The sequence below is a fragment of the Rattus norvegicus genome, chromosome 18 (assembly GCF_036323735.1).
Source record: "Rattus norvegicus strain BN/NHsdMcwi chromosome 18, GRCr8, whole genome shotgun sequence".
Lineage (NCBI taxonomy): Eukaryota > Metazoa > Chordata > Mammalia > Rodentia > Muridae > Rattus > Rattus norvegicus.
In genome coordinates this window covers 41,924,636-42,212,901 of record NC_086036.1, presented here as the reverse complement: position 1 = coordinate 42,212,901, position 288,266 = coordinate 41,924,636, and the positions used below count along the sequence as shown (strand labels likewise).

Genomic DNA, 288,266 nt, shown 5'->3' with positions numbered 1-288,266 from the left:
ATATATACAAAGAACTCAACAATTAGACTCCAGAGAATCAAATAATCCTATTTAAAAATGAGCTACAGAGCTAAACAAAGAATTCTCCACTGAGGAATATCAAATGGCCGAGAAGCACCTAAAGAAATGTTCAACATCCTTAGTCATTAGGGAAATGTGAATCAAAATATCTCTGAGACTCCACCTCACAACAATCAGAATGGCTAAAGTAAAAAACACAGGTGATAACAAATGCTGATGATGATATGGAGAAAGAGGAACACTCCTCCATTGTTGGTGGGATTGCAGACTGGTACAACCACTCTGGAAATCAGTCTGGAGGTTCCTCAGAAAATTGGACATTGCACTACCTGAGGACCCAGCTATACTACTCCTGGGCATATACCCAAAAGATGCTCCAACATATAACAAGGACACATGTCCCACTATGTTCATAGCAGCCTTATTTATAATAGCCAGAAGTTGGAAAGAACCCAGATATCCTTCAATAGAGGAATGGATACAGAAAATGTGGTACATTTACACAGCGGAATACTACTGAGATATTAAGAACAATGTCTTCATGAAATTCATAGGCAAATGGATAGAACTAGAAAATATCATCCTGAGTGAGGTAGCCCCAAAAAAACCACACAAGGTATGCACTCACTGATAAGCACGGAATACCCAAGATACAATTCACAAACCATGTGAAGCTCAAGAAGAAGGATGCTTTAGCTCTTTTTAGAAGTGGGGACAAAAAAAATAACGGGAGAAAATATGGAGACAAATTATGGAGCAGAGACTGAAAGGCCATCCAGAGACTGCCCCACATGGGGATGCATCTCATAAACAGCCACCAAACCCAAACAATATTGCTGATGCCAAGAAGTGCATGCTGACAGAAGCCTGATATAACTGTTTGTTGAGAGGCTCTGCCAGAGCCTAACAAATACAGAGGTGGATGCTCGCAGCCAACCATTGAACTGAAAACAGGATGGAGGAGTTAGAGAAAGGACTGAAGTAGCTGACTTACCCCCACCCCAGAGCTCCCAGGGAGCTCCCTAAGAGAACACAGGGATGAACCTATGGCTCCATTTGCATATGTTGGGCATCAATGGGAGGAGAGGCCGTTGGTCCTGTCAAGGCTGGATGCTCCAGTGTAGGGAAATGTCAGGGTGGGAGGTAGGAGGGAGCGGGTATGAGGGTGAGGGAACACCCTCATAAAAGTGGGGGGTTGGGTTGGGATAGAGGGTTTCTTGATGGGAAACCAGGAAATGGGATAACACTTAATATGTAAATTTAAAAATGCAATTTAAAAAAGGGAGAATGGATGTTTTAAGAAGTTACCATCTGTCATACTTTGTATATATAAAGTCATACAAATCTTATTGTATATTGTAAAGATACAGTAGCCAACCAGGACACATACTGTGCATGCTCTTAGCTTAGGCCCCTGTCCTCAGCAAGCCTTTGCTGAACACCTTGCCTACAGCGTAGTCCTGACTCTCAGAGCACCCTCTGCCAATAAGTTTCTATTGCCTATCACAAAGTTTTGCTCACCCTTGTGCCATAAGTATTTCAAGAGTGATAATCTTATATTTCCCACTTCTGCAAGCCTACAGTCTACACTGAGTCTAGCAAATTCTAGGTGCTCAGGAATCACTTGCTAAATGGAGAGCTCATTAACAGACAGTGGGAGTTGAGCTTCCATGCACCACAGAGACAAAATTACTGCTAGTGGTCGCTGTAGACGTAATGTCAGTTGAGGGATAAATTGCACACTCACAGTTCTGGCATTGACCTAGGTGTTTCTGGGCAGTAGGGTATTTAATCCTCACAGGAATCCTATCAGGCAGGTAGCCTGTGTTATTTCTGTTTGGCACAGGCATCAACTCTAGTATAGAACCTTAAAATTTTTTCTCATACACACCAAGGTAGTAATTACTGGATCTGGAGTGTACGCTTGGGTGACCCTGTAACCAAGGCTCTCAGTCATCATGTCTCATTAGATGGGATGGGGACCCTTTTTTAACATGATCAAGAGTGACTAGCAGAATCCAAGAGACAGCCTACACTGTAGGAACCAGTGATTAATGACATGAGGGACAGGAGTCAGACTAATCCCTCAGCAACGCTCTTCCAACAATACATGGTGGCAACATGCAGCCAATCCTGCAACTAGTCCATATATGCACAACCAAGTCAGTTCTGCTGACACATGCATCCTGTTCTTCAAAGGACTTTAGCATCTGAGATAAAGTTAGTAGTTGAAATTTCAAGTGTTTCAAACAAAACAACAAAACCTTCCAATGCCCTTCCATTTGACCCTCACTACATCTCCACCAGTACACATTCAGGTCTAAAGTCATTCACAAAAACAACATGACTAAAGAACATGCACAGGGAGTGAAATAGGAATCAGAGTTGACTGCAAAACAGGTATGTGGGGGCATTCTAATGAGAGAGGCATGGCAGGCACACAAGCACATCATCTGTGGGGACTAAATATGTGCTTACAGTTCTAAGTGGAGAATTAGAGAGGAGTGGGGACTGAGAGGGAGACTTTGTTAATGCTCTGATGTGTAAGTAATGATAAGAATCTCCTACAACCACCTTAAGACATTATTTTGAAAGCAACCCAGGCATATTGGTGGGGAGGAAGGGTAGACTCCTAATTTGGAAGGGGAAAAGACAACAAGATTTGATTTCTCGGCTGCTTCAGCAATAATAGCATAATCTTATCCGTTTGCAGCAAATACACAATCTGAAACATTCAACTTCCCATAAAGGTATATCGCCTTCACTGTAGCAAACTGCAGATTAAGCTTTTTTTTTTTAATGCTGTTCAAATTGCCTGTGAAGCAACCTTTTATGAGATATGATGGCTCAAACAATTTTGCAAAGAGCAGAAGACAAAGAATACATTTTTATACCAGACTGGTTCCCTAGGAAACAGAAGAATGTAATGCAATGTCTCCTAGAGGTGGTTCAAGGACCAGGGCTTCTCTTAATTTTTTTCAGCAGTGTTTAACATTTGCCTTTTCCCCTCTCAGCAGTAGGAAGCTAGAGGAACTGAGGAAACTGAACCAGGAGCCCATGTGTCCTTTCATTAACTGCCTGTTCTACACAAAAAGAATAGATGTGAACTTCCATTGCTCTCTGAAGCAATCAGAAGTAGAAAATTAAGAAAAAATGTATTTTTTTGCATTACCATTAAAAAAAATCCCCAAACCTCAACTAAAAAATTAAGGGGGAAAAAAGTCAACCCACTCTTTTAAAAAATCACATCTAAATTAATTTGCCTCCAGGTCTCTAAATACCATTTATTTTAATTTTATTTTGCTTTGGCTTTTCATCCAGCCCTGTGACGTGCCAGCATATGTAGGCTGACAGGAAGGTGCTTGAATTAGCAGGCTTAGACATCTTTCAACTTCATGTGCAAGGGGTAGCGGAGCAGAGAAGCACAGGATGCAGGGAAGACTGTGTCTCCTAAGAACCTCTTAAGGAGCAAGATGTTACGGTTGACAGCTCTGGTGGTCCTAACTTCCTCCATCCTAAGTGCTGTGGAAAGGATCTTGTATGAAGCCTGGGGGAACATCTGGGCTGTGTGGGAAGGACTTAAATTTGATTTTAAAATAAATAAGGATTCAATGCTTCAAGTTTCATTTATTCAAAAATCTGGGATGAAAAAACCAAAATGATGTTTACATACCTGTATTCCAGGGAAGACCTGGGCATAAGTGCAGTATGAGGAGGAAAAGTCAAGTTGGTGAAAACTGAAGTGGTAATTTTTGTATGAGCCCTTTTCTACCTAGAGGCAGGGCTAACGTCAACCTCATTCAGCTGGGATATCCTGAGAGATTGCCTGATTCTCTCTATATGCAGGTCTCAAGTGGCCACCTAAACAAAGGCAAGTTAGGTGTCCGAAGCACAGTCTATCATGAACCAAACACTCAGCAGAGACTGGCCAGGGAATGTACTTCAGCCTTGGCATTGTGGACTGGAGCCCTGACTCTGTAGCTGCAGTGCCCTGGAAGACTGGCTGCCTTCTAGCTAGGACAAACGCAGTTTACCTGCAGCCTGCATGGAAGTGTATTGCCTGCTCCCAGGTGACATCCAAGGGCACAAGAGTGAGTTGGATGCTGGAGTTCATTTAACTTGAGTAGCTAGGAAAATCACTTACGTTTTCTGTGTCTATTTCTTTATCTCAAAGAGTCATTCCTCCATCTTGCCTTGCCAGGTGATCAAAGGCTACCTCCTTGAATATCCACAAGATCCAGGGATTCTAGCCCATTCAGGGAGTACTTCAGCTGTACTGAAGATTCTGGCTATGCATACAAAGTCACTGAGCTTGCTCTAACATCTAGACTCGGTGTATAAGAATGGCAGTGCTGTAAGCAGTCTCTAGGACTTGAATATGTTTAAACAAACATGACATTCTACTTGGCTAATGGGACTCAATAGGTGTTCCATGTATTTTTATGCTTTAATGATAAAATTAAAATATATTTTCCCAGAATATCAGAATACCAACTGTCAAGCAAGGGGGAAAATAATCTCAGCACGCTAATTGTATTCATAGATGAGGGGACGTGGGACGCCTGAGTGCAGCGGGTAGGAAATGGAGTTTTAATACTCCAGAGTGTTCCTCTTGGCTAAGCCTCACTCACTGTTTTGATGTTAGGATCACAAGGATTGGAGCAGAAGTCTAGCGGTCAAAGCAAACAAGTGTGTTTTCCTGAAAATGTCTGCTGTAAAAAAAACTGAAATTGATTCATTTAGTCAGCAAACACTGTGTAGATCATACTTCCTGTGCTGTTCAAGGGGATGGAGAAAAGGAACAAGTCAAAAGATAAGTGTGCAGCAGTAGGCTGTGTGCTCATGTGTGACTCACAGTGGAGCAGGAGGAAGGCCCCTCCACAGTCTGGGAGACTACAAGAAGCTTAAGCATCTTTAGGACTGGGAAGATTCCTTAGTCAGTAAAGTGATGGCCAAACAAGCGTAGGTACCTGAATTTGGATCCTGGCACTGATGTAGAAAGTCAAGCATGGACACACATACATGTAATCTCAGCACTGGGGAGGCAGAGCTGGGAAGATCTCATGACTTGCTGAGTAACAAGTTCAGCAAATTGGGGGACTCTGGGTTCAATGAGAATCCCAAGTTCCTTCCCAGAATTCATAGTGGGAGGAGAGAATTAACTCCTCAAAGTTATCTTGTCACCTCCACACTGCCACAATAGCACAATGACATAGACATGCCTGCAGTCACACGTCCCTGCAACATACACGACTCCCTGCTCTAATATTAAATGAAATAATTAAAAACTAAGGTGGAGAGTGATTGATGAAGACACTTCTGGCTTCCACAAACTGATACCAACACACGTGTCCACATATACAAACATGAACATGTACCATATATGTATGTATGTATATGCATGTATATACATATACATAGATACACACACACACACACACACACACACACACACACACACACGGTAACTTGGAGTGTTTGGAAGTGTTCCCAGCTTGTACCTTAAAAGAATTAGCTATGGAGATAGTATTTGGTTGGTGGGTATCACAGTAAATTTTTCTGTTGGTTTAATGAAATTCTCTGATAAATGCATCTTAAGAGAGAAAAAAATTATTTTGTCTCACTATTCAAAGTAACAGTAGTCAAGCATGGTGAGGAAGTTAGGGTAACAGAAGCTAAAGTAATTGATCACTCCGCAGCTGTAGTCAGGAAGAGACTAGCAGATGCTCTCCTCAGGAGGTGTGGCCTTGTTGGAGAAGATATGTCACTGGGGGTAGGCTTTGAAGTTTCAAAAGCTCCCACTATTCCCAGCGAGAGCTCTTCTCATCCACCACTCTCTTCACCTGATTCTTGTATATCAGAGGTAAGCTCTCAGCTACTGCTCCAGCACCATGCCTGCCTGCATACTGACATGTTCCTCCCCATGAAGGTCATGGACTCTAGCTCTCTGGGAACCATGAGCCCCAAATTAAATGCTTTCTTCTATAAGTTGCCTTGGTCAGGGTGTTTTATCCCAGCAAGAGACAAGTAATCAAGACAGGAAATAGCACAGTATACCTATAGAGTGAGTCTTCCCACCTCAACTGCTCTAAATAATCCTTCACAGGTATGCCTGAGGGTGGAACCTCCCTTCTATACCAATGAGCAATCAGTAAACTATGCCATGGACCAATCTAACAGAGGCAACTCCTCAATGGGGATGCCTTCTCCCAAATACATCAACCTGGCAACCAAGATTAGCCTTCATGGGTGGCTTAAAAGCATCCCCTAGAAAGAGAAGATGTGTAAAAGTGAAAGCCTAGGTTCTGTCAATGTGTCTCCTGCAAGAATAGATCTAAGTGTTTTTTCAGCTATAAGGCCTCTGAAGTCAGCTCACATTTTTCTCTGAGCAACCTTCTCATACAGGAACATGCACACACACACACACACACACACACACACACACACACACACACTCACATGCATGCCAATCACTGCTGATTGGTCTATGATGTACATTCTTGGACTTTCACATTCTTGGTCTTTCACATAAATATAAGCTCTATCTCTCTACCAACCATATATTGTGAAACATATTGTTTGTATTGTTCAAATACCCAAGGCAATGGTAATATTATGTGTCATAATATTGTAATACCATGAATATACACACAGCTTCATATATTCAGTCAGCCAGGTTCTAATATATAAACATTAACTCACAGACTTTCAAATGCCCTTACACTTACTTCATGGGCTTCTAAAATTTAGGTTACTATGGCAAAGCACATGTTATTTCAATAGTAATACTTACTTCTTAAATATGTTTTTGTAGTATATAGCAATATCAATAACAAGTGGACTTACTCTTCTCTTGTCCGGATGGCCCATGCTGGGCCACTATTTCTTTACATCTGGTCAGTCTTGTGGGTAAAAAGGTTTATTGTTTGACAGTGTTAATCAAGGAAAGCAACTTTACACTCAGAGAAACAAAAGGAGAATTTTCCCTCTCTTTTTTTGTCACCAACTTTCTCTATTTTTTTTCAATATCCAACATGGATTAATTTAATTAAAATGGGGAAGATGGCCTTCAAGTTCTAGCTACATAGCTAACAGACAGAACTAAGGTGGAGTCATGGTTCAGATCTGACATGTCCCTGCAAAAACCACGTGAGTTCCCAGCTTGTGGCAATTGCATCACACTTTTTCTCACAATGGGTTTTTTCCTCATTTTTTAAATCTCAATTTTATACAAGTTTATCGTCCCATTTTCTACATACACATATGTTGTTCTAACCCTGTGTATTATGTGAGTCTATTTCCCTCTGGCTTGTAACACCAATGTGGTGACTTTGACCTCCTCTGTCACCTTAGCTGAGCTACAAGTCCCTTTTCCAAAATCCTCTTCTCTGTGTGGTTCCAGGAAGAAACAGTTCAAGAAGAATCTGGAAGTTGGTCACGACACAGCTGTGCTTTGAAGGTTGCTGTAGGGTGCAAGGTGCTGTGCCAGCTCCTATGGGCTTCTGGCTGGGACAGCACCCAGGCCTGCTGCTCCTTGTCTGAGTACTGAGCCTGCTGCACACTGGCATCTGTGTCTCACAGCATTGCCAACAGCTCCCCCACAGCCTCAAGGGTGGAGCGTGAGAGAACAGATTTGGTCCCACTTTTCTCTGTTTCTCCCAATGTTCTTTTCTTCCAGCATCACGTCCAGGTTAGTGACTGCGGTCCAGATTCATCTCCACTGGCTCAGACTGTAACATCGTTTCCCTCAGATCTCAGTGCTGAGCAAGGTCTACCTCACATACTCTGTTCTTTATATCATGGTTTCTTAACCTCATTGTTATTGACATTGGAAGCAGCTGACTCTTTGTTGAGCCAACGACCCTGTGCATCACAAAAACCTTAGCAACATCCTGTCACCTCTGTTCATTATGTTCAGTAGCACCTGCATCCAAGTTGTAACTACAAAAATATTGTCCAGGGCTCACGTTCAAATGACGCCCAGGGATAAAACCATCCCTGTTGAACACGACTGTTCTGTCTTACTGAGAGTGGTTTTCCTCCTGTGCATGAGCCCTAAAGGGATCGTCATGTATATTGTACAATTTTTAAAGACTTTCTTAGATCTTTTTTTCCTTCTTATTCTAGCTAGTGATCAATAGGTACATTTATGTCAATACTGTGCTTCTAAAAGCTGTAGTGGTTTACAAGCAAATAAATACAAGCTGCCATGCACTTTCTTTTGATCATCTTGAATTTGCTGTATATTTACTTGCCTTCATGGCAGCATCTCCCTTAAGCCAGTCTATAAAAAATAAGTTTTTAAACTCAAGATAAGGATCCACTTGAAACCATATATAAAATTGTGTGGCCAGAGATGGTACATTAATGGTCGCTCTGCTTCTTAATATTTTTCCAGTTGTCCTGCTCTTTTTTTTTTTTTTTTTTTTTAGCATCCTATCTAAGAGTCTTGAAGCGTCTGGCAGGCATTGGGGCATTATGAATCAATCCACAGCATAGGTGAAATTGTTGCATACACAGAACTACACCCCAACATTTTCAGGAGACCCTGAAAAGGGCGCAAGCAAAGCTTCTCTTCCTGGATCTCATCTGCACTGATATAAAGAGAAACAAACTCTTCAACTCCTAAATGTGACGCAGAATTTAGGGTGGGAGCAGAGGAGGAGGGCAGGAAGAAGGCACAGCCATGATAGGGAGAAGCTGCCTGCTGTAGCGGGCAGGGAGGCATCATTAGGGTGCCATATCACATGCTCACCTCATTTATTATTTACACCCCACCTGCTTCCAAAAGGATGTCACACAGCTTTCACTGGAAAGGGCGGATATGAAAGACCCAGCCAGCTCTAAACTGCTGTCAGAAGGCAAAAGGCAAGGGGACGAAAGTGATGTAAGGAAGGGGGATTTCTACAGAATAATCACTCCAGCTTACCTGTAAATTTCCATTACACACACCTATACACAGAGAGAGGGAGACAGAGAGACAGAGGCAGAAACAGACGAAGCGTTCACTCATACACAGCTTCCTTTAGCTAGCTGGTCATTAGGAGCAGTATGATCAGCCTCCCAAGGAACTCGTTTGGTCAGCAGAGAGCTGGGCAACACCAGAAGGTTTATTTTGCTGTTGTTTTTTTTTTGTTTGATCATTTGTTTTTAAAATACCAGCCTCTTCTGGTGTCCAAGGGAAAATTACTCTTCCAGACCTAGTCATTTTATCCACTAGCTATCTGTTTGCCACACTCAATGCTGAGAGTTTACCAGTGAGAATAAGAACCCAGCACTACCTTTCATGGAACTCATAGTCAACTGACAATGGAAACATGAGCAAATAATTAAAATTCATTCTGATGATGTTCCAGAGGAAGGTGGAAGGAGGTGTCACTGCATGGCTTGGGCCCAGGAACCCTGACAGGGTGACAAGCGAATGAAGACACACACTGAAGAAACCATAGACACACAAAAGTCAGGGTCAAGTGGTCTAGGCCTGATGATGGAGAAGCCACAGTATGCAGAAGCTCCGTGTGTTTATTATGTACAGTTGAAGAGGGAGGAGGGGTGATTATATCCTCTGAACAGGAGAGGCAGGGCAAATGGCTGAACAAGGAGGCAGGTTACCTAATCTTGGTAGGACTGGTCTCTATAAGGGCGTATCTTCAGGCTGTAAATCTGAGGGGAGTAAGGCAATAGGGGACGCTTCCTGCACATGCTGTCAATATGCATGTTCCAACCTAAGGCTTTAACGTCCCTCACAACCTCACCTAGGGAAGGCTTTACCATCATCTCATGGGAGACATGGAGTACTGGTGCTCATGACCGTGTCCATGTCAACCAAACACATTTATTCAGGACTTTTACTCCTTCCCTACAGAAGACAGAGTACAAAAGTTCAGTGTGGAAGATACCTATGCACAGGAGATGAAATGGAGCCATAAGATCCCATTTGTGCAAAGAAAGCACGGATCTGTATGGCCAGTTTAGGGGGAAGGTGGAAAAGATGGTTATAGGGGGTGTAGAGTACATGTTCCCAGAGGCCTGAGACACAGGTACAGTTAATAAAGAAGGCCTTATTATGCAAAGTTGGCTACCTGGCCTTTGATACAGGAACCATCGAAGTTGTTGGGTTTTTTAATTATTTTTTATTTTTTTTAATGCAGGGAGGGATGAATTCAGGTCCTAGATGTGGATATTTAGTTTAAATTCAAGAGCTCAGTTATACAATGCTGAATCCCCATCACGACATAAAACAGACTTGGTGTCCTATGCCTGTAATTCCACACTCTGGAGATGGAGGCAGAAGGATCAGTCAAGGCCATCCTAGACTACATATATAGTTCATAGTTTGAGGCCTAGTCTCAAAACAAATGACTTAGCAAAGCAAGGAAAGATACTCAAATCCACAGCCAGAAGGCCTATGTAAACACTCAAATTCATAAAAAAAAAAAAAAAGTTTCCTCACCCAGCGCAAAATAGGGCTTCACCAAGGTTTCCATGTGAGCTAGGTGCTGTTTCTCATAGCTGAACCGTGTGTCCTTCCTCAGCCTTAAACAGATAACGAGAGACTGCACAGCAGCCCTCCTTAAACACAGCCAAGAAGAGAAATAAAGTCAGCAGCAGGGGGGCTGCTTCCAAGAATAAATCTAGGAGTTTGAGAAAGGGGGAAAAAAGGAAGAAGAAAAGCCACATCTGCGAGTCATCTAAAAATACATTCTGTGGTGGAGGACGCGCAGGTACTCTCTGTCTCTGTGTAGTTAGAGAAACAAATGTGGCCTGCTCCTGTTAACGCCAGTGATGAATGCAGGAACACGAAGCTCAGGGCAACACAGTTGAATGAGGGGCAAGAGCTTACAATAGGATGGGGAGCAATGACAGGGAGTTTAGGTAAAGCCCAAGAGTTTAGACAGAGGTGTGAAGAAGAAATATACCTATTCTAAATGCCTGAGGCAGGGTAAGACTGAGGGATGGGTCAAAGCTGCAGTTCTGTTCTCCAACTCTACAGAAAAAGATAGGTGGGCCAACCTTACTTATTCTCAGACATTCACTTTCCTCTTCTAGCACCAGCCTCTGCAGGCTCTCCATGAGATCTGGCACCCCTCACTGGTCCATGGAATCTGACATCCCTCACAAGTCTGCTTACATAGAAGCTTGCTCACTGCTTGTGTCCAAAGCTGAGCAAATCCAGTAGAAAAGGAAATACTTTTTTAAAAGCTTGAACACAGTATACAGACATGATTTATAATACCAGGCCGAAGAAGGCTTGGGATGCAATCCAGACCTCCTAAAAATTGTTTTAAGATGACTGTGTCCCCCCCTTTGGGGCTCCCAGAGACTAAACCACCAACAGAAGAGCTTATATGGGCTGGACCTACCCTGCCCCCAACACACACATGTAGAAGATGCACAGCTCGGTCTTCATACGGTTCCCCCAACCACTGAAGCAGGTCTTACCCTGGCTCTGTTGCCGACTTGTTGATTCTGTTCCCCTAACTGGGCTGCCTCGTCTGGCCTCAATAGAAGAGGATGTGCCTAGTCCTGTAGTGACTTGAGGTACCAAGATGGGTTGGTACCCAGGGGTGGGGCTCCCTAGTTTCAGAGGAGAAGGGGAGTGGGGATAGGTAGAGGGGCTGAGTAATGGGGAGATTAGGAAGAGAGGGGAGCTGCAATTGGGATATAAAATGAATGAATGAATGAATGAATGAATGAATGAATGAATGAGGAAAAGTAGAGAGTATATACATATATATGATATAAATGTTGATTAAAAATAAATGACCTGGGGTTGGGGATTTAGCTCAGTCGTAGAGCGCTTGCCTAGGAAGCGCAAGGCCCTGGGTTCGGTCCCCAGCTCTGAAAAAAAGAACCTAAATAAATAAATAAATAAATGACCTGAAAAGTAATAACTGATGCAATTTAAAAATAAGATGATACAGAACGCAGGCACTGAGCATCAGCTGTGACCTGCTGCTTGATGTTGATGGTCTTCTCACAGGGCTGTGTAGCCATGTTTGTGGCAATGATTTGTTCTTCCTCTATGAACCACTCTGTCACAGTCTCTCATGGTTCTCATGACTCCTTACAGATGTCTCTCAGGCCAGGGTTACCTATGGTTCCCTATTCCTCAGATTTCCCAAAAATCCCGTCTACAGATGTGTCCTCAGAAATTTATCCTCAGTTAGCAAAATCCAGATCCAGTAGGCAAAGTGCATTCCTGCCTTCTAGCCCTTTGGAAGCTGAGGTAGGGAGATCCCAAGTTCAGAGTCAGCTGTGTAATGAGTTGTTGTCTCAGAAAGAAAAAGATTGGTGAGAGAGAGTGAGAAAGAAATAAGGAAAGGGAAGTGGGTGAGGGAGTGAGAGGGACATGACACGTAGCGATGCTTCTACATGAGCAAGCCACTCCCTTTATGCTCAAAATTTATAGTCTAGGGGTCTCTGAACCTTTCTTTTTATTACATGTGGGGATATCTCTCATCATCTAATGGGGGGGGGCATGGAAAGCAACAATATGGCTACATTGCCTCAGACCTTGGTCTTGGGAAACTGCTGTAGATTTCTCCTAGCATCCCGTGGGAGGGAATGGGTGTTGCTGCCAATGGATCAGGAAACAGGTGCTTCCTCTTTGAGAGGACCACTTCCCTGTCTTCCTCAGAAGGAGCCACTATGAACTCAGCAGGATACTCCACTGAAGGGACAAGAAGGCAGATACAGCTGACAAGCCACCACACAGGCCGGATAGAAGGGATTTATTTAGTGAACATCGCTTCTTGTCCTGGATAAGAGTTGAGACAAAAGAACAAAGCCTGGGTAGAGGCCTTCAGGGGATGTTCCATATATACAAGGCTTTGTTCTTGCCCAGAGCAGATGCTACTCCATGCTGTGACTATAGGAATTTTTAAAAAAAATACAGAAAGCTCTCTTAAATTATTAGTCATCAGATGGGACCATGTCACTGAATTGGGGACCTGCAAGAATTTTAGCAGCAGTACGAAGTTATTTGGATATAGTGACAAGAGAAAAAAAAAAAAAAAGAGAATCCAAAACCCAAAAGAGTGAGTCTGGAATATTTCCAGCAATGCTTGCCCATGTTGCATGGGGTGATCTCACGGTAGTGTTGGCTCTGAAAACATGACTTGGGCACTTTGCACTGCATATGCTGACAGCCACCAGGTGCTACCAAACCACTGTGGTAATCATTAGCTCACATTTCAGACCGTGTGTCATACCTTGTCAGGGTTTCCTGTGCATGCTAAGTTTTCTGCTCTGATGGAAACACAAGTGTTTAGTCATGCAGAGCAAAGGCTTTTTCCCCCAACTGTCATCCCATGACATCCAGGTATTGAATTCATCTACCCCTTATTATATTGTGTTAGTATGACTGGTTTGTAAAAATGCTACTTGTACAACTTTAATCCCAGCACTCGGGAGGCAGAGGCAGGCTGATCTCTGAGTTCAAGGCCAGCCAGGTCTACAGAGCTAGTTCCAGGACGACCAGAGCTACACAAAGAAACCCTGTCTCAAACAAACAAGCAAAACAAACAAACAAACAAAAATGCTGCTAGGTGTGCTAATCTGAGTTTCATTTAAAAACTCATTCTTCAATGAGTTTTATTTTAGGATTAGGTTATAGAATTTGAACAATTTTTGAAATAGCCCTAAACATCCTTCTCCCATTTTATAATTCCATATTTATGTAAAGCAGGTTCACAGCTGGACAATGATGAAACTAAACTACCCACTAACTCTAAACACATCGAAGAACCCTGTATTCTGCAATATCAACTATTCAGCCAAGATTTAGTTCTTTATGTACTAATAAGCAAGCATGCCCACCTCATCTGTATAAAACTTGTTTTTCTCTTTAATAAATGATGAGATTGTATGTGTACCAAAGCATTGTCTTAAAGTAAATTTTTCTAATCTCTTATGTGTAAATGTTTGGTTAGTAGATCTGTTTTACCCAACTAAATACCAAAACTAAGGTAAACAATATCTTGGGGGTGAAAAGGAGTGGCCAGTTGGAGAAACCTCACTGTAAGAGGACACAGCCTTGTACCTGACACCAGGCTTGGAGAGTACAAGATTGTAGTTCTCACACAACTCCACAGCCCTTTCCGAAGTACAAGATAGTGACTGTTGAACTTGTCCCAGGCTTCTCAAGGACTCCCAACTCCCCAAACACTTTTTCCCAGTTCAATCTGTCTGGATATATAGAGCTTCCTAGGAAGGCCAAGCCCACAGACCCACTGGGAGGAAGTCTGAGGTGGTACAAATTGACAGCAGTTTCCCAAATTGGAGGGGATCTGAGGCAATATAGGTATATTGTTGCTTTCCATGGGCCCCCATGAGATGATGAGAGATATCCCCACATGTAATAAAAAGAAAGGTCCAGGGACCCCCTAGACTAGAAATTTCCTTAAATGTGAAAGTTGAAATCATACTTTTAATTTTGTTCAGAGAACTCACATCTTTGCACTTCCTCGTTTTATTTTTCTTTCCTTTGTTTTGAGGTGAGAGCCAAGTTTGTGGAGCCCCTTGCTTATGCAGTTTGGAAGTCCTGCTTCATGACAAACATCTAAAATAGCAGTATGGAATTGTGTATAGATATTAATTGTACATAGAAAGACTGGAAGCATGGGGTATTGAAATGGTGTTTACTGGGCTCCTGATGCTTTCACATGATACAGTAACTCTTGGTTTTGCCCTTCTGAATAGGAGAGGAACAATCAGGAGCTGGTGGTATCCCTTGGCCTCTGCTTTCCTTTGCTGGCTGTGAGAGCAGTGGGTCCTGTCTCATGGTTGGCAGGGATCCACTTCAGTGTCTCCACCGTTGACACCGGCTCAGGCAACCTTACGATTTCTTAAGAACAAACTAACACATCCAGTACCAACCCATTTTCTTTTGAGGTGAAGACAATTTGAGTTGGCTTTTGTTTTTTCTGTTGACAATGGTTTGAGTCTCCTCAAAAGAACAATAATCCTGACTCTAGTCCCTCAAAAGAAACAGTGCTGCCTCTAAGCAGCTTCCCTCTGATATAAAACCCTTTATTGTCCAAGTAAAGATGGAGACGCTTCAGTACCTGACATCATGGGTGGTTTCCAGGACTTAGCAAAAGAACAAAGTTCTATCCCTGCTTAATGCAGTGACTGCCTGGTGCTCTGTGCTTCCCTGGCTGTTATCTTCTCTGCAAGATTTATCATGGATCAGGGAAGCTATCAGGTAGCTATGGGCAACTTCTACAATAATGCTTTATTAATTCAGAAGCATACACTAAAGCATTCATTTCTCTTGTATGTATCTACAGATCATCTGGACATGAGCTAATCTAGGCTGGCCTTCCTCGGATTAGAGTTCTAGCTCCAGGCTGAGTCCTGATCTAATCCACGTGTCTTTCAACCTCTATGTACTAATAGCTTCCTGAGGCATGGAGACATGTCATCCCCATGACAAGAAGTGGAGACGCAAGAGAAAAGGCTCCACCATAAAAACACAATTTGAGACCCCACTCATGACTCCACAAACACGTCAAAGGCTGGAGTAGGTCCTGTAGCTAGACAAGCTCAAATAGAATGAAATTGCAAAACTCAAAAAATATACCCAGCCACTAGTGGGAGCGAGCTGAACATTACATGGTAGACTATACACAGAGAGGAGGGAAGGACTGAAAATAATTTACTCTCCATCACAGGGGGTGGGAAAAGGCAAGGAATGAGTGGCAAAGGAAATAGTGTTTTGGAGTACTTGTTTCATATCATGCACTTCGTCCATCATGTTCTTCGGACTTAGCTTCATAAGGGCCTTAGATTGTGGCAGAAAGCTGATGTCCATATGGGGAGGCTGGCATGCCACCAATGCTGGATTTATCCCTGGCTCTAACAGACTCCCAAATGATGGCATCTGATATGCAGCCTGAGATGGCAGCTGCTGGCGCTGTTTTGCTCATCTCTAGCTGCTCATGGCTACTGAGGAAGAAAGGAAGTGAATACACTGAAATCTTACTTTAATTCAGGCTTCTTCCAAGGACCATTAGTAAGGACATCATGCTTGAAGTAATAGTTTCAATCAAGTGGTCTGATGCCTTCATTATTAGGTTGTAGTTTAGCTATTTGCCCATCTCCCAAGTTGTTTAGGCATTTAAACTAGTAGTAGGCTGTGTGATTCATACTATGCCACCTGAAGACTACGCTATAATAAAACCAGGAGCTACTTCCAAGAGCAATATAAAGTACATATGTCTGAGGTGCTTTCTCGCATTTATCTTGGCGTGTGTTCACACAAAAGGTAAATATAGTAGATGATGATACTGGAGACTGGTTGTAAATCCCTTAACCTCAAATTTTAGATCAGGAAGAAAGTTCTAAGGAAGAAAAAGCAGAGGAAGTATGTGGATCTGATAGGAGTTCGGTTGGTGCTGAACAAATATTTGTCAGAAGAATGAATTCATCAACCACGGTTTTCCACCTGTGTTGAGCAGGTAACTAGCTGTTCAGCACTATATGCACTTGAACTCTGAAAGAGGTTATTAGGATTCTTCAAGCCATAGAAAAGGATCTTCCACGCATAGAAAAGCATTGCGTCTGAGGTTGACTCCACCCTGCCTTTCCCCTTCTCCTGAAATTCATCATACCAAACCCAATGTCATGAAGGAGCTCCTGCTCTGCATGCTCCTTCCCAGCATGATCCCCTCTTGGGCACAGAACAACTCTGTGAGGTAAGGAAGGACCTGATAGAGTCTCACAGACTAGGGTGTCAGTCCTTGGAAGATTAGCCTCAGCATTGAGTATCTAAAGGAGAGAAGCTATAGGTTCACATTATTATTAGTTCATTCACATGGTATACCCTCCTTAGTTGATGCCCTAATTGTCTAGTAATGTCATGGTGAGATTCAAAATACCAGGAGACAGGATGTCAAAATGCTTTCGTGGGCTGTGTGCATACAATCCCAGTCTGTATTGAATTACAAGCATACATGCTGTTAGCCTCATTTACTATCTTCAATTACAAGAGAGGGAGGCATCCTTCCATCAAACAGGTATTAGCAATACTCTCTGCTCTGGGCCATCAGTGTCCTGCCGCTATGATGGCACTGGAGAAATGTTCCCTAGCCAGTTCCTGTGTCTATGTGTTTACACCCAAATTCCACATCCCTGGGTAACGTCAAGATAGAAGTATTACCAATCTCTCAGTGTCACACTCACACAGAATGTGAAAGCTCCGTGCTGCTCAGCCCCAGAGTATGAACAAGGCTTCAGAAACAACTCCAGGAGTAAAGAGTAACTGGTAGCTGGTGGCAAAGTGGACAAGTCCCTCATCCACAGAAATGACCTCTGGCAAGTCACTAGATTTCTTGCTGTTTCAGTTCACTCCATTTAGTTTGTCAGTTGTAGCATATGGCCCAGTATTTTCTGAGACCCTGCCAACTAGGAAGTTTGGGTCCATTTGAATCTGGGCTTCATGTCAGAATCACCTGTAACCATGGTACAGATGATAGGTGATCAAAAACATTTTCCTCCATGGCCCTAGAGACGCTCACTTTTGGGACTCTGATAACTATGCTGTGATGAAACCCAAGTAGCCCTTGGAGGAGACTCCAATGAGACAGTCAATACCAAACAGACAGCCAGACAAGTGAGTCATAGTAGAAGTTCATTCTCCAGCTCCCAATCTAATTCCTTCAGTTTACACTGTACAGCAGGGATGCTCTTTCCCTGAGGCACACTTCCAGTACTGCAAACCCATGGGGTAATTAAAGATGTGGGTATCCAAGACACTGTGTTTGAGGGTAAGCTGTTATGTTGCAATCACAGGATTCTGTCAATCTGATGGGAGAGGCCATGAACAGTGAAAACTCTCAGTAAACCAGAGAGTCACATCAGCTTCACTCTGATTTATTCCTAGGTACACAAGCAGCAAAGTCCCTCATGCCAAGTCAGCAGCTGGCCTATGTTCAAAGGAGAGGAGATGGCTGTTCTAGACACAAACCAGAAGAGACAGGTGAAGAGAGGAAGCACAGAGAAGGAGCCAAGAGAAGGCTGCACTTTATCAAGACTCGGAGCTAAAGGTGACCCCATGAGGTTGTCTGAGACCCTTCCTCCAGACAGATGCGTGGAGAATATTGATTTTATTTTTAAAGTTCTATAAGGAAACAAACGTCAGTGTTTAGCAATAAGTGTGAGTTATTCTGCATTCTCTGTCAGGAAATCATAAACCAAGTCCCTCTGGTTTCCTATTTGGCCTATATTTTTGGATTATGTTGGCAGATAAATTAGGGGACAAATTAGAATGTCTAAAGGGAAAGCAATTTAGTGGAGTTGGCTAGGAACAGAATTCTAGGCAAAGAGGGAGCCACGGGAACAGGCAGGCGCCAGAGGTGGGGGAAGAGTAAATGGACCAAGCTACCTGAATATGCTGCTCATCCTCAGCCGTGGACATGTGGCTCAGTGTGTTTTCATTGCTGCAAGGAACTATTTGACGTCTTTTAAGAAGTACTTTTTCTACTTTTCAAAGCATATTTTATAAACAGTAGAAGTATGATTGTCTTGATTCCAATTTAGTGGTGGAAATCCATAAATGACTTGGCCCATCAAGGTGGAGACACCAGCAAAGTGGTATTTCTGAGCCAGGTTCTGCAAGAGTCAGGGAACTGCATTTTACTGTTTCACTGCATGGGAGCCACTGGGGAGCTGTAGAGAGGTAGGCAGGGATGGATCGATGGTGGAAACCAAAGAGGATGAGCAGCTTGTGCTATTGCTACCATATTAGCAGCATATGACATCAGAACTCCAGTCAACTCATTAAAATACAGAAGAGGAGAATCCTGGGGACATTGGGTTAGCCATGTCCTGAATGCAACCCTATTCTTCCGATTGCAGCCTACACACCAATAATGCACTGGACACTGGAGTTGTCACATGCAACCCAAGTGCTTAACTGCCCAATGTGAATGAAGAAAATCCCCTATGATGACTAAGACCAGAGAAGTATGTGAAAAATGGCCCCACTGTGTGCACAAATGTTCCAAAGAGCCCCCCACCACAGTGGGAGCTCTCTTGTTTTCCAAGCATCTAGCAGTCATATCTTTGAGACAGAAATGGTCACTAAATGGACATGGTCTGACCAAACAAACATATTCTCTTATCTCTCACTGCCAAAGCTTTGAGCACTCATCCCTCATCCCTCCAATCTAGTGTGTCCTTGTGAAAGATCCAAGGAAGTTGGGGCCAATAAGAAATTTGGGTTTTGTGACATGAATAACTATTGGTTTCTTAAAGCCCATCCAGGAGCCAGTGGCAAAACTGACTCTCAAGGGAGCCTAATTTGTTCCTCAAGAACAGGCTAACAAGAAGGCACTGGCAGAGGCTGTCATTGACAGTAATCTGTGTGCCACAGCTACAGCTGGAGCTAGCAGGGACTACCTTAACTTTACATGGTGAGCTGTGATCAGTCATGTGTCCTGATTTGAGGTTTTGAAAATAAAGTTGCTATTCATAACCAAGCCTGTTGTCTCACTGAGCACAGCACTCATCACAGAAGGTAAAAGCTGCCTATTTACAAGGGAACATCTGACTGTCCTTATACAGTGCCAGGGTGGAACCATGAGAAAATCATAGAACAGGCAGTGTTAGAGTCCTTGAGCCCAGAGGGTCCTGAGCAGCAGGACCAGCTCTTGATCCCCAAGAACAACAGTCAACAAAAGTTTGCTGCTCCTGGTGGTTTCAGAGAGCTGCCTAAATATATCGCTTGTCTATTGTCATGTCCTGACTTAAGAGCATTGTAACGAAATGCCTGCTTCCCTGGACCACGTTTCCTCAGTGTGTCCAGTTCCACAGCTTTGATTTCCTCTCCCAGCCACCACCTACCACCCATCATCCACTGCACAGACCATTGGGTAAACACAGAAACATCACAGGTTCCTAAAAATGTAGTAACAAGACAGGTGGGCTTCTAACCCTTTCCTAACTATGCTAAAAGAACAATTTGTCACAAGATTAAGTGTCATAGCAGTGATACATCTTGTGTGGTTCTAATACACATTGTATATATAGGCTTTACCAGTTTGGAGCTTTATTAACTGTTTTTTTTTCTTTGCCTCAATTCAATGTTTCATATTTCTTTAAAGGGTTAGCAGAATTAGGTACCACCATGAGAGAGGGAAAGGATGGGTTCTGTGGCAGAAAGACAGCATTCTTTCCATGCTCAAAGTGTTCTATCTATGGGTCTGAGACACTGGAGCTTCAGAATCCACCTAGTCCACAGTCCTCAAACCCTGGTGGGCACATCTTAGATATCCTTGTAGGGTAGTACATCCCACATCCTCTGTCTTTATCAACACCACCTCACAACCAGGCAAAAAAAATCTCTCCATCATAGAAGTCAGTGTCATAAAGCTGCAAGGTTAGAGTCTCGGAATGAGTTAGAATAGCAAAGTCAACACCCCAACGACAATCAGGAGACAACAGTGTGGAGTCAGAAACTCTAAATTCAAATCTTCACTGCCTTGCCTCTTGTTCCTTGGCTACGGGGCATTAGGCAGATTCGTCCTTCCCAACTTCAACGTAGCTTCCCAGTGTTAGCAGTACTCACCCCACCAACCTCCCAGAGGTCTGTAACAATCCAGATGACTTTATTTGAAAAAGTGTGCTCACAGCAGACACACACTTCCTGTTCCTTCTCTTCTCTCCTTTCCTGCTTCAAATGTTTAAGGGCTTAGAGGAGAATGGTTATTGGTGGCTAAGCAGGGGTGCTGGGAAAATATCTTGGGCTATGTTCCTTTCACCAGTCCCTCCTGACCATACAGGAAGGAGCACTTTGCTACCATCCCAGGGAAGCCAGCGTCTTGCATACCCTCCGGATGCAGAGATGGCCATAGGTAAGGCTAGATCAGGGAAAATTGGGCTTCCATAGGTGACCAAGAATTAGCTTCCTAGTCCACTCTGCCCTGCTTTTCCAAGAGACTTCTCCCTTGCCAAGGCATAGATTTTCAACTTCCTGTCCATGCGTGGACTTTACAGGTCACAGGCTTGTCTCACAGCAGAATGTAAGTGACAGGGTGAGCTACCAGATCACATGCTCGGAGGTCATTCTGAACCTGTGCAAGTTAAATGGCAGACTACAATCACGACAGAGCAGTAGACTTGAATGAAAACAGGCAACAATTTTTTTTATCACTTATTACAGAATAAACTTATTATGGTACCCAGAAAGAAGCAGGATGATGAGATGTTTCCAGAAGCCTCATTTCCCTGGAAGCATCACTATAGGTGAAACTCACCTGGGAGCCACAAGTCTCCCTTGCCAAAAATTGGATTTATCTGTCTTATTTTTTTCAATTTTTGATTGTTTGTTTGATTCCTAATGTGTGTGTTTTGACTGCACGTATGTAGTTATATCATGTGTGTACATGGTTCCCATGCAGGTAAGAAGAGAGCATTGGATCCTGTGGAACGGAAGAACTGGGTTATAGATAATTGTCAGCCACCACATGAATGCTAAGAACAGAACCTGGCTCTTCTGAGCTCTTCTGCAAGACTAACAAATGCTCTTAACCACTGATCCATCTCTCAGGTCCTCTGTTGTTTTTCTTATTGTACAGTTGTCTTCTAGTAAAACAAGACACTTACCTGGTAGCTTCTATGGATTCTGGATATGCCCCAGGTTATCCATGTAAAAGTAGACTGTCTCTGGAGGGGCATAGCCACCATAGCCCAGGTGGTCAGGGGAAACACAAACTGTAACCAAGACAACTGATCTGTCCATGGACCCAAAACTCAGCAGAAAGGTGGAATGGTGACTTGCTGTAAAGATAAAGAATTTCTGCAATCATAGGACAAAGACAGTTCCAGACATAGGAACAGAGATGGCAGCCATTCCTTCCTTCTCTACTCCCTCACATCACTGTGTGCTTTGGGCATTTGTCCCAATTACAAGGCCTCAAAAGTACAGTCTGTTCTGCTCACCTGTGCACTTTGAAAGGGGGTGGGGAGTTTTAATTATAATACACTGTGTTATTATGAATTAAAGTAATATCCAATTAGTGAAATGTACATTTAAATGGCTTGTTTATGATGCATAATTGATTGAGGTTTGTGTACACAACTTTGCTGAGTCATAGTAAACGTTCCCAGGCCTCAGAAGACAACTGAACTTCCTTGGCACTTGGCAACCTTGCCATCTGCCACTTCTGAAGTCCCTGTCACCAAGACCGTGTCGGTCCTTACAACTCAGAGGCTGTATTTTCAAAGCAAAAAGGGATGCCTCTCCATGTTCTGGGAGGCTGGGAAAGTCCTTGTATTTTGGTTGCCAACTTGAAAGGGAAAAGCCAGAGTAAACAGCAGGTGTGGAAGCTGGAGCCTGCCCTCCAAGAGTTAATAGAGCAGAAAGGAGCTGCTGGCTGAGGAACCACAGTACCAAGGGTGAAGGGCAAGTTCCTTGCCACAGACTGGGCCTGCAGCCATGGCTTCAGGCAGGGCTGAACACCTGGGAGCTGTGCTCACCTGGTTCCTAGCATGAGCTCACTGACTGCCTACGCCACTCATGTGTTTGCAGCAAGGCAGATGAACAGGCAAGAAAAAATAAAAAGACCTGGTCAAGTTCATTTGGGGGGCGGGGGGATGCTGTACTCATCTGTAAAGCCTCTGTAAGGAAGGATTAAAAATATAAATGTATTCTCTGGCAGCTCTGGAGGCTGGAAGTGTAATATCAAAGTATCACTGGGGTCAGATCCAAGACTTCTTGTCTTGACTTGACTTGTAAGCTGCCATCTTCTCCCTATACCCTCACATGGCTTTCCCTGTATATGTATTTTTGTCTTTTTATAAGGATACAAGTCACATTGGATTGAATGCAGGATACTGGCCTTGAACCCTTTAATTTGGGTACATCTTTAAAGGCATAATTACAGAATTTGAGATTATGACTGAAACATAGGAATTTTACATGTGGTTTATCCATTCATGGGTTATGCCGAGAGACCTCTCCATATAGTGCATGATCTCTGCTCATCCCATGACTATCACCTGGGCATCTGGCTGTGTGTCATTGCAGATTATGAAGAGCAATTCGATACAGAAGAAGGTGGAGAGAAAGTCCAGTGGCCATGGTCACAGAGAGATAGTTGGCTTTGCACTCCCACGATCATGTTGACTACCAATCCTATAAAAGGGTCCCTTAAATTTAATTTACCAAATATCTCATAAATTTATTTAATCTCTGTCTTTCTGTTTCTGTTTCTCTGTCTCTTATAAAAGCTGTATTGGGCAATTGCAGGCTGTCCTCTCATAGCCACTAAAGAAGGAAGGTCCCAGGCTGTTCTTTGATGAAATGTACGTGATCAGAATCCCCTGACATCCAACACTGCTCATTGGTCTAGAGTCACTTGGGCAGGAACAGCAAAGCATTTGGCTGACCTAGCAGGAAAAGTCCTTCCTAAGTACAAATGACTTTAGCTAGGGCAACCTGATAGTCTCTCCTCTCCTCTAATATCCTTAGCTCCTTCCCTCCTTTCCTTCTCTGAAATATAATTTTTAACAAGCTGAGACTACATAAAGGGCAGAGAGAGGGGACTAGAAAAAAATTTCTGAACCTAAAATTCATAAGATTAAAGATTCATTCTGACCCTATTGCTCACGGCTTTTCATTCATTCATTCATTCATTCATTCAATTGTTGTTGCTATTTGTTGTGACTGTTGTTGTTGTTGCTGCTGTTTCTGTTGGCGGTAGCACTAAAGAGCCACCTCAGAGCATTGCATAGGACTCTTTTGCAGAGTAGCAAAGTGCTCTACCACCAAGCGGCACCTCCAGCTTCTGACTCAAGGTGAGCTCAGAACACCTCCCAGATCCAGCTACCCTAGGTGCACCCACACTGGGGCTTGAGTTCTGAGATTCTAAAGGACAAGACTATTTTCAGTCAATTTAGGGCTCAATAGCCTACACCTAAGAGCCCATCTCAGGACTGGAGAGATAATTCAGTGGTTAAGAGCACTGGCTATTCTTCCAGAGGTTCTGAGTTCAATTCCCAGCAACCACATCGTAGCTCACATGCATCAATAATGAGGTCTGCCGCCCTCTTATGGGTCGCAGGCATATATGTAAGCAGAACACTATATATTTAATAAATACATCAAAACAAGAGCCCATACCAGAGTATCTCCTGACCCACCAAGCACATAACTAACACCACTGTAGATAATTTAGATCCTAAGCTCACTTTTCTTTACTAGTAAGTTGGTTGCTTGTATTTTTCTAGAACGCTAACATTGTATTATCTTGAAACAAAAGGATGTATTTACCCGGGGCCTGAGAAAGTGACCTTCACAATTTAGATTAGGAAATAAATGGAAGAATGGGAAACAGTAGCAAGTATTTGGCATCTGAGGAACTTACGAAGCTTGTACCTTGGAGGAAGTACAACCGTGAAAGCTCACAACAGTGCCTAGTCCTTTGCCAGGCAAAGTCATGTGTGTTACCATGTCTAATGATTAGGACAGCTGCTGCAGACTGGGCATTGTTCTCTAGGCCTGGGTTTGAACATGACTGATCTTACCAGAGGTATGTGGGAAGTCATTGTTGTCATTGCTGCTGTTACACCACGATAGTGGTATAAGATGAAAATCACGATCTTGAGCATGCGTCTCAGACTAACAGTCCTCTGCCGAGCTGTTTAGAAATGCAAGTCTGCCCTTAGTTGGCCCTACTGCCCGCAGGATGTTCGTTTTATTCCTCCAGACTTGAAAAATGCTCCCAACGCATATCTAGCCCAGCCTTCTGATACCAAGGATGTGCCGAACTGCTTACCTGTGTGGGTCGGAGTTTAATTACACTCATCAAGCGAGGGATTTGAGGAGCTTTAATTTAAAGCTGGTGTCGAAGGCTTTTAAATTATTTTAAATTTTCCAAGGCACCCAGGCGCAACACACATCTTTTATAAATTACAGAGTAAATGCTGTACAGGTTGGGTGCACAGAGGGGCCAAGGATCGGAATGAATCCCAAAAGGTAAAACAGATTCCAGGCACCGAGGAAGAGCTCAGAGCCTGCCTATCATCATTGTTAATGGGGCTGGGGTGCTCAGAGACACACAGCACAATGCAAATTTGGCTCTTGGAATTCAGTTCCTCATTGCTCCCTGCCCACTCAGTAGCACTGAGTCCTGGTGAAATGTGTGTCAAGTTCTTCAAAAACAATTATGGCTGCTGGAGGAAAAATGATCAGTAAAATACTCCAAATTTAACACCTTCTTAGAGCTGGAAATGAATTCTAGAAATGTTTTTATTCTGCTTAATATGAATTCACAGACATCTCAGCTGCTGTGCGAAAAATGGGAGAAAGATTTTGACAGATGATAATGAGTTTAGGAAGAATTATCCAAGGTGTAAGGCCAGTTACACTCTGAGCTCTTGCCGTCTTGGGCAACCCACTTAGCATCTTGGGGTTGAGTCCATTTGGAATTGACTCAGATGTTTGTGCCAGTAATTTATGTTAGAAATTAAATAATAATACAAGTTTCCAGTAAGAGTGGCTGGACATCTTATCAGATGTGATTGAAGTTTTTCCCTGTGGGACCACTCCTGCAGAAAGGGGCATGATTTCAATGCTAGGACCACTGTGGACTGACTGCTGCTTCCTGAATGAAGAGATGACCTCAGAAAAGATCCTCAGCTAGAACTGAAGATACCCCACCAAGAAGATTCCGCTGACCATGAGAGACAGAACCAAAAGATTCTGAGAGGCCTGGGAGAAGATGTCAGAAGGGAATCTATTCAAGTATGCTTTTCTGCTGCTGTGATAAACAGATGACCAAAAGCAACTTGTGGAGGAAAAGATTTATTTCATCTTACAGATTGCAGTCCATCATTGAGGGAAGCCAAGGCAGGAACTTGAAACAGAAACCACAGAGAAATGCTGTGTACTTACTCCCAGTCTCAAGTTCAGCGACCTTATACAGCCCAGACCCAGCTGCCTAGGGATGGTACCTCCCACAGTGGGCTTGTCCCTCCTCCATCAGTGAGCAATCAAGAAAATGCTGGAGGAAAAATGATCAGTGAATGTGATGCCCTAGCGATGACACACCCATAGTCTAGTGAGATAGAGGCAATTCTTTGAGAGGTTCCCTTGCCAGGGTAATAGCTAAGATCAGCCATCACCAGTTCCATTATATCTTAGCTCTAGCTGAGGCCCTAGTGGCTGAGAGGAGTCAGCTAGAATTAGGAGCCCCCTAAAAACCCCAAGTTAATATAAAATATAAAAGATGATGATGTCCCTCTTTCCGATTGAACAAAGAAGAGCTTTGAAGACATTGATTTTGTTGCTTAGAATAAGTAGGGTTAGGTCACATCTGAAAAAGTCCATCTGCTACATCAGCCTGCATGGTAGATAGAAAGAGCATCATGAGGGATGATGACATAGAGAGTATGGGAAGGAGGTGGATTAGATAATTAGCAGTTAGAACCACCTTGTTGTGGCTAGTTTGGGTGTCGACATACCAAGGAAGAAGGATCCTCTGTGAAAGAACTGCCTCCATCATGTTGACCTGAGGACACGGCTCTGGGGGAATTTTCTTGATTGCTAACTGATGGAGGAAGGTCTAGCCCACTATGGGCAGCACCACTCCTAGACTGGTGCACCTGGGTAGTATGATAAAAGCAAAGAGAGCAAACCACAAAGAGCAAGCCAGTAAGAAGTGTTCCTCTACGGCTTCCACTTTGGTTCCTCCCTTCAGTGCCTGGCCTGACTTCCCTCAGTGATCTTCGAGTTTTAAGATAAAATAAACCCTTTCCTCCCCTAGTTGTTTTGGTCATGGGTCTTATCATAGCAAAAGAAAGCAAACTTGGATATGCCCATATAGATAATTGGTGGGGAGAGAAGCTCCAACAGAGCCTATGGAGTGCACAAGGTCAGGCAATGGAAAAGAAAATGCCCCTTTCAGTTCAGTTACTCCAGGAAGAAAACATGCTACGCAGAAACCAACTAAATGGTTCCTGGCATCCTGTCCAACATGGCGGTAATGCAGGCTATGCCAAGCAGATATGTTGGTTTCTGTTCACTTCTTCAATTACCATATCCTAGATCTGCAGAATTTAGCAACAGCCCCATGACCAGCATAAATAGGTAGAAAGGGACAAGTATGAGAAAGGGAGGACACAGCAACCATTTTTTCTTCTATATAGTCCACGCCCAAATTAGGAGGAGAGAGAACAATAAATTTTTAATTGAACTCCAGATTGTTAATTATCACAATAGACAAACTATTTTAACTACTTAAAAGATACATTTTATAACTTGTCATCTACATGAGATTTTCCTGGGCTTTGTCTAGTAGGTGGGAGAAATGGTTCACAATGTGAAAAAACAATTATAATCCTGTACTCCACTATCTCAGGTCTTGCCCTATGCCAGTTTCAAACACTTCCTGGATATAATGTTCTAGTGATGGTGATGGTGATGGTGATGGTGATGGTGATGGTGATGGTGATGGTGATGGTGATGGTGATGGTGATGGTGATGGTGATGGTGATGATGCACTCTGGTGTAGGTGGGATATGGTCCATTCCCCAATCCAGCCATGTCACTGAGTTGCCTGTCCCTGGTTATAGAGCTGAGAAGGTTCTGGGGGCGGGTAGGGGAAGAGGGGCTTCTGCTTCTCTCCCATCTCTGGAACTTTAGCTGGTGTCTAGGAACAACACTTTCAGACCTGCTTGATTGCTTCTAGACTGCTCATTTAAGTCAGGCATTGCACTTTGATGAAAAGAGCTCATTTCCCTTCGTTTATCAGTTAAGAAGCCCAGAGATGTTAAGATGTTTGCTAAGAAAAGTGTTCTTTAATTGCAAATAAGAAAAACAAAGGCAGAGCAGATGAGATCTCTCAGATGGTAAAGGTACCTGCAGTCAAGCCTGTTGACCTGACGTCCCTAGGACCCACATGGTGAGAGGAAAGAACCTACTCCCAGAAATTATCCTCTCACCTACACAACCATTAAATACATAAATAAATGTAATTTTAAAAAGCTAAAGGCAGAAACAAAAGAAAGGCAGAGTAAAGGAGGGAGAAGAAAAATCAGAGAAGGGGGAAAACTTATTAAATACTCTATTTGAAAATACCAGGCAGAGCTGGAGAGATGGCTCAGTGGTTAAGCGCACTGACTGCTCTTTCAGAGATCCTGAGTTCAGATCCCAGTAACCACATGGTGGCTCACAACCATCTGTAATAAGATCTGTTGCCCTCTTCTGGTGTGTCTGAAGACAGCTACAGCGTACTTATATATAATAAGTCTTTTTTAAAAATACCAGGCATCTTCTAGGGTATAGCTTGCCTCCTTATGTTGGGCTTTACCATTTATTATCCTTTGTAGTGCTGGATTTGTAGAAAGATATTGTGTAAATTTGGTTTTGTCATGGAATATCTTGGTTTCTCCATCAATGTTAATTGAGAGTTTTGCTGGATATAGTAACCTGGGCTGGCATTTGTGTTCTCTTAGGGTCTGTATGACATCAGTCCAGGATCTTCTGGCCTTCATAGTTTCTGGCGAGAAGTCTGGTGTGATTCTGATAGGTCTCCCTTTATATGTTACTTGACCTTTTTCCCTTACTGCTTTTAATATTCTTTCTTTATTTTGTGCGTTTGGTGTTTTGACTATTATGTGACGGGAGGTGTTTCTTTTCTGGTCCAATCTATTTGGAGTTCTGTAGGCTTCTTGTATGTCTATGGGTATCTCTTTTTTTAGGTTAGGGAAGTTTTCTTCTATGATTTTGTTGAAGATATTTACTGGTCCTTTGAGCTGGGAGTCTTCACTCTCTTCTATACCTATTATCCTTAGGTTTGATCTTCTCATTGAGTCCTGGATTTCCTGTATGTTTTGGACCAGTAGCTTTTTCTGCTTTACATTATCTTTGACAGTTGAGTCAAGGATTTCTATGGAATCTTCTGCTCCTAATTGTCTTGGCAACAAAACAAAGAGAATGAAAGCACACAAACATAACCTCACATCCAAATATGAATATAACGGGAAGCAATAATCACTATTCCTTAATATCTCTCAATATCAATGGCCTCAACTCCCCAATAAAAAGACATAGATTAACAAACTGGATACGCAACGAGGACCCTGCATTCTGCTGCCTACAGGAAACACACCTCAGACACAAAGACAGACACTACCTCAGAGTGAAAGGCTGGAAAACAACTTTTCAAGCAAATGGTCAGAAGAAGCAAGCTGGAGTAGCCATTCTAATATCAAATAAAATCAATTTCCAACTAAAAGTCATCAAAAAAGATAAGGAAGGACACTTCATATTCATCAAAGGAAAAATCCACCAAGATGAACTCTCAATCCTAAATATCTATGCCCCAAATACAAGGGCACCTACATACGTAAAAGAAACCTTACTAAAGCTCAAAACACACATTGCACCTCACAATAATAGTGGGAGATTTCAACACCCCACTCTCATCAATGGACAGATCATGGAAACAGAAATTAAACAGTGATGTCGACAGACTAAGAGAAGTCATGAGCCAAATGGACTTAACGGATATTTATAGAACATTCTATCCTAAAGCAAAAGGCTTTCTCAGCTCCTCATGGTACTTTCTCCAAAATTGACCATATAATTGGTCAAAAAACGGGCCTCAACAGGTACAGAAAGATAGAAATAATCCCATGCGTGCTATCGGACCACCACGGCCTAAAACTGGTCTTCAATAACAATAAGGGAAGAATGCCCACATATACGTGGAAATTGAACAATGCTCTACTCAATGATAACCTGGTCAAGGAAGAAATAAAGAAAGAAATTAAAAACTTTTTAGAATTTAATGAAAATGAAGATACAACATACCCAAACTTATGGGACACAATGAAAGCTGTGCTAAGAGGAAAACTCATAGCGCTGAGTGCCTGCAGAAAGAAACAGGAAAGAGCATATGTCAGCAGCTTGACAGCACACCTAAAAGCTCTAGAACAAAAAGAAACATATACACCCAGGAGGAGTAGAAGGCAGGAAATAATCAAACTCAGAGCTGAAATCAACCAAGTAGAAACAAAAAGGACCATAGAAAGAATCAACAGAACCAAAAGTTGGTTCTTTGAGAAAATCAACAAGATAGATAAACCCTTAGCCAGACTAACGAGAGGACACAGAGAGTGCGTCCAAATTAACAAAATCAGAAATGAAAAGGGAGACATAACTACAGATTCAGAGGAAATTCAAAAAATCATCAGATCTTACTATAAAAACCTATATTCAACAAAACTTGAAAATCTTCAGGAAATGGACAATTTCCTAGACAGATACCAGGTATCGAAGTTAAATCAGGAACAGATAAACCAGTTAAACAACCCCATAACTCCTAAGGAAATAGAAGCAGTCATTAAAGGTCTCCCAACCAAAAAGAGCCCAGGTCCAGACGGGTTTAGTGCAGAATTCTATCAAACCTTCATAGAAGACCTCATACCAATATTATCCAAACTATTCCACAAAATTGAAACAGATGGAGCACTACCGAATTCCTTCTACGAAGCCACAATTACTCTTATACCTAAACCACACAAAGACACAACAAAGAAAGAGAACTTCAGACCAATTTCCCTTATGAATATCGACGCAAAAATACTCAATAAAATTCTGGCAAACCGAATTCAAGAGCACATCAAAACAATCATCCACCATGATCAAGTAGGCTTCATCCCAGGCATGCAGGGATGGTTTAATATACGGAAAACCATCAACGTGATCCATTATATAAACAAACTGAAAGAACAGAACCACATGATCATTTCATTAGATGCTGAGAAAGCATTTGACAAAATTCAACACCCCTTCATGATAAAAGTCCTGGAAAGAATAGGAATTCAAGGCCCATACCTAAACATAGTAAAAGCCATATACAGCAAACCAGTTGCTAACATTAAACTAAATGGAGAGAAACTTGAAGCAATCCCACTAAAATCAGGGACTAGACAAGGCTGCCCACTCTCTCCCTACTTATTCAATATAGTTCTTGAAGTTCTAGCCAGAGCAATCAGACAACAAAAGGAGATCAAGGGGATACAGATCGGAAAAGAAGAGGTCAAAATATCACTATTTGCAGATGACATGATAGTATATTTAAGTGATCCCAAAAGTTCCACCAGTGAACTACTAAAGCTGATAAACAACTTCAGCAAAGTGGCTGGGTATAAAATTAACTCAAATAAATCAGTTGCCTTCCTCTATATAAAAGAGAAACAAGCCGAGAGAGAAATTAGGGAAACGACACCCTTCATAATAGACCCAAATAATATAAAGTACCTCGGTGTGACTTTAACCAAGCAAGTAAAAGATCTGTACAATAAGAACTTCAAGACACTGAGGAAAGAAATTGAAGAAGACCTCAGAAGATGGAAAGATCTCCCATGCTCATGGATTGGCAGGATTAATATAGTAAAAATGGCCATTTTACCAAAAGCAATCTACAGATTCAATGCAATCCCCATCAAAATACCAATCCATTTCTTCAAAGAGTTAGACAGAACAATTTGCAAATTCATCTGGAATAACAAAAAACCCAGGATAGCTAAAGCTATCCTCAACAATAAAAGGACTTCAGGGGGAATCACTATCCCTGAACTCAGAGCAATACAGAGTATTACAGAGCAATAGTGATAAAAACTGCATGGTATTGGTACAGAGACAGACAGATAGACCAATGGAATAGAATTGAAGACCCAGAAATGAACCCACACACCTATGGTCACTTGATTTTTGACAAAGGAGCCAAAACCATCCAATGGAAAAAAGATAGCATTTTCAGCAAATGGTGCTGGTTCAACTGGAGGGCAACATGTAGAAGAATACAGATCGATCCATGCTTATCACCCTGTACAAAGCTTAAGTCCAAGTGGATCAAGGACCTCCACATCAAACCAGACACACTCAAACTAATAGAAGAAAAACTAGGGAAGCATCTGGAACACATGGGCACTGGAAAAAATTTCCTGAACAAAACACCAAGGGCTTATGCTCTAAGATCAAGAATCGACAAATGGGATCTCATAAAACTGCAAAGCTTCTGTAAGGCAAAGGACACTGTGGTTAGGACAAAACGGCAACCAACAGATTGGGAAAAGATCTTTACCAATCCTACAACTGATAGAGGGCTTATACCCAAAATATACAAAGAACTCAAGAAGTTAGACCGCAGGGAAACAAATAACCCTATTAAAAAATGGGGTTCAGAGCTAAACAAAGAATTCACAGCTGAGGAATGCCGAATGGCTGAGAAACACCTAAAGAAATGTTCAACATCTTTAGTCATAAGGGAAATGCAAATCAAAACAACCCTGAGATTTCACCTCACACCAGTGAGAATGGCTAAGATCAAAAACTCAGGTGACAGCAGATGCTGGCGAGGATGTGGAGAAAGAGGAACACTCCTCCATTGTTGGTGGGATTGCAGACTGGTAAAACCATTCTGGAAATCAGTCTGGAGGTTCCTCAGAAAATTGGACATTGAACTGCCTGAGGATCCAGCTATACCTCTCTTGGGCATATACCCAAAAGATGCCTCAACATATAAAAGAGACACGTGCTCCACTATGTTCATCGCAGCCTTATTTATAATAGCCAGAAGCTGGAAAGAACCCAGATGCCCTTCAACAGAGGAATGGATACAGAAAATGTGGTACATCTACACAATGGAATATTACTCAGCTATCAAAAACAACGGCTTTGTGAAATTCGTAGGCAAATGGTTGGAACTGGAAAATATCATCCTGAGTGAGCTAACCCAATCACAGAAAGACATACATGGTATGCACTCATTGATAAGTGGCTATTAGCCCAAATGCTTGAATTACCCTAGATCCCTAGAACAAACGAAACTCAAGACGGATGATCAAAATGTGAATGCTTCACTCCTTCTTTAAATGAGGAAAAAGAATACCCTTGGCAGGGAAGGGAGAGGCAAAGATTGAAACAGAGACTGAAGGAACACCCATTCAGAGCCTGCCCCACAGGTGGCCCATACATATACAGCCACCCAATTGGACAAGATGGATGAAGCAAAGAAGTGCAGACTGACAGGAGCCGGATGTAGATCGCTCCTGAGAGACACAGCCAGAATACAGCAAATACAGAGGCGAATGCCAGCAGCAAACCACTGAACTGAGAATAGGTCCCCCGTTGAAGGAATCAGAGAAAGAACTGGAAGAGCTTGAAGGGGCTCGAGACCCCAAAAGTACAACAATGTCAAGCAACCAGAGCTTCCAGGGACTAAGCCACTACCCAAAGACTATACATGGACTGACCCTGGACTCTGACCCCATAGGTAGCAATGAATATCCTAGTAAGAGCACCAGTGGAAGGGGAAGCTCTGGGTCCTGCTAAGACTGAACCCCCAGTGAACTAGACTATAGGGGGAGGGCGGCAATGGGGGGAGGGTTGGGAGGGGAACACCCATAAGGAAGGGGAGGGGGGAGGGGGATGTTTGCCCGGAAACCGGGAAAGGGAATAACACTTGAAATATATATAAGAAATACTCAAATTAATAAAAAAAAAAAAGGGAATTAAAAAAAATACCAGGCATTAGTCTTTGTCTATACAAGAGCATCTCCATGTCCAATTCATGTTGTCCTCAATATATCTTTCTCTGGCCTTAGCAATGCATTTTCTTTCTGTATGTTAACATGAATGACCTCGAGGAGGTCTGACTTTATGAGCTATCAGTTGGCTAGCTTCGCCATGCATTGGATTTCATTGTTCTGGTTGAAACACAATGCCCAGTGTACACTTAATGCGTGTAACTTTCAGTCTCCGTAGGGCTAAAGAGAACAGATCAACTCTAGGGAAAAGCTGCTGTTACTTGACAAAAGGGACCCAGGCAACGGACAGGTACAAACAGCAAATGTCTACCCTGGGCATCCAGCCAGTAAAATAGAAATGCTAATACAATTTACACCTTTTGATTCCTAAACCCAAGGTCTGTGTAGACACAATATAATTCCTTTGATGTATCCCTCTTTCAAACATCATATTAATTAGTATTAATATGGTGAAATTAGGGTTCAAGCATGAATTTATGCTGCTCTCCTGGGTAAATTATTGGCTTAAAATAAACCCATGTAAACAATATCATTTTCTGTTCTTGACAGCAAATGAAACCATCAGCCTTGTTTTATTAGTATTGGTCAAGAAAATCATTTGTGCCCTAATTTGTTCTGACACTAGAGAAGGCTCTAATTTGATAAATGCCTGATTCAGGATTACAAAGTGTCTCTCCTTTCACACCAGTGAAGTAACATTTACAGTAAACCGCCAATAGAGACAAATGTTTTCTTCAGTGCTCTCTGGAGTTCTGTCAACCTATCAAAATTAATTCCAAGAGTACAAAGAGCCTAATATGACTTGTGGAAGTGACATAGTTGTTAATTTGTCTGACAAGAGATCAAAAGCATAAACAGAATGATTAATGTGATGTTTGGGGGTTTTCCTTCTTTTGTTTTCTTGTACAAGAAAAAGAAACCTTTTATGCTCCCAAAAAAGAATAGCTAGACTTTTAAAACTCTAGATCCCTGCTGCTCATAACTTTGAACTGTCTATAGAATGAGAGTTGACATTTAGAAGTGGCCCACCTGAAGTCCCATCCCAAGATACTTGGAAAGCAAAAACTGTGTCAGTCAGAGGCATGGGTACTCTGCTATAGAACAGGGCTCCCAGGCTTCTTGACATGGGCTTTGTTGAGTTTACCTCGGACTAGAGTCCAGAGCGTGTTCGGCATTGCCTAAATTGAGGTAAGACAAGTGGGCATCTGGAGGGCCTGGGGGAGAGAGTCTGAATTAGACACAGGTGAAGGCTCTTTGTGTCGTTGAGAGCACAGGGATTCACAGATGTAATTTTAAAGAGATTTTCAGTTAAATCTTTGTATCACACAAACTTCCTGAAAAAGATGGGTTCCTATAACTACCAGTGAGAAGGTTTGCATAGTGTGCGGTTTCCACAGAGTTGCTAGTCTAATAACAGAACTAGACTGCATCCAATTTTATCTTTTAGCAGCTCTTTTAGACTTCTGGCCTATGGCCAAGCATTGAATGAAGGCCTCTTTGAGAGTTAATAAACTTCTACACATCCATGTAGTCATGATCTTTCCATCTATCTAGCAACTTGGACCCGTTGCCCTCATGTCTCATAGAAGAGGATGAAGTCACTCCAAGAGGGATGACCATTACAGAGGAACATAGTTAAGGGGCCAATCTCAACTATGTGATCCTGCTTTCAGGAAACACTACCACCCCAGGTGTGAGTTTCAAAGGGTGTCACAGCCAACAGGGGACAACAGCTGGAAGGATGGGGGTGCCCTGCACAGAAGGAAGGCTTTGTGCTAGCTCAGTGTGGAAACTCTGAGTGAGGGCAGTGAAGGCTTTCAAATGAATGTCCTATCATTTATCTTCTTATCAAAAGGTTTAATCACTTTCCGCTCTCCTGACACTAAGGGATAATGAGCTGATTCTGACCCTACCGATACAATGCACAATAGAAGTAGTTGAGAGACTATTTGGCCTTGGAAATGAATGTTATTATTGTATACTGTTGGTCTTTGTATGCACGCCCAGTTGAAATTTATGTGATAGAATATTATATGTCATCTCAGAGCTTCAAGAAGCCAAACACATTTTGAAATGTGATGGACCTGGGGTTTTTTGGAGAAGAAAGTGAGTCCTTCATGACTTTCCACTTCATCTCTAGAATATAAAATTTCCTCAGAAACAGGGCTTTCATGAACATTTGAGTTACCTTTTTCTGGAAACGGTTTAAAAAAAACAAAACAAAATAAAATAAAATAAAACAAAACAACAGCAACAACAACAACAAAAACTACTCTGCATTCCTTGAGGGCAAAGGGGCAAAGTCTGTATCATATACCTTGATGCCTGGATTAGCACACCACTTGAAACAAAGCACCTTCAGAGGCTGGCAGCCATATTAAGTAACAAAAGCAGCCTGAAACCTGAGCCATTCTGAGAGGTATGCATTGCTCCTTCTTGTTTCCCTGGACTGGCTCTGAAAGGTTGTCTCCAAAAGTGATTCTGGCTTATTCAGCCTTCTGTTTCCGTCCTCTTCCCCAGGTCGAAGACAGGGATCTGGGTCTCTCCAAAGCGTACATTGTTAGTGTATCACATTATTCACAAAACAAGAATTAAAAATATGAACCCTGAGAGGATGAAAATTCTGTTAAGAGTTGCATAGTTTCAAAACTGACAGAGGTCCTTGGAGACAGTTCCCATGCTCCCACATGCCAGCCTACACAAATGCCTGCCGTCCTTTTTTGGAGTCTGTGGTTGATAAATCTATTGTTTACACATTGTATCTTGGTGACTGTTTTGCTAAGATGCTGACACTGGTAAATATCATTTATTATGCCTTAAATGTCTATTAGGGCACTATCTTCTAAAAGATCCCAAAACGAGCAAGATCACACACACAGAGGCCAATGAAACTCAATTCTAAATTGCATTTCTCTGCAAGGGAAGTTGATGTGGTACAATGCCAAAACAAAGCCCAGCTATACTCTCTCATGTCTTGTTAATGTAAGGAGAGGTTCTGCAAAAATATTAAAGCTAATGTTAAGAAAATAAAAAGCTACTTTACAGAAAAAGACAGCACAGTAATCACAGATTTATGTTCTCACAGAACACATCTGACTTTATAGTTATTGATATGGGAAAAATTGTCTTGACTTATGCAAAGTCTTCAGAAAAACCATCCTGGTATAAAATATGATACCATGTCTATGAGGAGATTCCATTTCTCTACTTAGCTATAGAACCCATCCAATCATGGGTCTGGGGGCGGGGAGTTCTGTTTCCCTTTGTCCCCAGAAATCCCACATATTACCTTGCATGCTGAATATGTTCAACTACATGGTAATTTCAATCTCACTATCAAAGGCAATAATCAATAATACCTTTGTGTGTGTGTGTGTGTGTGTGTGTGTGTGTGTGTGTGTGTGTGAGAGAGAGAGAGAGAGAGAGAGAGAGAGAGAGAGAGAGAGAGAGAGAGATCTATTTAGTTTCAGCTGTGCTGGAACTCACTCTGCAGACCTCTGTAGACTAGGCTAGGCTAGCTTGTCAAACTCACAAAGATCCTCCTGTTTCTGCTTCCAGAGTAGAGGATTAAAAGCATGTACAATCATACCCAGCTTAATAATAATCCCCCCCCTTATTTTTTGCAAGGTTTGGTATTGACCAATTGTCCTTGCCTGTTCTAAGCACAAGGTGTTTTACTTGATGATATCTTAGTTCCTCATCTACACAAGAGTATTCTGTTTAGCTTGACAGTTCATGTTTGGAAGAAATTGCTCTTGAAGCACATTCATAATGAGGAAGGGAAGTGTCAAGGAGCAGCCCAGTCCATTCTTATTCCTGGATCAGTTCTTGCCCTGTATATGGAGTCCTTCATGATGTAGGACACATCCTTCCATCTACTTTCTCTCTGCAAGACCTATGGTGGGGCCTTCTTTGAAGTAAAATATGTGACTGCGTCTCAGGAGAGAGGGCAAGGTTGGCCCAGAGTTTCTGTGGGACAGAAACAGGTAGTATAGTATATAAACCTTGAGTGAGGAGGAACCTGTAGAAGATAGGCTAAAAATGAATTATCACAGTTGAATGAAAGGTACCAGATTCAACTGCATACTCTCTACAAACAGCCCCCAGATTCTCACCTGTATTGGCTAAAACAAGGAAAATGGAACTGAACTATATAAAATAGTCACTTAGCTGTAAAATGATTGACTATCGGCAGTATCATAGGGTTTAATCTAAAATTATAGCAGAAGGTGTGAGGCCATCTGAAGTCACCATGGTGAGAGTAAGTGATTCCAAGAGACAGTACAGCTCTGTCCTGAGCCATGGACTAGAGTGGCCTTCAGAATTAGATCCCTCCAGGTAGTAAATGCATGGGATACAGGAGACCATTCCTGTTAGTGCTACCATGTCAGGCAGCATCCTGGCACTATAGTTAGGGTTTCAGATGCATCCCAAGGGCAAGGACAGGGCTCCACATATCAGGACCCAATAACTAATCTCTGAATAAAAGTGGAAGCCTCATCAGATCAGTGAAGGACCAATAAAAACACAACTCTCCATATTGCAGAGTGAGATAACACAGCAGCCCTGGGGGAAGTGGGCACCTGGGAAATCTCTAGGAGGAAGGAATAGGATACAGTGTTTACTAAAATTATTTGGTTTAAAATGTTTTGTTTTCATGGTACATCATATAAAATTGTTGCTTCCCATAATCCTCCTTGGCTGATGAGAGATAAGTTGGGCTGAAACAGTATATACATCTGTGAGCAAGAAATTCGCAGCGTAAACTGATCTTCTATTCTTTAAAAGAAATATTGAAGTACTTTAGGGAAAAATGAGCTGTTTCAAAAGACCTGGGACTTATTTCAGAAACACCAAATACATATAAATAATTGATGTAATATTAATAATAGATTAATTATTCATTGAAATAGGTTCCCTAAAGATATGGCTGAGAAGAGTCTAGATCAGCCCAGTCAGCAACGGATATTTGAGAGTAAAATTGCTTCAAATACATTCATTCAAGCTTTTCAATAATTCAACCTGGTTCTACCATTTTATTTAAAGATTTCAATCTATCCATTTAATTCATTAATTCACTTGAAAATATATTAAAGTTATCATGCTTAGTATCATGGGTCTACAAAGGTGAATCAGATAGGAAAATTTGCCTTTAAGGATATTTCTAGGAGCAGAGGCACTAAACTAGGAAGATTAGACAATGAATATTCTTCAAAGGAGACAATGTTAAGTAGTCTATGAAAGACAGTGTCAGGGGCTCCTAAGGGAAGGTGCTGCTTCTAGTGAGGGCTGAGGAATGACTTCGGAAGAAGAAACAGAGCTAAACTTGCTGAAGGCATCACCTGCCCAGAGAAGAAAGGGCAGAAGGGGACAGTGTCCTATGAAGGGCTCCATAGGTTGTGTTTGACCACTTGAGTAAGAATATTTGCAAAGCCTTGGGGCCAAACTGAGTTTTGGTTTGTGAACAGAATCGAGAATGGGGATTTTTCAGAGATCTTCATACAAGTTCTTAGTGCTCTGTGTAAGCAAAAGAGGAGCCGAGCAGTAGTGGTGCACACCTTTAACCCCAGCAGAGGGAAGACAGAGGCAAGTAGATCTCTGTGTTCAAGGCCAGCCTGATCTATAGAGTGAGTTCTAGGACAGCCAGGGCTACACAAAGGAACCCTATCTTGAAAAACCCCAAACCAAACCAAAACCAAAACCAAACCAAACAAACAGACAAAAGGAAGCATGTGTTTTGAAAATGGTACATCACCAACTCAGCTTTGTCTACCCTGATATTAAAATATTCCACCAACCCACGCCTGAGAGTCGCCAAAGAAATCCTGGCTATACGTGCACAGTGCTTTGTCGGGTGAAGGAGAGTAAAAAGTGACCACTGAGTTCATTCTGGTTTTCCTTTTTTAAAAAGTGCAGAAAGAACATTACTGAGGCTTAAAGCTGTGTTATTTCAGTATAAGGACATTGAGGCATGTCTTATCAATATCACTTTACCTTTATGACTACAGTGACAGACTCTAAAGAGGAGCTATGTGGAAGTAATACATGAACAAGTAAAAAAGGAAAACAACATGGTATAAGGCTATGGATAAATGCTGTTGTCGATGTTCTTTTGGGACAGGCTTTTTCTATGTAGCCCTGGCTGTCCTAGAACTCACTCTGTAGACCAGGCTAGCCTCAAAATTGGAGATGCTCCTGCCTCTGTCAAATGTTGGGATTAAAGGTATGGACCACCATGGCCAGTTGTGCTTTGGATAAATTATAGCATATGTTACCATTATGATTAAATACATATGATATTGAATCATTTAAATTTTCACATCAACACTATGCATTCATTCTAAGACTTTTATTTGTTGACAAACTTGGGCTCAGAATAATCAATAAGGCTTAAAAGAGGAAAAATTGCAAACCAAAGTAGGACCTCAATTATAGTGTACACCCTTTTGACCTTTTCCTTTGAAATCATGTGTGCTGGGAGAGGGAGGCACAGGCTAGGCTGGCTCATTTCATGAGGTCTTTTTGAAATTCAAAGACAAAGGTACGTGTGTGTGTGTGTGTGTGTGTGTGTGTGTGTGTGTGTGTGTGTTGGTTAAGGGTTGGGCGTGGCAAGAGCTCTTCTAGAATCAGATACAGAACACCTTGCTGGGCATTTTTTTCAGTTAACAGGAAGCGCTCAGAGGGTGTGGTGATGGAAGATGAAGAGCTCTGGGCTCTTCGTTTTGCCTGACAATCCTAAGTCTGATCCTAATTATCACGAGAACTGTTCCCCTTCTGTGGGTATCTCTAGTATACAACTTCATAAGTGAAGGCTAGGCCTGCAGAACTACCTTATGGCATCACACGGAGGCCAAGTAAGAACTGATGCTGAAAGCCCTGAGGTGAGGCCACCACCAGCAAATCTTCCAAGAGCTTTGGTTGGCATCCATTCACTTTGTTCTGCCACTAAGAAATGTTCTAAAGACAGAGTGAGGAAGCCTTCCTTTCTTTGTTAGCAACACCTCAAAGTCTGCATGATCAGTCAGTTCAAAGACACCAACTTAGAGGATACAAGGGCCCCTATTATCATAGGCCAAATAACATGAGAGTTACAGGATTTATTTCTTGTTCACAAACCCTGGTTTGTCCCCTGTAGCAGGAACCATATGTTGTGGTTTGTCCTGAAGTTATCTGTATTTTGATGCTAATTCCACTGCCCCAAGGACAGCTGCCTAGTTACATACTCAGGAATCTGGTGACTTCACCAGAACCTTGCCATTGAATTTGTAAAGTACAGGTGAGGGACAGGTACAGGATAGAAGGAGGCCTGTCATTGGAGGAAAAGGAAGGATGGGTGGGAGAGAAGTTTGAAGGAAGAGGAGAGAGAGGAGGAGACAGGAGGGAGAGAGGGTGAGAAGCAGGTGATGTTAATATTCTGCTCTATGTATTTACAGGTTGTTATTAATGTTCCTAGGGATGTGTGGTACTGGGCTTTGTATGTTTAAGTGGGCAATTATATCTTATCAATTGGATCTAAGATTATTGTGTTGTATGTTCTTTTATGTGACAGTTTGAGTGTAGGAAAGTGTGGGGTGACTGGTCTGGGCCACCACGGAGTTGGGATGTATTTCCACCAAGATATCTAGCAGATACCTTGGGACACTGCCGTGCGGACCTAGCGGGGTAAAAGACTTACTTTATTTATTTTTATATTTTTACAACAACACCATATGCCAAGCCCAAGGAACCTAGGCCAAGAATCTTAGGCATCAGAGAAGTGGGACTTACAAAAGAAAAAAAAAACAATAATAAATATTTGATTTGAATTTGTAGTATAAATAAATGAACGTAAATGACAACTCTCCAGGAAGAAGTATCTGCATTTGCTAGGCTTTGGAGCTAGCAAGTAGCTGGGGTTTAGGGTCACTGAAAGCATCAACCAGACATTCTTTTAGGTTTCCAGACAGAAAATAGGCCTTCTTGGCCAGGTATCAGTGGGTGTGTGTGCTTCCTGAAACCCTGTGCATCACTGTGTGCATTGATCATACCCTTAGCATCATTTCCCTACCAGGGATTCTAGGAAATCCCTACATGGAATCCACAGTTACCTTGAGAGGACCATGACCTAAAACTGCTTGTGAACTTGTGCCCAAAGGAAGATAGTTCTGTTTCCCTGAGATGCAGTGCCCTTGGCTCCCACACTGCCACGATCTGCTGTCACCTGCCTCAAACATTGGCCTGAGGGCTCTGTGGCACAACTCTGGAATTGATATTTAGCATTTCAGAAAATTGGCAGCAGTTTCTCCGTGACTCTTTAGAGACCACTTCACCCCACCCTTCTTGGCACTTTTTCATACTTTCTAAGGTTGAAATGAATACTCCTTTTCATTTAGTTTAGATAGCAATGAGATTTCAGCAAGACCTCCTCAGACACAGAACACAAGGAAATTCAGAGGCCCCTTAACATTCAGAGTCCTTCTGAACTGAAGGAGCTTCTTTGCCCCAGGAAAAGAATGTAACAGTTCCACAAGGAGCTGAGTGAGCTACATAATCCTGTTTTAACAGAAAGCATATCCCCTAGAGGTAAACAGGGGCTAGCTATCAGAGAGACCTCAGAGCTGCAGTGTCTTCCCAGCCCTGGGCTGGGTTATGACAGCAGAATCCTAAGAAGTTAGCTGGCAACAGCACACACACACACACACACACACACACACACACACACACACACACACGTGCATGCACACTCGAAAAGGCAGGGAGAGAAGCCAGATTCAGAAACTGGGAAATAGAGGTTCAAAGAAGCCCTCAGAGAGCCTCTCCTCTTGCCTCTCCTCTTGCCTCTCCTGAATAGATGCCCTGAGGGTTTTTGGATGCCAGTAGGGCTCGGTGGAGAGGCAGTGAGGTTTGAAGGCTTCGCTCTACTGAAAGCCCAGATGCCCTGCCAAGCATCCTGCCTGTGCAGCTGTTTCCCTTGGGAGAGAAGAGGAAACCATGACCAATCAGAAAGCCTTAGGTCCACACATTTCTGTGGTGCTCACATGTATAGAAGAGCTCCAGGCACAGGGTCCTCTCTTCTCAGAATGCAGACACCTGTGCTGCTGATCGCACTTCCTGAGCAAGGAAAGGATGCAAAAAAACCTACCTTTCCCTGCCTCATTTCATCTCGCTTTTAAAAACAATTTTTTGAGAATTTTATACAATGAGTATTATATTTACATCATTAGTAACTCTCCATCTTCCCTCCAAGTCCTCCTGTGTTCCTCTTTCTCTCAAGTCTATGACCTCTTCTTTAACTATTATTGTTACATACATACACACACACACACACACACACACACACACCTACACACTCACACACACACACACAGAGGCACACACAAATACATGCACATGTGCTTTGTCTGCTAAGTGTTGCTCATATGTAGATGTGTTTAGGGCTGATCACTTGACATTGAAGATCTAACAGGGGTATCATCCCTAGAGGAGACTGCTGCTTCTTCCCTCAGCAGCTGTTCCCCCAGGGATTGGGACTTTCCAGTTTTCCCCGACATACATGGACAAAGCACACCAAGCCAACATGGTTCCACGTGGAGAGGTTTAATGAGACAAGAAGAGGAGAGGAGAGGAAAGGTTGACCATGAGCACATGGAGGGAAGGTAGGGGATGGGGAGAGAAGGGACAGGGACAGAGGGGAAGAGAGCAGAAAAGTAAAGAACAAAGAGAGGAGTAAGAGGGGGAGGAAGGGGCGAGCAGCCCCCTCTTATAGTATCAGGTCCAGCTGGCTGTTGCCAGGCAACTGTAGGGCAGCGCATATCTGACTGTTCCCAGGTAGCTGAGGGGGTGGAGCTTAGACAGAACACCAACAACATTAGCATGTCAAGTAGTGTTCTCACCCTGCTGATCTTGTTTAGGTCTCCATATTGTTGAGTTTCCTTGGGTATAGTTTCCCTGTCATATATAGAAGATATTGTCTTACATCAGACTTCCTGGTCCTCTGGTTTTTACTATCTTTCTCCAGCCTCTTCCACAATGTTCCTGAGCCTTAGGTACAATGGTGTATAACAGATGTATTAACCAGCCTTGGCTACCCCACACTTAGCTGTTTGCTGCATTCTGACCAGTTGTGGATTTCTGTAGTGGTCTTTATCTACCGCAAAAGAAACTTTCTTTAACAGCCCTGTGTTCTCAGCTCTGTTTTTTGAGGGGTACCACTGGGAACCTTGGCACTAACTTCTATCATCCCTTCCATTGGCAAGTCCTAACAGGTATCAGAAGCCTGGAGCAAGCCAGTGAGACAAAAGTTAGAACAGCCCGACCTCCTCCACCCCCAGAGACAGTATAGCCAATACCACAAGGCTGCTCTTTCAAGAAAGCAGGAAATCTGTGTTTATAGGTGAAATGTTCTGTTTATAAAAAAGTAGTTATGTAGGACAAGCTTGGCCTGGGGCTACTGTCTGCTCCCCTTCCTCTGAGAAGGAAGCTCCCCTGTGGAGGGCTGTACTACACAACCCCAGCCCCTGCCTTCAAGCACACTGCTAATGCACTGGAGTCATACAGAGCACAGCCGGTGCTGTCATGCAGAACAGCTGGTGCTAGGGAGTCCCGAGGCTGAATAAGTTATTTCCTTAAATCCACAAAGCCACAGACACCCTGATCTAAGCAGTAACTTGAATCTTTCCTTTTCTGGTTCGGACCAAATTATCATTTCCTTACCAGCTGTTGTAGAAATGGCCGGTCTTTGCCTCATATGGCCATAATGGAATAGCAGTAGTAGTCCTTAAGCACTAAATGCTCCTCTGAAAACAGTTGATCATAGCAGTTCAGTTATGGCATGGCTAAACGAGGTACCTGTGTTGCTATGAATCCTTGGGACTCCTATGACATAGCACTCTTGCCATATATCTGTGAAGTTCTAGAACTCACTATTCCCTCTAGTCCATTGTCTTGGGAAGCTAAGGAATGAAAATCTTGAGACTGCTCAAAGCCTTACATGATGGCACAAGCCTGTTAGGAAGCACATAGGAAAGCTGAAGCCAGGTGAGTTCAAAGCCAGCCTGAGCTAAATAGTGAGGCCCTATCCCTAAAAAGAAGAAAAGGAAAAGGAGGAGAAGGAAGAGAGAGGATTGCTTAGACAACTTGCTCTTAGGATTCAGGTACAGAGAAGAGGCCTCATCTCTCCCTTTCTACATGGGGCCTCTCTTGGTCCCACAAATTCTGTGCTTTTTTTAAATCCATGTCAATATTAAACTTCTTTCCCATCCCCTCTTCTCTTCCTCCATGTATCCCTTTTCAGGAAATTAGAGGAAAATATAACAGCTATTAAAGTTCTTCCCTGATAATACATAAATATCAGAAAGGTTGTTTTGCTCCCAAGATGACTTTTTGTGAACAGACTGAGCCCAAATCCCCCTTCACCAATACACTCTGGACATCTGATCAAATCCCTGGGCTCTTGTCTCCACATAGTCTTCAGGTCCATGGTATCTGCAACTGGTGAAGCTGTTGTCTGTATCCACCCACATCCATCCAGGTCATCAACAAAGTAGTCGCCCATTTCTACATGATCCTTGCAAGGCATATGTGATTTGGACTGAGCTAGGTCTGATCCCAGGACCCAGGAAGTAGAGGCAGGAGGATCAGAATTTCAAGGCCACCCTTAGTTATATAGTGAGTTTGAGAACAGTCTATGATATGCAAGGGCCTGAAATAACTGAATAAATAAATGTATAAAGGAATGTCTTTTTCAAAAAGAATATTTTTAAAATATCAATAAAAATATCATAGAGGATGACAGTGATGTTAATAATGTTAATAAAATATTAACTATGAGAAGATCCATAATTAATAATTGCCATTGATATCATTGCATATTTCAGCTTTGCTTTTGAGCACAGAAATAACATCCATGACTTTACTTTCTCAACTATTTGATTAGCGAGCAATGAACAACCGTTCACTTCTGCCACAGTCTCTATGTGGAGGTAATTCGATCAAGAGAGCAGGCTTTTAAATTCAGCATCTATTAAATGGATTAATAGAAATACCAGGTCTTAGTAGAGTATAGTAGCTCATTCTTCTAATCACTTGAGAGCAGAGGACTTGAGGACTTGAGAGCAGAGAAGAGTTATCATTAGCTAGAGGTCGACCTGGTCTCCATAGTGAGTGCCAAGGCTATGTGAGAAGATACTGTATCAAAAAAATACAGAACATTAACAACACTGTATTGAGTATTTTAAAACCCATAAGAAAGCAGGCTTTAAGTATTCCCAGAACAAAATGGTGGTCAGCATGTGAATTAATGTATGTTAGCTTGACTTTGCTATCCACGATGATATGATTAACCCATATTTCAAAGTATCCTTTTGTATGCAATAAATATGTACAAGATTTGTTATTTTAGAAATGAAATTCAAAAAATATCACAACAAAAAAGGAAAAAAACTCAACAAAAAAGGTTTGTGTGTCCATGTATGTGTATATATAGAGACAAAGTATAGATACAGATATTTAAACTATGATGGAGACAGCAAATTCTCTTGAGCTTCAAGGAAAGGCAAAAGGAAAGTGATTAGGGGCAGGAAAAATTGGGGAAACTTCTTGGAGAAGGTGATACTTGATCTAGAACTCGGGGAATGAGGACAACCTATTGAATCTTTAGCAGTAGGCACAATTCTGCCCCTAAACTGAGATGGAAAGCAAAGGGAACCAGTCAAACAACAGAAAAAAAGTAGGTAATTCGATCAAGAGAGTAGGCTTTTAAATTCAGCATCTATTAAAATGATTTTTTATTATTTTAAAATTATATGTAAATTTGCATGTTTATGTATATATGTGCACATGAATGCAGGCACATGTGGAATTCATAAGAGGGTACCACAAAGCTAAAGTTATGGGTAGTTGGGTGAATGCTGGGAACCAAACATGGATCTTCTGCAAGAGCAGTACATGGTCTAAACCACTAGCCCATCTCTCTAGCTCATAAATTCAGCACCTTTTGGAATTGAGTTTAAGCGAAATTGTTCTGCTGCTGGTGGTACTTGGACTGGCGGCAAAGCACAAAGGAGCTGGAAGGATAACCAATAAAAGACAATGGACTAAGCCACAGATATAAACTGAATGTTTATGTTCTTACTGGTCTTATACAAACACACACATAAGGAAAGTTATAATAATTTTAGCAATCTGAACCAGCTAAGATACTGTTATCTTGATACAATTTAATAGGAAAGTCTCTTTCATGGTTTTTACTTGAAAACTGGCTCTGCAGTTAGTGACCTACTTTGGTAGGCTGTGAAACCTTTGGGATAGGGAACCTCCTTGGGTAGTGGGATGAGAGCCTTAAAAGTTAAATATACTTCTAGTTGCCATCTGCTTCCGATCTAGTATAATGTAACAAGCTACATTGCCACTTTTCACTGCTGTTGACAGTTCTAGTTCAAACTCACTAGGCTTTCTTGTTTTTGAACTTGTGGCATCACGGCATAGCATGTTAGGGGGTGAACTAAAGAGAATGCTGTTCTCTTCATTTAACCAGAAAGACACAGATAGGAAGAGACCAGAGTTTCAATATCCCCATCAAAGGCACACATAATGACGTAACTTTCTTCCTCCAAGTCCGATCTCCTGAATACTTCTACCTTTCAGTAATAGCATGGATGAGGGTAAAGCCATCTGAACACACAGATCACTGCAGAAAATCCAAAAGCCAAACCACAACTCACCCAACACAGTGGCTATCTAAGCCAACCACGTGGTTATTGGGGCAGGACCAAGCAATTACCAATTGCTCCTGGAACTCTTACACTTATCCATTTGTACTTCTAAAAATGCAGAGAAGGAAAACCTGCCTTACCAAAGAGATTCTAGAATCTTCCCCATGAAGACAGTTGGATGCAACTCAAAAATTTCTTTGACACATTTGTTGACTGCTGTCTATTGATTTCTTTTTTTTTAAAGATTTATTTATTTATTATATATATAAGTACACTGTAGCTGTCTTCAGATACACCAGAAGAGGGCATCGGATCTCTTTACAGATGGTTGTGAGCCACCATGTGGTTGCTGGGAATTGAACTCATGACCTCTGAAAGAGCAGTCGGGTGCTCTTAACTGCTGAGCCATCTCTCCAGCCCGTCTATTGATTTCTAAGCAGCAATTTCCCCCACTATGTCCTAGAAATAACACTATCAGCAATGAGAATATCGTATGCTTATACCAGTCAATCAACTCACTTTTTAAAACAATGTCATTGTGTAGTTCTGTTGGTTAACGTTATATCCACTGTACTGATAGGGAGCCCAAAGTTTAGGGGCATAATCTGAACTTGACAGAACACTGGCTCTTCTCCAGAAAACTCCTTGGACTATTCCTAAAACAAAACTCATTTCAAAGGCAACTATTAATTCCAAATATGTATTATGTTTGATATTTAAGCAAAGGGAAGAGGGCAACCATGCATGTGCTATTTCTTATCTTGCCTCATTACACAAGCAAATTAAAGTTCCTCATACACAGAATAGTGAGCCCCATTTTTTGTTTTGGTTTTGTTAATCCCACAATGGAGTTTCTGGTCTACTAATCAACCTCATGCCTAGCTTTTCCTTCCCTGGAGTGTTCAGTCAGGAAGGTGAACACTCTCTCAGAGGAAGCTGTCTTGGGGCTCTAGGCCATAAAGGCTGAGTGAGCCCAGCGTCTCTTCCTGCCCTTTAACCTCTTAAGGCTGGGCTATGTTGTTCCATCCTGGCTCCTCTTAAGGCCTCAGCTTAAGGAGGAATAGAAGCAATTTCCTCCCTTATTTAATTCACTCAAAAAGGTACATACAGACTTCCTCTCAGCTCCTTCACAGCCTCTTCCTCCTGCTTTGAAACACCCTAATGGTTTTTAAATAGAGGCTTTACTCTTCAAAACTAACCTTTACAGAAACAGCTCTCCTCGTGTCTCCTTTTGTGCTGAAGAACAAGGCCAGAAGGCAAAAGACTACCTAGGAGCAGAGGTCCCCTGTGTAGTGTGGTCAGAGCTACATCCCTCTCAGCACTGCTGACTCTGAGCCAGGGACTGGCCATACCTGGCTGATAGAAGGGCTTTGATGGGCTTGGGTTTTGCATGTTCCTTTGCGTTGGTCAGCAGTTCCTTAGATGTATGTTGTTTGTTTAGAAAAAGTCTACTTATATACTTAGACATTTGTTATTCTGGGGATGGATCCTGAGGCCTTGCACATGCTAGGCAGGTGCTCTACCACTGAAACACATCCCTGGCCTGATTGCATTGTTCTAGTTCAAAATGTAAAATGGCAGGGATGGGCAGATGGTTGAGCAGTATGAGGCTCACTTGCTGTTCTTGCAGAGGACTGGAGTTCACCTATGTTGGACATCTCACAATGCCTGTAGCTTAGCTCCATGAGATCCAACACCTTCTTCTGGCCACCGTGGCATCAACATTTACATGCACATATGAGCACACACAGACATTCATATCATATGCATAATAAAAATTAATGAAATATTTAAAAATGTATTTAAAGGAAAAATGACATTAAAATGACTAAAGACATCTCACATCTATACCCTCACCTCCCCATTCCGTCCCTCCCATACATATAACGGGCTTTATTAATTTCTTAGGTATCTTTTCACTTGGTTATGGAATAAGCTTTCTACTTTTCTTCCAGAGCAAACATTCTCATTGGGTTTGCTAACACTCCCAAGACAGGTGAATACTAACTTTTGAAAGTGAAAGATTCTTAGTCTTTTGTATATAAATCACAAATATATATTATGCATACAGGACATAAACAGATGTTCATGGCATTAAAATTTCATGGCAAGATAGGGATTAGGGGGAAAAATGTCTTAGGAGTCTTAGGAGAGTGGTCAGGCGAGAAGGGGAGCAGCATTGGTACAGAAGGCAGCAGGCAGCACAACCTCCTCAGCACTTTATGATTCAACCTAGGGACCTTTCCATATCAACTCATAGCTTTACATCATCATTTTTATAGTGCCTTAGAATTCCATGGTGCAGGTGAACCATTATTTATTTAACCATCTCCCTTACGGTGAATACTAGGGGTTATTCTGATCTTTGGCTGTGGCAGTGACATGGGGATAAGCCTTTTACATACACTGAACGCATGCACAGGCAATGGGATTCCATGTCGAGGGGTAAATTATTTCCAAATATGTTCACACAGGACCACATTCCCTTTACTTGCACTCAAACCCCACCCATAGATCATGTAATAGGAAACAAATCTCCTTCAAATGGGTATCTCTGGTACTTCTGGAGGTTTGTGTGTACTGCTTGTTGAGCCAAAGATATGGTGGACACTCATTTCTCGGGCCTTTCTGGGATATGCTAGGATAAACCAGAGGGTTTATGTGGTGTTAAAGAAGAGTAGCAAGGCTTAGCAGAGAAAGGACTGTCTATGACTGTTTCAGGGAGGGGACTTGGCATTTTGGCATCATATGAAACTTGACATGCTTTCCCCACAATCTGGAGCCTCCAACTTGTAGGCTGGAAGCTCCTAGTAAAGCTGGTTTCCAAGTAGCCATGACTTTCTAACGCACGGGAACAAAGGGCCCTGTGTAAGAAGCCGTGCTACATGACCCAGGCTGCCACATAATCAGCGTCTCTCCCAATCATCTCATGCTGCAGCTACACAAGAAAGAAAGCCACCTTTCCCTGAACACCAGAGGACAGCACTCCCTCTCCCTTCCCATGGCACGGGCAAGCAGGACCACAGCAGGTACACTGCTCTCCAGCTCCCACCCATGATCTGGTCTGCAGTTAACTGCTAGCTCCTGACGCCATTCTGCTTAACTCCGCAACCAACTCGATGAAGATTTTATTTGATCCTTAAATTATTTAAGCCAACGTAATCATATTTGCTTTCAACAGAAATCTGCTGTATTCATGAGTTTGAAAGCAGCCTAATAAAGCCTCTTGGCGACTCGCTGCCACTTGGGGCTCTGCTTGTTTCCCCCGGCGGGGGGCCTCCACCACAGTAGGAGGGGTTGTCGTCCTGCCTCTCCCTGGAGCTTGTTAACCAAGGTCAAATAAATCACAAAGCATAGAGATTTTATGCAGTATTACAGTCACATCTGAGCTATTGCTGGGCAGGCTTTTGACTTAGTAATTTATTCAAGACTTCCTCCCCTCCATTTCCCGAGCAGCTCCCCGAGTGAACAATCTTCCCAGCTTCATTCTGTAAGCAACCCCGGACTCCCGCCTAACCCAGCTCACAGAGCACTTTTTGGTTGAATGAAGGAATTTAAATAAACAAACAAACATCTGCCATGAACATGACTCCAGAGACAAAGTGAGCCTTGCTCCTTCTCCCTTCTGGAAGTGCAACAGACCTGCATGTCCTGGAAAAAGGTGATAGAAGTGTCAAACTACAGTAGACAGCGCAGTTCCACTTGCTCTGCCAATTGCGTTAAAAATGGCAAGCTTCTAGACAGAAATAAAGGGAGGATTGTGAGGGCTTTGGTATGTTAACTGACACAACATTTTTAGTACCCATGTGGACCTGGCTGGCTGCACCTTCTCTGCCCCCACAGCCCTCTGTTATTTCATTCATGGTCAACAGTGGGAACGTAAGTCAAGATTCAAGTGTTTCCTTCCTCTCATTGGCATCCCTCACCCACCACCCACCCTTGGTTGTTTTTCTTCAACCTCCAACAAATAGATCTCGTTCACGCTCACTTCTACTCTCTCTTTATTTCTATTTCAATCTTCCTTTTGCTTTCTAGCTCTTGTCCTCTTGCCCATTCTTCCCTGCCTCTGTTTCCGGTCAACACAGTTCCTCCTGTTGGTCCCTGAATTTCAGTGGGCCCCAAGTATTAGAAGAAATGACCAGGTCCTTTAAAAAAAGATCTATATGGTGTCCAGGTGTGGTGGGATATACCTGTAACACTGAACTCAAGAGGCTGAGGCAGGATTGCCAGTTAGAGGCCATCCTACAACACAGGAGAACTATGGGATTGTGTCTTCTAGGAATAAATGCCAGAAGTGACACCCATAAAGCCTCACTAACATGGCTGCCTCGACATGAACTGAATAAGAATGACAATAGATGTGCTAAAATGAATGGGAGAAAGCTTAGAAGGCCGCAACCATAAAAGAAAAAGAGCTACAGGCAACTGAGGGATGTCAGGATGGGGAGAAATAGTCTTTCCCAGGGAAGAGTATGCCAGTTGATAATCCAATACCAAACAGTCATCAATGGAAGCACATACATACAAGTAGTATACGGGCTGCCTAAATATGCCATAAATAGCTAGATAAATACATAGGAATAAATAGATAGAGATATATAGACAGAGAGATGATATAGACATAGATAAAGAAATAAAGATACACTATACAGAGCAAGAGAGAGACAGAGAAAGAGACAGAGAGAGAGAGACAGAGAGAGATTCATGAATTTGATAGAGAATGCTATATGGGAGGGTTTGGAGGGAGAAAAGGGAAGAGGGAAATGATGTAATTCTAAATTCAAAAAAATTTTTTAAAAACACACACACAAAAATTAAGGATTGGAGTATGGCTCGGTGAGAGAGTCATCACTTAGCACACACAGGGCCCTGGGTTTAATCCCCAGGAGCATACACACACACAAAGAAGTTAGTGGGGATTGTATGAAGATTTCCTCCCAAATGTTAAGGGTTAAATATGTCTTTGATGAGAACTATATTCCTTCCTTTAGTCTTTTCTAAGTCTGGGGAATTCTGCATCTGGAACTTCAACCTCTATATCCTCACCCGTGGTCTGGCTGTCAAGGCCCCATCTAGTAAGCTGAACAATACTGCCAGATGTGCATGGAGTCCTAAAAGAGAGGCCTATGCCTAGCAGTGGGGTTTTTATGACTTATTGTTAATGTTGCTGAATAAAGGATTTTCTTGGGGTTACAGAGCAAGGCTGGCTTTATACTACCTCTAGGCAATGTCACATGAACAGTCTCAGTATTGTCCTTGGTCAGTGACAGCATAGGGTGACACTGAGAAGGAAAGGGCCTGGTAGTGCTGGTTACCCTAGACCAGTTCTTCCTTCTTTTTCACCACTCATAATTCCAAAGACTAACTGTCTAAAGTACTATGAGGGCAGCATCCTGAGATTAGTGTGCTCTGGCTGGAATACTAACATATTATTCTAGCATGTCATGTTGCCTCAGGGTATTAAACCCAAGGTAGAGTGCTCTCCTGAGTCCCTCCACTGCAATATAAGTGGTTTATGGAAAGTCAAGATTTCATACAGTGCAGGCAGGCAGTCCCTGAGCCTTGGGGGCATGACTCATAGTGAGTCCTAGGCTTTTGTTGTTTCTTGTATCTTGTCTCTAATAAATAAACTTCATGTAATGTGTGTGTCTGTGCATGTGCGCATGCGTGTGTGTGTGTGTGTGTGTGTGTGTGTGTGTGTGTGTGTGTGTGTGTGTGCTGTCTCAGTGGACTCGGTTGGAAGGCAGTGCACAATGAACCTGCTTCACAGAAAGGCTCTTCACTTTATATTTATATTTAGGAAAACACATTGAAAGTGTGCAGGAACTCTAAATCAGCCTTATGAAATATCCTGCAAACCAAAACTAATGTGAGGTAATTAGGTCAATTTGCAAAGAAAAGAAGTCTTAATTATCCCACAAACATATACAATATGCAAGGTTCTTTAAGCTAGAGTGGAAATAAATACATGATGGGAAGGCACAGCTGTAGTTATGATAATTAATAAACAATCTGATTGACCACTGCCAGTCAATTCTGAATACAGAATGGGGTTGGCCGACTTGCTTTGCATGACTGTCTTCTGTGGTAGCTTCTGTTGTTCTCATCTGACAGTTGGAAGGACTTGTACATAAAGAGGCTAAGTAGCTTACCTAAAGGCAATCACTTAGGCCAGAGTTTGTACCCACAAAACCTGACTTCAGCACTGACATACTTAACCACTGCACTAGGGAGCTAAACAATCATTGTGTGCTGCAGAAATGACGGATGGGGTCCTTAAAATAATCTACAATAAGTAACTATGGGAATAGAAAAGAGGTGGAGATTAGCCAGGAGGCAGAGGGATTGGAATCTCAGCCACGGCTCATGAAAGAGGTGGTATTTGTGCTCATCCTTAGAAATTGGTGGCTTTAAAATGCTGGAACTGTCAGATGAGCTTTGCAGGTGGCAACCAGAGTCCCAGCAGCAACAAGCAGCAGGGGGCTTGTAGAGAAAGAGTAAATTGTCCAGCAAGACAGTTAAGGGAGAATCTTTCACAGGCGAAGAGGAGATAGTATGTTTTATATTCTGAGCATTCTAAGGTATGATTCCCTCACACGGGAGTGTATAATTGGCAGAATGTCAGAGCATATGCTGGGGTGCTAGCAAAAGTGACAGGGCTGGGAACACTTAGTGATGGGTGTTAAAGGAGGGAGTCACTCCTCTGGCATGGCTCTCGAAACTCTCCTAGGAAAGCATAACTTTTAATAAGCTGATGCTCGAAGCTGGCTCAGTTCCTCTTTTGTTTGCTTTTGTTTCTTGAGCTGAGGTCTTGCTATGCAGCCCTGACTATATTTCTACTGGCTATGTAATCTAGGCAGTTCTTAAACTCATGGAAATTCTCATGCTTCAGCCTCCAGAGTGCTGGAGTTACAGTTCAATTTTTAAGGTGAGGTGTCATTAAGTTCCAAACAGAAATGACATGGCTTAGAAAGCTCCTTAGACAAGTCATTATGTCCTCTTTCTCTAGTCCCTGCGAATATGTGCCCTGCTGGAGAAAGATAGAAGCTTGCTCCCTTAAGTTTAATGGCTTGTCATATTGCTGAAAAGACAATTTGTAAAGCAATATGGCCTCTGGTGGACTCTTTAGGACAGCCCAAGCCCCAGAGCCAGAATAATTTACACAAAGAACTACCATTTTACAAGTCCAGACAATTTTTAATAGAAGTGGAATGGGAAAACTGGTCTACCTGGGCCTTGCCTGCAACTCCCGCCTTGCTTCTAGGAAGATGCACATACTGCTGAAGGTCTCAGTGGTCATAAAATTGAAAAGTACAGTGAGGAAGAAGGACAACATGTGAGGTGACTGTCAGTGGGGAGCACAGGAAGCCTAGAATAAACATGTCAAGAGGAGATGAAATCCTGAGTGATGTGTATTATTGGCATGGGCACAGCCATGTTAAGGACCCAATGCCTCAGACATATGTCAGAATGGCAAAACCTTCCGAATACAGATCAGGCTCAGAACTGTCAGTGTGTACAAGTACAAACGTTAAATGACCGACTAGTGTGTGCAAAACAACAACAACAAAATAATCAGTAGCTGTGGCTTCCTCCTTTCTGACGCTTACAGCCTGAAATTGCTGATGCACAGACTGTCCAGACGAGCAAATCCCCCCCACTGTGCTGTTCACAATAAACTCACTGAGGTTTTGAATTGAGCACCGATAGCCCACCTGATCCTGGCTTTTCTGAACTTTCTGTACTGTGTCTGTCCTTTTTCTCAGTCCCTAGCTTCCTCAGGCAGTTTTCCATGACCATGCCACACAGGACAGGGCAGTGGTTCACACAAAGTTTGGATTCTTCATTAAGAGTAAATGTCTAATGGGAGGAGGGGTGGGAGCAGATGGTAATAAGATAACATCAAGTGCTTCCACTTCCTCTGGCTTCCTTTTCGTTGTCCTCATGGGAGTTCAAAGGGTTTTGTTTTGTTTTTGTGTTTTAACAAAGGAAGCTAGACAAAGCAAAACATAGAAATCCCTGGCACAGTGTATGTAAGCTGTGTGTAAGCAGGAGGGGAGGATGCTGTCCTTGCAGAAGGGCAGCTGGCAGTCTTCTCTGCTCTGCTTGGATCGGTGGCTAAGCAAAGGAATCAAACCAGCAAAGAGCAACAAGACTTCAGTTCTTGCGCACGAGACTGTATCAGGCAAATTAATTGGACTTCTGCTCTCAGCCAAAACCTATCTCAACTCAGAGCATGACGACATGAAAAAAGGCAGCACGCGCCAAGTTGCACATTCCATAATAAATTCTCCATCCATGCCGGGAAAAATAGATTTTTTTTTACATGCTCATTTTTCAGACATCTTGGGCATACTGAGGTGAGAGCATTAAGAAACAGCAGAACTCAGAATAGCTTAGTATTGCGTAGGAGGGTGATAAAATTATGGCACTTTGAATTGTGACAGACACTGAAGTTGTGTTTTATCACCCTGTGAAAGCATGCCTTGGGAGGTTCACTGTCTCTAACATTCTTTCTCCATACCCCCAATGTTTTCCTCACATCAATATGTACATTGTCACATATTTTACTTAAAATCTGGATGTTTTCCCTCATGTTAGCTTGCCACAGAGTCACACGAGCCTTGTTGCTCAGGGATGACTGACTCCTTGTCCCTGATCACTGTGCTAACCTCTCTGGTTACAGGACCAATACTAGAGACACCTCTCACTTTATACTTATCCATGGGCCTTCTCCTTCAAAGACCAGGGCCCTGTTAACTTTTTGGGGTAAACATCTTCCCCAATCTGAGACACAGAGTTCCCTGTTATCTTCTGTCTATCCACAGTTCTCAGAAACCAGGCAATATTACCCGCTGAGCTGAGAAGAAAGTACCTCACATCCCCCCACCCCTCCCAGCAACAGCAACTTGAAGCAGCTTTTGTATCGTCAACATGTGAAACAACAGTTTTATATCAAACAGGTTGTTCCTCCAGTTGCAGCCATGCGCACAAACCCTATCAATTGTGGCCATTGCAGAGAAAAGGAGACTCCCTCGAGGGACCTCACTAAAGGTTCTCTGAGGTGAAGATTGCAGTTGCCGTATGGAGAGAGATGGTGAGGATGATGGGAGGAAGACAACCATAGGAGAGCAGATGTCAGAGCTCAAGAGGCCTCTGTTACCAGCCAGAATCTGATTGGCTGAGGGACAGTGCAGATGATGGTGAGGCATCCGGGCTCGTATCTTTGATGAGACTGCCTGAACGCTCCCCAAACAGAGTTATTGTACCTCATCACAGACTGGCCGTTAGTTATGTTTCCCATTATGAATGAAGACTGCAAAGCATGAATGATGCGTTTCCTTTGCTCAGCTCCGCTGTGCTAGAGCCGACATTTCTACCAGCCTGAATCTGCACCTGTGCCTGCAGCTCTATCAATTTCAGATCTATCAATTTCCACTCCTAATTGCTTAAAACTGCCTAGTCAGGCCTGGATCATGGACTCCTTCTCAGGAAGACATCATTGTACAACCTACACAGCTAATCAGATGCTAAACTCATGAATGCTTCTTGTTATTTGACTTCCGACTAGTAAAGGAAACCCCTTAGACTTTACACCCGCTAAATTATAAAGAGGCACCTGCTAGCTAAGAGCATGGCTTTCCCACCCAGAAGCGCAAACCGTAAAGAGAGCACACAGTATTGATCTCACACTGTGTGCTTGATACCACTTTTCTTCTTAATTCTTTGATCTTTATTTTTTTAAGCAGGGGTTCCTCCTCCTGGGTTACAGTTTTCTTTTATGAAAAGTATTTCAGTCACATGGATCAAATGCTCTCGTAAATGTTGGAAATGAACATGTGCACGCAGGCAGAAATTGTCACCTGAGTCCCTTCGCAGGCCAACAGAGAGATCAGAGCATCATCCTGTCTGGGATAGGGAGCCCACCCCATCCCATCGATGAGAATTGGTCCATGGAGGAAAGGCCGAGACACTGAAGCAGAATGAGAAAGGAGTTCAAGGTAGTAAATGTGTCAATTTACTTGGACTCCCTGCAATTTAGAAGCTGATTTCAAAGAAAAATTGCTTCAGGCTTCAGGCTCCTTCTGTTGCTACCAACTGTGGCCCATTTTGACAGCTGACTGGCCACCATCTAAAACTGAGGGTTCCTAGTAGTCCTGGTGGGCCTTGATGGATCTTCAGCTGCCCAGAGCAGGAATCGTCAGCATAATTACATCTAATGGGGGCAGGTTGGGGCAGGTTACCTCTGTGTCACCACCACCTGCTTGCCCTAAGTCCCCACAGTGGATTGTCCATGTAGCTGTTGTTGTGAATCCCAAGCCAAAGCTGACATGATTCAGTACAACTTCACACCCCTCCCGCCATCTCTCACACCTCACACCAGCCTAAGCCTGCCAGCTTCCTGCTCATGCCACTCACCCACGTGACCTCTAATGCTACACCCCCAAGGACTCCACCCAGAAGGAAAATAAAGTCTGAATTTGCTGGGAGTGACCAGAGGGGGCAAGAAATCTACCCCTGACATATCAATCAGAACAGTTGCTTTTTTTTTTTTTTTTTTTTTTTTTTTTTTTTTTTTATTTCTTAGCAACCTAAATCTGGTCACTGCTTATTTAGAACTTGCTTCTTGGACTACCATGGTGAGATTGGGGACAAACGGCCATCAGATTGCTCTGCGGTGACAAAGAATACATTAATTCCGACCTAGTTTCTGCGGTATTTCCTTAAAAAGAATAATAGGAGAGTTGTTTGAAAGGTTAAAGCATTGATGCGCTGAACCCTCAGTAGATGTTAAATATCCCTATAACATAACCTCCAGTCGTTCAAAGGAATGAGTCTCCAGCATGACTTAGCTTCAAGGGCTTGGAAGATGTCCTGCTTCTGCTCAAAGGGGGCCTGTTGTGAGTAGGTGGATAATGGGGGAAGGGGCTAGAGTGTCACTTCAGTCATCAGGGTCTTGCTGAGCCAAGGTAACATGGTAAAATGTAGGAGATCAAAGGAAATGGAAAAGGCCACCTGTGACTAGGGACCCTGAGACTGGGTGTAGACTCCCTGGCCTTGCTTCTAGTTGTACTTCCCTTTTCCTTGCCTGCTCCTTTTCCTTTTATGAAGAAAACAGTGTAGGTGAATGGAGCTAACCTTTCCAGGCAACCTCCAGGACTGTCTGCAGATGCGTTTGTACACAGTTCTAGAAAGGCCACCCAGAAAACTCAGCATCAGAAACCATCCTCCCCAAAAAACCAACTTCAACAGTTAAAACAAGGCATCTTTCTCTTCTTGGTGTGCTGAAGAAGCAGCTGTGGTTTTGACTGGCTGGGACCTGTGGCATTTGTTACCTGAGGGGAACAATAGAGACTCTGTAGGTATTTCTGTTGGAGAAGCATGAACGGCATGCCTGGTCCTGTTTTTTGGTTTTGTTTTGTTTTCCAACAATTTCTTTATTCACCTTGCATCCTGGTCACAGCCCTATTCCCACCTCTCTTGCCAGTCCTACCCTTATAAATCCCTCTCCCCATTACCCTTTCCCCTTGGGCACCACACCATCCTGGGACATCAAGTTCCAACAGGACTAAGCATATCCTCTAGAACTGAGACCCAACCAGAGAGTTCAGTCAGGGGAAGGGGATCCAATGGTAGGCTTTCACTCCAATTGTTAGGAGATCTACATGGAGACAAAACTGAACATTTGCTACAAATGTGCAGGAGGTCTAGGTCTAGCCCCATGCATGCTCTTTGGTTGGTGGTTTAGTCTCTGTCAGCCCCCGTGGGCCCAGGTTAGTTGACTGAGTCTTTGTGTGGTTTCCTTGACCCTTCTGACTCACACACTTCTATTCCTCACTCTTCCACAAAGCTCCCCAAGCTGTGCCTGATTTGGATGTGGGTCTCTGAATCTGTTTCCATTTGCTGCTGGATGAAGCCTCACAGGAGACAGTTATAGGTTCCTGTCTTCAAGCATAGCAGAGTATCATTAAAAGTGTTGAGGGTTGACTCTCTCACAGGGGATGGGTCTTAAGTTAGGGCTGTCATCGGTTGACCACTCCCTCAAGATCCTGGATTTAAGCTTACAAAAAAGAAACATCAGAGAAGTGCTTGTTCACTTTGCAGGGTAGTTTTACATCTTCCAAATATCCTGTGTATGCATACATATGGACTCAACACACAGTGAGGTTCATCGCTGTGCTCCCCAAAGCACAACATGATGCAGAGCAGGCCAGAAGAAGTAAGGTTTCTCTTTTGTTTAATTTTGATATAGCCACATTACCCATGGTTTTGTATTTAAAGTGAAAACAAAATACTGGAGTGTGTTATGGCTTGGATGTAAATTGTGTCCCATAAGCTCACATGTTTGCCCTCTTGGTCCTCACCTGGTGTCTCTGTTTTGGAAGCTTGTAGAACCTTTGGAAGGTCAAGTCTAGTTGGAAGAAGTGAATTGCTAGGACCTTGAGGTCTAGAGTCCGACCCGTTTCCTGCCCTGTCTCTGTCTCCTGGTCCTCTGAAATACACCTCATATCTCCAACTGTTACAGAACCACCCACTGCCATGCCATCCTCATCATGGCAGACTGTATCCCATAAAACCAAGAGCCAGATTAAACTCTCTGTCCCTTGAGTTACTTCCTGTAAGGAATTTGGTCACAGAAACAAGAGAAGGGCTGAAGACACTGTTGAGTCAAGGGCTCATTTCTTATTGTCTCCCATCATTTTCTGGTCTCTTATAGAGCCAGATCTTCTGTGGAAGTGGTAGCTTAAGATCCCTCTAAAAAAAACCCACAGGTGTGGTTGGAGATTGCTGCCTGGGCAGACAGTACTTCCTTCAAAAGGAAGTTGGCCTAGGAAAGCCCTTGTGGTCAGATGGGTCTACATTCTGTCCACATAGATCATTGGACCAAGGATTATAAGTCTAACATAATTGATAAATTTCCAGTCACCTAAGATAGTCCGTTCTCTCTCTCTCTCTCTCTCTCTCTCTCTCTCTCTCTCTCTCTCTCTGTGTGTGTGTGTGTGTGTGTGTGTGTGTGTGTGTGTGTGTTTACATGTACTCACGTGAAGATCAGAGAACTTACAGTAATTGGTTTCCTCCTCCTACCTCGTAGGATGGAAATGGAGAACCAACACAGGCTGTCATTGGGTTCGATCCATGTTCCTTTACCCATGAAGAAATCTTGCCAGTGGGAGAAAAAAGATACATAAATCTGGTTTTTCAAGACAGGATTTCTTTGTGTAGCCCTGCCTATATCCTGGAACTCATTCTGGAGACTAGGCTGGCCTCAAACTCAGAGATCTGGCTTGCCTCTGCCTCCGCAGTGCTAGGATTAAAGGTGTGCGCCACCACATCAGGCTAAGAACAGAGAGTATTTAATTGGCTTCATTCTCTACCAAGTCATGAATAAAAAAAAAATTCCTTTTGGCAGGTAAAATTACTTATGAGTGGTCACGAAATAAACTTTGGGCTTAAGAGCTTACTGGGGCAGTGGGCCAGCAGAAGAAATTGCTGACTTTGGTAGTGAAGGAAACAGTGGCAGACAATAAAGGCATTTCATGTCAGTGGTGGTGCATATGCCTCAGGCCCTCCAACATCTTTGGCAAATGCTTGCTAAGAGCTCCTACCCAACTCCAACTGATTCTTTCTGTTGCAGCTGCTAATGACCTGCATGTACAGTGCTATCTGTCCTGGAACTCCTAGGAGCCTCTTGGCCTTCCTCATTACTCCATCATAAACCTTATCATTTCCCCTTTAGGTAACTTAGCTGGAAGAGGTCTTGGTTTCATCCCTAAAAACAAGCCTGGATAAAGTGACCCTGTGAGGATACTTGTTTCCCAGGGTTGCACAAGAAAAGTGATGACTACATTAGGAACACACACAATTGTAACTGTTCTACTTGATTAAAGGAAAGAAGACAAAAGCCTTGACCTATGAAACAATCACTAGATTCAGAAAAAAGACATCCAGGCAGCCAAGCCAGTGCCATTTCTATTGATTGAGTAACCCAATTGCATCAGAGGGAAGACAGGTGGCCAAATCCTCCCACCACAATGGCTGTCCATTTAGGAGCCTGAGAACCTGAAAGAGAGCCAAGCACCAACCACCTCACCCTGTGGGTACTGCAACAGACCCAAGATGGAGGTCAAAACCCTGTTCTGTCTCTCAGAACTGGAGGAAGCTGAAAGGGCAAATTCATATTCTAGGCCAAGTGACAGTCTCTTATAGATTTGTTTATCTTTTTCCTGTTTGATTTACGGTGGACATGTTCTAAGCCACGGAGAGAGCACAATGTTTTTATGAATATTAAGAAGTTTCTATGACATTAAATATTATTCACAACTTGTTTCATGTGGCTGGTGGGACAAAGGTAGAACAGCCTATAGAATGTAAAAAGAACTCTTTACTTATCCAGATTCAACAGTCCAAATTCTTCAATTATTCTGTTGTTCGACTTACTTTCATAAGCATAGAAGATGATGTAAGATTTGTCTTAATGTCAGCACCAGTGGAAGGGGAAGCCCTGGGTCCTGCTAAGACTGAACCCCCAGTGAACTAGACTGGTGGTGGGAGGGCGGCAATGGGGGGAGGGTTGGGAGGGGAACACCCATAAGGAAGGAGAGGGGGGAGGGGGATGTTTGCCCGCAAACCGGGAAAGGGAATAACACTTGAAATGTATATAAGAAATACTCAAGTTAATAAAAAAAATAATAAAAAAATTAAAAAAAAAGAAAGGGTATGAAATGGGAAGTTTGTAGAGGGGTAACTGGGAAGGGGATAGTATTTGAAATGTAAACAAATAAAATGATTAAAAAATGGAAAAAAAAAAGATTTGTCTTAATGTCAAAGTAGGTTATGTCTCATAAGGTGCCCATAGAGATCTCCTGAACAACGGCCTGGAGGATTGGTAGCATCTTGGATTATGTGAAAATCTTAGTTACACTCATTAAATGCTACTCTCTAAGACATGACTGTGGTCACTGGTATTTCCAAAAGATTTGTAACAAGAGAGTTTGGTTAGTCCTGGTGGGAGCCATTTCACTTATGAGAGCCTTCTGACCATGTGGGAGCCTGCAAAGTATGTCCTTTTTTGAGAGGAAGGACCATAAGAACAGATGGGCTCAACTGCGCATGAACCAGACAAGAACCTAAAGCACTCGTGAGCTATCAGTAGTAAGCAACAAGGAATTGGGACACATGGTGTCACAGCCTGCCTTATCTTTCAAGGACTGATTTTGTGCAGTCCCAAATCTCATTGACCTCAGCTGTGAAAGGAGTACAATGAAAAATAAATTGTATTAAAATATTTGTCTCAAACAACAGCAGCAGCAACAAGAACAACAACAAAACCCAACTCTCTTCTGCATTCTCCCTACCATTTGGACAGAAGACCGCCTGCCTGAGTCTAGGCAAGTTGCAGAGTTAAGTACTTTTGACCAAATCCCATGCTCTGTGCTAGTTCTGTGACATGAGCATAATTCCATCTGGCCTAATATTCCTGCTTGTCTAGTTTCAGTGTACAAAGACCTTTCCCAATACAGAAAGATCCTGAGGGTTCCACCCAATCACCTAGATCTTAGCATTTAAAAATATACTCCACCTCTAGTGAGAACCTACTATCTAGATTTCAATTTAGATTGCCTGGAAATTCTCCTCTATATCTCAGATCCCAGGATCCTCAGTCCTAGTCCAAACCCAGGCGTTCTTCCAACTTCATCTGGAGGTGAGGAAATGGGAGGCTCAACTTGAGGAAATGATGAGGTACTTCCTTCCTTCTGTGGTTACATGAGCCACCTTGCCACCACCACTCCCACGGCCACAGAGGACAAGGTTCAAAGGCCAGAGAAATGGGGCAGGCCACAGACAGCAGGTCTGATTCCAGTTTAACCCATTGTGACGGATATATGTAATATAGTGTAAGCAAGTTCTAAAAAAAGGAAAGACTCCAGAAGAAAAGAACATTTCTTTATGTACTCACCCTCTATGTGGACAAGTGAACTCATCCAAAAGCATTAGCCTTCTTGCCTTAGGATGGAAGTAGGCAAAGGTCCTATTTCACAGGTTGGCGTACTAGTTACTGAACAGGTCATGCTCAGACCAGGCATGTGCAAAGTATCTAGTAGCATGAAGCTATCGCTTTTGTTGTGTCTCAAAGATCCAAACATTATCCTCCAGCTTGAGGATGCAGTCAGTGAAACTAAGTTTACTAGACCCTGTGCTCCCTCCCTTGGAGTGTGGTAGGCTGTGGACTTTTTGGCTCAGGGTTGGCATGATGAGGTTCATTGGCTGTGAGCCAGAAATTCTGATTTTTTTTTCTTTTTTTTTTTTTTTTGCACCTATGATTTCACTCAAAAGTCCCAAAGTATCACTTCTACCATTGTACAACGAGGTGAGAAATGAATCACTTTTTGCCACCCTCCTAAAAATTCTGATAACTTTCATCACACCCAAGTTCATTAGGGAAACCTAAAATAACTTTAAGGTGAAGTGTGGACATCGAAATGCTCACCAGCATAATTACAAAAGATGTTGTAGACTCTGACCCAAAGCAGAGCAGCCAGGGGCTCAGTGTGACACCTGTGGATGAATCAGTGGGATGGAAGGCACAGCCATGTGTCCTTCGTCCTAGATGCCATTTGCAAGCTGCAGTGCTGGAGACTGGTTGATGAGACTCTCCAAGCCTAGATTCCTAGTTTAGGAAGAAGAGGTAAAAATTCCAGTAATGATTGGTATAAGTAAATGCAGGTTATAACCTGGATTATTTTCTAGTTTCTAAGACCAGATCCCAGGCCCAAAGCCACTTATGAAGAAAAGACTGGCTTTCACTGCTTGCCATTCAAAAAAGAAGTCCACCATGGAACAGAAGGCGCATCAGTGGGATGAATGATGGTGCTCAGTTTGCTTGCACATCCTTTTCCTTCAGTTCAGGACCCCAGCCCATAATGTCATTATAATGTCATATCCTTACTGTCTTAAAATCACCTATATTCAGAACAGATTTTTCTTTTTCTTTTAACTTATTTATTCATTTTACATCCCAATGTCAGCCCCTTTCTCCTCCCAGTACCCCCTCATGCAAGCCTTCGCCCGAGTCCACCTTTCCCTTCTTTTTGAGACTGGGAAGCCCCTCTCCGTGTGTCATCCCCCACTAATCCCCACTCCTTGCACATCAAGTTGCTGCAAGACTAGGTGCTTCCTCTCCCATGGGCAGTGGGCAACAGGCTCAGGGACAGGCCCTGCTCCAGTTGTTGGGGGACCTGCATGAAGGTCAAAGTGCTCATCTGCTACATATGTGCAGGGGACCTAGGTTCAGTCTGTGCTCACTCTTTGCTTGGCAATTTAGTCTCCGAGTGCTCCTAAGGGTTCAGGTTTGTTGACTTTATTGGTCTTCCTGTGGAGTCCCTGTCCTCCTTGGGTCCTCCAATCCTTTTCCCAATTCTTCTGTAAGACTCCTTGAGCTCCATCTAATGTTTGGGTATGAGTCTCTGCATCTCTTTCCATTAGATTCTGGGCAGAGCCTCTCAGAGGACAGTTATGCTAGCCTCCTGTCTGCAAGTATAAAAGGAGTGTCATTAATAGTGTCAGGGATTGGTTCTTGCCATGGGATGGATCTCTATTTGGGGTAGTCATTGGTTAGCCATTCCCTTAGTTTCTGCTCTGTCTTTGTCCCTGTAAATCTCGTAGGCAGGACACATTTTGGGTGGAAGGTTTTATAAGTGGGTTGCAGAAGAGGTTTTCATTCTCAGTCAAGCCTTCCAGAAATGTCCTTGATGACAGGATAAGAGGTTTGTTGTTGCTGTTGTTTTCCCTAGGAGATTCTAAATTCTGTCAAGGTGACAGCCAATGTTAACAATTAGATAACCACCTTTGGTGGTCACTATGGAGACTGTGCTTTGAACTTTAGCTATTCTTGTTGAGAGGTCACTATTGAGTTTCCCAGAGCAAAGATAAGGCAGGAGAGCCTTTCTACAATCTGATACTCCTCAATGTCAGCCACATGTTAACCCTCTTTTAAACCTGTCTCTAACCACTGGGAGATTCCCATCCAATAGCAGGGTACACATTTCCCAGTCACTCAGTGGAGCTGACTCAGTGGAGTCAATCAGCAGGAGCTACATTTACTAAATTCCTACTGTCATCTCTTGTCTTAGAGAGTCTACATTCACAAGGAATCTGGTGATCATAACTCACTGGTGGCTTTGGCCCTAAAATCATACAGGCAGAAGTTTCTTCCATCATCCCTCTGGATCCTCCAGCAACTCTCACGTGGGGCTCCTCTCCTCCCCTGTACCCTGTCATTCAAACACTAGCATTCGAATTTCCACCTGGCGTTCACTTTGCTTTTCTCTACTGTTAACTGGCCAGTGGTTGAGTGTACCTCTTAGACTTAGGTTGTTTCAGCAGCAACCGCCATGACTACCCACGGGGCTTATTACCCCTCTGGATAGGAGTCTTCATGTCTATAAAATGGGGACAAGGATTGTTCTGCCTTTCTAGAGTCATTGTGAAGATGAAATGAGCTTATGTATACAAAACATTCAGAACAGTGTCTGGAATGCAATCCGGGCCCAGGTGACCGCTGCTGTGTTATTGTTGTTGCCTTAGCCTCGGTGACATCTCATAACTTGTAGAGTGTTTTTTTCTTTTTTTAAGATGTTTCATCTCAGGACAAAACAAAGTGTCCTGACTGTTCTCCCCTCAGGCTTAGGACACTCAGGATACCCTTTGTCTCTATCTCTGTCCTTCTTTTTCTCCCCACCTCTGCTGGTTTATTGTGATCCCAGAGTAGTTAATTCCATGCTTTCTTGTGCTCTCTCTCTCTCTCTCTCTCTCTCTCTCCCTCTCTCTCTCCCTCTCTCTCTCCCTCTCCCTCTCTCTCCCTTCTCTTCTTCCTTCTTCTTTCTCCTCCTTCCTCCGTCATAGAACTACCCAGAGCCCTCTTCCCTCCTGACCCTCTTACTCCTCATGCCCCACAAAGTCTCCTGAGAGCCAAGTCCAGCCTCTTATAATGTGCTAGGGAAAGACTTGGAGCCCAGTGTCCAGGCTGTGATTATATGTATGTCCCCAGGGTCAACTGTAAGCCTTTGTCAGCCTTTCCCCACAGGCAAGACTCAAGATACTCCAGACATGTCCAAACAGTTACCCATCAGTCTCTGAGGAAAACCAAGTTCCTAAGCTGACACTTTCCCTTTTCTCTCCACCCAAGCTGTTTGTGGATGGATAGAAGATTTTTACGTCTATGAGTTGAAAAACAGGTACCCACATCAAAAGAAGACTCTTTAATTCTAGATCTAGTACTAGATCAAAAATGAGAATAATTAAAGCAGAAGATGTAACTGTTAAGAAAGACTGTTAAAAAACAAAAAACAAAAAACAACTTCTTTGCCAGGGGTTTAAACAGGTAAACCACATATTTAAAAAAATCTCAGCATGAACTTTTTTTTTTAATGTTTAAGATCTAATGAATTTGGTATTCAGAGACCATGGAGCAGGGTTTATTGAGCTCTCTGAACTGTCGGTTGGATAATTATCAAGCAAAGACCATGTGTAGGTGACTCCCTGTGATTTACCCTCTTTCCTGTTTTGAAACAGAAGGTTATTAACCTCCCGAGCAAACTTTGGCAGCACCGGGAATGTCATTTTAATGCAAACAGTACTTGCTTTTTGTGGTTTCCTTTTTCATGCCCATGACAATTTAATTTTTTAAAAGTCTTATAAATATAGTCAACTGTACACAAATAATCTTTTCTAAGTGCTCCGAAGAACACGCCAAACTTATTTAAAAGACAAAACAAAATAAAATGAAACAAATTTCTCTTTTGAAAGGTGGCTAGAGACAAAAGAACTCGGTCAAAACCCATGAGCAGTCTGACAATTTATATTCCAAAGAGAAGGTGAGTTGGGAATGTGAAGGGTCTTATGGAAAATAATGACTCTGGGGTTGGAGTGGGGAATCTCATTCCTACCAAACTTACTGGGTTTTCTTAAGAACTTCATTATAATTTTAAATCGTGGCTTTAAAATATAATTTCAGAGGAGAGGGCTATAGGTTTCTGCCTTTACCTGGAAGGAATCAGGACAGCTGAATACTGGGTCCAACCTTTCCTTACTCAGACTGTTCCTCATATTTTGAAACTAACTTATTCCATCTCTTTTCTGACAGGATGCAACTTACCTTCCAGCAAAGACAATGCATGCCATTATCCTAACTTGACTGAAAGAGAGCTAAGCAGCAAACTCCAGGATCAGCCACAAAACCTGAAGTGGACCAGCAATAGCACCTGGCTTGCTCGTGTCCCAAAGAAACCTTGTCTGAGTTGGCCATGCTACCTAGCCAGGCAGGAGATACAGGATTTGCAGCGGGATTTACAGGGGGAAAAAAAGTTTCATTCACTGAGTGTAAAAGAGGAAAGTCAATAGTCCACCTTGTCCAGAGCTCTCTGGTCAGCCTTCAGTGTAGGAAAATAGGGTGTTCGTTGTTTTGCTTGACAATAGAAAACTACCTATTGTTACTGCTACAGTCTGGGTTATGTGCCCCCCTATCGAAACAAGGCTGGGATCGAAGAGGCTCTCATGTTCACTTTGAGGGTAGAGTGGAGGTGAGAGGAAGCCAGTTAGGCAGGACTGTTACCCTATGCTCCTGTTCCCAGCTGGGTGTCACTAGTTATAGTTTCCCTGCTAGCCATGTAGAGAATGGTGGTTAGCAAAATTGGGTGATCAACAAAGCAGCTGAGATGGGACTATTCTTCCCCGGCCATCAGCCTAGACCAGTGGTTCTGAATCTGTGGGTCGTAACCCCTTTGGGAATGACCAAATGACTTTTTCACAGGGGTTGCATATTAGATATCCAGAATATCAAATAGTTACACTAGGATTCATAACAGTAGCAAAGTTGAAGTTATGAAGTAGCAATGAAGATAATTTTATGGTTGGGGTTATCACTACATGAAGAGATGTATTAAAGGGACACAGCAACAGAAAGGTTGAGAACTGCTGCTCTAGACTCTGCTTTGGGAACCTGGACCCCGGTATACACACCATCAACATGGCAGGAGAAACCAACAAAGAAGCAAGGGTGAATGACTAATCTGGAGATCCACTATGTGGGGACATCTACCTGGACAGCATTAATTAGTTCAAGTGCTTTCCTTACCTTAATATTTTCAAGTCAGCAACTTCCTGGAAAGGTACGTATCTCTGCCACTTCCTCCTACCTCAAGACAAGCCTACCAGGTTCTCAGGAACCTTCTTTAGTCTAACACCTGTACTTCAAAGCAGGAACTGCGTGTCATTTCCTCATGTTTTGCAGTGTTGCCGCCCCATGAATGTCAAGTCTCTGACTGTTACTCCTCTGAGACTGCAACGGTCTCATGAAAACTGACTCCCAAACTCTTCTGTCTTGGGATTCTTATTTCAGACATGACGATTTGGCCGGGGTAAAGTCTGTAAGTTGCATTTCATGTGAATGGCAAACAGGTAGATGAACCTTCATACACATGCTTCTCAAGAGGAGCCTAAGTTTGTAATGCAGTGTGTACTCAGTCCACCAGGGGCTGAGACAATGTCTCAACAGAGTCAGAACAGGGCATCCTCTGAGCTGCCTATATCCTTTGTGAGTGCAAAGACCACAGTTCTGGACAACACTAGTACCACCAAATTATATTGTGCCAACCCGGTCCTTTCCTGCTTCTTAGAGATCAGGCATGGACTGTCATTTTGACAGGTGGTGACAGCTGTTACTTTACAATTTGACAGCCACATAGCTTTGGCTCATGATCTCTATGGAAAATTATTGGGTAAATGTTGTGGGGTACATCTAACCTAGTTAGGCTCTCTGCCTTAATAACAGAATCAATTGTTCCTGCAGATTCTAAACTTAGTCCCATGTAGTTTAGAGTTTGGTAAATGTTATCCTTTTTATCCTCACAGGGTTTTCACAATTTGTTTATTAATGAAGAATAGTATCTGTCCAATTTACTGTGTTCCCATTAGTCCAAATAATTTTCTGGTGGATTGGCACAGATTTTTTAAAAAGAAAGCTATTTTCTGCAGGTAAAGACAGTTATTACCTCCTCCTTTCCAGAACTGGGTTTTCTTTCCTTTTGTGTTTCATCATTATTGAAAGGTTGAGTTGGTACTTTTTTTCCCTGATTTTAAGTCAGTGAGTATTGTGTAGGGTTTCTTTCTTTCATTCACAAGAAGCTAGATTTGTTTGGATTTCTATGTTGTTATGTATCTTTTTGTCAAAAGTGGGTCTTTGTTGAATGTGTCTTTTTTTCTAAATCCTAGTTCTTGATCAAATGAACTATGTTGATGAGTTTCCTAATGGTGAAATGTGCTGTCATTTCAAAGATAAACCATACTTACTTTATTTAATTAAGATGAATTATTTTTTAATACACAAATGGGTCTACTTTGCTAATGTTTCAGTTGGGGTTTTCTAACTATTGCTAACTGATGAATTGGTGGTTTGTGTTCCTCATGATTTTTTTCCCATTCGTTATTTTGTTTATTTACATTTCAAATGTTACCCCCCACTCTATGGTATGTTTTGTTTACTGTAGGATGTGCTTATGCGAGCCTCACAGATGAGTGGAGAAGCAGCCAGTTTTATACTGTGCTGTAAATGAAGTGATACAACTCCCAAATTATCTGTTCCCTAGTCACCCAAGCTTGTGACTAACACTGACGAATGTTCAAGTGTTTCTATAATTGCCTCTTTTTAGTCAATGTTAGAATTCATGTTTACCTACAAAAATCATCCATTTTAAAATCTCAATCAGCAAATGTATGGTAATGAAATTGAACATGGTATGTTTTTATACTTTGAGCTTTATAACAGGATGTATCTCCAGACATATATATATATATATATATATACATATATATGTATATATATATATATATGTCTTAACAGGATGTATCTCCATATATATATATATTTAATGCTATTTTAAAAATTTCTTCCTTTTTCATAAGTGTTGCCTTGGTAAACTTTATTAAAATGTATTAAATATGCTAATTATTCATTCCACTTTCTTTGGGAGAATGGTTACTTTAGTATTTGTGCTATAGCTTCTTGATACATAAGTGTAGTCTACTTTAAAATACTTTCCTCGTTAGGATACTTAAAGGCATGACATTTCCTCTGAGACTTGTTTTACACACATCCCATTTTCCTAGTGCTGTGAGGCAATTTGTTCTGAAAGTTGCTTATAATTTCAGTAGTATTTCCTCTTTGTCCCCACATTATATAGGCATTCATATTAAATTTTCTGGTAGGAATATCTAGAATTTATAAAAAGTTTCTATAAACAAAAAGTAAAAAAAAAATAAAGACAGCCTATTATAAAATGAACCTTCATGTAAATCAGCATTTGATGATATTTGAATGGTCAATAAATTTGGAAATGGGGGCTGAAAGCATAGCTCAGCAGTTAAGAACACTGACTGCACTTCTAGAGGTCATGAGTTAATTCCCAGCAACCACATGGTGGCTCACAACCATCTGTAATGGAATCTGATGCCCTCTTCTGGTGTGTCTGAGGACAGCTATGATGTACTATATACATAAAATAAGTTAATAAGTAATTCTTTGAAAAAAGAAACTTGGGAGAGGGATTGAATATGAAACACAAATTAAAAACAGTGGAATATTCCCTCCTTCACACCTCTTCCCCCCCTCTCTCTTAATATATATATATATTTAAAATACAAATATTTATAAAGTAATGATTAGATAAGACATATGAGATCTCATAGAATTCTTACTCTATTGAGAGAAACTGTTAGTCAAATGGCAGACAAATTTCACACACACACACATACATATACACACACACATGCATACACACACACATACACACTTGGAATAGTTTGTGATTACTAATGTATTTGGAAGTATTTCTACAGTCAGAATTTTGTGTTTCCCATGTATCCTGTATTTCTCTTATTTTCCATTTGTCAAATATTTACAGCGGTCTTAGTTATGGTTACTATTGCTGAGATCAAACACCATGGCCAAAAGCAAGTTGGGGAAAAAACTATTTATTTTACTTACACTTCCAGATCACAATCTATCACTGAGGAAGTCAGGACAGGGACTCAAGTAGGGAGAGAACCTAGAGGCAGGGACTGACACAGAGGCAGCCATGGAAGAGTGCTGCTTACTGGCTTGCTATCCAGGTTTGCTCAGCCTGTTTTTTATTGGACCCAGGACCCCAGGGGAGGAGCCACTCACGATGGACTGGACCTTCTCCCATTGATCACAATTAAGAAAATGCCTTACAAGCTTGTCCTCGGCCCAGTCTCATGGAGGCATTGTTTCCAGTTGAGGTTCTATCCTCTCAGATGATGACTCTGGTCCGTGTCAAGTTGACATTAAAAAAAAAAAGCCGAAACCAGAAGAGACTGCACTCTGTGCACATCCAGACGCCAGAGGAAAACACCAAACGCCATCTGGAACCCTGGTGCACGGAGGCTCCCGGAAAGAGCGGCGCAGATCTTCCCGGTTGCTGCCTCCGCGGAGAGGACTTAGGCAGTACCCCACGAGCAAACTTGAGCCTTGGAAACGCAGGTAGGACCAACTTTTCCCCTGCAAGAAACCTGCCTGGTGAACTCAGGACACACAGAGGCAAAATTCCTCTAGGACCGGGCACTTCCTGTGTTTACCGGAAGTCCCACACCCGCGGATCCCGGCCCGCAGCAGCTCTCTGCTCCCAAACCCCGTGGGAGAGAGACCTCACCGCCTGATCAGGTGGGCACTCCTGAGGCTGCAGAGCGGAGGAGACCACCAACACTGCCCACCCCTGCCCACATCCCTGGCCCAAGAGGCAACTGTATAAGGCCTCTGGGTTCCCGTAGGGGAGGGCCCAGGAGCGGCAGGATCCCTGCGCCTGAGACACCGCCAGAACCTGAAGGAAACAGACCGGATAAACAGTTCTCTGCACCCAAATCCCGTGGGAGGGAGAGCTAAACCTTCAGAGAGGCGGACACGCCTGGGAAACCAGAAGAGACTGCACTCTGTGCACATCCAGACGCCAGAGGAAAACACCAAACGCCATCTGGAACCCTGGTGCACGGAGGCTCCCGGAAAGAGCGGCGCAGATCTTCCCGGTTGCTGCCGCCGCGGAGAGGACTTAGGCAGTACCCCACGAGCAAACTTGAGCCTTGGAACCACAGGTAGGACCAACTTTTCCCCTGCAAGAAACCTGCCTGGTGAACTCAAGACACAGGCCCACAGGAACAGCTGAAGACCTGTAGAGAGGAAAAACTACACGCCCGAAAGCAGAACACTCTGTCCCCATAACTGGCTGAAAGAAAACAGGAAAACAGGTCTACAGCACTCCTGACACACAGGCTTATAGGACAGTCTAGCCACGGTCAGAAATAGCAGAACAAAGTAACACTAGAGATAATCTGATGGCGAGAGGCAAGCGCAGGAACCCAAGCAACAGAAACCAAGACTACATGGCATCATCGGAGCCCAATTCTCCCACCAAAGCAAACACTGAATATCCAAACACACCAGAAAAGCAAGATCTAGTTTCAAAATCATATTTGATCATGATGCTGGAGGACTTCAAGAAAGACATAAAGAACTCCCTTAGAGAACAAGTAGAAGCCTACAGAGAGGAATCGCAAAAATCCCTGAAAGAATTCCAGGAAAACACAATCAAACAGTTGAAGGAATTAAAAATGGAAATAGAAGCAATCAAGAAAGAACACATGGAAACAACCCTGGACATAGAAAATCAAAAGAAAAGACAAGGAGCTGTAGATACAAGCTTCACCAACAGAATACAAGAGATGGAAGAGAGAATCTCGGGAGCAGAAGATTCCATAGAAATCATTGACTCAACTGTCAAAGATAATGTAAAGCGGAAAAAGCTACTGGTCCAAAACATACAGGAAATCCAGGACTCAATGAGAAGATCAAACCTAAGGATAATAGGTATAGAAGAGAGTGAAGACTCCCAGCTCAAAGGACCAGTAAATATCTTCAACAAAATCATAGAAGAAAACTTCCCTAACCTAAAAAAAGAGATACCCATAGGCATACAAGAAGCCTACAGAACTCCAAATAGATTGGACCAGAAAAGAAACACCTCCCGTCACATAATTGTCAAAACACCAAACGCACAAAATAAAGAAAGAATATTAAAAGCAGTAAGGGAAAAAGGTCAAGTAACATATAAAGGCAGACCTATCAGAATCACACCAGACTTTTCGCCAGAAACTATGAAGGCCAGAAGATCCTGGACAGATGTCATACAGACCCTAAGAGAACACAAATGCCAGCCCAGGTTACTGTATCCTGCAAAACTCTCAATTAACATAGATGGAGAAACCAAGATATTCCATGACAAAACCAAATTTACACAATATCTTTCTACAAATCCAGCACTACAAAGGATAATAAAGGGTAAAGCCCAACATAAGGAGGCAAGCTATACCCTAGAAGAAGCAAGAAACTAATCGTCTTGGCAACAAAACAAGGAGAATGAAAGCACACAAACATAACCTCACATCCAAATATGAATATAACAGGAAGCAATAATCACTATTCCTTAATATCTCTCAATATCAATGGCCTCAACTCCCCAATAAAAAGACATAGATTAACAAACTGGATACGCAATGAGGACCCTGCATTCTGCTGCCTACAGGAAACACACCTCAGAGACAAAGACAGACACTACCTCAGAGTGAAAGGCTGGAAAACAACTTTCCAAGCAAATGGTCAGAAGAAGCAAGCTGGAGTAGCCATTCTAATATCAAATAAAATCAATTTTCAATTAAAAGTCATCAAAAAAGATAAGGAAGGACACTTCATATTCATCAAAGGAAAAATCCACCAAGATGAACTCTCAATCCTCATCTTCGGTTGGTTTATATACAAGTGTGCAATTTCTAGGCTTGAAAGTAAAATGATGCTATCTGGTGCTGGATAGAGGAGCCTTATTTTTTATTATGGCAGCTTGCTATTTTTGTAATATGGTGATTTGGTTGAACACATTAAAGTACAGTAGTAACTGATCTCCCCCTCTTCCTGGATGAGTGAGGAGATGATTAAATGTTGATGTCAGCATCCATGAGCATATTCAGATGAGCTTCTGCTTCTGTTGAAAAGGATGCTGTGTTTGATTGTGGTCCGAAGCTTTGAAGCACTACTTGGCATCTCCTTCCTTGGAGGTCTCACTGTTTAAACATAACAGATTTGATAGCTTGTTGGTAAGGTGAGGTCCAGCTTGTCTCCACTAGGTCATCTTCATGTGAATCCGGTGGTTATACGGTTTTGTTCTAGGGATATTTCATTTTTTTAATAACGGTTTTAGCTGACATTCATGGAGAGAATGAATCCTTAGAAGTGTGCCACTAGTGAAAGGAAATCCTGTCTAGAGTATGTTTCTTTACAAAGCTGTGTCACACCATCCTTTGGGCCCTCTGCTGGAAAAGTAGAATCAAGTCTCAAATAATGCCTTTTAAATTGTATCCTCTAGTATTATAGATGTAGGACAGTACTGTATCATACCTCTGTGGATGTAAAATAGCTTGTACCTGCTTTATGATACGTAGTAGTGACCGTGCTTTATCAGAGCTGTTTTTAATGATGTTGCTCAGAATGTTTTCTTTCCAGATGATGATTGAGAAGCTAATTTAAAAAAAAATGGTGCCAGGTACCACAAGAGTAACAGAACTGTTGCTGTTTTCTCGGGTTTTGTTTTTTTACTTTTTTTTTTTTAATGGAGTGTGCTGGATGTCTCTACAGTTTTGTTCAGATGACTGCAGAACCTGGAAAAGCTGTTGCTGCTGTTGATGCATAACACACTGCTATTATTGGTCTTTTTATATAAATATAAATATATACATATACAGATAAAAAAAAAAGCCAGCACACCTGTCTATACTCAAATTTAAATGCATAGCTAAGCATATGCTATTCAATGAATGTCTAGGATTGATTTGCATTGCTACACACCCTGAACAAATTTTCTATTGATTCGACACAACTTCAAATCAACCCACTTGTTTCTCCCTCGCCCTGTGTTTTCTATCCCAGAGCCATGATGTTGAGATCATCTGGGATTCTGTTTGTTCTCTTTTTACCCAGCTACAGAATTTGTAGAAGCAGAGGAAGTGAATGTTGGATACCCACTCTCTGGTTGGCCATATTTTAGGTTCATTTTCTTTCTTGCTAGAGTGTTCTGCTGGGAGAGGGTGTGTGGGTGATAATCTTTCCCCATCTTTGCGAGATAGTAGTTTTATTTTGCCCTTCCACTTTTATGTGAGTTTGGGATAACATCACATGCTGGTCCATTTCTAGCTGGTTTGTTGTCGTCGTTGTTGTTGGTTTTTTTTGTTTGTTTTGCTTTTTTCTGCAGATGAAAAGCGGCGATCCCCCTAAATCACTGGGGTGGGCAGGGTCACTGTTTGTTTGATGGTGTACTTCTGCTTTTCATTAGATTTCTGTTTCACGAATACCTGTTGAGTCCCCACCAGCACCAGGTACAGTTCTGAGCACTGCAGACACAAGGATGTCTGAGACACAAGTATTTTACGTATGCGCCTGCCTCCGACCCTGCTTCCCTCCATTCCCTGGCAGTGGCCACCTTCCTCAAGGATAGCCAGTAACTCAGATGGGCAACAACAAATATTGTGATCACACACTGAACTGAGGACAAAACAACAACATCAAAAAAAAAAAGTTAGCTATGCTGACTCAGTTCTGATTCTTACACAACGGTGTGGGAAAAATGCCCAAAGACCGAGGCTGTAAAAATAAAGCCGCCTGCTATCTGGCCATTGGCCCACCGAGGGCACAGCTCACTATGTCTGGTCTTCTCTGATAACTGCTGGCCCAGCTCTCTCTGACAAGTCACATCTGACTCCCTATCACTTTCTGAAGGATGCCATTTGGAAAGAACAGGCTGGGTTCTCGGCAAAGCAATCCTCTGAAGAAAGAAAACAGGGATGGAGATGGGGGGTGGGGTGCTTACTAAATGGTCTGCGGAAATATTTCAAAACGTGCCTCCCGAGTCCTCACTCCCACAGAATGAGCCTCCTCCTTGGGGAGGCTCAGAGACACATTTTGAAAAAGTGCTTAAGGAAATTATCATATATTTATAATACACACACACACTGATTTTATCTGACCTTTTTGTTTCATCAATGGAAAAACCATGGCATGGAGAACGTTGTGATACACAGCTAGTTAGTGACAGAAGATGAGGATGTTTTGAGTCCTAGACCACTTCTTGTCACATTGCCTCTGCTTGCCCTTAACGTTCATCTGTCTGGTAATCTGTGACCATTAACACCACCACCGCCACCTTTACCACTGCCACTACCACCACCTTTATCACCCTGTCACTTCCTTAAATAGAGTTATCTTTTCACTTTTCATTAATCCTGTAAGGCAAGTCTGTCTGTCTCTGTGTGTCTCTCTGTGTGGGTGTTTCTCTGTGTATGTCTGTCTGTCTGTCTCTTTCTCTCTCTCTCTCTCTCTCTCTCTCTCTCTCTCTCTCTCTCTCTGATGTGTCTCACTCTGATGTGTCTCACTCTATGTGTCTCTGTGTGTGTGTCTCTGTATGTGTCTCTGTGTGTCTGTCTCTGTGTGTGTGTCTCTTTCCCTGTCTCTCTGTTTCTCTTTCTCTCTCTCTGTGCCTCTGTGTCTTTGTCTCTCTGTCTCTCTGTCTCTCTCTCCTTCCCTGTCTCTCTCTCTCTTTCTCTGTCTCTCTCTCTCCATGCTATCAACCATCAAAAACTTAGTCTCCTGAGTCCCAGGGTCTCTTGTCAATTAACTCCCTAGTAGTCACGATCTTCTTTTGTAAGGTCACTTCATGTTTTGTCTTAATGGAACCTGGGCAAGTACAATATTTCACAGCTTCTCAAGTAGACGTCTTTCTCCTTACCTCAGGCATGGGGTGGAGGTGGGGTTGCACCATGAAACTTATTCTCTTCCCTCCTCCTTCAAAACTCCCACAACCTTTAAAAGCCATGCCACCAAACTTCATTATCCGCCACCTGCCCTTGTCAAGGCTGCTCGTCAACCTACTCCCTTCCTCCCCTTCATCACTTAAGCACCTGCTGCCCCGCCCTCACTCCCATCAGCATTCTTGGCGACTTCATAGTCTAGAAGCACAGTGAGTCACTCAATCCCTTACCCTCTGAGTTCTGTGACCTCACTCAATACCTTACCCTCTGAGTTCCGTGACCTCTGTGCCTCCAACAACCCTGACCCCCGCCCCAATTCAGCTGTAGACTTGCGCACTCATACTCAGTGTTCCTGTTCCTCCCATGGTCACCGATTAGCATCCTCGAATCCCTACCTCAACAGTCTTCGCTTTCTGGCACTCGTCTTTTTGCCCTATAACCTTTATGCCTGTATAAAGCTACCCAGAACCACACTTGTAGACACGAGCCACACGTGTGGTCTTCCCAATGCAGCCAGCCTCCCTTTCTTGCTGAGGTTGATTTCATGGTTCATCTTTATCATTACTGTTTGGGGACTTCTCTTATGTCCCATGCCTTTCTCTTTTCACCAGGTTCACCTGGCACCGGTTGTCTCAAGGATAAACAAATACCCATCTATTTCATGACTTCAGTCAGGATGCTTGAAATTGTGGTAGAAACCTGGAAGGTTTAACTGGGGCTCAGGTCAGCACATTCTCCGGGTAGCCAGTATACCTGACAGAGTTTTGGGTTTTGTTTTGTCTCTTCGTTTTGAGACAAGGTTTCATTAGGTACCCCAGGCTGGCCTGAAACTCACTGTGTAGACCTGGCTAGCTTCAGACTCACCTCCTGAGAGCTGAGTGTTTACTATTGTGGCCAGCCTTACCTGGCAGTTGTATATGTCTTTAAGGGTCTACTTCTCTACTCCATAGGAATATTCCCCCTTTTTCTTACACTCTATACATGGCTAGTTTAGTCTGGGTTCCCCTAAAAGTGACGCCCGAGATACAGGCTTACCTAAAAATAGCATCTTTGTGAACCAATCCCAGGGATCAAGTGAGAAGTGCAGACCAAAGCCAGCAGTGCAGGAAGGACTGCTCTTCCTGATGTCGGTGATCAATCCTCTAGGACCACCTGCAGCTCACATTTCACACCTTACATCATTAGTAAAGCACAGCTCTTCACCCTGACTCACCTCCATCTCCAGGTAAGTCCCAGGGACATTCTGATCACCCACTGTGGAACAGCCACTGTCACTTTGCTAGTGAGCAAAGCTGTGATTTATTGTTGTTCCTATTTTGAGACAGAGTTGCATGATGTACACCAGGCTGGCCTTAGATTCATAACCCTCCTGCCTCTGCTTCTTAAACATTAGGATTACAGGTATGTACTGCCATAGTAACCTCGCAAAACTGCTTCAAACCCTTGTGGAAGGTTCAGTGCAACAACCCATTAAGGAGAGAGTGACGCAGAGTGTTTGAAATGGAGTGAAGCGATGACCCTTACACCTAGCCAATCTTCTGTGAACCCACGAATGCCAAATTTGAGTCTTTCAAGACTGCAATTTTAAGATGCCGGGAATTTTGTCACAAGCCTACAGACCTAGCACTTGGGAAGCAGAAGCGAGAGCATTGGAGTTCAAGGCCAACCTGGGGCCACAGGAAGATAACCTGTCCCAAAAATCAAAACAAGGGAAAGATTTCAACCTCAGCCAGGACCTCCAACCAGAGAACGAATGACCCAAGCTCTGCTCCCCCTGCCCAGCATATTGTTATATTAGAACTACTGATAGCCACTGCCTCTACCATCAAATCTGCAGTTTTCTCCTTTCCCTGTCTGGGCTTAGCTGGCACAAGTTGCCTTCTTTATGCAATGACACAGACACTTAGCTTTTCCATGCCTTTCTCAGGCCAGGACTACTGAGTAGATATTGGTCAAGAAGGTACTCAACATCACCCCCTGAGGTCCCCTAGGACAGACAGGCTGTCCTGTCTGCAATGGCAACATTCCACATCCTTGTAATCAGGGGAAAGTGAGGCATGAGGTCATCTGGACCAGGGATCCAAGATTTACATAGGAATGAAGGAAGAGGGTCAAAGGCCCTTTCATTAACTTTCAAGGCAGTGGGTAGGGCTTTCTCCAGGATCTATTATGTGCTGTGTGCCACAATTCCATATTGTTCTTCTTGCTTTTAAAGGGGCCATGGAAGTTCAGAGCAGGGGTTACTTGTGCAGGAGTCCAGTTAAACCAAGACCTAAAGCTCTCTTCATCCTTGCCCCACCCAGCTGTGACCTCTGAGAACTCTGAGAGGGCCCAGTTCATCATGATTAGGAATGGCTGTGCAATACACTAGAAACACCAGCGTAGAGCAGCTGTCAGAGTCAGAGGCCATCCTACAACTTGTTGCTAGCCACTCCCTTCCTTCTTTCTTTCTCATGCCCTCTGCTCCTTTCCACCCTGTTATGAGGTTGTCTTGGGTAAACTAATACCATGAGATTCCTTCAAATTCATCAGTCCTTGCCTTCAACTTGCCCTGTCTTCCTGAGAGCGTCCCTGTCCACGAATGTCCAGAGTCAGCAACACAACACCCAAGTAGGTCACCTTTCTGCAGGGGCTGGACCAAGTCCATGAGGTGGCAGAGTTGCAGTGGTGGCCTGGACTGGGCTCAGGGCCAGCAAAAGAGGCTGCTGCCTCCCCAGCAGCCACAACCACAGTAATGACAGTGGGCAGGGTGCAGGCAGGACGCAAATTAGAGATGCGGGCCCTCATCAAGGGGAGGCAGGGAGAGCAGCCAAGTGCTGGAGCTTGCTGGACCTACTTGAAAGCATCAGGCTGAGAAAAGGGATCCAGAGGGGGAAGCCCTAAATCTGGACTTGTTTAGAGAAGACAGCAGCCACAGACAGGGCAAGCCACTGCGAAATAGACTGGATCTCCAGCACGTCCCTGGGAGGATGCTGTGCCAGCAAAGGCATTGTGGGTTTCCAGAGGTCTGGCTCCTGCTGCCCTGCAGTTACGACTCCCCAGATCACCCACACCCAGGGTCTTCACCTCCTCAGTATACTTATGTTTGATGGCTCTCAGAGTCTTTGTCCTTCCTTCCACACTACAGCCAGAAGACAACCCTGGTCAGTCTGGCAAACCTAAGTCACGTTAAGGGCTTGGTTTACTGTTGGCTGTTTCTGGGTACTCATAACATCAACAGGGCCCACTTGACTAAAAGAAAAGCACAGGCAGGTGGCACGGTCTCGGCCAGACTCTGTGCCTGGAATCTTGTCACTTTCACCACTGTTGGCTGTGAAACCATGGACTGCTCAACCCTAAATGTCTCCCTGCCGTACCAAGGCAATGCTGGGGATGGAGATGTTGCTCCAAACTGCCCTCTTCCGAGGATTCCTGAATATCTATGGAGACATAGGACTGACTTGTGTTTTCAATCATTTCATTCATTCATTCCTTGGAACTATGTGAATCATCCCATTTTACAGATAGAGCAACTGAGGTCAAAGAGAACAACTGGCCCTTAGCAGATAACACCACAGCTTTCGGGAGCTCGGATCTGAAATCCAAACCATTTCTAACTTGGGGAAGTCGAGGCATGCTCTGGTGACCTCTCAATGCCAGAGACACAGAAAGCCAGATAGACAAGTAGGCAGAGAGAGTTCCTAGGAAGGCTGAGCTAGCCTGAACCCCAGCCAGAAATGGATTCCAAGTAGGTTCTACTTCACTTTTACTTGAATTTGGTATCTTGGAACTAAACCAGTGTCTGGAGCCAGAGTTCTTGTTGCAGGATTAAAGACTGCATCCAAATTAGGTGGGCAACAGAACAGCTGCAGGTGGTCCTTTCTGTCCTTGGCTCCTCTCCTGTCCACACCCTGGCCACCTGCAAATAGCCACAGGAGAAAGTGGGGCACTGCAGGACTCAAAGCAAAGCAGAAATTGCAATGAGTTGCAGACACATCAAAGCCCTGCCCTTGGGCCCCTTTCAAGGCTCTGTTTCTGGACAGGAACCAAGCAGAGCAGCAGAGCTTGTGGAGTTTGGGTGCTGTGCAAGGCTCTGACCAGCCCTGTTCTCCCAGCCTGCTTCTCATCTCTCTTTACTTCTTGCTGCCCTGTGCCAAGCGGTCAATTAACCACCCTGCTCCTGCCCTTCCCCAGTCAAATAGGGACCAGATGCACCACGTGGAATTCTGACAAAATGGGAAGAACAACTCCACTCAAATCAACAGAGAAAACACAATTAGGGAAAGCAAACAGAGCTGAAGGAGCGATAGGCAAGTCAAGTGTCCAGGAGCCCACCTGCAACAGATTTCCAGGAGCCCCTCAAAACCCATACCTTTATAATGGGGGACAGATGGAGGCTCCCACCCAGAAAAGGGGGTCTCCACAAGCGTAGCGAATCAGGACAGACACTATGCCAGGAGAAGTAGAAAGAGAGAGATTTATTTGTGTTCCTCTCTACGGTCTCCAGGAAGGATGTAGGGCCCGGGACTGCTGTAAAAACACAAGAACTCAGTGCCAAGAAGCAACCAGAAAATTGGCCCAGATCCTTCCTTATCTTGCAATCTAGACCTCTAGCCTGAGAGAGTTGGGAGTTGCAGTCACTGAAGGGGATATTCAGGGAAGGCCAGGTTTACAATGATTTTCTTTTAGAGGCTTGCTCAGATCCTCGGCTGAGAATAGCAACTGTAGCGCTAGGCACAGGGTCTCCCCATTGCTTCTTAGAGCACCAAATAGGTCCTCGAACAAAGATCCAGAGCCCTAGGTGATGTGGTCCTGGCGCACCCACTCCTGCAGCAGCAGCTGCGACAGAGGGCTCATTAAGCTTCCATTAACAACTTGCAGACGAATGAGATTGGCACAAAATCTCTTGTCCTGAAGAGCAGGGCAGCGCAGGGCCAGAGCAGTAAGGAAGCACTCTTTGGGGTTCAAAAAGCTTTAATCTCAAACTCCAGTTTGGCCAGAAAGAAGTCATTGCATTTTTCTGGGATCGTTCTCCTGTGAAGGGTACAGAATACACCTAAGCTACTAGGACTCTTCAGTGGGCTGCGCATGGGTGATGCTGACCACATCTGCACATAGTTAGGGCGTAATAAATGAGCTCATTAGAAGGGCCTAACCACTTATAGAAATGGGGAGGTGGGGGCAGGGTAGGCGCGGGGGGGGGGGGGCCCAGGGTGAATATAAAGAACAAATCTGTAGCAGAAAGGTGTGAAAAGATAAAAGAGCTACACTTGGAAAAAAGCAACAGCAAAGTGTCAACAAACTGACGTCATCCTCACCCTCTTATAAAAAGAGAAACAGGCTCTGCTAGCTTATTAGCAGGGGAAATGTTCTATTTTAAAAACAAACCAGCACAAAGTAACATCCAGCGTTCCACATCTCGGCGGCTAACGCTTCACCCTTGCTGCTTTTCTCCCCAAGACCAAAGTGGTGCGCCATATCTGGGCTGGCTCCCCACATTCTTCACAGAAAGGGGTCTGCCTTTCCTTTTTCCTACCCACCCACCCATCTTCTGCCACAGAAGGATTCCCAACTGAAAACCAGCGAGTGGATTCCAGCTGGAAAGGGACGCTTAGGGTTCTCTCAGAAGCTGTTTAATGGTACAATCCAGGAGCTAGTCTTGAGAGCCCAAAAGTGCAGTGAGGAGGGGTTACCAACTTACCAATATGTCTAGCACCTCCTTGCCCAAAGAATGCAGTGCAGCACTGCTGTTTGCCTTTCCCCAGAGCCGTGGACCTCATCACTCACAGGAAGAGCTGGGAGAGATCCACATGGCTGAAACCTAGGTGGGCAGAACAAATGCTAACAGCCCATGAGCTTATATTTGGAAATTTAACTTCATACTTAACAATGGACACTTCAGACTTACGACCTTTACACTTGAAAACCAATTGTGAGCTGTCAGTCAAAGACAGTTACTGTCTGGAGTCCTCTCTTCCCACACTGGGTCTAATCTGGGAGGCCTGTCTTGCTAAAAAGGTGTTGTGGAGAGAGCCTCTCCTTGCTTCCATGAAAGATCCTGTCTTGTCCATGATTGTCTCCAGCACCTCCTGTCACAATGCCTGGCATCTAACAGGTCCTCAGTAAATGTTTCCAAAACTGACCTCTGTTTCATTCTGGGTTTTACTGTGATTCCCACAGTTCTGAGACCAGATACATCATGAGAGGATGTTTCATGGATCTGCCGTGTCAAAATGACAAAGGTGTGTTTAGGAAAGTTTATATGCATTGGGGACCATCTGATAGAAGGCAAGCAAGAGAGAGATCTCAACATTTAGTGCTCAGTGGTTTTGATGACAAGGAAGACTCAAAAATCCCTGCATGGGAACTTTATAGAAATAAAAGTGGTTATGTTTCAGACAGGAGTTTGGATTATTTCCAGCCAAGAAAAATAGAGGAAGGGAGAGGGGGTGGGAAGAGAAGGGAGGGAGGAGGAAAAGGTAATGCCAGCTTTGAAATTTGTCCCTTCGATCACTTAGCAAGTAGCTGATTCCAGCCCTTCCAGGTCAGATGCTGGCAGCAGAGGACACTACCTAACACTTCAGAGTTGCCCAGGATGCCACCTATAGGGTACCTAGCATCCCTGCACCGCAAAAAAAGCTCATCTCCTGGGAATGAAATGCACACTTCCCTTCTTGATAACAGCCAGTTGCTCAGCCAGCCCCTTCCCCAACACACACTTTGTCTTCTGATCTAGGCTTGAACCCCCTTACTGAGCTCAAAGTGTCTGGGGCACCTACTGCTTCCTAGAGTTATCTGCACTAAGACAGAGTGCTTGCATCAGAAGATTCTCTGCAGCTGAAACTGCAAAAGGAGGAATGTCTTTGTCCTTGAAAGTCACTAAATAATAGCACCTTGTGTCTTAGGCAGGTGTGCATTCCTGTTCAAAACATTATGACTAAGAAGCAAGTTGAGTAGGAAAGGGTTTATTCAGCTTACACTTCCACATTACTGTTCATCACCAAAGGAAGTCAGGACAGGAACTCACACAGGGCAGGAACTTGGAGGCAGGAGCTGATACAGAGACAGTGGAGGGGTATACAGCCAAAGGTATGCTGCTTACTGGTTTGCTTCCCCTGGCTTGCTCAGCTTGCTTTCTATGGAACCCAGGACTACCAGTCCAGGGATGGCACCACCCACAAATGGCCCTCCCACCCTTGATCACTAATTGAGAAAATGCCTTACAGCTGGATCTGCGCACGGAGGCATTTCCTCAAGGGAGGCTCCTTTCTCTATGATAACTCCAGCTTGTGTTAAGTGGATACTTTAATCCAGCCAGTATAACTGACTCCTTGTCAACTTGACACACAAACACATCACTATTAAGCCTCAACTCTTACTTTCTTATTCAACCCCAAGATCTAAGTAACTTTAAAAGTCCCACACTCTATACAAATTCTTACATATTAAAATTTCAATCCCTTTAAAATATCCAATCTCTTTTGAAATTCAAAGTCTTTTCACAACTCAAAGTCTCTTAACTGTAGGCTCCATTAAAATACTTTCTTACTTGAAGAAGGGGAAAATATCAGGGCGCAGTCACAATCGAAAGCAAAATCAAACTCTAACCGTCCAATGTCTGGAGTCGACTCACTCAGGATCCTCTGGGCTCCTCCGAGGGCTTGGGTCACTTCTCCGGCTCTGTCCTTTGTAGCACACAGCTTGTCTTCTAGGGTCCAGTTGCCTGTACTACACTTCTGCTGCTGCTCTTGGTGGTCATCTCATGGCACTGGCATCTCCAAAGCACTGCTGACTTTTGTGGCAATTGGACTGCACTTTCACAAATAGCCTATTAGAGGCTCTTTCCATGGTGCTAAGCCTCAACTTCTCTGCATGACCTCTTTAGGCCTGGGCCTTCACCAATGGTCTCTTCTAGCCTCTCACAGGACCAAGCATCAGTTGCTACCTTTACATGTCTCAAAACCAGTAACACCTGGGTGATCCATATACATTAGCGAGCCTGGCTGCCAACATGAGATACAGCCATGACTGCCTATGTAACAGAGCTTCTCTGTGCTCTCAGGAAACACTTCCCAGAAAGTTTCACCTTAGTGATTCTGGTCTCTTAATCACTGCTAATTTCTTAGCTCCAGCTAACCAGTATTAATCATCCCAGTAATGCAAAGGTTTTACTTTAGTAGTTCTGATATTTTGTTACTCACAGCTGATTCTTCAGCCCCAGCTAACCAAAAATCACAGAATCTTCACAATCAAAAAAGCAGTGGCCCTGATGAGAGTCTTTAATATTCCCTCTGAAATTTCACAAGCCAGGTCTCCATCTTCTGCACTGTTCCCAACACTATCTTCCACCTTCTACCAGACATCCCACAGAGACCTTAATATCCCAGTGGCTCTTCTAGCTCAAAGTTCCAAAGTCTTTCACAGTCTTCCCAAAAACATGGTCAGGCTGTCACAAGAAAACTCATCAGCTTTATTTTCTGTGCATGTGGAGTAGAGGCCAGTTCAGGATCTGAATCACGTCCTGGAAGGGAGATTGTACATTTTTATAGGATGGGAACACAAAGCAAGGGGGATGGGGGTGAGCTGTTGCATTGGCCAATAGCATTTTGACATGAGGGGTTAAGCAAGAAGGTTAAGGTTGGTGACTGGGCCTTATCTGGGTCACCTGGTTTCAGAGTCCTTGAGTCAGCTTTCACAGTCAGGTCCCCTTCTGGACTCTGACCTGGAATCCATAGTGATAAAGAACAAAGGAGTGGGCAGCCGCACTTAGGCAATTGAACCAGGAGATTACGAATTCAGAGTGATAAGAAAACAAAGGAGTGGCCAAGGTGCGTGTAGTTACTTAATTTCAGGACAGGCAGCACTTTTAAGACTTGTGTGCCTTAGTTTAGATAACGGGATAACAGCATCTTCCCTTTTTACATCCTTTAATGGTTAACAGACAAATATGAAACATCTGAAGAAGCAGGATAGGAGTTGGGTTCCGGGGCCTGGGAACATGAACTCAGTTTTAATCTTGACAGCAAGGTGAAACTTGTTCCTGAGATGGCTGAAGTCAGGAAACTCCTTCCTAACACCTTCAGGAGGTAAAGTCTTGCTGAAGTGGGTTACTAGAAGCAGGCCTTGAGTTTTTATAATCTCAGGTCACTTCTTAGTCACCCTCTACTTCCCGAGTGCAGACACAATATGAGCAGCCATCCTTCTTCGCCTGACACTGTGCCTCCCCTACCTACTTACTGCAATGTCTTCCCTGCCATGATCAACTGTGACTTTGTAGAAACGTAAGCCAACATTGACCCTTTCCTCCTAAGATGCTTTTGCCAGGGCATTCTATCACAGTAGCATAGAAGTATCTAAGATATTAAACTCTATTAGTAAAACTCCCATCAAATGCTCAGTGTGAGCACAGTGCCTGTAGACTACTTAGTGGCAGCCAGCAGAGGAACAGTAGGACTCTGGTGCCATTTATTACACTCTTACTTCTGCTTACTTATACTCTTACTACTGCTTACACAGTCTGTAAGCATACCTACCCCTTTCTACCTACCATAGCTCCAAGCAATGCTGATTTTAATGCCAGAAGTGAGAAAACATCCAATAAGAGCTTCAAAGATGGCTCTCTGCTCCTCCCTGTTCCAGAGACAGCCACATCTTCTCGTGCAGTGCCAGCCTCGTCCCATAGACAAGATGGTGAAAATCGCTGTGCACGGATTTGGCCGAATAGGATGCCTGGTTACCAGGGCTGCCTTCTCTTCATCTGACAAAGTGGACATTGTTGCCATCAACGACCCCTTCATTGACCTCAACTACATGGTCTACATGTTCCATGATTCCACCCATTGGCAATTTCAATGGCACAGTCAAGACTGAGAATGGGAAGCTTGTCATCAACGGGTGCTTGTCATCACCATCTCCAGGAGTGAGATCCCGCTAACATCAAATGGGGTGATGCCGGTGCTGAGTTTGTTGTGGAGTCTACTGACTTCACCACCATGGAGAAGGCTGGGGCTCACCTGAAGGGTGAGGTCAAAAGGGTCATCATCTCTGCCCCTTCAGCTGATGTCCCTATATTTTTGATGGGTGTGAACCACAAGAAATATGACAACTCCCTCAAGATTGTCAGCAATGCATCCTGCACCACCAACTGCTTAGCACCCCTGGCCAAGGTCATCCATGACAACTTTGGCATCGTGGAAGGGCTCATGACCACTGTCCATGACATCACTACCATTTTGAAGACTGTAGATGGCCCCTCTGGAAAGCTGTGGCATGATGGCCGTGGGGCAGCCCAGAACATTATCCCTGCATCCAATGGTGCTGCCAAGGCTGTGGGCAAGGTCATCCCAGAGCTGAACAAGAAGCTCACTGGCATGGCCTTCTGTGTTCCTACCCACAATGTATCCACTGTAGATCTGACATGCCAACTGGAGAAACCTGCCAAGTCTGATGACATCAAGAAAGTGGTGAGGCAGGCATCTGGGGACCCACTAAAGGGCATCCTGGGCTACACTGATGACCAGGTTGTCTCCTGCAACTTTAACAGCAACTCTGACTTTTCCACCTTTGATGCTGGAGCTGGCATTGCTCTCAATGACAACTTTGTAAAGCTCATTTCCTGGTATAACAAAGAGTATGGCTACAGCAACAGGATGATGGACCTCATGGCCTGCAACGAGTAAGAAACCCTGGACCACCCATCCAGCAAGGATGCTGAGAGCAAGAGAGAGGCCCTCAGTTGCTGAGGAGTCCCCGTCCCAACTCAGGCCCTAACACTGAGCATCTCCCTCACAATTTCCATCTCAGACCCTCCATAATAACAGGAGGGGCCTAGGGACCCTTCCCTACTCTCTTGAATACCATCACTAAAACTTGCTGCACCACAAACAGGAAAGAAAAAGGAGCATCAAAGGCTAGTCAGTCTACAACACAAAAGCCTTCAACTAACCGTTCTTAACTTGCTTATGTTATCCCACAAATGATCTCAGAGAGTCTTATGTCTTCAACTTCAGGACTCTTGGTTCTTCTACATTGCTATCCACACATATCCTGTGCCTTATACATCAAGAGTTCTGGGCAGCAGCCAGAGAACTCCTTTAGTGTGTTTCCTCTACTCCTGTGAAATGCAGGTGGTGAATGAAGAAAACCCAGAAATGGGCCTTTGGCCAATTCTCACCAGTTAGTTGCTCAATCACTTTGAACCAAACTGGGATCAAACAAATCATCTGATTCAGTTTCCTTGGATACTTTTAGTTTTAATAGTCTAAATGTATTGAAACGTGGATCCAAACTCTCAGATTTTTCTCTTAAATTTGATTTATATTAAAATTGTATTACAATTATGTGGACTTGTTTGTGTCTTTGCCATTTGATAAATTACTTGAATTTTGTAGCTATAATTTTATCTAGAAAAGTATCAACACCTTCTCTTTACGTTTGCAAGTACTCCACTCTTGTTCTTCTTTAAGACTCACCTGAAATTATTTTAGCTCTTCAGATTTTATCATTTGTGTTTCTCATCCTCTTTACTTTCATGTCTTTAGTTTTTGGTCTTTCTTGCACTGTGTTTATGCAATTTCTTTGTTCCATCTTCCTGTTTACAATTCTCTCTTCTGTCAGGTGTTAGTTGGCAAAGCTTTTAGCATGCACATGCTAGCTGATTTTCAAAAAGTATCTGCACTACCACCTTTTACAGGCTTCTACTTTCTACAGACCAAACTGACTTTATATATTACACTTAAGACCTTTAGAGTCTGTGACTGACCACTGTTCCAGTCTTTTAAATCGGTTTACAGTTTTATGGTATTGGTTAGTGCTCACTCAAAATGGCTTGCTTTCTTGTGGGCTTGTTTCTCCATTGCATCCTGGCCATTATGCCTGAAACTGAAACACTGAAGAGTAATTTGAAGTTAATGAAGGTAAGATTACCTGTTTTGAGGACTGGGTTTTGTTTGATCTTCCTGAGCACATAGACTCGGGACCAGTCTGCCATAGCTTAGTCCAAGTGTGCTTCGTGACAAGTTCTTGAAACAGCCAGGAGAAGCTAAGAGGCTACAGTTTAAGGAAGGCAGAAAAGCTGGCTGGCTGATTTCCTGATAACCTAAGTATGAAGCTTTTGGGGTTCCAGCTTAGCAGGTATACAGAGAAGTGAAATCAGATTCCCACCTGCACTATAACCCTTCACTTGGATTTCTCTGCCTCTTACCATGAGTTCACCAAAACTATAGTTCAGTCTTCAGCAAATGCCCAAGATACAGTTTATTAAGAGAATAATTTAGCTCTTTCCAGATATTGATTACGTAATTATGTCCTATATTCTACAGAAGAGGGACAGAGAGGGAGAAAGAAAAATATGAATGAAAGGGAGAGAGAGAGAGAGAGAGAGAGAGAGAGAGAGAGAGAGAGAGAGAGATTTTATAAATTGGCCAGGCAGCTAACTCGACTTTCCTGTATTCAGGCCTTCAGTGGATTAGATGCTGCTCACCTACACTGGGGAAGCAAGCCATCTGCTTTATTCAATCTACTAAATCAAATATTAATCTCTTCTAGTACTATAATAGCCTTATAGACACATGTAGAAAGAATGCCTAAAGAGCTCCCAAATATCCACAGAAATCTAATTAACTAACAGGAGTTCAGCCTTGTTAGTTTGACATACACAAATATATACTCAAAAAACACACTTATTTCCAAATAAAGCTGGTAGCAAGACTGTAATTCTGCTTAATATGATGCAACTATGTTTCATGCAATTTAAAAAGGATTAATCCCTCCCACCAGGCTAGCCTTAAGATGATGTTTACTTTTCTTGATATTCTATACACATTATGGTATAAAAGTTATAATTTTTTTGCACCATATGTATTTATTACTTGTCTTGTTTCGACAAAACACCTGACAAGGAAGAAAGGAAGGGGTTAATTGTGACTTACAGTACAGTGAACTTAGTCCATCAGGACAGGGGTTGAGGAAGCTGGGAACAATGAATACACAGTTGATAAATGTTGACCCTCAGTCCCAAGTGAGATTGGTCTTCAATCAACCTAATCTAGAGATCCCTCACAGATGGACTCAGAGGTTGGTCCACTTGGTGATTCTAAATCCCGCTCATAATCAGTATGACATTGCAAATACACTCCTTGTCAACTTGATACCTGTGATGGTTTGTTTATGCTTGTCCCAAGGAGTGATACTATTTAGAGGTGTGGCCTTGTTGGTGTAGGTGTGTCACTGTGGGCTTGGACTTCAATACCCTACTCCTCCTGTATTCCACTAGCAGCCTTTAGATGAAGATGTAGAACTCTCAGTTCCTCCTGCACCATGACAGCCTCGACACTGTCATACTCCTGCCTTGATGATACTGGACTGAATCTCTGAACCTGTAAGCCAGCCCCAACTAAATGTTGTTTTTATAAGAGTTGCCTTGGTCATGGTTTCTGTTCACAGCAGTAAAACATGAACTAATACAATAGTCAAGTGTCACTTTTCAGATTTATCAAAATAAATTTATTTTATGTACATTGATATTGTGTCTTCATCTATGTCTGTGTGAGGGTGTCAGATCTACTGGAAATGGAGTTACAGACAGGCATAAGCTGCCATGTAGGTACTGGGAATTGAACCAGGTCCTCTGGAAGAGCAGCCAGTAATATCAACAATTGGGCCATCTCTCTAATCCCCCTTCTCAGTCTTCTATCTTTCATCACCACAGGTTTGTAACCATCTTATAATACAAAATGCGTTCAGTCTACCTTCAAAAAGACCCCATAGTTTCTAACATTCCTAACATTGTTTAAAAGTCAAAAGACTCAAGACAACCTCTTAAGGGTAATCTCCTTTAAAATAAAAAAAAAAAAAACAAGGTATGCAATTCCAATATTTAATGACACAGGATAAACATTCCCATTCTATAAAGGGAGCCTGGGAGCATAACAAGGAATTATTGGATCAAGGGAGGATTGAAACCCAGGTAGGAAAGCACCAACTTCTTCCACTCAATGTGTGGCATCTAGGGCTTGTCATTGAATAATGTGGGCTTCAAAAAACGTGGATAAGCCTACTTATCCAGCTCTTCCATGCATAATGCATACAGTCCCTCTTCTAGGCTGGCTCTGTTCTGTGCCTCAGCTTTCCTCAGTGGATGACTGCTGTTTCTGGCATCCTGAGGTCTCCACTGAATTTTAAGCTTTACCTGCACAGCTTCATATAATGGCTTCTCAGGGCCTCGTTGCCAGGGATTCCAACCCCTGCCTTAGCAAGTCTCTGGAACCAGCAGGCAAGCTAACATGATTCCCCCAATCTTATATCCTTCATGCCTGTACAACCAGTACCACGTGGATGTCACAGCCAAAATCTGCTGCCAGCTCAGGATGGAGCTTGGCACTTTTAGCAACAGTTACATCAGCTTCTATGTGCTGACCCTGGGGGAAAAATTTCCCTTGGCAGTTGATCTTGGGAAACAGGGAATCCCTACGGGTGGCATTCTCGGTGTGGGCTAGTGGTTGTCAACCTTCCTAATGTTGTGGTCCTTTAATATAGTCCCTCATGTTAATATGACCCCCAATCATAAAATTTTTATGTTGCCACTTCATAATTGTAATCTTGCTACTGTTACGAATAGAAATGAAAATATATGATTCACAGGACATCTGATATTTGATCCCCAAGAGGGTCATAACCTGCAGGTTGAGAACCACTGGTGTAGGCTCTATCCAATCACATGAATTTACATTTTCCCAAGATAGAACCTTCGCTGTTTCTTGCCTTAGATTCTTGCCCTCAGGACACTTCCTGTTGTCCCAGTCCGTGTAAAGTTCCAAGTTGCCTGTACTTATGTCTTTAAGAACTACAGCTGCTGGGTTGGGGATTTGGCTCAGTGGTAGAGCGCTTGCCTAGCAAGTGCAAGGCCCTGGGTTCGGTCCCCAGCTCCGAAAACAAAACAAAACAAAAAAAAACCAGTTTAAAGAACTACAGCTGCTTTCAAACCTGCCCCATCTGTAAGATTAAACTCCTTTGAATGCTTTTCCAGAACTGCACATTTTATATATGTTATAAAATATTTCTCTCATTTTCTTTCTGATACGGGGACTTGGGCCTGGCACCTCATTCATGCCCGGTCACTGGCTCTACTCCTGAGCTGCATCCCTCAGCAGGGTGCTTCCTCCTTTTGTGCTCTCTCATTGTTCCCCTAGATGAAAACAGTTTGCAGTTACTGTGTCATAGTCTGAAAGCTATCCATCCTGTCTGAAGATTCCCTCTGCCAAGTAGCCTGTCACCTTTAAATCCTGCCTCACTCAGGTTCTCAGGACACGGGAAGAATTGAGCCAGATTCTTTGTAAGAACATCATATGAGTGCCCCCTAGGTTTCCTGGCAGAGATCTGTTCTCCTATGAAAGCTCATGAGCTAGGCTTGACCATGCTTGTCCTGCCATTCAAAGTTCTGATCAGAGGGACTTCAGTAAGCTCTAAGGGGTTTTGAGACTCTTCCACATTCTTCCTACAAAATCTTTCCAAAGGCTCAGGAAGCATTTGCTCAACATCTACCCCAGCAACAGCCTAGCTTCTCACTGCAGATGTTCTGTTTCAATTTCTTTTCTTGGTGCTACAACAAAACGCTAAGAAAAGCAATTCTTTTTTTTTTTTTTCTTTTTTTTTTTTTATTAACTTGAGTATTTCTTATATACATTTCAAGTGTTATTCCCTTTCCCGGTTTCCGGACAAACATCACCCTCCCCCCTCCCCTTCCTTATGGGTGTTCCCCTCCCAAACCTCCCCCCATTGCCACCCTCCCCGCATAGTCTAGTTCACTGGGGGTTCAGTCTTAGCAGGACCCAGGGCTTCCCCTTCCACTGGTGCTCTTACTAGGATATTCATTGCTACCTATGGGGACAGAGTCCAGGGTCAGTCCATGTATAGTCATTAGGTAGTGGCTTAGTCCCTGGAAGCTCTGGTTGCTTGACATTGTTGTACTTTTGGGGTCTCGAGCACCTTCAAGCTCTTCCAGTTCTTTCTCTGATTCCTTCAACGGGGGACCTATTCTCAGTTCAGTGGTTTGCTGCTGGCATTCGCCTCTGTATTTGCTGTATTCTGGCTGTGTCTCTCAGGAGCGATCTACATCCGGCTCCTGTCGGTCTGCACTTCTTTGCTTCATCCATCTTGTCTAATTGGGTGGCTGTATATGTATGAGCCACCTGTGGGGCAGGCTCTGAATGGGTGTTCCTTCAGTCTCTGTTTTAATCTTTGCCTCTCCCTTCCCTGCCAAGGGTATTCTTTTTCCTCATTTAAAGAAGGAGTGAAGCATTCACATTTTGATCATCCGTCTTGAGTTTCGTTTGTTCTAGGGATCTAGGGTAATTCAAGCATTTGGGCTAATAGCCACTTATCAATGAGTGCATACCATGTATGTCTTTCTGTGAGTGGGTTAGCTCACTCAGGATGATATTTTCCAGTTCCAACCATTTGCCTACGAATTTCATAAACTCGTTGTTTTTGATAGCTGAGTAATATTCCATTGTGTAGATGTACCACATTTTCTGTATCCATTCCTCTGTTGAAGGGCATCTGGGTTCTTTCCAGTTTCTGGCTATTATAAATAAGGCTGCGATGAACATAGTGGAGCACGTGTCTCTTTTATATGTTGAGGCATCTTTTGGGTATATGCCCAAGAGAGGTATAGCTGGATCCTCAGGCAGTTCAATGTCCAATTTTCTGAGGAACCTCCAGACTGATTTCCAGAATGGTTTTACCAGTCTGCAATCCCACCAACAATGGAGGAGTGTTCCTCTTTCTCCACATCCTCGCCAGCATCTGCTGTCACCTGAGTTTTTGATCTTAGCCATTCTCACTGGTGTGAGGTGAAATCTCAGGGTTGTTTTGATTTGCATTTCCCTTATGACTAAAGATGTTGAACATTTCTTTAGGTGTTTCTCAGCCATTCGGCATTCCTCAGCTGTGAATTCTTTGTTTAGCTCTGAACCCCATTTTTTAATAGGGTTATTTGTTTCCCTGCGGTCTAACTTCTTGAGTTCTTTGTATATTTTGGATATAAGGCCTCTATCTGTTGTAGGATTGGTAAGGAAAAGCAATTCTTAAACAATAGTTATTTTGTCTCATAGTCCATTCTACAAAGGATATAGTCCATTATGGTGGGAGTGGCATAGCAGCAGAAGGTTGCTGGTCACATTGTGTCCATAGTCAGAAAACAGAAAGTAATTGATGTTGCTGTTCAATACACTTTTTGTCAGTCTAGGATCCAAACCCATATATAGCATTGTGATGCCCATAGTCAGGGAAGGTCTTCCCCTTCTTAACATAATCTAGAGAATCTTTCAGAGACAGACTCAGAGGCTTTCCTTCTTGGATTGCCTACATCTTATCAAGATGACAATCAATATTAACCATCATTTGGAACATGAAATCAGTGTATCTTATTTCGTGTATGACAAGTGAATAAAAACAAACACACATGTATGAATTAAATGAAACATTCATAATAGCTGTCTTAGGATTTATTGCTATGAGGAAACATCATGACCAGGACAACTCTTATAAAGGAAAACATTTAATTTGGCTTGGCTTACAGTTAAGAGGTTTAGTTCATTATTGTCATGGTAGGAATCATGGTGACTGGCAGGCAGACACAGTGCTGGAAAAGGAATTGAGAGTTCTACAACTGGATCTTCAGGCAGCAGAAAGTAAGCCAGCTTGAGCTTCTGAGACCTCAATGCCCACCCCTTAGTGACATACTTCCTCTAACAAAATCACACCTACTCCAACAAGGCCACACCTACTCCAACAAGGCCACACCTCCTAATAGTGACACTCCTTATGGGCCAAGCATTTAAACACATGAGTTTATGGCAGCCATTCCTATTCAAACCACCACAATATCAATTGTCATAATTTCTGTAACTGGCCACATGTTTATAACTGGTATTTGCAATTGTCTTCTGCTAGTAACTCTGTATTACCTTCAGCAAGCACCTTAGCTGGTCCTTTGAACCAGACATTTAGTCCTGGAGGGTCACGGAAATTATCAATCCTGTTTTGATTGAGTTGTATTTTACAATTGTAACATTAATCATGGGACATCGAAATGCTAAGATGTACTAAAGAATCTTCCTCATTGCAAACAATTTATTCCTTGCCTCTGTTCTAGAGCAGTGGCCTAGTTTTTCTTGGTGTGTGGGATCAGTTGCTCCAGCCAGCACTGCAGCTCCTTTCTTTGTCTGCTGCTTGAGAGGCATGAAGAGCCCTAAGTAACTGGGCCGAAACTTAGCTTCCAGTTCAATGGGCACATTGGTGTCTCCTGCTAGAAGCACCCTAGAACTAAGACCTCTAAACCAAAAGAACATATTGTCACGAGAACAGAAAGGAAAAAAAATGTTAGTAGAACTGGGTATAAAATGCTGAGTCATGCCATTTGTATATCCCTTTCCCCAGTTCCTAAACCCATTTCCTGACTGTGGGAGAAACAGCACCCCATTTATTGAATATTGATTCAGAATACACAGAGCTTTCTAAAGATTCTTACCTCCATGCTGCCAAAAATCGTTACTCAGCTGCTGAGTCTCCAAAGGGCTGGTCCATTACTGTCCAACCAGCTGCCAAGAGCACTGATTCTGGTTGGCTCCTTATGCTTTGAAGTTATGATTTTCTAGTTTATATGAATTTTAGATTTCTGCAGTAGAAAAGCTGGTCTAAAATGTCTAACTTGTCTTTTTATAATGTGTTATATGGGGGCCAGAGAGATGGCTGAGTGGTTAAGAGTGGTTCCAGAGGTCATGAGTTCAATTACCAACCACCCCATGACACCTACAATGAATTCTGATGCTCTCTTCTGGTATTCAGGTATACGTGCAGATAGAGCACATACATAAAATAAACAAATAAATATTTCTAACAAAAGGATTTATTATATGTTAATAAAACACAAATCCAGACGAAAAGAAAGAATAAAAAATCCAAAACATTACCAGTAGAGATATCTAGTACTAAGATTATAGCAAACATATTTACAGAAATCTCTAGGCATACTGTCACACATAAGTCAATCTGTATCAGTAGAAACTTATTACTGGCTGAAGTGTAATTTTTTTGTGTTAACGTAGAAAGTAATTTCTAATGATCACACAATAGCATTAAGCTGACACCACTGTGTCCTTACTATGTTCATAGACTTTTCTGTAGTTTAATGTTTGTGATAACTTTATAGAATGCATTTTATAGATCATGAAGTTTCCTAATAGATGCTATGAATTGTGAGCGTCTTACAGATTCAGAAATGAATACAAAAGGCCTTTAAAAAATGTACCAGAATCATAAAAGCAGTAAGTGGTGGGTTCAGATTTAAATGGATGGAATCTGACTGTAAGGCCTATGCTTAGAAAAACCATCCAAAGCATCAGATGCTGCTACATGGATGCATTTAACTTATTAAACTAAAACCTCCTAGTGGTGCATAATTAAATTATTCACAGGGTATTTTTGCTATTATATAAAAATAACCTTAAAAATTCTTAGCTGTGCATCATTATGGACTCACTTATTTATCTCCTCAGAGAATATTCCAATGGAGAAAACTGTCATGTCAAGGGCACATGTATGTACATATGTGTGTGTGAACATTTAAACTGAAACATTTGACACTTATTGTCAAATTCCCCCGTAGAATGTTCACTAATTCAGAACGTCACCTTGGCTTAGAAAATGCCCTTAACATCCTTTTAACTCTGAGCCTTGTCGGTATTTTTCCCCCTTAGATAACTCAGCACATTGGAAAATTCTCTCACTGTTTGTATTCCTTTTCAAACTGTGCTGATGGAGCTGTTACTGTCTAGTGAGCTATCTGGGTTCTGTTGGCTGTGTTTTCTGTGTATAGTCCTCAAGCCTACTCCTTTTTTCCCTCCTTGTCAGTTGGCTTCCAATAAAGTCAGTATGAGGCTGCTGTGTATCCATTCACAAAGGAAAGCAGTCTGCAGAGCTCAGTGGATCTCTCTCTCTCTCTCTCTCTCTCTCTCTCTCTCTCTCTCTCTCTCTCTCTCTCTCTCTCTCTCTCTCTCCCAAGCCAGGTTTTCAGGTTCCCATGTGCTTATCTGAATCTACTCATTTCCTCTCATCTTTCTCATCTCCTGTCAAAGAGCTGCAAGGCTGGCAGTGTAGTGGCATTTTTCCTCCCAAGCCTAAAGGGTCTGGTCTGAGTGTGTGGGCTTTTAAACCTGTTACCTTGCTTCAGGTGAGTTACACAGTCCATAGAGAAGCTGTAAAATGACAAAAGAACTTCGAGATGTACCTCTCTTCCTATTTTTTGTTTCCTTTCCTTCTTTTCTTGACATTTCCTTTCTAAAATTTATTTCCTTTATTTTATTTTATGTGTATGGGTAGTATGGTAGTTTGAATATGCTTGGCCCAAGGGGTGGCACTATTTAGAGGTGTGGCCTTGTTGGAGTCAGTGTGGTCTTATTTGAGGAAGTGTACCATTGTGGGCCTGAGCTTTAAGACCCTCTTCCTAGCTACCTGGAAGCCAGTCTTCTCCTATTTGCCTTCACAACAATAAGTAGAACTCTCAGTTCCTCTAGCACCATGCCTGCCTGGATGCTGCCATGCTCCCACCTTTCTGATAATTGACTAATCCTCTGAACCTGTAAGCCAGCCCCAAATAAATGTTGTTCTTATAAGAGATGCCTTGGTCATGGTGTCTGTTCATAGCAGTAAAACCCTAAGACAGGTGTTTTACCTACATTGTGAGCCACCATGTGGGTTCTGAAAACTGAGTCCAGGTCCTAGGTAAAATCTATGTTCTTAACCACTGAGCCATTTCTCCAGCCCTCATCATCTCTTCAGTACTGTGAGAACAGTATCTCTTCAAACCCCATCATCTCTCTCCCTCTCTCATATCTTTACCCTTTGTTATTTCTCTATCAAAATCCCCCTTACACCTCTTCCTTTCACACCTTCACTGTTTAAAGAGAAAAGGTGCTTCTGATGGGCAGATGTGTCTTCTGGAAGAGATTAAGATGATCAGAGATGGTGGAGTAACCTAGAGATTTCTTACCTTCGGGATGAAGTGCAATCAGTTGGATAGCACTTGGGCTAAGACTGCCACTGAAGTGAACCATGAAGTATAATAGGCTTAAAAAGTGTGAGAAATGAGATAACAAAAGGTTTATAGTGCCCTGAGCCCATCACCTAGTATCCCATATTCTTAGCTTACTGGGAGATATTTAGTGATGGTGGCAGAGGAAGAGGAGAAAACTCAAAGTAAAACATTTATACATCTTCATTGTTGCAGGATCACTCTGAAACATTAATATGACAATATTAATTACTTAAGTCTAGGAAGAAGCAACCATAAAATGTAGCTTAAACTTTCTTTACATTTCTTGACAATGAAATACTTCATTTTTAGATCTTCTACATTATATAATATAATTTGGTAAGTAGAAACATATTTGTGTTTTGCCTTTATTTATAGTTTAGATGCTTCGTAGTGGTGGTGTTTTATTTGGTGATGATGTTCAGCATGGGAAGGGCCTGCAGAGCATGTTATGAAACGTTTATGTTCCAAATGTCCGAGAGCACCGAAATCTCAATGTCTTTTAAATGTCCTTTAAAATGATTTAATAATAATGTTTGTTCAAATCATTTAATGTACAAGATAATATTGAAAATCCTCTTGGGATAGTACTGGACTTTAATGATGTTAAATGCACAAAGGATCCTCTCATTACACTGTGTCTTTTTACCATGTGTTTACATGTGCATACTAATGTAAGACAGGAGACTTCTGTCCTCATTCACTGCTGGGCTGTGTTTGTAGCTTAGATCCCATAATCAAAGACAGACTAGCAAGGGGGAAAACCATACAAATATTTAAATTTTCCACGACACAGGAACCTTCAGAAATAAAGACACGTAGAAAGGGGGAAAACTGTAAAACTGTATGTGTGCACTTAGGTTTGATGAACAGAGGTCACATTGCAGTAGCGCAGCTTCCTGTTAACAATGTGCAAGGTAGGGTATGAGAGTGGGTGTGAGGGGTGGGGTTGCCACTTCAGAACCTTCTTGGGGTCACTGTGGCTTGGGGGAAAGCATGTACCTTCCCTTTGAGTGACAGGAAACATAGTTTTGGAATTAAGGTTTTATAATGATTTTATAACTTCAAGAGAAAGTCAAAGAATCACTTAATGTTCTGCCTCCAAAGAGAATGAGAAGTGAGAGCTGTCTTCAGACGCCATATTTAAGGACAGGATGTGCAGAACCTTATAGGAGCAGATACTTGTATAAACAGACCTTCTTAGACAAACTGGGTCAGGTGAAACTGCCACCTTACTTTTGCATTCAAAGCATTTTGAGCATGGAGTTAAATTTTTTTTCAAAACTCTATAAAGAAAAAAAGAATTAACTTAAATATTTCTTATTTTTTTTAAACATCTGGGCTATCTTAAATTTTTCTCTGTTACAGCACCACGGTTATATCTATGTTTGTTACATCTGTATTTTTCCTGAATAAATACAAATGTGCAATAACTTAATTGAGCAGTGAGAGCTACATTAAGATTCCTCCCGCTTGTTGCCAAATTTCATGTGAGAAAAATTATTCCCATTCAAAGAACCACCAGTAGTGCTTAAGACAGTGCTCTTAGTTACTGTCCTGTTGCTCTGAGGAGACACCACAACCAAGCAATTTACAAGAAAAAGCATTTAATTGGGGGCTTGCTTACAGTTTCAGAGGGAAGGGTTAGTCCTTGATAGGCAAGGCGGGAAGCATGATGGCTGACCGGCATGCTGCTGGAACAGTAGCTAAGAGCTCATATCTAATGGGCAAACTACAGGTTGGCACGGGGGGGGGGGAGGGAGGGAGAGAGGGAGAGGGGGAGAGAGGGAGAGAGGGAGAGAGGGAGAGAGAGGGAGAGAGAGAGAAGAGGAAATGAATGGAGTAGGTATTCAAAACCTCCTCCATCAAAGCTGTGCCTCCCAATCTTGCCCAGACAGTTCCAACAACTGGGGACCAAGCAGTCAAATATATGAGTTTATGAGAGCTGTTCTCATTTAACCACCACGGCCACCAGACATAATATAAAGACCCTACAAAGGATCTTTCTGACCCTTAATGTGTTTGTTAAACAAGTGATACTCTGTGCATAGCTCAAGTTTGAGAAAATTAACTTCAGTCCAACTTCGTATTACTACAGTCTGAAAGCATTACCTGGCCTAGGGATAACTGACACTCCTTGAGAACAGTTTTAAAATTACTTGCACAGGTGTTAGCAGATCTTTGTAAATACATCCTGTCTCTCCCTCAAAATCTTGCACATATTTCCGTTAACAATATTTACTGGGTTTTATCCAACATTAGAGCATGAAGGGCATGCTTATATATTTAACAGCTGTTTACCGTTCTGTTGTGTAAAATGCCCCGCTGTTCGGAGCAAGTGTGCCACTCTATTACTGAGTGTTCTTGGCATGAGCAAGGCCATGTCAAGGATGCAAAAGACTCAGGCTTATGGGTGCAAGTAGGAATGTTGACATCTGCTTGACCTTTAGCTAAGAACAGTTTGTACAAAATTTTAGACTTCATCTTGTGTGACCACAAGGCCACAGCCTTTGAAGACGGCTCCCCTACCAAGACTCCTGAGATTAGCTGACCCACCTCCCAGTGTATGTTATAAATACTTTGAGTGCTGCTGGTGTGTCTCTATTCAAGAGCACAGCCCGCCGATCCAAGCTCCTCATTGATTCTTAATCTCCCCTTGCTTCCAGTCAGCTTTCTAGAACCCAGTTAGGCAACCACAGCAGTCCCACAGATTACAAACCAATCATCCACCCACAGGCCTCCACACAGGTTTATGCTTGTGAGTTCATGTAAGCAAGAATATCAGTGCCAATTCCTGAAGTAGAGTTGTTGCTGCAAAAGGTGTGATATCATCAATAACCTTGCTAGACATTGACACGGTGCGGTGTAGACACTTCACTACTTTATATTCCAAACAGTCTCAAGGCGGTTTAGTTCCCCCACACTCTCACCCGATGGTAACTGGTTTTTGGGGAAGGTGAAAGAAGACTGAATTTGTATTAGTACTTGCTGACTTCCGAGGCGTAAATAATGCTTTTTACCATTGCTAACTCTCAGCTAGCAGTCTAAAGGTGCTATGCATGGGTTTGGGAAAGACTGCGTGGCCAGTGTTGTCACCCACTGTTACGGTAAAAATCAAAAAGGAACGAACGTTTTCTTGCAGTTCCCATGAGCCAGAGCCGCTCGCTCCGGCTGTTACTCTTCCATGCGCTCCGCAAGCTGCCCACTCCCTTTTTAGCCCCCCTTTCTGTGAGGTCCCCTAGGCAGTAGTTACCACGCCATACACACACACACACACACACACACACACACACACACACACACACACACACACACCTCATTCTGCCAGCCCTGCACGTTCTCACTCCACACGGGTAACAGAACCAGATCCACACGCTCCAACTGCCTCTCAGCCATTTCTATCACACACTGTACCCTTTAGCCTGTTAAAATCAAAGTTCCAGAAACTTGTGATTTAGCAGTTAGATTTACATGTTAAATTCTCAATCCACAATTCATCCAGACAATAAATCCGCCCAATTGATAGAGATATAAACCGTCCACCTACACAAAATAAAATCGATCTGGTTCACCTAAATCTGAACATCCTCCTCCATCTTGATCCCCCTCTTTCCTCCTCTCTCCTGCCTTGCAAAAACTTTGTCCCCGCTCTACTTTCTACTGTCCAATCACATATCGCCTTGACATCAACCTACAACCCACAGTTCTCAGGCTCTTCAACACTGAGCTTCCAACCACTGGTCCATATGAAGTTCAGTGGAGCAGGAACGGCAGGGGCACCTCTATGTAAATACTGGGAGCTGCACAGCCACAAAAGCATCTCCAGCAGGAGGACCTAACTGAGGACTGACTGAGAGACCAAGGATTGCTGAAGCAGACAATGCCAACCAATCGGGAACTGCTGTTTAGAAGAGATGCTCTCTTGGGACCAATGGGGCACAGGTGGTGGGTATTAAAGGAGCTTGCTGCAGTGTTTCTTAGCTGCTCTCTGAGTCTGTGTCATCGACTCTGTACACCTTACCTCCAACCTCCCAAGGGTAGGTGGGGTCAGGCGCAAGGAGCCCAGGGCACAGGCAATAGTTCAGGTTCTCTCCCCTGAGGCTGGGTCCTGTAGATATTTCTGCTGGTTGGCTTCTGCTCTGGGAATTGCAACTCTCTGCATCTACCTGTCTCTACTTTGTTTTGCCCTTGACCTTACATCTCTGGTAGATCTAAAAGACACTGGAGTTTTTGTTTTGTTCGTTTTATTTTTGACTTTTCCATCTTTTTCTTTTAAAAGTTTTTTTAAAAGAACTTTACATATGAATTCTGTATTTTTGTAATTCCCCACTTCATATCTTCCCTTCAACCACAACCACTTCATCTCAAATTCATTCTCTGTGTATGTGAACACACACACACACACACACGTGCAAGCATGTGTGTGTGTGTGTGTGTGTGTGTGTGTGTGTGTGTGTATGTGTGTGTGTGTACCCTGATCAGTACATTTGGTAGTACTTATAAGTATATGCTTTTAGGACTGAGCCCTGGGGATCAGATAACCCTATCAGTGGGCTTATCCCTAAAAAGAACTGATTCGTGTTATCTTAGCAGCCATTAATTGCCTATAGCTCTTCATCTAAATGTAGGACTCTAAGATTTCTCGCATCCATGTTGGCTTGTCAGTTGGGCTTGCCACATTTCAGGTCTTGTTTAGGTGACCACACTATTGAGATGTTGTTGTAAAATATAAAAAATAAAATATTAATGTTGTCTTTTGCCTCACTAGGTCCGGCACCCCAGTGCCTCAAGATATCTGCTGGATATCTTGGCAGAAACACACCCCAACTCCACAGCGGCCCAGTGTCTCCTGCTGCCACACTTTCCTACACTCAAACTGTCTCATAAAAGAACACACAACACAATAATCTTTGACCCAATTGATAAGATATAATTGCCCACCTAAACATACAAATCCCAGTACCATCCATCCCTTAAGAACATTAATAACAACCTGTAAATACACAGAGTGGAATCTTAACGTCACCTGCCATGGCTTCTCACTCCTCTCTCTTCCTCTCTGTCCCAGTCTCCTCTTCTTTAACTTCTCTCCTGCCCATCCTTTCTCTCCTCCAATGACAGGTCTCCTTCTCTCCTGTACCTGCCCCTCACCTGTATTTTACAAACTCAATGGGGAGAAGGTTCTGGTGAAGTAACCTGAATCCTGAGCATGTGACTAGGCAGCTGTCCTTGGGGCAGTGGAATTAGCATCAAAATACAGATAACTTCAGGGCAAACCACAACATTGAGATTCCACGGGTTCAACTTCTCTGTTATATACCGAAGATGCCCCGGTCCTCTGGCTCCTTTAATCTTTCCTTTCTGCTCGCTGATAGAATGGAGTGACAACTATCAAACTGTCAGCACATTGAAACAGAGCAATGTGGGTGCCATCAGAGATGTTTTTTGCCTTTTTTTTTTTAATGTTTCTTATCTTTGGAATTCACTGAGCTTTCAGATCTGTGGATTTAAGGGTTTTTTCTGTGTGTGTGTGTGTGTGTGTGTGTGTGTGTGTGTGTGTGTGTGTGTGTGTGTTTGTTTTTATCAAATTAGACAAATTTCTGGCTAATGTTTCACATAATAAACTTTTTGCTCCAACTCCCTGTCCTGAGATCCCAGTTACGCATATGCTTAACGATTTAATGTTGTCCCACAGCTTGTGGTGCACTGCTCATTTTTCACGCGTGCTTTCTCTTTCTGCCAGGTTTCCTGTGGCCCTGTGAATTTGAGATTGCCGCTCCTTCCATTTTCAGTGTGTAATCCCCTCTAAAGCCTGCTCTGCACGTCTCACTTCAGCTACTGTACTTTCATTCCATCTTTCTTTCATTTCCTTCTTCATTGTGTTTATGGTTTTATTTATTTCAATAAACACAAAAGATTTAAAAGGGCCGCTTAGCATCCCTTCTGATAATCCCATCATCCTTCTCCTTTCTTGATGATCTTTTAAAACTGAGCTTTAGCAAGAACCAAAAGACATGATCGCCCAAAGAATCAAATTAATTAGAGAAAAACAAAAGTACATGCCAGGAAATACTTAACACTACTTAAAGGAATACAATGAACCAACCAACCACTCAACAATGTTAAATCTGTAACATCTGAGCATCAGTAAAATTATTATATATCCAAAGAAGTCAGCAAAACACCACTGTTATCAGTAAGAACCAAACATCAGATTTGCCCCATTTCTAAGGCTTTGCCTTTCTCAGCTCTCAAGTTTCAACAATGTCTTTTCACTGTGGATATGGACAGTAGGTGAATAAACTAAGTTCATTATAAGACAACCATGGCAGAGAGTGCTTTCTAATACTCTTCCCTTTCTGCCCTCTGCCGTATGCAATCCAGCAAGAAAATGAGGACATGGATTTGATCCCCAACACCATGTAAACAAAACAGGCTATGGCTGCATAGGTTTGTAACCCTAGCATGTGGGGGACAGAGATGAGAGGATCACTGGGCTTCGCTGCCTGGAATGTCAGCCAAGGCATAGACTCCAAGTTCAGCGAGAAGCCCTATCTCAAGGATATACAGACAGAGAGGGACAGCAACCTCTTCAGGCCTCTACCTGTATACTCAGGTGAACACCCCCATGTAGGCAGACAAACATCAGATATGCCCCCACAAGCACACATATATGCATAGCCAGCCAGCCAGCCACACCACACACACACTACACACACACACACACTACACACACACACCACACACACACACACACACACACACACACACACACACACACACACATCAGAAAGACTCTTGCCAAAGCAAAGGCAGGCTACCTTGGTTTTGAGCTTTACCATCTCCAGAACTTTGAGTCAAAAAATTTATGCTTATTGTAAATTACCCAGTCTTAGAAATTCTGTTGCAGCATTTAGAAATATAACTCATTCGTAGAAACAGCCACTCAGTACCATTCTAAATTATTTTATACCCAACAAAATGTACATCCTGTAGCCCTTGTATAACATCAAGCAAGAAATCAGGAACACCAACAAAATAAATTGCCCAGCTTTACTAAGGTCTAGTAGACTCTATTGTGCAGTATTTCCTATTGTGAATAGAACTTAGCCTCTTACCATACACTCTAACATAGCCAAGTTCCATCACCTGGTGCCATTGAAACAATTTAGAGAGAATTTCCTTGACTACTGTTCAGAGAAGTCATATTAATACAAACACCCCCTGATTGTATCTCCAGATATCCCTAGTTATCCCAAACTTCTTATAATAGCCCAACCCTGGCCCTTGCTTGACTTGTAACTCTGGCAAGGGTATGGTAGGATTTTGGAAGGAAAAACAGGCCCTCAGCAGCAGTTCTGAAAGCTATTTCCCTGCAAATGGCACAGAGCCAACTGCCAATAGCTCACCCAGTCTTGATCTCTTTTCTACTGAAGAGAGAGAAATTGGGAAAACAGTATTTTCTAAGATGAAATAGTGGAATGAAAATAGATTATACATAATCACTTTAAGTGTTGGTATCAGCAGAACTGGAAAATATCCTCTGGCTAAATCCCGTGGTGGAAATCCACTAATTTTGAAAGGATTAAGGCAACTGTGTAATTTGGGATGGGCAGATAAAGAAAGGAACCATTCTGATAGTTAAACTACTCCAGGGAAGGAAACTGAATTTTCAAGTCTTTGGCAATAATTGCAAGTAGAACTCAGTGTTTTTAAAGCTACACTGTTGGGACTGTTTCTAAAGATAAAATTTACATTGCTATAATCTCTGCTTGCCAGCAATGTTAACATTTTATTCAGATACACGGTTTATTACTGTTTGAAAGTTGCTACACAGTCATCTCCCATTTTACCTTATCAAAAAAGAACCCAGGCCCGATTGGACCCAGTTGATACAATAATCCCCATAAAATATTTTTTCTAAGTTTCATCACAGTGACAAAACCCTGAGAATGATATTAATGTATTTAGCAGAGGACAGTGACCTGGGAGGTCAGTTTTCCAGCTATGAGAAGCACCAAACTTTCTCATTCTATTGCTTGTGACTTTCCACCAGGTCAGCACTAACTGAAGAGATATGGAGTTGGCAAAAGGTACTGGCAAGAAAAATTGTTTAAAGAGCATCACTGAGCATTTTGCAACTGATAGGCCCTCAAAAATGCAGGAAAGATAGTTGTTGTGGGGCATACTCATGAATTCCAACACTCAGGAGGCTGGCATAAGAGGATTATGAGTTCAAGGTCAGCCTAGGCTATATAGCAAGACCCTATCTCCTCACTCCCATCGCCCAAAGAAGTTAGGATGAGGAGCTGGAACAAAAATTTGCTTCATTTTATTCTAGTATCTTTAGTGTCTGGACCACAACAGGACACAAAGCAGAGTCCAGTATGTGATCCAAGCATCTATCACCAATAGTCACAGCCTGAGGAGATCCTCTGGGAAGGATGTGCTTCTCACTGCACTGCAGAGGTCAAGGTGAAGAAGAATGGACCAAAGGGAGCTCAGTTCCCTTCTTTCCAGAGACACTATCTATCCCAAAAGACTGTACTTCACCTTTATAACCAAACCACGAGGCTTTATTGCTGTGTCCAATCAGGCATGTTTGGAGGGCTCCATCTCTTCCTCTCCCTCTACTTTGCCCTCTATCTCTTTCCCTTTCGTTCACCACACTTCATCTTATTTCTCTTTCTCTCTGCTTTTCTCTTCCCTGGTTTGGCTGTCCAGAGTAAATATAGGTGTGAGAGTGAACCATGCTTGTTCATTTCATGGTAGACTTTCATGGATGGTCTAGTAAGGTCTATTTTTTAAAGATTTATTTATTTATTATATATAAGTACACTATAGCTGTCTTCAGACACACCAGAAGTGGGCATTGGATCTCATTACAGATGGTTGTGAGCCACCATGTGGTTGCTGGGATTTGAACTCAGGACCTCTGGAAGAGCAGCTAGTGCTTTTAACTACTGAGCCATCTCTCCAGCCCCAGGTCTATGTTTTTATTGTTTTATTTATCTATCTTATCTTTTTCTCTGACTCTGACTTGTGGCAAATAAAACTGTCACTGATAATGTTGATAAGAAGATGACTGTAACAAAACCACATGCTTTTCTTTATTTGTGTATTAATATGTACACGCATGCATATGTGTGGGGACGTCATGCCACGGCACACGTGCAGAAGTCAGAGGACAACTCATGAATGTTGCTCTTCTCTTCCACCACGTGGGTCTGGAGGGTTGAACTGAGACAGAATCCTTGCTGTCGAGTTCCTTTACCCACTGAACTCTATCACTGGCCAGCTTGCTGGAGCTGGTGCTCTCCTACCAGCATGTATGTGATTCTCCATGCCCTCTGGGATTGTCAGTCAATATCAGCCCATGAGGACAATGGGAGGAGAGAGGATGATGTGAGGGCAAGGGAGGAGCCCTGTGGTGATGACAGAGGGACCAGCTGCAGGGAGGCAGATCAACTTTACTTGGGGTAATTCAAGGCTTATATAATTTTGGGGGGGGGGTAGAAACATACAGGTTGGGCAAAGATTGGCTGAAGACTAAGGAAAACAGAATTACCTCATTATCATGAGGAAACCTTTCAGGAGTCTCAGGTGCTAACGGATCAGGTTCTTACCAGGAGAAAGGAAGCTGAACCTGTAATTTAAATACGGCTGCGTGACCTTCTGCAGGTAGAGGTATGGGGCTCGGGGTTTGAACTATGCAGACAAGATCAGAGGGAAGCCCTGCCAAGGAAGGGAGTTCTCCATATTGTACCAAGCCTCAGAAGGTTATCTGATCAATGGTAGACTTCAACCTTAATTAGCAGAGTTTTCCCATATGCGTGACTCAGGTCATTAGGCTTGCTGGCAGGTGCCTTTACCAGCTGAGCCACCTCACTGGCCACACATTATTCTTTTTAAAAGAAACCATTAGTATAAAGACACCTAAGTTGATATTAGGGTTCAAGATCTGGAGAAAGACTGAAGAGATGTGTTGTGGTTTAAAGGTGAAGTGTTCCCCACAGGCTCGTGTGTGTGTGTGTGTGTGTGTGTGTGTGTGTGTGTGTGTGTGTGTGTGTGTGTGAGGGGGGGGGAACTTAGCCTTTACTGGATACCCATAAGGTGAGGGTGAGGAACCCTTAAGCTACGTGAGAGCTAGCTGGGGGAAATGGGTCAGTGGGAGAGGCACTGATTATTCCCAACCCCTTCCATACCATGTTCTGCTTCCTGCTCTGCCAAGATAGGAAGATCCCACTGCCATGAACTGCTCGGTACCTTTCTGCTGTGATGGACCGAAGCTGTGAGCCAAAATAAATATTTCATCCTTGAAATGGCTCCTGTCAGGAATTTATCACAACTACTTAGGGAATAATTACTTTACCCTCTGTAGCCAAACACCCAACCCCACAATCATGTTAATGTGGGGAAAGGTCCAAAAGCCCAAGAATCAGGCTTTGCGTGAACAGAGGCAGAGGAAGCAGCGGGAGTCAGTGCTGTGGAGTCTCACGAGGTTTGGGTCCCATGTACCTCCAGGTGGTCTTAAGATACTTTCTAAATTCTGAGACTACATTGATTGAGGGTCCCAAAAGCTTAATGATAAAGTATTTGAAATATAGAATGGAAATGGAGTCAGACTCTCAGTGTTGTGGAAACAATTAACACCGTTAAGGATTGACCATGATAGGGGTGAAAGACCACATGGGGCTCTCAATGGAATGACTTAGAAGTAACACCCACCAGAGGTATAGATTAACTGGAGGTGAAAAGAGGCTGGTAAATATCAGAACTAAGGTAATTTTCTACCTCAGCATCTGATTGGAGATATACATATATATATTTTTTTTTCAGGACTGACAATTTGGTCTTGGTATTAGATAATCAACTGTGTGCTTGTGTGTGTGTGTGTGTGTGTGTGTGTGTGTGTGTGTGTGTGTGTTTAAATGTAACAACAATTAATGAAAAAGAAGCCATGAATTTAAAGAGAGCAGTGACTGGAGAGTACCTGGGAGGATTTTGGAGAGAGGAAAGGAAAAGGGAAAATTATGCTTTTAAAAAGAAGTTGGCTTTAATACAGCTGATCCTTTTTTTCCCCATACATGCAATGCAATTTTATTCAGAGATAAAGTATGAACTCTTCAGAAATAGCTGAATTATAATGTATGGGGTTGGGAGGATGGAGCTCACTTGCTGTGAAGCAGCTGATCTTTTAAAAAAATACTAACTATAAATCCAAAAGGATGCGAAGAAACAGAGAAAACCTACTTGTTCTGGTGATCGAAAAATGCATGCCGATTATGGCAAGAAGCTGGCATTTGAAAAGTGAATTGCAGAGTGAGTATCCCAGTTTTATGTCCCTGTATCCTGAGGTCAGCATTAGGCACATTGGCAACACTTTCATGCCACCAAAATGCCCGCCTCCCAAAAGGCCACCAGCTTACTGGCTGGAAGGGATGGGGAAAGTTCAGGGTTTCCTGCAATAGTGGACCCCTGAAAACACAGGCCCAGAGGAACCCTGGTTCTCTGGATGAATGTAGTGCAGGTCTATGGTGAATAAATGAACTGTGCATGCTTGGAAGGAGCTGGGAGCAAGTACCAGATACAGTGTAAAGAATTACGTTAAAATCAGCAATACACAATTTAATCTAACTCTTATTGAATATGCTCTTTAATTTTCTAGCTCTTGATGTTAAAGGGGATTGAAATCATGCCCACGTTCGACGCTCGGATGTCACAGAGGCTGACGTTAACTTGAGTCTCTTGCCACCAATTCTTGGCTTTTCCTGTGCCCGTTAGTAGATGATTTTAGTCACGTGTTAATCCACGTATTATTTATAGAGCCTGTCTTAGGGTTCACTGCTGTGAAGAGACACTATGACCAATGCAACTGCTATAAAGGAAACATTTAACTGGGGCTGACTTACAGGTTCAGAGGTTTATTCCATGGTCACCATGCTGGGAAGCATGGCAGCGTGCAGACAGACATGGTTCTAGAGGAGCTGAGAGTTCTACATCTTGATCCCAAGGCAGCCAGAGGGAGACTGTCTTTTTTAAGCAGCCACGAGGAAGCTCTCTTCCACACTGGGCAGAACCTGAGCATTGGAGACCTCAAAACACTCCCCCCACCCCCCTCACACAGTGATACACTTTCTTCAACAAGGCCACACCTTCTAAGAGTGTCATTTCCCATGGGCCAAGCATAATCAAACCTCCATAGAACCCTACATTGTTTTCTGACAATCTCACTTGCTGAACTTTCCAGCATGCTAATTTCTTAGCATAACTATGCATATTAATAATCTGAAATATAGACCTATCCTAAGATCCTTTTCTTCATTTTAGTTTCAAGACTAAGGGAGAGATACATCCCCCAAACTCTTGGGACAGATACTGTGTTTTGGTGCTATCTTAGGCCTAATACCTAGCATAGTGGCTAGCTAAGTCTAAAAGACGGTTTAGTAAATGTTTGTTGATTTTATCTTTTGGAGAAAAAGTCAATAGTTTCACCTCAACTCTACAAAAACATATTTTTACTGCTTAAGTTGTGACAGGTGGAGCCTACAGTTACTAGGAATCCCTCAGGCTATGGACCTCAATGGAGAGCACGTGTATGGCAACTGGGTGTTCATATGCTTCACACATGTAAATGATAATCATTTTAATGGTTTTCTAATCTTTGCACAAAAGTTAAATTCACCAATGAGGACTGTGGTCCTTCCTGACTGTATTTAAGTTTCTTGATAAAGCCTAGAATCATCTGAAAGAGAATTTCCATTAAAGATTGTTTATATAAGGTTGGCCCATGGGCACATCTAGAATTGGGGGTCATCTTGATTGCTTTAATTAATGTGGAAAAGACAGTGTAAAAATGGGAGCCTCCATTCCTTAATTTAGGAACCTTTAACTATATCAGAATAGGAAAAGCTAGCTGGACACTAAGTGTGCATACACTCCTTTCTTTCTGCTCTTGATTGAAAATATGTTATGACTAGCTGCTTCAAGTGTTGCCTGCTGTGATTTCTCTGCAATGAGGGACTGTACCCTAGAACTGCAAGCTAAAATAACCCTTTTTTCTTGTCTGAGTGAGGGTTTCATTGCTGTGAAGTGACAACATGACTACAGCAACTCTTATAAAGGACAACATTTAATTGGGGATGGCTTACAGTTTCAGAGTTTCAGTCCATTATCATCATGGCAGGAAGCGTGGAGGCATCCAGGCAGACACAGTGCTGGAGAATGAGCTGAGGGTTCTACATCTTGATCCAATTGCAGCCAGAAATAGACTGGCTTCAGAAGGCAAACAAGAGGAGGGTCTCTTTCTCATAAGTAGAACCTAAGCAAAGGAGCCTCAAAGCCCACCCCCACAGTGACACATTTCCTCCAAGGCCACACTTCCTAATAGTGCCACTCCCTGGGCCAAACATATTCAAACCACTACACATACTCCTTTAAGTTATATTGGGTTAATATAACTTATCAAAGCAACAGAAATGAAACCAGACAGAATAAACCCAGTCTTGAGTACTTAGAGACTCTCCCTCCCACCACTTCCCCATAATGACCACTTCCTCCTGCTTATATAGCTACCAATATGCCATGAAAATCGCCTTTAATTGAAAGCTGGATTTTAATTTTCCAGTGCTAATCACAGAGAATGTTCCGTAAGGCCTGCAAGATGTTGCAGACTCCTGTCTCTTAATGCTTCTTGACTTCCTCACCATTATAAATACAAATTTAAGAAACCACCCAAGATGGGTGGCTTGAATCTTATGGTAATCTCATGTCCCCGTGGTCAAAATCTACCAGAGCCCAATAAAGAGCCAACAGCAATGCACTTCAAAAGATTGCAAGCATGTGCCAGAGCTCTTTGCTCCAAACCTTCAAGGGGCTCAAAATGACACAAATCCCTTTAGACTCTGCCCAGAGAGCCACATCCTACCTTACAACCTTGCAGGTTTTAAAACATTCACATGTCAGATGAACGCTGGATTACCCACTTTGTGGCTACGAGGAGAAAGAAGACAGACAAAAGGACTACAGTGTATTGTTGATTCACTGTCAGTAAACTCAGCTTTCCTTTAGCTGTCAGAAGACTAAGAGAAACAACCCATAGGAGAAAGCATTCATTTTACCGCATGTTTCTGGAAATGTGGACTTTTAGTAATTAGCCCCCATTGCTTCTGGGTCTGAAGTAAGGCAATGTGTCATACTATGGGCATGTGCCAAACTATTCAATTCATACCTAGGACTTGAAAAAAAACGTGGAAATAGAGGGAGTGGTTCTTGCTGTCCCCATGATGTCACAGCCTCCCAGTAACCTAGGTCTTCACAATTAGGTGACTCTGCCTATAAATAGTGCCAAACAAGAGGCCAAACTTCTGATATGATCCAAAGCATAGTGTACATTTAAACAGAGCTCTTCAAATATGAAAATCTAGAAAAGAATTCTTGCTTTTTCTTTTCTTTTTTTTTTTTTTTTATCGGAGCTGGGGACTGAACCCAGGGCCTTGCGCTTCCTAGGCAAGCGCTCTACCACTGAGCTAAATCCCCAACCCCGGAATTCTTGCTTTTAACAAACACATCAAGTGTGCCTTTTCCTAATCTGACTCTTATTTTGCATGAAATGATGCAGTTGCAAAATTCACATTGTTTTGGTGACCTGAAATTCTCAAATCAGGTATTTGGTGAATGGGTTACAGAAGCTGAAATTCTCCAATAAGAGATATCTCAGTTTCAGAATCTAGTTAAACTCTCGTCGTAAATGTAACCTTTATTCCTCAAATGAAACTGTCATCTTGGAGGCTTACTGATGAATAAGTTCCCTTCTTCCCACTCTTTCTGAACTCTGGCTGGCTGTTTCAATTCAGCTGTTATGAACTAGAGCTAACTGATTCAATCCAGCTTCTCTCAGCTTTAGCAATATGTTTTATTCTTCTGGCCTCTTCTCACTCTCTGGTTCATTTTGTTTCCACCTGTGTCTAGTTTGTTCTCTCTGCAACCTGTCTCAGTAAACCTGCCTCTCTCTTTCTCTCTCTCTATCTCTCTCTCTCTCTCTCTCTCTCTCTCAACACCCTCCACTGCTCTCTTTGACTCTGTCAAATCAAAAAAGAGATTCTGTCAAATCTTTCTCTGATTCATTACTTTGTCTGCCCCTCAAATAGATGTCACTTTCAAGCATGGCTGCTTCCTTCTACAAACTAATTTTACCTTAAAGGTGTGTACTAAGGGCCTGTCTGTAGGCCAGCCAAGGAGATTAAAGGTGTGTGGTATGTCTACATTCCAGCTGGATTACACAGACCTAGGTCTTTGGATGTGATCCCTTGCCAGAGCAGTTAGGTTGCTGGGTTAAAATCCTCTACATCTCATGACTCCTATGTAGTGAAAGTGGCCTTAATTCCACAACTTGCACAGCACATATTTGACTCTGAGCCATAGCCCTAGCTCCTTCCCTGAGGTTTAAGCTCTTTGTGTTCATGGTTTTAGCTCTTTCCTATGGACATATGTCTTTACAATTCTTTAAGCTAGCAGCAGGTTAGTGAAGAGTTTAAAAACCAGCTTTAGGGCTTATGAGATGGCTCAGCAGCTAAAAGGACTTGCTGTCAAGTCAGATGGTCTGAGCATGTGTGAATGCATACACACAGACACACAAGTCAGCGAAATACAATTTTTTTAAAAACCTCTATAGTTTATTGGTTATTTCAGTGTGCTGGACAAACATTTCCTGTGTGTAGCATTAATGTGAAAAATAAAGTTAGTGGGTAGGGCACTAAGGTATTAAAAAACAAAACAAAACAAAACAAAAAACCATGCCACAGCAGAGATATTTGGTAAAGAGAGTTCTCGGTATGTACTACAGGCTATTGAACATTTGTCTTATGTATGTATCACGGTCTTCTTGGTGTAATCTAAATGTTTCTGAAAATGCATTCAGATTGATGAGCTATGTAAAAAATGGCTTAACGATAGCTCTCTCCATGTTAAAGCAAAACATAAACCCTGTACCTATTGGTCTGCTACCAAGTCTCTCTTTAGCTGGATTCAGTTACCAAGGCTCAATGCTGGGGTGTGGCAAATAGTCACTGGATTCTATAAAGTGTGTCCTTGTAACTTCAAGCCTCAAACAGTAGAGCATGCCACTCCAGGACAGAGGATGTCTTAACTACTGAAAAATCTCCTGGTCTCCTAACCTTGCATTTTGGGAGTCATCTGACTGTGGCAAGGGAGAGGTAGGAGAGTCTTTTTTTATGCTGAGCCCTCAGGCTTGTGCCTCAAACCACAGTGGCTTGTGAAATCCAAACCGAAGCATAGAGATTTCCAGCCTTTCTGTCTTGGGATTGGTTTCCTGAGTCTCTGAAGAAATAGTTTAGTTTTCTATTTTGTCTTTACAGTTTTCTCACAAATATTAATGAGTAAAAGTTATTATTATTATTATTATTATTATTATTATTATTATTATTATTATTTCTTCTATGTCATTGAGTCTTTTCTAATGCAAGGAATTCTGGGAGGTTATCACAGTGAGATTCCCAATGCTAAAGTAAAACAGACAAAAGGCAAACACATGTTCCTGCTCAAAGCATTATCTCCTGGTGCATGGGAGATGGTCACACAGGCCTTCCCATGGTGATCACGCCACAACCATCAGAGCCAGGAGACAGCAAGAGCCACCCTGAGCCTTCGCTCTTCATCCTGTGTTCTCAGCAGATCTAGGAAGGTGTTAACTGAGCATATTCTTCAGGGACAGACACTGTGAGGTGAGCCTGGGGAATGAGTGGGCTCTTCCCAGTGGAAGGACCCAATAAGCACCAGCACTGTTCCATGGAAATGAGCCCTTTGGGCCGCATGGAGAGGACATTTAACAAATAATCTTTAAAAACCTTTCACGAGCTCCTAGCTGACTCTTCACATGGAGATTTTGAGAGACCCTTTACTTTTTTTACACAGCATAATAAATCTGGCTGAGGTTGGGAATGCAGTCTCATAAACTCTCAGCCTGTCAGACAGACATTTCCCTACTCTGACTCTGGTAAAATGTGTACTCTACTGATTTTTCATCTAAGGGAAAGTTTCAGAATGGTTTTCATGCCCAAATTGCCCAGCATTGATATAAATTATATGCTTAAGTATAATTTATTAAAATTTATTTCTCCAAGATTGTGTGTGTGTGTGTGTGTGTGTGTGTGTGTGTGTGTGTGTATGCACAAGTGCAGGCACCAATGAAGGCAAAAGAATAATGAAAAGATAAAAAAGAGGGGTTGGGGATTTAGCTCAGTGGTAGAGCGCTTGCCTAGGAAGCGCAAGGCCCTGGGTTCGGTCCCCAGCTCTGAAAAAAAGAACCAAAAAAAAAAAAAAAAAAGAAAAAAAAGAAAAAAAAGAAAGAAAGAAAGAAAAGAAAAGATAAAAAAGAAAAGATAAAAAAGAAATCATCAGACCCCCTGGAGCTGGAGTTACAGGTGGCTGTTAACATCCTGATGTGAGTGCTGGGAACTGATCCCTGGTCTTCTGCAAGAGCAGTATGTGTACTGGTGGGTGGATCAGAAGAGGGCCAATTCAGATGCAGGGCCATTAAAAGGAGCCCCCAATATCCCCACCCCCTTTAATCCCAGTTCCCTTCTCTACAATGGACACACATCGAGGAGGGACAAAGGGTATTGTAAACAATACTACTGGCCCTTGGGGAACACAAGAAGAGCTGCCATTGGCTGACAGAGCCTTTTGAGGGAGGGCTTCTATTTGGTCAGGGGCACATCGTAAGAGCTGAGAATGCCTGAGGAATGGTTCCATTGGCCAGGGGATGTTTCATCATAGCCTTTGACTGTGGGGTGAAAGGGAAAGATCTGGAAATGAAGTCCAGTGGCTGGGAAGATAAAGGACAGGGCAGCAGCTTCTGGGCCTACAGGCCCTCTTTAGACCACAGAAGGGTAGGTAAAATGGGTGTCAGACCCCAGCCAGGAAAAGGGAGTTCAAACCAGCAAGTACGCTGCAAAGGACATCTCCTGTCTCCTTCACCTGGGGCTACCTTGCCCAGTGTCCTCGATAGCCAAGTTGGGCTGAGAGCCACTCACTGTGCCTCTATCCAGGAAGCCTTCTTGGCTCCTGGAGGCCGTAGTTGAATGTTGAACTGCTGCAGGATCTGCTTCCATTGTTTCTGGTTCGCAGCAAAGTAGGCAGACACTGCACTGTTGAAGAGCAGTTGCTATAGATCAACTTGATCTTGTTTTCTCTCAGGAAGTTGGGCTGTTTGATGGGCATAACTCCCTGCAGCTTCTCATGTTTGTCTCAATGGGTCTGGAAAGTGGCCTGGGTACTCCCCAGTCAACACTGCATTCCTGCATTCCAGGGGCATAGGCTCAGCTCCTTTAAGTCTGTCCAGTAGGCATCATATTCTAGCCTTGCAGCCTCGTACTGTTTGACAGTCATGAGTGTGGCTTCCATGGTCATGCTGACCAGTGTGCTCATGCAAGAGACAAAGAAGTTCCCAGCCCCTCATAGTGTCTCCCCATTCTTGTACCACAGCTTCACCATCTCTGCATTATAGCCAAATTCCTCCTGAAGCTCCAGGAACTTCTGACTGAGGTCAGCAAAGAAGTCACCTAGTACATGCTGTGCCTGCAGCAGGCTGTAGAGGTGGGCTATAGGTGGCCAACTCAGATGCAGGACACTTTCATTTTTGGGCTTCGTCTCACACAACAACTCAATCTGCAACTCTAGGTCCATATCCACAGTTGGGGAGCCTCGGCCACATCTCTCTGATAACAGCTGCTTTGTGCACTTATGTGTTGATGCTCCATTTCTTGATGATTTTAAACACTTCTCCAGTGATACCCCCTGGGCCACCTTATCACTAGGGCCAGAAGATGGTTGGTGACCAGACCCTGTGGGTCCATCACCAGAGCCCCCATAACCACTAGACACGATGCTAGTTTCAAGGTTGGGTCCTGACATCATCACCTGCTGGAGGTCCTGCTCCAGTCTATCATCATCAGGAAGCAGCCCAGCTTCAACATTGCTATGGATGGGAATCTCCATTGTGACTGTCTTCTCTAGAATCCTGGCTGCCATGGCTAGAGAAGGGACCAAAGTTGAAGTCTCCACCCCAGCATGTAGCTACTCAAGCATGCCCTGCAATCCTGGTCTTTCATATCCTTTGGTATTCCTTCCCCTCTTCCTTCAAACAGTCTCTTCTTTTCTCCATCTCATCTACCAAACTTCCCCAGGCCCTCCTCTTAACTGCTAAGCCATTTCTCCAGTGCTTAAACTATTATGATTCCTATCTTTTTTACTTATATCATGCATGAAATTTAAGAGAAGAGCAGTACTCGAGCCAAATAATGTTCAATGTAATAGTTTTAAATTTTAAAATGGAAAAAAAAGATTCATGGCTAGTATGTCAAGATTTTAAATAAGGAAAGATCAGAAACTTGAAGCAAATGAAAATATCAGTAATAGTTTGTTCATTGGGGACACAAGATATCTTTTCACACAATATGAAGTGGTAAAGAAATTGTCAGAACCAGCGTCAAACATGATTCAGATATTAGAACAATCTGACAGAGTTCCAGATTCCTGTGATAAAATCTGTCAAATGCTTATGGAAAAGGTAGACAACGTTCAAGATCAGATTGGTAATCTCAGAAGGGAACAGAACATATAATAAAGAATAAACGGTGATGTATGAAAATTTTCAAAACCAGTTATAGACTGGTTTTTTATTGCCTTCCAAAGACTCAAGAATATATTCACACAGCTCACACAGCTCAGAAGAAAGTACCAGGCACTTGAACAGAGGTCCCTAGAACCTACTGAAGATGACCTGCACAGTGAAAATGCATGTTAGAATGCACACCAAAGAGCTGTGGGGCAACATTAAATCAGAGTCCACTGAGAGGAAAATGGGTCAAAACTAATATGTGAATAAGCAATGACTGAGAATTTTCAAAAATTTTTGTTAGACACCAAACAAAGTAACCAATAAACTTGGCGATTAAAAAACAAAAACAAAAATGTCAAACTACTGAAAACCAAAGACAAAGAGACAATCTTACAAGTACCCAGAAGGAGACACATTAAAAACAAGAAGCAGAATAAAATCAGAGCCAAATGTCTTATTACAAACCAGGTAAGCAAGAAGACAACAGAATATCTTAAAGGGTGGAGAACAAAAACACAAACCAAACAAAAGAACCCTGTCCAACCTGATACTAAGTGAACACTTCTAAACAAAAGAGGATGACCCTATCAGTTCACCACCAACATATCTAATGATTTTTTTAGAGAGAGAATTATTTCAGCTAAAGGGACATAAGTAAAATTTGTGTCTACACAAAGACAAGACTAGAAATTTTAAAAATGACAAAAATTTATTAATCTTATTTAAAATTTTGCTAAAAGAGAAGTATTTAGGACAAAATAGTAACACTGTATGTACAGCACATGAAGACGTAAGATAGACCAAAGCACAAATAAGGAGCGGGAAGAGTTGGAACTGCACTCAGAATGGCGATGTGCTTTCTGAAGGTAGATTCAGATGGCACAGAAACCCACCAACGTGTTAAAGCACGAATTGTAAGGTAATAGAGGAGATGAAACAATGAAGAATCTTCAATCTGATGGGGGGTGGGGAGGAAGAAACAAAGACCAAGTGGCTTTGAATCCAATTCTATCTGTAAGCAGAATGACTCAAAGAGGTCAACCTGGATGGAAAGGAGACTCCGAGATGCAGCATGGGCATTTTAGCTTGACTGTTCTACACACACTCACGTGTTAGAGATGTCATCTCTCAGTGTGTCACTATTAAGTGGTAGGACATTGTGGATGATATTTGGGTCATGCACACCATGCCCCTACAAACTCATAAATGCTTGTCATCAGAGAGTGGATTAATGACCATGGAGGAACCAGCTTGCCCTTCTGCTTTCTGCCTCAGAGAGAAATGGTACAATGCTGTGTCCTGAGGTTTCTCAACCTTAGAACTATCAACCCAAAGAAACCTTTGTTTGTTATAAGTGAACATGCCTCAGGTATTCCCCTATGGCAAAACAGAATTACTAAGACAGACAACTATACTGTGAGGAACACTGTTGTTCTAAAGATACCTGAATATTGAGAAGTAACTTTGGGAATGGATAATGGGTGAAACTAAAAAAATTTGGCTCCAGTGCCATTCTACCTGCCTGCTGTCAATGTTCCCTGAAATGATGGTTATAGACTCACTCTATTAAACCTTATGGAACTGTAAGAAGTTCTGTAAGTTACCTTGGTTATGCTGTTTTGTCATGGAAATAGAAAAGATGCTCAGACACCTGCTAACCTGTAGACACATTATCAGGGATCCCATGGCTACCACATAAGACTATATTCCAGAATGGGCAACAGCAACCAAAGAACAGAATATCCAAAACAGAGATAAGACCAGATATCTACACTGAGAAACACTTCAAACATCGTAACTCTAGATGCCTAGAGCCCAGCATAAGAACACAAACATGACCAACCACGAGTGTGCCTCCCCTAAATACCAGAAATCCTACTGTAACAGGCCCTAAAAAAAGCAATTCAGCTGAAGTGCAAGACAAGGACTTCAAGATAGCAATTATCAATATGTTTAAGGTCCATGAGAAAGATGTGGATAAATGGCTTAATGAAGACCATGAAAGCACAGTTGAATGGAATAATAAAAAATATTTCAAGAAAGCATAATTTAACAAAGAAATAGAATCACAAAAATGAAGCATATAAAACTGGAAATGAAAAAGTTAGGGTATTAAACAAGAACCTCAGAGATCAGCCTCACCAACAAAAGAAAGAATTTCAGGTCTTAAAACAAATCAGAAGAAATGGTTAGCTCAGTCAAAGAAAATGTGGAATCTAAAAAATTTCAAGCATAAAACATCCAGGAAATCTGGGACACTGTGAAAAGACCAAAACCTAAGAATAATAGGGATAGAGGAAAGAAAAGAAACCCAGGTCAAAGGCACAGAAAATACTTTAAACAAAATCAGAGGAAAAAAATTCCTACTCTAAAGATAAAGATGTCTCTCAAGGTTCAAGAAGAATATAGAACACCAAAGAGAGTGGAGCAGAGAACAAACAAACCTTCCCATGACCATAATAATCAGAAAGAAAGGATATGAAAAGCTGGAAGAGAAAAAGATCAAGTCATTTAAATGTGTGCCCTTTAGAATAATGCCTGATTTTTCAATGGAGACTCTGAAGGCCAGAAAGACCTGGATAGCTGTTTTACAAACTCTGCCAGACTATAGATGGCAGGCCAAACTACAATACCCAGCAAAACTATCAATCACAGCTGTCAGAGAAAAAAAAATTCCATGATAAAACCAAATTTAAGCAATTTCAATTTACTTGTTCAGCTCTTACTGAAGGCATGAGAAGAAAAACATCAGTTTGAAAAGTTTAACTGAACCAAAGAGAACCCAAGGAATAAATACAAGAGGAACAGTAAATCAAAAGGAGGAGAGACCCAGACCACAAAAACAAAATAACAGAAAATAATATACACTGTTTATTAATAACTCTCAATGCTAATGGTTTCAATTTCCTAATGCTAAGACACAGAGTAACAGGCTGAATTAGAAAACAGGATCCAGGACTGGAGAGATGGCTCAGCAGCTAAGGGCACTGACTTTTCTTCCAGAGGTCCTGAGTTCAATTCCCAGCAACCACATGGTGGCTCACAATCATCTGTAATGGGGATCCAATGCCCTCTTCTGGTGTATCAGAAGACAGCAAAAGTATACTCACATGCATTAAATAAATAAATCTTAATTTTAAAAAAAGAAAACAAAACAGAATCCATTTTTCTGTTGCAGTCAATAAACACACCTTACTAGTAAGGATAGATATCAGGGTAAAAGGGTAGAAGAAGATATTCCAAGCAAATGTACCCAAAAGCAAGCAGGTATCACCATTGTAATAACCTAACAAAATAGACTTAAAATAAAACTAATCAGAAGAGATAGGGTAAATCTCTTGAAAACTTGGTGTTTTCAAAGGAAAAATTCTCCAAGAGGATATTATAATTCTAAATATTCATGTCCCGAACACAAAAGCGCCCAAGTTTATAAACGAAGCACCACTACTACAGCTAAAATTGCATATTGACTCCCACAGAATAGTAGTGGATGATTTTAATACCCCACTCTTGCCAGTAGATAGGTCATCCAGGCAGAAAAACTAAACAGAAAAGTGCTGGAGTGAAAAAACATCATAAATCAAACAGACCTAACAGAGCATTCCACCTAAACACTAGAGGACGTATTTCCTTCTCAGCAGCTGAGGGAGCTCTCTCCAAAATTAATCACATTGTCCCCCCTTGCTAACAAAGAAGCCATTTTCAACTGATACCTGCTGACAAGGGGAAAATCAGTTTTCTCCAGTGGAATGTCACTGGGAATATCAACCACACTCCAGGGTGGGTCCCATGCCCAGGAGTACTTGGCTGACACAAAACAAATTCCACGTTTTGTTTGTTTTTTGGTTTTTGTAGACTTTTTGTTTTATTTCGGCTTTTTTATTTACTTACTGCATTTTTTTGCTTAGTTGTTCATATTTTCATTGTTGTGGGTTTCATGGTTTTTTTTTTAAGAGAGAGAGAGAGAACTTAAGTTGGGTGGGTAGAGAGGTTGGGGGCTTCTGGGAGAAGTGGGGAGGGGAAAACATGATCAAAATATACATTGCATGAAAAAATTTTAAATAAAACTTACTCAAGTATTTAAAAAAAAAAAAAAAGAAAGACGAGGGGTGGCAAAAACGGTTCAGTAGATAAAGTGCTTAGCGAGAAAGGCCCATGACAGGAGTTCAGCCCCTCTATCCCAGTGTGGAACAGAGAGCAACTTCCCAGAGTTGTCCTCTGACCTCCTCATCCACACCATGCATGTGTGTGCCTGCACACACTTGCCCTAAACACATAACAATTTTAAAAGGAAAAGAAAACAAGATGACTGTAGAAAACCTAGCACTTATTAGAGATTACTTAAGTGAGCGACCAGAATGCTGATAGCAACATCTAACAGAGACCCGGAGTTGAGGCCTTCTGTGCTGTGTGGTTGCAAAGAGCCTGAAGCTTTGTGTCCATGGCCTAGGGCTTCCTGAAAGGTGCACTTCATAAGCGATGGTGTAGATTTCTGCAGAGAATAGCAGAGATCTGTTTCTGCATGGTTACTTCTACCTCTGCTGATGTGAGTAAGAAAAATCATGACTTCCAGGCAGGTTTTATAATTAAAAAGGAAGCAGAGTGTAAAGATTTGGGAAATTTGCAGGCTGGACAGAAAGGTGTAACAATACGTGTTTGGATGGCGAATGCTCAGAGATATTTAAAGAAACCAGCATGAACAGAAGCATCTGAGCTCTCTCCCGTCATAGTCCTAGAGCTGAAGGAGGAAAGGCTAGAGGTACTTTCATGGAGAGTACTCTTATGCCCAAGGCCACACTGGGATTCTGCTGTCTGCATCCCAGGGCAGCATCACTGACCACAGCAGCCAAAGCTCCAGCGTCCCTAGATATGGTTCATAGGATGAGCCCCAGCAGTGTCTGTATGGTGCTCACTCTGCAGGCAGGCAGAATGACTGGAGAGTTGGGTATCTGTATGGTGCTCACCCTGCAGGCAGGCAGAATGACTGGAGAGTTGGGTATCTGTATGGTGCTCACCCTGCAGGCAGGCAGAATGACTGGGGAGTTGGGTGTCTATATGGTGCTCACCCTGCAGGCAGGCAGAATGACTGGAGAGTTGGGTGTGACTCTTCCACCTGACTGCAGAGGCTGCTACAGAAACCCAGAGTGACCATGTAAGATCATCTGTCACCAGCAAGAGCCTCAGCAGGCAGTGCTTACCAGGCCAAAGCCCCCTGGAGCCACGGGAGTAGAATTACATCCATGGGACCTCAGAAAGGTGGAGCTCCTGGCAGCAGAGAGAATTCAACTGGGAAAACCACAGGTACCAGTGGGAAATTCCATTTCAGGAGAACTGACATAGGAGCTGATCTAGTACTGCAGGAGGGGTGGGGCTGCCCAGTGCTTTGGGGACACCAGTCTCCAGAGTATGTCTATGAAGAAGCACATGGAAGGGAAGATTATACCAGAGTTTTACGACTGAGTGTCTGTGCTCTTGGTTCTCTATCTTCTTTAAGGCTCCCTTTGGAATATGTCCCTCACTGAATAGTAAAGCAAATTCTCTTTCCCTCCCTACCTTCTTTCCTATCCTCCCTGCAGATTCCACTACCTCCCTTTTCTCTCTCTCCCTCTCTTTCCTTTCCTTACTCCTTCTCCCCCATCTCTGTATTGTATATATGACATGTGGTGTAGTACATGTGTGTGGTGCATACATTGAGTATACAGATGTACATATCTATATGTACAGTCAAGTGGAAGCCAAAAGATCATTGGATAGCCTCCTTTGTTGCATTCTATGGTCTTGTCTTGAGACAAACAAAACAGGATGATGAGTTGTTTTGAGTTGTAACTAAAAGGAGTTTGCCTTGGGTCCCAGGTGAGACTTGGTTTTGATTTAGAACTTTTGAGTTGATACCACAATAATAAAATATTTTTAAAACAACTGGAATGGAATGATTTATTTTGCATGGTGAGAAGGTCATGGGTTTGGAAAGCCAGAACAAAGCTATGTTCCTCAAAAGCACATGTATTGCAAACTAAATTCCTCAGTGTGACTTTACTAAGATATAAGGTCACTAAGAGGTGTTTGGATCACAGGGGCAGTCTTCAAAAATGCATCTTGGAAATGGGTTTGCTATTATGTCGTGGGTGTTTCCTACCTTTTTAGCTAATTCACTCACATTGTTTTACATATGCTACCACTCTGCTTTTGAATCTTCCAACCTTGAGGCATATAAGAAAAAACAGTACATTATTTTTATTACTAAACTACACAGTGTTAAGTATTCTATTCTAGAAAAATAGGTGTGAGGAATGGCCCAACTGCATACTTTCAGCAAGAAGCCTATTTTAAAAACACATAGGTTAAACACCAATTACTGAAAGATGTATTATACAAATACTAAGCAAACAAAATATTTTAGTTTTAAACAAAAGACTTCATAAGAAGGAGTATTATCAAGAATCATGAGGAACATTATATGATGATAAATGGATCAAATTTCTAAGAAGATATAACAGAACTAAATATATAAGCATTTAACCCCAGGGTTTCAAAATGAATAACACAAAGCTACCATACTAATATAGAATCAGTTTATTTCAAACACAAGCAAAATGGAACCAGGAGGCTATGAAGGAGGTGTCTCCATGTGTCAAAACATAGACCATGATTGGAGTTATGTGAGGAAAATTCTGAGTGGTTGTGAGAAAACTCCAAGAAAATAAGAGACAAGCCTCATAAGCTCAGTTCCTTAAAAATTGCTTTGTTCTTGGATTGTGCTCCCTGGTATAGCAAACAGAAATAAGGTTTGCTTCCAGTTATCCATTGTTACTTATTATTGTTATTCAGAAAATATTCCAAGGAAGGCTTGGTCTTATCATTGCATGCACCTTGAACTCATGTGAACTTTGCTCACATGACCTTGCTTAACTAGCAGAATACGAATTGTCTGATGCTCTAAATAAAGTTGGCTATGGCATGAGGCCCAAGTCTGTCTCATTTTTAAGCTTCATTCGCCTAGGTCCCAGTGCCCCTAGAGGAATAGCACTCGTGTACTTATGTTTGTGACAGGACCATTACAAGGATTCTCAAAGTGCCAACAATTCATTCAAGCCGGTTCTCTGAAGGACATCTCCCTAGCAACAGCCAGTGTTACCAGTGAAGAACCTACTCCTACAATTAGCTCTTATAGTCAAAGATGTTTACTTCACAACAGTTTATGTGAAGAGCAGGAAAGATGGCGCAGTCTTTAAGAGCACTGCCTGCTCTTCAGAAAACCCCAGTTTTGTTCTTAGAACCCATGTTGGGGAGCTCACAACTACAAGTAACTCCAGCTTGAGGGAATATGTGTAAGATCTAAAGTTACATTTTAAGTTTAAACTGCTGTGCTTAAGAGAGCTACAACAAAAAATGCCTCTAACCTGTAAGCCCCACTTGTCCAAAGACAGGTAACTTTCTAGAACGCTGGGAGCTGTTATTCATGTACAATAACAAGCCACATTTTCACTTTAGTAAACAAGCTTGGTTGCCCCAACCACACAGGATGTGCTTGGTCATATCTAGGTGGGAGGTGCTTAGGCAGGAAGTACATCATGATGTATGCTTGCTCCTGATTGGACAAAGTCAGGAAGTACCTAGCCTTGTGGCTTTTGCCTTTACAAGCTGCAGACTGATTTCATGGCCATTCTCTGGGAATTCCGGATGTGGAACTGGTCAGTGTCCATCATCCTGGCCAATATTTAATAAAGCTTGCTTCAAATTTAATTTTTAAAAATGTGGTAGTGGTTTTATCCTCGTCCAGTGGGATTAACACACGATACCCTCACTGGCCTCTTCAGTCACAAACACACACGTGGCAAATATTCCCACAGTCTCAGGTACACAACACGCACATGCACACGATCACTCACTCACTCAAATTTGGAAGAAATTTTAAAAAGACTCTGGGTCTGGACACATGGTTCAGCAGTTAAGTGTATTAGCTGCTTTTTCAGACCCAATTTCAATTTCCAGCACCCACATGGCAGCTCACAACTGTCCATAAATTCAGTTTCAAGGGATGTAATCCTCTCTTCTGACCTCCTCAGCTCCAGCACCAGCTCCAGCCCCAGCTCCAGCACCAGGCACATATGTAGCGCGCACACACACACACGCGCGTGCGCGCGCGCGCACGAACACACACATACACACACACACACACACACACAGACACACACACACACACACAGGCAAATACCCAAACAAATAAAAATAAAGATTATTTTCAAAAAGGGGTTTCCTAGAAAAATCAAACCATGTTGTTTAACCAGAGTTTCTGTATGGGATTCCAGGATACGGAGGGTTAGGTAGGAAGAGTAAGTAGAAGAGAAAAAGGACAGCTTATCTAGATGCTCCCTCAATGCAGATAAAGATGTCACCTTGGCTCAATCCCCTGGGTTATCTGTGGTCCACAGTGGCAAGCAAATTCCAGATTGCAATCACTTGTTCTTCCTGAACAAAGTAGGTTCTTGAGAGTCAGCCTCTGTTGGCCAAAGAAGTCTCTGCAAGGAGGAACATACACAATTAAAGCCTGAGAGTCAACAGTCCTCTGTGAGTAACTGACAGAGAAGAAAGAAGTCAGTAAGGAAAGAGGCGAAATCAACCAATTTGGCAGGTCACAGCAATGGCAAGGTTCTTGTTAGTCTCAAATACAATGGGACAGTTCCAAAGCAGACAACTTTGTGTTCTACAAACTTTAGTATTCATAAAACCAGAGGCTGGAGGAATGGCTCAGTGGGTAGGAGCAATGGCTGCCCTTATAGAGAAGCTGGGTTCAGTTCCTAGCAACCATCTGTAACTCTAATTCCAGAGGACTTGTCTGAAGGCACTAGGAATCCACATGGTGCAAATACATATATTCAGGCAAAACACTTATAAAATAAAATAAAACCTTTAAAAAGTAATTATGAGAAGAGGGAAATTACCCACAATATATTCTGAATCCTTGAGAGGTTTTTAGAATATCTGGGATGTTAAAAAATCCTCAAGTTTTTGAAAATTTAACAGTAGTATATATATAAGAAATCAGAAGTTCTGCCTTAAGAAGCAGGGAGAAATGCTTGGTTTGCGGTGCTTTTGTTGTTATGTGACATAAGAAATCAACCCCAGGGCCACATCCAGCTAGCCAAGCATTCTGCCTTTGAACCATGCCCCGAGGCTGAGAAAAATAAGTTCACTCCAAACAAGCTAAAGGAAAGAAAACTGAGAGCAACAATTAGTAAAGAATCCGTAACACTGGAAGAACGAAAGTGGAAGAATCCGCTAATCTGAAAAGACCAGTAAAACTGACACATGCCTATTTTACATGACTCAGCAGGAAGTCACAGATCATCAATAGTGGAAGCAAAGCAAGGACATCTTACAAAAAATGACAGCTAATGGCTGAGTGTGAACACTGTGAAGGAGACAAATCCACAGCCCAGATAAAATATTCATGTCTTTCAAGATGATGGAAACCAGTCCAAGCAGTATAAAAAGTTTATAACACACAATAAATACAGAAACTAAATGGCTTTCTACAAATAAAGCTACCAAACAGCTTTATAGTGAACCCCTTTAATTAAAAAATAAACGAAATATTTTGCTCCCCATAATGCATCTTGACAATGTCATGTTTATACCAGGAATGCAGGTTTGGTTAAACACTGAAAACTAGTTTGATGTTATCCATCACATTGACAAAATAAGGAAAGTATTTTCCACTTAAATACAAAAAAAGCACTTGCCAAAATTAGACACCCATTCATGATAAAACATTTTTTAGCAACCAAAGAGTTTTTCAATCTCAATGTGTGCAAGAAATAGCTTAGAAAGAATCATGGGTAATGATGGGAGTCTCTCTTTCAGAGATGAACAAAAGAAGGTTACTCTGTTTGTCATTTCTGCTTAATGTTGTCCTGGAGGCTACAGCAAGTACAATGAGGTAATGGGAAATGCATGGAGATCATAAAAGAATAAGTAAGTAGCTTTTATTGTACATGTGCATGGGTATGTGTGTGCATGTATGTATGTGTGTATATAAATGTTTGTATACATGTGTCTATATGTGTGTATGTGTAAATGTGTGTGTGACACATGCATGATTGTGCAAGTTTGCTCATCAGCATGTGGAGGCCAGAGCAGGATGTCAAGAATCTGCCTTATTTCTTTATTATAAGGTTTCTCATTGAACCGGAAGTTTGACATTTTGTTTGTGTTGACTGGCTTGCCAGGAAGTTCTGAGGAACTTCTGCTTTGTTAATCTCAAGGCTAATGTTACAGACCTATGCTGCTATACCCAGTTTTTTTGTGTGAGTATCAGGGATTTGAATTCAGGCTTTCAATCAGACCAAGTTTTCTTACACACTGGGCCATCTCCATCCCAAAACATTTTGTTCATAGTATATGAATTTATATATAGAAAATCTAAAGGAATTCTCAAAAGATACCACTAGAACTAAGAAGTGGACACTGCAAGGTGACATGACTGAGATTAAAACACTAATGCTAGGTGTCCTCTGTGCTGGTTTGAATAGGTTTGGTCCCAAGGATTCATGTTTGAATGCTTGGCCCACAGGGAGTGGCATTATTAGGAAGTGTGGCCTTGTTGGAATAGGTGTGACCTCATTGGAGGAAGTGTGCATTGTTGGAGTGGGCTTTGAGATCTCTTACGCTCAAGGTACACCTAGTGTGACACCCAGTCTCCCCCCTGGCTGCCTATAGATCAAGATGTAGAACTCTCAGCTCCTTCTCCAGCACCATGTCTGCCTGCACACTGCCATGCTTCCCACCATGATGATAAGGACTAAACCTCTGGAACTGCAAGCCAAATATTTCCTTTATAAGAGTTGCCTTCATCATGGTGTCTCTTCACAGCAATAAAATCCTAACTAAGATATCCTCATATCCCAGAATTTTTTATAGCCATAGATAAGCTCATTCCAATTATCACAGGAAAATCCAAATTATATAGACTGTGCTAAGCGCTTGTGACTAATTATACTATTTTTTGCTATTTCTCTATGGTTACCTAGTAGTACGGTTTTGGTCAACACATATATGACACCAAATACAGTCTGGAATTTGACTACCAACTCAGTAGTCAAAAGTGACAAGAAGAGGCTGGGGAAAGAACTCAGAGGAAAGGTGCCCACCTGGCATGCACGAAGCACCATGTTTGATCCAGTACCCCACCCCCACCCACATTTAATTAAATAATAAGAATAAAAAGGGCACCAACATAATTCAATTGGGAAACAATATTTATTCTGACAAACAGCAAGGTGAGAATAGGATATCATTTACAAGGAAATGTTCTGGGCTCTCTGTCATACCATTTGTAAAAATCATCTTAAAATGAATTGTGCATCTGAACATAAAAATTAAGACTATGGGGTTGGGGATTTAGCTCAGTGGTAGAGCGCTTGCCTAGGAAGCTCAAGGCCCTGGGTTCGGTTCCCAGCTCCGGAAAAAAGAACCAAAAAAAAAAAATTAAGACTATATAAGTCAAACAATTTGTAGTTCTGGAGGACAAAGAATGCATATGCCATAAAAAAAATTTACTGTGCTTTAAGACAGGAAGCTGACAGGGTATGTGAGCTGACCACAGTGTTTCCAGAAAAAATATAAAGAACTCTTCATATCAACAGGAAGATATATACATGTCACATATACATGCATGACCTTACATATCTATATGAAAATCTAGGTCCAAAACAATTTACAATTTTTATTGGATTTTTATTTATTTTGTGTGAGGGGGGCACATAGGCCAAGGCATTTGAGAGGAAGTACAGGAATCTGTTCTTTCCTTCCACCATGTGAGTTCCAGAGATTGAACTTGAACTTGGTTATCAGACTTGGTGGCAGGCTTCATTATCCACTAAGCCATTTCACTGTCCCCCAAACGATTGTTTAAATGAGCAGCTACTTCTTAAGAGAAAATATATATACAATGTATTGTCAATAATTACATGGTAACTCATTGAATATTAGTCATCACAAAAACCTACATATTTAGAAAATAATGAAATGGGGGGGTGATAGCAAGCACTGTTGATGCCCCAATCATTTCAGAGCTTGCTGTTTCATGTATAACCTATCAACTGTTATCCATATGACTTGTTAGATCAAATCCCTGGCATTTTCACAGAAGCAATGAAAAAAACATGTTTCTCAAAAGACAGAAGTCCGCATAGGCATATAGCAGTGATGGAGCTATGGTTTTATAGCACCACATTGGTGTTGTCAGATCAATGGGGGATCAGAAAAGTGCTCATTCCCAACAATGGGACACAGTTTAGCTATAGAGAAGGGTTGCCTGGATTCACAGGACAATGCACACACATCTCAGAAACAAGCCAAGCCAACGAAACCAGACACAAAAGAGCACACGCTTCTCATTTATACGATGCTCTAGGAGAGGCAACATTAATCCATGCTGACAGAAAGCATAGCTTGAGTGTCTGGAGCCATGGATAGAGGAGACTGATGGCATAGGAACACAGAGTATTTTGGATCTCAGAAAAGTTTTGTCTCAGTCCAGGGGTGGAGCTATAGCTCTGAGATTGCCTTATCCTCAGAGTCAGTGGTCTCCGACTTCCAAAGTGCACTGTATTGAATGTTGCTGCTACTGAGTCCTACAATTATATGTTAGCAAAGCCTGACAAGGAAGGGGCTGAAGAGATGGCTTGGTTGTTAAGAGCATTTGTTCCACATGAGGATTCGAGTGCAGAGCCATGTGCCCATGTAACAAAAGGACCCTTCCACAAAATGACCATAACTCCAAGCTAAAGGGACCTGCTGTTCTCTTTACCCCCATAGAATGCCCAGTGACACACACATGGACACACACAAATGCATGAATACATGAACTAAATCTTTAAAAACATAAATGCCATTAAGGCATTGGCTAACGGTGAAGTCACATGCAGGCTGTGGACAGTGTCAATCGCAGTGTCTCCTGAATGAATGAGTGGACAGTTGCTCAACCTCCCTAAGGTTTCCTTCCACCCTTTACTACAGCCCCTCATGTTGTGGTGACCCCCAACCATAATGTTATTTTCATTGCTACTTCATGACTGAAATTTTTCTGCTGTTATGAACTGTACAATAAATGAACTGTACAGTAAATATCTATATATAATAAAAATAATACAAATATATAAATAGGTTATATGCTATTTGACTCCTGTGAAAGGGTCATTTGACCCCAAAGGGGATATGACGCACAGGTTGAGAAGCACCTAAAACAAAAGAAAGACAAAGGCTATTCCCAGAGGGAGCATTAGACTTCACAGGCAAGATTTCAGAAGGTTAAGGAAGGAGGAGGAAGAGGAGGAAGAAGAAGAGAAGAGGATGATGATGATGATGAGTGGTTTTGTGGAAAGCCAGGACATATCTCATGGCTTGCAGAGCAAGTCTAGGCTTTGAAGAACCTAGGGTATGTGTACATTTAGAAACTCTGACAGCATCCTTTTTCATTCATTTCACTTGGCCAGGCAGACAGAGCCTTGGTCACTGTGGCAGACTCTCTCCAGAGGATGATTCTAGTTCCCAGGCCCCACAATTCTACTGAGACACATTTCCAGCCGGGGTTGCCTTGCCAAGGACAGCTCCCATTTCACTTGGAGTTCCTGGCAGGGCAGCTGGCCTTTCCCAGGACACTCAGACACATGTCCTTTGGGCCCATGTGCTTCTTGATTATCCAAAAAGAGGTGTACGCACATCCCAAACCAATTAATCAGTTTCTCAATGGCAGCCTACAAAGACATTCTCAACGTGGCTTGACTTAGCTCATGCAACTCTTGCTACAACCACTCCCCTCACAGGCTCATCTGTGACCCATCTGTCGATGAAAAATGAGTTGAATGTAGTGTGTCACATATGCCCATGCATTCACTTCAGAGCTCAAGCTAAAGTCATGCTTTCAACAAAGCTTCACAGGAGTATGTGGAGCAGGCGTGGTTGGCTCTCCCATTTTATTAAGGATTCCATGCACGGCTCCCTGGAAAAATAATAACAGTTGAGCAATAGCAAAAAAAAAAAAAAAAGAAAAGAAAAGAAAAGAAAAAACCCACCCCTCAAAAAAAGAACAAGACAACCCCCACCCCGAAAACCAACAATAACAACAAAAACCAAAGGTCCATGCTGATAAGTAAACCTACATGACAAGGGGACCTTAGCACAGCCAAGGCACAGAGGCTGCAGAAGAGTGGTGAGGAGGGTTTGCCTTCCTTCAGCCATAAGAACACACTAGACAATCCAGAGATGTTCAGGGGATGCCAGAGTTTCACACAAGACAACCACTTTCAGGAGCCAGATCCTACCATACTGGACATACTACTGTTGCCATACTGAAGGCAACAGTATTGCAGAGGGCTGCTAGGATTCCCCAAATGAACTCTTTTAGAACTAGGATAAGGATATCTGTGTATTGAGGTATATTTCCCCCTATTTCCTGGTGGCACTTTGTCTCACCACCCCTGTATGCCCATGCTTAGAGAAAATGGTGGACAGGTTCAGACTGGTGATACCCGGGGAGAAAGCAGGATGGTCCCAGCAGTTAGAGAGAAGTGTGGGAATGCAGAGGGCTGGAAGTCCCACCCTGGAAAGATACTCTCTAGTGCAAATCAGGTTTGCAAGTTCATGAGTAGACTGTGTGCTCTGGACATGGGGATGGGGCAGATTGTCACACCTTTACCAGTCACTGGTGGTGTAGCCACCAGAGCACACTGAATGAGCCCTCCACTGGCATTGTGCCTCCAACCCTCTCCACTGAGAATGTTTACTATAGGGTCCACACAAATAGAAGGACCTATTGGAGTTTCAGCTTAAGTACAGCAAGTACTTGGAGTCTCTTCATAAAAGGCAAACATTAACCTGCACAGAATCAACAGAGCCCCAGTCTGTTTCAGAAATTTGGGATTCTAATCTGAAGTGAACTGTGTGGTTCAGAAAACTTGATTTCTTCATCTAGATAATGGAAACCACACACTCAACTTTCTAAAGAATTCTGCCAGTATCCACAAGCACAGGTATTGGGGGGAAGGGGTAGAATGGTCTTTGCAAATGTCAAAGTGCCACACATTTCCAACAGGCCATTGCTTGGCAAGTGTACTCAGTGTCACACTTAGGGTGGGTGACGTTCAACCTGGCACTAAGACTGGTGCCATACATACATGTTCTCTATCAACGGAGGTGCTAAGGCAATGCTGGGTCTGTCAATCATGGACCAGTCACTACCCCTCAGTGTACATTTCTAACTCCCCCACTACAGCCCCCAGTGGCTACAGGAGTCAGCAGGAAGAGCCTCTTCCCCAACTGGTCAGCCTCTGCCTGAAGCAATGCTGTTAATGCAGCTGTCATCTGCAAGCAGAACAAGAGTCCTGGCAGTAACCTGCTTGGTGAATTATCAAATACTGGGTTAAATAGATGGTTAATGAATAAGTGAGCCATCGAGCACAGGGTTTCCTGGCAGAGGCTTTGTCCAGTATCCCATATGAATATAGTAATCATGATTCCACCAAAAGCCATTTAACTATTTTTTGCCCTTAGACAATGTCTTAACACACACACACACACACGCACGCACGCACGCACACACACACACACGTTTGGCCTTTCTTCCTGTTCTTTACTATTTTTTAATGAATGAAGAAACTCTGGTAAATGTGTAAAACCATATACCATAAAGGCAGATGATATCTTTCTTTCTTGTACCACAAAACTCCAAGAATGCACCAGGGTCCTGCCTGTGCATCCGGGGTCCTGCCTGTGCATCCGGGGTCCTGCCTGTGCATCCGGGGTCCTGCCTGTGCATCCAGGGTCCTGCCTGTGCATCCGGGGTCCTGCCTGTGCATCCTGGGACCTGCCTGTACATCCTGGGTACCACCTGTGCATCTTGTGGACTGCTTGTGCATCCAGGGTCCTGCCTGTGCATCCAGGGACCTGCCTGTACATCCTGGGTACCACCTGTGCATCTTGTGGACTGCTTGTGCATCATGGGTACTGCCATCTGAGATCTGAAGAGCATTTCTCTGCCAGAAGGTTTAGTTCTTGGTGGTCTGCAGCTCCCACTCTGCCTGTCTTGGGATTGATTGCTCATGATTCACGGAGGGAGAGAGCTGGGAACAAGCTGTGGCTGAAGGGGACAGAATACTGAGGACATGTTGGTTGGTCTGGGGGAGGATCCTCCTGCCATCTGGCTCTCCTCCCTGCTCTGAGGCAGTCCTATAAAAGCAGAATGGCAAACGAGTTTAATTACTCTAAAACATATCCTAGGACACTTCAGAACCCCATGCAGGGAACTAAAATGCTACATGCTCTTTAAAGCTCAATGCCACTAATACAATTAACGTTTTCCTTTTCACTGCCTGTAACATACATTGTGGATGAAGTTCAGCCAAGAAGCACTTACAGATCCAGGCATGGTGCTAGTTAACTGATTGGGGTAGCAGCCCGTTGGCATCCTAGAAACGGTTGCTTCTGCTTTTGATACACACTGGGATGGTGAAATGCTAGAGACTGAATCACACATGGAAGAGTCTCTTCAATTCATTCACCCCCCTGCCTGAGGCGAATCACACAGGTTTCATCTGAGTTGAATCAGTCCTACTTGTAGACAACCAAATGCATTTGGAAAAGGAGTCCCGAGTGTGGCCCTGGAGTATCTTGGACATCTGTTAATGGAGCACACTAGGGTAACTCGATCTGTCAGTTAACATCACATCCTCTCTCTTGGCTTCCTCCTAACCCTGGCAGCACTCTAAATGCTAGCCCGGAAAGAAGGAGAAATGCTTCTTGCTCTTCTGATTCCACAAATGAAGCCAAAGGCTGACAGACAATCCTGGTTACCAGGGGCACGTATGTCCCACACCTCCTTGGATTCCCTAGGAGTTGGGAGACTTCAGTTCAGGTGGTCTCAGAAGTGAGACTAGAAAGAGTGAGCACGAGGTCATTTTCCATCCTACAACAAGCAGCACCCATCAACCATGTTGTTCTGTTCATGGTGCGGGGAATGGATCTCCAGGTCTCACATGTGCCAGGCTAACACTCCACTGAGTCCTTGAAGCTGGTCCTGCCATATCTCTCTTCCAGGCTCAGAGATGTGGACATTTTGCTTATCGGAAGTGCAAAGTTAGAAGTTTCATGCTAGTAGTGTTTCTCAGAGTGAGCTAAACTCATTGACTTCAAAGCCTCCTACTCTTACTCTGTACCCACTTGAGAACTGAAAAGAATGAATGATATCCCTGACATTTTTGTCTACAGCTCTCCACAGATGTTTCCTATAGAGTGTCAGATCTTCTAAGAAGAGCCATAAAGGACAGAGATGCATTTCTTACTGAGCTAATGGCACTCACTTGAGAACTACAAATCTTGTCCTGTCGATCACTCCACAGCTCTTCTCCCAAGGGAGCTGCGTACAGAAGGTCAGACACTTGATCATCTCTCAGAACTCAGTAATGTGGGGTTGGAGCATGCAGTCCGTCCGTACTGCCTAGCTAAGGACTTTCCTTCATCAATCCACAGCTTCACCTCAAAGTCTGGATAATCTCTCTCTCATCTCTGCCTGTTATATTGCAAAAACCCACAGCAACAGTGCATCCCCATGGCTCATGAAGAGGGAGGGACCATGAAGGACACTTAGTCACTGGCCATTCTAACTCATGGATTGGCAGCAGTGAGAGGAGTTTGTTCATAGCCTTTACCATTGCTCTGCCCATCTGTGCACAGGGGCAGCCTTGTCAAGAGACATGTTATTCTTCCTCAACGGAGAATGGCTAGAAGTGACCACGGGCAAGTGGGTAGAGGTAGATCATCTACTCTCCTATAAAACATTGATCCTAGTTCTCTGCACCCAAATCCCGTGGGAGGGAGAGCTAAACCTTCAGAGAGGCAGACAAGCCTGGGAAACCAGAAGAGACTGCTCCCTGCACACACATCTCGGACGCCAGAGGAAAAAGCCAAAGACCATCTGGAACCCTGGTGCACTGAAGCTCCCGGAAGGGGCGGCACAGGTCTTCCTGGTTGCTGCCACTGCAGAGAGCCCCTGGGCAGCACCCCACGAGCGAACCTGAGCCTCGGGACCACAGGTAAGACCAAATTTTCTGCTGCAAGAAAGCTGCCTGGTGAGCTTGGGACACGGAAGCAGAATTTCTCTAGGAGGCACGGTCTGTGTTTACCGGAAGTCCCACACCCGCGGATCCCGGCCCGCAGCAGCTCTCTGCTCCCAGACCCGGTGAGAGAGAGACCCAACCGCCTGGTCAGGTGGGCACTCCTGAGGCTGCAGAGCGGAAGAGACCACCAACACTGCTCACCCCTGCCCACATCCCTGGCCCAAGAGGAAACTGTATAAGGCCTCTGGGCTCCCGTGGGGGAGGGCCCAGGAGCGGCAGGACTTCTGCGCCTGAGACACCGCCGGAACCTGAAAGAAACAGACCGGATAAACAGTTCTCTGCACCCAAATCCCGTGGGAGGGAGAGCTAAACCTTCAGAGAGGCAGACAAGCCTGGGAAACCAGAAGAGACTGCTCCCTGCACACACATCTCGGACGCCAGAGGAAAAAGCCAAAGACCATCTGGAACCCTGGTGCACTGAAGCTCCCGGAAGGGGCGGCACAGGTCTTCCTGGTTGCTGCCGCTGCAGAGAGCCCCTGGGCAGCACCCCACGAGCGAACCTGAGCCTCGGGACCACAGGTAAGACCAAATTTTCTGCTGCAAGAAAGCTGCCTGGTGAACTCAAGACACAGGCCCACAAGAACAGCTGAAGACCTGTAGAGAGGAAAAACTACACGCCGGAAAGCAGAACACACTGTCCCCATAACTGACTGAAAGAGAGGAAAACAGGTCTACAGCACTCCTGACACACAGGCTTATAGGTCAGTCTAGCCACTGTCAGAAATAGCAGAACAAAGTAACACTAGAGATAATCTGATGGCGAGAGGCAAGCGCAGGAACCCAAGCAACAGAAACCAAGACTGCATGCCATCATCGGAGCCCAATTCTCCCGCCAAAACAAACATGGAATATCCAAACACACCAGAAAAGCAAGATCTAGTTTCAAAATCATATTTGATCATGATGCTGGAGGACTTCAAGAAAGACATGAACACACTTAGGGAAACACAGGAAATCATTAATAAACAAGTAGAGGCCTACAGAGAGGAATGGCAAAAATCCCTGAAAGAATTCCAGGAAAACACAATCAAACAGATGAAGGAATTAAAAATGGAAATAGAAGCAATCAAGAAAGAACACATGGAAACAACCCTGGATATAGAAAACCAAAAGAAGAGACAAGGAGCTGTAGATACAAGCTTCACCAACAGAATACAAGAGATGGAAGAGAGAATCTCAGGAGCAGAAGATTCCATAGAAATCATTGACTCAACTGTCAAAGATAATGTAAAGCGGAAAAAGCTACTGGTCCAAAACATACAGGAAATCCAGGACTCAATGAGAAGATCAAACCTAAGGATAATAGGTATAGAAGAGAGTGAAGACTCCCAGCTCAAAGGACCAGTAAATATCTTCAACAAAATCATAGAAGAAAACTTCCCTAACCTAAAAAAAGAGATACCCATAGGCATACAAGAAGCCTACAGAACTCCAAATAGATTGGACCAGAAAAGAAACACCTCCCGTCACATAATTGTCAAAACACCAAACGCACAAAATAAAGAAAGAATATTAAAAGCAGTAAGGGAAAAAGGTCAAGTAACATATAAAGGGAGACCTATCAGAATCACACCAGACTTCTCGCCAGAAACTATGAAGGCCAGAAGATCCTGGACTGACGTCATACAGACCCTAAGAGAACACAAATGCCAGCCCAGGTTACTGTATCCAGCAAAACTCTCAATTAACATTGATGGAGAAACCAAGATATTCCATGACAAAACCAAATTTACACAATATCTTTCTACAAATCCAGCACTACAAAGGATAATAAATGGTAAAGCCCAACATAAGGAGGCAAGCTATACCCTAGAAGAAGCAAGAAACTAATCGTCTTGGCAACAAAACAAAGAGAATGAAAGCACACAAACATAACCTCACATCCAAATATGAATATAAAGGGAAACAATAATCACTATTCCTTAATATCTCTCAATATCAATGGCCTCAACTCCCCAATAAAAAGACATAGATTAACAAACTGGATACGCAACGAGGACCCTGCATTCTGCTACCTACAGGAAACACACCTCAGAGACAAAGACAGACACTACCTCAGAGTGAAAGGCTGGAAAACAACTTTCCAAGCAAATGGTCAGAAGAAGCAAGCTGGAGTAGCCATTCTAATATCAAATAAAATCAATTTCCAACTAAAAGTCATCAAAAAAGATAAGGAAGGACACTTCATATTCATCAAAGGAAAAATCCACCAAGATGAACTCTCAATCCTAAATATCTATGCCCCAAATACAAGGGCACCTACATACGTAAAAGAAACCTTACTAAAGCTCAAAACACACATTGCACCTCACACAATAATAGTGGGAGATTTCAACACCCCACTCTCATCAATGGACAGATCATGGAAACAGAAATTAAACAGTGATGTCGACAGACTAAGAGAAGTCATGAGCCAAATGGACTTAACGGATATTTATAGAACATTCTATCCTAAAGCAAAAGGATATACCTTCTTCTCAGCTCCTCATGGTACTTTCTCCAAAATTGACCATATAATTGGTCAAAAAACGGGCCTCAACAGGTACAGAAAGATAGAAATAATCCCATGCGTGCTATTGGACCACCACGGCCTAAAACTGGTCTTCAATAACAATAAGGGAAGAATGCCCACATATACGTGGAAATTGAACAATGCTCTACTCAATGATAACCTGGTCAAGGAAGAAATAAAGAAAGAAATTAAAAACTTTTTAGAATTTAATGAAAATGAAGATACAACATACTCAAACTTATGGGACACAATGAAAGCTGTGCTAAGAGGAAAACTCATAGCGCTGAGTGCCTGCAGAAAGAAACAGGAAAGAGCATATGTCAGCAGCTTGACAGCACACCTAAAAGCTCTAGAACAAAAAGAAGCAAATACACCCAGGAGGAGTAGAAGGCAGGAAATAATCAAACTCAGAGCTGAAATCAACCAAGTAGAAACAAAAAGGACCATAGAAAGAATCAACAGGACCAAAAGTTGGTTCTTTGAGAAAATCAACAAGATAGATAAACCCTTAGCCAGACTAACGAGAGGACACAGAGAGTGCGTCCAAATTAACAAAATCAGAAATGAAAAGGGAGACATAACTACAGATTCAGAGGAAATTCAAAAAATCATCAGATCTTACTATAAAAACCTATATTCAACAAAATTTGAAAATCTTCAGGAAATGGACTATTTCCTAGACAGATACCAGGTATCAAAGTTAAATCAGGAACAGATAAACCAGTTAAACAACCCCATAACTCCTAAGGAAATAGAAGCAGTCATTAAAGGTCTCCCAACCAAAAAGAGCCCAGGTCCAGATGGGTTTAGTGCAGAATTCTATCAAACCTTCATAGAAGACCTCATACCAATATTATCCAAACTATTCCACAAAATTGAAACAGATGGAGCCCTACCGAATTCCTTCTACGAATCTACAATTACTCTTATACCTAAACCACACAAAGACACAACAAAGAAAGAGAACTTCAGACCAATTTCCCTTATGAATATCGACGCAAAAATACTCAATAAAATTCTGGCAAACCGAATTCAAGAGCACATCAAAACAATCATCCACCATGATCAAGTAGGCTTCATCCCAGGCATGCAGGGATGGTTTAATATACGGAAAACCATCAACGTGATCCATTATATAAACAAACTGAAAGAACAGAACCACATGATCATTTCATTAGATGCTGAGAAAGCATTTGACAAAATTCAACACCCCTTCATGATAAAAGTCCTGGAAAGAATAGGAATTCAAGGCCCATACCTAAACATAGTAAAAGCAATATACAGCAAACCAGTTGCTAACATTAAACTAAATGGAGAGAAACTTGAAGCAATCCCACTAAAATCAGGGACTAGACAAGGCTGCCCACTCTCTCCCTACTTATTCAATATAGTTCTTGAAGTTCTAGCCAGAGCAATCAGACAACAAAAGGAGATCAAAGGGATACAGATCGGAAAAGAAGAGGTCAAAATATCACTATTTGCAGATGATATGATAGTATATTTAAGTGATCCCAAAAGTTCCACCAGAGAACTACTAAAGCTGATAAACAACTTCAGCAAAGTGGCTGGGTATAAAATTAACTCAAATAAATCAGTTGCCTTCCTCTATACAAAAGAGAAACAAGCCGAGAAAGAAATTAGGGAAACGACACCCTTCATAATAGACCCAAATAATATAAAGTACCTCGGTGTGACTTTAACCAAGCAAGTAAAAGATCTGTACAATAAGAACTTCAAGACACTGAGGAAAGAAATTGAAGAAGACCTCAGAAGATGGAAAGATCTCCCATGCTCATGGATTGGCAGGATTAATATAGTAAAAATGGCCATTTTACCAAAAGCAATCTACAGATTCAATGCAATCCCCATCAAAATACCAATCCAATTCTTCAAAGAGTTAGACAGAACAATTTGCAAATTCATCTGGAATAACAAAAAACCCAGGATAGCTAAAGCTATCCTCAACAATAAAAGGACTTCAGGGGGAATCACTATCCCTGAACTCAAGCAGTATTACAGAGCAATAGTGATAAAAACTGCATGGTATTGGTACAGAGACAGACAGATAGACCAATGGAATAGAATTGAAGACCCAGAAATGAACCCACACACCTATGGTCACTTGATTTTTGACAAAGGAGCCAAAACCATCCAATGGAAAAAAGATAGCATTTTCAGCAAATGGTGCTGGTTCAACTGGAGGGCAACATGTAGAAGAATGCAGATCGATCCATGCTTATCACCCTGTACAAAGCTTAAGTCGAAGTGGATCAAGGACCTCCACATCAAACCAGACACACTCAAACTAATAGAAGAAAAACTAGGGAAGCATCTGGAACACATGGGCACTGGAAAAAATTTCCTGAACAAAACACCAATGGCTTATGCTCTAAGATCAAGAATTGACAAATGGGATCTCATAAAACTGCAAAGCTTCTGTAAGGCAAAGGACACTGTGGTTAGGACAAAACGGCAACCAACAGATTGGGAAAAGATCTTTACCAACCCTACAACAGATAGAGGCCTTATATCCAAAATATACAAAGAACTCAAGAAGTTAGACCGCAGGGAAACAAATAACCCTATTAAAAAATGGGGTTCAGAGCTAAACAAAGAATTCACAGCTGAGGAACGCCGAATGGCTGAGAAACACCTAAAGAAATGTTCAACATCTTTAGTCATAAGGGAAATGCAAATCAAAACAACCCTGAGATTTCACCTCACACCAGTGCGATTGGCTAAGATCAAAAACTCAGGTGACAGCAGATGCTGGCGAGGTTGTGGAGAAAGAGGAACACTCCTCCATTGTTGGTGGGATTGCAGACTGGTAAAACCATTCTGGAAATCAGTCTGGAGGTTCCTCAGAAAATTGGACATTGAACTGCCTGAGGATCCAGCTATACCTCTCTTGGGCATATACCCAAAAGATGCCTCAACATATAAAAGAGACACGTGCTCCACTATGTTCATCGCAGCCTTATTTATAATAGCCAGAAAATGGAAAGAACCCAGATGCCCTTCAACAGAGGAATGGATACAGAAAATGTGGTACATCTACACAATGGAATACTACTCAGCTATCAAAAACAACGAGTTTATGAAATTCGTAGGCAAATGGTTGGAACTGGAAAATATCATCCTGAGTGAACTAACCCAATCACAGAAAGACATACATGGTATGCACTCATTGATAAGTGGCTATTAGCCCAAATGCTTGAATTACCCTAGATCCCTAGAACAAACGAAACTCAAGACGGATGATCAAAATGTGAATGCTTCACTCCTTCTTTAAATGAGGAAAAAGAATACCCTTGGCAGGGAAGGGAGAGGCAAAGATTAAAACAGAGACTGAAGGAACACCCATTCAGAGCCTGTCCCACATTTGGCCCATACATATACAGCCACCCAATTGGACTAGATGGATGAAGCAAAGAAGTGCAGACCGACAGGAGCCGGATGTAGATCGCTCCTGAGAGACACAGCCAGAATACAGCAAATACAGAGGCGAATGCCAGCAGCAAACCACTGAACTGAGAATAGGTCCCCTATTGAAGGAATCAGAGAAAGAACTGGAAGAGCTTGAAGGGGCTCGAGACCCCAAAAGTACAACAATGCCAAGCAACCAGAGCTTCCAGGGACTAAGCCACTACCTAAAGACTATACATGGACTGACCCTGGACTCTGACCCCATAGGTAGCAATGAATATCCTAGTAAGAGCACCAGTGGAAGGGGAAGCCCTGGGTCCTGCTAAGACTGAACCCCCAGTGAACTAGTCTATGGGGGGAGGGCGGCAATGGTGGGAGGGTTGGGAGGGGAACACCCATAAGGAAGGGGAGGGGGGAGGGGGATGTTTGCCCGGAAACCGGGAAAGGGAATAACACTCGAAATGTATATAAGAAATACTCAAGTTAATAAAAAAAAAAAAAAAAAAAAAACATTGATCCTTCCTTGTAAGTGTTAAAGCAGATATCCTGTATAGAGAAGTTCATGAAACAGAGGTAGCATCCTTCAGTGAGACCTTAAAAAAAAAAAAAAGGTCAATTTGAGAAAGCTATGAAATGCCCAATTATTTAATTATAAGGATTTTATTTTCACATCTCAAAGTATTCTTTTCTATGAGAAGAAAATCTAATTCGTTGCAATCAGCTTGTTTATAGCCTGCAAACTCTACATACACCGCTGATCTGAAAATACAGGTGGTGACTAAAATATTTTGAGATTTTTCTTCATTATAAATGAACCTGACAGTGTGAACTAAGAAAATAGATACAGGAATAGAGCGACATTTATGGGATAGCATTGCCCCAAGGAAAGTGACTCAGGGCAATCAGTGAGAAGAGTGGTTCCCAGGAGCTAGTTCAGAGCCAAGGCACTGCGTGAAATGAGCACCTAAAGGAAGAAGCTCGCAGATGGCCATCGCACTCCACTGCATCACCAGCTCAGAGCACCCACCAACACATGTGAACCCACCAAACAGAACTTTGCAAGATCACTGACCCAAAAATATGAGGGGCTAACGGCATGTCTAGCAAAGGCAGCCACCCTCAGAGTTCCCAGGTCTACAGTGTGAGCACATTCTGCACAAGGTAACTCACAAGTCCTCAAGACAGATGCATTTGATGACTTTGTGTTTACTGCTCTATTACCACAAAAAGGATAGGACATACTTAGCAGTAAAAAGCACCACAGTGCTGACAGAAGACCAAGACTTTAAGGCTAATAGAGCATTCTGCATGAGGTAGCAAGACATTGTAGATGGACATTCTATCAACACGAAACCAATTCCTCCATGGGACACCACTCCTAAGAGCACAAACAATTTCAGTTGCATAGGTGGAATGTTTGACCCCAATATTGAATAACTTTGTGTCCGTTTTGCCACCCTTCCTGGAATCTGTTTTATAAATAAAAAAATAAATAAATAAATAATCAGGTAGCACATTTGTGATAACCTTAAACAGTCTGCATCATGAGATCTGTTTTTCAAATATTGTCATTGAATTGCCTCCAATCAGTGGGTAACGTTGGAGGGAATGTTCACAGGCTGTGTCTGTTACATGTCTTCAATCAAACTGTACTTTTAGCAGGAAATTAAAGTCTTCTGGGCAATGAGCTCACAATACGTACGCATGCTGAGCATACCTCTCAATAGAAGAATGCTGTTGATGTCTCTCTGGAGCACTTCACTTGCCTCCGTCTTGTAAGTAATCTCAGAGTTTGCTAGGAATGTAACTGTTTTCAGCGCTTGCAGCTCCAGTACCCAGAAGCATGGCTGGGCCAGTTTCATGACTGTCGTAAATCTCTTCTGAGCAATGGGAGAACAGGCATTAGCCTTCTGGGTGGCAGAAATCTGGGTTTCAGCTGGTCATTAAGCCTTTACTCTCCATATGTAGATGATGACTGAAGGGATCCGAGACTATAGGAGACGCTTCCCAGGAGGGCCGTTCCCTTACGGAATTGCAGATGCACTTGGCTGAAAACCATTCTTGTACAACTTGAGGTTACAATGATTTTGGTTAAGCATTTAGATGGTATTGTGCAAAGGAGGAGAGGCAGAGGGAAAAACACTGTTTATGCACTCCATGAATCTATATTCCTCTAGCACCGTGATGTTTGCAAAACTATTTAAGTCAGCATGTAATGGAGAAGCTGGACTGCAGTGTGGAGGCTGGACTGGGGTTTGTGAGTCACTCATCCTCTAGCATTTCGAAAACTGCTGTGTTTCCCTGCCAAAGCATCAATGCATTTCTGCATGGTGTGCGTGCGTGTGTGTGTGTGTGTGTGTGTGTGTGTGCACGTGCATGCGTGTGCAAGCAAAGTTGGAGCATCCAGTGTGAAAGTATTAGGAAATATTTTTTGGGGGGGCACTTTTTGTCTATAGGTGGCTGGCTGACCCTGCAGAGAGAATCAGTACTGTGTGCTAGAAAGTGTGCCTTCCTTATTGACTTTACATTAAATAGTTCAAGTAAGATGAACTGTGATCTTCAAAATTCAATTTCAAAAATAAATGCATATGCAACTTGTGTTTGTAAAGAAGAAATCAAAACACGAGTAAAAGTAAATGCAATGTTAAATTTACTGTCTACTGCTTTCCTTCACGTAGATTTCTTTGAAGAAATCTTTTAAGATCTTTTAAGAAATCTAATCCTTTATGAAATGGTTCTCAGATTTTCATAGGCTGCTAAAAATGGCTGAATTCTGGTTCTGCTAAGGGAACGGTATCATATATTTTTCCTGTCTTGAAGAGTAATCTACCAGGTTCCTCTTCCTTGTGGAGGAATAGACTGGACCCACTACACATGGATTCCTTTATAGTCAATTTCTTTTGAAATAGAAACTAGAAATTTTCCATTTTAAATAAGACAAAGCAAGCTAGCATCCACTATCACTTGGATTTGGACCATGGACCTCAACACCTTACCCTCCACTCATCCTCCAGAGAGACACGATGATCTCAGGAGATTTCAAGTTTGCAGAAGTAGGAGAACAATGATGAAAATCTTTTCAGTTTTTCAAAATTATAAATGCCATTAAGCTTTACTATAAAATTCAAATAAGTGTTTCTAATTTTAGTGTTAAATGAGGCTGGTCTGTTCAGTAGACTATTTGCATAATTTAAAAAAATTAAAGTTTTAGGGAGGCAAAATTAACTGATCTGAACCTTAAAACTTCAAACCCCTACTAGCTTCTTACTAATGAGTCTGAACAAGGGAGAACTGTCCCAGCTGCCTCTTTTTAGCAGTTGAAGGGAATTGTGGGAAGACTAGGGCAAATTCATAATGTCCACTCATGTTTCCTCAAATTCAAGTAGCCCTACTTGGAGAGAAGGAAGGTCATAGAAACTCCTAGAGTTGGTCCTGAAGTTGTGGGCTGCTTCAGTTTTTGCTTTTCTCTCTCGTGCTTTCCATTTTTTTCTTTGACATGTATACAGTTTGAATTATCTGTTGTAAAATATTTCTCACTCTAAAATTTATTTTAGATTACTGCATAATTAAAAAGATGCTATCAAATTAAGTTATAGGCTAAATAGCAGTTTATGGGCTCCTGTACCCCAAATATAGTTGCTCAAGGATGTTTAATTCCTCATGTAGCAGTCTGTCTGTCAAGAACACACAGGCAACAGTATACTATGGGAGGAGGTGGGGACCCATGTTCCTTCACCTTGCTGTTCCTCACACCTTAGATATAATTGTTGCCTGCTGAAATCTGACTTAGCTCCAAATCTGTTTTCACCCCAGTTCTCTAGTGAGACTTAGCCCTGTGGTTTGAAGTAGCTGCAAAGGAGGATAGAAAACGTACTTCCTTGTTGGGTACCGATTGAAGGGAAGCTATGGAAACACTCACTGTACCCATCTTATAACTTTCTGTGTCCTTTAGGAATGTCTGGGTTTAGGAGGTAGACTATAATTCGGGCATCTGCACACTTTCTCTCTCCTATGAAGGGACTATGTGATAACCAGTTTAGGCTTTGTACATTATATGGGATCCTCTGTCAACTTGACTTTGCTGTCGGTGCAAAAGTAGACAAACACGATACATATACATAAATGGTACAGCTGTTGCGTTAGCTCCCCACTGTGCTGTAACAGATTACCATGAATTTAGAAGCTTAAAACAACACATTTTATCATGATTACCTGGGTCATGAGTCTAAGCATAGTTTAGCTGATCTTTTTAGAATCTTCTAAGACTGTATCAAAGTATCAGCTACACTGTGTAACCTACTTCCAGACTCTTGGAGATCTTTGCAGGATTTCTTTCTGGCCATAGGGCTGTGGTCTCAATTCTTGCTGGCTACATTCTCAGTCACTTCTTGAGTCCCTTACCATATGCCCCTCACCACATGCTCTCTCCTAACAGGCTTACTTGTCTCTAGAGTGAGGTGGACATCTAGAGAGCTGTATTCTAATGGAATTCTATTGAGAAAGACATGATGAGCAGAGCCACACTGATCCTTGGTATAATTAACAAACAGCAAAGACATTATTTAAGGCAAAATGAAATAAAGTAAGTATTATGTGCCCTGGGTGCATGTGTAGCTGTGGATATGCACCAGGAAAACCTCAGGTGCTGGTCCTCGCCTTCTATCTTGTTTGAAGCAGGCTCTCTGCTGGTTTCCACTGACCACATTAAACTAGCTAGGCTTCAAGTTTCCAGGGATGTGCCAGTTTCTGTTTCTCATCTCTCTAACAGGGACACTGAGATCACAGATGCTTGCATTACTTGTCTTGCTTTTATGTGTGTTCTGGAGATTTGAACTCAGGTTAGCAGGCTGGAGCAGCAAGTGTAATGCATTTACACACCAAGCCATCTCCCTAGCCTGAGAGAAAGATTTCTTAAAGCCAGAAGGACCATGTGGAAACGTACTCATCAATCAAACAAATAAACAAACAAACCCATGTTTCTTATTCTAGTGCAGAAAATTAAGAAGGGATAGCTTAGTATTACAGCAGAAAAGACGGAGTTGATGTTAGAATGCAAAATAAATTCAAACAGAAAGTCTTTCATAAGACTGTTGGTAATTTTGACATTAATTTCAAGCTCACCTGGAGTCTTTTCAGTAGAAAGCCTATAAGGGGCTGTAAAAATACTACTAACACTTGCATGTGATCATGGGAATCAGAGTTGGACAAAATGTTCAACACAAATTATCTCACTTAATCCTCACAACATTGCTATTCTTTAGATTCTTATTCCTATTAAGGAATTATATTCATATTAAGGCCAAGAGAAATGATATTTAGCAAATTGCAATTTGTTTAATACATGCACAACAAACACGAACTAGGGTATGACTTGGACACTGGCTGAGGGGCCGAGTCCATTACATGCTATTTGGTGGATAATGGGACCCTTTGAAGGCATGGAAATGGAATAATTAGTAGGATTAGTGTTTAATTAGCCCAGAATGAAGCCTGGGCTGAAAGAGAGCTGGAGTGGATGCAGGGTTGTATAAGGGCAAAGATGTTGGTAGCTTGGGACAGGGGAGAGACCTAGAAATAGATTTATAATATATTTAGGTCATAAAAAGTGACAGCCCTTGGTGAGGAACTGACACTGTCTAGCTCACTAACTGTAGCAGCTCCCCTAGTCTATTGTCCAGCACACTCTAGCCATACAGATTTGTTGGTTCTTAAAATACACTAATAAGTCTTTTTTAACCTCTAGGGTGTTTGCTGCACAAAGCAGACTGTCTGTCTAAAATGCTTTTTTCTTTAATTCCATTCTCACTCCCCAGAGAATCCTTCCTGAAACCCACTGTCTTAGGTTTGGTTCCGCGTTGAAGTTTTTCTTAATAAAATCCAATAATACCTACCCCACCCCGTCAACATATTGCGCAATTATCCACTTTCTTGACCCTCACGTTGTATTTTTGTGGGAGGGACTATGTCTGTTTTGCTCACCATGGTCAACACAATGGCTACGTATGCAGAGTTCTTGGCAACATGTTATTTGGCGAATATTTATTAAGAAATTAACATCAGGCCTTCAAGGCGCTTACATTTTCACATCTGCCTATCTTTAAAAAATTTTTTTTTCTTCGGTCCTGGAATTACTAACACAATATATTTCTAGTAGAAAGCAGTGTTTCCTTCTTCTGTCTGTTGACTGATACAAACTATATAATTGCCAGTGAAGGAGCATGTTAGGGGTGGGAGGAAAAGTTGACAGAAAGGCTTGGGAGAGTGAATGCTTCTTCATTGGTGGAGGGAGCAGAGTAACTGTTTGAGGAAACAATGCAGCGATATACATCAGAAGCGGAATAAATATAAACACATTTAAGGCATTTTTATATGTATTCACCTGTCTGAAAATATAGAAACCAACCATTTATCACAATCAAATAAGCACTTCTAACCCACTATTATCCTGCTAAAGGGACCTAGCAATGAATCCCAATGACACTCTGTTCTATCTGTACATCCATGAGACATTCAGCCCTCCTCAGAGGGCTTCTTCTTGCAGTAGATGGGAATGACCAGACACACCCACAGATGGACAGTATGCAGAGTGTGAGAGACTTCGGAGCTCTCGGCCCAAAAGGAATGAGCTTATCAAACTCCCCTCAAGGCTCAGGGATCTGCGTAGAAGAGGAGGTGGTGCAGGACTCCAAGGAAATAGCATCTCCCAGATACAACAGGACTGGTGCTCATATGAGCTCACGGAGACTTTGACGGCATGCACAGGGTCTGCACAAGGTCAAGCCAGCCAAAATCGCAACTCAGAGAAGGGGAAATGGGTACAAGTCTGATTCTACCTTTTTTGAATGTGTTTTTTAAGAGAGAGAAAGAATATGAAGTTGAGTGAGTGGGAGGGTAGGAGACAAATGATCAAAATATATTGCACAAAATTCTCAAAATAATAAATAAAAACATAAAAAGGACACTTCTAGGGTTTGAAATGGCAAAGTGGAACAGCTAGCTATTTTTATTTTTGTGCCGCTAATGGGAGACTGTTGCTGTTATAATAAAAATTAGCATTAAAGATAAAAACAGAAAATAAATCTTCATACTTTTGCAAAAGCAATTCTACTTCTACAAATCTCTGGTAATAACGTAGAGAGATAGCTGGTCTAGCATTGTATGTCAGCATGTTCTTTATTAACATTTTACAAAGTGGAAATAATCTAAGTGCCTAACAATAGAGGAGGTTTAACTTATTCAAATGATGGTTTATTTACTAGAGCTTAAAATTATGTTCTCCATAATAAGGATATGAAAAATGCCCACATTATAATATGACATAAAAAATTTTAACTATAGCAAAACCTCAATTTCCTAGAAAAAAAGAAAATGAATAAGAAAAAAATGTATGGACAGGAAATTTAAAAAGTGAAAAACCCACTAAAATGCTATTACTGGCCATTTCTGGATGACAAGACTTCACAGGTTCGCACTGGCTCATTGTGATTTTCACATACTTCCTGACTTAAAATAGCCACGGGAGCACCATAATCTTTGCAGAAGGCATTTACTTTTCACTCTAATGAATGATTCTCTTTCCAGTAAGAATATGGTCTGGGAATTTATCACTGGGCAATTCCATCATTGTTCATGTACAATGAATGTCCTTAAAGAAACCTACATGACGTAGGCCACTGTGCATCCAGGCAGTGTTACAACAGCGATACAACACAGTCCATCATATACGTGGTTTTATTGACCAACATGTTCCATGGCACATGATCATATAGGTTGAAGTGAGCAGGTGCCAGTCTGTCTTCTTATCCCCACAGCCTTGCTAGAATTAAGCCACATGATGTGTTCTTTAGTGTCTCTGAGTAAGAACATGTTGAATTAGGCTGATAGAGAGGACACTGTTTATCATACTTTTGTATAGGGTCTTTTTATAGAGCAAAAATATGAGCTACTTTTAGAAAGCTTTATTTCTAATTATACTTAAGACACTGGGAATTTAATTTGGCCATTAAACTGATTAAAAACTTCTACCTACCTGTATGGTCACTGTTGGGAAGGTCAAATAAATTCAACCTGAGACTGTTTACATAAAGAAATCTGAAGAGTTTTCACATACAGCAGGTCTTTATAGCACCTTTGGGACTTCGGGCAGTCTTTGGAAACTGGTCAGCTAAGAACATACAAAGGGTAAGAGAAAGAAAGCTGGGTAAGGAAACATGCTTGTAGCTCCAGCCTCTTGGGAAGGCTGAAGCAGGGTCGCTCAGGTCCAGGATGTGATGGCCAGCCTGGGCAGCATGGCCGTAGTTTATATGTTAACTTGACACAAGCTAGAGAAAAAGGAATCTTAATCAAGGAAATGTTTCTATGGAGTCAGCCTGTAAGCAAGTCTGTAGGACATTCTCTTGATTGATAGTTGATGTGGGAGGGTCCAGCACATTGTGGGTAGGTGCTCCTGGGGTGGTAGAAGAAAGTAGGCTGAAACAACTGTCAGGAGAACAGGAGCAGCAGTCTGCCATGGCATCACTTCAGTGACATCTCAATGTGGAAATGTGAGTCGAAATGAACCCTTTCTTCCCCGAGTTACTTTTTGATCATGTAGCAATAGAAACACTGAAACAGTAGTGAACTCATCTGTCTCAGTCAAGATAAAGGCACTGTGAAAGAGGGTTGCTTAATTGAGAAAATACCTCCATGATACTATCTATGGGCAAGCCTGTGGAATATTTTCTTATGAGTGATTGGTGAGGGAGGGCCAGCTCACTGTGATTGGTGCCAGCCCTGGGTAGTAGGCAGTCTGAGTTGTAGAAGAGAGCAGGCTGGGCAAGCCCTAAGAGCTACCCAATAAGCAGCATCCCCGATGGCCTGTGCTTCAGTTCCTGCCTTGAGTACCTGCCCTGATTTCCCTCAGTGACGGAGTAGAACTTCAGAGCTATAAGCGGAGATAAACTATGTCTGTTCCAAGTTGGTTTTGGTCATGGTCTTTTGTCACGGGAACAGAAACCCTAACTAAGATGTTAAGGAAAAAGAAAGTAAGAGTGATCCTATCAACCACAGAAAGAAACTTATCAGGTTACATTATAACCCACACTGAGCTATATACCACAATGGAAGCTGGGGCCTTAAAAACATTTGAGATCAAGGAATTAGGGACAACATCTGTAACACTTGCTTTCTGCAATAACCCAAACTCAATTCTAAGCAATGACATTCTTCCATGAACAAGTACGGGCATCATGGTACATAGTAAGCACTGACTGGAGATAAGTCAGGACCCTCACATCAGAAATGTGCTCAACCGTAATTGTTTTGTTTGCTTAACTACAGGACATTCTGAAACCACATTCCTTCAAGTGAGAGAGCCTATGTCTGAGCCTCTTCCTCCTTCCCCTAGAAACAAAGTAAGACATTTCATTAACGCGATTTTCAAATGATTTTTTTTTCAGGAAATCATATATTTATACAGAGTCATGGCTTAAAATATATTATAAAATAAAACTATTGTATACTTGAGTTTGACTAATTCTAAAGTAGGAAATTTTTATTGATTGAAACCAATGAACATATTCATAAAAGAATGCAAACCTTTTCTGATTTACAATGTGAGATTCCCATGTCATACTCATTACAGGTAAAGTGTTCATTCACGATCTGAAGCACTGAGAAGTGCAGCATTATTAATTTGCAGCGGTATATATAAACCTAGATGATTTTTAAGTCATTAAAGTCAGAAACATTCAGGGGGTGGGACAAGAGGAACACAGTGGAATTAACTCCTAGCAGTATTGAAGCATTTTAGATTTCTTTCCTGCATGGCACATCAAGCAAAATCAAGTGGTAGGATGAATGCCAAAACATTTGATGGCTTGTGGCTGCTTCCCTAATTCATTACTGTAATGGGTAAGGTTCCATATTCTACTGGGGCAAACATCATCGTACCTTCTGCCTCCAGATCTGCAGTGATCCCTGAAAGCAGGACTGAGGGGAAGCAACAAGGCAGCAATCTGACAGAAAAACCAGTGTGGCATTCACTTCTTACTTCTTTCTAACAGTTTTCTCAACGCTTGTCCTTGGTACAGCTCATGTGAGAAGAGAAGGTACTTTAGAAACCCAGTGTTCTTATTATGATCTCCCGTCACTGGTGTTTGTCTAAGACGCAGTAAGCCATATTATACATAGGAATAAAGTCACCGAATCCTCTAGAAAATATGCTTGGGCAGTCTTTCTTCAATGTGAAAGAGTGAGGTGGCCAGCATGTGATGGCGAGTCAGTCTCCAAGAACATCATGTGAGGGAATCCAGCTGTGCTTGTATGGTCTCCAGCTAGTTACAGACAAAATAAAGACAGCAGTTAGTGAAGGAAATAAACTGCATACAAAGGTTAAAAACGTGCAAAGCAAAGGAAGCAGCAGCAGCAGCGGGAACTCCATGCAGCAAACCACACACAGCATAACGGTAATACTCAGGATGCTTTCTCGCTGTGTAAATACATTAGGATTTAGGCTTGTCATTTAATGTTTTTACATTCATGAAGGAAGAAGACTTTTAAGTACTACTGTCTTAAGTGCATTCAGCTATTTTAGTACATTGCTATTATATGGTAAGACTTTAACGCTTGGAAGTTAGTGAGAGGCATTGGAAAGAAAAGGGAAATGTATTCAAAATTACATCTCTAAAATCTGGCAGCCTCTTTTTACCTATGGTCTCAGCCATTTTAGTGACGTGGTCTACCTGGAATGGGCCAGTAGCCATGGGGACCACACAGTGCCCTGCTTAGTTCTACACAAAACACTAATTCTCTCTTTTTAATTTTCATTTTCTTTCTGATTTAGTTTTCAGATTCTTTTCATCTTGGTTTTGCCTCTTCCTACTGTGAAATATACGGTGTTTACAGGAGTTTAAAGAACTTGGCCCTATAAAAAGGCATTCAAAAATAAAAATTGATTAAACCAAGGAAGCATTAGGAAACCTCTACATACTAGAAAACACTTATAAACACAGACCTTGTTGTAGAAATCGAACAACTCCTTGTGATTGAATTCCACTAGAACCTTCTCCAGGTTCTGTAAAGAAGAGCAAGAAAGGAAAAGCATTCAGTTGTATGCAGCACACACTGCATTTCCCACTCTCCAGATACTCTAGGAATATGGGATTCCTAGAACTCACAAAATCACTGGGTCACATTCCACCTGAGCAAAAGCTTTCAACTCTACAAGGACATTTTTCTTTAAGTTGATTCCACAAAAGTTAATATGATATATGCTAGTAAGAGAGCAATTTAATTATCTTTTTTCAACATAGAGATAATAAATGAGATTATATTTCATCTTTCTCAGCAGTTGATTTAAAATCTAGTAAATACCATTATACAGACACTGGACACAGCATATCTGATTGAACTCATCCAGCATTCATGTCTCATTGGGCACAGTCTCTGCCTCCAAGCACTACCCAGACAGTTACAACCTTACGTGTTAAGATTGTTACCTTTTTTAAATGTACATTCAGCAAAAGCAAACAGCTCACAATTTCGAAGGCAGGACTTAGTCATTTTAGATTCATCTCCACGCTGTGGAGCAACCATTCTGGGTGCTGCAGACAAACCCCATGTTTCTATTGACAGTGATTTAGTTAAGTGTTCCCAACCAAGTGAACTGTAAGTACCCGCTGACACAACAAGCCACTGTATGGCTAAGTACTTTATCCAAAGTTCCTCTGAAGCAGAAAAACCAAAGGCAGAATACTAAGAATGTACCACCAGTGCTGAGCCCTCTGCTTTGGTCTCATGACATGGAATGAGTATCATGACTGAAGAGGTGGGAGGGAAGCTGTTGTAAACAGACATTAATTCTAGTACTTAAACCTGGTCAAATTCACTGTATAAACTCAATTCTCAGTTTCTGTGTTGTTCTTGGAAAAAAATAATCTGTTTTGATGGTTTCCATTTTTATAACAAAGCCAAAATTTTTAAACCAAGTTATCTCCAGCTAAGTCTTAGGTCAACGGGCTGATTCAGAAACAGCACCTCCCTCTTCGTGAAGCCTAAGCACTAGAGGACCAGCTTGCACAGTTCTTTACTTTCTCTCATACACACTTAAGCCTTAGAGAATGGGAAGCTATCACCTGTGCAGCCTGGTCCCTTAGGAACGGTGTCGATTATGAAGGTTGTGAACTCTATTAAAAATATTCAGCTGAAAATACAGAGGCGAATGCCAGCAGCAAACCACTGAACTGAGAATAGGACCCCCGTTGAAGGAATCAGAGAAAGAACTGGAAGAGCTTGAAGGGGCTCGAGACCCCATATGTACAACAATGCCAAGCAACCAGAGCTTCCAGGGACTAAGCCACTACCTAAGGACTATACATGGACTGACCCTGGACTCTGACCTCATAGGTAGCAATGAATATCCTAGTAAGATCACCAGTGGAAGGGGAAGCCCTGGGTCCTGCTAAGACTGAACCCCCAGTGAGCGTGATTGTTGGGGGGAGGGTGTTAATGGGGGGAGGATGGGGAGGGGAACACCCATAAAGAAGGGGAGGGGGAAGGATTAGGGGGGTGTTTGCCCGGAAACCGGGAAAGGGAATAACACTCGAAATGTATATAAGAAATACTGAAGTTAATAAAAAAAAATTCAGCTGATTGGCACATATCATTAAATATGCAAAAGTCTAACCAGCATGATGTAGTGATACAATATTTTCCCTGAAGTTAGAAGGGGGCTACCCTCTCAGTTCCATGTCAAAAGCTAAGAGGGAGTTAAGTGGGAAACAACTACATAAAAACAACTGATTTGCCTAACCCTATACCCAGCACTAGATTAGGCTGTATTTTGCTTTGTTCTGTATTAAGGTGGTGTTTCCTAAAATGTTACACTAGGAGAAGGATTAATGGAACATGCTTATTAAAACAATCATGGCTGCTGTGGCAGCATGTGTCAGAGTAGAAAACACTAAGCCATCTTTCTTCTACAAAGGCATTGAACTAACAAAACACAGATCAGAATATGTCTGTGAGAACCCAAGATACTGTAGTGCATACAGGAGAACAGCTATTACTGGAATAAAAGATAAAAAAATGACAACTGAGGGTGTGTGTAGAGACTGGAACCCTGACACCAGCAGTGAAACTTTGAAGTGGTGCAGCCCCCACAGAAAAGCATGGAGCTGGAGATGGCTCAGCAGCTGACCACACGGTTTGCTCTGCCAGAACAGCTGAGTAAGGCTCCCAACACCCACTTCAGGCTCATAACTGCCTGCAGCTCAAGCTCCAGCAAACATGGCTTCCCACCTGCACTAAAGTGTACACCTATGCAAATACAAAATTAAAAATAAAAATCTTAAAAGAAAAAGGGAATGAAGGGTCATTAAAAATTAAAAGTAGAGGCTGAAGATATGGCTCAGCTGTTAGAAATGATTACTGGTCTCACAGAGGATCCAAGTTCGGTCCTAGTAAAACAAAGATTTATAAGGGTTTTGGGGGTAGTGCTTTCTTTATTAAAATCTGTATGGAGACTCAGATGTGCAGGCGAAAGAATCAGGATGTTACTTTACAACAGGATCACATGGAACAATCCCAGTTTTTATGTCCTATTTAAAAAATGTAAAAACTATGTATATGCATGTTGTGCCTGCATGTATGTCCATGCTCATGTGCATGTCTGGCACCCCTGGAGGCCAGAGGAGAGTGTTTGTGGACATTCTCTTTCCTGTCTACACAAGGTATGGAAGTGTTGACCATTAAGGGAAGCAAGCTTTTAACAGCTTCTCCCCTGTTTATCATCCTTACAAGCCAGTAGCTACTCTGACCCGACCAAGAAGAAAGAAAAGCATTTATATTCAAAGAGATTTAGTATTTTGGGGATGTTGCTCTTTGGGGTAACTGGACATCTAACATCTCTTCCTCAACTTTATATCCTTCTGCCTTTTGAGACAATTCATGGTTCACTAGCATCTCTGCTGAGAGAGAAGGGGGAAAAAGTTGAAATTCAACTCTGTCACCTCAGCTACCATCAACTGTAACAATGGATTTTGTGGAAGAAAATAATAAAAAAGACCAGCTAAAGTAGCTATATGAACTGAAATTAGACGAGGGATTCTCCACCTGCTTCCTGTCTACCATTTGTCACCACAAAGTGAGTAGCTAGCTGTCTTAACACCAAAGGATGGTCTCAGATGTGTTGACCTAGCAGCAGCTCAGGTGTGAGGCCAAAAGCATAGACAGCAGGCTCACAGGTGTAGAGAAACACTGTGGAGTCCTAAGTTCTATTTGTTCCCCCTCCCTGGTCCTATAACTCAAGCTCTGTTCTGGGCTGAACAGCATCTCCCTTTAACTCACACAAATGGGACACTAACCCTTGAAGCACAAATGTCACTGCACCTGTGGACAGAACTGGAGATGTACTAGAAGAGTAGTCAGAAGAGTGGGCCCTAAGCCAGCATCTCTTACAGCAGAGAGACAGATATATGTATAAGGTAAACACAATGTAAAGACACCAGTGGGAGATGGTCATTTTCTAGCCCAGAAGAGAGGCTTCAGAAGCCCGATGCTCCACAGCCTGATCTGGGTCTTCTACTCTAGAAGTGTGAAGAACAACTTCATGCTTCAGTTACATCTGTGTCACCTTATTATGCCACCCTGTCATGGCTAGAACATGTGGTCCCCTACCACCTCCCATGAGCCCATAAGTTTTATACTTGGGCCTCAGCTGGTGGCCCAACTTTGGAAGATAGGTGACACTTTGGGGTGGAGGTAGCTGTAAGAAGCAGGCTTCTGGGAGCTTAGATTTTGTCCTTGCCCCTTCCCGTCTGCCCTCTCCCTGCTTCGCTAGAGCAATAACATAAGCAGTCTTTACCAAATACTCCTTAAGCCTGACACTCAACACAACTGAAACTGACATTTAAATTTATGAACTACATAAATATTTCTCCTCTTTAAGTTGCTTTCTCAGGTATTTTGTTATTAAACAAGAACAAATAAAAAGCAAAATTAAAACCCAGACTAATAGAGAGTCATGGAAAGCTAATGTAGGTTCTTCCATCTCTTTCAGAGATTAAAATAAAAATCACTTATTCACTCTATCCTGACCCCACTCCCACCCCCCACGTAGCCTTGGCCATCCTGGAACTCACTTTGGAGAAGAGGCTTGCTTCAAATTCAGAGTTCTGTCTGCCTCTGCCTGGCAAAAATCTTACTCCTAAAAGCAATGGGAATCACTGAAGACTTCAGGTCTAAGAGTGACACAATTCCATTTACAGTCAATATCTCAATTTTGCTTTCCTTTAAAACTGATTAGAACTGGTCAGACCGGCTGTAGACAAAGCAGCCATGTGGTGCTGATTTAGGTCAGGTAAGAAGCAACTTGATCTAATGGTTCTGGTGACAGAGAAAAGTTAAGTGTGAGTAATGGGGTGGGGTTAGGAGGTCATAAAGGGGTAGAAAGATGAAGAATGGCTGCCAGTTTGCTGGAAAGAGATATCAGAGGGACAGTAATGTGATCAGCACTACGAGGGCAGCAGATTCAGAAGGCATATCAAAAAGAAGGGCTTAGGAAAGCAGAGATCACCCAGAAAACAGATGAAGTAAGTCTGGAAAAGACAGCTAGGGAAGAGACAGACACTTGAGAGCCACTACACTTAAAACTGAGTGGACGAAACTTCCCTGTGAAAGCACAGAACATAAGAAAGGAACGTGTCCAGGGCTTGATATTTAGGGTAAGGAGGTTTGGATAAATACGGAGTAACTCCAGCTTTATACATCCTCCCTCCCTAACATGTTATTTTGAAGTGTGTTATTTATTACAGTGAATTACTGGTTATTTATTGCAACGAATCAGTAAGCTGATATACAAACAATAAATCCAGGTGGTTTGTTTTACAATTATGCCTTCAACATTCCATTTTCCTGTCACCAACATCACTGAGTCACTGATGTCACTAACACTGTTAACTAGACAGACAGAGACTGGGAGATTTCTTCTGTCCCTCTCCTGCCTTGTATGTAAGATTACAGCTAAAAATCCATTTATGATATTCACCGTTTCTACCAATGGGGCTAACCATGTACTTTAATATACCAAACTTAGATGTTTTGTACTTGACCTGAAAACACAGAAAAATGAAAATGAACAAGAGTTTCTCTGCCAACATCTTGAGAAAGATCGCTTTTTCTATCTGTCTTCATTTTTAATTTGTAATCTTATCCACCAGCACTTGGATAATGTTACTTGTGCCCATTAGCAAAATTCCCATGGAAATAGAATTTACTCAGGTCTTCAGAAAGGTCTGACTTGATGAAAGATGACACTAAAAATATCTTCTGCTTTCCCATTAGTGAGGAACACAAATACATTTTGAAAAGAGAAATGCACCAATTTTGTCACAAATTATCTAAGCAGAAATAATAAAATTATCCCAGACTAGAACTGATATTTATATTGCTTTGCTTTCAAACCTTTATTGAGTATCAAAATTAGAGTTGTTACAATTATCCTTTCACTTAGAGCACCAGAATCCTCCTGCAAGAGAAAGGCTACCAGCTCTTGTTCTGTAAGACCAAAGACACTTTGGGTGGGGGGTCCCTGCAGAGTGCAGAGGTTCTCTTTTCGGGAGAGGAACTAGATAGAAAGCACATAAATAATAGTCCACCCTACTGACTGGGCTCAGGGAACAAACGTCATTAGGCATCATTGAGTAAGTAATATCTCTGGAGGTTTTATGGCTATCCTACATGTAACTAGAGATAACTGTAAATATGTTCCAGTATATTTACTATTAGTGATTTACTGTCTTTATCAAGTATTATTCAAAAAGAACAAAACCATGTCAGCTCTAAACAGAACAAAGAACCTATGAACTCTATATGTATAGCCATTGGCCATCTCTCTTACCCACAGCATTTGGTCATTCAAGAATCTCTGAGCTCCATGTGTATTACTGATATGAAGCATCCTCATCTCCCAAGAGTTTTTTTGTTTGTTTGTCTTAAGACGTAAGAGTACTGAAGAGTACACCTGTATTGGAAAATGAAGCCTCTGAACTCAGGTAGCTAAAACACAAAATCTAACTACTAAAGCTGATAAACACCTTCAGCAAAGTGGCTGGGTATAAAATTAACTCAAATAAATCAGTAGCCTTCCTCTATACAAAAGAGAAACAAGCTGAGAAAGAAATTAGGGAAACGATACCTTTCATAATAGTTCCAAATAATATAAAATACCTCGGTGTGACTTTAACCAAGCAAGTAAAAGATCTGTAGGATAAGAACTTCAAGTCTCTGAAGAAAGAAACTGAAGAAGATCTCAGAAGATAGAAAGATCTCCCATGCTCTGGATTGGCAGGATTAATATAGTAAAAATGGCCATTTTACCAAAAGCGATCTACAGATTCAATGCAATCCCCATCAAAATTCCAATCCAATTCTTCAGAGAGTTAGAACAATTTGCAAATTCATCTGGAATAACAAAAAACCCAGGATAGCTAAAGCTATCCTCAACAATAAAAGGACTTCAGGGGGAATCACTATCCCTGAACTCAAGCAGTATTACAGAGCAATAGTGATAAAAACTGCATGGTATTGGTACAGAAACAGGCAAATAGACCAGTGGAATAGAATTGAAGACCCAGAAATGAACTCACATACCTATGGTCACTTGATTTTTGACAAAGGAGCCAAAACCATCCAATGGAAAAAAGATAGCATTTTCAGCAAATGGTGCTGGTTCAACTGGAGGTCAACATGTAGAAGAATGCAGATCGATCCATGCTTATTACCCTGTACAAAGCTTAAGTCCAAGTGGATCAAGGACCTCCACATCAAACCACATACACTCAAACTAATAGAAGAAAAAGTGGGGAAGCATCTCGAACACATGAGCACTGGAGAAAATTTCCTGAACAAAACACCAATGGCTTATGCTCTAAGATCAAGAATCGACAAATGGGATCTCATAAAACTGCAAAGCTTCTGTAAGGCAAAGGACACTGTGGTTAGGACAAAATGGTAACCAACAGATTGGGAAAAGATCTTTACCAATCCTACAAGTGATAGAGGGCTTATATCCAAAATATACAAGAACTCAAGAAGTTAGACCGCAGGGAGACAAATAACCCTATTAAAAAATGGGGTTCAGAGCTAAAAAAAGAAGTCACAGCTGAGGAATGCCGAATGGCTGAGAAACACCTAAAGAAATGTTCAACATCTTTAGTCATAAGGGAAATGCAAATCAAAGCAACCATGAGATTCCACCTCACACCAGTCAAAATGGCTAAGATCAAAAACTCAGGTGACAGCAGATGCTGGCGAGGATGTGGAGAAAGAGGAACACTCCTCCATTGTTGGTGGGATTGCAGACTGGTAAAACCATTCTGGAAATCAGTCTGGAGGTTCCTCAGAAAATTGGACATTGAACTACCTGAGGACCCAGCTATAACTCTCTTGGGCATATACCCAAAAGATGCCCCAACATATAACAAAGACACATACTCCACTATGTTCATCGCCGCCTTATTTATAATAGCCAGAAGCTGGCAAGAACCCAGAAGCTCTTCAGCAGAGGAATGGATACAGAAAATGTGGTACATCTACACAATGGAATACTACCTGTGATCTGCATAACACTCTTCACTCTCGTTAGCAAACATTTTACTCTTTTACAGGTAAAAGTAAAGCACGTGTGACAGTCCTACCAGCAGATCTCTCTTCTTTAAGGTGGACAGTGTAGTACATATGCTTGGAGCCAGTCAAAATGTATCCCATGTAGTATTCATCGGCTCCAATGGTATTATGTGTGTGCCAATATGTCATCATGATATTCAATTTTGGTGTGGATACATTTAGCCATGGTTGTTGAATCTAATCAGTCAAAGAAGAAGTTTAAATATCATTACATGAAGCTCTTTAAATAGTGACAGTTCAGAATGTATCAAATACTGTAGGTGATGCTTTCTGTTTTCTAGAAAATGGAAATTATCATAATCATAAGCACTCTTACTGAAGCATTATCATTTGGAATGGCTGTGTGACTTCCAAGAATGCTTTTGTGTCCTGGTTGAGGGACTCTGGGTACACAAAAAAATGCTTAGTTAGACTCACACTGTTTCTAGAATGCAGTGTAAAAGACTTGGAGTTCAACAGCCAAATTTTGGAATCTGTTTTCTTCTTAAAGTCAATATTGGAGGTAGAGTGAAAAATCTGTGTGATTTTTCTTGAACTTTTGAAAGCTACTTTATATTTGTCTAAATTAAATAACCTACCATAGTCAACCATGTACAAAAATATAGTTAAGGGATATGCCAGCTCCTTCTCTCCTATTTCTCTGCCCAATTGCTCTTTTTCTTTATTTTTCATGATGTCTTCCTGGGCTGGCAAAACTCATCTCCTAGAATCTATAGGCATGAACCACTATGTCTAACAGAACTGTGCTGTTAAGTCAGTTTCAAGGAAAGAGGATCAGTGTGTCCCTCCGTCTCAACATCAAGTCACCCTTTTCACTGATCTGCTTAGAAGGTGCTTCAGCAGAGTGAAGAAGATAAAGTCAGCGCTTGCTTCAGTTATGAAGTGTCCTTTGTCACCCATGAGTAGCTGACAACCCACCACTTGCTACCATGGGACAGGAAGTACTGATTTCCATCCCAAATACCCAGGAACTCAAACTCCTAAAGATAGTCAAGTATACAAACAAAATAGGATAGCAGGCAGGATCAATGTAGCAACTGGCCAGAGGTCACTTTAACCTGTCACAGCACTGTTCGGAAGGTATTAAGACCATAACTGAAATCACATTCCTATACCCATTAGATCCTTGAGAACTGTAATTGTAAGATCATCCTGGAGTCAACTGAACTAATGATGCATAATCAACAAAAGTAAGTGGCTTTAACAAGCCAGTGCACTTCTAATCGTCAGCTGAGAGCTCATCAACAGTACGTTCAGTTGATGTCTAGTGTTCGTCTGTGGCAGCTGCTGTGACTTCAGCACAGACAGCACCACCACATAACTCAATCTGTACCAGGATACTCGAGACAGCAACGGAATGTAGGTTTTACAGGTGAGAGTGAGAAGGGAGTAGCATTGAGGAATTCAATTTACTTTTTTAATAGCAGTTTTATAGAAATTCTTGTACGTTATTTAATTCATTCATTCAGAGTGAATAATTCAGTCACAAGGCTACGCTTCAGAGTTAATTCTAGAATATTCTCGCCACCTCAGAGCAACTCCAGACCTCTAGCCATTTCCTGCTAACACTGCTAATTACTCTGCTCCCCACCTTCAAGTCCTGGGCAGCCAGCAATCTAGTCTTTATTGCCTATTCTGAAAACAATATAAAAATTTAATACAATCATGTATAAGTGATGTTTAATTTCATCTACTGTATTTCCATGACATATCCACACAGTATAAAATGCTATGTAAAAAAAAAAAAGCCCAATTAAGTAACTGAAATTGTGGGAATTGAATTTTATAATTCAGACTTAACAAGTCATATATGATACAAACATGCCTAAAACACAGTACAGAACAAACAATGCTAACACAGTTTTATTTTATTTTCTTTGACAATTAAAATATATAATAGCACATGAACATGACTCATAAACACATTTTATTTTTTTTAAAAATAATTTTAAGAAGTATTTTTCCTCCTCTTAGAAACCTGTTACTCATATTTCAGACTCTTGAAATGTCACCTCCTCTGTGAAACCTTCTTTGAGTCTTCCCAACTCCCACCCCTAGATGCCTGCTTAGTTACTCGCACACAGTGAGATTTCTGTTAGGTTTTGCTACAATGTGCTACAATGGAAGTTTTCATACCATGCAGTAATATGCTTGACATCAAGGGAAGTATTTTATATATATGGATTAATATCCAGTATCTAGTGTAAACATGGACAACATGGTGTCTTGGTCTTATTAAACATATACTTCACCATTGAGTTATATTCTAAGTTCCTGATATGAACAATTAATCCTAGGACTAATTTTTATCTATAGATACTCCTAAGGCTTTTTGGTAGCTATTTCTAAAATTTTGTGTTCTGGAAGTTCAAACAATGATGAGAAAAACACTCTATAAACACTGTCTTTGGGTTTTATTGCTGTGAAGAGACACCATGAGCATGCAACTCTTATAAAGGAAGACATTTAATGGCTTCCAGTTCAGAGATTTAGTCTATTATCATCATGGCAGGAAGCATGGCAGGTGGCATGCAGACAGACAAGGTAAAGGAGAGTTAGCTGAGAGTTCTCCATGTGGATCCAAAGGCAGCAGAAAGTGAATGTGAGCCACTAAGACTGATTTGAGCTTCAGAGGCCCCAAAGTCCATCCCTAGTGACACACTTCCTCCAACAAAGCCACACCTCCTCCAATAATACCACTCCTTATGGGCCTATGGAGCCATTTTTATTCAAACCACTACAAAAAGTAAAGTACAATTAATAACTTAATAACTGTAAACATAACCTACTATGCAGCAGCCACACTATGCTAGGTGCTTCACACCTGTGAACTAATTGAATTCCCACACCAATCCCATGGACTATAATGATCTTCATTGGATGTGAGGAATCTGAAGCACAAAGAGGTTAGGTTAGGCTCCTTAAGTCCTCACAACCAAGCAGGCTGGCAGTCAGAGTTCTAACCAGGTAGCAAGGCCCCAGAAGTCTACGCTCTTAAACTGGTCTGTATATTTTCAATTTTGAGACACTATGGGAAAGAAAAGCAACTTTGGGGGAGACAGTCCAGACTGGAGTCCTAGGCACAGTACTTTTCTGAGCTGTGGCTTTTTCTATTGTAAGAATAGCTCTGCCACCAGGCTTAGTGAGATTATTAGCATAACCCTGTAATATACCTAAGTACACACCTGTAAGATGCTAACACACTAAGGCAGTAAACCTGTACTTAAACTGTGAAGTTACTGAGCTTCCTTTAGTTTCAGGTGATCTTACCTCAACCACCTTGAGTATTTTCACTTTCCTTATAATAAATATACTATTTTAAATAAAACCATTTTAGTCTGAGTTTTCAATATATATATTTTCAAAGTAATAAACCTAAGAGAAATGAAATTATGTGATCATGTAACTACATGATCACATGGTTAATGCTAGTTAGTTAATAGCTTGTATCATTCTTGTTAGTAAATGCTTCTCAGCTTTTCAACTATATCTATATTAGCAATGTATTTTTAAAAACACTATTTATTTAAAGGGCAAACTCAACTTTATCACTGACCCAAACTGAAAATGTCTAGCACTTCAGAACAAGTAGTCTTAAAATAAATATGATCAACTAAGAAGGAGAAACCTGTTACTCATATTTCAGACTCTTGAAATGCCACTTCCTCTGTGAAACCTTCTTTGAGTCTCCCCAACTCCCACCACCCTAGACCCTGCTTTTCTACTCTTGAAACAGTGAGATTTCTGATAGTTCTTGCTATGATGTACTATAAAGGAAGCTTTCATACCACGCAGCAATCCCCTTGGTGTCAAGGCAGCATCACATATATTAATATCCAGTATCTAATGTAGAACACAGGCATTATAGGTTAATCTTCCCTCATTCCGCCTCCACTGCAGATTTCTAACCTGTAAAACCAACGTCTAGAATTCACTGTGAAAATGAGCGTGTCTGAGAATAGTCTTATACTACCCAAATTGATTTGGTTTATTTATCTTTTTAACATTTCCTCTGAAAGCCATGATTCCATAAAGCTGGAGCTGAGCCTGCCATTTAAGTACAAGATTATATGCATACACATTAACATAGCTCAGAGCAGACCTGGCCAACTGCGGCATCCATAATGACCAAGGTCTATCAATGGTAAAGCACCTATGTGAACTATGACCTCATTATTGCATTTAACCTCTTTATTGCATGAATTTAACTTCCTGATTACACATTTCCCTTAACTCTACAAGTCTAGCTCATTAGATATGTCCTGGTGCTTTGACAATTTGTTTAGAATATTGTATGGTTTGGGGGTTTCAGCTAATTTTATTTTTCAACATATGTTTATAAGCAAAAGTATTACGGCTGAAGCAATGAGAAACACACAGAGCTCTTGCTTTACTTGAACTTAACTGAGCAACAGAGATGAACAGAAAGAACAAAATAACTTGAATGCTATAACAGTCAAGATACTGTAAAGTCAAGAGAAAATTCATGATTCCTAACAGAAATGCCAGGTAATCCAAGATCAGAAAGATAAATTCTTGGGGAAAAGGCCAGGTAGGAAGAACAGTAAGAGAGAGGAGACTAATATGATGTTAATCTAGAGGTAACAGAGGTCTGACTTAAGGTAAGTGCAGTAGAAAACTAAAAGAAATACATGCCCTTAAGAAATAAGGTCTGGAGAGCTCAGTAAGTCTTTTAATAGAAATATGTGTAATACAAGGGGTTAAGAATGAAGGACAAGCATCAGGCTCTGGTAAATGACGAGTAGACCCATTTGCTTAGATAAGATGGGCATAAAGGGAGAAGGCGTGGGGGCTGGCTTGGTTTCTATTGCTGGGATGAAATACCTGACAAAAAACCAAGCTGGGGAAAAGGGGTTTATTTGGCTGACACTTCCACAGCACTGTTTATCATCGAAGGAAGTCAGGACAGGAATTCAAACAGGGCAGGAACCTGGAGGCAGAGGCCATGGAGGGGTGCGGCTTACTGGTTTGCTCACCCAGACTTGTTCAGCACTCACACGGGGCCAGGTCCTCACTATCAAACTCTAATTAAGAAAATGCCCTACAGGTTTGCTTACAGCTCAGCCTTATGAAAGCCTTGTCTTACTTACCTGAGGTTGTTGCCTCTCAGATGATGTCAGCTCGTGGTAAGTTGATATAAAACTATCCAGCACAGTGAGGAAACAAAGAGCAGGAACTATGAGTTCAAATTAACATGGATTTAGAAGTATCTTTGGATAATCGAGTAGGGAAAAAAAATCCAAGAGCTATTTAATATACAAACTCTTTAGGGTTAGAGACCTGGGTCCTAGACATAAACCTGAAGGCCTAAGTACAGGGGAGCAGTTAACAATGTGAGTTAAAGACTCCAGGACAGCAAGTGGAGACAACTGAGAATAAATGCTGATGTCACAACCATTAAGGGGATGTCTCCATATAAACCAAAAGTGTGCTGTCATTGCCCCTGGAGAGTTCCAAGAGCAATCACTGGAGTAGTAACAACACAATAATCCAACAGAAACAAAGAGCGGTAAATTTTTATTCTAGATTCAGTGACAGCAACAGAAGCTAGTTTGGTGGCACCGTAGGGAGAAGCCAAGCCCAGGATTCCCAGCAGGTAATAGAGAGCAAGGTCCTAGTGACCAGGGGTTGATCCAGTATAACCCGGATGCCACATCAGAATGGCTGTTAGTTTTCTAAGATAAAGGCTTTACTGGATGATCACAGTCATTCTTGTTATCACACTGTCTGTGCTGTACATTGGCTACGGCTACTTCTGCCTTACAATCACGGGACTGAGTATTCAGCAAGCCTGACCTATTTCTGATCTGGCTTTTTAGAGAGGTTTGTTGATCACCTTTGTCATGATATCTTAGATTATTAGTTCCGTTTCCCAGAGTGGCCTGAGCAGCACTTGCGGAGCTCTGCGCTCCCACTGCCTGTAAGAGGAACATGTTGCTTCTCTGTCCTGAGGAACTGGGATCTGAATCAACAACGGAACTGGGAACTGCTCATTTCAAAGTGAAATGTCAGGCCCTTGCTGTCCTCTGACACTTCTCTGTTTTATAAGAAAGGCTGATGACAGTTTCAGAGGCTTTGGATAAACAGAACCCACCACACAGCAGCTCATATTTATACGAATTTCACAAAGGCCGGTAATGACTAGAGTAAACTTAGTGAATGAATACAATTTTAATATTGACGTGTTTGTGCATTCCCAAGGTTTTTCTCTCTGTTTAACAGCTTATTAGTAATCGAGTTTTGGAGCTGTTCTCAAACCACTAGTGGTTAATCCCAAGTATTTTGTTTCATGTATTCATATGATGTCAATAGAAATGTATTTGAGTTTTGGAAATTCAGTCAGAAGGCAGCGTTGGGTGGGCAGGCTGTTCTCCTTCTGCTTATGACATGTGGCCTTGCTGGAATGACTCACAGCGTAACCAAGCCCTACATTTGGTTTAATGCTTTGTATCTGTTACTGATTAGAGAGACTAAGTGCCTGCTAGCTTAGTCACTAATGTTAATGAATTTTGTGACCCAGGCCAACTTAATAAAACTAACTTTAAAATGTACTGCTAAGATGGTCTCAATAATAATTTTGAACTCAAAATTGTGCTGGAAAATAAACAAAGGCATTTCCTACCTGAATGTGGGAAAATGCCAAAGTGGTGGGAACATTTATCCCACATATCATCCTGTGACCGTGGGTCATATATGGCTGCTTCATCATGGTAGGCTAATAGAAGAGGGGACTGAGACAGAAAATTCCCTAAAAGGCTTGAGAACAGTGTAAACACAGCTTACTTCTGGTTGGGGTACAGCTCAGTTGGCAGTGTTTGCTAAGCATGTACAGTCTGGGACTGGACGTCCAGAACAGGAGGGGAACAATGAAGATGATAAACCAGCTCCCCAGTGCCCCCAAAAAATCTAGGCAGATATCTCTTTAGTCCCAAAGTGACTTTTACTTGTAAATCAGATCTGAGTTAACCAATATAAAACTGCAAGGTTGCTGGAATGTACTGTAATAGCTGTAAAAGGTATTTGTGCCAAGTAATTGGAAGTCAATGGCTTTGTAAAAACAGAATGCTTGCACAGGTGTCTGAGCGATTTCATAAACATGATCAGTTGTCACTTTTTGTCTGTTTGTTATTGGAGACAGGGTTTCTCTATACAGCCATGGCTGACCTGAAACTCACAGAGACCTTCCTGCGTCTGCCTCCTGAGGGCTGGGATTAAAGGTTTGGCCACTAGGCCTGACCAGAATCACTATTTTAATAGTATGATTTCTAGAGGGGAAAAGGGCAACACACAAAATACTCAGCTTTAAGCAAGAGCATAGAAAGTTGGTCTCTTTTCTTGTATACTGTTATTTCAGGTAAAAATCACAACTAGTTATTTTTAACTTCCTATGAGCACAGACCACCAAAAAAGAAAAGCTATATTACTGCTTTAAAAGTATTCATAAAAAATGTCTGTAATAGACTGACTATAAAATTCACCTCAGTGCTGACTAGAAATTAAGCTATAGTATTAACATGAAAAACATTTTCCTAATCCTTCTCAACACAAGAAAACAAGATGAAATGTCTACTGCCCTGAATCCAGGCTTTACCTGAGACTTAAGGGTTTAATTTATTCATGGTGGGCTGTGTGACCACTGTCTGTCGTTTTTTTCATAGTATGATCTTACTTCAAATTCACATTATATCTCAGATTATAAGAATCAACCATGTTTTACATTTAGATGACACAAATATTTTTGGGGAGCTTAAGATATTCTTCTACAAGATCTGCTAGAAATGATATCTCTCTACATCAAACTCCAGACCAAAAAAGATTTATCAAGCAAGGTGAATGACACATTTGTTACCAGTAGGATGCAGCATGTGGGCCTCATGGTCTTTAAAGGGAATGGCAATTCGGCCTTTATTACAAGCACGCTGAACTCAGAAATCCACACACTTCCGTTTTAAAATTAAGCCTGGACTTGTCCTTTCTCGAACTTGGAATTAATGGTTTCTTAGTCACTGATAAATGAGGTGACAGAAGAGTTGCAGAAAATAAAATCTTGGCACGCTAAGTGCTACCCTGAAGGTCATGGTAATGTGAGGTGCTGTGAAATGAAATGTCAAATTACAGACCTAGGATGTCAGTGAAAAGATGCCCTTACCAGATGAACTTTTCTAAACAGTAATTTTTGTAGTTACTGAAGAGAATGAACTAGAATATCAAGTAGAACCTTTGCTTTACACATATATTCAAAATTTGACCTGAATTATATCAGGATGAATTTGTCGAAGAAAATTCTTTTGTGTTCTCCAAGCAGCTCATCCTATAATTTACTTGTCAGAAGCCAACTGAAGAGAACACACATTGGGAAGGAAGACCTCGGTGGGTCCTACAGCATGAGCACACGAGGGTCAGGCCTGACTTTGACTAGAATTAGGCTCACTCTTTGGAATAGTCCAGCTCACTCTAATTCTTCCTAGGAAGTGTGACTCCAATTCAAATATATCTTAATGTCTAATTAATATTAACTAAGAAAAAATTTTCATTAACAAAATATGAACTAAAATGACTTTCTAAAATACCTATTGTGTATAAGCAAAATTTTGCTCATATATTACTAAAGAGATTCTAAGCAACCACAGAAAATTTGAATCATGACAATATCAAACCAACAGTAAACAATTTTGAAATAATTAAAAATTATTTTTAGTTATGAGAGCATCAAATCTATGAAACACTTCCAGCTTTCCCTCTCTATCTTAGCTCTTTCTGCTGATGACTAAAGTAAATTTCCAGGGCTCTGTTTTCAACTCTTCTACTTTCTTAAAAATGGGAAAATGGTCCCTAATAATACTTATTTACATTAGCCATTTTAAATGTAAGGTTCGAAGCAATGGGGGGAGGATGGGGGAGGGGAACACCCATAAAGGAGGGGAGGGGGAGGGATTAGGGGGATGTTTGCCCGGAAACCGGGAAAAGGAATAACACTCGAAATGTAAATAAGAAATACTCAAGTTAATAAAAAAAAAACTACGAGCAGAAGTGTCAAATACTGTGCAAATGGGCCCGACGTGCATCATAAATCATTACAGGGATGACTAACAAGGTCACAAAATAACTGCCATTTTGTGTTAGAAAACACAAAGAATAAAATGCTTATTTTAGAGTAAAACATTTGGGAACTCAGACTTGCCAGCCACCACTGAGACAATAATCTAATTTATAGTAGGTACATTTATACATTTTATAATAATTAATGTACTTGGAAAAAACTGATGGTGAGATCAGTAAGGAGACAGACATTCGTTTCTCATTCCCTCTTGATACAGTAATAGAGTTGTAGCAAGGACAGCTGAGCAACTAGAAGAAACAAAGGATATCCAAATTGTAAAGAAAAAAATCCAATCAACCATGTTTGTGGATGGTACAATTCTCTAAACAGAAGAAACTAAATACTTTGTGACCAAATGGTTAGAACTTATAAAGGAATTCAGCACAGCTGTGGAATACGAAGTCAGAATACAGAAAGAACAGCATTTTTATACACTGATAATGAAGTTACCAAAAAAGAAATTAAGAAAGCAAAACAGTTAAAATATTTAGAAAAACGGTAGCTAAGAAAGAAAGAAAGAGATATCTACAAGAAAATTATAAAACATGAATAAAATGACAGAGGGTACACATAGGAATGGGGAGGTATTCATGGGTCAGAAAGTTATGCAAAGCAATCTATAGAGCCAATGTAATTTCTTTATAACATAGCTTTCTATATAAGAAGAAGGAAAGAATCCTAGAATTGAATGGGACCAAAAGAGACCCAGAAAAGTCAGAGTGATGCTGGAGTGGGGAGGAGAGAACAGCATGTGTGTGTATGTGTGTGTATGTGTCACAACCTAACCTTAAAACTCGCGAGACAAGGGGCACAACAGTGCAAGAGAACTCAGCAATTAATCCATGTTCATACAGCCATTGATCTTTGACAAAGACTTCACAAACAGGAAGTCTTTTCAATAAATGTTGCTGGCCATGTTGGCTATCCAGAAAAATGAATACAGATTCCATCAGTTCAAAATCTACAACAATCATCTCAAAATGTTATATCTCAAATTATAAAATTATCAAACAATATATTCCCAGACTTTAACATGCTGCAACATTCCCAACAGGAGCCTAAAGGCACAAAAGGAAGAAGAGATTAAAAAAAAATGTTATCATATGAAGAAATTTTTATATGGCAAAGAAAAAAAATCTATAAAAATAAAAGACAACTGTACAATAGGAGAAAATGCAAATTATTCATTAACAAGAGATTAATATTCAAAATGTGAGCTAAAAATGTGAGCACCAGCAAAATAAGCCGTGCACTTGCAGCGTGAGCTAAGGGATGAGCAGGCACCAAAGGAGACGGACGAGCTGCTACCAAACACATGAACATGCTCAGCTTCGCTCCCGCTAAGAGTCCATACCAAAACGCAGCGGCGCCTCACTGCAGTTGGGATGCTGATTATATGTGTGCACATATGTTATATGCACATCTATATGTTTTCACAATATATAGATTTCACAATATATGCACACATATATATGAAATCAAGAGAAAGTCAAATGCTAGTGAGTGCATGGAGATCAAGGGGGAGGGGAGAAGGACAGATGTTCAATGTGGATCAGGACTCCTGTTGTGTCTGTAGGGCAACAGGGTAACTAGTGGGTAAATGAATTTATGAGGTACTTAGAAAGGAACTTGAAGAGTACAAGATGAGCAACAAATGAAGACAACCAATGACTGAGTAGACAGAAATTCTTAGTATCTAGACCTGATTATTATGCATTGTACACATGTGCTAAATTACCATGATGTACATGCCATAGGTATGTGCAAATACTATGCCCAAATTTAAAAAGAAAACCTAGCCCTAAATTCAATCTTCAATTCTTAAAAATACCATATTCAACTGCTAATGATGAAAACTAGCTGTTAATAATGCCCTCGTAGGATAAAGGCACAATATCTCCCCTAGGCCCTCTTAGTTCTAACCGTAAATATTGCAATGACCATTCTTTCAACTTAATTTCAAAGTGCAGCATAAATGTGTCTATAATATGTATTCAATTTCCACTCTGGTAAAAGTATATTAATTGATATGAGGCTAGTCTGCCAGGGATGTGGAAAATTTTTAATATAATAGTATTTAAGTCAACTTTGAGCATGAACAATTGGATGCAAACAGGACAAGGTGAAAGGAAACACTGGTCAGAATAATATAGCATCTAGATATTTAAAGTATGGGCTCCTCGGTTCAAATGTTTGTATGAGAGTTCGATTTCCATCATTTGCTAGTTGTGTGGCCTTATACAAAGTAATTAACCTTTCATTCCCAACCCTGCTTATCTTTAAAGCAAGAAGAATAGCAGTAAATGGCCCCGAATTTTGCGGTGAAGATAATATGATATGTAAATGGTTTAGAATAGTAAATGTTATAAATTAAGTACTCAAGGACTCTTAGCTAGTATAGCGATTAAACTGGAGGAGAAAGAGTAATTAATTCCAAAGCCCAGAGGCTTAGAATGGTGGTCAGCAGCACTAGAGATTGAAGAGAGTTCTGTAAGATGCAGAACAGAGCTCCCAAGACCACAGCATGGTGAGTACTTTTCTCTTGTGGGGTAGCATGCACAGCATCTTCTGGCACTAGGAAAGCCAGCCAGTAGGGATGAAGCTTTTGAGTCAGTATCCATTTGACTTTTTCATGTTTACATTCTAAGTGATATCTTTAGTAATAGCATCTTATCATCAAATTCTGGAGGTTAACCAAAATCAGTGTTTGGAAGTCTGTGGGCACCCATTGGTCAATAACTCAAAAAGAAGTAACTCTTCTTGGTACTTGGTTTTATGTGACAGCATGTAGAAGGCCTGTGCAAGATCAAGCCAAACCACAAGCCAGCATGGAGTGGGGCGGGGAGTGAGCATGCAGGCATACCTACGTGAAGCACTACTGGCAGCTGCTGGGGGAGAAGACTCAGCTCCTGACATAGCCAGTCAGCCATGCTCAAGATTGGGCTCCACAGGCATGAGTAATTAGGCAACACAAAACAGACTCACAAAAACGTGAAGCTGATGCATTGTTGGGGTATGGCGAGGTGGATCTAGAAGTTGAGGAAGTTAGGGTGAATGTGATGAAAAGACACAGTATGAAAGAAATAATGAAAATACTATATCTAAAAAGGTTTTAAAACAAAAACAGCACAGTAAAGCCATGAGTTAAGCCTAAAGTGAGAACATTAAGTTGGTAAGTGTGAAAGCTATTCTTGATTATCAACCTGACTACACCTAGACTTAACTAAAACCCAAGAAGGGGTACACCTGTGAAGGCAGTTTCTTTTCTTTTTTCTTTTAAAGATTTATTTATTTAATGTATGTGAATACACTGTCACTGTCTTCAGACACACCAGAAGAGGACATCAGATCCCATTACAGATGGTTGTGAGCCACTATGTGGTTGCTTGGATTTGAACTCAGAACCTCTGGAAGAGCAGTCAGTGCTCTTAACCGTTGAGTCATCTCTCCAGCCTGTAAAGGCATTTTCTTGACTGAAGTGGAAAGACTCACCCCACTAAATCCTGATCTGTTGAGGTAGGAGGAAAGACCCACCTTAATTCTGGGTCACACCTTGTGGCAGTCTACATAAAGGACACGGAAGAAGGAAGCTCTTGTTCTTTGCCTGCTTGTGCTCACTCTCACTGGCATTCCAGCCTGCTTCTTTGGTATTCCAGCACATGCTGGCATTTAGATTGGAATATAAGACAAGCTGCGACATCCAGCTTCATGGGCTGAACAATTACTAGATTCTGAGACTTTCCCTCTAGATGCAGCCACTGTTGAAACAGTCAGATCTATGTTTGTCTCTGTCTCCCTCTCCCTCACCCTCTGCCCACCCCACCTGCTCTCCAGAATAGATTTATTTTACCAGTTCTGTCTCTCTAGAGAACCTTAACCAACACAGTAATCCAAAATAAAAGTCAGTTAACAAAAAGTTAGTTGGGACTGAGGAAGCTTGGCTGATATACACAAAGGAACCAGCATATCTGCATGGTACACGAGACAGCACAAAATAAAATGAGCAGAGTGAAAAGGAAGAGACAGTAGTTAGATATTCTAACCAAAACAGTCAGGAGGGTGTCATTTGAAGTCACTGTAGTGAAAGCCGCTGTCATGGCAGGAGAATTTGGGGCCACCTGCTGTATTGATTATCTTGAGAATAGACTTTTCCTAAATGCAGTTAGAAGCCACACACACATCAAGAAGCTGTAAGAAAGACTGTCGATACCCAGCAGACATTTTGTTTAGACCTCCAAAGATCCTAGCAAGATCAGTTAACACCCTGAAAGGAAACAGCAGTCAGGTTAAGGTTTTCACGTTCAGAACGCCGTAGGCGGCACCTATGCTTTCTAATTGCATCCAGGTTTTCTGCTCAATGAACAGTTTTGATCATTTTAATCGACTTCTTTTTTAATCAAAACTAGTCATACTGGCAAATGAGATAGCACTCAGAAATGTAATTCAGTAAGGTAGTTTTCTTTTAAAACTATGTTTTGGATGCAGGTGTGCTTTTAAAATGAAATTAACAAATTTTCAGAAGCTACTTTTTTTTTTTAAAGTAGGAACTGCCTTTACTAGAAAAAAAGTTAAGAAAAAAAGAAAATTGTTAGTTATCACGAAGCAATACATAAAGACAAGCTTACTAACACATTAGTACGCATTTTTTCACAACTTTCCTTCATCTCAGAATACTTTAATGAGAAACATAATGACCACTTTATAAAGATCCTGAGATAAGCAAATGAAACCTTTCTGTATCCTCTTCCAAACATTTATTAGCAAACTTTGCTTCAAAATATAATTATAAAAACTAGAACAGTCAATCCCAGGGCCCAAGCTTAAATTGCAATGTTTCTAAAGTATATTTAATTAAAATAAGTTTTAAACAACTCCATTTAAGCAGTTTGTTTACTCCTTCATGTAGCGTCATCACTCATACAGTAATAAAATATCTGATTTCCTTTGCTTACTTACCTATGTTTATCTTTGGTGTGTGTGTGTGTGTGTGTGTGTGTGTGTGTGTGTGTGTGTGTGTGTGTGTGTGTGTGTGTACATGTGTGGGTATCCCCACGATATTGCACATATGTGGACTGCAGCAGACAACTTGCAGGGGTAGGTTTCCCCCTTTGCCATACAGGACCTACAGATTGAACCCAGGCCATCAGGCTTGGTCTTCTTCAGATAGACATTTTCTTTAAGATTTATTTATTTTATATATGATAGTACACTGGATCCCACTGCAGATGGTTTTATTTAGAACTGAACTCAGGATCTTTGGAAGAATGATCAGTACTCTTAACCTCTGAGCCATCTCTCCAGCCCCACTTGGTCTTCTTATTAGCCCAACATTTGATTTGATTTTTACAGAATCTTGCCTAGACAAAGTAATGCAATCTTTCATAATTCCCATCAAAATAAATAATTATTTTATATATTTTGGTACTGGAAAATTAAAATTACAAATATGAGGCTGCAATGACATTTACCTTTTGAAAATAACATACATATTTAGTAAAATGGGTCCCTGAGTACTTAATACATTAAGAGTTTATTTATTAATGATAAATAAAGATACCCTGAGGCAATTTCTTCTTGAACAGAATTACCAATAATAAATACTGTCCAATACATTTTGTTAAAATAATTAGGTTCAACTTCTTTTCCTGGGGAAAAAAATGAAGTCATAATAGAAATGAATTCTGAATAATGACCTACATAATAAGTATTACGAACAGCACATTTTTGTCATTTTCAAATATATTTATATAAGATTTCATTAAGATGATTTCATCATCTTTTTGGCTTCTCAATTTCATACTGTGCTTTTAGATTTAATTTTTAAAGAAAATGGATCACAGAAGAGACAAGGGCACATCTGCCTCTTCACTTTCCCTTCAAAGTCAAAGCAATGCAACTTTAAAAGGAGGTTGGAGGTGGCTTTAATCCCAGCACTTAGGAGGCAGAAGCAGGTGGATCTCTGAATTTGTGAGGCCAGTCTGTCTACATCATGAGTTCCAGGAAAACCAGAGCTATATAGTGAGACCCTGTGTTAAATTAGAAAAGAGAAAGGGAAGGAGGAAAGGAGGGAGGGGAGGGGAGGGAGGGAGGGAGAGAGAGATGGCAGACAGACAGACACAGACAAAGAAAGAAACAAAGAAAAAGGAAATACATCCTATTGGGCCTGGGGTGTAGCTCAATTGGTAGAATCCTAACCCAACATGCACAAAGCCCTGGGTTCCAACCCCAGCACCACATAAATCCGGCAAGGTAGCTCATTCCTGCAATCCAGCACTTGGGTGGAGGCAGAAGAATAAAGATCATACACTCAACTACAAAGTAAGTGCAAAGCCAGTTTGAGATATAAGAGAACCTAGCTAAGGGGAAAAAAAGACTGCTACTTCTAATTAGACAGTTTGAAGAAATTCTGTAAACTACAAGTCAAAGGAGAATGAGCTGTACAAAGTCCATGACTGATCAGTAAAAACAGGTATACATTATGTATTCAACCATGATTTCTGGCAGTGGGGAGATCCAGAACAGGGAGAAGGATTACAGACAGAAAGAGCTGGCAATAGCTACATGAAAGGAACTCAAACCCTATGCTGTGGTCCTCAGCAAAGGGCTCTCAGCCAGGCCTGCTCCTGATCTGCAGTGGTTGGATGAAGACTTGTCTAAGGAGACTCTACAAAACCTATGAAGTAAAGAAGGGTTCTGATCTCCGTTAAAGAACAAAAAAATCTCCAGGTGTAAAATGGCTGCTCAGTGTAGCCTCTCAATTCATATAACATATAACAAGGAAGATCAACAAACATGTGAGGGAAGCCTAGCAGGATTTCACAGCGCAAACACAACAAAGAACCTGCGGACTAGATAAAAACAAAACAAAACAAAACAAAACAAAACAAAGAAAAAAAAACCCATCGCTATCACAAAAAGCCTTAAACTTCGAAAGGATACCTAACAAGAAATAAAAAGGAGCAATATGTTTTTGAAAAAAAATAAAAACAAACAAAAAACACAGCTCAAATTTTTAAAAATAGAAATGATGAAATTCTAACTAAAAATGTAGTTGAATATTAAAAAGAATCAGTTAAAGACCTGTCAAATGAGAGGATAAAGGCAAGAGATTCTCCAGAAACCACTGGAAAAAGGATAAGGAAGACAAATGGAGGATAGGTTTACAAAAGTTCAGAAGTTACCTAGAAAAAGAGAACGATAACTGGGTGGGAAAGATAATCACAGAAAAAAAAGAAAAATTCCCTTGGCGAAAGACAGCTCCAGGCCTTTTCGTAAAGAGCCGAGGAAGCAGGCTCCCTGGGCAGACGCTCAGCACCACAATCTCTTTCCGCCTACCAGCAAAAGTAACTTCAGGAAAAGTTGCCCAACACCCAACACTGTGAGCTTTGTTTCCATCCTACAGCTAAATCTAGAACTGTTTCCTGAGGCCGCATATGCTTTACAACTGTATCAAAGTGGGTTCAATTCTAACAACTATGTAATCGCCTCCAAGGACTACTGCCCAGCTAGGTCAAGTCACAAAGAAACCAGATGGTTAAATAATTCCAGGAAACCTATCTCCTTCCTCAACTACTTAAAAACCAATTAATACTAAGCTGCCCTTTAACACTGTTTGTCTTTTGACCATTCAATCACATAGAGATTCAAGAAAAAGGTTATTAGATTTAATTTTTGAGGCAAGGAAAAATGCTAACAATTTAAAAGATAATTACACAAGAACCAGAAAATAACCACCCCACCCCTCGCCCGGTGATGAACAGGCATAACGTAAAATAGACAGGAACTTAAGCATACAATTTTCCTTCAGAATACCAATTCCTCCAGAAAACAGGGAATACACGTATTCTAAGAGCCCAGAGTGAATAGGCCTAGTTGATAACTGCTGATCTAACATGCATGGAACTCTCAGAAAAGGAGGGAAACTGGGAGTTACATCCTTGGGTCACAGGGGAAAAGTCATCAGAAACCACAAACTCATGGTATGCAAAAATAAGTTCTAAAAAAAAAAAGTACCTTGAAAAAAATCAAGTAGGCAAATTTTCCCTTCACTTTTCATAAGCAAAATTAAGAAAATTGGGAATTAGTTGAGAAGTTAAGCAAAAATAGTTAAATCTTCATTTTTACTCAAATATTTAGTGTCTGCCATATACCTAATTGGAGAGTATGAGTGTTCTAAAATGACTATATATAAGAATGTAGAGAATAAATTTGCCTTGCAGATAGTATATTTTCTCAGAATTATCATCAAGGAAAACTGTCCCATGAAAAACTTTCTGGTTAGACCACTAAGCAGTTACGTTTCCTATATACTTTAAATAATCTGCCTAATTATATGATTTAACTCTATAGTGGTCAATATAAAATCAGAAAAAAATACAAGAACGTATATGCATTTATCTAATTTTTCTATTTCTAGGGGTTTTATTATGTAGAATTATATATATGCTATACTATATATAATTATGAAAATTATATATACTGTATTATATATAATTATATATGTATATGTAGCCATTTTATTTATATAGATAGTCCACTAAAATAAACTATACATAGAAGATGAATGTCTGAATTTTAGTGCTATATAATATAATTAAGGAAGAATTGAGTAAAGAAAATATTTTTCCCCTAGAAAATGAGGACTATATTTACAGAAGAGATAGAGTAATGAACAAAACCCAGAAGCTAATAATTTGAGGCTAATATGTCTGAAAGGTCAGGATCCCTGTTAGAGGGAGAGCAGGAAGTAAAGCAGCTCCCCAGCTGTCATAGTTGGAGAGGCTGGGGCCCAGGTGGACAAGGCTGCAGAAGCCAGAGTCAGTGGAGGCAGAAGAAGAAAGGGAAATTCTAACAGTAGAATTGGAGGAAACAGGAGAGCCTTCATGGGATTAGTAGCAGGTAAGGGCAGAGACTGTCATTGACTGCTGTACTAGTCACTTATGCTAACTCACAGGTGCCCATAAGCTGGGTATTTGAAACACCACTTGTTAAAAACAAAACAACAAAACAAAAGGAAATAGGCCATACTGAAGAAAAGTTTCAAATCTGTAATAATTATTAAAGCAAAGACACACAGAAAAATACTATTAGTTCACATATGAATTCTCTAAGGTGCAAATGATCTAATGCATACACCTTTGATGAAGGGTAAAGTATTGTAGAGCAAGGGAATTGGAGGCACTACAGACTGCTTATGTGCATGTTTGAAGTACAGTATAATTCAGTGTACAAATGGAGAAGCTACCAATATGTCCAGCAACGGTGCATTTAAATGAAGCAATTTGTGTGGAACTACATTCAGTTGTAAATAATTTACACACAGATCAAGTTATCAATTATCCAGCAAACAGTCTTGGGTTCTGAAAACAGACCCAACAGGCTAATTTCACCTGCAGAGCGCTGACTGTAAAGGGCTCTCTGAATTCCTCTTATGGAGTCGGGAAGAAGTCTCTTTGAGTCTAAATGGTAGCAGGACACAGGAAACTGCTTCTGGGCTGTTACAAAGACAAGAAGCTCTAACTGGCCACTTAAAGACAAGCAGGCAACAGCAGTCTTTGCAGGTCTGCAGACATTTCATTTTACTAGGAAATCTTCTCACAGCATATCTAACTAGACACAAAGTACCTTATGAACTTCTTCAGATAAACTGTAAAATAATTAATTACTTATGTAATGACACACATGCCTTGAAAACAGGTATATATGTATTTTTTCCATTTGTGAAATATACTGAGCCTTCATCTTTTGTTTTTAACAAGGCATGTTGATACTGTAATAAAGAGTGTGAACTAATAATTACCTGCTGACCAGTTAAAAATGGTGCTTAAAAGGAGAAGAGGCTGACAACACGTCAGCCCCTCTGCTGTGTTTGGTCCATCAGGTGCTGCTTTGTTAGACTTGGGTTCTTAGGCCACGTCTGCCGCTTTCTTAAGCTACTGCTCACCTGACCCTTAGGCATCTCAGCTGGCCTTGGACTCACAATCTGCCTGCTTCTGCCTTACATCCAACACTTTTTAATTTCTTGAGGAACTTCAGGCTCCATAATTGTGCGCGTCTACACTGCCAGTGGCAGTGCTTATAAAAGCTCCTTTTTCTTCACATCTTTCCTGCATGCTACTTGTTTGTTTCTGATAAGATTTATTTCAAGAGTAAGCTAGTACCTCACTTTATTTAAAATTTGTTCTGTTTCTTGAGATGTGGTTTCACACTGCAGCCCAAGCTAACCTGGTACTCACTATATATAGTCAAGGCTCAAACTCATGAAAATCCTCCTGCCTCAGCCTCCTGAGTGCTGGATTATGGGCATGAGCTTCCAACAGCTTCCAGCTTTGAGGGTTCATGGTTGTTGTCTTCTTTTCATGTATTTGTTGGCCATTTTTTTTTCTTCCAAGAAGCATTTATCTGTATTATTTTGCCCCCTTTTTTTTTATTGGATGGCATTTTTGGTTTGGAATTATTTGGAATTTGTAATAATTCTGGATATTAACAGTGATGCAAACAGTCGACAACATTTTCTTTTGTTTTACAGACTTTGTGTTCACTCTACTGGTTGATTCTGTTACCCAGAATCCTTTGGTTTATTGTAGTACCAGAAGTTACAATTTCTTCATTTCCTGTAATGTTAAGGTTCAGAAATTCAGTACCTGAACTAACCAATGTCTTGAAAAGTTACTTCTGTTTTTTTCTAGTAATTTTAAATCTTGCGTTTAGATTGTTCATCCATTTTTGTGGTGAGGGATAGGAGTCAAGTTTCAATTTTCTGAGTGTGTATCTCCAGTTTGCCTAGCATCCCTTGTTGATTTCCTAGTTAGCTTTAACTGCCATCTTGATACAGTCTAAAGTCAGCTGAGAGGGAAGCCTTGTCCAGACTAGCTGGCTTTAGCCAAGGCTATGGGTCACCGTCTTGATTGCTAACTAAGAGATCTCAGCCTGCTGTGGGTGGTCTTGGCTCTAAGTGAAGCCTCTGATTCAGCCAGCAAGCAGCATTTCTCCACGTTCTCTGCTTCAAGTTCCTGCTGTTACCTCCCACACTTTTGAGTGAGACCTGGAAGGTTAAGTGAGACTTTACGTGAACCCTTTTCTTGTCCAAGTTGCTTTTGGTCAGTGTTTCCTCACAGCAACCAAAGAGACTAAGGGTGTGTGTGTGCTTCTGTAGAGATGACCCTGTGTGGGGGATCTCTATTTTGACACACTGCCTTCAGTCTGTCTTTGTGCCAACACCATGTTTGGGTTAGACAGCTCTGAGTATACACTGAAGTTAGGCATTAAGGTGGCTCCAATTGTGATTTTTTTTTTTTAGTTGAAGACTTCTTTGACTATTTAAGATCATTTGTGCTTCTATAATAATTTAGGATTGTGTTTTCTAGTTCTGTGAAGGATGTCATTGGTATATTAATGGAGACTGATGATCTGCTTTGTGTTACATAGCCAAATTATGAACAGAGGACATCTGTTTATTAAAGAAAATTTTCATAAAATAATTTTGCACGTTTATGAGTCAACAGTATTGCTTAACCTGTCACACCTGACTTACATGGATAAAATCAACTCCAACTGAGAAGCATATCAGCAGATGCCACAAAAGGTAACTGGGCACAATTACAAGGTGAAAAATGAAGCCGCTGTTGTTTCACAGTCACTGTCTTAGCTCCAATCAAGGTGCGTTTAGCAAATCTAAAAACATGTTCGCAGGTGCCACCATCACTTCATTTGAATACATTCACAGTCTCTCAAAATCAGTATAACTCAAGTCGTACAAAATTCAGCAGCAGCCCAGAGTTTTAAAAGGATGCTTCCCCTTGAATTTTTCATACCAAGATGAAAGGCAGTTTTCTGGAGGAAAGGAATTACTTAAAAAGAATTACTTATAACCAGTCTAATAAAACATTAGCCGGAAATTGTTCCTCGGACAGTTCACACTGCCTGTGACAGAAAACCTCCTAGTAGTTACTGAGTCATGTAACAAAAAACATTATTGGGATTCACGGGTCAACAGACAAGCCCATCAGTGAACCTGACCCGGGCCATTTTGTGATCTTTACTGATTCCCCTATAAGCCATCCTGAGCACTTTCCACTGGACTAAGAGTTCCGCTCCTTACAGAGAAGCTTGAACCCTCTTCAAGTGCACCTCGTACAGAGTATCCACCATACTACCGAAGGTAAGTAGTGTTCTAATATTAATTTTACAGTTTGTTATGAAGATAAAGAAATATGTAGGCAGGACTGGAGAAGATGACTCAGTGGTTAAGAGCACTGACTATTCTTCCAGAGACCCTGAGTTCAATTACCAGCAACCACATGGTGGCTCACAAACATATGTAAAGGGCTCTGAAGACAGTCACAGTGTACAGTGTACTCATATAAATAAAATACATATTTTTTTAAAAAAGAAAGAAATCTGTAGGCTCCCTAGGAGAATGCTCTGAAATATCAATTTTATTTATACAGAAAGCCATATTTCTACTAAAACATTAAAAATTCAAATTCATATTTTAACTGGGGCAAACTGGCAATGAATGAGTCTAGCAAAGTGCAGAACACACAAAGGCAGGGCTGGGACACAGTATCATGGGATAACAGTTAACGTAATAGTCATTTCTATCATTTCCAAAGATGACTGTCTAATATGTCCAAGTGGTTAGACTAACCATTTGGGTGATCTTAAACTGTCTTGAAGACTCTGCATTTAGCTATCGAAGCACATTTTCTTTAAACAATATAATTCTTACATGCTAGTAGCAACATCTTTCATGAAGTTGATTATTAAGGATATGGCATATGTTTAAAAGAAACTCAGTGATACTGTTTCTTTGATTAAGCAGATTAAGAATAGCATAGCTTGACCGGAAGTCCCACACCGGCGGATCCCGGACCGCAGCAGCTCTCTGCTCCCAAACCCCGTGGGAGAGAGACCTCACCGCCTGATCAGGTGGGCACTCCTGAGGCTGCAGAGTGGAGGAGACCACCAACACTGCCCACCCCTGCCCACATCCCTGGCCCAAGAGGCAACTGTATAAGGCCTCTGGGTTCCCGTAGGGGAGGGCCCGGGAGCGGCAGGACCCCTGCGCCTGAGACACTGCCGGAACCTGAAGGAAACAGACCGGATAAACAGTTCTCTGCACCCAAATCCCGTGGGAGGGAGAGCTGAACCTTCAGAGAGGCGGACACGCCTGGGAAACCAGAAGAGACTGCACTCTGTGCACATCCAGGCGCCAGAGGAAAACACCGAACGCCATCTGGAACCCTGGTGCATGGAGGCTCCTGGAAAGAGCGACGCAGATCTTCCCGGTTGCTGCCACAGCGGAGAGGACTTAGGCAGTACCCCACGAGCAAACTTGAGCCTTGGAACTGCAGGTAGGACCAACTTTTCCCCTGCAAGAAACCTGCCTGGTGAACTCAGGACACACAGAGGCAAAATTCCTCTAAGGCCGGGCACTTCCTGTGTTTACCGGAAGTCCCACACCGGCGGATCCCGGACCGCAGCAGCTCCCTGCTCCCAAACCCCGTGGGAGAGAGACCTCACCGCCTGATCAGGTGGGCACTCCTGAGGCTGCAGAGCGGAGGAGACCACCAACACTGCCCACCCCTGCCCACATCCCTGGCCCAAGAGGCAACTGTATAAGGCCTCTGGGTTCCCGTAGGGGAGGGCCCGGGAGCGGCAGGACCCCTGCGCCTGAGACACTGCCGGAACCTGAAGGAAACAGACCGGATAAACAGTTCTCTGCACCCAAATCCCGTGGGAGGGAGAGCTGAACCTTCAGAGAGGCGGACACGCCTGGGAAACCAGAAGAGACTGCACTCTGTGCACATCCAGGCGCCAGAGGAAAACACCGAACGCCATCTGGAACCCTGGTGCACGGAGGCTCCCGGAAGGAGCGGCGCAGATCTTCCCGGTTGCTGCCACAGCGGAGAGGACTTGGGCAGTACCCCACGAGCAAACTTGAGCCTTGGAACCACAGGTAGGACCAACTTTTCCCCTGCAAGAAACCTGCCTGGTGAACTCAAGACACAGGCCCACAGGAACAGCTGAAGACCTGTAGAGAGGAAAAACTACACGCCCGAAAGCAGAACACTCTGTCCCCATAACTGGCTGAAAGAAAACAGGAAAACAGGTCTACAGCACTCCTGACACACAGGTTATAGGACAGTCTAGCCACTGTCAGAAATAGCAGAACAAAGTAACACTAGAGATAATCTGATGGCGAGAGGCAAGCGCAGGAACCCAAGCAACAGAAACCAAGACTACTTGGCATCATCGGAGCCCAATTCTCCCACCAAAGCAAACACGGAATATCCAAACACACCAGAAAAGCAAGACCTAGTTTCAAAATCATATTTGATCATGATGCTGGAGGACTTCAAGAAAGACATAAAGAACTTCCTTAGAGAACAAGTAGAAGCCTACAGAGAGGAATCGCAAAAATCCCTGAAAGAATTCCAGGAAAACACAATCAAACAGTTGAAGGAATTAAAAATGGAAATAGAAGCAATCAAGAAAGAACACATGGAAACAACCCTGGACATAGAAAATGAAAAGAAAAGACAAGGAGCTGTAGATACAAGCTTCACCAACAGAATTCAAGAGATGGAAGAGAGAATCTCGGGAGCAGAAGATTCCATAGAAATCATTGACTCAACTGTCAAAGATAATGTAAAGCGGAAAAAGCTACTGGTCCAAAACATACAGGAAATCCAGGACTCAATGAGAAGATCAAACCTAAGGATAATAGGTATAGAAGAGAGTGAAGACTCCCAGCTCAAAGGACCAGTAAATATCTTCAACAAAATCATAGAAGAAAACTTCCCTAACCTAAAAAAAGAGATACCCATAGGCATACAAGAAGCCTACAGAACTCCAAATAGATTGGACCAGAAAAGAAACACCTCCCGTCACATAATTGTCAAAACACCAAACGCACAAAATAAAGAAAGAATATTAAAAGCAGTAAGGGAAAAAGGTCAAGTAACATATAAAGGCAGACCTATCAGAATCACACCAGACTTTTCGCCAGAAACTATGATGGCCAGAAGATCCTGGACAGATGTCATACAGACCCTAAGAGAACACAAATGCCAGCCCAGGTTACTGTATCCTGCAAAACTCTCAATTAACATTGATGGAGAAACCAAGATATTCCATGACAAAACCAAATTTAAACAATATCTTTCTACAAGTCCAGCACTACAAAGGATAATAAAGGGTAAAGCCCAACATAAGGAGGCAAGCTATACCCTAGAAGCAAGAAACTAATCATCTTGGCAACAAAACAAAGAGAATGAAAGCACACAAACATAACCTCACTTCCAAATATGAATATAACGGGAAGCAATAATCACTATTCCTTAATATCTCTCAATATCAATGGCCTCAACTCCCCAATAAAAAGACATAGATTAACAAACTGGATACGCAACGAGGACCCTGCATTCTGCTGCCTACAGGAAACACACCTCAGAGACAAAGACAGACATTACCTCAGAGTGAAAGGCTGGAAAACAATTTTCCAAGCAAATGGTCAGAAGAAGCAAGCTGGAGTAGCCATTCTAATATCAAATAAAATCAATTTTCAAATAAAAGTCATCAAAAAAGATAAGGAAGGACACTTCATATTCATCAAAGGAAAAATCAACCAAGATGAACTCTCAATCCTAAATATCTATGCCCCAAATACAAGGGCACCTACATACGTAAAAGAAACCTTACTAAAGCTCAAAACACACATTGCACCTCACACAATAATAGTGGGAGATTTCAACACCCCACTCTCATCAATGGACAGATCATGGAAACAGAAATTAAACAGAGATGTAGACAGACTAAGAGAAGTCATGAGCCAAATGGACTTAACGGATATTTATAGAACATTCTATCCTAAAGCAAAAGGATATACCTTCTTCTCAGCTCCTCATGGTACTTTCTCCAAAATTGACCATATAATTGGTCAAAAAACGGGCCTCAACAGGTACAGAAAGATAGAAATAATCCCATGCGTGCTATCGGACCACCACGGCCTAAAACTGGTCTTCAATAACAATAAGGGAAGAATGCCCACATATACGTGGAAATTGAACAATGCTCTACTCAATGATAACCTGGTCAAGGAAGAAATAAAGAAAGAAATTAAAAACTTTTTAGAATTTAATGAAAATGAAGGTACAACATACCCAAACTTATGGGACACAATGAAAGCTGTGCTAAGAGGAAAACTCATAGCGCTGAGTGCCTGCAGAAAGAAACAGGAAAGAGCATATGTCAGCAGCTTGACAGCACACCTAAAAGCTCTAGAACAAAAAGAAGCAAATACACCCAGGAGGAGTAGAAGGCAGGAAATAATCAAACTCAGAGCTGAAATCAACCAAGTAGAAACAAAAAGGACCATAGAAAGAATCAACAGAACCAAAAGTTGGTTCTTTGAGAAAATCAACAAGATAGATAAACCCTTAGCCAGACTAACGAGAGGACACAGAGAGTGCGTCCAAATTAACAAAATCAGAAATGAAAAGGGAGACATAACTACAGATTCAGAGGAAATTCAAAAAATCATCAGATCTTACTATAAAAACCTATATTCAACAAAACTTGAAAATCTTCAGGAAATGGACAATTTCCTAGACAGATACCAGGTATCGAAGTTAAATCAGGAACAGATAAACCAGTTAAACAACCCCATAACTCCTAAGGAAATAGAAGCAGTCATTAAAGGTCTCCCAACCAAAAAGAGCCCAGGTCCAGACGGGTTTAGTGCAGAATTCTATCAAACCTTCATAGAAGACCTTATACCAATATTATCCAAACTATTCCACAAAATTGAAACAGATGGAGCCCTACCGAATTCCTTCTATGAAGCCACAATTACTCTTCTACCTAAACCACACAAAGACCCAACAAAGAAAGAGAACTTCAGACCAATTTCCCTTATGAATATCGACGCAAAAATACTCAATAAAATTCTGGCAAACCGAATTCAAGAGCACATCAAAACAATCATCCACCATGATCAAGTAGGCTTCATCCCAGGCATGCAGGGATGGTTTAATATAAGGAAAACCATCAACGTGATCCATCATATAAACAAACTGAAAGAACAGAACCACATGATCATTTCATTAGATGCTGAGAAAGCATTTGACAAAATTCAACACCACTTCATGATAAAAGTCCTGGAAAGAATAGGTATTCAAGGCCCATACCTAAACATAGTAAAAGCCATATACAGCAAACCAGTTGCTAACATTAAACTAAATGGAGAGAAACTTGAAGCAATCCCACTAAAATCAGGGACTAGACAAGGCTGCCCACTCTCTCCCTACTTATTCAATATAGTTCTTGAAGTTCTAGCCAGAGCAATCAGACAACAAAAGGAGATCAAGGGGATACAGATCGGAAAAGAAGAGGTCAAAATATCACTATTTGCAGACGACATGATAGTATATTTAAGTGATCCCAAAAGTTCCACCAGAGAACTACTAAAGCTGATAAACAACTTCAGCAAAGTGGCTGGGTATAAAATTAACTCAAATAAATCAGTTGCCTTCCTCTATACAAAAGAGAAACAAGCCGAGAAAGAAATTAGGGAAACGACACCCTTCATAATAGACCCAAATAATATAAAGTACCTCGGTGTGACTTTAACCAAGCAAGTAAAAGATCTGTACAATAAGAACTTCAAGACACTGAGGAAAGAAATTGAAGAAGACCTCAGAAGATGGAAAGATCTCCCATGCTCATGGATTGGCAGGATTAATATAGTAAAAATGGCCATTTTACCAAAAGTGATCTACAGATTCAATGCAATCCCCATCAAAATACCAATCCAATTCTTCAAAGAGTTAGACAGAACAATTTGCAAATTCATCTGGAATAACAAAAAACCCAGGATAGCTAAAGCTATCCTCAACAATAAGAGGACTTCAGGGGGAATCACTATCCCTGAACTCAAGCAGTATTACAGAGCAATAGTGATAAAAACTGCATGGTATTGGTACAGAGACAGACAGATAGACCAATGGAATAGAATTGAAGACCCAGAAATGAACCCACACACCTATGGTCACTTGATTTTTGACAAAGGAGCCAAAACCATCCAATGGAAAAAAGATAGCATTTTCAGCAAATGGTGCTGGTTCAACTGGAGGGCAACATGTAGAAGAATGCAGATCGATCCATGCTTATCACCCTGTACAAAGCTTAAGTCCAAGTGGATCAAGGACCTCCACATCAAACCAGACACACTCAAACTAATAGAAGAAAAACTAGGGAAGCATCTGGAACACATGGGCACTGGAAAAAATTTCCTGAACAAAACACCAATGGCTTATGCTCTAAGATCAAGAATCGACAAATGGGATCTCATAAAACTGCAAAGCTTCTGTAAGGCAAAGGACACTGTGGTTAGGACAAAACGGCAACCAACAGATTGGGAAAAGATCTTTACCAATCCTATAACAGATAGAGGCCTTATATCCAAAATATACAAAGAACTCAAGAAGTTAGACCGCAGGGAAACAAATAACCCTATTAAAAAATGGGGTTCAGAGCTGAACAAAGAATTCACAGCTGAGGAATGCCGAATGGCTGAGAAACACCTAAAGAAATGTTCAACATCTTTAGTCATAAGGGAAATGCAAATCAAAACAACCCTGAGATTTCACCTCACACCAGTGAGAATGGCTAAGATCAAAAACTCAGGTGACAGCAGATGCTGGCGAGGATGTGGAGAAAGAGGAACACTCCTCCATTGTTGGTGGGATTGCAGACTGGTAAAACCATTCTGGAAATCAGTCTGGAGGTTCCTCAGAAAATTGGACATTGAACTGCCTGAGGATCCAGCCATACCTCTCTTGGGCATATACCCAAAAGATGCCTCAACATATAAAAGAGACACGTGCTCCACTATGTTCATCGCAGCCTTATTTATAATAGCCAGAAACTGGAAAGAACCCAGATGCCCTTCAACAGAGGAATGGATACAGAAAATGTGGTACATCTACACAATGGAATATTACTCAGCTATCAAAAACAACGAGTTTATGAAATTCGTAGGCAAATGGTTGGAACTGGAAAATATCATCCTGAGTGAGCTAACCCACTCACAGAAAGACATACATGGTATGCACTCATTGATAAGTGGCTATTAGCCCAAATGCTTGAATTACCCTAGATCCCTAGAACAAACGAAACTCAAGACGGATGATCAAAATGTGAATGCTTCACTCCTTCTTTAAATGAGGAAAAAGAATACCCTTGGCAGGGAAGGGAGAGGCAAAGATTAAAACAGAGACTGAAGGAACACCCATTCAGAGCCTGCCCCACAGGTGGCCCATACATATACAGCCACCCAATTAGACAAGATGGATGAAGCAAAGAAGTGCAGACCGACAGGAGCCGGATGTAGATCGCTCCTGAGAGACACAGCCAGAATACAGCAAATACAGAGGCGAATGCCAGCAGCAAACCACTGAACTGAGAATAGGTCCCCCGTTGAAGGAATCAGAGAAAGAACTGGAAGAGCTTGAAGGTGCTCGAGACCCCAAAAGTACAACAATGTCAAGCAACCAGAGCTTCCAGGGACTAAGCCACTACCTAAAGACTATACATGGACTGACCCTGGACTCTGTCCCCATAGGTAGCAATGAATATCCTAGTAACAGCACCAGTGGAAGGGGAAGCCCTGGGTCCTGCTAAGACTGAACCCCCAGTGAACTAGACTATGCGGGGAGGGTGGCAATGGGGGGAGGTTTGGGAGGGGAACACCCACAAGGAAGGGGAGTGGGGAGGGTGATGTCTGTCCGGAAACCGGGAAAGGGAATAACACTTGAAATGTATATAAGAAATACTCAATAAAAAAAAAAAAAAAAAAGAATAGCATAGCTTGCTTTTAACTCGATTCACAAATTTATACTCAATTTAAATCATGATTTTCAATGAGGATTGGCAGATTAATGTTTTTCGCTCAAGAATTCAGTAGAAGTGTGTGTGTGTGTGTGTGTGTGTGTGTGTGTGTGTGTGTGTGTGTGTATGTGTACACCCTGACTTTTTCCTTAGGTGCTCTCTACCTTGTTTTTTGAGAAAGGGTTTCTCACAGACTTGAAGCTTGTCAGTGAGACAAAGCTCAGAAGTAGGCTAGTGCATTAGTTACTTTTGTTGTTGTGATATAATATTCTTACCAAAGGTAACTTTGGAAAGGAAGACTTTATTTTAGCTTACAGTCCAAAGGGATAAGAGTCCACCATAGGAGGTATGGCTGTAAGCAGCAGCAAGAAGCTGAGAGATGACGTCTCAATGACACAAAGAAAGCAAGGAGAGCACAGGAAGCAGGATGAGGTTTAAATATTCATTGTGAAACAATTTCCTCTGAACTTAAAATATGCCACCTTTCACAGATGCTGATTAAGCAGAAAGGTACATGACTCAAAATAGCTTCAGGAAGTCCCTGAAACTGTGTAGATTTAGGAGGCTACTTCCTCCCTGTCAGAGTAAGCAATGAAGCTGTGAGTCCCCCTCCAACAGGACAAGCTTCAAAGATTCAGAGGAGCCATGCTGCAAAGAAAATCCTAGGAGCAAGACCAGATTCCTGGAAGCAGCAGCAACCAGCTGAGTTGCCTGGAAGAGGTTTAAGCCAACTGAGTTACTTGGAAAGGACATTTACCAATCTGTTGAGCTGCCTGCGGACTATACAGTATACTCCAGATTTTCGGATTTTGTGGGCTGTCCCCATACTGGGATGGGCTTTGGTGATGTAGTTATCCTTCACTCATTTCTGCTCCTGTAAGTAACCCGCCAAAAACTCATGGTTCCCTAAGGTGGGCTTTGGTTGTATTTGTACTTTGGTCTGTAATAGGCTCCCTATTGTAGATGTGTATGTTGCACCTCCCAGGGAAAAGTTTTGTCACACAATACTCCAAATCCAAACACCACCACCAATATATGAGCCCATGGGGGGCATTTCACACCCAAAGCCCACACTGGGCTGGCTGATCAGTGAGTCCAGCGATCTGTCTGTCTCTAAGCCCTGGAACTATAAGTGTGAACTAGTATGCCCAACTTCCTCATACAGGTTCTTGGGATAAAATTCAGGACCTCATGCTTGTGTGGCAAGCACTCTGCGCTATCTCCCCAACCTTGACCCCTGCAGACACTGTATAATCCTAGGCAACCAATAATGTTTGGTTTGTAAGATTTGCTAGAGTCAGTGACAAATACTTGAAAAAATAAGCTTCTTCCCCGTCTCAAATCTGATTTCTCTTCCAAAGAAGGCTTTAGAACAAATTTATTTGACAGATGTATGTCACTGGAATTACAACAGTGGATGCTGCTAAAAATGGGAGAGGAAGAGTTTTTAGAAAAGAAAAATTAATTCACCAAGATTCTAGACTAAATAGTTTATATGACATGATGGCTAGTATTGATTGTCAGCTCGCTGGGGTTTTAAACTCTGAGCACCTGTCTGTGAGAGCATCCCCACAGTTGAAAACCGTGTGTGTACACCAAATAAAGGTACCTGGAAGAACAAAGGAGAGTAATGGAAGGGGAAGGGAGAAAAGAGGGGTACGAGGGCCAGTGAGATAAGCTTGAGAAACAATAAAAATCTTTATGAAAACTGAAAGAGAAAAGACTGTGGCATCATGTGAGTAGGTTATAAATAGAAGCAGAAACAGTAAGAGGAGTAGAGAGGGATTCAGAAGGCCTGCTGCCTCCAGTCTATCTACCAGCAGTTAGTGGTTGCAGAGGTTGGGGGTAGGTGGGTGGAAGGGACATTTTCTTCAGTGGTGTAGTTGGTACCAAGTGGTCAGTGCCCTTGTCCATGCTGCATATTATATCACCAGTATACATATACACACTAAGTACAAGAGAACGGGTGGGGTAGATGAAGGGGATCAGTGAGAGTGGGAGGGGGATGAGAGTGGGTAACACTAATGACCAGGCTCAAAATATATTGTATACAATATGTAAAGACCGTAACAAAGCCCATTTTACATTTAACTAATACATGCTAATAAAAATAAAAAAGCCTTAAACACAACAACCTAGTAGCTCTAGGATGAATGGGTTAAATACATTGCAAAGGTGGTTTGTACAACTCTGACGAGCGACAGACAGAGGGACAGAGACAGAGAGAGACAGATACAAATGTGGAGTCTGTGGTCCTGAGTGAGCAGATCCAGGACCTCCCTGCCTTGACTGCTGTGTTTGCTGCAGGAAGAAGATGGCCCGCATTATACAGAAGGACATGAATCACTGTGAGTGAGCTACTGCCACTGCTAACTTGAACCTGCGTGTGAGCACCCCAGTTGGAGGCCCGCAGACACTCAGGTGAAATCTGTCTTAGAATTTCATCGCCTGCATAGCCCCTGAGACCGTGTGCTCTGACAGAACAGTGAAGCAAGCAGTGCAGAGAACACTAGTGGGAGGTGGAAGAGCACAGCAGGGTAAGCTCGCTGTCCCAGAATGCTTGACAGGGCAGTGTTCTGTGCTACACTGCAGTGCTGTACTAGAATGGGGAATAGTGGTTGTTCTTTACTGAGTTATGATGATGAAAACAAATAGGTTATGTATACTTTATGTTTACTCAATGTCAGCCACTCAGAAAAAAATACTGTAACTAGTTTCCAATGTTATGAGATAGGTGTTGCAATTACTTATCTTACTGATTGATATTGAGACTTAACTTACAAAACCAAATATCCAGCCAAGGTTGCGAGGATGGAAAATGATGACAGAGATGGCCTCTGTTATTTCGGCGCTGCCCTGTGGTGTTCAGAGTACAGCCTCACCTCCAACCCAGCACTATTAGCTAAGGCTAGAAGCAGCAGCAGGCTGTGACCATGACCCATACCCAAGTCTCTTGATACCGATTAGGAAGACATTACCCAGTCATTCCAATGCAGCTGCGTACTGCTTAAGGATCTTCTCCAAGTTAGCCCATTGTAGGAAACGTCGTATGGATAAAGATGACTTTTCTCAAAGTCAAAGAGTTAAGTAAAATCAAGAAATAAAGACTATGTAAGTTATCAGTTTGACTTCTTATTTTCCCCCAACCTCAACAATTCAGCATTTCATGATTTATGAACAAAGACATGGATCCCACAAGTTCATGTCCATAGGGTAGCAATTAACATACACAATTGTCTATATTCTTGTCAGATTCAACCACTACCAAATAACTTAACACTTGAATTATAAAACCTCTATATGTATTCTAAAAACATACCATATGAATTCCTAAATATAGTAATAAATAGTAAGGATACATAACTAAAACGTTACAAATACTGGACTCTTTGTAACATTTTTGTTATGTAACATTTTAGCTATGTAACATTTTAGCTATGTATCTTTATCATAGAAAGAGAATATGAATAGAAAATAGTCAAGCTAGTTTATGTACAATGTTTTAAAATGATCCATTTTTTTCCCAGCAATGTAAATTTTCAGTTGATAAGTAACCTAGCACTTATAAATTTAAGGAATATTTGTGGCTTAATACATTGAATTCTATAGTTAAGAATAGCAAAGTAAGGGTTGGAGATTTAGCTCAGTGGTAGAGCGCTTGCCTAGCAAGCACAAGGCCCTGGGTTCCGTCCCCAGCTCCGAAAAAAAGAAAAAAAAAAAAAAAAAGAATAGCAAAGTAAGTTTATGGCCATATTTAAAATGTAAGACTAGTTAAAGTTAATTGTATTTTAAAGTTTCTTCTTTTCTCCACAAACTCTCTAGGTTAAATTGAACTGTTTATTTCCCACTTAATAAAATCTAATTTTTAAAATGATGAGCAAATACACATACACACAAACAAGCAAATAATTGCAAACTTTAATTAGTGGTTTTAAGAAGGAAACTAATCAGATTGGAGGACAAGATGTTGGCAGCATGCCTGAGCATCTAATATCTGAGGTGAGCAAGTGTGAGATGGTGGGAGGACCGGGCCAAGTGTCTTCTGCATGTGACAGGAGAGTATGAGCTCCCAGCAGCTGTGGACACATGTGTGAGACCTGCACAAGTTCAATGCAGTGTTCTAACATGGATGGGGAAGGAGCACAAGAGTCCTTTCCCCAGCTGAGACGCAGGTAGCAGGTCATAGATACTAGGGACCATGGTGTGGACTCTTTAGGGGTGTGGTCTCTGGTAGGTTACTGTACTTCAGTAGATGGCCCCATATTTATAAGCATGGATAGCACTAACTGAACTCAACTCAAGGGGTTATTTTTTATTTTTTATTTTTAAGGAATAAAATTGTAAAGGGGACCATCAACCAAGAGGGGTTGGAGTGGAGGGAATGTGCAGACTGCTAGACCCTAGGCCTCAGGAGCAATTCAGGGCATCAAGATGAGAAAGTCCCAGAGGAAGCTCAAGTACATACTGCACAGAACAGTCTACACTTTCAATTCAGGTAAACTGACCTCCTCCTGAACAATTTAAAAAATGACTTTAAAAAATTTATGAGAACCAAGAGTCATTTCCCATATAGCTCACAATGAACAGATCTCAACAAAAGAATTTCTAGATGTTGCATTAGAAGTGTAATCAATAAAAATGACTGTAAGTAGGTAATGATGCTAAGTTTATACATGGAGTAACCAAGAAAGGTAAAAGAATCCACACAATTACATAAGAGAAACTGAAAGGAATGCATACTTATCAGGAATGGAGTTGAAAAGACTCAGAAAAGCAGAAATGAAAAGGTAAAACTATTGCTCCAAAAAATACAGTAACTGAAATGAAATACTTACTAGACACAGAGAGCAGAGACGGCAGAAGACGTAAAATTAAAGATGGGTCAACAGGAAAGACCCAACCCTCCCACAAAGCAAAAAGCTGATTTAAAAATCAGAGCTTTATGAGATAATATGAAATGGTCTCGAATTTGTGTGGCTGGAAGCTAAGCTGAACAGGGGAGGAGGAGGAAGAGAAAACTCTTAAGGCAGTGCACTGAAAACATTTTCCAGTCTGGTAGAAGACAGAGTCCAGCACAAAGAAACAGAATAAACTTTAATGAATATAAACGTAAAGAAAAATTCTAGAAGTAGTTAAACTGCTGAACCCTTCTTCAGATCTTTGAAGAGCGGGAGTGCTAGAGGCATAGCTCTGGGGTAGACGGAGTGCCTGGCATGTACACGGCTCTGCATCTGAAACCCAGCACTGCCAAAGGATCCAAAGGGGCCCTTTCTAAAATGGGGGAAGTTTCTAAAATGACAGCTGATTCCATGGGCATCAAAGTAATTGGAACAGCAAACCAGGAGGGCAAAAGATAACCACGAATTCTCTTTCTAGAAAGGTCTCAGGAAAGCAGATATTAGGATAGGTTGGTAGTAGAGAATCATTAGAAGAAATGCCAACAGAATCCTTCAGGCCGAAGAGAAGTGATGTTAGATAGCAATTAGAGCCACAAAAAAGGGAAGCAGCCAGTCCAAAAACAGTAGCTAGAATGAATGCCTTTATGCCTAAACAGGATGAGCACCTAGCTTGCATCAATTTGCATCAAACTTCAGTGATTCCTCTCCACCTGTCCTCATCTGCACCCCTGCACTGCAGGGGCCAAGCCTTTTTTCAGAGTGTTTACCGCGCACTCCAAGTCTTCAAGGTTCTGAGTACGTCCTTTCTGCTTCCCACAATACTCGCTTAAGTTTCTCACTTTCTACCTGGCTCTGTTTGTGGCCACACGAGCATTCCCTGAATTATGTTAACTTTCCCTACACTGGGCTCCAAAAGACTCTCCAGTTTCCTCTTGTTTGAACTCCTAATATTTCTAGTTATAAACTGAATAGTGAACTCACCAATATGTTCACAGATACAGTCCCATAGCTTGCTAGGGTCTTCGATGCCTGCTTTGGAGGTCAATAAATATTCTTAAATAAATATTTATTTAAATATCATTTTAATTAATTAGTTTCTTCAGAATGGTCTTGACTAAAGGATATAAAATATTCGATAATATTTGCTCTTAATTTACTAGTCTGTATTTATTTTCTTGTAATTGATATTGTTTACTGTGTTTTTCCCATCGTAAAATTAAATGTCTTCACAGGAATCTGATACTTTCTATATTAAATGGTATTTTTATTTATTTAAATAAAATGCTCATAACATGAAAATGGCCAATGTGGTTTTTTCCTAGTTTCTTTTGTGAAAAGGTCAATGTGGAGAACAGAAATAATTTCCTTTAAATTCGAGCCTTGTCTTCCTAGATAAAATGTTAGATCTCCTCACAAAACATTGTCTATTCATGACTACAAGTAACCTCCTATGTAAGAAGTACATTGCCATTTAACAGGTGAACTCAATGTCACCTGGAATATGAGTTCCACAGTTAAATGGGATGACAAGATCCTGTTTTACCAAGTTGATATTTTGAGATGCATAAATTAAACTATTAACTTAACTTAAACTATTAAAACTTAATTTCAATAGTGAAAATTATTCTTAAGACTCACAGACTGCTTTCTCTTCAGCTCTTCGGAATATTTTTGTAGGAATCAAGCTACAGGCTTAAACAGGATTTAACTACAACTGCAAAGAACTGCACATTTCTTCTTGTCCCTGGGTCTCCAGGGAGCACTGGCACAATTCAGTCCCTTCCTTGCCCCTTTCTCAGATGGATGTCACATTGACACACAAAACTACCCGGTACACTTCCCAAACAATTCCACCAACTGTGGACTAAGTATTCAAATATATGAGTCCATGGTGGCCATTCTCATTTAAACCATCACAGAGCTCCACCCTCATTTAATGTTAATTACCATGTTAGAGGCTTCTCTTAAAGAAATCATATTGCAAATTAGGACTACAACTTAAGAACTTAGTGGAAGCGCCTCAAACACTCTCTAGGAGTGTTCATGTGCCAGTCAAGTCAAACCCTACTGGAAACTAGCTGGAACTGTCTAAGGACAAAAGACTCAATGTAAGCTCCTTTTGACACTTTTTAGCTATTTGAGATTAGAGCTAAGAATCTTACCTCCCATCCTACCTACTCTTTTTGTATTGTTCTGCCTCATCAGTAACTGTGGTTCCAATTCCCCTACTTCTGGAAAATCTGTCAAGTAGCTGGCTCACAGAAACCAACATACCTGTCTGAAGTTCCAAACACAGGACTCCCTTCCTCGCTACTGTTGCTGCTTAGCAAGTTGGATTTGTTTCTTCACACAAACTGTGTTCTGATGTCCTTAGGAAGCATCCTTTAGAAGCTGTGCAGGGTGAAGCTGTTTCTAACAGTGAGGATTTATAAACAATACAATCTAAACAGCAGTCAACTTAAGCTTAAACACTCACTGTTAAGATGACGTCATCGCTAGGGGGCTGGGGATTTAGCTCAGTGGTTAGACCGCTTACCTAGGAAGCGCAAGGCCCTGGGTTCGGTCCCCAGCTCCGAAAAAAAGAACCCCCCCCAAAAAAAAAAGATGACGTCATCGCTGCCGCCGCCTCCTCCTCCTCCTCCTTATATTGTCTGTATTGTTTGCCCTCCTCTTCTTTGATATTAATTTACTTTTAGAATTAAAAGTCTTTTTACATATATATATGCTTAATGGTTGTTTCCTTGCAATTATGCTCAAAAACACCAGCAGACATCCATCCCCACCAAACACTTAATAGATGTTTGTACTGAGAGTGCAATGCCAGAACCAAAGAGCGTACAAGCCTTAACAGCAGACCTGACACTTAGAAAGGGTACAATTAACTAGAAGCCACTTTAAAGGGTTCTATGCTGGACACACGTCACATGCACTGGCAGTTATTATGTTTGGTAAATGGATCTGTTAAAAAAAATCATGAATCTTAAAATCATACTGTAATACTATGAAACCATTTTTTAAAACAGAAAGTAACAGTTTTTTATTTCTACTAAAAACTGAATGAAACTTTCCAGTCAAGATAAATTTTATACATATGCTCTGTTTTATGCAACTAGTTTTTTCTTCCATTTGCTAACACAAATAGTGAGTAATGAGTAAAATAGTTTCGGGAATGTATGGGAACACAATAGGAAATATGACTAATTGAAACCTTGTAAAAGCCCAAGTGTTCTCTTTGATGTGAAATCTGATCAGTTCGCCAATCCCCTTTCCAATAAAAAACCTTATGCAATGGTTAAAAATATTAATCAAAGGAAAATAATTTCCTTAATAGCAAAAATATTTATTTTGTAGCCAAAAACATTATACCACCAAAATATTGCCTACTCAGTTTTTGTGGGATTAAAGCAGTTAGGTTATCTGGCAGGACAAAGCTATCTGTGCGGACATGGTCTGGTCAGTCTAACTTCAGGACAACTGTTTCCTTATATCAAAGGCTTTTCCTTTCCCACGAAAAGCAGCATGAACAGCTTTGCTATCTATACCTTTAGACTAAAACTGGTCCGTGCTGTAACCTCAGCAGTCAGACTGGAAGACGGCTAATCCTCAACACGAAATGCAGTGAGAGTGTAATCGTGAACATACAAATGTCCCTTCTCTCATAAGAAATTATGCAAAATAAAAATGATTAACACCTGCAACTACCAAGAAAGAAGAGCAATTCTCTCTGCCCCGGCATAGAAGGCTGCAGCAAAGGCCTTCGCGGTTTAACCAAGCTGTTCCAGGAGCTGGGCATTAGGAAGAGTGAAGAATGAGGAGTTCTCCTCACTTAGCTTTACACAGGACTGTTAGGAGAAAGGTTCTGTCCACATAGTCATAGTAGAAGGTTGCTATATGGTGCTTGGTTTATGAAGTGGCTAATCGGCATAAAAGAGTAGCACAGATCTCATGGGCACATGTGCATTTGCTATGTGCACTGAGGCCTGAGGTCTGGAGGCCATAACCATTATTCACTAACGAGAAACTGGAAATGCTAGATATTAATCCAAGTTTCACAGAATGCAATGTCCTCTTAATGCTGAGTACCTGTTATTGCCTTCTTCTGAAATCACAGAATGAAAAGGCTATTCTTGTAAATTTCACTGTTGCTTGTATTCATTTTCTACATTTGTTTATTCTGTAAAAGTGAAAGGCATGCGCCGCCGCATGCACACAGAGGTCAGAGGTCAGCTTTGGGGCATCCGTTCCCTCCAGTCACCACATGATCACATGGGGCCAAGGACAGAATCCAGGTAGTACTGCTTCCTGATGGAATTTGACTTACTTTATGCTAAGCTCAAAGCTCCACTGACAACATTTGCTTTTCACAGTTTATTTTCCACAGAATGAATACGGATTTTTAAAAAAAAAAATTTATTTTCAGGGAAATTTCCCCAACAATGTTCTTCCTCCTCTTAAAATGCAGCCAAAATGTATATAAGAAATACTCAAGTTAATAAAAAAAAAATGCAGCCAAAGCCCACTAATTTCTACATTATTCTAGTAATGGAAATGGATGCTAAAGGTGTCTGCATCTAACCAAGAGAAAACTTTGCAATTTTATGGACATTTGATAGAGTGCTGGTTCAAACTTGTAACAAAGTGCAGAAAACACTCTGAACTTTCACACCCTACAACTCCAACCAGAAATGAAATGGGAAACTCCTGTTGCCTCAGACCCTCAATGCTGGACATAAAAATGTTCCTCAATGAGATATTTTTAAAAAACAACTAAAAATTAGGTATGATGACAGTGACATAAGTTTTGTTTCTAAGTTGCACTTTTACTTTTATATTCCACCATATAAATATATAATCTAGGGGACCTCAAGCAGCAGGTCCCCTGGGGTCTAGACACTGCCCGGATCTGAAGGGACCCGATCAAAAGCTCCCTGCAACCAAATCCCATGGGAGGGACAGCTAAACCTTCAGAGGGGCAGACACGCCTGGGAAGCCAGAAGAGACTACACTCTGCCTATAGAGAGGAATCACAAAAATCCCTGAAAGAATTCCAGGAAAACACAATCAAATAGGTGAAGGAATTAAAGAAGCAATAAAGAAAGCACAAAGGGAGACAACCCTGGATATAGAAAACTAAAGGAAGAGATAAGTAGCCGAACATACAGCATCACCAACAGAATACAAGAGATAGAAGAGAGAATCTCAGGAGCAAAAGATTTCCATAGAAATCATCGACACAACGGTCAAAGATAATGTAAAACAGAAAGAGCTACTGGTCCAAAACATACAGGAAATCCAGGACTCAGTGAGAAAAGCAAACCTAAGGATAATAGGTATAGAAGAGAGTGAAGACTCCCAACTCAAAGGACCAGTAAATATCTTCAACAAATTCATAGAAGGAAACTTCCCTAACCTAAAGAAAGAGATGCCCATAAACATACGTGAAGCCTACAGAACTCCAAATAGATTGGACCAGAAAAGAAACTCCACCCATCACATAATAGTCAAAACACAAAATGCACAAAACAAAGAAAGAATATTAAAAGCAGTAAGGGAAAAAGGTCAAGTAACATATAAAGGCAGACCTATCAGAATCACACCAGACTTCTCACCAGAGACTATGAAAGCCAGAAGATCCTGGACGGAAGTCATACACACCCTAAGAGAACACAAATGCCAGCCCAGGTTACTGTATCCTGCAAAACCCTCAGTTAACATAGATGGAGAAACCAAGATATTCCATGACAAAACAAAATTTACACAAGATCTTTCTACAAATCCAACCCAACAAAGGATAATAAATGGTAAAGCCCAACATAAGGAGGCAAGCTACACCCTAGAAAAAGCAAGAAACTAATCATCGTGGCAACAAAACAAAGAGAAGAAAAGCATACAAACATAATCTCACACCCAAACACAATTATAACAGGAAGCAATAATCACTATTCCTTAATATCATTCAAAATCAATGGTCTCAACGCCCCAATAAAAAGACATAGATTAACAAACTGGATAGGCAATGAGGACCCTGCATTCTGCTGCCTAGAGGAAATACACCTCAGAGACAAAGACAGACACTCCCTCAGATTGAAAGGCTGGAAAACAACTTTCCAAGCAAATGGTCTGAAGAAGAAAGCTGGAGTAGCCATTCTAATATCGAATAAAACTGATTTTCAACTAAAAGTCATCAAAAAAGATAAGGAAGGACACTTCATATTCATCAAAGGGAAAATCCACCAAGAAGAACTCTCAATGCTAAATATCTATGCTCCAAATACAAGGGCACCTACATACGTAAAAGAAACCTTACTAAAGCTCAAGGTACACATTGCACCTCACACACTAATAGTAGGAGATTTCAACACCCCACTCTCATCAATGGACAGATCATGGAAACAGAAATTAAACAGGGACAAAGACACAGTAAGAGAAGTCAGGAACCAAATGGACTTAAGAGATATTTATAGAACATTCTATTCTAAAACAAAAGGATATACCTTCTTCTCACCACCTCATGGTACTTTTTCCAAAATTGATCATATAATTGGTCATAAAGCAGGCCTCAACAGATACAGAAAGATAGAAATAATCCCATGCATCCTATCAGACCACCATGGGCTAAAGCTGGTCTTCAATAACAATAAGGGAAGAATGCCCACATATATATGGAAGTTGAACAACGCTCTACTCAACGATAACCTGGTCAAGGAAGAAATAAAGAAAGAAATTAAAGACTTCTTAGAATTTAATGAAAATGAAGGTACAACATACCCAAACTTATGGGACACAATGAAAGCTGTGCTAAGAGGAAAACTCATAGCTCTGAGTGCCTGCAGAAAGAAACAGGAGAGAGCATATATCAGCAGCTTGACAGCACACCTAAAAACTCTAGAAAAAAAGGAAGCAAATACACCCAGGAGTAGTAGAGGCAGGAAATAATCAAACTCAGAGCTGAAATCAACCAAGTAGAAACAAAAAGGACTATACAAGAATCAACAGAACCAAAAGTTGGTTCTTTGAGAAAATCGACAAGATAGATAAACCCTTAGCCAGACTAACGAGAGGACACAGAGAGTGTGTACAAATTAACAAAAGCAGAAATGAAAAGGGAGATATAACTACAGATTCAGAGGAAATTCAAAAAATCATCAGATCCTACTACAAAAGCCTATATTCAACAAAACTTGAAAATCTGCAGGAAACGCACAATTTCCTAGACAGATACCAGGTACAGAAGTTAAATCAGGAACAGATAAACGATTTAAACAAGCCCATAACTCCTAAAGAAATAGAAGCAGTCATTAAAGGTCTCCCAACCAAAAAGAGCCCAGGTCCAGATGGGTTCAGTGCAGAATTCTATCAGACCTTCACAGAAGACCTCATACCAATACTATCCAAACTATTCCACAAAATTGAAACAGATAGAGTGCTACCGAATTCCTTCTATGAAGCCACAATTACTCTTATGCCTAAACCACACAAAGACCCAACAAAGAAAGAGAACTTCAGACCATTTTCCCTTATGTATATCGATGCAAAAATACTCAATAAAATTCTGGCAAACCGAATTCAAGAGCACATCAAAACAATCATCCACCACGATCAAGTAGTCTTCATCCCGGGCATGCAGCATTGGTTTAATATACGGAAAACCATCAACGTAATCCACTATATAAAATAACTGAAAGATAAAAACCACATGATCATTTCATTAGATGCTGAGAAAGCATTTGACAAAATTCAACACCCCTTCATGATAAAAGTCCTGGAAAGAATAGGTATTCAAGGCCCATACCTAAACATAGTAAAAGCCATATACAGAAAACCAGTCGCTAACATTAAACTAAATGGAGAGAAACTTGAAGCAATCCCACTAGAATCAGGGACTAGACAAGGCTGCCCAATCTCTCCCTACTTATTCAATATAGTTCTTGAAGTTCTAGCCAGAGTAATCAGACAATAAAGGAGATCAAGGGGATACAGATTGGAAAAGAAGAAGTCAAAAATCACTATTTGCAGATGATATGATAGTATATTTAAGTGATCCCAAAAGTTCCACCAGAGAACTACTAAAGCTGATAAACACCTTCAGCAAAGTGGCTGGGTATAAAATTAACTCACATAAGTCAGTAGTCTTCCTCTGCACAAAAAACAAACAAGCCGAGAAAGAAATTAGGGAAACAACACCCTTCATAATAGTCCCAAATAATATAAAATACCTCGGTGTGACTTTAACCAAGCTAGTAAAAGATCTGTATGATAAGAACTTCAAGCCTCTGAAGAGAGAAATTGAAGAAGACCTCAGAAGATGGAAAGATCTCCCATGCTCATGGATTGGCAGGATTAATATAGTAAAAATGGCCATTTTACCAAAAGCGATCTACAGATTCAATGCAATCCCCATCAAAATACCAATCCAATTCTTCAGAGAGTTAGACAGAACAATTTCCAAATTCATCTGGAATAACAAAAAACCCAGGATAGCTAAAACTATCCTCAACAATGAAAGGACTTCAGGGGGAATCACTATCCCTGAACTCAAGCAGTATTACAGAGCAATAGTGATAAAACCTGCATGGTATTGGTACAGAGACAGACAGATAGACCAATGGAATAGAATTGAAGACCCAGAAATGAACCCAGACACCTATGGTCACTTGACTTTTGACAAAGGAGCCAAAACCATCCAATGGAAAAAAGATAGCATTTTCAGCAAATGGTGCTGGTTCAACTGGAGGTCAACATGTAGAAGAATGAAGATTGATCCATGCTTATCACCCTGTACAAAGCTTAAGTCCAAGTGGATCAAGGACGTGCACATCAAACCACATACACTCAAACTAATAAAAGAAAAAGTGGGGAAGCATCTCGAACACATGGGCACTGGAGAAAATTTCCTGAACAAAACACCAATGGCTTATGCTCTAAGATCAAGAATCGACAAATGGGATCTCATAAAACTGCAAAGCAACTGTAAGGCAAAGGACACTGTGGTTAGGACAAAACGGCAACCAACAGATTGGGAAAAGATCTTTACCAATCCTACAACTGATAGAGGGCTTATACCCAAAATATACAAAGAACTCAAGAAGGTAGACCGCAGGGAGACAAATAACCCTATTAAAAAATGGGGTTCAGAGCTAAACAAAGAATTCAGAGCTGACGAATGCTGCTGAATGGCTGAGAAACACCTAAAGAAATGTTCAACATCTTTAGTCACAAGGGAAATGCAAATCAAAACAACCCTGAGATTTCACTTCACACCAGTCAGAATGGCTAAGATCAAAAACTCAGGTAACAGCAGATGCTGGCCAGGATGTGGAAAAAGAGGAACACTCCTCCATTGTTGGTGGGATTGCAGACTGGTACAACCATTCTGGAAATCAGTCTGGAGGTTCCTCAGAAAATTGGACATTGAACTACCTGAGGACCCAGCAATACCTCTCTTGGGCATATACCCAAAAGATGCCCCAACATATAAAAAAGACACGTGCTCCACTATGTTCATAGCAGCCTTATTTATAATAGCCAGAAGCTGGAAAGAACCCAGATGACCTTCAACAGAAGAATGGATACAGAAAATGTGGTACATCTACACAATGGAATACTACTCAGCTATCAAAAACAATGACTTTATGAAATTCATAGGCAAATGGATGGAACTGGAAAATATCATCCTGAGTGAGGTAACCCAATCACAGTAAAACACACATGGTATGCACTCATTGATAAGTGAGTGCATATTAAGTGCATAATAAGTGATTGGATATTAGTCCAAATGCTTGAATTACCCTAGATGCACAGAACACATGAAACTCAAGAAGGATGACCAAAATTCGAATGCTTAACTCCTTCTTTAAAAGAGGAACAAGAATACCCTTGACAGGGAATAGGGAGGCAAAGTTTAGAACAGAGGCAGAAGGAACACCCATTCAGAGCCTGCCCCACATGTGGCCCATACATATACAGCCACCAAACTAGATAAGATGGATGAATCAAAGAAGTGTAGGCCAACAAGAACCGGATGTAGATCTCTCCTGAGAGACACAGCCAGAATACAGCAAATACATAGGTGAATGCCAGCAGCAAACCACTGAATTGAGAAAAGGACCCCCGTTGAAGGAATTTTAGAAAGGACTGAAAGAGCTTGAAGGGGCTTAAGACCCCATATGAACAACAATGCCAAGCAACCAGAGCTTCCAGGGACTAAGCCACTACCCAAAGACTATACATGGACTGACCCTGGGCTCCAACCTCATAGGTAGCAATGAATAGCCTAGCAAGAGCACCAGTGGAAGGGGAAGCCCTTGGTCCTGCCAAGACCGAATCCCCAGTGAACATGATTGTTGCGGGGAGGGTGGTAATGAGGGGAGGATGGGGAGGGGATCCCGATAGAGAAGAGGAGGGGGAGGTGTCAGGGGGATGTTGGCCGGGAAACAGGGAAAGGATATAACAATCAAAATGTAAATAAGAAATACTCAAGTTAATAAAGATGGAAAAAATATAATTATAAAGTTAAAATTAAAAAAATATGTAATCTAGCAAAGGAAGAAGAAGAGTCATTAGAGGTGGGGTATAAGGTATCTCAGGGAAATAGGAAACAATGGAAATTCCAGGAAGAAAAGATAAAACAGAGGATCAGGTAAAGAAAAAATCAAGTAGATGCTAGAAAATGTCCAAACTAAATGAAAAACACACAAGTTTCAATAAAATCTTGCATTTTGTATTTTCCAAGGCAAAAAATTACACAAACTATATATGGTATGTGGATATATGATAAGCATGTGTGGTGGTTTGAATATGCTTAGCACAGTGGAGTGGCACTATTTGGAGGTGTGGCCTTGTTGGAGGAAGTGTGTCACTGTGGGCGTGGGCTTTAGGGTCTTCCTCCTAGCTGCCTTGATGCCTGTTTGCCTTTGGAACAAGTGGAACAAGACAAAACTCTCAGCTCCTCCAGCTCCATGCCTGCCTGGATGCTCCCACCCTCCCGCCTTGATGATAATGGACTGAACCTCTGAACCTATAAGCCAGCACCAATTAAATGTTGCCCATATAAGAGTTGCCTTGTTCATGTGTCTGCTCGCAGCTGTAAAACCCAAACTAAAACAATGTGCATATGTTTATATGAGAATTTTTCCGCAAAGTCGGTAGGTAAAAGACTAGAAAAGTTATGAAACTGAATGCTGGAATGAGTCCTCCAAGTAAAGAATGATTACTGTATTGCTTTGAGATGCAGGCAGAACTTCAGTAGTAGCAGATGCGACTACAGATAGTAGAGCTAATTAACATTTACTGTACTTCTCTGCTTCAACAATTAAATGGAGAACGGCTGCAGGGAATTACTTTATATTACCGAGTAATCATATAATGGTCAAGAGTGTGGAAATAAAATTTCCACGAGACATTCTCTTGATTTCATTTGTCTGAGGTACGTTTTCACTCATGGCTCCTTCTTCTCTTTCATGTAAATTTAAAACTTATGCTGTAAACTTTAATGCTCTCAGAGTAACAAGTTTTGGACAAACCAGATGCCATGACCATCTAGGAAACCTATGCTTAATGGAATAAAAAGACCTGCTGGAGCTGAGCAGCCATTTTATTACTGTCTGATTTAGCAGCATCTAGCAGAGATGGCAAGTTTTATCACACACCTTTAACTACCAAATTCACAAAACAAACAGAAGGTTTACCATGGGAGGTGGAGAGTGATCAGACTGTATCCTGTAGTTACTCTTCCAGTAAAACAGCATGTGCCATCTGAAATTGCTGTGGGATCCTGGGAGCTCATTGCAAGAATGAGTTCTAGTTGATCATCTTTTTATATATTATATATCATGACCTCCACAGTAAATAAAAGATTTACATGCAGATATCCATTATAAAAATTAAAATAAATAACACTTAATAACATTAAAATAAGTGTACAATGATGATATACTTTGCAACTTTATAGTGGTATCGAATTGTTCTTAGCATATAGGGTTTTTTTGCAGTGAATTGAACACACTCTATTAATTCAGTGAGTACAAATGGAGTACTTGTATACTCCAGTTCCTCATCTGCCTAGAACATAAATCAGAGAGGGAATACAAGTAGTAGATTATTTCCTTTTTCCAAGAGGCAGGTATTCCTCTAAATATTCAGCCCTGTCAGGAACCAGATGTAAAAGAAAAAAATTGCTAAAGAACATAGAGAAAAGTAGGAATGGTCAGGTAAGTGTGAGTTTGAAAAGAATGATATGTGTCCATCTAAGTGTGCATCACTCACATTACCTTCCAGAAGAGTGGAACGTCATAGTGGATGGGAGAGAATCTGACCAGACATCCAAGAACTTCTGTTCCACACCCACTTCTACTGTTTGTGGCCTTCTATCACTGAAGTAAACTCAAGCCATGTGTCCTTCCTGTTTGAATGCTACATGCAGTACAGACAGTGTCAACATGTAATTTACAGATGTCCCAAAATGCTGAGACTACATGGCAGTCCAGGGTTCCCCCCTCTGAGGACGAACCTCAGGGAACACTGTAGAAAAAGAGGCAGGAAGTATGTTTGATCCAGAAGATAAGGCGAAGAGATGTGGAATGGCAGCCTGTAGACCCGACACAACCACAGCAATCAGAAACTCATAACTGCACTGGGACTTGTGAGCAATCAGTCATGGATGGGCCAGGGGTGTTTTCTGCTGAACTCTGAGCTATTGATGGATCTTGAGAAGTGGCAATCATTGTTCTACTGTGTACCCACTGCTGAGTACAGCATGCTATAACAAACAGCTCCAAACTGATAGGCAGAAACTGGTTAAACTCAGTGGGTCACAAAAGAAAATAACAAACACGAATGTAAGAAAAATATTTATAGAAAAATTGAGAGTAGAATAGTAGGGTAAGGGGTTGAGAGTGGTCACAATACATCATATACGTGTGGGAAACTGTCAAAGAACAAGTCTAACTAAGAATTTGGAAATGTTTTAAACAAAGTATAAGAAGTGCATTTCTAATATACTGCAAAGGGCCAAATAAAAGTGTACCTAATGTGTTTTAAAACAACGTTCTTCACTCTACACTTCCTCCTCTCATTTAAGCTTGATTGATAAGGTTTTTCTTCTAAGGGCAGCAATGAACTTTGCTGAGGCCAACTTTTAATGCTACAGATGGAGATTTAAAAACTCTTCAAAATCATGCTTGAAATGTGTATATGTGGCTTTAAAAAGTTTATAAAAACTGATCAATACTAGTATATGAGGGAGGGGACAGGAAGAGAGACACAGCTGTGAAGGAGAAGGGTACAATGAACAGAAGAGATTCCCTTTATGTCTTTAACTGTCAGTCATCCCTAGAAATAACCTCAAGGGATACCCACACTCTGAGATGAACAGAGTCATATCAGGGCTTCATGCCACAGATCAATAACCTAGGCGAGTCATGCACGTCTGCATCTGAGCTAGAGTCTACCCAAGAGGTAATCTGCTTTTCCAGTGCAAACAATGCATGGCTCACTCGTCCCTGAACTTTCAGAAAGGAAGAGAAAACAAAGTTCTTCAACGAATTCCTTATCGCTGTGAAAGTAAAACCCAATTAAGTATAACTCTTACATTACTGCAATTTAAATATATGCCTCTGTGTGTGTGTGTGTGTGTGTGTGTGTGTGTGTGTGTGTGTGTGTGTGTGTGTCTGTGCCACACTGTGCCCCTGAGGAGGTCAGGGGACAATTTGTGGGGGTCAGTTCTCACCTTCAACAGCAGGCATCCCAGGGATCAAACTTGGGTTACCAGGCCAGGTGGCACACCCTTACCCACCGAGCATTTTCACTCGCTCTATTATTATAAGTTTACCTAGTGTTTATATGAAACAGTATTTTGGAAAGTTAAAAAAACACCATTCTGGGCTGGAGAGATGGCTCAGCAGTTAAGAGCACTGACTGCTCTGCCAGAGGTCCTGAGTTCAAATCCGAACAACCACACGGTGGCTCACAACCATCTGTAATGAGATCTGATGTCCTCTTCTGGCACATCTGAAGACAACTACAGTGTACTCATCTATAATAAATAAATAAATAAACAAACAAAACACTATTCCATGTGTTAATTTCTTACTAAGTCTTCAAAGTACACAACCCTCAAATGGTTGGAAATGAATAAGCTTAAGATTTATAGTTTCATTAAAACCTGAGGCTTCTGTGACTATGAGTTAGATTAGGTAAAATACGATGGACCACATAAAACAATGAAGAACGTTCTATAGCAAAGACTGTTTTCTTGACTACAGACTTCAGATATAAGCGCTGGTGCATACCGGATAAAAGAAAAATACTTACTACAGTGGTCTGGACGTGAACATTCCCATTGGCCTAGGGCCATGTTTGAATACTTAGTCCTCAGTTGGTGGAACTGTTTGGGGTGGGGGGTAAGAAGGTATGACTTTGCTGGAGGAGGTGTGCCACTGGGGTGAGGACTCAAAAGCCCACACAATCCCCAGTTAGCTTTCTCTGCCTCAGATGTTGTCTCAAGATATGAGATGCTGCTCCAGCATGTCTGCCTGCCTGCTACCATGCTCCCCTTGATAATGGCCATGGGCTCACCTCCTGCAACTGTAAGCAAGTCCAAAGAAGCTTTCTTCTATAAGTTGCTTTGTTCATGGTGTCTTATCATAGCAACAGAAAAACAACCAAGGCCATTATCAAATTATCTTATGTAAACACCTAGAAAACTGCAAATCATTCACTCTCTCCAGCTCTCGCTCTCTCCCATTCCCCCTGCCTTTGCCTCCCTCATTCTGTCTTGTTCTCTCTATCTGCCTATCTGTCTCTATCTGTTCCTCATGTCCCCACTCCAAGATGGCCTTTTACTCTTCCCCTTCCCCCAATAAACACTAGAAAAAAGAGAAATTCATCCACATAAAAACTTCTCAGCTCTAATATTTATCACATTAAAAGGATAACTATTATTCTTTTTAGGTTGTCTTCAATGTCATGTTTTCTAGATAAATTTGGATATTAGTAACATGATACCTATCTATGAATATAAAAATGTATCATTTAAAAATTCGTTATTTCCCAAACAGATTGTAGCAAGACGTTGACAAGCACAGATTTGGCATTTTAGTGACTAAACAGCGTGTTCGAGGGCTGTTTAAATAGAAACATACACTCTCTATCTCCACAAACAATAATGGCTTTTTCTTAAAAGGGAGCAGATTAATGCCTTGACACCTATGACTCTTAAGTACCATATGGCACACTTGCACTAGTCAGCAAAGCACACAAGTATAATAGACTTGGCTACTGGATTTTTATATTAGAAAGTAATGACTACAGCTCTGTGAGTCAAGGTTATTTGTTTATATCAACTTATTCACATCTCACAACAAGGTAGTTAAGTGGCAAATATGTCCTTCCAATAAATAAATATTGTTAGAATGACTCTGACTTTTGTGAATATGAATAGCTTTAAAATACTCAGCTGTACTGGATACTGTTAATAAACCATGGATAGCAGATTCCCTTGCCCACTCTTTGTGGCTTTATACAATGATCCTGTTCTGTCTGGGTGACTTTCACTGAGATACATTTTTATAACAATAGAGATTCGGGTCCAAAGTGGTTTGCCCATTTATATTCCCTAACCCTGAGTGATACAGCTCACACCCTAGAAGTGCACAGGTCATCGCAGGGCTTTTGAAGTGAGCTGTTAACCAGCTGGACACAGCAATGAGATGAAATGGCCTGAACTTCCATTTGCAGCTGCATTAGTCCAGCTGCCCCTAAACTCCCACAAAGCCATGTGCTTACGACGGATATGACAGCAGTCAGAAAACTCTGCGAGATAGAGGCCTTATATCCAAAATATACAAAGAACTCAAGAAGTTAGACCGCAGGGAGACAAATAACCCTATTAAAAAATGGGGTTCAGAGCTAAACAAAGAATTCAGAGCTGAGAAATGACAAATGGCTGAGAAACACCTAAAGAAATGCTCAACATCCTTAGTCATAAGGGAAATGCAAAACAAAACAACCCTGAGATTTCACCTCACACCAGTCAGAATGGCTAAGATCAAAAACTCAGGTAACAGCAAATGCTGGCGAGGATGTGGAGAAAGAGGAACACTCCTCCATTGTTGGTGGGATTGCAGACTGGTACAACCATTCTGGAAATCAGTCTGGAGGTTCCTCAGAAAATTGGACATTGAACTGCCTGAGGATCCAGCTATACCTCTCTTGGGCATATACCCAAAAGATGCCCCAACATATAAAAAAGACACGTGCTCCACTATGTTCATAGCAGCCTTATTTATAATAGCCAGAAGCTGGAAAGAACCCAGATGACCTTCAACAGAAGAATGGATACAGAAAATGTGGTACATCTACACAATGGAATGTTACTCAGCTACTTTATGAAATTCATAGGCAAATGGTTGGAACTGGAAAATATCATCCTGAGTGAGGTAACCCAATCACAGTAAAACACACATGGTATGCACTCATTGATAAGTGTGATATTAGCCCAAATGCTTGAATTACCCTAGATACCTAGAACACATGAAACTCAAGACGGATGATCAAAATGTGAATGCTTCACTCCTTCTTTAAAAGGGGAACAAGAATACCCTTGGCAGGGAATAGAGAGGCAAAGATTAAAACAGAGACAGAAGGAACACACATTCAGAGCCTGCCCCACATGTGGCCCATACATATACAGCCACCCAATTAGACAAGATGGATGAAGCAAAGAAGTGCAGACCGACAGGAGCCGGATGTAGATCTCTCCTGAGAGACATAGCCAGAATACAGCAAATACATAGGCGAATGCCAGCAGCAAACCACTGAACTGAGAAGAGGACCCCCGCTGAAGGAATCAGAGAAAGAACTGGAAAGCTTGAAGGGGCTCGAGACCCCATATGAACAACAATGCCAAGCAACCAGAGCTTCCAGGGACTAAGCCAATACCTAAAGACTATACATGGACTGACCCTGGACTCTGATCTCATAGGTAGCATTGAATATCCTAGTAAGATCACCAGTGTAAGGGGAAGCCCTGGGTCCTGCTAAGACTGAACCCCCAGTGAACGTGATTGTTGGGGGGAGGGCGGCAAATGGGGGAGGATGGGGAGGGGAACACCCATAAAGAAGGGGAGGGGGAGGGGTTAGGGGGATGTTGGCCCGTAAACCGGGAAAGGGAATAACATTCGAAATGTAAATAAGAAATACTCAAGTTAATTAAAAAAAATAAATAAAAAGAAAACTCTGCGAGATACTTTCTTCTGCTAGAAAATCCTTCAATCCAAAACCACTTCGTTAAACAGATTCCAACCTTTAGTTATATGACTGCCTTTCCTTTATAAAACAACTTAAGATATAAAAATATATATAAATATATAATGAAAAATGAGTTGTCTTTTAAATGTCTATTTTGTTTTGGCTGAAAAAAAAACAATTGGAACCCACTTCCCCATATAGCCAATGAGATAAGTAGTAATATTTCAAAACTATTTTATAAAAAAGAACATTGGCCTTAACTAAGTACAGAACACATCTGAACTCCTAATCCTTTGAAACTGGGGCTACCTGAGAACAAACAAAGAGACAGTTTATTTATTATTGCACTATTCATAGGAATGTCACCTACATGTAGGCACTGTGAGGACCTTTCTATATTTACTCCATTTCATGTTTGTAAGTACTTTAGAAGGGACCTGCTATTATCTTTGTGTTACAGGCAAAGAATCAGGCTTTGGAAAATTAAGTGACCTTTTAAAGGTCACACAGATGAGAAATGACAATGTTCTTGCATGCAGGTCCACATTACCTCCAAGTCCAAGCTACCTACCACTCTGCTGCATTGCTAAGCTTCAAACACCCACTGCATTTCCCACAGCTCAGCCTGACCATCCTTCCACAGCGGCCTGTTAGCAGGAACCAGTCTGGTGGAATTTACTGTGTATAAACGACTCAGTCCTGACAGAAGCCCTTCTGCCTTTAAGAAGAGGGTGACTTGAAGGAATTTAATTACAGCTAAGAGGTAGAGAAGCAGAGCAAGCACCACAGTTGGCAGTGAGACGCAGATGAGCCATAGGCAAGAAAACATCTACACTTTCCCAACTGCACTCCTTTCCTTTTGGAACTACTTCCACTCTAGTCCATGTGAGTCTGACACAGTCAGTCACTCGCCATGGACTTCCTTCGCCAGTCCTGGTGCTCAGGACTAAACAGGACAAAGAGGTAGGTTTTATTTATTTTGATTATTTTTTTAACAAATATAATATTGATTTATTAAAATAGCTTTTTCTTTTTTTTTTTATTAACTTGAGTATTTCTTATATACATTTCGAGTGTTATTCCCTTTCCCAGTTTCCGGGCAAACATCCCCCTCCCCCCTCCCCTTTCTTATCGGTGTTCCCCTCCCCACCCTCCCCCCATTGTCCCCCTCCCCCCATAGACTAGTTCACTGGGGGTTCAGTCTTAGCAGGACCCAGGGCTTCCCCTTCCACTGGTGCTCTTACTAGGATATTCATTGCTACCTATGGGGTCAGAGTCCAGGGTCAGTCCATGTATAGTCTTTAGGTAGTGGCTTAGTCCCTGGAAGCTCTGGTTGGTTGTCATTGTTGTACATATGGGGTCTCGAGCCCCTTCAAGCTCTTCCAGTTCTTTCTCTGATTCCTTCAACGGGGGTCCTATTCTCAGTTCAGTGGTTTGCTGCTGGTATGATTATTTTTTAATATCACTCCTTATACCCTTCTATTGGCAGAAATTACAGTCACTTAGACAAATTCATTTGAAATACACAAAAATAAGAATGATACAGTTAGGTATAGATTCAGGCTTAAATCAAAAGCACCTAGCAGGCTAGAGAAGGAAGGTAGTGAGGTCAGGACAAACTAGGGCTACACCGTGAAACCAGGATTAAAAAGGAGTGGCTTATAAGAGAACTCAGAGACAGACAGACAGACAGACAGACAGACAGACAGACACTCAACCAAAGGATACAGAGAAAGAACAGTAGCTTCATCAGGGTTCTGCCATGCCTGGGTTAGGCCCAGCTCTTGTTTTGGCATAGCTATCTGCTCCAGAAACTTACATGTATATTATAGTTACATATTTTCACTCACGAAGCTTGACAGAAAACCACAATACTGCATTGTCAAAACTACTACACTTACACAGGAAGAGAACACAGGAGTATAAAATATAGAAATGTAATTAAACAGTCGATATGTGATGCTTGCATGTCTGTAATAGGTTTAATATAATTTTTAAGTTAATTAAGGTAGGCCTATAGAATTAGCACCCAAAAGGAGCCTCACCAACACAATTTATCGGGGCTGTTCCCATGAGTTCTTCCCTTTAACATGCACAGATGCACTTCAAGAAAGAACAAGCAATGAAGAAAGTCAATTTCAATCTCACATTCAAGAAGAGGAGCAAAGATAAACTCAGGATAAGGAATGAGCTTGAGCCTGTAATCTACAATGGTGACCTGCCTACAAGACACACAGATGCAATGGTGTCACAAAAGTTGTGGAAGTGGGTTGGGGATTTAGCTCAGTGGTAGAGCGCTTGCCTAGCAAGTGCAAGGCCCTGGGTTCGGTCCCCAGCTCCAGAAAAAAAAAAAGTTGTGGAAGTAACCAATCATTATCTGACTGGATATAAGGCCCACTCTATGAGATGGGACCCATGCTAGACACTGCCTGGGTGGCCAACAACCTGAGACCAGATAGGTCAAAGACATAGGGGAAGATGAAACACTACTGTTCTGTTAGGAAAACAGCAGTAAAATGACTGTAACAACATCTGGCTATACTCATAGATCAGTATACTGCTCAGTATCGACAGAGAATTAAACAAAACCAAGAGGTGGTCTTTACTTTTGTTTGTGTGTTTACTTTTGTTGGCAACCCACACCTCCTATGATGGAAACAAATACAGAGACCTAGAGCTGGACAATGTGCAAAGGGCGAGAGACCATGGAACACTCAGCTCTAAATAAAATGTCAAATCCTTCCCCTCAGGACTCAGGGAACTCTGTAGACGAGGAGGCAGAAAAACTGTGGAGCCAGTAGGGATAGAAGACACCAAGGAAATACGGCCTTCTAGACACAAGAGGACTGGCTCACGAGAACCTAGAGAGATGTGGCACAGGGTTTGCATGGGTCTAAGCCAGATGGGTCCCGGGGCTGAGAGGGAAGCAGACACAGCCCCCATCCCTAACCCAGATACTATTGTCCGTTGATAACTTCTCACAAAGGAAAAATTAGTTTTCTGCAACACAGCCTCATGGGGTATACAAGACAGTGTAAGGGCCCCCCTGCCCAGCAGTAGATGGCTAACACAAAACGAACTCAATGGTAATTTTGGAGAATTTTTAGTCTCACTATGCTTTGATTAGGCATTGAGAAAAAATGAGCTGAGGAAGTTAATGGCAATAATAATAAATATAATTCTGTACTAAAATATCTACATATTAAACTGGAAATTAGCATGATCCCCATCCATAAGCTTGTATTTTCATTAATGAAATTTGAAAATTATAATATTTCAGTGTCAAAATAATTAAAGCTATATAGCAAGGCAACATAGGCTATACTGTCTATTTTCATTTGATTAAAAATATTAAGCATTTAATTCTGGCTTAAAGTTCTAAATTATATTAAGTATTTAGCTATAGAAAAATGTTTAACATAGGTGTGGCTTTCTAAAACATAATGATATGACTTAAATAGCCTTCTATTTCTAACTAGTCTTCTACAGATGTATGTTTAACTTTTTTTCCCCCAGAGCTGAGGACCAAACCCAGGGCCTTGTGCTTGCTAGTCAAGAGCTCTACCACTGAGCTAAATCCCCAAACCAGATATATGTATAAAGAAAATGTGGCTACCCCAAAGTTTTGTTGGAGTCCATTGGAGTCTTCATTCTCATCTTTCTGGATTAATTCTTCATCTTCAAGTTGATTTTCTTTGTCCAGGTACATAATTTTAGTTGGATATGTAGACACATGAACATGACACACACATACACAACCATGTCCTAAAATGTTAGCAATCATGTATTATGATCCCAGGTCTAGATGATTTATAATCTAAAGACACAAGAGTATAGGCTGCAGCTGAAGAAACAATCCAAACTGGTGCACACAAGAAGCAGAGGCCGGGTCACAAACTTCAGTGACAGGAACAGAAACAGTGTCAGGCATGGCTGTAAGCATTAGCTTCTCTTCACCACCCTCACAGCCCCAATCTGATATGCTGGCTTCTCAGGCTCCATGAGACACATGCGGCTGTGCTGTCTGATGTTGTGCTGACTGCAGAGGTACAGCTCACAGGCCACCCTCTGAGACTGTTGCTACTGCCATGGGCAGTACCAGCAAGCCCTTTCTGCAGCACTAGAGGAGGCCTTCTATGCTTGCCTATGTTTCTTTGCATGACAATTTCTGGAAAATGAATTAAAAAGCCTTGCTAGCCCATATAAAAGTCACACAATCCCAGGTATTTTATTTATAAGCTGTAAGCATAGATTGGGCAGATTTTTAAAGCTATTCTAACTTACATCCCAGTCATGGGTCCCTTGTAACTTATGTTTTTACTGGCTCATGGACGATCTCCTCTCATGGCAACATCCTCCTTTCTGTGTGTCCTTCCTTCTTCTTTGGTCCCCCCTGAGACCCCTCAATCTATCCTCAGGTTCCACTTTTTTCTCTCTACTGCCCAATCACAGGCTCTAGCTTTTCATTGACCAGTTAAATTGGGGACCAAGGTTTACCTAGCATCACTTGGTGTATGTGAGGATCTGCTTGTGAGGGACAACCAGAATTTGGGAGTCAGTATTTAGCATTTGAATATATAGTAGCACCAGATCAACTCACTACAAATCCCTTTATGGGATATCTCACGCAAAGATTTCCACCATTGGTGATGCTTTGTCATGTGCCCAAGCACTGTTGAAAGAGTTGTAAAAGGGGCTTATCTGCCTTAGTTTGGCTTCTACTTGAGGACTAAATTACTTAGAACAAACCCTTACACATAGGGAACCCTCAATAAATTGGTTTAGGTAATTATGTTGCTGTATGACTGACAGTATCCTCTTCATTAAAGTCAGATGTAAAAAAGATATTACCCAAACTACACACTGATGAATTGAACCTTATGGGTCTTAATTCTAATTAAGTAGAAAAACGATTCTTGAACATTAACTCCAATTCCTTTCCCCTCAATTTATTCTGGCTGTAGAACATACATTAAGCTGATGGTTTTAATAAAGTTGGGAGAAAATCCAATCAAACTGTGGGCTAAGTTAGACCATGGCAGGTCATAGACAGAGCAGTTTCTCTTCTGCGTTTTCTTCCAGTACAGTGACTACAAAGGGACTGAGCCATCCTGTTCTGACTGACAGTGATGGAACAGCACCCCCCTGAAGATTTCTGCTCAGACAATTATTTACACATTTGGAAGGAAAAACCTGTCATTTGGCTCCTGTTTCTGTGACTGCAGAGTAGAGACCATTGTTATTCTTTTGAGAATTCAACCTAAGCCACATGTTTATAGTTTTAGAAAAAAAAGTGGAAGATATAAAGGAAGCATTTAAGAGGAAAATTTTGCTTACAATGTACAAATGTTTTGATTAAAATACAAGTGTATGAAATCTAGCAAGTTTACCAATGAAATGCTTTTTAAATAGAAAACACTGAGCTCAATTTACCTCAATATGTTTTCTCTCAACTCAGCTGGACACAAACTGTACTCATTTCTACATTTCTGTTGAGCATTTAAGTTAAAAATGCACTAGGAGCATATTCTCACATAATAGAATCAGATGAAGTAATTGGGATATCATTCCATCCCTCCTGTAGTACAAGCCTGAGTCCTGGCACATTTTGACATAGCCACATGATGACAGGTTGCTGGGAGTTACTTTTAAAATGATGAACAAAGAAGTGATGTAATTAACATAAAATTTACTTCTAAACATTGAAATACTTTTAGAATTCACCTCTAACACTGTCAACTGGTTAGTCAGGATTGTCAACCTGACAAAATTTGGAATCACCATGGTAATAAACCTCTGGGTGTGTCTGTGAGGCATTCTCTAGATGGGGTTAAATGAGGTGGGAAGACCTGTTCTAACTGCAGGCAGCACCCACATGGGCTGCAGAGTGAGAAGGAAAAAGAGAGGAAGTAAGCTGGGCTTCGCACTAGTCACTCTCTGCTCACTGAAAGCAGAAGCTTATTACCAATTTGTGTAAAAATGACAATCTAAACAGTGTTGCTGCTACCAGCTCTTTGGTGTACTCATCTAGCTTGTTTCTCACTGTAATCCAGGTATTAAGTACATCACAGTTATAAATGTTTTGTAACATTTACCTCAGTAACACGAATAGCTGAGAAAGGTCTAAAACACTCAGAAGAAAACAACGTCTTAGGTTTCCTTTGAACACATGTGCTCTTAAAATGTTTATAGTTGCTTCAACTTTATTTTTTTATATTTTTAGAAACTCGATTCATTTGTCTGTATTAACTTCTTACTGAAAGGAATACTCAGAAACTCTGAAAGGCCAAGGACAGAAACTGTAAACCAAACTAATGAGCTACCTCTTCAACAAGTACTTCTTGAGCTCCACCCAAGTGTCTGGGCCTATTCTGTAAACACTAATATTAAAAAATAGACAGAAAAATAAAGAGTGAAAACCTGACTCAAAAAGTGAAGCAGAGCAGACAACTGAATCATGAGGTGTTCCCTCATCTATGGAGGGCTTAGGGCGAGCATTACACTCTCTATTTCTCTGGGTATGTTGACTACCTAGCTGATGGTTGAATTTCCTTAAGCACATTTAAATGTTGGTGGTGACAGGTCAAACAGATAGAACAGCATTTAAAGTAGAAGAGAGAAACCACCAAAATGACTCAAACAGTTGGAACCTGGAGCTCAGAATGAACCTGTTCAACATGTTGTTTTGTTCGACAGTGCTTGATGGCAGAGTGAAGCTGGGTAAGACTTCAGAGACAAAGTTCTTACTGCTCGGTGCAGCAAGGCAGGTGGGTTAAAAACAAACAAACATAAAACTGAAAAGAGATTAAAACAATGAATCAGAATAAGAAGGGACAAGGTGTTGGCCCTGTCAGGAAAGGTGCTTACCACTGAAGCATGAGGACCCAGTACCCACATAGAAGCCAGCTCTGGATTTAAGACCAGCACTGAAGGTGTAGCAGAGTGGAGGCAGAGGCCCAGCTTCAGTGGAGATAACTAGCCAGCCAGTTTATCTGACTAGATGAGCTCCAACTTCAGTGAGAGTCTGTTCCAAAAAGTAAGCTGGAGAGAAACTGCGAGACACCTAATGTCCACCTCTGACCTCACTGACACACATATACAGAGCAGGGTAAGGCAGAGGGGAGGGAGGGAGGGAGCAAGGGAGAGAGAAGAAAGGAGGAAGGCAAAGGAGACAGACAAACAGACAAAGTAACAAGAGAGCGAGCCTATATTATTGTTTCCCAGCTGACAAATTTCTGATAAATAAAAGGTATTTTGTGTGCTTAGAGATCAGTGCTAGAGCTAAGTGGACTTAGGCTAACCCTGCCCCTTGGTCGTACTGTGTTCTCTGAAAGGTCTGTGCACTAAAGCAGACTACAGCCCCTCCTCATCCCACTCCCACACTAACTCGGCTACTCCTACACACTTTGAAAGCCAGGAAACCAAGTGGAGCTTGAGAAAGATGAAGAATAGGCTCCTTAAACATAAATCAAAACATCAAATTTTTAAACATCAAATTTTTCCTGTATGATACACAGGCCCCTTCTTCAATCAGTATCTTAAAAGGAATACAAATGGCAAACAGAAACATGTAGCTGGTTGTCTAGAAGTAGGACTCAATATCCTATTAAATGCCCCACAGTCCCAGCACCTTGGACCGCAGCGTAAAGTAGGCTTGATTCAAACTGAAAGGAAAAACTTAAACCCCACACTTTCGCAAGGCACTCCCATATTGGGACTATTGTGGCTTAACTGAGATAATACAGAAACCCAGGAGCACAGCGCTATAGAAAATAATAAAGAAACTTTCATTTTATCTCCTTTTCTACACTTAGCAATGAAACCTGTACATCTTTTTGGAAAATGTCTGTATGCCTAACCTTTCATTAGGAAATCTATGTATGTGACTGCAGTTAATCTCTCAAAATTCATTTCAGGAAACCTGACATCCTATTTTATAAAATTAGGAAGTTAAAGGCAAAGAGGCCATCTAACTTACCCACAGTCACAAAGATAACGAGACCAGGATTAAAAGCCACTGATCACAAAGCCAACCCATCACATCACACTGCCTTCACATTCATAAACGCTGCATGGCTCCTCTATTACCATTTTTATATAAAATCCTCTGGCTAAAAGCCCATAAAAGTTTTCTCAGTCATACTCTTAGAAACAGCTCAGCCACTGCGAGCGATCCTCTAACTGTAACAGTACATAACAGTGATTCCAACTCAAGCTGCTTCCTTTGGTAAATATGCTCTTCTCTCCCCAACGCTTCTGGAAAAGCTGCTGTGGCTCCAAGCATGGCATTTATGTCCTAGTTCCATGTGCACAGGGCAGATGAGACTCCACCCCAGAAGTCAGTGTTCAGTGATGTTAGTAACTCGGAAAGCTGCTGTGTGCCTGGGACACAGGCCAGCATCTGTAACAGTGGTGCTGAGTCAAGCCCAGTCATCACACAGGAACACCAGGAAAAACAAATGGAAAGAACTGAATTTATAAAATGTTTTAAAATTCACTTCTCAAACACAGAAAAACAAACATTAAGACTAATGGCACAAAACATAAAAGTTAATAAATTAGATATTTATGAAAAGACTGCTAATGGAATTTATCACAATAAATGGTGTTCTCTGAGCAAATATAGTCCTCCTTCAGTCTCTACAAGGGACTGGTTCCAGAACTCCAGGACTGCCTCTTGATGTCATGGGAAGACTGAATTTTGTGGATGATCAAGTAGCTTAAATAAACCAAGACCATTTTTACTTATAATCTATGGAATTTCCATATATGTTAAGGCATCTGTAGCTATTTATGAAAGCTAGAATAATGAAAGTCTTATATATCTGCTATATTGTGCTGTTTGGGGAAGAGGAGGAGGGGCAGGAGATGACCAAACTTGTTCAGCCCCGATATAATATTTTTAAACTATTTTATATGATTTCAGCTGTATCTGCTGATGTAGAACCTATGGTCAAAGAGACCAGCTGTATTAAAATATTTTAAAACACCATGGAGTATTTTATGAAAAAGTCATTATCCCAAAATTAATAAAGGGGAAAATGGAACTGAAGAAAGGATTTTCAAGCTGCACTCTATTTCATAGGCCTGGGACCTAAACAAACAATAAATTAGTGATTTAGCTGGAGCAGGACTCTTGCTGCGTATGAGCGCATTTTAATATGCACTGTCAGCAAGAAGGCAGTGACAATTGTAAATAATATATAATACTGTAGCCAGCATTACATCGTGACTTTTTGTAAAGCTAAATATTAGTATTCTAATGAAAATGCTTGTCTATACATATAAATGCATATACAGAGATGGCCTAACAGTTTCTAAGCACATACAACAGACTAATTACTAACCTTCCCTTAAAAACCTTTATTATTGACTTCCCAAAACAATGAAGTCACAAATGTAAAGTACATCTTCTACCTCACAGTGCGCCTTCATAACCCTCAACAATAATTCAATTCAACATCACGAGAAATAACAGAGGCTCCCCCAGTTTGTAGTTTCTACTTAAAAGTGACACATACTCCTAAGAACTTGTCAAAGTGGCCTCGTGTGTGACTCTAGTATGCTGCTCCTTTACCACAGACACACCTGTCAAAGGCTAGTTGTTAGCTTTCTTTTATGTGCGAGTTTTTCAGATCCAGTGACACCTCTGTTTTCTTTGGGATTTTAAGGCCCATTTTTCATTTTAGTGGTTAGCAAATGAGCCTACAAAACTGAGCTAGCAGAGTTCATTCTTGGCTTTCCTGCATCACAGTAACTCTTAGTTACAATGTGGATACTATCACTGCCCCACCTTACATGAAAACCACGACTAAATCAAAAGATACATGGGAAACAGAGGCTAGCTAGACTTCACTCTAAGTCTGTCTGCTCTGAAGCCCACGGTACCCCACACTGACCTCCTTGGTGCCTCTACTTCTCCCTTGGAAATGGGCAACATTCCCAAGACTGCATCTGTGCTACTTCTCTACAGATAAGTCTTCAACATAACCACACTGACAAAATTCCACAATCTGTATGTCCACCATTAGATATTCACAGGAGCGCTGTTATTTCCAAGTTCCCAAAGGATATAATCAACTGGACAGCCTAATATTATCCTCAGACAGGATAGGTCCCTAAAATTCTTTGTAAGTTTAATATAATTTGACATATGAGTGATCTGTGTGTTATATGCAGAGAGAGGTGAACAAGGAGATAGGGAAGAAGAAGGAGAGGCAGAGGGGAAGGGACACCAGACAGACTGACAGACTGACAGACTCAATTCATCCTAGTCTTTCAAAACTCCTTTAGCTCTGTTCATGGAAATCCATCCTATTTTTCCTTCTATTCACTGCAAAATTACTATCTAGTCCAAACATGTTTACCTCAAGAAATGTTTTGTGGATCTCAATTTTCTGCTTCATTTATACTCCTATCTTGTTCCTGGCATTACTTCATTCTTAAGGCTCACCATCACAGACTGGCATTCCAATGATTTAACTTTTATTCAATCACAGACCAATGTCTACTACATAAAAACCGCCCAGTTTGCAATTCCTTCCTAATTCAGACCCCTGTGCACCTTCCACTGTCAATGAGCTGTTCCCCTCAGTCTTCACCAGTTGTCTAAACTTCTGTTCTTTCCCTTCAGTATGAAACACCAGCTTTTCTCTCACCATCCACCCCAATTTGTCAATGCTCACTTCCTCTGTATTCCCTGAATCCAGCCCACTACAGTCAGGCTCATTAGTGCTTTCAAACAAAAGAGTTAGGACTGAGCAAAAGGCAGGAAATCCAGGTTCTAGGCCCATCTCTTATATGACCCAGCAGTTTGACTGCACTACTTACCTTGTGCTGCTGACAAAAGCATCGAAGAAGGAAGAGTTTACCTGAGCCTATGTCCAGAGCTAGAGAGGCCATTATGGTGGAAAAGGCTTGGGGACAGTTAGGAAAGGCATGGCAGGAGCAGGAAGCTGGTTGATCACATTTTCATTGACATAGAAAAATGTAAAGAGAATAGGAAGTGGGACAAGGCCTAACACTGCAAAACTCACTCCTAGTGGTATATTTCCTCCAGCAATGTCCTACTTCCCAAAGGTCTCCAAAGCTCCTCAAACAGTGCCATACATCAGTTGGGGAATAAGTATTCAAATACGTGAGCCTATTTATGGGGGCTCTCTATATTCAAACAAACAAAAAATAACTCTAAGCAAGAGGTTGAAACAGCAAATAATCCATACTTCTCAACTTCAAGTTGAGATCCAGGGTGGATCAAAATCACACTAACATTTTGCTGAGAAAATAGATTTGGGATGGTTTTGCCACATATACAAAAAAAGCTAACTATAAAAGACAAACTATAGTAATCACTTATTTGGTATATTTATATTAACATAGTAGATAGCACCACTTAATATATATATATATATATATTGAGATTTTACACATTATATATATAAAATAAAAAGGCCTCCAGCAGGGATTAAACATCAGAAATGACATGTTGAATTAGACTATCTCTAAAATCACCTAGGTGTTAAATTCTTTAGTTCCTAAAACAATTATTGCCTTAAAATTTTGTTAATTATAAGTAGGGATTTATATAACTGAAATATTTGCTAAATTACATATGTAAGTATAAATAATTAACAAATATTCTAAGGAAGAAAGTCATATGTTTTATGCATTTGTGAACTCAGTAAAGCATAGTAGAGTTACTTACTGCCTTTCAGCTACTTTATTTTGGGTATGGGACTGTAAATCTCAACATTTTCAAATATACTGACATTTTATTCCCTTAATAAAGACTATCTGCAATCTGTAAGTGATTTGTCCGGGTGTGCTACAGAATAACAGGTAGCTACTGCAACCAAAGAACTAAACTGAACCATATTACCCTTTCTAATCATTTGGAATAAAAGATGTTTATATCAACACAGTCCAAGAACTGCTTTCATGAGCAAAAGCTAATTATTCTGAATATAAGATAGTATCAAATGTTTTGTTAAAAATTATTTTATCAAACCAGTTTTGTTTACAGCTACTAGGACAAGCATAATAAACTGCAAAGGCCTTATACAGACTACAAAGAAAGCTGTCAAAGCGGCTATGTTTCCTGGTACAATAATTTTTAAGTTTCTCTCAGGAAAAGGAGAACTTTTTTCCGAGTCAGATACTAAAACAGGGAAGGTAATCATCCACATCACAGTTATATGTCAATTTGTAAAATGTATGAATACTCACAGTGTACACACATATACACATGTGCACTTATGGCCATATACAAGATAAATTTTTGGTATTCTCACTGAATACTTTCTAATATTTTACTTAACCCTATAGTTTTATAACAATTCAAATACTTATATAATAACCATGTTTTAAGTGTTTTAAGGCTTGAATCTTATAATTAATCATAGAACCTTATGAGTACAGGTTTTAAAATGCCAAGTTTAACATAATGTCCCTTGTACAATGAAGCACAATAAATAAATGCTGTCTTTCTGATCTTATGGAAAGATGATAACTCACTGCCAAGTACTGCATGGCCATGTGGAAGGGTCAGCATGACACAGTTCCTGGAGCAGAGCTAGCAGAGCGTGGGCCTCACAAGTGTTGATGGTTGCTAGGCATGACACTTGTTTGTGTATATTAATGTACATAGTTTACTTTATGTTTCTCCTTTGGGAGATGGTCTCTCTGCCAAGCTTAATGACTCCATGAAAATTAGAAATAGCACAAGTTTGGGAGGTGAGCATGTGTCTGGTGTTCTTCAGCAAAAATGGTGAACACTGCAACCTTCAGGACAACCTCTTAGGGCTGTGGGAAATAACTCTGAAAACACAAGTTCAAGAATATATAATTTGTCAACTATGCAAAATATAAGGATGCAATATGAATTATATGTGGGGCTTCAGGGACCTAAAAGAAAAGAAGCAGCTGCATTTTAGCCAGCTTCTCAGAGAGATAAAGAGTTTTGGGGAGTGGTGATTACAGGGCTAGACCCCACCCAGCTAAGTTTATTGGTTGTGCTTACAAAGGTAGGTAGATTTCTGTGTTCAAGATCAGCCTGGGATAGAGCAAGTTTAGGTACAGACATGGTAAGAATGGTGATCTCAGAGCCAGATCCTATCCAGCTAGCTTATTGTCTGTGCTTATAAAGGCAGGCAGATCTCTGAATTCATATGATGTCTTTTTCAAAGAATCAAGGGACTAAGCTCATAAAATGCTGATTTATGGGATAATCCAAAGGGAACCTGGATAAACAATTGAATTGATATGCAAGTAAAAGACTGGGCTTTGATCAGCAAGAGCTGAACTGTCTGGAGATCTCAGAAGAGCTGTCTTGAGCAGAATGCAGAGCTGTCAGCTTGTACCCACGTTTTACTTTAAGTCGTTTCTTTCACAGCTCTCAAACACCTCTTCCTCAGGAACCCCCCTCCAAGCTGAGGCTGGTCCTTGGCAACTCACAATGAAGCACACCCTAATTTTCCTCTATCACCCCTTTCAACAAACTGGCTTATTCTTAGCTCACTCACCATCTTTATCTCTAAATTTTCTACCACACAGCACTATATGTAAGTGTTGAGAAAACAGAACTATAAAAATCTAAATACTTTTATAAGCATAAGCTTTCAACTATAATATACATCCTTCCAAACCCTGCTGTTTGTTTGTGACAGAATGTCACTATGTGGCCCATGCTCACCTTGAACATTACCTGACTTAAAAATATTAAAGATGAGAGTATATTTTTATTCATTCATCTATAAAAAGTATCTATTTAGTTCCCTGTATATAAACACACTCGTGAGATAATACTGCACAGAAGCAATCCAAACAACATGATCACTTTGCTCTGAAGGAGGTTTAGAGGCAGGGAAAGGCTGAGGAAGAGCTAAGGCTAGGAACAGAGGCTCAGCAATGTTATCCAGGTGAAAGGGTAAAGAACACCAGACAAAACAGACTAAGCAAAGGAGAAGGAAGGATGCTTGGGAATCTTTGAGAAGTTCTATATGAAAGGAGCCTTTCACAGGGCTCATGGAAAGTGGGATTAAAACACGGAGAGTCAAGATCCAACGCATTCAGCCTCATATCAAATAATGGGGTGCAATCAAGAAGTTCTAAGTGGCAAGATGTTGTGTCAGAACTTCATGCTAGGAAAAAAAAATGATGAGAGGTTGTAAAAGGCAAATTCTGAGGGCAAGAGAGTACATTAGGAGTTTAAGGGAAATCACTGGATGGAGCTGACAGGAGCCCAACTAAAGCACAAGACCTCAAGAGAGTCCTGGAAGAGCAACAAAAGTGCTACTAACACACACATTTACACTGTAGTCAGAGGTATAAAGATCTAAAAATAAGAAGTGACTGCCTATTTTTGTCTAGTTGGACTACTTGGGTGTTTAAAGCCATCTAAAAAAGTTCTCTTCAATTAAATGTAAAACACTGTTCCCTATAAACTTACCAGAAATCTGTCACGACATGAAACATCTCCTTCAACTGACCTATTTGATGCCAAAGCAATGATGCTTTTCACCATGTGCAAAGGGGTTTAATGAATAAATTCTACCTCACAATAATAAATATGCTAATAAGGCCTTGGTGAAATCATTCTACTTTTGGATAGCCCCCAATTTATAAAAATAAGGATTAAAACGCTTCGTGGGAGACAAGAAAAGAAAGTAAAATGCTTTAAAAATACACTAGGCCCCAGTAAAGCTGTCTTGGTCATAAATAGTAGCAAAAATAATAGAAGTAAGCAACTTGTTACCTTGAAGTCTGGCTCTGATTATTAATTATTAACAGTTTCTCCAAGCCACACAATGTAAACAGTGCATGCCTAGTATCCGCTACATGGACAGAACAGCACTACAGGAATAACGCATGTGGTGCTTTACAACACCAATCGATACACACCCAGATAATCACACACCACAGTCAGAACTATGGAGAATGAAGCTGCAAACACACTTCCAATCAAACAGTGGCTTCACTTTCACAGTATTTTGTTCATTGTTTAATTCATTTAAATTGCATTTAAACTTTTTATTACATCCTTAAACTTTTTATTACATTTGCTATATAAGTGAAACATCGTAGCAACTTTCTTATCCAAACTTTTCAGATAAAATCAATATACATTCATTAAATTCAAAATCTTTAAAGGCTTACATTTACTAAATTCAAATGTGCCTTGTTCTTTTACTGGAAGTCTTAAACTGAAGGTTGCCAAAGCCTCTTTCTAAATATGTTAACAACTTACTATTATTTTTGAGATTATAATTACATAACTTTTCCTTCTACCAACTTTCGTATATTCTTCCTTATTCTCTTTCAAATTCATTCCCTCTTTTTCCATTAATTGTTTCATACGTGTGTGTTCCTAAATATCTAAACACAACCAGCACGGTCTGTATGTTACTTGTGTGTACGTTTTTCAGAGATGTCCATTTGGTGTTGGATGACCAATTGGTCCACTCTTCCGTGGGGAAGGCTATTTCTCTCACTGCCAGCAGTCCTCTAAGATTCATGGCTTCATCAACCCTGGGTAGTTGGGCAGGTTTCCACTGCCAGGCATGATTTCCATCTTGTTAATTAGAGAGCTGTTGTCACCACCAAAATATGCATGTCTAGTATACTCTTGGATAAGTGTTCCATGCTGGTTATTGTAGTTCATAGGTGTCATACCTGGGTAGTACTGTTGGTTGTGAGATAAAAATATAGTAGTGGGTGAATCAGAGACACAAGTACAGCAAAAGGGAGGAAGTTTTGCTATCCTAAGATGCTATCTGATGACACTATTTGCTTTTGGTAGAAGCCAGCGGTCTAGTCAACTGTAAAAGGTTTTTATCAGCTGGGCGTGATGGTGCATGCTTTTAGTCCCAGTACTCAGGAAGAAGAAGCAGGCAGATCTGTTAGTTCAAGGTCAGTCTGCTCTACAAAGTAAGTTTCAGGATAGTCAGAAATAGGGAAAGACATAGGGAAATCCTGTCTTGCAAAAACTGAAAGAAAAAGAAAAGCCAGTGGCGGGGGAAGTGGGAGTTGGGGGGAGCAGGGCAGCTTTACAGCAGATCCAAACTGAAAACAATAAAATAAAAGATTTTTACCTACTAGTCACAGAATGTTATTTCTGACACAAACATGAGTAAGGCTGGCTATTCATGGGGCTAAGCTAGCCAGACATAAGGTAATTAGCTGTCGACCTGCAACATTCCAACTTCTCCACATAACTGGAGTCCAAATCAGTCAATCAGTCTCTGAAAACATTTCTTCCCAGGAGTTCTCCTTCACAAAGTTCATCTAAATACTCACTGCAATCTCTCCCATACTCTGGTGTCTAGTTTTACCTCTTTACTAGACAGAGGAAGGGATCAAGGGATTAAGAAAAAAAAGCAATGGAGTCAACAACCTGGTATTTGCTGTCCTTATGCCCATAGACTGACCTGGTTACTCATTACTATTCATGAGCAGCTAGTATATTGGATACCACATTAGGTTATTTATATCCTCAATCCATCAGCTATCCATCCTCCCCATCCACGAGTGACTTCAGAACAAGGCAAACTCACTAGACATGTTAAGGGTCTACATAATTTTTTTGAAACAATATTGAGTTGTATGAAATAAGAACAAAGACAGCAGACTCCTGAAGATCAAATGGTGTCCTGACTGAGCTACTATATTTTACATGGTATAAGTTAGCTACACTACACAGAGATTTAGATAGATAGATAGATAGATAGATAGATAGATAGATAGATAGATAGATAGATAGACAGACAGACAGACAGATAGATATTGTTGATCTTTGTTTCTGACAATCTATAGGAGGATAATACAAACTACTCACATAGCAGATTTATTTAAATAAAAGCAACAAGGGAGACAAAATAAACACATGTATGGACAACTAATCTAAGGTTCACTCTTACTGCACTTAATCACTAATACATTCTTCCCAATTCTCAGATTCTTTCTCGGTCACTTCTCACTCACTTCTTAAAGCCTCTTGCAAATGTGGTTTCCTCTCTGTAGCCTCACCTGTGGCTACACAAAGTCACCCCCATGTACTTGTGTGCACAGTTTGTACTTTAAGAAAACTTTCGTAATTCCTTTCTACTCACAAGCATCAAATATTTAGGGCACTACTGTAGATACTAGGCCCATTTCTCACTGGACTACATGGCAAATAAGTTTTTCTCCAACCTGTCCAGCTGTACAGAACAGGAATATTAATACCCATTTATATCCACTTGGCACACACCTCAGAGCTTTGATAAACTGTGACAGGAGAGATGTGACAATGACTTCCATTATGCTTGGGGAAGGCTCTCTCTGATGGGATCAGGTTGCAGACATAAAGCAATTCATGTGGGCACCTAAGAGGAAAGCACTCTAAATAGGAAACAGAAAGCCCAAAGGCCATGAGGCAGGAACACTGTTGGAGTGGTGGGCAAGAACAAGGAAAGTTCTATAGTTATAGCAGGCTGAGCAGGTTGACTAACCATATTAATCTGAAGTCAAGCAGGCACGGTGGAAGATCACATTTCCTCTCATGGGTATAATAAATCACATCTGTTTTGAATTATAAGAAAAGTCCTTAAAATATAGAGAAAAGATATAACAAGATAAACTACATTTTAAAATTATACTATTGTCTGGAAAAAAAAAATCACAGCCAAAAAAACAGGTAACGGCAAGCAAGCCAGAGGCACAGAGTATAGACTGGTGTCAAATGAGAATGATTAGCCAGGGAGGAAGAAAATTTCTGAATTTAATTAATGAACACGGTGACCCAGACCCTTTATTCCCTGAAACAAGATCTTAGCACCTGTTACTTGTCAAATGTGACAAAAATGTTTGTCAGCAAAACGGGACCTCGGAGAGAGAAAAAAAACCTGTGGCTTTATTATACGGGTCTTTACATAATGTGCATTATTGATTTAAAGGTGGCTCACCAAATCTGTCAGATTATGAAATAGTAACTATAAAGATAATGAATTGGCTCCAAGCGACCTGCCTGGTGGACTCAGGACACACAGGGGCAAAATTCCTCTGAGACTGGACACTTCTAGTTTTTAACTGGAGCCCCAACCTCAGTGATCCCAACCCACAGCTCACTGCTCCCAAACCCCTTGGGAGAGAGAGCTCACCTCCCAGACAGGTGAGCACTCCTGACACTGCAGAGCGGGAGAGACCACCAATACTGCCCACCCCTCCCCACATCCCTGGCCCAAGAGGAAACTGTATACAACCTCTGGGAACCAGAAGATAGGGGCACTCGAACAGCAGATCCCCCTTAGTCCAGACATAACCCGGACCTGAAGGAACACAGTCAACAGTTCTCTGCACCCAAATCCCAGGGGAGGGAGAGCTAAACCTTCAGAGGGGGAGACACGCCTGGGAAGCCAGAAGAGACTACACTCTGCCCACATTTCTGACTCCAGAGGAAAACACCTAACGCCATATGGGACCCCGGTGCACAGGGGCCCCGGGAAAAGGCAGCACAGGCCCTCCTGGTTGCCGCCCTCACCGAGAGCTCAAAAGCAGCCCTCCACAAGTAAACTCAGCCTCGGGACCACAGGTAAGACCAACTTTTCTGCTCCAAGCGACCTGCCTGGTGGACTCAGGACACAGTCCCACGGGAACAGCTGAAGACCAGTAGACAGGAGAGACTACACGCCCAAAAGCAGAACACTCTGTTCTTATAACTAGCTGAAAGAAAACAGGAAAACACGTCTACAGCACTCCTCACACACAGGCCTATAGGACAGTCTAGCCGATGTCAGACATAGCAGAACAAGGTAACACCAGAGACAACCTGATGGCGAGGCAAGCACAGGAACCCAAGCAACAGAAACCAAGACAACATGGAATCATCGGAGCCCAATTCTCCCACCAAAGCAAACACTGAACATCCAAACACACCAGAAAAGCAAGATCTAGAATTAAAATCACATTTGATCATCATGCTGGAGGACTTCAAGAAAGACATGAAGAACTCCCTTAGAGAAACGCAGGAAAACATAAATGAACAAGTAGATGCCTATTCAGAGGAATCACAAAAATCCCTGAGAGAATTCCAGGAAAACACAATCAAACAGATGAAGGAATTAAAAATGGAAATAGAAGCAATAAAGAAAGGACACAGGGAAACAACCCTGGATATAGAAAACCAAAGGAAGAGACAAGGAGCGGTAGATATAAGCATCACGAACAGAAAACAAGAGACAGAAGACAGGGGGCTGGGGATTTAGCTCAGTGGTAGAGCACTTACCTAGGAAGCGCAAGGCCCTGGGTCGGTCCCCAGCTCCGAAAAAAAGAACCAAAAAAAAAAAAAGAGATAGAAGACAGGATCTCAGGAGTAGAAGATTCCATAGAAATCATCGAAACAACGGTCAAAGATAATGTAAAACAGAAAAAGCTACTGGTCCAAAACATACAGGAAATCCAGGACTCAATGAGAAGATCAAACCTAAGGATAATAGGTATAGAAGAGAGTGAAGACTTCCAGCTCAAAGGACCAGTAAATGTCTTCAACAAAATCATAGAAGAAAACTTCCCTAACCTAAAAAAAGAGATACCCATAGACATACAAGAAGCCTACAGAACTCCAAATAGATTGGACCAGAAAAGAAAATCCTCCCGTCACATAATAGTCAAAACACCAAATGCACAAAATAAAGAAAGGATATTAAAAGCAGTAAGGGAAAAAGATCAAGTAACATATAAAGGCAGACCTATCAGAATTACACCAGACTTTGCACCAGAGACTATGAAAGCCAGAAGATCCTGGACAGATGACATGCAGACCCTAAGAGAACACAAATGTCAGCCCAGGTTACTGTTTCCCGCAAAACACTCAATTAACATAGATGGAGAAACCAAGACTCCATGACAAAACCAAATTTACACAGTATCTTTCTACAAATCCAGCCCTATAAAGGATAATGAATGGTAAAGCCCAACATAAGGAGGCAAGCTACACCCTAGAAAAAGCAAGAAACTAATTGTCTTGGCAACAAAAAAAAAAAAAAAAAAAAAAAAAAAGAGAGAAGAAAAGCATACAAACATAATCTCACAAATATAACAGGAAGCAACACTCCTTAATATCTCTCAACATCAAAGGTCTCAAATCTCCAATAAAAAAACATAGACTAACAAACTGGATACGCAATGAGGACCCTGCATTCTGCTGCCTAGAGGAAACACACCTCGGAGACAAAGACAGACACTACCTCAGAGTGAAAGGCTGGAAAACAATTTTCCAAGCAAATGGTCTGAAGAAGCAAGCTGGAGTAGCCATTCTAATATCGAATAAAATTAATTTTCAACTAAAAGTCATCAAAAAAGACAAGGAAGGACATTTCATATTCATCAAAGGAAAATTCAATCAAGATGAACTCTCAATCCTAAATATCTATGCTCCAAATACAAGGGCACCTACATACATAAAAGAAACCTTACTAAAGCTCAAAGCACACATTGCACCTCACACAATAATAGTAGGAGATTTCAACACCCCACTCTCATCAATGGACAGATCATGGAAACAGAAATTAAACAGGGACAAAGACACAGTAAGAGAAGTCAGGAACCAAATGGACTTAAGAGATATTTATAGAACATTCTATTCTAAAACAAAAGGATATACCTTCTTCTCACCACCTCATGGTACTTTTTCCAAAATTGATCATATAATTGGTCATAAAGCAGGCCTCAACAGATACAGAAAGATAGAAATAATCCCATGCATCCTATCAGACCACCATGGGCTAAAGCTGGTCTTCAATAACAATAAGGGAAGAATGCCCACATATATATGGAAGTTGAACAACGCTCTACTCAACGATAACCTGGTCAAGGAAGAAATAAAGAAAGAAATTAAAGACTTCTTAGAATTTAATGAAAATGAAGGTACAACATACCCAAACTTATGGGACACAATGAAAGCTGTGCTAAGAGGAAAACTCATAGCTCTGAGTGCCTGCAGAAAGAAACAGGAGAGAGCATATATCAGCAGCTTGACAGCACACCTAAAAACTCTAGAAAAAAAGGAAGCAAATACACCCAGGAGTAGTAGAGGCAGGAAATAATCAAACTCAGAGCTGAAATCAACCAAGTAGAAACAAAAAGGACTATACAAGAATCAACAGAACCAAAAGTTGGTTCTTTGAGAAAATCGACAAGATAGATAAACCCTTAGCCAGACTAACGAGAGGACACAGAGAGTGTGTACAAATTAACAAAAGCAGAAATGAAAAGGGAGATATAACTACAGATTCAGAGGAAATTCAAAAAATCATCAGATCCTACTACAAAAGCCTATATTCAACAAAACTTGAAAATCTGCAGGAAACGCACAATTTCCTAGACAGATACCAGGTACAGAAGTTAAATCAGGAACAGATAAACGATTTAAACAAGCCCATAACTCCTAAAGAAATAGAAGCAGTCATTAAAGGTCTCCCAACCAAAAAGAGCCCAGGTCCAGATGGGTTCAGTGCAGAATTCTATCAGACCTTCACAGAAGACCTCATACCAATACTATCCAAACTATTCCACAAAATTGAAACAGATAGAGTGCTACCGAATTCCTTCTATGAAGCCACAATTACTCTTATGCCTAAACCACACAAAGACCCAACAAAGAAAGAGAACTTCAGACCATTTTCCCTTATGTATATCGATGCAAAAATACTCAATAAAATTCTGGCAAACCGAATTCAAGAGCACATCAAAACAATCATCCACCACGATCAAGTAGTCTTCATCCCGGGCATGCAGCATTGGTTTAATATACGGAAAACCATCAACGTAATCCACTATATAAAATAACTGAAAGATAAAAACCACATGATCATTTCATTAGATGCTGAGAAAGCATTTGACAAAATTCAACACCCCTTCATGATAAAAGTCCTGGAAAGAATAGGAATTCAAGGCCCATACCTAAACATAGTAAAAGCCATATACAGAAAACCAGTCGCTAACATTAAACTAAATGGAGAGAAACTTGAAGCAATCCCACTAGAATCAGGGACTAGACAAGGCTGCCCAATCTCTCCCTACTTATTCAATATAGTTCTTGAAGTTCTAGCCAGAGTAATCAGACAATAAAGGAGATCAAGGGGATACAGATTGGAAAAGAAGAAGTCAAAAATCACTATTTGCAGATGATATGATAGTATATTTAAGTGATCCCAAAAGTTCCACCAGAGAACTACTAAAGCTGATAAACACCTTCAGCAAAGTGGCTGGGTATAAAATTAACTCACATAAGTCAGTAGTCTTCCTCTGCACAAAAAACAAACAAGCCGAGAAAGAAATTAGGGAAACAACACCCTTCATAATAGTCCCAAATAATATAAAATACCTCGGTGTGACTTTAACCAAGCAAGTAAAAGATCTGTATGATAAGAACTTCAAGCCTCTGAAGAGAGAAATTGAAGAAGACCTCAGAAGATGGAAAGATCTCCCATGCTCATGGATTGGCAGGATTAATATAGTAAAAATGGCCATTTTACCAAAAGCGATCTACAGATTCAATGCAATCCCCATCAAAATACCAATCCAATTCTTCAGAGAGTTAGACAGAACAATTTCCAAATTCATCTGGAATAACAAAAAACCCAGGATAGCTAAAACTATCCTCAACAATGAAAGGACTTCAGGGGGAATCACTATCCCTGAACTCAAGCAGTATTACAGAGCAATAGTGATAAAACCTGCATGGTATTGGTACAGAGACAGACAGATAGACCAATGGAATAGAATTGAAGACCCAGAAATGAACCCAGACACCTATGGTCACTTGACTTTTGACAAAGGAGCCAAAACCATCCAATGGAACGAAGATAGCATTTTCAGCAAATGGTGATGGTTCAACTGGAGGTCAACATGTAGAAGAATAAAGATTGATCCATGCTTATCACCCTGTACAAAACTTAAGTACAAGTGGATCAAGGACCTCCACATCAAACCAGATATACTCAAACTAATAGAAGAAAACGTGGGGAAGCATCTAGAACACATGGGCACTGGAAAAAATTTCCTGAACAAAACACCAATGGCTTATGCTCTAAGATCAAGAATCAACAAATGGGATCTCATAAAACTGCAAAGCTTCTGTAAGGCAAAGGACACTGTGGTTAGGACAAAACGAAAACCAACAGATTGGGAAAAGATCTTTACCAATCCTACAACAGATAGAGGGTTTATATCCAAAATATACAAAGAACTCGAGAAGTTAGACCGCAGGGAGACAAATAACCCTATTAAAAAATGGGGTTCAGAGCTAAACAAAGAATTCACAGCTGAGGAATGACGAATGGCTGAGAAACACCTAAAGAAATGTTCAACATCTTTAGTCATAAGGGAAATGCAAATCAAAACAACCCTGAGATTTCACCTCACACCAGTCAGAATGGCTAAGATCAAAAACTCAGGTGACAGCAGATGCTGGCTAGGATGTGGAAAAAGAGGAACACTCCTACATTGTTGGTGGGATTGCAGACTGGTACAACCATTCTGGAAATCAGTCTGGAGGTTCCTCAGAAAATTGGACATTGAACTACCTGAGGACCCAGCTATACCTCTCTTGGGCATATACCCAAAAGATGCCCCAACATATAAAAAAGACACGTGCTCCACTATGTTCATAGCAGCCTTATTTATAATAGCCAGAAGCTGGAAAGAACCCAGATGACCTTCAACAGAAGAATGGATACAGAAAATGTGGTACATCTACACAATGGAATACTACTCAGCTATCAAAAACAATGACTTTATGAAATTCATAGGCAAATGGATGGAACTGGAAAATATCATCCTGAGTGAGGTAACCCAATCACAGTAAAACACACATGGTATGCACTCATTGATAAGTGGATATTAGCCCAAATGCTCGAATTACCTAAGATGCACAGAACAATGTAACTCAAGAAGGATGGCCAAAATGCAGATCCTTCACTCCTTCTTTAAAAGGGGAACAAGAATACCCTTGGGAGGGAATAAGGAGGCAAAGTTTAGAACTGAGACTGAAGGAACACCCATTCAGAGCCTGCCCCACATGTGACCCATACATATACAGCCACCAAACTAGATAAGATGGATGAAGCAAAGAGGTGCAGGCTGACAGGAACCGGATGTAGATCTCTCCTGAGAGCCACAGCCAGAATACAGCAAATACATAGGTGAATGCCAGCAGCAAACCACTGAATTGAGAACGGGACCCCCATTGAAGGAATCTTAGAAAGGACTGGAAGAGCCTGAAGGGGCTTGAGACCCCATATGAACAACAATGCCAACCAACCAGAGCTTCCAGGGACTAAGCCACTACCTAAAGACTATACATGGACTGACCCTGGAGTCTGACCTCATAGGTAGCAATATTCATTGCCTAGTAAGGGCACCAATGGAAGGGGAAGCCCTTGGTCCTGCCAAGACTGAACCCCCAGTGAATGTGATTGTTGGGGGGAGGGTGGTAATGGGGGGAGGATGGGCAGGGGAGGCCAATATAGAAGGGAATAGGGAGGGGCTAGGGGAATGTTGGCCAGGAAATCGGAAAGGGGAAAAACAATCGAAATGTAAATAAGAAATTCTCAAGTTAATAAAGATTAAAGAAAAAAGAAAAAAGATAATGAATTAATCTCCCTGCTCTTTCACTTAGAATAAACTGGAGAAATTTGATAAAATGTAACTGGAAACCAACTGTTTAAACATTTACTTGAAGAGAGCGGGAAACTGAATTCTTCTTTAGCCTCTTCCTCAAATGGCCAGGTAAAGAAAGAGATGCAAGCTGAGCAGACTTGTCTCTAAACCAGGGGTACAGGTGTGCGATGGACCTGGGCTGACTGTAATCTCAGCTAAGCTAAGCTTGAGGCCAGCTTGGGCTATAAAATGAGTTTGGGGCTTGCTTACATTCTGAAACTATTTAAAAAAAAACAAAATAAAGGCAAGATTTAGATTTTCCTGTGGTTGTGATAAAATTTACCTAACATAAGCCACTTAAGAGAGGAGGCTTTTATTTTAGTTCATACTTCAAGGTATAGTTCAGCATGGCGGGAATTCAGTGCAGCAGGATTTGAAGAAGCTGGTCACATCCCATCCATAGTCAGGAAGCAGAGAGGAATGAGTGCAGGCTGCAGCTCACTTCCCTTTCTCCACTTTCACAGTGCAGGATCCCAACCAGGGAATAGCACTGCCACAGTGCAATGTTCTCCTCTCAAATAATATAATTAGCTACAGGAGTGACCAGAGGCCCACCTCCTAGGTGATCGCATCAGATGCAATGCTGATTTACTATCATGAGTGAAGTCTCTTACTAGCAAGTAACATATGATAAATGCCAAAACTATAATGGTACACCGCCAAGACATCAAAATGGCTGAAGTTTAAATGGTTACCACTGCCAAGTTCTAAAAGAAATGCAGAATGGTACAACTTTTACAAATTGTTATGCAACTACTTTAAAATTAAACATACACAGTATATGTGTATGCATGACCATGTATGTGTGTGCACACGCCCACATGTGTGCAAGAGTGTGTGTGTCTATTTTGAAAAAAAATAATGTAATTCTTCACCTCATACTATGAACATGTTCTTTGAAACATAATTGCATTATTTCCCATCAACAATTGAAATCTAGGTCCCTACTCCTTAAGCTGGTCCCTTTCTTTCTATTAACCAACAGAATGCAGTAAAATAAGTGCCCACCCTTGCTTCCTCTTCAAGAGGCCTTCTGTCCTTCTGAACCAAGTGAGCAAGCCCCCATTAAGTCACTAACTGAGGAGACACATGAGGCAGGGCACCCTTTTTCCACTGAAGAATATCATCTGAGCTAGCTCTGCTGAAGGTAACTACTGAGGCCCAAGGAAGTAGTCCCTAGAGACCCAGCCATACAAACTACCTCGGTCATCACAGACTGGAGCAGTTATGGTGGCTAATGCCTTAAACCTCTAATTTGGATGCTTTATTTCCCAGCAGCAGCCAGCTGTTAGCACCAGACACATCAACTTGCTATACTTTAAAACTAAAATGCAGGACTTTGGAAGAGGAGTTCTGGAATTTGAAAAATGATAAACCATTAGCAAAAGCTGTAAAATGGTAGCAAAACTGTTACTTGATGCTGAGAACAATGAAAACAAAGGAAAAAAAAGTAACAAAATGATTGGCAAATTATGTTCCCAGTGTTAACTCAGAAGGTAACATTTTACTTTGTAAACATTTGCATCTGCCTGAGATGTCCAGGCAAAAAGCTGAGAGCCACCAAGTAGCTTCTGGCTCTACACACAGTAACGCAATAGAACAAGAAAGAGATCAGCAAAAGAAAATCCAACTGATGACAACCAAATTATAGAGGAAAGAAAAAAGGAGCAGGACGTGGACTGGGAGATCCAATAGCCTCAGCTCCACTCCCTCAATGGAATGGCAAAGAGGCACTCTCTGACCTAAGGACACATGTAAAACCCTTTGTTAATAGCTCTAAGCAATTATAGAGGTGCCTCCTAGGGCCCATTAAAGCAAAAAGTGTTCTTCAATATTAAAGAAAGTTGTCCCCAGGCAGTCTGACACACACAAACTCAGTCTAGACAAAGGAATGCGCCCCCAAACAAGGCTAGGTATGGTTTCTGGCAAAATTAGATGAGGTCAAATTAATGGAATAGATGGTCCACAATATTTTAAGAGAGTTGTACTGGCCAAAATGAGGCCAATCGACTAAAAGGGCCTAAAAGTATTCAAAATTCAAATAAGCCTCTATGGGAACTACTTTCAGACTTGAGAGTGCTGTTCACAGGGTGAGTCTATTTTCTAAGCTGTCTTCAGAGGTGGTTACAGTTGTAAGAATAAAAAACTTATAGTTAACTCTACTGCAAGCACTCAGAGACCTACTGGTACCCAGCCTGGGGACATAGCCTCCTGTTCCAAGAAATAGGCTAACGACAAGTCCATCTGGCCTGGATTAGGGCTGGTTCAGTAATTCTGAGAAAGACACGAGCAGGGAAATGGTTTGCTTAGATAAGTTGACTAAACTTGCGTTATAGATAGAGTATGCCAATTTGAATGAGCCAATGAAATTGTTACGCGCCTACTACTTCCCGCCTGAGTGATTTTCTCTATAAAATAAGCCCCAAAATTGAGTTTGGGGTCGAACTCCTCTGCCCCTGCGTGGGATACAAGTCTCAACCCCAGTGCACTGGTTCCTATCTATAAACCTCATGTGATTACAACAAGGACAGTCTTACATGAGTTCTTGCGGGGGTCACATCATCCTGAGACTTGAGTGAGGGCCTCCCCACTCTGGGGGTCTTTCACAGTGACAATAGAACAGGAAGAATGGGCCAAAAGGGAGCTAGTTCGGAGCTTTGGAGAATACACCCTTCACAAATGGACTGGCATAACAGAGGTCTAACCCAAGAGCATTCGCTACTACTAGGATTATAAATAAAAATACATAATCTAGTAATAACTATCCAAAAGGATTTCAAAACAGCTTTCAAATATAGAGTCAAATCCCTCCTGTTCTTCTTGAGAATGAAAGTCTATTGAGGTTAATCCTGTCTCTGTTTGACATCAACAAACATTCAGGTATATAGAAAGAAATACTCTTTCTAAATATTACATCTCTAGAACAAAAGAAGCTTGTCCCCAAGAGCAATGTTCTGACTTCATGAAGACAATCTTTTTCAAGTTTACTGCTACAGCTACTGAACTCTTGGAAGGGTAAAGAAATGATGTAAATATTTGCAGCTTTTTTTTTTTAAAGACTTATTTATTGTGTATACAGCATTCCACCTGCATGTACATGTGCAGGCCAGAAGAGGGCATCAGATCTCATTACAGATGGTTGTGAGCCACCATGTGGTTGCTGGGAATGGAACTCATGACCTCTGGAAGAGCAGACAGTGTTCTTTACCTCTGAGCCATCTCTCCAGCCCCCATATTTGCAGCTCTTATGGATTGAAATGAGATGCCCACCCCCAACCCCAACACACAGGCACACATGCGCGCGCACACACACACACACACACACACACACACACACACACACACACACACACACACACACAAAAGCTCATGTACTGAACACATTCTCTGTCACTAATAGCACTCGGAGGAGGGGGTTGGAAGCTTAGGTAGAGGAAGCAGGTCACTAGGGGCATGACTTTGAGGATTTTTGCCTGGTCCCTTTCTCTCTTCTGCTATACACTCCCATCTTTTATGCTTCACCATGGTCCCAGAACTGATGGAGACGAGGACTAGGAACTGAAACTTTTAAAATTATGAGAAAAAAAAATCTATCCTTTCTCCTTTAATTTGTTCATTTTGGTACTTGCCAGAGTTATTAAAACACTGACTAGCAGCATATAAATGGTAGACAAACTATGGTACCTAACTGCAAAGCAGCTCTCCACTCTCACCTATCTCCTCCAAAGTGACTTCACATCAACTCTTGTCATCAAAGCATCTCCCATCAAATGACAGTCCAGACAACTGTGAGTATAAGGCAACCCTGTAGGTTGCTTTAGCCAACTAAACTTGATGGACGATGGAGTCCCAGTATTGAACCTAGGCTTCAATTCAAAAGGCTTTGTACTATATGCTGAGTTCTAAGAGAATCAATCATGTAAGGTGGCCATTACGTCCACATTTCCAGATCCACATCACTGAGCTTCAGTGGGTTAAGCAATCACAATGCTCTCCAGACGCCGTGTTAGTGCGCCAGCGATGACCCCAACCCCGCGGCTGTTTTTAACTGCATATCAGTGTCATCATCAGCCCACCTTGTCCTCTGTCAACTTTCAAAGATGTATTAATCCAATGCTGCCTTTTTAATTAGATGGAAGTGATCACTCCACTCACTCTTTATTTCTATGTAAACTGTAGGACCAGACAGGCAGCACAGTTCTCAGACAGTGAGGTGTTTACTAACAAAGTCTAAGGCCTCTCTGGGAACACTTTACAGTATTAGTAACATGAAGAAAAGGAAACAATAATAATCTCCAGCCATACCTTTTTAATGCAATAAATCAAATGTTATCATTGTTCTGAAACATATTAGGGCTTTATTAAAATTACTGACTTCAAGATTTGTTTTGGTACAAATGAATGTGAGGTTTTAATGGTCAAAAAGAAAAAAACACCATAGGTGGTTAATGCTATTAATATAAATAAAGGTAAAGTCCTACTTTGCAAGCAGTAATGAAAAACCTCCAAAAGTAGAAGTCGGGAGAAACAGCTACCTGCTTCTCACGTGTGTGTGTGTGTGTGTGTGTGTGTGTGTGTGTGTGTGTGTGTGTGACCCGTTAAAATAACTTGGCTGGCAAACAACTGAATCTGAATCAATACATTTACAAGGAAAATAAGAAAAAGTAGAATTATTAATATTAGGTGATCACAACAATAGACTCGCATCCTCTGGACAGCAGTTTGTACATTAGCCTGCCACCTCCACCATCTCCCACATTTCTTTTTGTTCCCCTAGTCACAGATGATGCCTGTTTATCTGTATAATTTCTACAAAGTACTTTTATTGAACAAAGCAGAATGTTGATGAGCTTCCATGAGAGAACCACCTTCAAGTTCTGATGCTATAGCCACTGATGAGCGGAAACAGGGAGATTGCCTTAATGAACACAGGAGTAATGCTTTATAAATGTGACAAAATAAGAAACATAAGGCTTTAAATATGTAAATAAATAAAAAAAAGGACAAAGACCTCTAATACAAGTCATTCACTATTACGATAGAGTAACAAAACAGTCAAGTGAATTTAATTATGATGTGCATGCATGAACTCAGACATACACTAAAGCCAGAAATAAAACACAAAAGAGTGCAGACAATTCAATTTACCAGGTCTTTCATAGGTGTTAAGCTGAGGAGAGGCATAAGATAAAATATACAACTCTCCGTTGGTCAATATATGCCAAGGTCTTTGTGTTCCCAGGGTCTCAAGTATGGAAAGAATAGATCCAATGCTAAAAGGCACGTGTGTACTCTTGTGTGCCTAACTAAGGAAACAGCAAAGTGTTGCCACAGCTGCTTAGGACCAATAGTGTGGCTCTGATAAAGTTTCTTAGGGTAAAGGAAGATACTTTTCTAGAAGGGAACAGTCTCGTCTAAGACAACCATCTTCACCAAGCAGATGTGGAGCCTCCATGGACTGTGCCGATCTATGCCCAAGCAAGTCCTGTATGGTCTTTGCCAGCCCCCGTGCCAGAGTTCTCTGATTCTCTAGCACTGTAAGAACTTCACATATAGAAAGCCCTCACAGGAGTGAGTGGAACACATCTCAACCCAGTCCCGTATGGGGGCATGGTCTTAGTCCTCCAGCTAGCAAGTGGGAATAAATCACCTATCTTCAGCGGAGTTTCAAGGCTATCAAAGTGTTTAAGAGTGAGACAGCACCAGAAAGAATAGGATTTATTGAACAAATCAGGTGTCTTACTTAAGACAGGAAACAAAGTAATGGCCATGGGAGCATAGTAGCTACTTTATTAAATCATAAATTATTTTCAGTCCTTCTGGGACAATAAAAGAAGTGACCCACTTATCAACCTGGAAGGCTCAATGAGAAAATAAGATGACATAGAACAATGGCTGGCACAAAGTAATTGATGAATTGTGTGTTCCCATCGTGTGAACGTGGGAGTGTCAGACATAGTGACTCTTGCTTCTGCACAGCCATTATCACCAATTCCAAAAGAAAGAAGGTAACAGTGCCAAGAGGGGAAAGACACACTGAGGTAGCTCCGGTGCCTGCAAACGTGCAAACACCATTAGTTAATCTGATGGTTCCTCCACTTCAAATGGTCCCAGATCACACTTACCAACTTTCACGGGCTTCTCTCTTTTCCTTCTTTCTCTGAAAAATTACATTAGAACTTATCACTGGCCTACCTTTATTTTACTTTTCCTCTTTTCACAAATGTATTTTTAATATTTTAAATTATGTATATGTGTGTTGAGTATGTGTCCAAGAATGCAAGTGCCCTTGGAGGTCAGGGGTGTCTGGAGCTGGAGTTACAGACGATTGTGAGCAGCTTCACATGGGGCACTGGGAACCGGGTCCTCAGCAAGATCAGTACCTGTGCCACTGCAGCATCCCTGTGTGACCTCAACCAGCCTGTACTCTCCCTTCTTTATTGTCTGCTATCCTCACAGTCTTGGCGAGGTTTATTTCTTGGCATAAATTTTCTTACAACAAATGTCCATCTTTCAGAGAATATTACTTTCTTGGTGTTTTAACCCATCTCTCTAAAATACAGAGGATTCAGTAATATTTTATCTACAAAGAAATGTACAACATAGGAGACACATGAATGCACTGTGCTATGAAAACAGCCCTATTATTACATATCATTATTATGCAGAACGAAAGATCTTGAGTGGGTGGCTATTATGTAGCTTTTGCATAACTGGAAGCATAATATCCTCTGGCAAAGCTAAGACATCTACAAATTGTCTTATTCACCTGTCTGCAGCAAAAAGGCTCAGTAAGACTACACTAGGTACATACCTACATTTTCTTGTACTTAAGAATCAAAAGAGGTGAATGTACACAAAAGATTAAATGTAGAAGAGATAAAATCCCTGACATTTAAGTGGGGATTAAAAATGTAACCACCACTCACATTAGGAAAAATAAGGCTATGCTAAAACCTGGGGAAATGGTAGATTGGAAACACACATTTTCCCAAATCTTCAAGACTCTGAAATAGTAAAGTACCAACAAACCAGATAAAACCTAGAACCAGCAAAGTTTAAATTTGTAGGAAAAGCAGAGCCTAACATCAGGCACCAGACAATGGAATAGGAAGGGAGGGTCCTCTCAGTGAGGCTTTAAGCAAAAGCAAACAGGAAGGCCTCAGCAGACTGCACAAATGTACTATTTGGTGTGCTGGGAATTAGACTGCATTGATGGAAGAGTTACAATCTATACAAACAAGTACCAGAGAGGGGGCCAGGCCTCCTCAATGAAGAGCTCAGAGTGCTGGAGCCCTGGTGGGAAATCTCCATAAGATGAGTCTTACAGTCAAACTTTTCCAGTAGAGAAGGAACTGAACTTTTTACATATCCACAATGCCTCCCTTTCTGCTGGCCACAGTGGGGCAAAGGAACTAGCCCACACTATCTTGGATGCAGATTTACAAACACAGGTCTATATGGAAGGAAGTACAAGCTGCACTCTGCAGAGGAAAATGAAGGCACATGCATTTGGGAACAACTGTGACCCCTAGGAAGAACAAACACAGGAATCCAGAGTATATGAAGCTTGGATAGAAACAAACAGGAACTACTCAATGAAATCACCGACAAAACTTTTTAAAAAAACAGAAAGTTATAAGCCAAACAAGTACAGGAGACACTTAGAACCCCATGTAGAAGTAAATGGCCGACCTCCCCATAGGTAGGTAAGAGGACTATAGCATAGAATGTGGAAATAAAACTTAGGGATGGGGGATTGCCAACTGGCAAAATAAAAACAACATGAAACCTTTTAGAAAAAAACATGAAAGACAGAGAAACATGGAATGATACTTTTAAAGACCATGAATAAATACTTACTAACCAAAATTACTATTTCCAACGAGCGTATACTTTAAATTACTATATCCAATGAACATATCCTTTAAATTACTATATCCAACGAATGTATCCTTTAAAAACAGTGAAGAATAAAGATCTTCTAAGATAAACAAACTAGAAAACTAATGGAGAAAATTCTTAAAGGAATCTTACCAACTGATGTAGAAGAAAAGGTTTAGTAAAGAAAATTTTCAGGCTGAGGGAGCCATGCTCGCCTGGGCCTTTCTGTTCACCTCTTTCGGCCATTCCTCTAACCTATCTCCTTTCCTTTGGGATTCCCCACCTGACAAACACAAGGACTCTCTACCCAGGACTCCACTGCCACCACACTTGGCTAAGACCCAGGTAGGCTACCTGCATCGTTCTCCCCACCACTCTGGTCACTCCAGACTATTTTTTGGTCTGCTGCCTCATGCTAGACCGAGCCCTTCTCCAGCTCACCTCAACCCCCTGAGACTTGGCCTATTGGTGCGGACTAACGGTCCACAGTCCCTCTAGTTCTTCTGCCAGTCCTTTCAGCCATTACTTCTAACCCACACCCATCCTTGTGACTCCATCTGACCAATAGAACCACTTTCTTCCAGGGAACCCACAGCTGACAGACACACTTTGGCTCAGACCCAGAAAGGGCAACTGCAACCAAAGAATGGAACACTCATCCAACCAAAGCCAGATACCTCAACTATCTTTACCCAGATACCTAGATCCCTGTGCAAAAACACAAACAAAGGAAGCCAGAACCCAACTGCAATAGGCCATGAGAAAAGCCATTTAGCTTGTGAGGTACCACACAAGGTCTTCAAATAGGGCCTTTAGGGAAAATGTAAATAAACGTATTCTTGAAAACATAAACAGTTGAAGAAAATAATGCAAAAATACTTCAAAACATTAAATAGAATTGAATAGTGAATTAATTGAATAGTGAAATAAATGTGAAAAGATCAAATCTAAGAATAACAGGCATATAGGAAGGAGAAAAACATTAAATAGAATTGTACCTACGATGCAGGTAGCCTACATCACATATAAAGGCTGACTTATTAGAATAGCATATGACTTTTCAATGAAGACTCTGAAAGCTAAAAAAAAAAAAAAAAAAAAAAGCCTTGTCTGACAGCCTATAAGCGCTAATGAAGTTTTATCCACAGCAAACCTATCACAATCAACAAAAACATTTCACAATAAAAATGACATCAAATAATTTCAGACCACCAATCCAGCTCTACAGAAGGCACTAGAAGGAAAACATTTGTCTGAAGAGAAGGTTAACTATACCAAGTACATTCAAGAGGATACAAAAAACAAATAATCAGGAGAATAGTTAATCAAAAGTAGAGACACACACCACAAGAGGAATCAAAAAATTACTCCTTAATAACTCATAAATAGTAATATTCTCTATTCTCCAATAAACAAAACACAGAATAATAAATTGCATTATTAAACAAAATCCATCTTTCTGCTGCATCCAAGAAACACACCTCACCATCAAGGATAGACATCACTTTAGGGTAAAGGGAAAAAGGTATTCTGAATAAATAGGTCCATCGAGCAAGCTGGTATTGCTATTTTAATATTTTAATATCTGACAAAATAGACTTTAAACCAGAACTAAACAGAAAACAATTAAAACATTACTTACTCAAAAAAAAAAAAAAACCAAACCCCAACATGATATTACTTCCAAACATTTATGCACAAAGCACATGGGCACCAAAGTTCATAAAGAAATTCTACTATAATTAAAATCACACATTGAAATTTACATAGTGATAGTGGTGTTGATTTCAGTATTCTCTTTCCAATGGACAGGTCATCTAGACAAAAACTAAACAAGAAAATGCTAGGGTGAAACAACATTATAAATCAAAGAGCTCTAACAGACATCTATAGAACATTCCAACCAACACTAAATGATATAGTTTCTTCTCAGCATCTAGTGGAACTTTCTCCAAAGCTGACCACATATGAGGACACAGAGCAAGTCTCAACAGATACAAGGAAACTGAAATAACGCACTGTATCCTATCTGACCACCAGTGATTAAAGCTAGATATCAACAACAGGAACAGCAGAAAGTATATTAACTCACTACTGAATGAAAATTGGGCAAAGCAGAAATCAAGAAATAATATAAAACGTGTTAAAACTGAATGAAAATGAAAGCATAACATACCCAAATCTACAGGACATAATGATGGCAGTTCTAAGAGGCAAGTCAGTACAGACATCTAAAAACTGGGTAGATGTCATATTAACCACTTAACAACAACTCTCAAAGCTCTAAGACAACAAGAAGAAATAAGATCCCAAAAGAGGATAGGACAAAATAACTGAACTCAGGGCTGAAATAAATGAAATAAAAACAAAACAATACAATGACTGGTGAAATGATCAGTTGGTTCATTGAGAAAAATCAACAAAAGAGACAAACCTCTGGTCAAATGAACCAAAAGACAGAGAGAAGATCTACATTAATGAGATATGAAAAAAAAACATAACAATGGACAGGTAAGAAATTCAAAGAATTATAAGAACATACTTTAAAAATATGTATTCCATGCTGAGAAAGCATTTGACAAAATTCAACACCCCTTCATGATAAAAGTCCTGGAAAGAATAGGAATTCAAGGCCCATACCTAAACATAGTAAAAGCCATATACAGAAAACCAGTCGCGGCTGGGGATTTAGCTCAGTGGTAGAGCGCTTACCTAGGAAGCGCAAGGCCCTGGGTTCGGTCCCCAGCTCCGAAAAAAAGAACCAAAAAAAAAAAAAAAAAAAAGAAAAAAAAGAAGGAAAACCAGTCGCTAACATTAAACTAAATGGAGAGAAACTTGAAGCAATCCCACTAGAATCAGGGACTAGACAAGGCTGCCCACTCTCTCCCTACTCACTCAATATAGCTCTTGAAGTTCTAGCCAGAGTAATCAGACAACAAAAGGAGATCAAGGGGATACAGATTGGAATATCAAATATCACTATTTGCAGATGATATGATAGTATATTTAAGTGATCCCAAAAGTTCCACCAGAGAACTACTAAACCTGATAAACACCTTCAGCAAAGTGGCTGGGTATAAAATTAACTCAAATAAATCAGCAGCCTTCCTCTACACAAAAGAGAAACAAGCTGAGAAAGAAATTAGGGAAACAACACCCTTCATAATAGTCCCAAATAATATAAAATACCTCGGTGTGACTTTAACCAAGCAAGTAAAAGATCTGTAGGATAAGAACTTTAAGCCTTTGAAGAAAGAAATTGAAGAAGACCTCAGAAGATGGAAAGATGCTCATGGATTGGCAGGATTAACATAGTAAAAATGGCCATTTTACCAAAAGCGATCTACAGATTCAATGCAATCCCCATCAAAACACCAACCCAATTCTTCAAAGAGTTAGACAGAACAATTTGCAAATTCATCTGGAATAACAAAAAACCCAGGATAGCTAAAACTATCCTCAACGATAAAAGGACTTCAGGGGGAATCACTATCCCTGAACTCAAGCAGTATTACAGAGCAATAGTGATAAAAAACTGCATGGTATTGGTACAGAGACAGACAGATAGACCAATGGAATAGAATTGAAGACCCAGAAATGAACCCACACCCCTATGGTCACTTGATTTTTGAAAAAGGAGCCAAACCATCCAATGGAAAAAAAGATAGCATTTTCAGCAAATGGTGATGGTTCAACTAGAGGTCAGCATGTAGAAGAATGCAGATTGATCCATGCTTATCACCCTGTACAAAGCTTAAGTACAAGTGGATCAAGGACCTCCACATCAAACCAGATACACTCAAACTAACAGAAGAAAAAGTGGGGAAGCATCTCGAACACATGGGCACTGGAAAAAATTTCCTGAACAAAACACCAAAGGCTTATGCTCTAAGATCAAGAATCGACAAATGGGATCTCATAAAACTGCAAAGCTTCTGTAAGGCAAAGGACACTGTGGTTAGGACAAAATGGCAACCAACAGATTGGGAAAAGATCTTTACCAATCCTACAACAGATAGACGGTTTATATCCAAAATATACAAAGAACTCGAGAAGTTAGAACACAAGGAGACAAATAGCCCTGTTAAAAAATGGGGTTCAGAGCTAAACAAAGAATTCACAGCTGAGGAATGATGAATGGCTGAGAAACACCTAAAGAAATGTTCAACATCTTTAGTTATAGGGGAAATGCAAATCAAAACAATCCTGAGATTTCACCTCACACCAGTCAGAATGGCTAAGATCAAAAACTCAGGTGACAGCAAATGCTGTCGAGGATGTGGAGAAAGAGGAACACTCCTCCATTGTTGGTGGGATGGCAGACTGGTACAACCATTCTGGAAATCAGTCTGGAGGTTCCTCAGAAAATTGGACATTGAACTGCCTGAGGACCCAGCTATACCTCTCTTGGCCATATACCCAAAAGATGTCCCAACATATAACAAAGACACATGCACCACTATGTTCATAGCAGCCTTATTTATAATAGCCAGAAGCTGGAAAGAACCCAGATGCCCTTCAACAGAGGAATGGATACAGAAAATGTGGTACATCTACACAATGGAATACTACTCAGCTATCAAAAACAATGACTTTATGAAATTCATAGGCAAATGGATGGAACTGGAAAATATCATCCTGAGTGAGGTAACCCAATCACAGTAAAACACACATGGTATGGACTCATTGATAAGTGGATATTAGTCCAAATGCTTGAATTACCCTAGATGCACAGAACACATAAAACTCAAGAAGGATGATCAAAATTCGAATGCTTCACTCCCTCTTTAAAAGGGGAACAAGAATAGCCTTGGCAGGGAATAGGGAGGCAAAGTTTAGAACAGAGGCAGAAGGAACACCCATTCAGAGCCTGTCCCACATGTGGCCCATACATATACAGCCACCAAACTAGATAAGATGGATGAAGCAAAGAAGTACAGGCTGACAGGAACCGGATGTAAATCTCTCCTGAGAGACATAGCCAGAATACAGCAAATAAATAGGCGAATGCCAGCAGCAAACCACTGAACTGAGAACGGGACCCCCGTTGAAGGAATCAGAGAAAGGACTGGAAGAGCTTGAAGGGGCTTGAGACCCCATATGAACAACAATGCCAAGCAACCAGAGCTTCCAGGGACTAAGCCACTACCCAAAGACTACATAGGGAATGACCCAGGGCTCCAACCACATAGGTAGCAATGAATAGCCTAGTAAGAACACCAGTGGAAGGGGAAGCCCTTGGCCCTGCCCCCAGTGAACGTTGATTGTTGGGGGGAGGGTGGTAATGAAGGGAGGATGGGGAGGGGAACACTCATATAAAAGGGAGGGGGAGGGGTTAGGGGGATGTTGGCCTGGAAACCGGGAAAGGGAATAACAATTGAAATGTAAATAAGAAATACCCAAGTTAATAAAGATGGAGAAAAAAAAAAAAATGCCCAGACCAGATGGATTTAAAGTGGAATTCTACTAGATCCTCAAAGAATTAACAGCAATAATATGAAGAGTTTCATATGGTTCTATCATAGAAACTTAAGGGACAGTTCCTAATTCTTTTTATGAGCCCAGTATTACCCTGATACCAAAGGCACACAAAGACCCAACAAAAGAAGAAAGGTATAGACTAATATTCCTTACGAGCACAGATGCAAATATTTTCAATAAAATGCTTGTAGACCAAATCCAGGAACACATCGAACTGATTATCTACCATGATCAAGTTGAGGTCCAGGGTGGATAAAAACCATACTGACATTTCACCGAGAAAATTTTAGATGTTTTTACCACATATACAAAAAAGCTAACTATAAAAAGCAAAGTCCCCCTAATTTGCTAAACTGCAGTAATAACTTATTTGGTATAGTTATATAAACATAGTAGATAGCACAACTTTATATTATAATATATATTATATATATTATAATAAAAGATCCTCCAGCAGGGATTAAACATCAGAAATGAATTCTTTTCCACATCTCATTTATGCTCCAATCAGACAGATCATCTTGCTTGCATGATCGAGAAAAGGTAGCCTTTAATGTGATTTATGCTAGTGAAGATGTGATATAGCATACTTTAAAATACATTTACAAAGTTCAGATCTACATTTGAGAACATCTTAAAAAAATCTGTAGGTGCAACTAATTCAATCAATACTATACAATACAATACTGTACAATACCTTTAAGGGTATTTTAAATTGCTATAACAGGAATTCAAGATTTAATTGGCATATTTTTTCTTATTGAGACACGTATCCTAAATAAATCAGATTGCATATTCCTCCTTAAGTAACATAGTTTATTTAAAGGCTTCATGCAATGACATAATATAACCTTTATATCAAGATTTGCTTTTAAAAAAGTAGGTTCAGTTAAAGTATCGTCCATACATAAGCATGGACACACTCACTGTACAGAGGCACACAAGTGTCTCTCGACAAAAGTATCAACTCCCCAAACTAAATCACACAAAAAGAAAATGGGAAACCTAGAATATGGTTCTTAAGAAGAAAAAGAACAACAAAACCTCACATTTTAAAATAACATTCAACATCTAAAAATATGTGTTCATACTATAGGACGCATCACTGAATTGCCTAAGTAGGAAAGTAGCCCCACACCAACCCATGAGCACTGCAGTGCACTGAAATAAAATGGTCTGGCTTCAAATTCTAGATGTGTGGGTTGCTAGCCTTATGACCTGGGGAAATTACCTAATTTCTCTGAATTTCCCTATCTCTATCTATCCAAAAAATTACAATCATGACTGAAAGAGAACCTGTAGACAACCTGCACCTGACAAGATCTAGCATCTAGGACAGAGCAAACAAATGAAAGAGGTGGGAGGTAGCTCCGTGGTAGAGCTGGTGCCTAACATGTGCGGGCCCTGAGTTCTTTTCCCAGCATAGTTAGAAAACACCATAACAGTAAAAGAATAAAGCTCATTTTCTCTCTCTAAATGGAATATGTCATTCAGTTGGAAATATGAAGATGTCTATCTCAGGAACCATATTCACTCAAAATCATATTTACTTATCCATAAATGCCTTCTGCATCCTAAATAAAGTCCAGCTTAGCATTATAAAAAATGGAAGTTTGCTGTGGAAGTAATTTTATCTTGGTTGTGGGTAAAGAATGAAACATGATTTTAAGTTCTACTTTAATAGAATAGGACTCTATTGAGTAACAAACAGATGATAAGGATCTTCAGTGTATATTTTAAGTATCATGGTATTTTTAGAATATTCAAAGCATTGATGATAGTCAATATTACTGCGACTTGTTACTAATGACATTGTATTCTTCACCTTTTTTTTTTAATTACCTATAATTAGTCTGGAAGTCGTTTAAACTATTATGCAACAGAGTCATTCAGTTATCTTTGGGATTATTTTATTCCATTTTCTTGTAAAGAAATAAATGTTAAGAGACAGGATGCACAGGAAAAGTCAACTGTGCAGAAGGCTTTTATTGAATTACATTTTGGCAAATGATCACAGACAAATTAACAAAAGCTGACTCATGCTGATCTCATTTATTTGTTCTATACATATCTGATTAATTGGCATTAATTCTGTTGATGGAAACAGAAGAACTCTATTGTTATATACAGATTAGAAATGTAAACACTTAGCATTTCCCACAACTACTTTGAATGTTATGTTAAATAACATTGTGAATGCCAGAAATGGTTCCGCAGGCAAAGTGCTCTACTGCCCCCTAATGAAACAAACCAAACCAAACAAAACAAGAAAGCTCATTTTAAAGTATTTGTGAACAAGAGAAATCATCTTACTTTGCAAAATGCAGTCGGAGATACAAAGGACATTAGCTGAAAAATCATTAGACTAAAGATCTGTGCAAAATCTACAACCGTTCATGTTTCACTGTTCAGATACTCTGTTCAGATACGCTCTAATTACACTGACTCCAATCCTCTCAGGGTCTCAATCCATGCACATTTCCTGGGTAAATACGTTATAAAATAAATAGTTAAAAAGGATTCCTACCTACAGATTACTATTTTAAATAATTTGATAATTTCGTACTTTGTGGTTCTTTTCATAATACCCTCAGTCTGACTTCTAGTATTTTAATAGCAGCTGTCCCTTCAGTAAGTTCGGTTTTCAAACCTGCTCCATATCCTTGCCTTTCACTTCAGCCTATCAACAAACTCCTGAATTCTCATTTTAGAACACAGGAAACAGAGAGAAAACAGTATAGTCTGTGGTCTCTAATAACAGAAGTAACATAAATATTAACACTAAGCAGCCACACAAAGTAAAAATTTTACAAAATGAACTCATGATAACAAGAAAATGTAAACAAAAGATTCAACTCAAGGCAGAACTCAGCGGCTGGCTGAGCAGTCGGTGTAGCTGTCAACTGTTCCCTGAGGCACCGCATCACTTGGACACAGCATGCCCCTGCCCAGGCTGACAAGGGTTTTACTTTTCATTGTGTGTCACTGCCTAGGAAACACTAGCTGGGTCGAAGTCCACACAGCGACACAGGGAAGGGGCAATGCAACGAAGTGACTCAGTCTGCACCCAGAATGGAGGCCCAGTGCCCCTCCCAGTGGGTGGTGCTCTCCTTCCGTTTACTGTGAATGACAGTGGTGCTCTAGCTCTTCATGCTATAAGGCTAAATAACACTCATACATAATAAGATCCAATCAAAAATTCAAAAGAGCAACAAGTGGAAAATTGTAAATATCCTTGAACTCATATCACAAATGAGCTATGTTTTCATATCTGTACTAACTTCTGGGTAACATGAATTTTAAAAAAGGATTACTTTCCGAGAGACTTTAGTCCTTTGTGTCCACTGCCTAACAAGAAAACATTTTCTTATACCTATGTGATAGAGTTAGGAAGCCTTACGCATCCCAAAATAAAGTGCTACAGAAGCCCTGGTGCCTAGAGCACATCTAAGATTTGGTATTAAAAAGTCTCATAGACTGCTGCAGCTGCCTGGAGTTAACATGTGGTAGCCACAGAGAAACTGACGGCACAGAGCTATTTAAGGATGCATATGCTCAGTCATGGTGGGCCCCAGTCTACTCCAATGTGTCCCAGACTGTTCTCCTAAACTAAAGGAATGCCTCCCTTGGTTGTCAGGAAGGAAAGGGACAGGCCAGGCTGTCCTTGTGCTCTGGGGTTCGCAGTAAGTGTAAATAGTAAAAGTATACCAAGGGGGAAATAAAGAGCAATGACACAGAAAAAAGAAAATGACAATAACTACATTAGCAAATTAGGTTAGTAAGAAATTTTGGGGGGTTGGGGATTTAGCTCAGTGGTAGAGCGCTTGCCTAGGAAGCTCAAGGCCCTGGGTTCGGTCCCCAGCTCCGAAAAAAAAAAAAAAAGAACCAAAAAAAAAAAAAAAAGAAATTTTGGCCTGGAGCAAATGGATTGATGGACAGATTGACTAATTGATTGTAGCCTCACACACTGCACGATGATGGTGATGAAGAGAACAGTCAGGACTTACTGAGAATTTACCACACTGGCCTAAGTGCTACACACAGTAGGCACATGATCTTCAGAGAAACCTACAAGGTGCACACTACCTGCTACAGGAGAGATTATTACATGCCCAGATTATGTCACCACTACGTTACAGCATAATGGCATACTTCTCACTTAAACACTTCACTAGTAAGTGTGCATTGGTTTGCAGTGAAAAATGTGTGAAATGATTTTGGAACACTGCATTAAACTAATTTATTATGTATAAGACAAATCATATCAGTCTTTTGTGGTTATATAACCTGGGCTGGCTACTGGCCCAGTTCTTGAAAAGGACAGAAATCCTATGACATAATAACTAACTGTGAGCACACTATCAAAGTACGTTCTATCCCACTGTAAGCACAGCAACTGGAAAAACAGTCACCTCTCCGTCCTCACATCTCCCACAGCACCCCACCCCCAGCTCTATCTAAACATCTCAAGATGATACAAAGTATCTATTTAGAGGGTAAATTTACCCTCCCCTTCCTATCTTAAAAGGGTAATTACAGTACAAACTATGATAGGTCGTGCTCATTGTATCAGAAAATTCTCTCTGAGCAACAGTGAGGACCCTTCCATGGCACTTCTTCACCTTCAGTAATTATGTTCAAGTTATTCTGAAACTGATACTAAAGGAAAAACTGTTCTATGATGTAAAACTGGTTCAAAAATCTATCTTGCAAGAGAATGGATTTAAACACATGAACACACGACTCCCCAAAACATAACTCAGACTATCTAACTGTCCCAGGCATTGGTTGACAACAAACACCCCCTTCCCTTTATGCATGCAGCTTACGGCTTAACACACACACACACACACACACACACACACACACACACACGTGTGATGGGGAGGGGCCATCAAGAACAGTGACCTCATAGGGAGTCACTAAATTCACATTGCAAGGTAAGCTGTTGTAACTTGTTTACATTTTACATGTGGACTCCTCTGTCAATGAGACACTAGACCTACCAGAAAACCTCATTTCCCCAGGGCACAGTTTCTCACCTTGGAGTCTTCCTTGCTCACTCCCAGTTGCAGCACGGCCTGAGGAGACTGCAGCTTTGCTTGAGCTGAGTGAGCCATTTGCAGGTTAAGCTGCCATCCCACTGTCTCTAGCTACGAAAGACAAATGCAGACTGGATTAAGAAGGGAAATGCAAATCAAAACAACCCTGAGATTTCACCTCACACCAGTCAGAATGGCTATGATCAAAAACTCAGGGGACAACAGATGCTGGTGAGGATGTGGAGAAAGAGGAACACTCCTCCATTGTTGGTGGGATTGCAAACTGGTACAACCATTCTGGAAATCAGTCTGGAGGATCCTCAGAAAATTGGACATTGAACTGCCTGAGGATCCAGCTATACCTCTCTTGGGCATATACCCAAAAGATGCCCCAACATATAAAAAAGACACGTGCTCCACTATGTTCATTGCAGCCTTATTTATAATAGCCAGAAGCTGGAAAGAACCCAGATGCCCTTCAACAGAGGAATGGATACAGAAAATGTGGTACATCTACACAATGGAATATTACTCAGCTATCAAAAACAACGACTTTATGAAATTCGTAGGCAAATGGTTGAAACTGGAAAATATCATCCTGAGTGAGCTAACCCAATCACAGAAAGACATACATGGTATGCACTCATTGATAAGTGGCTATTAGCCCAAATGCTTGAATTACCCTAGATACCTAGAACAAATGAAACTCAAGACGGATGATCAAAATGTGAATGCTTCACTCCTTCTTTAAAAGGGGAACAAGAATACCCTTGGCAGGGAAGAGAGAGGCAAAGATTAAAACAGAGACTGAAGGAACACCCATTCAGAGCCTGCCCCACATGTGGCCCATACATATACAGCCACCCAATTAGACAAGATGGATGAAGCAAAGAAGTGCAGACCGACAGGAGCCGGATATAGATCGCTCCTGAGAGACACAGCCAGAATACAGCAAATACAGAGGCGAATGCCAGCAGCAAACCACTGAACTGAGAATAGGACCCCCGTTGAAGGAATCAGAGAAAGAACTGGAAGATCTTGAAGGGGCTCGAGACCCCATATGTACAACAATGCTAAGCAACCAGAGCTTCCAGGGACTAAGCCACTACCTAAAGACTATACATGGACTGACCCTGGACTCTGACCTCATAGGTAGCAATGAATATCCTAGTAAGAGCACCAGTGGAAGGAGAAGCCCTGGGTCCTGCTAAGACTGAACCCCCAGTGAACTAGACTGGTGGGGGGAGGGCGGCAATGGGGGGAGGGTTGGGAGGGGAACACCCATAAGGAAGGGGAGGGGGGAGGGGGATGTTTGCCCGGATACTGGGAAAGGGAATAACACTCGAAATGTATATAAGAAATACTCAAGTTAATAAAAAAAAAAAAAAAAAAAAAGATGGTACAGAAGAGGACAGTCATCTTCAAGTACATTTCCACTCTGTGGGAATCAATACAAACAGCACAGACTTAATAGAAAGCCAATTTCAGGCTTCTTTAACCTGAAATCTCTGTAAAGTTTCCCTCTAGTCTCAGTAGATCAGCCTCTTGTCATACTTGCCAAATCCAACAGTAGAAGCGGTCTCTAAACAATAAAAATGGGGCTGGAGGGATGGCTCAGCGGTTAAGAGCACTGACTGCTCTTCCAGAGGTCATGAGTTCAATTCCCAGCAACCACACGGTGGCTCACAACCATCTGTAAAGAGATCTGATGCCCTCTCCTGGTGTATCTGAAGATAGCTACAGTGTACTTATATAAAATAAATGAATAAATCTTTAAAAAAAAAAACAATAAAAATGCTAGCAATCAAGTACACAAAAACAGCTGACAGTGGGCTGAATTAGGAGGGGGGGTACTGGGAAAGCACACGATGTTTCTCAAACCCATCATGTAGCCCAGGATGGCATTTAACTCCTGATCTTTCCATCCCCTGTCCCAAGTACTATACTTACTGACAGGTGGCATCATATTTAGTTGAGCCAATGGTGTTTAAAACCTTGTTATTAAGAGAGCATTTTAGAAACTTGCATTTTATTTATTTATTTATTTATTTATTTATTTATTTATTTAATTTATTTATTTTCTATACCATGACCACAGTTCCCCCTCCCTACTTTCTTCCTAGTCTCTCACCACCTCTAATCTTCCACCCCCCTCCTCTCACCCATTCTTCCTCTGTTTCTCATTAGAAAAGAGCAGCCCTCCCATGGCATAGCAAGTTGCAGTAAGAGTAGGTACCACCTGTTCTATTAATGCTAGCTGAGGCAACCCAATAGGAATTCCAACAGCAGGCAACAGAATCAGAGACAACTCCTGCTCACACTGTTAGGAGTCCTATAAGAATACCAAGCTGTACACTGTAACATATATATAGAGAGAGGGTCTAGGTTAATCATATGCAGGCTGCCTGGTTTTTACTGGTTTAGTCTGCATGAGTCCTGATGATCCCTGGTTAGTTGATTCTGCAGGTTTTCTTGTGGTCCTTGACCGATTTGGCTCCTACAATCCTCCCACCACCATCCCCTCTTCCCAAGGATTCTCTGAACTCCACCTAATGTCTGGCTGTGGGTCTCTTGCATCTAAGAAACTTAGATTTTAAAAAAATAAAAATTTCAACTAGTGAATAGCATATTTTGTTGAAAATCCTTTATTGACTCTATGTCCTTCAAAATTCTTTGTTAGATTGAGCACAAATAAGGTTTTCTTTCTCTCATCCCCCCTTCCTTTCTTTTGTATCTTTGTACTGAGAAGGTAACTAAAGTACCCAAGTGTGTGGTGCATACCATGAGGCACAATCAATAAATAGATTCAGGCAAGAAACTGCTGATCTATCAGTTGTGGTACCAGATAGGTTATTAAGTACAAAGTACTTAATTAAGCCCAAAGTACATTAACTTACTACAGCTCCCCTATGGTGAAAACTAATTGTTCCCTCTGAATCTACTAACAGAAGAGTACAAGCTAATCAGGCAGGACAGAATCAGGAGAGAGAGAAAGACTATGGCAGTTCAGGTTCCCTGCAAACATTACACAGCATAGACTAGACACAGCAGCATGGTCATGTGGTTTTCAATTCAGTTCCCTATAAATCTAAAGTTTCAAGCTTTGTGAAGTGCAATAGTTATTACAAGCCTCTGACAACAGAGCCTTCCTGATGATTTAGCCAAACTACCTTTGCTGCACAGGATCTGAATGCCAGCCTCACAACGCTTACTACTTGACCAGAATCCTGATCACTTAACTTGAAAGCGAGTTGAACAGACACAGCAGTGACTTGAGGCCAAGCTGAAAAGAATGCAATGAGAGCATCATCAACATGAGAGGATGTGCTGAGAAAACAGGTGCACTGCTGCTTCTCCCTGCTCTTTCAGAGGCATAGAGGGCATGCCCACAGCCAGAAATGAGTAAGAACTCACTGGGAAGGGGTCTACTGAGTAGCCCTAACGTTCTGGTTGCTAACACTCATTGGTATAGTCGCTGGGACCGTGTGAGTAGTGCACAGTCATAAGTGTCAGTGTCTACTCCCACTGCTTTCATGTTACAAAGCAGGGGGAGAGGTTCAACGTGAAAGCTTTCGTCATCTAGCCCAAGAGGTCAAAGTTAGCATGACCCAAAACTAGGAAATGGTTGTCAAGACCCTAAGGTTTATGTACTATGATAGTACAAGATCACTTTTATACGAAACTAATAAAAATTCACAGCCAAAATTATATCATGAACAAACTATAGAGAACTGTAAATTAAGGACTATCCTACAAGATAAATTGCATCTATAAATCAAACACATGAATGTCTTAAAAGAAAAACTAAAAATGTAACCCTTTACATTGCTTGGAATGTCATTTGCTGGGTCTACAAAGAGCAACGATGATATAAATGTGAACAAGAGCCACTCTCTGCAAAGGTGAAAGTCTTATGGCACACTAATGAGTCCTCTGAGACCCACAACGAGAAGCAATATAGCTGTCATCAATTTTTTAATTACATACAACACAACAAAATTTAGTGTAGAGTTCTGCCCTCTGGTCAAAATGAAACTCTGTCCCTGGGTATACTCAGGACGTTACAATGTATATTAAAATACTAGGGAATTTTGTTGTTATTTATATTCAAATTTAAAACTTGGGGTCTATATTAGTTTGCTTCGTGTGTTGTGATAAACACAGTGTCCACAGGCACTCCTGGGGAGAACAGGGTTTATTTCAGCTTATGGCTCATGGCCTATCACGGTAGTCAGGGCAGGAAGTCAAGGCAGGAACCTAGAGGTAGGAACTAAGCAGAGGCAGTGGAAGAGTGCTGCATACTGGTTTGCTCCTCATGGCCTGCTCACCCTGCATTCTCATTTGACCTAGGAACAGCAGCCCAGGATTAATATCACATAAATCATTAACCGAGAAAACGGCCCAAGGATTTGCCTATGTGCAGTCTGATTAGGACATTTTTCTCAGTTGAGGTTCCTCTTTGCAGATGACTCTAGTTTGTATCAAGTTGACAAAAAACTATTCTACACAGGGTCTGGGTTTAAATGTCAGCAAACTAAATTTAAAAGATGAAGAATAAACCTCTGATATTTTAAATGATTTTAGCTCATTCCAGAACTGTAAATACATTACCTCCTAAGCAGCTAACAAATATTGCTTCTTACTTGGAAATGTTACTCATTAGTTAATAAATGACTTTCCTTTGTCTACTATGTCCATGTGAAATTTTCGATCAATTATTAACTAATAATTACTCAATAAAACACAATTCTGAACATGGTCAAAATGAACAAAAATGGCTATAATATTAACTCTATAAAGCTAAAATGAATAGTAAATACTGCTGGAGAGATGGCTCAGTCAGGAAAGCAACTGCCACACAAGCATGGTGATCAGATCCCCAGCATCCATATGAAATGCTGAACATAGAAGGGGGCAGTTGGTCCCGCGAGCTCACCGGCACGCACAAACACACACACACACACACACACACACACACACACATTAGCAGCTAAACACACAAGTAAATAGACAAGCAACTAATTTTTGCTGATATGTCTCTTAAAATAGAAGTATTAAAATGTTGTGGACGAGGGAAAAGGCATGCCATACAACTAGCATTTAAAAGAAGGCTAACATGGGCTATATTAATATCAGACAGTGCAAACTTCAAGTCACTGACTGAAAAGGATAACAATCATCCATAGGAACATTGATGTAATTATGAAAGAGAACACACCCTTCACACTGGCAATGAGGCTGCTGGATCTTCTAATAGTCTGTTCAACGAGGGAAAATATAGTGATAAAAGGCAGAAATTAGGATTTTCTTGAATCTAGGTTTAAAAGGAAATAACTACTATTTTCTTCAAGAGGAAAAGAGAAATTGCTTGGAAAAGGAAATGGTGCATAAGGTACAGTTTGAACATTCCTGACCCAGAAATCCAAACACCAAAAATGGTTCAAAATCTGATAATTTTTCAATAATAATGTGCCACACAGAGGGCTTGGAATTTGGGGCAGTTCAAATTACACCCTTCACAGGCACATGCACAGCTGGGAACATGTGGCAAATATCCCAAAATCTGAACAACCATAAAGTCTGGGACACTTCTTGGAGCAAGCACTTGAGATGAGGGACACTTGACCTCTACTGACAAGTGTGGGAGTTTTCGGAGGAAACTGGAGAAAGACCTAAGACTAGACAGTGAGCTTCTTTAGACATGTTTGGGGCAAATTACTTCAGCTGAATTTTAGATGACATCTTCCGAAATGGAGGCAGATATCATGCACCAGGTGCTGGAGTGCAGATACGACCTCTTCAGTCACCTTAGGAAGCTGGCATTTTCCTGGCCAATCAAACAGGTCTCTAACTCCATGGCCATTCTTCCTACTTCCCTGCCGCTGGACAGCTCACCTAATTCTAACCATCAGTTTCTTCACTTTGGGTTAAAACTGAGCAAATCTGATTCAACCACTGAACTGAGCTTTTGTGGGCAAAAGGTATGTATGTGTAAAAGCACTGGCAATGTATCTGACAAATGGGTGTTAACAATAAATACTGCCCTCCACTGCTCCCTTTCAGGATACAGCCACTGTCAATTCTTTTTATTTATTTTTTTAAATGTTTATTTCATGTGCACTGGTGTTTTGCCTGCATGTGTGTCTATGTGAGGGTTGGAATTGGAATTGGAATTGCAGATAGTTGTGAGCAGCTATGCAAGTGCTGAGAATCAAACCCTCTGGAAGAGCAGCCAGTGTTCTTAACCAGTGAGCCATCTGGTTAAAAGTCAATTACTTTTACAATAATTTCCTTAAGGCTCTTTTTAAGCCTAAGAATTTACAGACATTTAATTTGCTTCCATGTCTGCCTAGCTGATTTCAGGGCAGGTCTTACCCATTTGTTCAAAACTGCAATAAACTTCTGTTTTCTCTTCGAAAGCAAATTAGGTGGGAATTGTGTCCCTTCCTATGAATTTAGGTCCATGATGCAGTTCTGGAGCTGGCTTTACATGACTTGACTTCTCCTATGGCCACTGTGACCACATCCTCTGAGGCTCACACCACAGACAAAACCAAACCCCATCCTACTCCTTCAGCGTTTAAGTGCATCCCTCACTTTTTCTTCACACATCTGCTTCTTTTGTTTTTATAAAATCACATTGCTAGTTATTTTCAAATATGTTCTATTACGTTGTTTCAGAATCTCTTATTTAAAGCCAGACTTGATTTTACATTCTGCTGTCAGAACAACATAAGCAATGACTGCTACATTATCAAGTAATTTAATTCAAGGAATACAAGTCATTCCCCATTTTGTATATGATAGGTTCCTAATTACAAAAGTGTATAAAACATGAAAAAAATAAAGTTTCCTTCTCATTGCCCTCAAAACAAAACAAAACAAACAAATAAAACCAACACCATGGCATTAGACAAAACTGTACTGACCAGCATTTTATATGTGTTCTTTTCTTAAATGCTATTGTTCTAGTTAGGTTTCTGTGGCTGTGATAAACACCATGACCAAAAGTAATTTATGGAAGTTAAAGCCTTTCCTCAGGGGAAACCAAGGTAAGAAATCAAGGTAAGAACTTGAAGCAGAATCATGGAAGAACAGTGCTTATTGACTTGCTCCCTCTGCCCTGTTCAGTTGCCTTTCTTAGAACTCAGGCCTACTTGCTTAGGGATAGCCTTACCCACAGTAAGCTGGACCCTCCTGTATCAATGAGCAACTAAGAGAAGGTGCCACTTTCATGTCATAAGTCAATTCTTTGGTTGAAATTCCTCCTCCAAGGTGACACCAAGTCATGTCAAATTGACAGCAGAAGTTAACTATAAAAATTATCTACAGGTATATAAATTTTAAGCAACAAGCCTACAATGTGAGAGAAAACCTGGTCCTATCAGAAAAGTGTTGATTCCTACTTTTGAGCAAAGAGACTAATTCAATACTTACAAAAATGTCTATAGAATGGCACTTTCAAGCTAGTTTTCTGTCCATTTTTAATAGCTGTGGAAATGATGACTCAGCCAAAGCTGTTGTATAAAGCTGGTGAAGCTCTCTACGCTCACATCCCAACTCCAAGAAACACAGGAGGTCACATTTCAAATGCCAGCTAGTCAGCTGGTGACGGAATGCTGCATCCTGCACACTGTAAGAATTGTAGCAGTGCTGATGGCGAGCATATGGAAATCAAATGTCAATAAATAAGTCAGGAGCCATCTGTGCAAGTAACCTCACACAGTGAAATCGCCACCTCTCTTCAACACAGTGAAAAAGACATTAGGTGATGAAGGTGGCAGCTATCTACCGAGTAAATGGAGAGGGGAGAGACAGAGAGGCAGAGAAACACAAAGAGACAGAGAGACACAGAGAGGAACAGAGGAAGAGACAGAGAGAGAGACAGAGAGGCAGAGAGAGAGAACAGAACAAGCACACATTATAACATGGACATTCAACCCAGAGGCAATGAAATATGAGCCACTGTAGACTCAGTTTAAAACCACAGGCCTATCACTAATGCCATGACCATGCCTAACAGCTCAGAGATTGTTCAAAGACATAGTTACAGATATTACTGATGTGTAGGTGTGCATATACTCCCTGGTTGATGACAAGCCGCTCAGGACCACTCACTGCCACTGGATGCTATAACTCTGGCACTATCCCAGTGTTATGACTGTTCTAAGAACTTATTCAACTAGCATTCAATAATAACATATTATGCCCTAGGTACTAGTGTAGGTTTGCAGTTTTACTCTGAAAATAAAAAACAAAAATACCTCAAATTTCCTGAAGTTAACAAATGATCCATTAATGATTAATAAGTAAACAATATTGTGTGGTACTGAGTGATAAGAATAAAATAAAAGAAGGTTAGAAATGGTGGACAAAAGCATAATCTTAAAGCATGTAGTCCGGAAAATAATCTGAGACCATAAAAGCCTGAAGACTTGAGCTTCAGAAGCCCTTAAGCCTGATATTCAAAAACCTGTAATCCCAGCATTCCTAAGTGAAATGGGAGGTGAAGACCCATAAGATGGGAAGTGGAGAGATAGAATAGGCAGGAGGCTCTCATGCAGTGGAGCAGCAGAAACAAGAGAATTTTGGATTTAAAAAGTCTCAAAGGACCATTCTGATGGGAACTTGGAAGACAAGAATGTGTACAGTAGAGGCCTGGTTTCTGACCCAGGGAGAACAAGGGCCCCATCAGAGACTGGTCATTTGTGTAATCTTATAGCAGAGTACCTAGCTGCAACCTGTCCTGAAAACTTTCGTGGGGCTGGATTTAAAGGCAATGAACTAAACTGTTTGGAGATCTAAAGCCAGGGTAGCTCAGGCTGGGGCAGTTAGTGCTTGCTACTCTCAGCCAGATCTGTTGTGAGATAAGAGTAAGAAGCGCGACAAGGAAAGGCGTGTGGCTTCAGTCCAGGCAGACAACGAAGTATTTGTAATGTTACAGAGATTAGGGCTCAGGAAAAGAATCCTGGCACTTTAGACCCGGACAACATTTGTGGAAGGCTCCACCTTTTCAGAATGCAAATTCACTTGAAAGAGAAAGCAGAGAATGTTCCTGAATTTCAATCATTCTTAAAAGCCTCTTTCTTGTTTGTTTGGTTAGTTGAGAGATTGGTTATTTATTTATTTTAGAAAGTCTTGCTTTATGTTGCCCAGATTTGCCCAGGACTCACTAATGCAACCCATGCTACCCTTGAACTCAGGAGGTCTTCCTAAGTGACTGTCTCCCTCCACAGAACATGCAGTACAGATCTCTGGGAAGACATCCCACTGAGCAGTCTCCAGAGGTCAGCAGAACACGCTTCCAACTGAACCAGTGATCCATCTACTTTCAGCCCTTTGCTTTTCATGTTACCAAATCAAGTCTTAAGAGGTGGAAATGCTATTATAAACATCACAGCTTAGGGATCTGTCCTAACTAAATCCTCAAGCTTAGACACAGAAGTCAGCATGCTCTCACTTTCAAAGTAACAGAAAAAAAGTGTACTTCTTGACCTACAAATTCATCCAAAGTTCCTATCATGAGACTTCTCTCCAAATTCAAATTTAAGATTCATCAATGACTTTCACATTGCTACTGCTCTATGTCAAAAATATATAAATAGTACAACTTTGAGGACAGTGGAATGTCATTCAACTAATGATCTCAAGTTGGCAACACTGAAAACTACAACAGCTGTATTTAGCAAGTGCACATCTTGGAGCACAATGACATCATTGGGGTAATCTTGCTAATAGCACAGTTCTTTGACATTAGCAAAATCTTTATTCAATTTGTTAATGGTTCTGGTCACAGCAAATTATTTAGACTACATCTCCGAATAAGACTGATTAAAGGTCTCTTAAATTAAAACCCTTTAAATTCACTGCTGTATCAAAAGCAAAATCCATCACATTTTTGATCCCTAGAAGAACTCCCCTCTCTCAAGCTTAAAGAACTCCTCCTATACTCTCAATTTTAAAGACAAAGTTTTAAATATCTAGAATTTAGGATTCTAACAAGATTCAAGGGCCATAGGGTTGGGGATTTAGCTCAATGGTAGAGCGCTTGCCTCGGAAGCGCAAGGCCCTGGTTCGGTCCCCAGCTCCGAGAAAAAAAAAAAAAGATTCAAGGGCCATAGCACCAATCAATCTCTCTCTCTCTCTCTCTCTCTCTCTCTCTCTCTCTCTCTCTCTCTCTCTCTCTCACACACACACACACACACACACACACACACACACACAAAACATACACAGAGTTTATAAAATACATGAAAATTTAAAGTTAAAAAAAAAAAACCTCTAAGAAAGAAAAGCAGACAGCCTGAATTTTAAAATAGCATAATTGGTGACTGAAGGGTTTTGTTCACTCAACAACCTCTGCTCCCTTCCAGAGGCCACTACAACAGTAGAACTACAGCAATGAGAACAGCAGTCACACTGCTCTGTCCCTGCTCTGTCCTTGTGGAGTTTGTTTTAGAGGTCAGAAGCAAACAATTTCAAAAGTAAACAGGTAAAATATAAAGTAACCTGGTACAAAAAGAGCTAAGCATCAGTAGAAGGTTCTTCCAGTTATGAGAGTCTATAATAAATGTCACCATAAACCTAGATCTGACAATGGTAAAGGAGACAGCCGTATGGATGCCCAGTCCAGTAGAAGAGCCTCTGAGGCAGAGAACAGAGGGATTCAGAGTGAGCCAGGTGAGAGGTATCAGCAGTGAAAGACTGAGGGAGGCTACAGGTCACACAGGCAACTGTAAGAAATGAATTCTATCATAAGAAACACAGAAACCATTCATGGATTTCTGACAGAAAAGGAGCAAATTCATTACGACAGTTTACAACAATCGTTAACACTGTTGGTATTCTGAGCTAGTAAAGGCTGAGAAGTAGTTCCTGTTACATTAAAATCCGTACACACAGCCTTTAATCCCAGCAATTGGGAGGCAGAAGCAGGCAGATCTCTGAGTTTAGGGCAGCCTGGTCTACAGAGTGAGTTCCACAACAGCCAGGACTACAGAAAAACCCTGTTTTGCAAAACAAGAAAAAATGTCTTAAAGACAAAAATTATAACCTCCAGGAAGAATATTTTTCTGTAATAATTTGAAGGCAGAGGAAAATGAATAGCCACAGGCAGAAATCAGGAGGAATTTACTTAAAAAATAAAGATAAAAGGATTCTGACTCTTAGAAGGGAACCATAGAGTAGAGAAGTTCACATTTCTGACTTTCTCTAATCCTTGTAGTATGGGGTGGCTAATAATCTAACAGAACGTTTCAGAGTTTTGGGCTTAATGTGATCCCATTCCTGGATCCTAGATAGTCATAGAAACATAGATCCATAAGACAATTCGTCCACTAACTGAAGTTACCGTACACTAGGAATGATGCTCATCCCAGAAGCCATAAGTTGACAAATACAAAGCCCAGGGCCAGGTATAGGGCATCAAAACAACCTAGGCTGTTGCCATTGCTTTTGACTGTGCACAAGAACATGTGGCAAGCCCCTACTGCTCAAGACACCACATTCATTGATCACATGTCATGGAAAAATCAAATTGACACTAATGAGGACTATTCTTGTCTGATGGCTTTCATAGTACTGAAAGTTGCTGTGCAAGCTGCTAGGCGGAGAAAAAATACCAACAGTCTTACCTGGCTAGTGAACTCTGTGAACTGCAATAGAGACCACCATGACAGGATTGCCCACGAGTGCAATAGTGGCATGAATACCCGGGGAGTAGCCAACCATTTTTCTAAATGGATTTAAACCTTCTATGCAAAAACAAACACATATCTGGTACTGTAAGTCCAGCCAAAACCCATGACTGAGGAGCTCATAGGCCCCAGACATAAAGCTACAATGGTTATTCTGATAAATGAACAAAGTAACAAACATAACATTAAATTAATATCCTCAGTAGATTCAAGAAGTTTCTTCCTGTAGAGATAGTGGTGAATGCTCACAACTGATCAAAGTGCAGAGAATAAGCATGAGTGAGGTGTTCAGCCACAAATGGTACATCTATACTGCACACTGCTATCCCATCTATACCACACACCGCCATCCCAAGGCTCAGGACAACATTGAGGAAAAGGCAGACAGACGTCAGGCCTGGAGCACAACAGTGTCTTCTAGCTCTAACAGAACTTGGGTACTCATGAACTCACAGCAGTTGTGGTTGCTTGAACAATATCTGCATAAGATCAAGCCAGTCAGCATTATGGTAGAGCAGGAGAGGGTTCACAACTCTCCACCCTTATCTAAGGAGTTGTGGACACATGAGGGCTCCTAGGAGAATCACTTTTCTTTAAGGGTGTTACCCTCTGTAGGCCAACCATGATCCTGTGAATAGCCCCACACTTATGAGTACATGGGCAGGACAAACTGGACTCAATGGATCATTAAAACAACAAAAGCAAAAACAGGACACAAAATTAAGAGTAGAGGGGTGGATCTTGGAGGAGTTGGGGGGAAAATGGGGAGAGAAACATGATCAAAATATGTTGTATATAAAGTTATCAACAAATAAAGACACTTTTTAAAGAAATACTTGTCCAGAAATGTTCATAGCAGCGTTACTCTTAAGGACATAGAACTGTGACTGCCCCAACATCTGCAAATAGAAACAAACTGTGACTTTTAATCAGTGGACTGTTACTTAGCAATAAAAGAACAACTAATACCTACAGCAAACCAGACAATCCAAGAAGGTGTCACTGTCACTAAGTTAATACGTGTTATACAAGTCTGTTTATATATACTCCAATATCACACAGAAATAAGCTACAGCAATATAATCAAGAAGAAGAGGACACTTGGTATACTGGGGTACACTGGTACACATCTTCAGTCCCAGCACTCAGGAGGCAGAGCAGGTGGATCCCTGTGAGTTCAGGTCAGCTTGGTCCACACAGCTAGTTCCAGGCCAGTCACAGATTCTCTTAAAAAGATAGAGAGGGTGAGAGTGGAGAGACTGAGATAACCTAGACACCTGGCTGATGAATACATGATATCTGTTTTACAGAGTATACAGAGGTGACTGAGTATACAGGGGTACTGAGTATACAGGGGTGACTGAGTATATAGAGGTGACTGAGGAGTATACAGGGGTGACTGAGTATACAGGGGTGACTGAGTATACAGGGGTGACTGAGTATACAGGGGTGACTGAGTATACAGGGGTGACTGAGTATACAGGGGTGACTGAGTATACAGGGGTGACTGAGTATACAGGGGTGACTGAGTATACAGGGGTGACTGAGTATACAGAAGTGCTGAAACTCACCAGTTCAATATTTCACATCCCTCAATTTTATTGCAAGAAAGTTATATTTCTGTAAAAACAAGCTTAAATATATATAGCAGAGTATCTCAGAACCTCATACTCAATGAATTCAAACACCTAGAAAAATTATGCCTTTTATTTAATTGCATGCCAATGACTTAAGTAATAGAGGCAGTAATCTGAGTTGGCTGTGCATATGATTACAAAAGTACCTCGCTCATAAATAAGGACAATAAAGCTAAGAGGCATTTAAATCCTGAAAGACCATAGACATGTATGCAATTACAGTGACACTGTGTTTAAAAACTTAGATGCTGAAAATACTCTGTCCCCTTTATCATAAAACTATTCATCTATTCTTTGAAAGCCAAAGGAGATGCAATAAAAATATTAAAGTAACAATATGCAAAATATAAATTATAAAATGTCAAGCTCTATTTTTTTTTTATTTTTCTCTCTTATATTACATTACTGCAGTTTCCTCTCCCTCCACTCTTCCCAGTTCCTCCCCACCAATTCTCCTCTCTCTCAATCAGCTGTTTCCCTTCAGAAAAGAGCAGGCCTCCCAGGGATATCAACCAAATATGGCATATCAAGTCACACTAAAACCAGGCATATCATATCAAGGCTGGGCAAGGCAACCCAGCAGAAGGAAAAGCAAATTCTAAAGTAAATTCTCAGTAAAAGAGAAGAGCATCTGCATGGGTAGAGAATGCTCCTCCCAGGAGTTATATGTTATTAAACAAAACTCTCAGTTGCAAACATAGGCTCTCTCACTATGACTTGCTGATCAGGGAGGCCTCAAACAACACAAGCTATTGCTACTGCTCTTGGTCACCCACCATAACTAGATTGTAAGACTATAATGCTGAAGACTCCACACACTCCTTTGCTTTCAGGTCATTGAGAGATAGATCTCTCACTACCTGGGAAGCTTTCTCCCTCCAAGCTAGCTTTCCAGTGCCACTGGAAGGGAAAAGACATCAATAGTCTTATCCAATGTGGAACCCTAGGTGCTACAGTACTGACCTGGCACACTAGCGGCACGGCCATTAAAAGGCTAACAAACTGCTTTCTGGTTAGATTTGTGGTCTGCTCCATAGGGAAGATTTCATGCCTAATTTCATGACCACAGAGACCATGGGCCTTAGAGGGGAATCTATTGTTGCTGTTTTCTTTTCTTTTTTTTTTTTTTTTTCCGGAGCTGGGGACCGAACCCAGGGCCTTGCGCTTGCTAGGCAAGCGCTCTACCACTGAGCTAAATCCCCAACCCCTGTTGCTGTTTTCTTAATCAATGATGTTAACCCTTCTTCTAAAGAATTATGTTTATAACCATAGCTTTGTGGTGCTCTTAACCTTGGCCAGAGAATCAGTGGGCAGAGGTCAGTATAGTAGAATCATAACTGGGACAAATGCTAAAATAAGAGACTGTGTGCTCATCCATAAATGGAATGTCTATATCAAGTCCTCCATCCAAAGGCTCAGGGAACATCACAAAGGTAAGCTAAAAGCCAGAGAACAGCAAGGAGTGCTGGGAAATGTTGTCTTTTGGACAGGATGTTACTACTGCATTCGTCAATTCAAATCAGCTGTGGTTACCTGCACAAGGCCTACAGAAGAACAAGCCAGCAAAGTTGTAGCATGGATGAGGAAGGGGGTCATAAGGCCCTATCCCTAGGTAATTGTTGGCTGGTACAGGAGAAAGAGTCGTTTTTCTAAAAGGATGCGGCCATTAGGTAGGTAGGTTGCCCATATGGATGGCCCCATACACACACAGGTGGAATTAACTGGACTCGGCGGGTTTTTTTCTTTCCTTTAATTAAAGAGCATGAAGTTGGAAGGAGGCCATGTTAGACTAAGAGGGAGGAAAGAGGGTAGCTAAGATCAAAATGCATTTTATGTATGTATATAATTCTCAACAAATAAATGAAAATATCCTAAGTAAAAACAGGTATTCAACAATGAAATAAACAATTGACTGTTATAGTTAATACAACAAATCTTGTAATGGCTTAAAGGGAATTATTTTAGTGTTTAGAGATATTACTATCTTAGAAAAAAGAAACCTGGACCATCTATTTTTAAATGCAGGCAAAACCTGTATAAAGACAATAAAAGTTCATCATATATCACAATGGCTATATATTTCAAAAAAATCTGTATGTCAATGGTGAAATGAAAAGAGGAAGCTGTGCTTGACAAAAGAAAAATCACATTGAGCACACTGTGAACATTCAAAACAAACAAGAGTTAAACTTATACTTAAAAACTCCCCAATACATAAACTCTCTCTTAAGAAGAGAGATCAATGCACAAGCTACTTTGGGAGGACTTATAATTGGCCTTCTAGACATTTCCATTACCTTACTTTTTAAAGGTATTTTAGAAAAAAATACAAAAACACAATTTAAGAACAGTGCCTCAAAAAAAAGTTTCAGAAACAAAGTTATTATTGGTAAAAACATTTGACACAATGGTTTTTACTTTTAATATGGTTCAAATATATTAAGGGATTCTAGATAAAAATTAATGAATAAAATTAAAAATAATGCTCATTTTCTGTGGTTATGATCACATAGCATTAGGACAATGTTGGAAAGCCCTGCTGACAGACAGAGGCAAGAATAAGATAAGAGGCAAGAACACAAAGCCAGATAAGCAGCAGTAATGTCGTCTCCAAGAGATTAAGACAGTGCTTTTGAAAGGTGAGGAGACAGAACTGAAAACTTGCAATAAAGTGCTGGAAAAGATGATTCTGATGGTTTCTCAGTACTCTCGACAACTTCCCAGATCTAAATAATAAAGACGTAAAGAGAGCTGCTTTCCCACTATGTCTTTCAACTGCTTCTCAATTTATCTTTGAGAAGGACACCAAGCACACACAATAGGAAAATGCAGTCTCCTTATCAAATGGTAGAGGAAACTGGCTATGCATAAGAACACAAACTGGGCTCTTACATCATATGCAAAAATTAATTTTCAATCATTTAAATACCTAAATACCAGGTATAATGAATGTTCAGGGGGAAAACTTCTGCAATGCTCTGGCAGTAGTTCTTAGAATACAAAAGCAAAAGCAAAGGTCACAGAGAAAAAGCAACTGTGATTGTGCTAAACTCAAAGCCCTTGAGCAGCAAGGTGCAAAACAGAAAAACATCATATTATCTGATAAGTGTTCAAAAAAATAAAAGGATTCAAAAAAGGGTTGACAAAATAGCAATCCAGTTTTTAAAGTGGGTAGAGCAGGCTGGAGACGTGACTCAGCACTTGAGAGCACTTGCTGCTTTTCCAGAGGAACTGAGTTAGGTTTCCAATCCTTCCATATCAATCTGCTCAAAGCACCTACGACTCTAGCTCCACGACACCTGACTCCCTCTTCTGGCCCCCTCAGGCTTTGACACTGAAGTGCACAGGCCCATAAACACACACATGTGCACAAACACACACTCATTAACACTCATGTGTACACACATGCATACAAAGTTTAAAAATAAAAATAAATCTTAACAAAAATTAAAAATGGATAAAGTTTTTTTTAAACAGAACCTACCAACAGGCATGGCAAAGGTGCTTAGTGTCACACACCAGGAATATACCAAACAAAGCTGGAGAGGAGTGTCACCTCAACATGTTAGTAAGCTGCTGTCTTAGTGAGGGATTCGTTGCTGTGAAGAGACACCAGGCCATGACCAAGGCAACTCTTACAAAGGACAACATTTAACTGGAGCTGGCTGACAGTTCCAGAGGTTTAGTCTGTGATCATGGTAGAAAGCATGGCAGCCTGCAGGCAGACATGGTGCTGGAGAAACCAAGAGGTTCTACATCTTGACAGCCAAGAGGAAACTAAGACTGCCTTCTGTAGGCAGCCAGGAGGAAACTAGGATTCTGTACTGGGTAGAGCTTAAGCACAGGAAACCTCAAAGCCCACCCCTAGTAACACATCTCCTCCAACAAGGCTACCCCTACTCCAACAAGGCCACGCCCACTCCAACAAGGCCCCATCTCCTCAAAGTGCCACTTGCAACAGGCCAAGCATTCAAACACGAGACTATGAGGGTCAAACCTATTCAAACTACCACAGCTGTTATCAAGAAGACACCTACGGGGGCAGGAGAGACAACTCAGTATTTAGGAGGACTAGCTGCTCTTCTACAGGACCCCAGTTGAATTCTCACCACCCACAACCATCTGTAACTCCAGTCAAAGGGGATCTGACACCCTTTTCTGGATCCCTGTGAGTACCAGGCACACAATTCCCCTCACACTGACACTACAAATGTAAATTGGTTCATCCATTACTGAAAACAGCAGGGGTGTTCCTCAAAACAGTGAAAACTGCCATTGATGGATTCTGGGAGCTGCAATCATTGTTATCAGCTGTGTAGCCACCAACCTACAGAGGAAAGATCCAAACCCATGGTCACACAGATAGCTCTGGTAAAACCCAGTAGGTCACAAAACAAAATGAATAGGTACGTACGTACATAAGGACGAGCTCTGTGGGAAGACAGGAGTATCTGAGGGCAGGGGGAAACAAGGGAAGATGTAACACAGAGTGGTCACTATGCATTATGTATACATACGAAACGGTCAAAGACAAATTTAGTTAAGGAAAAGTGACTTGAAAATAGAACTACCAAATGAAACATGGATCCAGGCTAAGTAAATAACCAAAAGAGATGAAATTGAAACCTGCATGCTCATGTTCACTGCAGCCCTGTTCACAATGCCAAGACGCACTAACAATCTAAGTGTCTGCCAGTGGGACAACAGAGAATCACAGGGAAATATTATTTAATCGTTAAAAGGTAACTTGGGGAATGAAGAGAAGGCTCAGTAGTTCAGTACTCCAGACTCGCATGAAGGCTCAACTGTAACTCATGTTCCAGGAGATCCAATGCCCTCCTCTGACCTCTGCTGACACCAGTCATACACATGGTACATACACATACACTGGCAAAACACAATCTACTCTTTCCAGTTTCTTCCAGGCTTCCCAACTTCATTCTCTCAGTGTCCATTTTACCACATTACATCCATGTCCTGGACGTCATCAATTTGTGACCTTCCTCCCTCAGACTCCCAAGCTGCTGGGATAACACATCACAACACCCAGCCCTCAAGTTTCTTTTTCCCAATTTCCAATTTCCTACGACAACTGGTTATTTAATTCTTAAACAGCATCTGAACTTATCACTACCTGGGGGAGAAAAGAATACTCTTCTGAAGGCAGCTGCTGGGGTCACTGAGAACTACCTCCCAGCTAGAGCCTCCTACAGGTGAGCAGCACAGACAGCACTGGAAGCTGTGGAAGCAGACACTGTAACACGGAAGGAAATCAAAAGCTAAACTGGAATAGTAAAAGAAGAGTCTCCAAATGCAGCGTTTAAAAGAAGAAAGAATTTCAGGCAAACAAAATGGAAGACTGAAATATGTACAGGAGGGAGGTAAACAAAGAAACGGAAAGGATGAAAACCCAGGCAGAAACTCAAGAGGACAGAAGGACAACCAGACACAGAGGGGAACTCAGACGGAAACAACAGGGAACATCTGTAGACACTGGGGGTAATATTTAGTGAGAGTCAGTGTTTTCCCCCCCAAACTGGGAACATGTCAACCAAGAAGCCAAGAAAATAAAGCAGAGGGGGACTGCAGAGATGGCTGAGTCAGTAAAGGGACTGCTAAGCAAGCACGAAGACCTGAGTTCAGATCCTCGGCATGGAAACACTGACTACATCTATAACGTCAAGAGCAGCATGACAGAAACCAGCTGACACAAGAGGTTCACTGGCCATCCCAGTCTACTTGAATCAGTGAGTTCCAGGTCCTACAAAGAGACTCCATTCCAAAACATAAGGTGTGTGTCAGGGTTAGGGGTGAGATTGAGGGAAACACCCAACACGACCTAACATTCACACACACATGCACACATGCAAGTTACATAGATTAAAAACAAAAGAAGTGTGGGAGCTGTGCAGATTGTGGGAAAAAGTCTCTATTCACAAATACTTTAAATATCTATGCAAAAACAATTACAAGAAATGTATTTGAAAATAATTGAAAGAAATCTGTTTTTAAAAAGCTCTAATCCCTAATTAGTGAAGTCATGTCATGGAGGGCCTACTCACTCTCAGGAGGCCTTGGGTTCAATCTCTGTTATCACAAAAACTATTTCTAAGGAATTAATTAGACTATTTCTAGTATCTAACAGTAAACAACTGAACCAATGTTTTAAAAATAGCATATTTATAACAGTTTTAGAAACAGAAAAAAATACTTAGCTATAAAACAACAAAATATGCACAGGCTCTGTGATAAAAATAAAGAACACTGCCAAAGAAATCAAAGAAGAGATTAATAAATGGAGAAATTTATACCATACTACTAAGAATTTATTCCTCTACCAATTCATCATTAAATCAAATACAATCTTAATCGATATGCCAGCAGGATTGTTTGTAGATAATGAAAGTGAATTCTTCAAATGTATATGTAAATATAAGAAACTAAAATACCCAAAGAAAATATGAAAGTGAGAACAAAGCCATCAAGCTCTGATTGTGTATGTGTCCATGTGTGTGTGTGTGTGTGTGTGTGTGTGTGTGTGTGTAGGGGCCTGCAGAGGCCAGCAGAGGGATGCCATCCCAGGAAGCTGCAGATAGCGGCTTCTGTGAGCCCCCTGGCATGGTGCTGAAAGTAGAACCTGGGCCCTTTGAAACAGCAGCAAGCACTCTTTACTGCAAACAATCTCTCCAGCTCCACTCACACCAATTGGGAGGCGGTGGAGTGCAGATCACTCTGTATATAGCTCTGGCAATCCTGGAACTCACTATGTAGGTCAGGCTAGCCTCAAATTCACAGTGATCTGACTGCCTCTGCCTACTGAGTCTTGTGATTAACGGCTTGAAACACACCTGGCCTTCTTATTACAAAGCTCCAGCTTAAGGCGGAAGAATTCTAGAATAGACAAATAGATCAAAAGAATCACAGAATTCACCAAAAGACTTAGACAATACATGAAATGACGTTTGACAGAGGGTGTGGGCAATGTGGAGACGAGAAGATAAATGTCCATAGTGACAACACTGGCACTGAGGGGCACCAAGAACAGAAAACACGGCCGTCAGCCTGCACCTTGCACCTTACCGAGATGTTGTTCAACATGGGTCTCAGACTTACATGCAAGCGTCAACACTGTATAATACACTGATGAGGAACAAAAGACTTAGGCACACTTGGGCACAAAACTAAGCATGGACCAAGAACAGACCAAATGATATTTGGAGCACCAACATAATAACTAAAGCGTGAGCTGTGTGGGACGTGCCATTACAGAAAAAAGAAAGACAGCTACAGACCGGCAGAGACACTGTCCAATCACACAGCACACAGAGCATCACACATCACACTGAACATCACACTGAGAATTAGAACTTCAGTTAGAATTCAATTCCAACCTAAGGGGACGCAAGGGAAGGCAAGCAAGTACCTCTTATACACTAAGACTGAAAAAAAAATGCGTTTCTGTAGGATCATGCCTGGAATACAGTGAAAGCTGCATCTCTGTCTTCTCTAGTGTGGAGTACAGTTAAGCAAAATATCCAGACACCTTACCACAGAATACATATGCACAAGTACATAAAAAGACATCAAAACTGTGGACTAGGTGAAAGTAAGCTAAAAACACAAGACAGCACCACAAACCTAATGCACCACAAAGGGCTGCAAAGTCTGTGACTGCTGACCCAGCGCACCTCTGCCAATGCTGAGCAATGCCGATCTTGCAGAGAAGTTCCTGGGAGGCAGAGGAGCAGCTCCCAGCCCATCTCAGATGTGTCATAAACAGGTGGACAAACCTTTAGCCAAATACCAGCAAGTCAAACCAGCTGCATATTAAAAGGATGATGCAGAAGATTTACCCTGGGAACACAAAGCTGTTTGCACATCAGAAGATCAAAGTAATACGGAGAATGTATAGGGAAAGGCAGTCTGCCCACCTATCTGCTCTGTGAGGGCCGGTTAGCAGAGCGCCTTGTGACGCTGAGTTTACTGTTCTGCCGGTGCTTGTTTTACGGGAGCTGACACATGGTAAAGTCAGCACCCATGGTGTAAGGGGCTCTGCTAGGCATGAATGTATCCACAAAAACAAGCAAGAATATGACTCGGTAAGTGTTAACAGTAAGTCTCACTTGGGAACAGAGATCACTAGAGGGCGTAAGGATACTGACTCATTCCTACTCTTAAATGACAAAGGCATATTTTAAACTGTCAAAATTAAATCATGTTGTGGTAACAAATATGCTAATATGAAGAAAAGATTGAACAGGGATATTCGATTTGACTTTTTACCTTACTTTACCTCTTAACAAAAATATTATCATTTTTAAGACGGGTGCTATAATTTTTTGAGAAATATGTTTGGGACAGCATGTCCTGTACCTTGAGAGGGCCCAGGATCCTCTGCCTGAACTTCTCAACTGTTTCGTGACCCATAGTCGACCAGGCATTGGCAAATGCTTCTGCTTTGTCCTGTGTAAGATGAATGGTCTCCAGTTGCTGCTGCAGGACCGCTGGCTTCACGTTGTGATACACTGCCTGCCAAAGACAGGGAAGTACACACATCCTCAGGTTCACATACAGACTTGGCTGTAAGTAGTGCATATGTATTTAAAGCAAATTAAGTACTCTGTGTGTGTGTGTGTGTGTCTGTCTGTCTGTCTGTGCGACTGCTTGTGAATAAGAGTATATTCTGGGCTGTGAAAGCCAGAGGCATTGAGTTCCTGATGCTGGCATTACAGTGCTTTTAAGCAGCCTGAAGCAGATGCTGGAAGCTGAATTTCAGTTCTCTGCAAGAGCAGTAAGTGCTCTTAACTTCTGAGCCATCTGTATCTCCAGTCTCAGCATTAAAACTATTTAAATCAAAAAGACTTCGCGGAACTCTCACAGGCATTTTCAACAGTTCTATTAATATACAAAACCAACAGCTAAAGTTCAGTCAGTAGGCCTAACTTCTTCAGGCTAAATGTTTTATTTTGCCTGTGGTTTAAATAACACCAAAATTACTTAGTAAAGTTTTATTCCATTTATTTCATTTAATCACTTTAAAGTTTACAATGGTCACAGCAAATAAACTTTTCCTAAAGAATCCTTAAAGCTACCTTTATCTACCAACTAAAGTTACACTTAATAAAGAAATTAAATAATTTTAACAATATCTGTTCTGTTCCCTACACGAATTGAGAACAACTTTCCCACGAACCCCTGGGCTGTTCTGTTAAACTACCGTTTTTTTCTACTGATGCTTCACCAAGCTTAAGCACCAGCCATCGCTTCATGATATCCCACATTAAGGTGTGAATATGAAGTGTCTTCCACGGGTTCATGAGCCTGAGCACTTAGTCCAAGCGGGCGGCACTCTCTTTGGAAGACTGGAACCTTTTAACATGGGACCTAACTAGAGAAGGGCATTATGGGTTACAGCCTGGCCCTAATTAGGCCTGAGCTCTCTGCTTCCTAACTGTTGATGCAAATCACCAGTGGCTGCATGTTCCCATCACCCCAGTCACAAGTCGCTCCCACCTCCATGCTTCCCAAAATGGATTGTACCCCTAAAATCCCATGAACCAAAATAAACCTTTCCTACTCTGGGTCATGTATTTGGTCATAATAACAACAAATAAGAGAGAAAACTGGTATATGGAGTGTGCCTATTACTGGGATAAGCCTGACCCTGCTTATAGGCCTTTGTAGTTCGCATATGAGTGGAATATAAGTGAAAGAATTTGGAGCCACAGGCTAGAAAAGATCCCGAATACTCTAGGAAGAACATGAGGCTGATTCTGATAGAGATGCTGACAGGGAAGGTAATGCTCAAGAGGTTTCAGGGAGAAATAAGGATGATCAGAAGCGGAGCTAGAAGTCATTCCTGTGACATTCTGACATATCGTGTGACTACATTCTACATGCGTCCTGAAGTTTTGAGTGAGGCTAAATTAAAAAAATAGTGGACTCCGGGCTGAATAGAGAGCTCAGCAGTTTAAGAGCACTGGCTGCTCTTCCAGAGGTCCTAGATTCAGTTCCCAGTCCCTACATAGCAGCTCACAACTGTCTGTAACTCTAGCTCCATATCCTTTTCTGGACTTTGAGGGCACCAGACACACACAAGGTACACAGACACATGCAGACACAAAAGATAATGGACTAATATGTTTGGTTGAGGAAATGTGAAGGCAGTACATACTCTATGGCATGGTTACTGCTCACTGCCTTTAACCAGGTATTGGAAGGTAAAAGGAAAAGAAATAAAAAAGGACAAGAAAAAAGCTGGAACACAGAATTAAAGGCAGGGCAGGCACAGTGGATGCAGACACAGAGGTACTGATCGCTAAGGAAAATAATGAGATGAAGGAAAACCTGGCACTTTACACTTCACACTGGGACAACGGGAATGAAGCACTGGGAAGAAGATACTACCCACTGAAGGCTCTAGGGCATAACACTGAAAGCCATTCATCTGAAAGGAGAGAGAAAAACAGAGTGCCTAAACAGAGACCGCTCCAGGGCTAACAGCTGGAAAACGGTTGCCTGGGTTACTGTCCCCACACAAAAGATGCTGCAGCTGTCATAAATGGATGCTAAGCTACATCTCAACCTTTCGGCAGGAACTGAGAGCTGCATCTACACAGTGCTGGGTCTGCAGCTATGCAGAATGCAGGACTTATAACATTATGGAGACTTCCAGGTTCTAGAAAACTAATGATGTCAGACAATGTGTAGCAGTGAGACACCAGAGTGCCTGACTGGGCTGTTCATGATGTTGCAAAGATGAACCCAAAGGTGCAATAGAGACAGGAGCATCTGAATACCAGAAATATGTGGCACCCATGGGAAAAAGCTGCAGGCACCAAATGAAGCCAGGCCAAGACAGATGCCCATTGTGCCACAGGGCTGTGTAATGCCCCTTGGAATCCACATCAGGCCATGTTAGCTACAGATGCTAGACAAAAAACTGCAGAGCTCGGTGTTTCCCTGATGTGTGCTGGTCTTTCCATGGAATGCTACCTTTTAAAATGGAATACTTACTCTGTACATTAAAAACATGTAACTTGATGTTTGTTTGTTTGTTTGTTTGTTTGTTTGTTTGTTTTACCAGGGCTCGTAGCTAAAAGACTGTTCTGTGTTTCAGAACGGATTTGGTCTTGGGATCTCTGAAGAGTGTTTATGAGGATGTCTGAATTTAAACTAAATTCTTATTTCATTATGAGATGCAAAGAGAGTATGGAGGCAAAGGGTGGAATGTTACCGTTTCAGAGTGAAGTGTTCCCCTTTAGGCTAGTATGTTTAAAGGCTTAGTCCCAGGCTGGTGGCTGTTTGGAGATGCTGTGGAACCTTTAGGAAGTGGGTCCTAACTGGGTCACTGGAAAGCAGGCACATTTGTGAGAGCCCAGCTCCAACCACAGGGCAAGTTCTGCACTTCTTGATGTGCAGAAATAGGAATGGTATGGCTTACATTCCTACATCACGGACAGGAACTGCTCCCATGTCTTCTCATCCCTCCTCCCTGGAATCAAACTGTAACCAAAATAAATCCTTCCTAAAGCTGTTTCTTCAGGAAATCTCTCGTGGTAACAAATTCCATCCACAATCTCCATAAGGTGGCAGCAGCTGCCTGACAGCTTGTCCTAATAGTACCTGTTCTCTACAACGTCCATGAAACTGCAGTACTACTGAACCTTTTATTTCAGGAGTATCCTATTTAATAAGCTGATAGGAATTTACTAAAAATCTATTTTAAGCTCAGCTCTTTTAAGCTAAGCTTATAAAAGAAGTGCGAAAAAATAAGATCCTGGCCCACAATACATTCAAAGTCTAGTGATGGAAACAAACTGATGTGTGTGGAATAATGAAAGACTAGCAATGTGCCCTACCGTAATGATCAAAAACCACACAAATAAGGGATGGCTACAGGACTAAGCGAAGTGGGCTGCAGTGATAGGACTTACAGGCCTAAAAATCATGGAATGAATCTTGAGAAGAAACGGTATAGGAAGGAAATTCAAAAGTAAAAAAAAAAAAAAAGACATTATTTCTTTTCTGAATCATCCTAACCAAGTGCATGCCACCCAATCACCTGTTCAACTTCACAAATGGAAAATGCTCACTTTTATGGGTATACCAAGAAACAATGACTTAAAGCCAGATGAAGGCTCATTTCATAGGGAAGCTTTAACTACTACTGTATCATGTTTATTTTTGCAGAATGAAGTACTATGGGAAGAAGCCAGGCGTTCTAAAATGTTTTAGTAATTGAAACTCTTGATTAAAATATCCATCTTATGTAGCTATATAAATATATAGAAAGCCACAAATATTAAAGTAATAAAAGTATGCAGTAAGCAGGAAATTTGAAGCAATAAAAATACCTGTTCCAAAACAAATGATATTGTCTCCAGAACCAGGTGAAGTTCTTGTTTCTCTAGAGAGAACGCAGCCTGAAGTTTTTCTTCCTCTTCTTCACTGAAACTGCTCTCGGCCTACAAACACAGCATTCAGTCATCATAGAGCACACACTCAGAAGACTCAGTCCCTCATACAGGAGAAGAAGAGGCTGCCCTGAAAGGAAACTTGTGTGCTTATACTCTACATTACAACATGCATTCTAGACAACTGTAAGAAATAAAGCAAACCCTTTGTGGTGACCTGACTGATCGATGGGACTCTGGGCTGAGGAGCGGGAGGTTTTTGTTTTAAGTTTAGACACCCATACTATATATTTCTTACATCTGGTTTTCTTAATTTCTCATTTCATCTCATAATGAGCAGTCACTTCTTGAAACTGCCTACTCACCCTATCACAGTGACATTCCCCACCTGACCCTCACTAGTCTGTCTTGCTATTTCTTACAGGCCTGGTCAAGACCCTAGACAGGTGGCTCTACAGAGTGAAGCCCACAGCAGTTACATCCACAGATTTCATATGGGGGCCTAAAATTTCCCCCATGGGGTCAATCACAGAGGATTCTTCATTAGATGAATTGTAACCACTATTTTTGAAGATCAGAGGCCACAAACATGTTTCTAAGTTCTCAGCGACAAAAGTTTGTGCAACTTCCCTCAGCTTTTCCCAATGCAGACTGTTGACCTGTAAGATGAGGCATGCCACAGACTGTTCCTATTACTGTGATTCCTCCTGACTCATCATCTACGTCACAAATTTACCGTAGGCAGGAACTTGGAGGTCCTATGTTGTTTTGCATTAACTCCCAAAGTGACTACATACCAAGTGTATACTGAACAAGTCGGGAAGGGAACTCCACGATGAGAATGGCATGGGTCTCAGAGTTTAGGGTTTGGTCGTCTCCTGACTGTGAAATAAGTGCTGGCAATGCAGCGCTAAAGTGAGCTGAGAACCAAGCAAATGTTCTGAAGGCACAGAGAAGAGAATCTCACAAAGCTTGAGAGTGGGACCACTACATTCTTACGACACAGTGATATTCTCTCAGTGAAGCAGAGAACAAAAGCTTTGGAAGCGAGGACAAGAATGCATGCACAACACAGAGCTGAAAAAGGCCTAGCACAGCGTAGAAACGAACACCATCCACTGAGGCTGCAAGTGGAAAGGAAGGAGAATGTAGGCCACTGCCATAGTCTAATGCATCTCGCACAGTGTTAAGGATTCTAAGTTTTCTCCATGTGATAAGGGACACTCACTGATGTCTCTAGATGCTGTTAAAATATGATTGACTTTTAAAAAGAGAAAAACATTTGGAAACGTTACTGTAATGGTATTATTAGGAATCAATCAGGGGCTGGAAGGTTGGCTTGGTGACTAAGAGTGCTTGCTGCTCTTGCAAAAGACATGTTCTGTTCCCAGCAACTCATAAGGCAGTTTACAACCATCTCTAACTCCAGCTCCAGGGGATTCAATGCACTCTTCTGGCCGCTATGGGAACCAAGAAAACATGTGGTACCCATGCAACAAAACACTCATTTTTTTTAAAAAATAGAAATACATAAATGTTAAAAAAAGATCAAAACCAAAAAGATGATGAGAGACAGATACTAAAGCCAGGAAGCAAGAAGGATCTGAAATAAAACAATGTGGAAAATTTGAATCTGAGAGACAATTCGGGGGAATAGACAATGAGTTTGGGGCTGTCTCCTTGCTAATAAAGGGAAGGTAAGAGTCTTGGCTAGAACTAAATGTTTGTGCCTAGAAACATGCAGAACACTTAGCATGTGTCCCATAAAGATGGTCAGTGCAGTTTTACAAACCAATAAAGAATGTTAAGTTAAACTGGTCACCAAATAATGAATTAGTTACCAAGCATCTACATAGCCAAACCAACTATATGCTTGAAATAAAAGGAGAAAAATCAGATATTAAATACTATGTGAGAAGAAATCTTGACTGCATTTTTTTAAGATTTATCATTTATATATGTATGCACGTGTGCCTGGTTATGTTTACATGCACCGTATGCGTACAAGAACCCAAGAAAGCCAGAAGAAAGAATCAGACCCCTGGATCTGGAGTGACAGGTGGTTATGAGCCACTAGCTGGGTGCTTGGAACCAAACACAGGTCTTCTGTAACAGTAGTATGTGCTATTTCTTGGCAGGGAAGAATGGGGGTTCAAGACAGGGTTTCTCTGTGTAGCCCTGGCTATACTGGACCAGGTAGGCCTCAAACTCTGAGACCCACCTGCCTCTGCCTCCCAAGTGCTGAGGTTGAAGGCATGCACCAGAACTGCCTGGCTTCTGTAGGTGTTCTTCACCACCTCTGCAGCCTGAACTACCAGGAAGAATGAAACCAGCATTTCCCCAAAGCATGTTCCACAGAACATGCCAAAGGAAAACAATTCCCAAGTCAAACCCTTCAATGTATGACCTGAACATTAGCATGCAGAGCGTTCTACAAAGCTCCATTTATTTTAGTTATGTACAGAATACAAAGTCTCCCAAGCTTCTGACCAAAGAATATCACCAAACTTCTACAGATCTAGAGTTCCCAAGAACCCATTAGAGAACAATATTTCTCACAATTCTTCATATACTAGCATAATGTTTCACAGAATCAAGAAGTCACAAGCCACGGGAACACAGAAATGCAAACCTTCAGGTGGAGCTTTTGAAGAATCCGGCTGAGAAGTCGTGGGAATCTTCCTGTGTCTATTGCATTTATCAGCGGCACTGCTTTCTTCATGCTAAACAGAGTTTCAAAGTGAGTTTTACGTGTATTTGCCATCGTCGTCTGTACATTTTTATTTCAACTACCCTGGTAGCTATGCCCTTTCAGTGAGATAAAGTGGCGTGAAGGACAGTTGGTCAATCAGTGAGCATCTCCCAAGGAGGCTCTACCCAAAGCACTCCTGTTAAGGAGTACATCTGATAAGTTTTCTTTTCCCAAGCAAAGTACTTGTGGCATCTACCCAGTCAGGAACAGCAGTGGTTTAGCAGTGAAAACGCAAGCTACGACCTAATCCAAAATACAACTTTGCAAAACAGCAAATGAGGCCACTACACCAAAACCATAAAGGACAATGGGGCAAGTATCCGTGAGGGGAGGGGAAAGATAATACATACTTATTTGAAATTCAGTTATTTGAAGAAAACCTGTGTCGCTTGGGATAACCAATTTCAAAGTGTTTGGTGAGCATAACTGTGCATATACCGAGTATACCTTCGTGGTGTGCATCCCCCAGGACATGGGCTTGAAGATAAGAAGTGGGTATCAGATCCAGGGAAAAAAGGAAAAACGTTACAATACCAACTGTCTTCTTCCAATGCAGGAGTGTTGTGTTCAACTTTCAATATTTGCCTACATGCACGAATGTTTCTTCTGCCCCCACAGAATGAGTCGGGTTTTTTCATGGAATAATTTTGTTCTAATGGGGGAAATCTCAGCAAGGTGTGGTAGGACAACCAATAGAGCCAACTTGTTGGGAGGGTAAGGGTTCTTGGGTCCACGAGTTTGAGGCTAGGCTAGGCAACACAGTAAGAACTGCTCCACTCCCTGCTCCCCACCCCCGCAAAAAAAAAAAAAAAAAAAAAAAAAAAAAAAAAAAACCACAAAACTTTAAAACTGGGCTTTATATCACCCTAACCTAACACGCCCAAAATAAATAAATAAAAACTACATAAATGGCAACACTATCAACGGCGTTTAAAACCTGCGTCACTTGGAATAACCATTTTGAAATTGTGTGGTAGGCATAACTGCATATACTGAATACGCCAAAACTGGATAAGTAAGTCACTAATGCCTAAACTATCGGACCTCGGTTTCAAAGGGCTATTAACACGTTTTATTTATAAATTACCCTTGTTAATCACTCCGTAGTACCAGCGTGAGCCTTTCTCACTATCATCAGGTCTGAAATAACTAAAAGCAGGAAGTCTTTTCCCAAGAGAGTGGACAGAATTTAGGTGGCGTCTATCAACTTCCACCTGTGCTACAAAGTCACTATCTCAGCTACAGAAGAGAAGCAGCCAGCACTGCAAGCTCCAAGAGGAAGGAATCACTCCAGACTGGAAGCACTCCTCCCCACGCCACGCCCACTCCTTTCTCCACGCCCACCCAAGCCTTCCTTCACGCCCGCCCACGCCCTCCTCTGAGCCCCAACAAGACCCTCCGCAGCTCCGCTCCGGCTCGTGAGCCTGGCCAGCCGCACCACAGCAGCAGGCGGTGGCAGCAACCCCGCTCCCTCCCTGACAGGTCACCCCCGCGTGGCTGGGCGCTCAGCCTGACCGCTACCTGGGGCTCTGGGGTAGGATCAGCGCCGCGGACGCCGCCATTCTTGAAGCTCCCTCGCCCGCGCGACTGTCAGCTGTGCAGAATCCAGCCAATCACGGCGCGCCTGACGGAAACCCGGAAGGGCCAAGTCTTGCCGCCCGGCAGGTTTGCGACTTCGGTCTACCATGTGCTTCATTTCAGAAGGCTTGTACGTGGTCCAGAAAGGAAGAGGGGTCATGGTGCTCCTTTCTACCTTCCGACCATTTCAAAATTGGAACTGTACATATTTTTTTATTTCTACATCTGCATCCCTGGCTAGGCCTGTGTGTTTATGTGTGCGTTTTATCTACGTTTATACATGGCTGGGCATGCACGCACATGTAGTGCATAATGCATTTACATTTTTTTTTCAGGTTTACGCAGGGTTTAAACAAAATCCAAGGCGTCTGCGGACGGAGAAATGGGCCAAAGGGCGTACCGTCAGAAGAGATTATGCTGCCAACTCTTGTGCCACTGACCCACCCCCATCTCCACCCCCTGTGTCTGCACCCCAAGAGTTTTCTGCAGAGCAGAGTTCTGCCCTTGAACATAGTGGTCTAATTCCTTCCACAGTGGGTTCATTGAGAGCCTACTGCTTACTTAGCATTGAACCAGTCACTGGAGCTTCGAACAGACAAAATACCAAAAACCCTGCACTTTACGTTATTATCATCAATTAATATGTACACGTATTCGTCGTGGAGATGCTCTTTGGGGTCCAGCATAGCATAGAAGGAAGCAAACTCACCGAGAACTGTATAGTTGTTTCTCACAAGAGAGAAAGGAGAACATGCTTTATTACAAACACCTTCTTCTGCCTTAAGAAAAAAACAGTGGAGTGTGTTAAGACCTGGAAGCGACAGTGGGTAGGGCTGGAAGATTTGAAAGCTTCCTAAGTCGGCAGAGTTGAGGTTGTCCCCAGAGCAAAGGTTGAGGAGTAGAAGTATTTGACTGGGGTCAAAGAGAGGCTGGAAGTAATGCTAGAAACTACTTCTATGAGAGGCTTTGGCTCTGTGCACTATCTGTAAATAAATGGGTAGCCATTAAATGTTAGGAGGGTTGTTTATTTTTAAGATTATGGTGAGAAAGATGGTGTCCTGTAAGAGTGAAAGGCATAGAAAAATGAAGACAGCCCATGGATTAGAGTTACATTTCAATAGTAGACTGTTCAAGAGCTGGCAAAAGATCAAATTTAATTTTCCTTCCTAATTATGTTTTACTTAAATTATTATTTAAATTCATTGGCATTCCTGGAGCAACCGAACAACACTGTAACTGAGAGAAGCCAGATTGCAAATTAAAAGTGAATAATCCCCACATGGATAATTGAGTCAATTATACAGTATGTTGAACACATACAAATACATTTAGTTCCACAACACTCTACACACTCCCCCAATTTATGCATATCTGAAAAAGATGTGTGTGAATCTACCTAATTACGGGTGTACGATCCAAACACAGATTGCCTTACCTGGCACAACTTTAGAGGGGTCCAATTTCTCCTCAGCCTTTAAAGCATTCGCTAATGTCTTGATTCATTGCTGAGGCAAAGTCACTAATCAACTAAAACTGTTTCAAATCCCTTGTGAATGTCAGCCCTTCCTTGACTGTCTTGAAAAACACAGCTGGAGCTTTATTTAGTGAAGGAGGCTCAAATCTGGATTCTGTGTAACCTCACACACCTTCCTGCGCCTGATCTGAAATCTGGAGATGACGATGTCTGCTTCCCTAGACTGTGATGAGGACTAAGGTATGTGGTCTGTACCTTTGAGAGACTCTCTCCCAAGAGTAGTACAAAGCACAGACCTCCAGAGAGAGTCCTTGCCAGTCTCAATGGTCTATCACACCAATTCTTTCTGTAAATGACTGATCACCTACTGATATAAAGTGATGTTGTGCATAATTTCACCCCTAAGCAGTCTTTGCACCATCTGGTGTACGACATAAGTCCATGAGAAGGTCCTTAAAGTTGTCTACTTGGGACCGCTTGCTGCAGTGCAAGGACTGACTGGAGTCGAGATTCCACCCCCACCCTTTACCCCTGCCCTCTAAACTAGTCAGGCCAGCTCAGGATGGATGCAGAGGCCAGGCCCGCTACCACTAATCTATTGCAGATACCCAGCTCTCCTAAGTGCAGCGAAGGTTTTCCAGTTTCCTACTTCAGGTCTACATTTCTACCTTCTGTGTTAGCCACAGTTCTCTGAGAAACAAGCACAGTTACCTACACACTAGTACCTGTACCTTGTTAGAGGTAATTCCAGAAACGTGGGGATGAGAGTGGAGAAGAAGTAAAGATGGGGGAGCAAAATACAAAGCGATATTATCCAACTGTGTGATGGCTAATACTGTCAACTTGACAGACTCTAAACTTACCCCAGAGACAAACCTATGTCCTGCCCTAGTCTTCCTCCATGACCCACTCTGTGCCCCACCCACACTGCCCTCCACTCCCCTCCCATGTCTCTGGAGGAGGATCGAGGTATATTAAGTGGGAATACCCAGCTTTCATGGGCAGCGCCATTCCTCAGGCAGGGTCCTGTACTGCATTAAAAAGGATAATGCAAACTTGGCACCAGCATTCATCACTCCTGTCTGTAGACACAGCGTGACCAAGCTACATGTGCTCCTGCCACTGTGCCTTTTTGGCTATAACTGACTTCCTCTGGAATAAGCCAGAATAAACCCTTTCTTCTTTAAGTTGATTTGATCCGGCATTTTGGTACAGCAGTGAGGAAAGTAACTAATACCAACCAGACCAGAAAACTGGAGCCTCCAAATACTTCTGGCATTCCTGTCTGGTCAGGACAGAACCACAGACAAGAACCAGAACTGCTCACTTTCAGAATCCCTGCCCCTAAAATTCTCCAACAAGTCTCCCCCGCCCTCCCTCTCAGTCTCTCCCTCCCTCCCTTTCTTCCTTCCTTCTTTTTTTTTTCTTGTTTGTTTGTTTTTCCAGACAGTGTTTCTCTATGTAGCCCTGGCTGTCCTGGAACTCACTTTATAGACCAGGATGTCCTTGATCTCATAGAAATTCACCTGCCTCTGCCTTTTGAGTGCTGGAATCAAAGGTGCACAACACAAGCTGCCCAAACAGTTTCTATCTCCTATTGAAAGGAAATGTAGCATCACCTCCATCTTTCCTGGGAACCTACCCTTCGTTCTACGAACCTGGTCCTGCAGTCTCTTCTTTTACAAAGTCTCTTTCTCAGGACTCTTTTGTCTACTGACACTCCCTCCCTCCAATAGGCATGATTTATATTTTTGGTGTCTTGTAAAGTAGGCTAATTTC

At 41.4% G+C, this 288,266-nt stretch overlaps 2 protein-coding genes, 2 long non-coding RNA genes and 1 pseudogene across 5 annotated transcripts; 1 reads left to right on the top strand and 4 right to left on the bottom strand.

Moving 5' to 3' along the window:
- Positions 1-43,145: 43,145 nt before the first annotated feature.
- On the bottom strand, positions 43,146-45,999 carry LOC134482943 (uncharacterized). Its single transcript, XR_010059697.1, has 2 exons — positions 44,278-45,999; positions 43,146-43,512 (listed from the first exon to the last, which is right to left on the bottom strand). It is a non-coding gene; the product is annotated as an uncharacterized LOC134482943 (long non-coding RNA).
- Positions 46,000-53,907: 7,908 nt separating this feature from the next.
- LOC134482946 (uncharacterized) lies at positions 53,908-77,491 on the bottom strand. The gene is made up of 2 exons (XR_010059701.1): positions 77,171-77,491; positions 53,908-63,945 (listed from the first exon to the last, which is right to left on the bottom strand). It is a non-coding gene; the product is annotated as an uncharacterized LOC134482946 (long non-coding RNA).
- Positions 77,492-86,534: 9,043 nt separating this feature from the next.
- On the top strand, positions 86,535-88,636 carry Gapdhl4 (glyceraldehyde-3-phosphate dehydrogenase like 4). Its single transcript, XM_039097338.2, has one exon. The coding sequence runs from the start codon at positions 87,164-87,166 to the stop codon at positions 87,848-87,850; it is 687 nt and encodes a 228-aa protein (XP_038953266.1). The 5' UTR covers positions 86,535-87,163; the 3' UTR covers positions 87,851-88,636.
- Positions 88,637-111,817: 23,181 nt separating this feature from the next.
- LOC134482942 (arfaptin-2-like) lies at positions 111,818-117,435 on the bottom strand (annotated as a pseudogene).
- A 34,082-nt stretch (positions 117,436-151,517) lies between these two features.
- On the bottom strand, positions 151,518-285,100 carry Commd10 (COMM domain containing 10). 2 transcript variants are annotated; one of them, NM_001004276.1, is made up of 7 exons: positions 284,957-285,020; positions 283,316-283,406; positions 280,624-280,734; positions 276,641-276,796; positions 254,935-255,045; positions 153,006-153,065; positions 151,524-152,325 (listed from the first exon to the last, which is right to left on the bottom strand). In NM_001004276.1, exons 1-7 carry the CDS (start codon positions 284,995-284,997, stop codon positions 152,287-152,289), a joined length of 609 nt encoding a protein of 202 aa, NP_001004276.1. In that variant the 5' UTR covers positions 284,998-285,020; the 3' UTR covers positions 151,524-152,286. The 2 variants fall into 2 exon arrangements, with proteins under 2 accessions (XP_063133541.1, NP_001004276.1); XM_063277471.1 differs by lacking the exon at positions 254,935-255,045 and having other exon boundaries at positions 151,518-152,325; positions 284,957-285,100.
- Between the last annotated feature and the right edge of the window lie 3,166 nt (positions 285,101-288,266).

Coding starts and splice junctions, on each gene's coding strand:
- Gapdhl4 (XM_039097338.2), top strand. CDS start 87,164: ATGGAGAAGGCTGGGGCTCACCTGAAGGGTGAGGTCAAAAGGGTCATC.
- Commd10 (NM_001004276.1), bottom strand. CDS start 284,997: ATGGCGGCGTCCGCGGCGCTGATCCTACCCCAGAGCCCCAG. Junction 283,407..284,956: donor ATCCTACCCCAGAGCCCCAG/GTAGCGGTCAGG, acceptor AACTCTGTTTAG/CATGAAGAAAGCAGTGCCGC. Junction 280,735..283,315: donor TTCAAAAGCTCCACCTGAAG/GTTTGCATTTCT, acceptor CTGTGTTTGTAG/GCCGAGAGCAGTTTCAGTGA.